Genomic DNA, 288,358 nt, shown 5'->3' with positions numbered 1-288,358 from the left:
TTCCCTTCTAAGTGCAGAGTGACCATCTGTTGCTTTGATCCTTGCTTCCCCTCACAGATCCATGACTCTGGCTATGCTATTCAACTGAGGCTGAACATACTGACTAAACCAGTTTGGGCACTCTCGCTTTCAATGTCCTTCTAATTTATTTATTCTTAATACTCCACAGCCTCTGCCAAAACCACCTCTATTACTGTCTCAACCGGTTCTGCCACTACGTCCTCGCCACCTCTAAAAGCTTGTCCAAACTTCTTAACTTTCCGCTTTCCAGTTCCTGTAACTTTTCCTAGTGTCCTCCTGTGACTGGTCTAGAAAAATAAAGGCGAGCTGAATCCTTGCTTGCTCACTATCTATCTGAAGACCAGTATATTTCCTGGCTGCATCTGAGCTATCCTCTCCACTATCACTGCTTTCCGTTCTGTCCCTTCTGCATCTCCCTCCCCTTCATCCCCGCCCCACAGTCAAATCCTGATCGTTGTCAGGGATAGAAGCAGTGGGCAACTCTGGCAGAAGAGGACTGGGGATAGGGGACAGGAGCCGATGACATAGGCGTAGGTGGGAGAGGAGGGTCGGTAGAGGGATAAATCTTTGAGCAAGTGTCAGCAGAGAAGGGGGATAGCCAGGAGAAACATTTTGGATAGGCGCAACCAGGGGAGAGGAAACAGAATCAGGTGGGGTGAGAGTAAGTGGAGTAAAACTTAATGCTGAGGGAACGTTGGTAGGGGCAGTGGGTCTTACAAATAAATCAGCTTTCAAATCATCTCCCCCCTTTTTTTCCCAAAACCAGGTGTTCTACACAACACTTATCTTGGACGCAAGCCAAACAATGATTATTTTCTAAGACCAGTGCTTGTATTCCACATTCCACCAACCATGCCGGTTTCTCTTTTAAATAAAAGAAAAGATCTATATATGGCAATTCATCAAGTTTCGATTCTCGTTTACAATGTGGCATCAGTTGTGATATAAGTTCTGATTGTAAAGACCCATTTTCCGGCCATCTCTGGTTTGTTTTTGAGAGCATAAAACAAATCAAGATAAGGTATCTCATCCCATTTCTCATTATTCTGTAAAAAGCACATCAAGGGGGTTATAACATCAGGGTTAACAGATCCATTCAAAGGCCATTCTGGGCCACCAGTTTCATATTGTGGCCACCAATTATTACAATAATCAATCATTTTACCTTTATGTAACTCTTGGTGGAATCCCTCCCTTTTCCACCTTCCCAGTAAACATCCCAAGGGGGAATTCCCTGGGACCTTATCATTAGATTGTACCAAAGCCTTAAAGGTTTTAAACGGCATCATCTTTCACACCTTAAGTTGCTCACACACACACACACACACACACTAAATATGGATAGACTCAAACACCAATACTAATATTAATACCAGTGTCAATACCAATACCAATACCAATACCAATCTTGCCACTTCTCGTTGCCGCGAGGGGCAAGTGCCGATCCTGCGAGACTTTCGCCTCGTCTGACGGTCGGTGCCTAGGCTTCCCAGACCATAGACGTCATTTCGTCCAACCCTGCGGGAATCGCCGCCCTGTCTTATTAGGCAGGCACCCAAACCTAAAGAATAAAGCACCTTCGGGCTTACCTTCCCACAGTTGTCCGTCAGGCGCGGGGTCGGGCGCGGATCGATGACTCCCCAGAAATCACCTGGTGCCAGCGTGGAGTTGATCAGCTCGCGAACCGCCCCAGCCACCTCCGGAGTCCTGCCGTGGTCGCCAGAAAACTGTTGCCCGATCCCGAGAGAAAACACAAACCAACAGAGTGTCAGTTTATGTGGTGCTTTATTCAGGGCCCTGGGGACCTGAGGACTAGTGTCCCAAAGTCAGTGTCCCAAGTTGGTTACAAAGACGCTCATCTTTTATACCTTTGTTACAAGTCTTACTTCATCAGCCTACGTGCAGTTTCCTACATACTTCACTTCAAACATTCACATTCATCTTCCAGGTAACCTTTCTAATGGCTATAAATTTTGCACGCTTGCTTTAGCTAAAATAAAGGTTAATTTTCTAAGCTTAACTCCCACCATAGAAAACATTTTATCGGTAACCATGTAATCATATTTCACTAGTAATTTGTATACCTATATGTACTACATGCTCTACTAAGTCCGTTAAACGTTGTTCCTTGCATCTGCAGATTCTCAGGCCTCATTTCTCAGGTTTGGTTCCCATGGGCCTGCAACAGGAACCAACTCCTTAGCCTAACTACTGCTAACGGAGGCCTTATGGCAACACCCTGACCAATACAGTCCTAATCCTCCAGCTTGGAGCAGAAGTGTCCCTCCCCAGAGGGGTATTGGAGGTTTCTCAAAACTTGTCCAGATAGTACTTGAAACCACTGATACATTCATCGGATCATTTGGGTCATCTCAGTTCATTACCTCCCAGTCCTCCTTTAAGTATCAGTTTTGTATCACCCAGTCTAGATGCTATGATCCATTCCTTAGGTTTTTCCACAGGTCCTTTGATTCTGCTGGCATGGTTCCATCATCTTTCCTTGGTTCAGATGGCAGCTTCAGTTGTTAGTAGTACCTGAAAAAGACCTTCCCATAGTGGAGTTAAAGATTGTTCTTTCCATGTTTTAACCAATATCCATTCTCCTGGGTAAATGTTATGGATCTTGAAATCTAAGGGTGTGATTTGAGGTATTAGCCCTTTTAACTGTAAATTTTCTAGAGTTTGTGCAATTGTGGTGACATATTTTCTAACAATTGCTTCCCCTTCTTCGTAAGTAGCAGTTTCATGTTGGGTGGTCAAAAAGGGCAATCCAAACATCATTCCATAGGGTGACATTCCCAGGTCTGATCTGGTCTGACAGTATCTAGCCTCTTGGTCTGCCAAATTATTTCCTCTTACTTCTGGGGTCACTCCTTTTTGATGTCCCTTAACATGTACTACAGCTATTTCTTTGGGCAAATTTTAGTGCTTCTAAAACCTCTAGAAGGAGTCCCTCATGAATCAGCTCTCTTCCTTTTAAATTTAGTAACCCCCTTTCTTCCCAATTTTTTCCTAAAGTGTGCACTATCCCAAAGGCATATTTCAAATCAGTGTATATGGTTCCTTTCTTATGTGCTAAATATTCCAATGCTCTCTTCAGAGCACATAACTCACAAGATTGAGCAGACCAATTTGAAGGTAATTTCCCTTTTTCAATGGTTTGCATATTTTTACCATTGACTAAAGCATATCCTGACATTCTTTTTCCCTGTAAGCATCTAGATGAACCATCAACATATATTCTTTCCCCTTCTGGGAGGGCCTGTTCTGCTAAATCTTCTCGAACTTTAGTTTGGTACTGTATAACTTCTAAACAATTATGTGTTAAGTCACTCTCTGGTTCTCCATATAAAAATTGAGCTGGATTTAAACATTTGTCTACCTCTGTCAATTTTTCATATAAGAACTTCACTGCCTGAGTATATCCTTCAATCCACAGCCTACAATACCCCAATAACCCAAGAAGTTTTCTAACTTCCTTCTTTGGAGAAGGAGGGGGAAGAGATAAAATCCCAGAAATCCTTTCAGGATTTAGTTTTTGGCTGCCTTTGCTGATTAAGTGACCAAGATACTTCACCTCTAACTCCACAAATTATAGTTTGCCTTTTTATACCCTCAATCCTTTTTCCCCAAGAAAATTCAAAAGTTTTATAGTGGCCTCCCTAATTTCAACTTCACTTTCTCCTGACAATAAAATGTCATCAACATATTGGGTAATCTGTACTCCAGGAGTAACGAGGAAGGTTTGTAATATTTCCTCTAAAGCTTGCCCAAATAAATTCGGAGATTCAGTAAATCCCTGTGGCAGTTTTGTCCATCTTAGTTGCTGTTTTCGCCCAGTACCTGGATCCTCCCATTCAAAGGCAAAAACATTTTGACTATCTTTTGCTAATGGACAAGCCCAAAATGCATCTGTAAGATCCACCACACTAAACCCCTGATGTTGAGGTAGGACTTTACTTAAAAAGGATATAGGGATTAGGTGCCACTGCGTAGCGGATCCGGCTTCTTTTGTTAACTTTCCTTAAATCTTGAACTGATCGATAAGTCCCATCCGGCTTCTTTATTGGGAGAATAGGGGTATTATCAGGAGACATACAAGGTTCCAATGTCTGATCCTTTATCAATTCTTCTATTACTGGCTTTAAGTCTTCTTTTCCTTCTAATGATATAGGGTACTGACGTACATGCATGGGACATTCTTCTATCTCAATTGTAACCCTTACGGGGTCAATATCCAATCCTCCCTTATTTCCTTCCCTGGCCAAAACTTCCTTGTTAATCCTTTCCTCATCTTCTTGGCAGAGTTTTAGCACTTTGGCTTCCATTTTCCCTTCTGCAGGTATAACCTGTATTCCTAATTGCACCTGCAAGTCTTTCCCCAATAAATTGCAACCTGCTCCAGGAATATCTCCCATCCCCATTCTAGTTTCCCCTTCAATTACTATGTTTTTGATTACAGGAACCTCAAACCCCTCTCCTTTAGTCCCCATTAATTTTATAGTGTCATTGCTTACATTACACCCCTTCGGAATAGTAACTACACAAGTTCTCTCTGCCTCAGTATCAAGTATAAATTCTAATGACTTCCCCTGGGGGCCTACTTTTAAAGTTATCAAGGGCTCTAGATGGTCTTTATCCCCCAGGAAATAAAGCCCCTGACATCCTTTAATCTGCTAATTCTTCTGAGTGTACCTCTTTGAGTACTTTCAGGTCCTTTTTCCAGTGAGGACAATCTCTCTTATAGTGTCCCTCTTTCCCACAATAAAACAGACATTTCTAGTTTGTTCCTTAGACCTTGATCATACAGAGGCCCTGTTTCCTCCCCTTTTCTTTATACCTAGAATCCAAATATCCGGAAATAGTACTTGAGGGCCGCGTATTATTTGAAGGGTTACTTTCTTGCATGGTGGCTACCATAATTTTAGCTCTTGCTTTGGCTTTTTCTTCATCCCTCCACACATAAACTTTTTGGACTTCTCCCAATAATTTGTTTAACCCCTTGTCTTGCCATTCCTCAATCTTTTCCAACTTTTTCCTAATATCTGGCCAGGCACGGGTGACAAAGCGAACCTTTAATAGGGCTTGCCCTGCCATGCTATCAGGGTCTATCTCAGAGTACTGCCACATGTTTTTCTGGAGCCTCTCTAGCCATTTAGTTCGAGTTTCTTCCTTTCCTTGCTGTCTATCAAAAGCTTTGCTAGCATTTTGCCCTCGGGGTGCTTCCTCTTTTATCCCTTTGATTATCAGATTACAATAATCATTCATATTTCCTCATCCTGCTGCATCATTGTGATTCCAGTTAGGAAAGGCTATTGGCATTTTCTGGTCCCCTGGTGGGCCCTGCTGATTTTCTCTTTCCCAAATTCTCATTCTGGCAGCCCTAATCATCTGCCTCTCCTCTTGGGAAAATATGATGCCCATTATTGACTGCATTTCTTCCCAAGTAAAAATGATGGGGCCTAAAAAATGGTCTAATTGTTCAGCTAAACCTATGGGATCTTCTAATAACCTTTTAATTTCCTTTTAAAAAATTCTGACTTCCAAAGAGGTCAAAAGAGCATTTACAAATCCAACCTCCCTTGATCCCCTCCCATAGATACTTCCCTTAAAGGAAATAAGTTGACTTCTTGATGTCTTTCCAAATCAGACCAGCCTTTTTGTTCCTCAATCATCATGACCTTAGGAAAGACCTTTTTTCCTCACTGTGGGGTGGTGGCAGTGGAAGACTTATTGAGCGGCCCTGAGTTTTTACTGAACTTCCCCATGTGTTTTGGTATGGTCCCCTACCGATGGGAGGGGGAGCTAGTGAAGCAGGGGGAGCTGCTCGGGCAGCAAGGGCCACTGGAGCAGTGGGAGGGTACAGAGGGGGTAATGCCTCTAGTGGTTCCCACCTCTTTTCCTTCTTTCCTTCTGATCACTCTGTCTCTGAGGCTTCTGATACCCTAAAAACATTTGCCCCCTGGGGCCAAATTTCTCCTGTCCAGCAGGAGGCATATTTACTTTCCTCAGGATCATGAGGTTCTTTTGTGTTTACAAATATGTTTAAAGCTTGACAAATCCAAACCTCAAAAGACCCGCACCTAGGCCAATAGAGATGATCAGGTCTTATTTCCTTTTTTGTCCACTCTATCATGCAATACCGAATAATTTTGACTTTATCTTTCCCTTTTGTACATGGATTACTATCCCAGTTAGCTAACTTAATTCCTAGGGGACTGCCCTGGAGCATAACTGCCAGCACCTTTTTGCTCCCCTTTCTCCTCAGACCTGACTTACTTGTTCCTTTTCCCATCTTCCTTGGATGTGACCCTCCCATCCCTGATCTCTATTCCTTTGCTCTAGTTCACTCCTCTGTCAGCTTGGACACCACCCACTCCCCACAGGTGTTTTCCACACTAAGCATAGAAAATCTCTCCTCTCCAGCAATACAATCCATCTCCCTCTAGACAACAAGGCCGAACTCCAGACCAACTATTGACATAACCTACACTCATTCACTCACAGTCACTTGCTCTGCCCTTTTCTAGCCGTTCCCATTGCTGGGCCACAGAACGTTGACAAGAGCTCTGCACCCTCCCGGCACTTGCCCCGTGTCCACGACACGTCTCGCTCTCTCCCATTTACACCACTATAATAACAGAATGACAACACAACAGTAAGGTACCATTATTTTCAAATCACTTGTTAACCTTCACCCGCGGGTATTACTTATCAAATAAAAAATGGTCTAATTTGGGGCATATGATCAAAATCTCAAATGTTATTGGCCAGCCCCAGATGCTCTTGGGTATAGGATCCTTAGGATGTTTTCCTAACCTTCAAATCCACACTTTCCATCTGGAGGAATTTTCCTAGCCTTCATGGACCCCAACCCTCAATCTGGCAACATTTTCGAAACTGGGGACCCTTACTCCAGTCCCCCATTTCCTAGTGGACTGCCTAGGAAATTGCTCCCTCTCCTGTCTCTATATTAGGGGTCCAACCCCTCCCTGGGACCCAGTCCCAGATACCCCAGGGGACCACTCAGTCTTTGCGTTTCACTTCGTCTCTTTGCCGGCTGGTGTCCTTGTGGAGATACAGAACTGCAGCTAGAAAGATGTCACATTCGGTTCGCAGATCCGCAGATCCGCACTGTCCAGCCTGTGTCTCACACATACACCAGTCAATCCCATGCACACCTCCCCCCACACAGTACTTACTGTCCCATTTCCTGTCCGAGTCTTTGTGCGCAAGCACTGTGGGCCAGTTACTGTGGTTTCTTAGGGAGCCTTTATCCTTCCCCCATTCTTTTGCTTTATGAGTCCCTTCTTGTCCATGGGGAGTCAGACTGCAATCGCCAATGACGCCAGAAGAAGTCAATCGAGCTGCCAAAATCGGTGGGGTGCGCCTCTCCCTCAAAATCTCTAAGGGCCATGGAGATGAATTGTCCATCTCAGACGATCCTCAATTGTGAGAAACGAAGCCCACTACTCAGTTAAAATTTTAAGAAAATTTAATAAGAGACAATAGGGGGAAAAGTCAATAAAGCAAAAGGAACAGCGCTGAGTGCTTAGCCGCAGCCAGAGGCACACCAGTCAACACAGCAACACCCCTTATAGACCCTTATAAATGGTCATACATATTCAAACATTTTAACATAGTTCCTCCTCCATCCTGCCTTTTTGGAGCGTGTGCAGTTGTCCCAGTCATGATTGTTACTTTTCAACACATTCAACAGGTTTTGATTCCTTCATTGGTTTAATGTTAACATTACAACTCTTCACCAACATTGGTATCATAACACAACATTTACATTAAAAGAACTCTAAACTTTAGCAAAACTTCTCTTACAAAACTCAACATTATAAAACACATAGTGTTCACTCTAACAATTGCAAAAGCCAACACTGTAATATATTAATCACACCCTTTTACAAACCTGGCATTCTCTACCAAGTTTAAATGCCCCCTAACTACAACGACAACAGATAATCAATCAAGTGCTTAATTCCAAAGCTGCCTTGCATGATAAAAGGTAACCTTTATAAGCAGTGCCACTTCTAGCCCCTGGGAAACTTGTCCTACATTATAAAAACTATCTTAGACTCATTTCTACCTGAGCTCAGAAGATTGGATACGTGTGTCAAACCAAATCCATTGCCTGTTACCTGATTGCCAGCCCTGGCCACAACAGAAAATAGCTAGGGAGGCGTTTACTACACCATAGTCAGAATAGACTTCCACCAACATGTTCAAGATTGTGTGAATTGTTGCTTTAGTATTTGATGGGTGGTTTTTTTCTTCCCAGTAAATTGTTCAGTCCCTTCTGTGAAACTACACAAACTTTTAGCATTAATATACTGTAGGAGGATAGGATTGTCCTATTTTTTTTGTCTTTTTCTCCATCTGTTGCTAAGAGACAATAACGACCAGTATTTAAGAGACAAAAGAATTGGCCAAGGTGGGGGGAGGGGTGAAGTTGGCTGCACTCTCCTGCCTGAGGGGCATTCTCTTCCAAAGGGCAGAGATACGGCGAGATTTTGGGCTGGGAGGTGAGGGGCTGGACTTGGCTCCTCTCTCTCTCTTGGTCTCAGGATCAAAGGGGAGACAGGCTGTGGTTGCTGTGGGAAGAATTCACCACCACTGCAGAGTCCTGTCTTCTACTGTAAGTGAGGTGGTGCTTGTAAGAGCAGCTGTTGAACTGGGACCTTATTAACACCCTACCTCACTGGAAAGTGTTGGAGTCCAGGGCATCCCTCTGGGCACCCTGGGAAGTCACAGACCTCGGTAGAGAGGCCTGGGACACGAAAAAGAGGGTCTGGGGTCTGTGCAGGGGGGTTTGCCTGGCACAGAGCCCAGGAAGACACAGTCTTTGATTTTGGTCCATGAGAAAAACATCCATGAGAGAGAAGAATTGCAAGTCACAAACGTGTTACTGAGAGTAGTGTAGTTATCACTGTGCAGAAGATTTTGTAGTTTGGGATTTTTCGAATGTAGATGCAAAGGGACAAGATGGAGATTTTAGGGCGGTGCCCTGGGTTCTTCTTCTTCTCCCTTGGCATCCATCTTCTGCAGTGACGTGGGCACAAAGTAGTTCCAGTGGATTGGATCAAAGTAGACATGACCCTGTTAGTATAGGTGATAGACATTGGCACAGAATTGTAAACAATGAGTACGTAGTTATCTGTATAAGAGGTAGCGACCTCCCATCACGGGGGGGAGTCACCTCGTGTCCGAGCTGCTGTGAACATCTTGGCCGGACACAGGGGAATCACATTGTGTCTAAGCTGCTGTGAACATCTTGGCCGGACACAGGGGAGTCACCTCGTGTCCAGGCTGCTGTGAACATCTTGGCTGGACACAGGGGAATCACATTGTGTCTAAGCTGCTGTGAACATCTTGGCCGGACACAGGGGAGTCACCTCGTGTCCAAGGCTGCTGTGAACATCTTGGCTGGACACAGGGGAATCACATTGTGTCTAAGCTGCTGTGAACATCTTGGCCAGACACAGAGAGAATTGTAAGATAAGAACTAATAAACAATGTGAGAAACCAAGAAAACCAAGACCTTGAGACTCCTCATCATTCTCGCGCCCAACACCGAGCACCGAGCTCAGCACAGAATACAGTGACACAGAGTCAGACAGCAGACCCTAAATCCTTCAGAGGACAAGAGGGAAAATCACTCCCTCGAGCCCACACGAACTGCCAGCTTTGGAATCCTGGAAAAGAAAAACTATTAAAACCTGAGAGAAAGGACCCTCACTATCTACTTGGGTGCCTCAGGGAAAAATCCAGGACCCTGAGCCCCCTCCCCACTCTGAGGGAGCCTCTCCCAGCATTGTTTAGGAGCCCAGCTGATGCTGCCCAGCCCTGCTGTTTTTTCTGGTGATGGTTTGGGGTTTTTGCTACACTGTAACCCAGCACTCCATGCCTGCTGGGACACCCTGCGGCTTCTGCTACAGCAGCAGTGTTTTTGCAACACTTTGCTACCCTGGGTGTGCTGGCCTCTGCCATTCCAACTGCTGTTCCGAGGGTCCCGCTACAGCCCATCTCACCATCTGGAGCGGCACTGGTATATTGTGATAAGTTAGCTGAGACTCCATTATTTTCATGCAGGAAAAGCCAATTCTTTATTTTCACAACTTATTTTATACAGTTTTTACAGACCTCATGTGCAACTTTAATTGGTTAATAGCTTTCTTGCCAAATACTCTATCGGTTAGTAAAATGTATTCTACTTGTCCAGCAAATCTCTCTATTCTTGGATCATTTACATATTTTCTCTACTAATTCTCATGGGATAAATCCCTTGTTATTGCAGGTGCATTTGTTTTTCAACCCAGGAATAGGTTGTTATGCTAATGAGTTTTCATACCAAGATTTTTTTCACATGGGAACTTGCAGATTACTTAGAAGAAGGGACAGGCTAACTCTGGCAATTTAGCAGAGCAAGCCTGATTTTATGAGGCCTTTCTTTTATAATTCTTTTGCCTGCCATGACACTGGGACTGGCTGTCTGTTGTGAGTTTGTAAAGGAAGCCCCTTTTCTATCTCCTCCGCTGGTGCACCCACCATTACTCACACAGAGAAGGCAGCTGATCTCACCCCACAGCACCCCCTGCAGCCATGGGGGAATAATTGCACCTGCCCTGCCAGGCCAGAAGCCAACAGCGCCCCTGCCAGCTGTGACTATAATTGCACCAAAGGGGAAAGTCCTTGACACCTGAGAGAAGGCTGTTGTTGGGTTTCTACTTTTTTTGTTGCTGCTGTTCCTGTTGTTTGCCTTGTTATACATATACATGCTAGTAAAGAACTGTTATTCCTTTTTCCATATCTTTGTCTGAAAGCACCTTAATTTCAAGGTTTTAATAATTTGGAGGGAAGGGGGTCATATTTTCCATTCCAAGGGAGGTTCCTGCCTTTCTTAGCAGACACCTGTCTTTCAAACCAAGACATACCAAGCAGAGCTCTCTAGTGCAGCTGCACCTTGTGTGAAGAACTATCTTCATTTTGTTGCTGATATCACTCGATGATGCCATGATTTGTACTGGAAGAAGTACTTAAGTCTTATATTTTTTCTACTGCTCAAGATTTTGTAGCTTTAACAAAGCTCTTCCATCTTCCTAGCTATTCTAATTTTCAGACCTAAAGTACTAGTTTCTCTATGAGGAATGAGTAAAAGGACTATCTTAGCATGTCTTTTAAACATACTTGTCTCTAGATCTTTTTCAATTCTAAAATTTCTAAAATTCTGGGTACAGAATTAGACACAGTACTTAAAGTGTGTGCAGACTGGATTCATACATTGGTATAATTGGGTTTTGGTTTTTCTTCTGAGTAGTTTCCTAGTTTTCAAGTATTTTGCATCTAGAATAGTGCCATCAGCAGGACTAAGGAAGTGATCAGCCCCCTGTACTCAACATTGATGTATTGGGTTGCATGGCCTGGTTTTGGTAGGGGGGTGGTTACAGGTGTGTCTAGGTTTGAAAGTCCGGTGTCTGCTAAGGAAGGCAGGAGCCTCCCTTGGAATGGAAAATATGACCCCCTTCCCTCTGAGATATTATAATTTTGAAATTAAGGGGCTTTCAGGCAAAGATATGGGAAAAGGAATAACAGTTATTTACTAGTCTGTATAACAAGGCAAACAAACAAAAACAATGGCAGCAACAACAAACAGAACCAGAAACCCAACAACAGCCTTCTCGGCTGCAGGCACTTTCCCCTTTGGTGTAGTGATGGTCACAGCTGGCAGGGGTGCTGGCAGCCTCCCGGTGGGCAGGGCAGGTGTGATGATTCCCCCATAGCTGCAGGGGGCGCTCCATTTTGAATTCAGGGACCATGTGGTAATGGCAGGCACAGCCGGCAGGACAGGATGGAGAAGGGGCTTATTTTATGAACCTCCGGGGGCAGCCTATCCCAGTGCCCCCTCTGGATTGTAAAAGGAACTGTAGCAGGAAATTTCTGGAGAAGCAAGCTAGAAGGCAGGACCTCCCAGCAGGCAGAGGGTGAAAAGCTATAGTGTAGCACAAACCCTGAGCAATGTAGGAGGTATGGTGGGGGTTGGGCAGTAGCAATCTGGCTCCTGAATGCAGTAAAAGGTTCCCCATGTGAAAAGTGAAAGTTCACTCTTAGAATATTTTGCAAAGTTTAATATGGGAATAAAAAAGGACAATGTCCAGCACTGGGGTATTCCTGGCTATCAGCCAATGAACACAACGGTACATTAAGACAGTGTTATCTATATACTGTTACTTTACTAATACATTTCACAAATGCAAAAGCCAATATTATAGGGTCATTTGTAACACTTGGGCTTTTCTCATTGGTGCTGGCTGGTCCTTTGGATCCGGGCTGTGCGGAGGGTGCGGGCAGCCCCCCAGCACGAAACAAGGGCAGTCTTGGGTCCTGGCAGGGCATGCACTGGCTCTGGGCTTCCCAACAGCAGAGCAGCAAAAGAAGCCCAGCTGGCAAGCTCAGAGTGCTGAAGAAAAAAAAAAAAAAAAAAAAAAAAAAAAAAAAAAAAAATCAAAAAGAAGCAGGCAAACCACAGAAAAACACCAGGGTCCCTGGCCAGAGATACAGGCCATGTGTGTCCAGTGGAACTGCCTGCTGGAAGAGAGAGAGACTGCCTCTCAGCCCTCTGTCAAGTCTCCCTGGAAACCCAGCTCAGCTTCTATTCATTGAGACAGGCCTGGAGCCATGGAGGATGGGAGGCAGGATGGGGACAGCCACCATCCCTAGGCACAAAACAAAACAGATCAAAGACCCAAAAAATGGGATGGGATAATAAATCCTCCCCAAGACAAGGGGTGTCTTTTGTCTGAAGCTACTAGAAGTTTCCACATCTGGCAGACCCAATGCCAGCCAGCTCCAAGACAGACGTGCTTCTGGTCAAGACTGGGCCAATTAGAAATGGTGGTAATGCCACTGTGATAACATATTTAGGAAGAAAGAAAAAAAGATATTGTGCAGTTGTAATTGCTACCAGAGAAGAGCAAGGTGAGAATATGTGAGAGGAACAACTCTGCAGACACCAAGGTCAGTGGAGAAGGAGGGAGAGGAGGTGCTCCAGGCACTGGAACTGAGATTCCTCTGCACCCTGTGGTGAAGACCATAATGAAGCAGCTGTCCCCCTGTGGCTCATGGAGGTCCACGAGGGATGCAGAGATCCATCTGCAGCCTGTGGAGGAGCCCCATGCCTGAGCAGGTGGATACCTGAGAGGAGGCTGTGACCCCATGGGAGGCCTGTGGAGAGAGAAGCCCATGTTGGAGCAGTCTGTCCTTGAAGAACTGCACCCCTTGGAAGAATGACCCATGCTGCAGCATTTTGAGAAGGACTTTTGTCCATGGGATGGAGTTGTGTTGGAGAAGTTTGCAGAGAATTGTCTTCTGTGGGAGGGACCCCATGGCATGGCAGGGCAATGACTCCTCTCCCTGAGCAGCAGGAGAAATCATAGGTGATGAACTGACCATAACCCCCTGTAGTGGTTTCAGGTTCGCTAGTTTCTGTATCCAAGTCACAGCACCAATCAGTGTAGTGGTTTGAGTTCCTACTAGAATTATTTATTCTTTTTCTGCTGTGAGATAGAATTAGGAGAAAAAAAGCAAAGCAGGCTCAAGCTTAAAGAGTATAAAGAAAGGTTTATTAACAAAACTACAAAAGAGAAAAAATTACTAAGAATCAGAATAAAACCTTCAAAGCACCTCTCCTCTCTCACAACTTTCTTTCCCTTCTTACGGACAACATATAGAGACAAAACTTGGAGCCTTAGATCAGTTTGCCACCTATAAAATAGTCTTTCATCAGTTCATTTAGAGAGAGAAGTCTCTTTTGGTCTGCCATGGAAGCTTCCCACAAGAGAACAGTTCTCTTGTGGCTTTTTAATTCTCACAAAAGCAGCCACCTGGGAATCTGCATTTGTGAAGTCCCTCCCATCTCATGCAGCCTTCCCACAGTCTCATCATGGGCTATGTAAACTCATGGAGTACAATTTTAAAGATGAACGGTTCAAAATAAAAGATTTTCTTCATCTCTAGGAACAGAGATCTTTTCTCTTTCTAGGGGCAGATCATCACATATCTCTCTCTGTTCAAGCTTCTCATAAGATCACAACTAGTTCAATATTTACTTAGTTCACCAGAAATGCCTTTGCTTAGATCTGCAATTTGAATACTCTCATATCCCCATCCATGCCTTCCACAACTTAGAGGGATATTCTAGTGTATCACAGTCCATTACCATGGCTTACAAAAGAATTTCATCCTAAAACCAAGGCATCTTCTTGTTCTCTTTCCATCTAAGACTCAACTCCTCCTTCACTGACTTTGATATCTTCATATCGTCTCTCTATGTCTTCACTCTGTCTTTTTCTCTCACTCAGAGAGAATTAGTGCTTTGCAAGTTTCATCTGTCAAGGAAAGAATTAATATTCTCCCAGGTCTGCAGAGGGCATGATAGTCTTTCATGGGCAGTGGCTGAAGGTGGTAAATTCAGGCCACGCCAGGGCTAGGCCAGAATCTCGGGGTTTCTGGCTGCAGTCAATTTTCAGCTGCAAGGCCACTCCACATGTCTGCAGAGCTGCCCCTGGTCTTGGTTGCATGATCTCTCGAGCATCTGGGGCCACTCAGCACAGCTGCCCCCTCCCCTTGGCAAGGGGTCTTGATAGTGGTGGCTGGAGTGTGCTGAGGGGAGGGCCCAGCCTGGCCAGGCCTTGTGGGCCGCGATGGGGGTGCAGCTTTAGTGGCAGGATGTTAGCAGCCCCTCGGGCCCGGGCTGAGATGGGGCATTCTCTCCTCCCCTCCTCCTGCCCAGTAGCCGCCAGGCCTGGCCCTGCCAGACCCAGGGGCCACGTGGCAGAGCAGGGTCAACTCTGCTGGCACCCGATTACCTCTTCCCAGGCTGGAAGAAAAGAGGCCTTTTCCTGGGATTCCTCTGATTTTTAACCTGTGTAGTACAGAGGTGTATCTAGCTCTCTGATTGGTTCCACAGGTATTGGAATCCTAGAAACTTAGAGTTTGGAGTTTTAGTGTATAGCAATACATATGAGTCAAGATGGAGGATTTTGAATGTTGTCTAGGTCCTTCTTCTTCACCTTCTTCTTCCTTCTTCTTCACCTTCTTCTTCCTTCTTCTTCATGATTTTGGGTGGTTTTCTATCATTGGATGAAAAATGTCCACATCACAGGCCTTTGGTGGTCATTATTGGGTCAAAAGTACAAATAATATAGGTGTCACCTTGTTATTGGGTAATTATCTCTTAAATAGCCTTGGTAAGATTTAGAAGGTCACCATTTTACCTCATTTCCCTAGCTTGCTAGTTAAACTCACAGCTTGTGAACCTGTAAATACTGTAAATAGATAAGATATAATAAACATTCCAAGTCCAAACTCAAGCTTGGTGTTTCCCGAGTATTATTCATTCTGACCTTGGCAGAGAAGAAAAGAAGCCAAAACCCTTACATGCAGGTTGTCAATATTCAAAGCTAGTTACTAATTGATTTTGACAAAGCTTTTCTTCAATCAATGCAAAACCAGCACACTCCCATTCCCTGTGTGTGCTGCTGGGGTAGGAGGTAGAGCAGCAAGGAGGGAGGGGTGGAAGGGAAGATGTTTTTAAGGTCTTATTTTACTTCTCATTATCCTTCTGTGATTTTGTTAGCAATTAATTCATTTAATATCTCTATTTCTAGTCTGGTTTTTCTTGTGACAGTATTTGATGAGTGATCTCTCAGACCTTATCTCAACCCATGAACCCTTTGTTATATTTTCTCTTCCTTGTTAAACTGTGGTGGTCAGTGATAGAGCAGCTTTGATGGGTACCTGGCATCCAGCCAGCATCAACCCACTACAATTTGTAAGGCTATACCTTGAATACTGCCTTCACTTTTGGGCCACTCACTTCAAAGAGGACACTGAGGTGCTGGAGCATGTCCAGAGAAGGGCAACAAGGCTCATGAAAGGTTTAGAAAGCATGTTGTATGAGAAGCGGCTGAGGGAGCTCTGTTTAGTCTAGAGAAGAGAAGGCTAAGGGGGGACCCCATCACTCTCTACAACTACCTGAAAGGAGGTTGTAGTGAAGTGGGGGCTGGTATCTTCAGCCATGTCTGCAGTGAGAGGACAAGAGGAAATGGCCTTCAGCTGGGACAGGGGAGATTCAGATTAGATATCTTTTTTTTTTTTTTTTTTTTTTTTTTTTTTTTTTTTTTTTTTTTTCTTTTAGGGTGATATGGCATTGGAATAGGTTGCCTAGGGAGGTGGTAGAGTCACCATCCCTGGAGGTGTTTTAATAGGTGTTTGGATCTGGTGCTGGATGATGTGGTTTCAGGGTTACAGTGGTAGTGCTGGGTGGACAGTTGGACTGGATGATCTAGGTCCATTCCAACCTTGATGATTCCATGATTCTGTGATTTTTACTGATGATTCTATTATAACCACCAAGATTTCATCCCAAAGTAATAATGGGGAGCCCATCCATTGGTAATTGGTATTGATAATTTTAAGGTCCATTTGGAGTGTTTTTTTTCCCTACCCCTTAACTATGTACATCACTGAACTTGCTTACATTGAACTCAATATATTAAACTTCATATTTGTGTAAGTACTGTAGATTTTGTGCCAATCTTTTATCAGTTGCTATTCTTATTACACTGAAATATCTTCAATTTTGTTTGCAGCACTATCTTGTTTGTTCTCTTTGATAATTTTTATACTAAAGTCAGTGTAAATCTCTTATCTAAAGGTTGCAAAATAGACAATAGAATATGTCACTTAACACTGTGCACAGTAATAGCAAATTTCTTTTGCACACTGTTATAGAATCATAGCATAACAGAGTATGCTGAGTTGGAAGAGACCCATCAGGATCACTGAGTCCACCTCCTAGCCCTACACAGGATACCCCAAGAATCATATCATGTGCCTGAGTGCATTGTCCAAATGGTTCTTGAACTCTGTCAGTCTTGGTGCTATGACCACTTCCCCGGGGACCTTGTTCCAGTGCCCAACTACCCTCTGGGTGAAGAACCTTTTTCTAATATCAGACAGGTATTGAAGACAACTACAGAAGATATGATTGAAGTCAATGTAAACAAAAATTTGGTGGGTTCTGTAATGGCTCGTAACATAGGTGGCTACAATGCACATGCAGCAAACATTGTGACAGCTATCTACATTGCCTGTGGCCAGGTAGGTTTGTTTTACACCAACTCAGCTTTTCTTTAATTTGGCAATTCTTTAACCAAACAGGTGAGTTTTTTGTTTTGTCCCATCTTCCTAATCTAAAGGATGTTGCACAGAACATGGGCAGCTCTAATTGCATCACTTTGATGGAGCAAATTGGTTTCACCAATGTAGACCTGTACATCAGCTGCACAATGCCTTCTATAGAAATAGGAACTGTTGGCAGAGGCACCAACTTGCTTCCACAGCAGGCCTGTTTGCATGTATAAAGCAGAAAGTTTAAAGCAATTTAGCTTCCTAAATCAAAGCTCACTTTCATGTTGTGTTTGTTGTGTCTGAGTAATGTGCAAATGTGCCTTCTTGAAACTTTGTAGATTTGACATGAAAACTTTAGAATTATCTACTTGTTTTCATATACCTAGTTTTTAAAGGTCAAGATTTGCAATATTAAAGAGACTTAAGGCTAATTGATTGGATAGATAATTTTGAAAGACTTTAAAATTGAGCATAAACTTACTTAGATTGCATATTTTTCTCTTCAGATGTTAAAGGTTCAAGGTCCAAGCCAAGATAACCCTGGTGAAAATGCCCACTAGCTTGCTAAAACTGTGTGCTACACTGATGGCAGGGGAATTATCACTAATGGTAGCTCTTGCAGTTGGGCATCTAGTCAAAAGCCACATGAATCACAACAAGTAAATGCAAAAATTACAATCTTTCTCTGCAGTTCTGCCCTTCTTCCATGTACACAAGACCCAATAATTGCATGAATAATTGTACCATAATAGCGGTGTATATTTTTAACTGTCTAATATAGTTATTTCACTTTTTTCTTAGGCAAAAAAAAAAAAAAAATCTACAAGATCTTTGAGGAACCTGCACTGAGAAGGTGGCTTGAATACTAAAGCAGCTTTAAAATGAAGAATTGTTCTAGCAATTGATCAGGTGCATGGGCAAAGGGAGAGAACCTGATGTTAAGAAGGAAAATCACTTTCAATTCAACTATTTCTGTGGAAGATAAACTGAGTGATCAATGGACTTGTGTGAAAATACTTATATTTTTGTCCTTCTTGTTAGAGATGACTTCATGAAAGAAGTTCTGTCAGCTTTCTTGAACATGGCTTTGGAATTCTTTACTCCTGTGCATCATTTTCCAAGAAGGTCCATCTTATGTTTTTACATGTTGAGATTATTTTGACTAGTAAGGTCCTGGTAACTACCAAGCTGAAAAGTAATCTAATGTACTTTATGCATTTAAAAAAATTAAAACTTGGTCTAAACTTGGCTTGAATGCATGGGTCCTTGCCATCTTTATTTTCTGCTTAACCAAGTATGATTTTTAAAGTGATGGCAAGACTAATTGCTTTCCATGAACTCCTAATTTTCTTTTTCTTTGCACATAAAAATGAGATCTTTGGCTTTGAGAAAATTTTACTGAATCTCATTAATTTTATAGAAGCCTCTGTCTATATATAGTACTTAAATTGTTGCTGCTTCAGCTAAGTAGCATTCAGTGCTTTGACTCCGCAACTTAGGTTATTCCTTAATGGAAAACTTGTGACCAACAAAGTGCTGAACTGTTAAATATAATTTGTACTGAAGTAGTGAAAAACAGTGTATTCAACTGTTTTGTCATTTTCTTTAGGTAAAAATAATATATTTTGAAACTACTAACTCCCAAAGCAATTACAGGTCAGATAGCTTAGTAAGTGTCATGGTTTAACCCCAGCCAGCCACCAAGCCCCATGCAGTCATTTGCTTACTTCCTCACCAGTGGGATTGGGGAGAGAATTGGAAGGGTAAAAGTCAGAAAACTCATGGGTTGATATAAAAGTTTAATAGGAAAAGCAAAAGTCGTGCACACAAGCAGAGCAAAACAAGGAGGCAGGCAGGTGTTCAGCCATCTCCAGGAGAGCAGGGCCCCATCATATGTAATGGCTACTTGGGGAGGCAAACACCATCACTCCAAATGTCCTCTTCCTTCCTCCTTCTTCGCCTCAGCTTTATATACTGAGCATGATGTCATATGGTCTGGAATACCCCTTTGGTCAGTTGAGGTCAGCTGTATCTCCTCCCAATTTCCCATGCACCCTCCAGCCCCCTCACCAGCATGGCAGTACGAAAGGCAGAAAAGCCCTTGGCTCTGTGTAAGCCCTGCTGAGCAATAACAAAAACATCTCAATATTATAAACTCTGTGTTCAGCACAAATCCAAAAGATAGCCCCATAGCAGCCACTGTGAAGAAAATTAACTCTACCCCAGCTGAAACCAGCACAGTAATTCAAGCAAATGAAGTTTCTCAAAATTGTTTGAATGCTCTCCTATTAAAAATAAAGGAATCCAGAACGGATGTTTAAATTTCTACTAAAAGAAGTCTGTTACAAACACATTGTACCTTACATTCCTTTAAATTTTTAACTGTTTGACACTTATTCACGAGTAATAGATATGGATCCACTGCCTAAGCTGTGATAAAATGAAGCCAGAATAATAAATTGTTCTTTAAAAGGAATTAAAACATAAAAAAGAAAGTTTAATGCTATTTTAAGGGATGTGTATTTATGTTAAGAAGAAATCTTGTCCTTTTTTTTTCCTGAAAAGTACTAATTAAGGGAATTCAGTGAAATGACACACTAATGTAACAAGAAGGTTTTTCATTAAGATACTGTACTTGGACCAGTGAGGCAGTCTTGGGTGTTTTTAATGTATTACCACAGAACCACACAGAACCATAGAGTGGTTTGGACTGGAAGGGACTCCAAAGCTCATCTAGTTCCAAACACACCACCATGGACAGGGACACCTTCCATTAGACCAGGTTGCTCAAAGCTCCATCCAACCTGGCCTTGAACAACTCTAAGGATGGGGCATCCACAATTTCTCTGGGCAACCTGTTCCACAGAAAACTTAGGTTTATTCTGATTTGATTCACCTTTGGAAAGGTTGCTAAATGCATCACCCTGCCCAGTTAATCACAGGAGGATAATTGTTAATGTTGGCTTTATTAATTAATTGTTTATGATGGGGGTTTTTTTGTTTGGATTTTTTTTAGTGGGGAGGGAATCTGGATCAGACTGGGTTTCTTACAGAAATGTAGCATCATCCCTAAAGGAGTGCCTACCAGAAGTGCTCTTCTAATGTGAAAATTTGATATATATCATGATGAGTTGTTTCGTAGTACATCAGCAATATCATTTGCAATGAGCTGATGAAGCCAATGTGCAAGCATGAAGAGGTATTACGTGCTGGATATATGATAATAGCATGTAAATATCATTAGTGTTTATCTTCCTGCAGTATTATTGTTAATAGCTCCCATTTTATTTTAAGGAAAGTTCAAACTACTTTGTTTCTGTGTTTGTTCAGTGATCTTATTTAAAGTAACATTGTACTAGCAATAAATGGTGGTTTGTGTTCATTTTGGTGTATTTAACTGACATTGTCTTGTAAAATTAGCACTCTATTATTACTAAATTCTCTACATTCTGGTACAGCATGAAATTTTCAGTTTCAGTAAAACAATGGAAAACACTGGCTTAATTCTGACATTTTAAGCTTACTTTATGACTTAGTGAAATAACATAAGAGGGTTAAGGAAAATGTGACTTGCATATAGTACTAAATGTAGTGGGGATATGATATCAGAACCTCACCTTGTTTTCAGAAGCCTGTACACATTTGTTTACTGTAAGGGATTTATTGAGCCGTGGTAGACAAGCCTCATGCTATCATGGTCAGCAAGTCTCGTTTTATTTCAATTGTGTTACATTTTTATACACTTCATAACTAGCTCATACATATTGCAAAAGTATAGCTCCTTATTGGCTCTCAGCCAATGACGCACACGTTGCTAAGTACTAATCCCACTGTTAGTGTTATCCTTATCTTTATGGCTTACTCTTCATTCCTAAGGAAGTTTCTGCATTTTGTTAACTAAACCAGATCTGCTTCAATGACACTTTGACCTTTTAAACTTTTACTAGCTGCATAGTATATGTCCTTTGGAACGCAGCCATTCTTCAGTCAGGCTCTCTACATCTCCCCCGTTTTCTTTTACAGCAAGTAAGGCAACATTTTTTGATGTAAATGCTGACATTAACATGCGCTGCAAGCATTGCAAAATACAAGGCAAAAGTAACAATAACATAAACAGAATAACTAGTCCTACAAGTATAAATTGAACCAAACCCTTAAGCCATCCAGTAAGTCCCCAGTCCCCAAGATTAAGTCCAAAAAATGTATCATCCCTGCGTAACAGTGCAGTATGCTGCTGCAATTGTTTTATCTTGGCATGGATGGACTCAGAGCTATTATTTAAGTTCATACAACACATTCCTTCAAAATCTTCACACCCATGGCCATGGGATAGAAGAAGGAAGTCTATAGCTGCTCTGTTCTCCAACGTAGCATGTCTAATACCGTCTACATCACTGGCTAGTGCAGACAAAATTTCCGATGTAGTATTAGCCTGCTTAGCAATCCAGCATTGCATTTTTTCTAATTCAAAAAGTGCATGTCCTACAGCCAGATGCGGAAGAAAGAGCGAGGCTGCTACCTGCTCTCCTCTGTTAAAAAGGTTGACGTTATCTTTACAGGAGGAGTCGACGACTGCTCTTTTTCGATGAACTGTGACCTGTGTAATATTCGAGCGTACAGCTTTTAGCATTTCTTTAGAAGGGAGAGCAATCACCAATTTCCCAAATGTACAGGGTCCTCCTATAGGCTTCTGCGGTATACCAGAAAAGGCACGATCGCCACAAAGCAAAAATATACCCGGGGGCAGTTTTCTAGGAAAGGTGGTCCCCGGGGCAGGATGTGTCTTATCCCGGGCTAGGTTCCTACACCAATTACTGCTGTTTTTCCAAAAATTCTCATTAGGGGACACATCAGTGGTAAGTGTCAAATTACACCGCAATTTGGAGCCTTCATTACATTTAAACAATGAGCTATTCACAAACAAACAAGCTGTCGCGTTTAAGGTTCCCAGAATTTCAAGCTCATTAGGGGCTCCGCCTATGGGGTGTCTATCATCCCAGCTATCATAATGCTCTAAGCAATATAATATTCCTGTTCTATTATGGTTAGAGGAGTTGTAATTTTTGCAGTGCCAAGGATTCGAGCGGGGGTCCAGAATTGATGTGTCATTGTCACCCAAGGGAACTCCAATTAAACAGGTATGAAATGGAGATTCCGGCCTAGCGAGTGATACACAAAAATCTGTGCGGTTTAAAGACTTTGCTAGTGTAACCCACATGTTTTGCTTAGGGAATTGTTTAGCTATCGAAGGGATTTTATTTGTGGTGGCATCGCTGCTGCTTAACATGACAACAAGTAAAATCCCAATTATGGGGTTCAACTTGCCACATGACTGGAACTCCCACATTTTAATTTAACCCAAGCAAAATGGCAGTCCCCACAACAGACAAAACACCACACGGGTAGGATATGCCGAACGCGCAATTCCTGCAACAGGGGAATGACGTGGAGCTGCACGTCCTCCTCAGATTCGATGTGGAAGGAGATCCCAAACTGCTTCTGTATTGTTAGCAGCAATGGTGCAAGTGTTGTCTGAAGCCTGTGACGCCTTCTTTCCTCCGGACTGCTCTTGTGGATTTGCAGGACGTGTCCATCTAGCAGGAATCCATTGAGAGCCTGTAGGGGTGGAAACACATACATAACCTCTTCCCCAGTAAAGAACCTGAGCAGGGCTTTGCCACACACCAGTTTTGGGGTCTCTATAGGTAACATATACAGGAGGGACGGGTGCGGGGTCCTTCTGAAAATGCATCATGACAGGGGGCACATCCCTGTCAGCAAACAGGCAAAGATGATTTAATACAAACAAAGCCCTAAGCAATCTTTCTGCTGGAATGTGTAGATCGGTATATTTTTCTAAGTACCGCTTCAGGGTGCCATTGGCTCGTTCTACTACTGCCTGACCTGTAGGGACATTAGGGATTCCCCTAACATGTTTAATGTTCCAAAAACTAACTAATTTTGCAAATCTCTGACTGGCATAGGCAGGCCCATTGTCTGTTTTGATTTCCTTAGGAACACCCATAACTGCAATACAGCTATGCAGGTGTCTCTCAACATGCTTTGCTTGTTCTCCTGCCTGTGCGGTTGCCCAAATGTAATGACTATAGGTATCAATTGTAACATGAATATACTTCAGTTTCCCAAATGCTGCAAAATGAGTTACATCCATCTGCCATAATTGATTAGACTCCAAACCTCTGGGATTGACTCCTAGGCCAATTCCTTGGCCTCCATTGTGGAAACTACAAGTGGGACATGCTTTTACTATTACTCGAGCTTCGTTAAGTGAAATTTTAAACTCGCGAGCAAGTCCTTTGGCATTCTGATGAAAAATGCTGTGACTTTCTCGTGCGGCCGTCGTGCGCGGGAGAGGAGCTGGTTGTTGTATTGCTACTAGCTTATCTGCCCTGGCATTGCCTTCTCCTAAACCTTCTTCCAGTTTATGGCTTCGGATGTGTAATATGGAGTATGGGTGCTGTCGATTCCGTAGTGTTCTCTGTAGCTGCATGAAGAGTTTTCCTAGCCGTGGGTTGTTGACCTCCTTGATGCTCGCATCTTCTATTCTTGACGCAACTCCAACAGTATACATTGAATCTGAGATAACATTTACGGGCTGTGCAAAAGTTTGAAAGGCCCAAATGACCGCCACTAGTTCCAAAGTTTGCAGGTTGTCTTGTGGAGTGGCCTGAATAATGTGATGATGCCACTGTTCTTGGATTTTCCATGTGACAGCTGCTTTTCGTGATCGTCGTCCAGCATCAGTGAAAACAGTAAGCGCATTCGGGATAGGCTTATCCTCCCGAAGGGGTTTAACAATCCACTGCCATTGTCCTAACCATTGCAAATGCTTCGGGGCCAGCGGTGCTGAGGTGATGTGGCTAGGGGCATTAAGCAGGGCTTCCGCAAGTTCTGAAGAGTTAAGAAAATACCAGTCCATTGTCGCCTTGTCCATTGGCAACTGAATGACTGCTGGCTCTGATCCACTCATAGCAACAACACGTAGTCGACCTTTCATGATCAAGCTAGCAAGGCGTTCGATTTTTTGGGTTATTGTTTTCCTTTGTTGTAATTGAGGGCTTAGCCACTCCAACACCTTTGTCTCTACAGGACCGTCCTCCCCCGTTTTCTTTAACTGTGTGACTGCTCCTAATAAGTGTTGCTCACTACTCCATATAGTCAAACAGATGGGAAGGGAGGGGTCATAGCGAGTAACAAAACCAGTAGAGATACACCACAAAATTTGCTGCAATGCTGCTGATTGTGTGGACGATAGCACCACGGGAGTACAAGGGTCTGTGCCTTTTAATAATGGTCGCAGAGTGTCCAACAGCATGTTGGGGATGCCAACGATGGGCTTTAACCATTGAAGGTCACCAAGTAGCTTCTGTGCCTCATGGAGGGTGGTTGGCGTGGCCTGAATTGTAAGTTTCTGAGGTCTAACTTGTTTATCTGTAATTGTCCATCCCAAATACTTCCAAGGGGCCTGTCGTTGAATTTTCTCTGGCGAAATTTGAAGGCCATGCTGGTGAAGCAAGGATGTGATCATCTGCATCTGTTGATCTGAGAAGGGGGACTGTTGAGCGAACAAAATATCGTCCACATAATGATATATAATAGTTTCAGAGAGTGCTTTTCTAATAGGTTGAAGAGCCATGTCAACATATAACTGACAAAGAGTCGGAGAGTTTCGCATGCCCTGTGGTAATGTAGTCCATTCAAATCGCTTATCTGGCTCACCTCTATTTAAAGATGGTAACGTGAAAGCAAAACGCTTAGTGTCCTGGGGATGTAAGGGTATTGTAAAAAAGCAATCCTTCAGATCAACAATCAACACGGGCCAGTCTTGGGGCAGCATTGCTGGGTTGGGGAGACCAGGCTGAAGGGCTCCCATTGGCTCCATTTGTTGGTTTACAGCACGCAAGTCTTGTACTAGGCGATAATGTCCAGACTTTTTCTTAATAACAAAAATGGGTGTATTCCATGGGCTAGTAGAAGGTTTAAGATGTTTCAAACGTAGCTGTTCATTCACCAAAAGGTGTGCTTGTTCAAGATTTTCCCTTTTTAAAGGCCACTGCTTAACTACCACAGGTGTATTGGAAGTCCAAGTCACTGGTAGAGGGAATTTCCAAACAATGGCCATTACGTTAAAGGGGAGTCTGTTAAAACAAAACACAATTGCGACAAGAGGTCTCGGCCAATAATACAATCAATCCCCGTAGGAAGTGGTGTAAGAGAAAAAACAGCGGTGGCGTGTTTTCCTTCCAGCTCAGCAGTCAGCGGTGGAGAGCGTTTTGCCAATTGTACTCCTCCTATTCCTGAGATGGTTGCACTGGTTGCAAAGGGAGGCCATGATTCAGGATACTTGGTGATGTCAATAATGCAGGTGTTGGCCCCTGTATCCAGGAGGGCATTGTATAAGGTGAGAGTCCAATTGTTATAATATACTCTGCATTCTTTCTTCGGTCGTGCTGTGAGGTCAAATGCTATTAGAGAAATCTCACCTGAGGAGCCAAACTGTCCTTCTCCTCGTGGTAAGGGAGAGCAGGGAATGACTTTATTAGCAAGCTGTGGCAAGGGCACAAACTGTGCAATTTTTTGTCCTTTTGGGATTGTAAGCGGTGGGTACTGCGTGCTGACAATAATAAAGATCTCTCCTTCTGTGTCGGCATCGATCACTCCTGGCATCACATGGAGGCCCATTAGGGTTCCTGATGAGCGTCCCAGTAGCAGTCCTCCCACCGATTGGCCTTCCAGCTTTAGTGGTCCTCGGACGCCAGTGGAGATGGCATGGGGGGCATCATTGTAGAGGGTAACATCTACTGCTGTTTCCAGGTCAATCCCGAGGCTTCGGGCAGTTGCAGGGGCAAGGCTGTCATGGGTTTTCCCGGGAGTGAGGCTACTTGTGTCTCTGCACGGCCCGTCTTCGCGCTGGCTTTGAAGTTTCCCTGCTCTCGGCGGCAGGCATGACCATTGTGGGTGCTGGATTGACATTTTCCGCACCAAATGCCTGTCGCGGTGCACTCCCAGCGTATATGTCCGGTGCGTCCACATCGAAAACACTTCATCCGAGCTCCTGTGGGAGCTGGACGGCGCTGCACTGCCGGGGCCTGAAGGGGTGCAAGGGCAGCTAAAACCTGTTGCTGAGCCTGTGCCTGATTATTCAGACCTTCACTTATCTTTTCCCCTATTTTTTCTAATGCCTGTATCATAAAAACTTGACTGCCAGCAGGGAGCGCTGCAGCCTTATCTAACAAGTCACGAACCGTCCAATCTCCTGGTGCAGTCGAGATAAGAGACCGGGTAGATGAATTTCCGTTCTGAATAACACATTGTTTCAGGATTGCATCACGCATGTGATCAGCAACGCCTGCTTTGGATAAAGCAGTCATAATCTTATCTACAAATGCACCAAGAGGTTCCTCGCGACCTTGTTTAATTCCCATATAGACGGGGAGACCTCCGGGATCCCGAACTTTATCCATGGCTCTTTTTGCAACCGTCATAGCCTCTCTAAGCTTGTCCGGTCCTAACGCAGCCTGCTGTTCTAAAGGAATGTGGTTACCATCGCCCATGAGCTCATCTAATGTAATTCCTTGAAGAGGATTTCCCGCAGGGCGCGGCAAAGCAACAGAAGCGGCTGCTTCCTCTTTCCAGCGTGCCTCAAAAAGTATTTTCTGGTGGGGGGTATATATTAAACGAGCTATGCCTTTAATATCTCTGGGCAACAAGACCGTGGAATTAAAAAGATAATCTAACATCTGTTTTGCGGGCTCGCTGGTGACCCCAAACTGAGCTACGGTGGCACGGAGCTGTGCTAGCAGTTTCCAATCTGTGTCACGTCCGCTCTCGGGGGCGCCCCTTGCCGCTGGTGAAAAATAACAGGGAAGGCCAGCGACATTGCCGGAACTTGTTCCTGTGCCGCCGCTGCCAGATCTAAGTCGCCGTCATTAATGCCTTGCTTAGCCAACGCTGCCCATGCCTCCCTTCTCTTTTTTGCCATAGCCTCCGCAATATCCGAAAGGACACCGGGGAACGACTCCGTGGCATTACTGGGAGGTGGGGGTGGTCCGAGCGGAACCGGAACGGCAGATGGGAGCACCGGCAGCAAGCCGGACAAAGCTGATGGTGGGACCGGCGCGGGAGCGACAGGATTATCAGGAAAAGGGGGAGCTGGCGGGGGAGCGGCAGGGTTATCAGGAAAAGGGGGGGCTGGCGGGGGGGCCTCTGGGATTTCTACCGACGCGAACATAGGAGGATTAGGTGCGGAAGGATCGTAGTCCCGGTTTCGCGCCTGCGCTAACCGAGCGCTTTCCGCCGCTCGTTTTTCCGCCTGAACCATAAGTAACGCATTCTGCACTACTTTCCAAAATTTACTCATCTTTTTTGCTGGCTTATCATCATCTAACACTAAATCCCACAAACGATCTCCGTATCTGCGCCACTCAGCTAAATCATGAACACTATGAGGGTCTGAAAAGAACCCATACGAGAGCGCATGCGCCAAGAGCGCTGGCAGATCTTTATCCAAATCTACACCCTTAATATCCCGCTTCCTAAGAAAAGTAGTAAAAAGTTCATACGCCGCTTGCCTGTCCATGCTTACTCGGTACCGTTGCAACCCTCAGGCTTCGGCAGCGCGTATCGGCAGAGTACACCGATGTGTCCCTCTGGGCGAAGTGGCCTGACGACTTCTTCCGATGAAGCAAGGCGCAGCGCCGAAATCCGCCGTCTTAGTGACCCGAACCCAACACAGCTCTTCTAAGAGGGAAAGGGGATTTGGCTATTCGGGCGCCAATTGTAAGGGATTTATTGAGCCGTGGTAGACAAGCCTCATGCTATCATGGTCAGCAAGTCTCGTTTTATTTCAATTGTGTTACATTTTTATACACTTCATAACTAGCTCATACATATTGCAAAAGTATAGCTCCTTATTGGCTCTCAGCCAATGACGCACACGTTGCTAAGTACTAATCCCACTGTTAGTGTTATCCTTATCTTTATGGCTTACTCTTCATTCCTAAGGAAGTTTCTGCATTTTGTTAACTAAACCAGATCTGCTTCAATGACACTTTGACCTTTTAAACTTTTACTAGCTGCATAGTATATGTCCTTTGGAACGCAGCCATTCTTCAGTCAGGCTCTCTACAGTTTACCTCAAAGCTGAATTATGCATTTTGCCCAAATGGGAGAACTAATTCACATCACCATTAGCAATACTCTCTGTTGAGGCCTATTTCAGTGTTCCTCCTATCTTCCAGAAATCTATTGAATTATACTTCAGGTAGTTTCCAACCAAAGTTTCAAAGGTATTTTTTAATCTGTTAACTTGCTATCTGAACTTTAAACACTGATTTCACCAGGGAAATATAATTTTATCAAAATACACTGTACTGCATATTCTTGCAAGACAGGTTAAGCTGGAAGAGTAAAAGAACCTGTCAGTACCACATCAAAACCTGTTTGAAATTCTTAGCAGAACTTTTAATATCATAGTGCATGTTAGCAGCGAAGTGGTTAGTGAAGTGGTTACTCTTTTAGTCAATATCCCACTACCAATCTTGAAACCTATAAAAATTTTGGAGCTGTAATCCAGGATAGAGATTCACCAGTCCATGACTGTTCATTTTCTGTAAAAGGTTAAAAGAACAGATCAGACTTCCCCCCTAGCCTCTATTTTTCCTCTTCTCCTCACTTGTAGTTCAACTCCTGTGTTTGATGTTGGTTATGCTCCTCAATCTGTAATCTGACATAAAATGCAGTCTGCATTCTTTGTTTCCTCAGTACTACAGATTTTATACCACAATTGGAGGTTATCATTTCATATGTGTTAGAAAGTTTAGGGTACTGAAGGACTCTTATTTCCCTGCATACATTACAGTAGCATATTTCAACATCACTGCAAAATTTGTGTAGCAAGACTTTCAGTAGAAGTCCTGTTTGTTTTGAGTCCTTGGCAAAAGAAAACCAGCTCTCTGGAATCAAGTTTTTAGAGCTGAAGCAGCCTAAATGCTATAGTATTACAATCAATATACTTTTTAAAATATTTTAAATCTGTAAAAATTGTGTATTTGGCTCTAGCAACTAGTTTGCTTCTCTCTTTACCTAGATTACCTCCTTTCTTCAGTGTCCTGAATCTACTTCCGCCCTCCTGCTACACACTATTCCTCTTGTTGTCTGATGTCAAAGTTTCAGAGCTGTGAGTCTTGGAAGTTATGCAGCTCCTGTTGTATATAATTACACAATTTTTGTCCAACTTGATTTCTCTCTGTCAGCTTTCTTATAGAGGAATTCAAGTGGATCCAAGCTCTGGGTGTGTCTATACACAGCACTGTTTGGACAATTTCCACTCCTGGCATAAACCCTGCTCATAAAGCAAATACGGCTCTGAGAAAATCTGCGGTAAATGGTCGATTAATCCACTCTATTCAGCTGCTTCCTTTCTGCTGTTACTACTTCTAATATTTTTAAAATACTTCATCATAGTTTTCTCTACATCTTTTCTTGAACATTGTTGGAGTCCAGGGCATCCCTCTGGGCACCCTGGGAAGTCACAGACCTTGGTAGAGAGGCCTGGGACACGAAAAAGAGGGTCTGGGGTCTGTGCAGGGGGATTTGCCTGGCACAGAGCCCAGGAAGACAGAGTCTTTGATTTTGGTCCATGAGAAAAACATCCATGAGAGAGAAGAATTGCAAGTCACAAACGTGTTACTGAGAGTAGTGTAGTTATCACTGTGCGGAAGATTTTGTAGTTTTGGGTTTTTAGAATGTAGATGCAAAGGGAAAAGATGGTGATTTTAGGGCGGTGCCCTGGGTTCTTCTTCTTCTCCCTTGGCATCCATCTTCTGTAGTGACGTGGGCACAAAGTAGTTCCAGTGGATTGGATCAAAGTAGACATGACCCTGTTAGTATAGGTGATAGACATTGGCATAGAATTGTAAACAATGGGTACATAGTTACCTGTATAAGAGGTAGCGACCTCCCATCACGGGGGAGAGTCGCCTCATGTCCAGGCTGCTGAGAACACCATGACCGGACACAGGAGGAGAGTCACCTCGTGTCCAGGCCGCTGTGAACATCTTGCCTGGACACAGGGGAGTCACATCGCGTCCAGGCTGCTGTGAACATCTTAGCCGGACAAAGAGAATTGTAAGATAAGAACTAATAAACAATGCGAGAAACCAGAAAACCAAGACCTTGAGACTCCCTTCATTCTCGCGCCCAACACCGAGCACCGAGCTCAGCACAGAACACAGAGACACAGAGTCAGACAGCAGACCCTAAATCCTTCGGAGGTCAAGAGGGAAAATCACTCCCTTCTTGCCCACACGAACCACCAGCCAGCTTTGGAATCTCGGGTGAGAAACAACCAGATTAAACCCCGAGAAACATGGTTTATCGTCTTTGAGTTTCTGTTCTTTTCCCTTGCTTGCTTTGATTTAAGAAGGTTTACACTGCACAATTGTCCCAAAATGGATTCTTTCACCTGGTCTGCAAGACCCCAATCTCCACACAGGAATGAGGCATTTTATTTATTTACAGTCCTGTGCAGAAAAGGGTGCTGGGTGGCAAATCCACAAAGCCAATACAACAGCCAAAATTTTTCACTATTGTTTTGCTAAAATGCATAAAGACATTAATGTTCATTGGCTGCAAGTTACAAAGTTCTCTTATTAGTTAGTATTCTATCTTGGTTAAATGATTCCCTTGTGTCTTATGCTATATAGTCCACATACTCAGTCTTTCTCTTTTTTTGGGTTGGGGGGTTTCTTGGGTCGGTGGTCTGTGAGTCGCTGTTTGCGATCTTCCCCTGCCAGAATTACCTTGTATCCAGTCAGAGCTGATTCAGTACAGTTGCTGAGTTGGCTTTATTAATTTCTTCCTTATCTTGGGAGTTTTGCCAAATGTCTTTGTGACCTGTAAATTCTGCATTCTTTCTGTCCACTATCAGTGGTATATCCTTCTCCCCAAGCTTTGTCAACCTCCCCCTAGGTCTAAAATCATTGAAACATGTCAAATCCTAAACCTTAAATAGGCAATTCTACCAACAAGTAATTTATCTAACACCTGGACATCACAATGACATCTTGCTGAAACAAGATGATGGTTTGTGCTTCAGGTGATGTCCTTGTTAGAGAAATAGTTTCTCTGTTCCACAGATCCTCTCTCTTGTGTTGGGGGAAGCTCATATTAATGGAAGGTGCATCTTGCCTTACTTGAAAATGATTATCTTAAAATTGAAAATTACCACCTTAAAATCTGCTTGCTGCAGTGGACCACAAAGAGAAACTATTGCTGAAGGAACGGCCTCCTGTTTCGGTCAGGCAGCCCTTGAGACTTGGGACAGGGATATTTGGAGTGATAGTGGTGACGACGATGATGATGATGATGAAATTGTGGGGGACTACCAAACAAAACTTCTAGGATTTGAATTACTGTATGGGCAGGTGTTCAGCCATCTCCAGGAGAGCAGGGTCTTGGGAAGACAAACACCATCACTCCAAATGTCCCCTTTCTTCCTCTTTCCCCTCAGCTTTATACACTGAGCATGATGTCATACGGTCTGGAATATCCCTTTAGTCAGTTGAGGTCAGCTGTATTTCCTCCCAATTTTCCATGCACCCTCCAGCCCCCTTGCCAGCATGGCAGTACAAAAGTGTGGTGGTTAAGTGACGATTGACAGAGAAACATGGACTCCATGGGTTGCATACATGAAGCCGTTTATTGATACACCTAGCTGAGTTTATATACCTTTTCATTATATAACAAGTAATATTGCCAAGTACATTGCTTAAGTCATGCCTCACACTAACACAGGTATGTGCTGTCTTATCTCAGTTCTGCTTGCTAAGCACGTATCCTACCAAGCACATCACTGTCTCTTACATTCCTTTCTCAAACTTCTGCTTTCAGTTGCCAAGGCTTGCGGCCTACTAATGCTAATATATCCATTTCTGCCATGAGCTGAACAGTGCTCCCAGCTTGGCTCTCTGGCTGTGTTCCCACATCTCCCCCTTTTTGTTCCACTAGCAGGATTTTTTTTAGATTTATCAATCAGTCTGCACAAATTGCAAAACACATGGAAAGCACATCAATATAAGCAACAATATGGTCAAAATATAAATTCCTGTTTTAACTAAATGCTTAAGACAGTCAGTAAGCCCCCATCCTCCAAGCATATGTCTAAGCCAATCATTATTATCTACCACCTTCAATTTGACTACACTGTCTCGAAGGGCTTGTATGTTAGCATGAATGGACAAAAAGTTGTCAGAAAGGTTCATGCAGCACAAGCCTTCAAAATCCTCACAGCCATGTCCATGCGCTAAAAGCAAAAAAATCTATCGCGGCCCTGTTTTGAAGTGTAGCTTGCTTTACACCATTGACATCTGTTAATAAGCCTGTTAAAGCCGAGCTAGTAACGTTATTTTGTTTTGCAACCCAACAGCCAAGGTTATTCAAAGTTTTCAATGCATGTGCCGTGCTTATAGCTGGAATAATTCAGGCAAACACTCAGGCTCCGAGGTTCCAGGATTCAACATTGTCTTCACAGTCTGGGCTATATGTGTGTGTGCTATGTTTTGCCTGCAACAGCCTATGCAGAGATGGTAAGTTGCCCTGAAAAGAGTGAAACGTGGTTAGTCGGCCAAAACTACAAGGCCTTCCTATAGCCCTTCCTGGTATTCCTTTCCAGGCTCTATTTCCACATATCAAAAATATATTGTCCATCAAACCAATAGAAACAACTCCAGGTGTAATTGACTGGCATGGTATGATTACATCAGGTGGAAGCATTGGCATAAATTCCTGTGCCTGAAACATCAAGGCCAAATTTTTGGTTAGCAAAAGGCCCAGTGGTATGATTTAAAAAGAAACATGCAAAGACCTGCATGGATCCAAAAATATCTAATTCTTGGGGTGATAGGGAAAGGATAAAAAAGTTAGAAACCTTATTTACTCCTATCTATCTATCGTTAGCAAAGTACCACTCAGCTGGTCTATTATTCTTTTTGCAATATGCATCATTGCACCACCATACCGGCTCAATTCGACCTGGAGTGACACAATCCGTGTGCATTGTTTTATTATATAAGGCATCCCATTCACTTTTTCCCAAAGGTATGGCTATTAAACAAGTCTGGAAAGGATCACTGGGGGAAGTCATAGACAGGCACAATGTAGATTCATTTAAGGCTTGAGCTGGTGTAAGCCATGCATTATGTTCTGGAAGGGGTGGCATTGCCACCACCTCTCCTTTGCTGAGAATCCACAGCCATAGAAGAGCTAATGTTTGAATTCTCCACATCTCGTTCTAATTATAGCTTGCTGATCCCACAATTCAACAAACAAGTTATCTTTTGTTTGATTATATACAGCAATAGCTAAAGCATGTTTGTCTGTGGATTCTATTCTTCGCAAAAATCCCGGTAAATCAAATTCCCGTAATTGTGGAGGACCAGAAAGATGCTGTTGAAGAACCTTGGGTCCTAATTGTTCTCTAATAAACACAAATGGAGTAAATGGCCTGCGAATCTCGAGAAACCAACAATAGCATAAAATGCTAGCAATATGTGCAATTCTACGAGTAGTTTGTACCTTACAACGTAAGCAAACAACTGTCACTACTGAGCAACAGCTAAAATTATGTGACTGACACCACACTACTTTTTCTGCATGCCTTTCTGCCTGGATATGTGCATATTGCAATGCTCGTGTTATATCATAAACATCATTACCACTGTACTACGGCAGCAACAGGTTAAGCGCTCTGCTAGTCCTCCGAACCTGTCTTCTGGTTGCTTCTGGGTCTTCCAGCTTGCTGTAAGAAGGGCCAAACCAGCTGTCTGAGGAATGAGTTGATCTTGCAGCTCATGAATCTGCGAGAGGTCAATGAGTCCTCCTGGGTCAGGCAGAAGCTGGTTCAAGTGGTTGCGTGTTCTCGGTGGTTCTGGACTCAGTAGTCTGAGAGATCAGTGGTGAGGGCAAAGCAGATGAAATGTCAGGGTCACCAAGATCCTCAGGAGAGGTGTCCAAGGGTTCTTTGAGTGGTCTCACATTCTTGGCTGGAATCCACCTTGGGCCAATTTCTGTTAAGACATAAGCAAATCCTCTTCCCCATGTGACAAGGGGATAAGGTCCCATAATTTTACCTGTTTCTGGGTCCTTAATAAGGACCAGGGCTTTCTGTTTAACTTTTAACTTGGAGTTGTTGCCAAAGTGCCTCACAATTGGAGCGTTAGGAGCCATAAGTGAGCAATTTAGGAAGTTAAAACCATACAGTGCCTTCTGTAATCGCTCTGCTTGGATAGCATTCCCCCTTTCTGTTGCAACAAAAGACACTTCAGTGAAGCGTGAGCTCTTTTGATTATGGCTTGTCTCATGGGGGAGTGAGGAATCCCCGTTTTGTGTGTTACCCTCCAGAGGGCAAGGAAGTTTGTGACCCTCTGGGAAATGTATGCTGAGTCATTATCAGTTTTGATTTGTGAAAGGATTCTCAGGACCGCAAGGCACTTGCAAAGTGATGGCAAACATCCTTTGCTGATTCTCTTGTGTGACAGGATGCAAACAAAGCACCTGAAAAGGTATCAATAAAGGAATGAATGCACTTAAGTCTGCCAAACTCAGGGGAATGAGTAGCATCTGTTTGCCAAATTTTAAGGCTCTCAAGCTCTCTAGGGTTAACACCCCCTGCAAGGGAGGGGAAGGAGTGTCTTTGGAAGTCTGGGCACACAGCCACAATACTAGCAGCTTGGTGTGTGGTCAAGTCAAAGGCACAGGCCAGCACAGCAGCATTCTGGTGAAAAAATGAGTGACTGAGTTTGGCCTGGGAAAGGCGGTCTGGCAGTTGAATAGGTAAGGCAAGTAAATCTGCTTGGCGGTTCCCCTCTGCAATAAAACCAGGTAGAGTGGTGTGAGACCTGACATGCATCACAAAGTAGGGATGCTCACTAGTATCTAAAAGGAAAACAAGTTGTTGTAACCACTGAAACAGCTCCTTGTTGGGCACATCTTTTAGTACAGAGGCCTCAGCTCTCTCCACAAGTCCTGCAACATAAGCAGAATCTGTTATTAAGTTAAAAGGGGTGACAAACCGCTGAAAAGCTCAGACAACAGCTGCTAATTCGGCAATCTGAGGTGAACCTGATACAGTAGTGACATCTGAATCCTATTGATTGAGATGGGTGTTCCACCAAATCAGTACTGACTTGTGGGTGCGACCAGATCCATTTATAAAAACAGTTAAAGCCTGCAATGGGACTTCACTTCTCTTGGGTCGTGTTAGAAGATTAAAGCTGTTTGCCACAAGCTTGTGCTTAAGGGGATGTGTAGAAAGCTGTCCAGAAAAGTCAGTAAGGGTTATTTGAAAATCTTCAGATTGTTGCAACAGCCATTGTAAATAAAAGGTAGTAACAGGCAGACAGATGAAACAGAAATCCACACCTGCAAGTGTGGTAAGTCTCTGTCTAGCTTTTACAATGAGCATAGCAAACATTTCATGTTGTCTGCTCACAGTTTTAGACATCTGATGTGGTAAAAAAATCCACTCAATGATCAGCAAGGGGTCAGGTGCTTTAGGATCCCACTGGAATATCAAAGCATGAGGTTGCCTAGCCCAATTTAGAATAATTAAGGAAAACAGCAACTCAGGGGCCTATCAGGCTGCCTGCTGGTTTGAGATAGCATCAGTTATCAGTTGCAATGCCTGGCAGGCTTCTGGTGTGTTGGCGAGGTGATAGCAGATCTGGTTCCCCTTTTAGCAGATCAAAGGGCTCAGTTCAGCGTTTGAAATTCCCAACAAGGAACGAACCCAATTAATTGAACCCAAAAGTTTTTGAGCATCATTCAAAGTACGAATGTTTGTGTGAATCTGCAATGGCTGAGGAGAAATACTTTGGGTCCTAATGCACCAGCCAAGGTATTTCCAAGGAGATCGAGACTGGATTTTTTCAGGAGAGACACAAAGCCCAGCTTGGGTTACAGCATCAGTGACAAGGGCTCGGGCTTCATTCATGATCTTCTGTTTTTCTGCTGCAACAAGGATGTCATCCATGTAGTGATATAACAAGGCAGCAGGCATTTTCTGGCGAATGGGACTGAGGACACTCGCAACAAACCATTGGCAAATTGATGGCGAGCATTTCATCCTCTGGGGCAAAACTACCCAGTGATATCTCTGCAAGGGTGCTTGCATGTTGATACTAGTGACAAAGAAGGCAAATTTAGGTGCATCCTCAGGATGCAATGGAATGTCTAAAAAGCAGTCTTTTAAGTCAATGACTGCCAAATGCCAATCTCAAGGAATCATAGTGGGGGAGGGGAGACCAGGCTGCAGGGCTCCCATGTCTTCAGTGGTATCGTTAATTTTTCGGAGATCCTGGAGCAAGCGCCACTTGCCAGTTTGTTTTTTGACAACAAACACAGGTGAGTTCTAGGGACTGGTAGAGGGGACTATTTGTCCATTTTGGAATTGTTCCTGAACAAGCTCAGTAAGTACGTGTAATTTAGGCAGTGGAAGGGGCCATTGATCCACCCAGCAAGGTGTTTCAGTTTTCCAGGTTAACTTCAGGGTGTCACGCACCACAATGGCCCCAATTAAAAATCAGACTGAATTTTGAGTCCCCATTGAGAAAGCACATCTCGTCCCCATGAAACCATAGGCATGGGCAAAACAAACGGCTTTGCAGAGGCTATGTGACCTTCAGGTCCTATCACTTGAATTAGATGGAGACTTTGGTAACTGCGACTGCTCCCCCCAATCTCAGTGAGGGTTTGGGGTACCTCTGTGAGGAGCCAAGTGGGGGGCCACTTGACTTGAGAGACAACACTCCTATCTACTCCTGTATCTAAGATACCAGTGAGTGTCACCTGTTGTCCCTGTAGTGACAGGGTACACTTGCAAGTGGGACGTTTCTCAGAAATTTCTTGCACCCATAATACTTGTGGGGTTCCTGTGGAGCCAAATCTTCCCACTCTTGTATCATACTCTGCAGAAAGGAGTGAAAAATTGTGTGAAAAGGGAATCAATTGTGCAATGCGTGTACCTTGAGGAACAGTACAGGGTGGAAAGGGAGTCCAAGTTATAATTTTTATTTCTCCAACAGAGTCTGAGTTTATAACTCCTGGTAAAATAAAAAGCCCTAAAAGGGTAGTTGAAGACCTCTTTATCAGTAGAGCACTTGTCTGGGGTCCTGGTGGGTCAAAGATTCCTGTAGGGAGTAAATGAAAAGAAAAGCCAAGCAATGTTACTGTGATTGAGGTTGCCAGGTCCAGTCTGATACTCCCTGCAGTTGCTGGACGAAGACTTGAGGCTGTCTTCTGCTGGGCATTCTCGGTGGCTGCACTTGTGGGGCTGGCAGCTGCAGTGGCAGCATCTGCATCGGCAGCTGAGGTATTTGTGTCAGAGCGCGGTGCCAGCCAACGCTCTGGCTCTGGTTTTCCTGGATCAGACAACATTCAGAATCATACTTAGAATGACACTGGTTAGCAAATGACAACCTTTGTGACACCATGGACATATATCAGGGGCTTTTGGCTTAGCTCTCTTCCAAGCAAGGCAGCCTTTTTTAAGGTGGCCTGGCTTGCCACAGCTATAGCAAACTGCTGAACTTCAGAAAGTGCCTTTGGTGGCCGCAAAAGCTGCATCCATAGCCTCATATTGATGTTCTATTGTCCCAATTCGGTTGTGTGATGGGGCACCCCATTCTCCCACGTCAGGGGTCACCAGATGTTACCCCTTCACTTAGAGGGGTAACACGTTGCGACGTGGGTGTGGACCCTCACAGAGGACAAGCAGGCAAGCAGCAGGGTCAAACATGGAAGGCTCTTTATTTTACTGACTCCAATTATATACACTTTTTACAGAGGGCCAGGATTGGCCCAAGAAGGTTACAATCTCCTGACTCCATTGGTCACTGTGACCATCAGTCAAATTCTCTCTCAGAGAAGAACTATGCAAAACACATAGATAATTTCTAAAAATACATATTGTTTACATGAAGCAGTGTGAGAATCAGGCTGCAAAGACTCAAACACTTGAAAGCAAGAAAATGCAGGGGCAACACGGTTGCATGCCTCAACCATTTCGACAAGACTCAGTTCTTGGTTAGGCAGGGACTTAAGGAGTTTTTTACAGTCTGTGTTTGCATTTTCAACAACAAGTTTTAAAAGCAAAATTTCACGGGCATCTGCATTATAAATATGGCGTTCTAATGCTTGTTTAAGGCGATCAATGAATTGCATGTAGGGCTCTTGGGGCCCCTGGACAATGGTTGTGAACGCTTTCTGAGGTGTTTTGGCATCAGGGACTTTAAGAAAGGCTTGGCGAGCTGCATCTCGAGCTCCATCAAGGGCTTCTTTTGGGCAATCTCGCTCCTGAACATCAGGATCTGTATACAGTCCCGTTCCCATAAGCTGCCTGATTGTGAGGGCTGCCAGGGCCTGATCAGTGTGGTCCATATAAGTTAAAAGCAGGTTTTGCAAACCTTTTTCCCACTCCTTCTCCCATAAGCTGTATTGCATGGGAGATAACAGCAGCTGGGCAAGAGTTTTTAAATCATATGGAGTCATTGTGTGGGCAGCAAACACAGAGTCCAGCAAGGTTACAAAATGCAGCGAGCCAATACTATGCTCTGTAGCTGCTTGCCGGAGCTCTTTAATTTCTGAGAAGGACAGCTGTTCCCACCGGGCAGTTCGCCATCATGTTCCCTTATATATTACTGGGGCTACAATCTCTTCAGCAATTTCAAAGTCTCCCTCCTTTAGTGCTTCTTGTTTTAATTGTACCCAGTTGTCATGAGGGTCACGGGGACATAAATCAGGTTCTTTGTCAGGATCAATGGGTTCAGGATCAAAAGGATCTTCCTCTGGACCATCTTGATCACTTTCCTCGCTGTCATAGTCAGCAGCAAAAACCCTTACAGAGCGTGAAGGGTCTCCCTCCCTTTCCCCCACAATAGCTGGTGCCGGGGCTGTGGGAGATACAGTCTCTTCGGTATTTAAGGATTTATTAGATTCCACCACACAGAAGGGAGAAGCGGCAGTTTGTTTAACTTTAGTAGCAGTCTCTTCAGTTCTTAAAGAGCATTGAGAATCTGCTGTAGAAGAGCAGGCATTCCCTGTATCTTGGGAGTTTTCTTGAGCCTTTAAGGTCTCAAAAGTCACCCTTCATGAGGGTAGCATTTTTGCAGCCACTTTATTTTCCTGGGTAGCAAGATCCCATAGCTTAACTCCTGCTTTGTCCTACAGATCTGATGTAAAGATCGTGGACGTGGTGACTTCTGGAATCTCTGCTGCTACCCAACATAATAAAGTTTTTAAATCATGCGAAGGCAAAGTTTTACCATGCTGCTACAACAGCCTGTACATAAGCTCAAAATCACTTTTTTCCTGGGCAGACATACCCTGACCCATTGTCCCCTGCAGTGGCTAACCTCCAAAATCCCAGAGTGTTAGCTCACCTCCTATTTCCCGGAGGAGTTCCTTTTGCCGGCCGGCGTTCCTGCTTCTTTCAGCAGCACTTTTTTCTGCAGGGCTCGTCATCCATCACTCAGCTAGGCGATTATTGCTCTGTCACATGGGGCACCATTTGACGATGATTGACAGAGAAACATGGACTCCATGGGTTGCATGCTTGAAGCCATTTATTGATACACCTAGCTGAGTTTATATACCTTTTCATTATATAACAAGTAATATTGCCAAGTACATTGCTTTAGTCATGCCTCACACTAACACAGGTATGTGCTGTCTTATCTCAGTTCTGCTTGCTAAACATGTATCCTACCAAGCACATCACTGTCTCTTGCATTCCTTTCTCAAACTTCTGCTTTCGGTTGCCAAGGCTTGTGGCCTACTAATGCTAACATGTCCATTTCTGTCATGAGCTGAACATGGACGTGAGTTTTTTTCTCTTTCTCTAAGGAAGTTATTGCAGATGTTGACAGCTTGGTTGACCAATTAAAGAGTTAGATATGCCTCTGGAAATACACAGGCTTAAAATCAGCCCGGGAAGCCCGGGAAGTTATTTTCCTTTTGGCCGTAGGGGCAGATAACATTGTGTGGCAGCTGGGGGCTGCGGAGGTCCTGCCACCTTGGCTGGGGGGCCAGGGCTGGGCCTTCCCGGGCTCCAAGGAGTGGCCCTGGCCCCATCAGCTGCCGGTGGGGGCCGGGCAGGTCCGCCGGCCGGGCCCCTGATACCTGCTACGGCCGACGGAGCCAGGGCCGGCCCTGATTTAGACTGATGGGTGGGCAAAAAAAGCATTTATTATCCTGCCTGGTTTTGATTCTGGACTGCCGGGTGCTCTGATCTTTGATCTCTCTTTGTGAGTTCTTTCACCCCTCATCACCATCTCAGCTTTGAAATCTAATACCGTGAGCTGCAGAGAGAGAGAAAGACTCTGGGCACATTTAACTCTTTCCTGGTACAAATTGAGCCTTGCCTTTTAAAACTCCAATCCTCCTTCTGAGTAAGAAGAAAAGGGACAGAAAAGGGATATAGAGAAGACAGAGCATGAAGTCGCTGGATGAGAGAATGAAAAGACTTTTTGGGAGGAGGGATTTGAGGACTTTGCTATTTTAAGCTGAATTTCTTTTATCAAAACATGGTAATGAACTCTATATGTAGATTATTCTTGGGAAAAAAATATGCATTTGGGGAGATGATTGTTTATTTGTGGATTTTTTAGCAAAGGTGTTTGTGATGGACTGAGTAATATTGCATAAGAATCTATGATTCTTGTGGTCCCATGAGATGCTTGAGCAGAGAGATGAGAAGCCCTCTGCACCAGTGAAGAAGTGAGAAGATATCTCTGTTCCCTGAGATGAAGAAACCTTTGCCTTTGGAGTTGTTCATCTTTAAAAGGTGACACTCCAATATTCCTGGGTTCACATGACCCATAAGCAGCTTTGTTGCCATAAGGCCTCTGTTAGCAGTAGTTAGGCTAAGGAGTTGGTCCCTGTGTAGGCCCATGAGAATGAAACCTGAGAAATGAGGCCTGAGAATCTGCTGATGTAAGGAACAACGTTTAAAGGACTTAGTAGAGCATATAGTACATAGGTATACAAATTACTTGTGAAATATGATTACATGGTTACCAATAAAATGTTTCTATGGTGGGAGTTAAGCTTAGAGAATTAACCTTTATTTTAGCTAGAGCAAGCGTGTAAAATTTATAGCCTTTAGAAAGGTTACCTGTAAGATGAATGTGAATGTTTAAAGTAAAATACGTAGGAGACTGCACGTAGGCTGATGAAGTAAGACTTGTAACAAAGGTATAAAAGATAAGCATCTTTTGTAACCAACTCGGGACCCTGACTTTGAGACGCTAGTCCTCAGGTCCTCGGGGCCCCTAAATAAAGCACCGCATAAACTGACACTCTGTTGGTTTGTGTTTTCTCTGGGGATCGGGCAGCAGTTGTCTGGCGACCGCGGCAGGACCTCCGGAGGTGGCTGGGGCGGTTCGCGAGCTGATCAACTCCACGCCGGCACCAGGTGATTTCTGGGGAGTCATCGACCCGCGCCCGACCCCGCGCCTGACGGACGACTGTGAGAAGGTAAGCCCGAAAGGTGCTTTATTTTTTTTTTTTTTTTAAGGTTTGGGTGCCTGTCTAATAAGACGGGACGGCGATTCCCGCAGGGTTGGGCTAAAGACGTCTATGGTCTGGGAAGCCTAGGCGCCGACCGTCAGACGAGGCGAAAGCCTCGCAGGCTCGGCTCTTGCCCCTCGCGGCGACGAGAACTGGCAAGATTGGTATTGGTATTGGTACTGGTATTGGTATTGGTATTAGTATTAGTATTGGTGTGGGTGTGTGTGTGTGTGAGCAACTTAAGGTGTAAAAAAAAAAAGAAAAAAAAAAGAAAAAGAGAAAGAAAAAAAAAAAAGAGAGATGATGCCGTTTAAAACCTTTAAGGCTTTGGTACAATCTAATGATAAGGTCCCAGGGAATTCCCCCTTGGGATGTTTACTGGGAAGGTGGAAAAAGGAAGGATTCCACCAAGAGTTACATAAAAGTAAAAAAGTAAAAAGATTGATTATTGTAATCATCGGTGGACACTATATGAAACTGGTGGCCCAGAGTGGCCTTTGAATGGATCTGTTAACCCTGATGTTATAACCCTTTTGATGTGCTTTTTACAGAATAATGAGAAATGGGATGAAATACCTTATCTTGATTTGTTTTATGCTCTCAAAAACAAACCAGAGATGGCCAGAAAATGGGTCTTTACAATCAGAACTTATATCACAACCGATATTACACATTGTAAACGAGAATCGAAACCTGATGAATTGCCATACATAGATCTTTTCTTTTATTTAAAAGAGAAACCGGCATGGTTAGTGGAATGTGGAATACAAGCACTAGTCTTAGAAAATAATCATTGTTTGGCTTGCGTCCAAGATAAGTGTTGTGTAGAACACCTGGTTTTGAAAAAAAAAAAAAAGGGAGGAGATGATTTGGAAGCTGATTTATTTGTAAGACCCACTGCCCCTACCAACGTTCCCTCAGCATTAAGTTTTACTCCACTTACTCTCACCCCACCTGATTCTGTTTCCTCTCCCCTGGTTGCGCCTATCCAAAATGTTTCTCCTGGCTATCCCCCTTCTCTGCTGACACTTGCTCAAAGGTTTATCCCTCTACCGACCCCCCTCTCCCACCTACACCTATGTCATCGGCTCCTGTCCCCTATCCCCAGTCCTCCTCTGCCGGAGTTGCCCATTGCTTCTATCCCTGGCAGCGATCGGGATTTTACTGTGGGGTGGGGATGAAGGGAAGGGAGATGCAGAAGGGACAGGGCGGAGAGCAGTGGTGGTGGAAGGGATGGCTCGGATGCAGCCAGGAAATATACTGGTCTTCAGGTGGATGGTGGGCGAGTGGGGATTCAGCTCGCCTTTATTTTTCTAGACCAGTCACAGGAGGACATTAGGAAAAGTTACAGGAACTGGAAAGCGGAAAGTTAAGAAGTTTGGACAAGCTTTTAGAGGTGGCGAGGACGTGGTGGCAGAACCGGTCGGGACAGTAATAGAGGTGGTTTTGGCAGAAGCTGTGGAGTATTAAGAATAAATAAATTAGAAGGACATTGAAAGCGAGAGTGCCCAAACTGGTTTAGTCAGTATGTTCAGCCTCAGTTGAATAGCATAGCCAGAGTCATGGATCTGTGAGGGGAAGTCAGGATCAAAGGAACAGATGGTCACTCTGTGCTTAGAAGGGAAAGATATCACTTTTCTTGTAAATATTTCATATTAAATTATGTAGAAGGGCAGATTGGGAAAAAAAAAAAAAAAATTTGACTGTAATTATTGGAGCCACAAGGAAAGAGGAGATCTGGCCATTCTGCAACCCCTAGATCTGAGCTTTGAAAATAAAACTTTAACACATAAATTTTTATACATGCCTGGGTGTTCAGCTCTGCTTTTAGGATGTGATTTTCTGGCAGCTCTAAAGGCAGTGATTACTTTTGAGAATGGTGAACTTGTAATGAGGATACCTGAGTCTAAACCAGGAAAGATTTTAACAGTAAAAGAGAAACCAACTCCAATATTCCTAAAAAGGTAGAAGAAGTAGTGATTCCCTCTGTGTGGGAAATGGATATATTAAGGAAATCTAAATTGGCACAGCCAGTACAGGTAGAATTGAAGGAAGGGCAAGTCAAGTGCCATGCAAATTAAACAATATCCTATCAAGGCAGAAGCACGATAGGGAATAGCAAAGACCATTGATAAATTCCTAAAGTACCAAATTTTAGAAGAATGTGAATTAAAATACAATACTGCAATATTCCCAGTAAAGAAATTTAATGGTGAGTATAGACTTGTATAAGATTTAAGGGGCATAAATGAGATAACTAAAAAGACATTCAGTTAGTAGTTGCTAATCCTTATACATTGCTAGCATCAGTGAAAGAAATATACAAATGGTAAGTATAGACTAGTGCAGGATCTAAGGGCAATAAATAACATTGTCAAAGACATTCACCCGGTGGTGGCCAACCCGTATACTTTGTTAACATCTGTGTCAGAGAAATTCCAATGGTTTACAGTTATTGATTTAAAAGATGCCTTCTTCTGCATCCCACTGGCATTAGAAAGTAGGAAATATTTTGCCTTCGAATGGGAAAATCCGGATACCGGACGAAAAAGGCAGCTCACTTGGACACGACTTCCCCAAGGATTTAAGAATTCTCCTACAATTTTTGGAAATCAATTAGCCAAAGAGCTGGAGGAATGGAAGACGACTCAGGTAAGAGAATCACCCTTCTCTTACGTTCTCCTCCAGTATGTGGACGACATCTTTCTGGCTACAGAACAACGGGAGGTCTGTTTAACCCTAACTATAGAACTGTTGAATATGCTGGGACAAGGAGGATATCAGGTTTCAAAGGAAAAGGCCCAATTAGTCCAAGAGAGTGTGATATACCTAGGCTGTGAAATCTCAAAGGGGGTAAGGAAATTGGGAATCAATAGAGTTGAAGCTATCTGTGCAATACCCACACCCCGAAACCACCAAGAACTAAGATCCTTTTTAGGAATGGTGGGTTGGTGTAGACTCTGGATACCAAACTTTGGGCTAATGGCTAAACCCCTTTATGAAGCTTTAAAGGAGTCTCAACTGCAGTGGAACAAACCACAGGAGAAGGCCTTCCTAGATCTGAAACGGGCCTTGAAAGAGGCACCTGCACTCGGCCTACCAGATTTAAATAAAGACTTTCAGCTATATTTCAGTGAGAGGCAGCGACTAGCCCTGGGCGTACTAACCCAAACCCTCGGATCGTGGAAGAGGCCTGTTGGGTATTTCTCTAAACAACTGGACACTGTGAGCGCAGGATGGCCGGCATGCTTGCGGGCAGTGTCAGCCACAGTAATACTGATCCAGGAGGCCCGAAAATTGACTCTGGAGAGAAAGATGGAGGTGTTTGTGCCCCATATGGTACTGGCAGTTTTGGAACAAAAAGGGGGGCATTGGATGTCCTCTAGCAGATTGTTACAATACCATGCATTGCTCAGAGAACAGGATGATGTTGAGCTCAAAGTGACTAATTGCATCAATCCAGCAGAGTTCCTCCGCAGTGAGCAGAATGAGGACGAATTAACACATGACTGTGTGGAAACCATCGAACAGGTGTACGCTAGCCGACCGGACCTGAGAGATGTGCCCCTGGAGGTGCCAGACTGGGAACTGTACACCGATGGATCCAGCTTCGTAGAGAATGGAACCAGGTATGCCGGGTATGCAGTGGCGACCCTCACGCAGGTGGTGGAAGCTAAGGCCCTCACTCCAGGAACATCTGCACAGAAGGCTGAAATTATAGCATTAACCAGAGCCCTGGTCCCGAGCAGTGGGAAAAAGGTAAATATATGGACAGATTCAAAATATGCATTTGGAGTTCTGCACGTACATGGGGCTTTATGGAAAGAGAGAGGACTGTTAAGTTCACAGGGGACATCCATTCGACATCGGAATGAGATCCTGCTGCTACTGGAAGCTGTGTATAAGCCAGTGGAAGTGGCTGTGATGCATGTGAAAGGACACCAGAAAGATGAGGGAAAGATTTTTCGAGGGAATTGGCTGGCTGATTTAATCGCACGAAAAGCTGCTAGAAAGGTCTGGACTGAAATGGCGCTGATTCCAACGAAGGTAGGACCAGTACAACCTTATATGGGACAAAAACCCAGTTATTCCGCTGAGGATGAGAAATTGGCACAGCTGGTCCAGGCCCAGAAGAATGCAATGGGATGGTATGCGACTGGGACTGGCCAAGTAGTGGTCCCTACCAAATTGATGAAGGTGATTTTAGAAACTGAGCATAATAAATGCCACTGGGGAGCGGAGGTATTGGTAAAATTTCTGAAGAGGGAAATTATCTCTAACCAGATGTTAACAATGGCTAAACGAGTGAATGCCATGTGCCCAGTGTGCCTTAAAAATAATCCAATAGTGAGGAAGCAGATACAACTAGGGAAATTACAGGTAGGAGCAGAGCCAGGAGATTATTGGCAGATAAATTTTTCCGAATTGCCCCGATCACAAGGATACAAGTATCTGCTGGTGTATGTCTGCACGTTTTCGGGATGGCCAGAGGCATTCCCTTGCAGAACTAATCAGGCCAAAGAAGTAGTGAAAACATTAATGAGAGAAATCATTCCGAGATTTGGGGTTCCATTAGGGATCTCTTCTGACAGGGGACCTCATTTTGTGGCAGGAGTGGTACAGACAGTTGCCCGACTGTTAGATGTTACCTGGAATTTGCATACCCCATGGCGGCCTCAATCCAGCGGGCAAGTAGAGAGGATGAATCAAACCCTGAAAGGACAGATTAAGAAAATCTGTCAGGAGGCCAAAATCCAGTGGCCTCAGGCCCTACCATTAGCCTTGTTAAGAATTAGGATTAAACCCCGGGAGAGGATAGGAGTAAGTCCATACGAGATACTGTATGGCAGACCATATCATGCTACAGTATTAAAGGGAGACCCTCATGTAGTAGGGAATGATGTGCTTTTTAATTATGTATTGTCTCTGAATAAGGTACTTACTGCCCTAAAAGGAGCCCTGCAATGGAACAGACCCCTGCCGCTGGAAAATCCTGTCCATGACATCCAGCCGGGAGACCAGGTCTATGTGAAGAATTGGAACACAGACCCCCTGAAAGAAACATGGGAAGGCCCGCGACAAGTGATCATGACTACCTTCACCGCAGTAAAAGTCGAGGGGATCAACAACTGGATACATTACACCCGAGTCAAGAAGGTGCCGACCCGTTGGGAAGTTCAACCGTTAACCCCCACTCGAATGGTGTTCCGGCCCAAGGACAGATTCTGATAGTTGGGTTCTTGCTGATCTGTTTATTACCTTTAACCAATGAATTTTTAGTTATTACAGAACTCGAACCCAAATAGTGATGATGGAAGGAATGAATGTGTCTATGACCTGTCTGTTCACGGACAACCAGAAAGTTGGATCCGACGAAATCAATATAAAGTGGAGGAGACAAGGGGCAGAACAAATTCATACAGGTATAACTATGGTTTGGGATAAGGATGAGCAAAAAGGAAATACCACCCTGCAACTATCCAATGTCACAATAACTGACAGCGACGTTTATCGTTGCGTAGTCTGGATAAGAGAGAGTTTTGATTATGGGAGTTTCAAATTGAAAGTTTTACCATGGGATACTGGGAAAATAAGTGAAGAAACTGTAGCTGTAAATGTAACTCCAGTCTCAACTCAGGTGGATATGTGAGACGGACCTCCTTTGAGAATAAATTGTACCTTCAAATTGGAAAAGGAATGTTATCAGGATATCCAAGTCAAGTGGTGGAAACAGAATAAACATCAGCAATGGGAAAGACAGCTGGGGAATATAAGTTGGTGGACTCTGGGAACTTATGGGAAGGGGTGGCTGAAGTATACTGATCCAAAGATAGGAGAGACAGAAGGTATATATCTGTGCATAGTGTCTTGTGGAGGGAAAGGGAATTTTGGGTTACGAAAGGTGGAGGCAAGGGCCCACTTAGGCTCTGAAATTAAGGCCCAACATGGAGAATATCAAGTGACCAAAGGGAAGGATGTGATTTTTACTTGTGAAGTTAAAGAAGGCCAGCATTTTTCCGAGTATGGATAGTGGTTTGGGAAAAATTTAACATCTGGAGGGAAGTATCAGATAGAAAGGAGATTAGGAGAATCAATTATCCTGATAGTAAGGAATGTGCAGCCAGGAAAAGATGAAGGCATTTACTGGTGTTGGATAGCACAGGGTGATTTGTGGGCACATGCAAGAACGACAATGTACCTAGATGAGATGAGAGTGACTCGGCAGGTAGATAATGAGGTAGGGTTACCAAGAAACTCTAAACAGGAAAATCTGGTAGTAGGACTGATACGAGACTTTGGAAAAACCCAGAATGTGTCATCCATAACTGCTTGTCTACCTTTACCCCATGCAGCAGGGGATCCCATGCCCTGGGGAATTATTCCTATCACTGAAATGCCTCCGATCACCAGAAATGGGACAAAGGAATGTAGGAAAGAGTTGCATAACCGTACTGAGTGGACAGTTAAAACAACAACTCTCCGCAAACAGTGGTCATCACCTGGAAGTAGAGGGGAATTGTGAAGCCTTACCCAATTCCAAATTCATCACGATTGGACGATTCAAAAATGTAGGATGGTGTAAATATAATGAGGTACAATCACATAAAATGCCCATTACAAAATATTACTATGAAGTGGTTTGCCAAGATGGCAAGGAAGAGTGGACTACATGGCAAGCAATCTAGGGGCCAAGCTTGCTGGAAACATATAGTTATCTAGGGAAAATTGGATGGTGTATACAATAGACTGGTAGAAAGAACCAGACACATGCCCATGTCCTGACAGCAGAAACAAGTCATAGGAAAATGACAGAGAAAGTAGAGTCATGAAATTGCACAAGGGTAATTACGTGTGATACACCAGGAGAGCAGGTAGGGCTGGTACCAGTGAAGATTTTGCTGAAATGGGGATGTGAATGTAGAAGATACAACCACTCTATAAAAGGAGAATTAAAAGGACAAAAGCAGGTGAATTGCAAAACTACTACTATAAGGAGTCCAGGGAATTTAGTATGGGTCATGGGACATGGAATGTGGACCACACATATACCTATAGATGGATTGGTGACCCAAATAATGTTGGGAGTGCCCACATTATGCCCATTCTGGAAACAATCAAGATTGACAAATTTGGACATAGGAAGGAGGAATAAAAGAGAGGTCATAGAGGGAATAGATCCAGAAGATGAGTGGCATGAACCATCAGGAGGGGTCAAATTGGGTTGGATGTTAGAATCATTATTTGCTCCCATATCGACCTATAGAAATAGGGAAATGCTCTACCGGCTTTTGGGACAAACTGAGAGATTAGCATCAGCCACTAAAAAGGGGTTTAAGGATTTGAATTTGCAGCTACAAGCAACTAGTAGGATGGCTATACAGAATCAAATGGCATTGGATATGTTGTTATTAAAGGAACATGGTGTCTGTGGGTACCTACATGATAGAACAGATCATTGCTGTATCCATATCCCAAACGTTACAAAGGAAGTAGAAAAAGACATAAGTCAATTGGATGATATAGAGTCTAAGATACAGGAAACCAAAGAAGATGCTGAACACAATTGGATTGGAGCAATATTTAGCTCCTTAGGGATCCAGGTTTCTGGTTGGATATCCTCTGTCATTCAATATGTAATAATGATTATAATCTTGGTTGTGATTATTTTTGTAGCATATCGTTGTTTCTTAGGAATGATTTTTAGGGAAAGGATGCATACGAGAAGAGTCATGAAGGCCATGACCCGAAATGAAGTCATGACAAGAATTACTCCACCACCATCTTATATAGAGACTGCTGCATGAAGAAGAGAATTGAGCATCCTTGCAACTGGTTGAAGGATGCTCAAAAGGGGGGAGTTGTTGCCATAAGGCCTCTGTTAGCAGTAGTTAGGCTAAGGAGTCGGTCCCTGTGTAGGCCCATGAGAATGAAACCTGAGAAATGAGGCCTGAGAATCTGCTGATGTAAGGAACAACGTTTAAAGGACTTAGTAGAGCATGTAGTACATAGGTATACAAATTACTTGTGAAATATGATTACATGGTTACCAATAAAATGTTTCTATGGTGGGAGTTAAGCTTAGAGAATTAACCTTTATTTTAGCTAGAGCAAGCGTGTAAAATTTATAGCCTTTAGAAAGGTTACCTGTAAGATGAATGTGAATGTTTAAAGTAAAATACGTAGGAGACTGCACGTAGGCTGATGAAGTAAGACTTGTAACGAAGGTATAAAAGATAAGCATCTTTTGTAACCAACTCGGGACCCTGACTTTGAGACGCTAGTCCTCAGGTCCTCGGGGCCCCTAAATAAAGCACCGCATAAACTGACACTCTGTTGGTTTGTGTTTTCTCTGGGGATCGGGCAGCAGCTTGGGAAACTGCTAATGGGAGATTTCACAGAAACAGGTTTTCCTCAGACTGCTGTTTCTGTGACAGTTACAACCCACAAGAGAACCGTTTTAGGTTGTCAGTGGGGGAAAATTCCATAGTAAACTAAGACAGACTCCTTTCCCTAAAGAACTTATGAAAGATTATTTTTAAACTGTGAAACTGACTGAAAAGCACTGGGTTTGTGTCTTTATGTTGTTTGTGGGAAAGTGAACACTTGTGGGGGGAAGGAAGTGTTGGGAAAGATGGGACAGGAAGGGCTTGCGAATATGATTGTCTAGTAAGAAATGATAGAGATGTAAAATCTGTGAGTGAAATAGAAATGAAAGCCAGCTTTGAGATGTAGGCATGGGAGGCAGGAAGATGGTGATTAGCTGGAGTCAGGTTGAAGGGCAGAAAACAAAAGGACCCAAGAATGTAGCCCCTCTCCACCCTGCCAAGGCATCAGGGAAAAAGTACATAAGAAAGTAGTCTTTAGAGTTTAGAATATAAAATGATATGGTAATATAGTAGTTCTCATAGGCTGCATGCAAAGTTTGTAGGTTTTGTATCTTGCGCTGGTTGGTCACTGTAAATTAGAATATTCAACACAAAAAGAGATATAATGTATTGTAACAAGGTCCTCACTCTCTTGCTCTTGCTCTTGCTCTTTTCCCCCTAACCTCTTGCCCTCGGTCTCTTTTACCTCTTTTACCTCTTCTACCTCTCTCTTACCTCTCTTATCCCTCTTAGCTTTTTTACCTCCCTCACCTCATATATTCTCTCTCTCCCTTTCTCTTTGGGGCTTCCCTTCAGCCGTGGCTGGTGGCTGAAAGCAGGCCCATTTTACCCACGACCCTTGCAATAAAACCACGTGTTTCTAGAATATCTCAGGTCTGCAGAGTTCCTTGTCTCTGCCGTCCACGGATGCTACTACAGGAAGAGTATTTTGAAGGTTTCATTCTTTTTTTTTTCTTCTTTTAGTGTGTGTTAATAAAATCTATCTGTTTACCTTAAGTTGGGCCTGTTTTGCCTTTTCCTCCCAATCCTATCTCCCAGAGGGAAAAGAGAGTAGACACTCAAAGCACTACACTAAATTTGGCAAACAGAATTTGGTGAACGTAAAACCACTACATGTTTGGTGTTTCCACCCGGGAAGAACAAAAACCATTACAGAAAGGCAATGTCCTGGGTTGCAGTGTAGGATGCACCCAAAGTATGTATTCTGTCACCATCTTCATGAGCTATTGAAACCAGGTGGAGTAGTGTTTTCTCAGGCCCCCTCCCTCTGGGCTATCTTCTGTTAATGGCCCCATCAATGCCTTGCTGCATGACTCATAGGTAACTCCCTCCGGGGAACTATCTCTGTTTAATGGGCCATCAAGGACCCACTTCATGACTCATAGAAAGATATCATCCCATTGTGAGATGCTCCACCCAGGGGGAGGAGCCAAGCCTTCCCACCTGGATATAATCTGGGATTTGGGACAGTACAGGGACCCCTTACCCACTGGATTCCCAGAGGACAAGAGCTACCAGATCTTTCTACAGGATCACTACTTCAAGGAGACCACCTCATCTGGACTGCTTCCACCACCCTGCTCAGGTTGTATTCTGACTCTGTCAGTGGTCTTTTGTATTATTGCATTTATTTTATTTTACTTCTTTTTTTCTTTCCTTCCTATTAGATTGTATTTCTGACTTGGAGTCTCTCACTGGTTCTGCTTTCAAACCACTACAGGCAGAAAAGGCTTTGGCTCTGTGTAAGCCCTGCTGAGCAATAACAAAACCATCTCTATATTTAGCTTGGTTGGTTACAGCATGGTGATAGTAATGCCAAGGTCGTGGGTTTGATCCATGTATGGACAATGCACTTAGAGTTGGACTTGATGATACTCGTGGGTCCTTTCCAACTCAGAATACTCTGTGATATTATCAACTCTGTGTTCAGCACTAATCCAGAACACAGCCCCATACTAGCCACTGTGAAGAAAATTAACTCTACTCCAGCCTAAACCAGCACAGATGGTTAGAGGATCTCTTGCGTATAGCAATCACAAAATGATGGAGTTTTCAATTCTCAAAGAAGTTAAGAAGGGGATTAGCAGAACTGCCACAATGGACTTCCAGAGGGAAGACTTCTTGTAAATGGGAGCAACATTGGCTAGCTTCCAGCCAGCAGGACTCCCAAGACCTTTGGTACATGATTGAGAGGGGTCCTGCTGTAACATGCTCTAACTCCTTCAGTACTCTGGGACTAATCCCATCAGGCCTCATGAACTTGTGAACATTGAGTCAATATAGCTCGTCCCTTACAATTTAGTGTCCACAAAAGGAAAATCACTATTCCCACACTCGTAATCCTCCAACTCGGGACCAGGCAGCTCAAGGTCCATGAGTATTATTAAAGACTGAGGTCAAAAGAACTGCATTGAATGCTTTATGTCACCCTAATCCTTAGCCTTCTGATGATTGTGATGATTGTTTACATATTTTCCTTTGGAGTCTCTCAAAACAATCTATATTGTTTTCATTTCTCTTGGTGATGGACTTCTGGATTGACCACTGGGGTCAGAGAGGTCTCATGGACCAATCCTTGACCAAATCCCAAATACTATATAAACCCTAAATCATAATAAACTGTCCTTCTTTTCCCTACTTCTACCTGACGGGTGAGTGTGGTCCTTTTCGTGTCCCTAACTGCGACAGCTTTATCCCTGTTAATCTGATGACCATCTTTTCTTTAGATCTCCTCTTGCTATTGACATACTTAAAAAAGCCCTTTACAACACTGGCCAGTTTCAACTCTGATTGAGCTTTAACCTTTCATGTCTTCTCCCTTCATATATCAACAATGCCTCTGTAATTTTCCTGCAAAGCCTGACCTTGATCCCAGAGATTGTACAATTTCTTTTTCTTCTTGAACTCCCTGTTCAGTCAAGCTGGTCTTCTGCCCCACTTGTTTGACTTTCAACACTAAGGTATTGCCTGCTCCTATGCCTTTAAAAGGTGGTTCTTCAAAATGGACCAGAACTTGTAGACTCCTAAGCCCTCAAAAGCAGATTCCCATGGTACTCTGCTATGTAGCTCCCTGAATATCTTAGTTTGCTCTCTTGAAATCCAGAGCAGCAACTCTGCTGACATTTCCCCCTTGTTTTTGTAGTTATACAGACAGCTCCAGAAATGCTCAACATCTCCTTACTGGAAAGTACATATTTTTAAAACACAAGCATAACTTACGGGACCAACCATATGACTGTATTCTTTCTATTTTATTTTGAGGATTTCTTTTTGCCAGCTTAAATAACTGCATTCTTCAAGGGCAGGGCTAGTGTAAGGACTCTGCCTTTGTTGCATTACATTACCTGAGGCCTCAGGCTGCTAAGCTTAAGAGTTTGTTGGGTTTTGTTTGTGGAAGTAATGCTTTCTATCATTTCAAGTTGTTCCTTCAGTCTTCCATACTTGTAAGCTTTCTACAACTTTAGTGATTACTATATAAAAATTAGACATCACTGCATAACAAATAAAGGCAGGATTTTATTGATCCATTAGTCACTAGCTATTTCTGCTATTAAGAAAGCTTGCCCTACAGAAGTTCATCTTGGTTCTTAAAAATTCTTCATACTTTAGAGAAGTTTATTCTCTAGCATTCTTCAGTTCTGGATCTGCATACCATGGAAATTTTCATAATGTTATTAATTCTGTACAGAGACAAAAGCTTAAATACAACTTTGAAAGTGCTCTATATTAAGATAGTACTATACAGGAACATATTTTAACATGTGTCTGATATACTAGCACAAAAGGAGCTTTTTAATATGTAAACTAATGTGGCATTCAAGCTTTCATTTCCTTCATCTGAACTGATACACAGGGATGGGGAGCAGAATAGATGCCCTGCAATCCAGGAGGAAGTAGTTAATGACCTGCTGTGCCACTTAGACACTCACAAGTCTATGGGACCAGATTTTCCCGAGGGTGCTGAAGGAGCAGGCAGAAGAGCTTGTCAAGCCACTCTCCCTCATTTATCATCAGTACTGGTGTAGTGGGTTGACTCTGGCTGCATGCCAGGCATCCACCAAACCCTCTCTATCACTGCCCTATGCAGTTGGACAGGGCAGAGAAAATATAATGAAGGGTTCATGAGTTGAGATAAGGACTCACCAAATACCATCACGGGCAAAACAGACTAGAGATATTAACTGAATTTATTACTAACAAAATCAGAGGAGGATAATGAGAAGTAAAATAAGACCTTAAAAACACCTTCCCCCTACTCCTCCCTCCTTCCAAGCTCTACCTCCTTCCCCAGTGGCACAAGGAGACAGAGAATGGGGGTTATGGTCATGCCTACATTGGGTGCCAGAAGGACTGAAGTGAGTTCACCATGGCTGGGTGCCAGGTGCCCACCAAGCCCCTCTATCACTCCCCAGAGGGACAGGGAAGAGAAAATAAGATGGAAAACAACTGGTAGGTTGAGATTAGGCAGTTGACTAAAGCAAAAAAACCCAAAAGTTTGCACACGCATAAGCAAAGAGAAAAAAAGGTTATTCTCTTTCCATCAGCAAGTGATGTTCAGCCACTTCCTGGGAAGCAGGGCTTCAGCACATGTAGTGGTTGCTCTGGAAGGAAAACATTGTAAAAATACTAATGCCTCCTATTCCTTCTCCCTCCCTTAGCTTTTATATCTGAGCTGATGTCATATGGTATGGAATATCCCTTTGGTTAATTTGGGTCAGCTGGCCTGGTTGTGCCCCCTCCCAGAATCTAGCCCACTTCCAGCCCCTTGAAGGAGGTGAAATGTTGAGAGACAGCACTGATGCTGTGCCAGCACTTCTCAGCAGTAGCCAAAACACTGATATGTTATCAACACCTTTCTAGCTATCAATGCAAAGCATAGTACTGTGAGGGCAGCTATGGGGAAATGAACTCCAGCTCAGCCAGACCCAATACACCTGGTTAACCAGGGAGGACACTGACAACTGGAGGTTGGCCAGTGTGACACCCATCCACAAGAAAGGTTGGAAGGAAGATCCAGGGAGCTAGAGGCCTGTCAGCCTGACTTCAGATCCAGGAAAGGTTATGGAACAGATTATCTAGAGTGCGATCACATGGCACATACAGGACAACCAAGGGATCATACTCAGTCCAGATGGGTTTAGGAAAAGCAGGTCCTACTTGACCAAACCGATCTCCCTTTATGACTGCGTGACCCATCTAATGGATGAGGGAAAGGCTGTGGATGTTGTCTACTTGGACTTCAGTAAAGCCTTTGATGCAATCTCCCACAGCATTCACTTGGAAAAGCTGGCAGCCCATGCTGCACTCTTGACTGGGTTAAAATCTGGCTGGATGGCCAGACCCAGAGATTGGTGGTGAATGGAGTTACATTCAGTTGGCAGCCAGTCACTGGTGGGATTCTCCAAGGCTCAATATTGGGATGTGTCCTATTTAATACCTTGATTGATGATGTGGACATGGAGATTGAGTATACTCTCAGTAAATTCACAGATGACAATGAGTTGTGCAGGAACGTGGATCTGCTGAAGTGTGGGAAGGCTCTACAGAGGGTTCTGGACAAACTGGATCAATGGGCTGAGGCCAATTGCATGAGGTTCAATAAGGTAAAGTGCCAGGTCCTGCACTTTGGTCATGAAAATCCCATGGGATGCTATAAGCTGGAGGCAGAGTGGCGCAGCAGAAAAGGACCTGAGGGTGCTGATCGGAAGCCGGCTGAACATGAGCCAGCAGTTTGCCCAGGTGGCCAAGAAGGCCAATGGCCTCCTGGCTTGTATCAGAGCTAGTGTGGCCAGCAGGACTAGAGCAGTGATCATTCTCCTGGATTCAGCACTAGAGAGGCTGCAACATGAATCCTGTGTTCAGTTTTGGGCCCCTCACTAAAAGAAAGATATTGAGGTACTGGATTGTGTCTAAAGAACAACAAAGCTGGTGAAGGGTCTAGAGAACAAGTCTTATGAGGAGAGGCTGAAGGAACTGAGGTTGTTTAATCTGGAAAAAACGAGGCTGAGGGTAGACCTTATTGTTCTCTACAACTATCTGAAAGGAGATTGTAGCGAGGTGAGTGTTGGGCTATTTTCCAAAGTAACCAGTGATGGGGTGAAAGAAAACAGCCTCAAGTTGCACCATGGGAGGTTTAGGCTAGATATTAGGAAAAATTTCTTCACCAAAATGGTTGGCAGGTTTTGGAATAGGCTGCCCAGGGTGATACTACCTAAAGATTTTTAGCTTTTTATGTATTCTTCATGTATTTTTAGCTTTGTAGATTTTTAAGGCAAGGTTGTAACTTCTAGTACTTTTCCATCTCTTTCCCACAGTGAACAAACTCTTATTGATGCATTCCTGAAATTCTATTTAGTCTCGTTTGTTAGTTTAGCAAGGACATTTTATTTTGCATTATGCAATCATAGACATAATAAAAGTAGAACTAGGACATCCGGGGGGGGGGGGGGGAGGGGAAGCTCCAATGGCGCAGAACCTTGGGGGAGATTACCTAACTAACTGCTCTTCTAATTGGACAATATTTGCTAGATATATTAATTGCCCAATCTTATAAAATTGTACGAATCTAATTTGGGGCATAGTTTTCACCATATTGTGCACCTGAAAGCTTTCAAGTAAAGGTTTGCTTTTGTATTATCATTTTAATGTTGCTTGGGAAGGTTTTGTTCTATTTCCAGGCATCAAGGGAACTGGTGGAGTCACCATCCCTGGAAGTGTTCAAGAAATGACTGGACATGGCACTTTCTGCTATGGTTTAGTTGTAAGGTGATGTTCAGTCAAAGGTTGGACTTGATGATCGTGAAGGTCTTTTACAACTTTACTGGTTCTATGATTCTATGATAACCTCAGTAATATAAACAAACCGTTTTCCTGTCAAATGGTTTCCTTACATTATAGTATTGTATATAACTTTATATACAATCCAAAAGTTGGTTACAAGGTAAAATGTTTTAAATAACTTTTTCCAAAACACTGAAAGTTAAAAATAACAACAAAGCAGGATTTTTCTTCATATTTTTTAATACTTTTTACTTTTAAATACTGGTTCAAAATTTGTGATTGCACCATGGAAGGACGAACTTCTTTTAATTTTTAAAAATTTATCATTAGGATCATAAAGCTATTATAGAACAAAACAGTTACACTATACAGTCAAGGTATTCAAAAAGATGATTAATGTTTTCTATCTGTAGATGAATGGTAGCAATTCAAATACAGCGTTATCTGTACAACTTCACAAAAATACAGATGGACAATCTGATTAGTTAAAAGAGAATCTGCACAACTTCACATAAGCCAGATCAGCCCAATTAAGTAAAAGGTAATTTTTTTTCCAAGATGTATTAAATTTTTCACAGATAAATTTGTCAAAATAAGATGTTAAGTTTTCAGACAAGATAACAATGACCATCTCTCATCCTCATTCTCAATACAAGTTTTACAAAGTAATTTCCTTCACATCTAGTTCAGCAACATTCAAATTCACCAAACGTACACAGATATTCAGAGAACAGTATCTGATGGATCAGAAAACTCTTCTCAGCCCTTCAAATTAGTTCAGCTTATGAAAACAGCCATTCTAGAATCATGGGCTGCTTCTGCAAAGACCACAGCTGTATAAATGCTACAGATCCTTTAACAGGAAGAAAACACAGAATGCACAGATATGTGGCAGTGACTGGAAAGAGGGTTGGGCTCAAAAGACAGGAAATTTTAAAAAACAAAAGATCCCTTCTAGAAGAAAAGACCTAATGGCTACTTGCACATGGACAATCTGAGAGGCTGACAGATGCCTTTTACAGTTTGTTTTTAAAGCAGTCAATTAATACCTATTTCTCATTTTTGCAACTCCTTCCGTATTCTTTAAGAAGACTCTTAGAACTCTGATTGGGCAGGGCCAGACATAGTGAAGTACCAGTGCCTTTATCTAAAAGCAAAATATTATTTACCATTAGTATTTGTAGTTTAATTTTATTTACAGAATTGTGAAAGTACATCATATTTAGGGCAAATTTAACTAATGATATAAGAATTATATACTGCTTTGTAAACTTCCCATACTTTTGCAAAATAAAGTCATCCAATTAAATTAATGAACAGTTAGTTGCCTGTGTTCAACAACTACAAGAAAAGGCAAATATGGAATTAATCTCTCTATATTTTGTACTATTTTTCCCTTTACATTCCCATCAGTAGCTATGATGGAATTAACCCCTGCTTGGTTGATTTTAAAATGAAGAAGTACATTTGAGATAATTTTTTTAACATTACTATATAAAATGTTCACTAGTGATGTAGTAAGCATATAGCTTTTCATCTTATTTGCCCTACTAGCATTAACATATAGGCACTTTTCTAGATATTCAAAATAATAGAATAACTCTGTAATAAGGCATATTCTATGTACAGCATTTGAAAAAGGCGAATAAAAAGAAAAAGTTATGGAACATGAAAGCTGCATACATGTATAATTGTGTGTTATGTATGATTTCATCTCTATAAAGAAGATGAACAGATAAAGTATTTTTTTCAACACGGTGCAGATCACATTTAATCATTCACCAAATCTTTATTAAATTACTATTTTTTATTTATTTTCAGTTACCTACCATACTGTGACAAATAAGACTTTCAGTTTTCTTTTGAGAAAAAAAAAAAAAATCTGGAACTTTTTTCTTGAAATACACAGGTCAGTGAAACACCTTGCAGTCTCTGAAGAGTTTCCAGCTACAGGACATGGATAAAAGACCTCAAAGTCAGTACTAGTCTGCCAGAGACTTCTCTTAATGAGCATATCCAGAATCAGAGGCAGGCAAATATCTGACATTTGAATTCTCATAGCAAATAGAACTTTCCAATATGAACTATACATCCTTATAACTGATGAGTTTTTGATTGAGGCAAGTATCAATGCAACTTATTTTCTATATGAACCTCATAGCATGGCTTTGTCAAGATGAGAAAAACACATGCAGGATCTGAAAATAATGCACTCATTCTGAGCTCGGAATGTTGTCCGATGTAGTCCAAATTACTTCAGTAAATATTATAGTGTACCTTCTCACAGCTTCGCAAAGCCTCAGATATCATGCAAGAAAGCAGTCCACATTTATAACAAACAGATGACTTCTAGCTTCCAGGCACTGTCTTGCCCTCTCATATAGAATCTTTCTAGAAATTTCTGGATCACGTTTAATAGCAAAATTTCTGTAGCACATATTGCATAACTAAAAAATCCAATAGAAATATACCTGGAAAAAAATAAAGCTTTTAACACTCTTACTCCTTCAGAGCCAAAGATCTTCATAAGACAATAGAAAAGGCAAAGTCATATGGATATTGACAGCCCTCAATTATTACCCAACATTTTATGTAACAAGATGATTCATTATAGAAACAAATGGCAATGAACAATGACTATACAAATCAAAACAAAACCTGTTAATAAGTCACTTGGGCTTTACTGAACTCCCTCCCCACCAAAATACTAGAGATTTTTGTGCACATAAAGCACATACAGTATGCTATAGGTGGATTTGTCTTTTGTGCTTTTTAGACATGCACAAAAACTGCACTAGTATCTTAGGAATGTTGACAGCGAAATTCTGCAAGTTTTTTAAAATTAAAGCAGCAACTCCTGTTGGCGATTCAAAGCTATACACATTCTTCGTCTTCTAAATAAATCGAAATAGCCATATACATGTTATCAAAACATCTATTAATAATTACACACTGACTCCACAAAAAAATTTAGGACGGAGCTAGTGTTAAATATTCAGCCTCATGGTAATGCAGCACTTTTTACTTCAGCATACAAGCCCTAGAAACCATAAAAAGGCTATAGATCCATTGTTCCAACATGGACTGCTCTGTGCACGTATCGGTCACATAAAGGTGGAATGCTCACCAAGTCTTGTTCTGATCACTGCAAAGACAAAATACAGTAGAGAAAATTTTGAAAACTAATAGGAAAACCAGAACTTGTTAAAACCCTTAAAGAGTATCAGCATTATTATCACATTTGAACTGCTGGCTTGTGACAGCGATGTTTTAAATGATCCACCTACACAAGTTCTTTAACAACATGCAATTAAAAATGAGAATCATTACATGGCTACCTGTTACAGAAGGATGAAACTACTATGATTTTGGAGTCTGACATAACAAATAGAACCTAAAACTAGAGGCAGCCTATGTCATACATAGAAAAGAGATAAAACCCCATTTTCACAAAATCATAGAATATCCTGAGTTGAAAGAGACCCACAACGATCATCGAGTTCAACTCCTGACCCCGCACAAGACAGTCCCAAGAAGCACACCATGTGCCTGAGAGTGTCGTCCAAATGCTTCCTGAACTCAGACAGGCTTGGTGCTGTGACCACTTCCCTGGGGAGCCTGTTCCAGTGCCCAACCACGCTCTGAGTGAAGAACCTTTTCCTTATATCCAAGCTACATATCCCCTTTCTCAGCTTCATGCCATTCCCTCGGATCCTATGACTGGACACCAGAGAAAAGGGATCAGTTGCCAGCCTGCCTGCCTGCTTCTGCTTGTGAGGAAGTTGTAGACTGCAATAAGGTCTCTCCAGTCTCCTCCAGGCCGAACAAACCAAATTACCTCAGCTACTCCTCATACCGCTTCCACTCAAGGCCCTTCATCTTCATGGCCCTCCTTTGGATGCTTTATTTGCTTATTATATCAGTGTGCCCAAGACTGCACACAGGACTTGAGGTGAGGCTGCACCAGTGCAGAGCAGAGTGGGACAATCACCTCCCTTGACTGGTTCATGATGCTGAACTTGGTCACCCCAGCACCTGGTTGAGCCTTATGACTGCCAGGGCACACTCCTGACTCATATTCAACTTGCTGTGAACCCAAATGCACAGATCTCTTCCCATGGGGCTATCCTCCAGCCTCTTGTTCCTTAGTCTGTATGTACATCCAGGATTGTCCCATTCCAGATGCAGAAACCGTCACTTGCCTTTGTTAAACTTCAAATGGTTGGCTCCTCCCAAATTAGTGTAATCAGAAAACTTAGTATCTCTTTGAGTCCTGTGCCTGAGTAGTTTATGAAGATGTAGAAGAGAACTGGTCCTAAAATGAAGCCCTGAGCTTTAAAATGGAGCTTTACTGAAATCCCAAAAGATTACATCAACTGGCTTCCCTTGATCAACTAGGTGGGCTACCTTGTCGTAAAAGGAAATGAAGTTTGTCAAACTGGACTTTCCCCTCATGAAGCCATGCTGGCTGTGATCAGTGACTGCATTGTCCTTCAGATGTTTTTCAATAACTCCCAGAATAGTCCTCTCCATAATTTTACCAGGTACTGAAGTGAGACTGACAAGCCTGTACTTACCAGGGCCATCTCTCTTGTGCTTCTTGAAAATTGGGATAATGTTACCCAGCGTCCAGTCAACTGGGACCTCTCCAGATTCCCAAGACCATTGAGAAATCATTGAGAGTGGCCTCACAATGACATCAGCCAGCTCTTTGAGCATTTTTGGATGAATCTCATCAGGTCCCATAGACTTATAGGAATCCAGATGGAGCAGCAAATCCTGCACAGTTTCAGGACTGACTGGGAGTTTGTCATTTTTGTAGCCGTGGTCCTCCAGTTCAGGGCTCTGGGGGTCCCAGAGGCCATCATTGGTATTGATGAGAGAGGTGAAGAAAGCAGTAAATGTCTCTGCTTTGTCTGTGTGCCTGTTTGTGAGGTGACTGAACTCATCAAGCCACAGACCAATGTTATCTCTGATTCTCCTCTTGCTGTTAACATATTAAAAAGCCCTTTTTGCTGTCCTTCACAGTGTTGGCCATCTTGAACCCTAATGGTGCTTTGTCCGCACAAATTTTCTCATTACAGTGGCACGCAGTTTCTTTGTAGTCCTCCCATGTCACCTGACCTTGCTTCCAATGTCCATACACCTTTTTTTTTCCTTATCTCCAAAAGAAGATCCCTGTTCAGCCAAGCCAGCCTTCTGCCTCATCTGCTTGATTTCCGACATTTGACAGTTGCCTGCACCTGTGCCCTTAGGAGATGATGTTTAAAAAGTGACCAGCACTGATGGACCCCAGCACCTTCAAAAGCATTTTCCCAGGGAACCTTACTCACTAGTTCCCTGAACAACCTGAAGTCTGCTCTCCTCATTTCCAGGGCTGAAGCTTTGTTGACACTTTTTCTCCTGTCAACAGAGATTTTAAACTCAATCTCTTCATTGCCACTATGGTCAAGACAGCTGCCAATCTCCACTCACAAGACCCTCTCTGTTAACAAGCAACAAATCAAGGAGGGCATCTTTCCTAGTCAGCTCCCTTAGTACCTGTACCATGAAGTTGCCATCCAGGTGTTTTAGGGATCTCCTGGACATGTTTGTACCAGCTATGTGGTTAACATCTGGCAAGTTGAAGTCTCCCATAAGGACAAGGGTGGTTGACTTAGAGGTGTCCCTTAGTTCCTTAAAGAATAATTCATCAGTGTCATCATTCTTGCTGGGTAGCCTATAGCCGACCTCCACGCTTTATTTGTTTGTCCCTTGATCCTTACTCCAAGGGTCTCAACTGTGCCATTGCCAACTGTGAGCTCCATACCTTCCAGCCCCTCTGGTACATACAATGCCACCTCACCTGCCCTACCAATCCCTCCTGAAGTACCTGTAACCATCTACATATATGAATTCTAAGCACTAAATTCATGGTAGAAGGACATTTCTAGATCACATACTTTCAATTTGGTCTTAAATATTTACAATAGTGAATCAAGAATTTAAAAAAATGAATGTATACCTGCTAATACTAGAATAAAATAGGCTTTCCTGCTGTTTTCTCTTGCACATATGATGTGAAACGCTTTAAGAATTTTGGATATTCTCGTTTTGCCACTGCCCGTAACACTGATGCTGGTGCCCATCCTCCTGGGTTCACTAGAAGTAGATAGTAAGCCAGACATTGAAATACAACAAATCTGCTGAAAGCTAGAAAAGAAAATTTAATTTTGTATTCCTGCAATTCTTTCTGAAGTAGCAGGAAAGAATAATTAGCAGAATTTAAACCCTTACAGCTTGTATTGCAGCACTTTCTACTCTTATTACTCTAATTTAGTCCAGTTCTACAATGCTACTATTTAGAAAACATTAAACATGGTGTGTTGGCTTTGGGGAATGCCCAAATGAAAGATGATATTTTTTAAGTACTTCCAGAAAACAACGGAAAGACAGACTCAAGCTACTTCTCATTTCAAAGAAAATAAAATCAAGCTTTAACTTTTCAATAACTGCTGCATTTGCCTGCAGATTTGCTACAGAGCCAATGTCTTACAAATTATTTTTAAAGCACTTCAAGCAAAATTTTCTCTGATTATAAAATATGCTTAAATTCACTTTGCTGAAAAAGATGCCACTTCCCATATAATCACAGTTCAGAATTTGTCAATGAAGATATATTTCTTAAATAATTGTGAAACTTCTAAACCAGAAACAAAGGAGCTTATCCCAGAGTTTAGCATCATATGGTATTATTTCTACAGGATTTAATACAGGTATCACTCCTATTTGGCAAAGATTTACTGAACATGATTTTCAGATTGTGATTTTTTTAATAAGCTATGTAATAGGTGGTCAAAAATAATAAGCAGGTGAGATACTCAAAGCATTTTGCATCTACAGGAGTGGAGATAATAGGTATGAGGTTCCAATACTATAATGTACTGCTGAATACTGGGTACAATAACAATAAAGTTTGGTTTTGCTAACTCTGTAGTCAATACCAAAGATTCTGTCAGTTAAGAAAAAATGTAGACATTATACTATAATTTGCAAACATCCTTTCACAAACATGAATTGTGTAAAAAAATTGATAGTAATCCATGAATAAAACCCCCAGATTATTACTAAAACTTAAAGCTTATGCCAAGTCATGTCAGTTGCAGACATTTCTTCTGCCCACCCCTCCTCCACCCCAAGGTTCTGTGCTTAGGACTGAGCTACACATTACTTTCATTTATTGCTCTCAAAATGCCACACAATGAAAGATCCCATTCACTGATTGATGTAGCACATTAATTTGAGTACTTTTAACCATGAAGCCCACAAGTGTGATCCTATATATAAACTTAACAGAAAACTTCATCAAACTTTTTGTTCCCCAGTATTCAGCTCCCAGGAATTAACATATATAATTAATGTCATACTGAATAATTTTAGACTTACCATTAGCTACATATGTAATCTTGCATAGGATATTGTTCCTGCTTATTTCCTTGTTCCCCTCTGGTGGGCTTACTAAAGTCTGACAAATCATAGCAATATTTATTTTGGCACGGACACAACGATTGTTCATCTATCAAAAAAAAAAAAAAAAAAGAAACATTTGTAAACTTCAAACTAGGTTTCTTTCAGCATACTTGAATGCTAACATTTTAATTTAGTATAAACTCTAAGGTACTCCAAAACTTATGTTTCTGGGAGTTTGCATTCTAGCACTACACAGATGTAACATGAATGCGAATGAAATGAAAGGTACATGGTGAGTAGGGAAAGGGTTAAACGGAAACATCTGAAACTCAAGTTTCTGCTTGCTTAATACAGTGAATTATTTCAATTATTGTGACAAGTAAGGAAACATCTAAAGAATAATGCATCAGTGTTTACAAATATCAGTTAGTAACTTTTCCCTTGTAAGCAGGAAATGGCATAGTATTCAGCACAGAAACACTACAGAGAAAACAATCATTGCTACTGTCTGACAGAACTAAGGCAGAACTGTGTAAGCTGTAGGTTTAACAGATTCCATATCTAGTTATACAAGCTTATCCCCATGTCTGACAATATTGAAGAGTTATTCAATTCCATATGAAGGAACCTCAATTCTTTAAAATGTTTTCACCAGAAATTTTGCTTCCATTTTTCTGCAACACCTTAGATCTGCCAACTGTTGAGATAATATAAAACAGTTTTTGGCTCAGAATGTTTTCATCAGATGATTGTATCATCTGGTATAAACAAACTGTATTTTTGCATACCCCCCCCTCCCCTCTCCCCAGTATTGCAATAGTATCACACCACATAATAGAAAAATGGCATCTTTAAAGCAGAACTTGATAGAATGAAAATAATACTTACAGGAGCACCGTCATGTTCCACAGAGAAATTGCAAACAATCCACGTTTCAGGATCATTTTCACTGAATGCTGGTATTTTTCTGATGGCAGACAAATACAGCACATCCCTTTGAGAAGCCGGCCACACTCTCTGCAGAGAAACACCTGAATATAAGCTTTTCCAGTTTTGCAAATTAAGTACTTACTATCCTTAGATAAAGGAAAAAAACAAACAAGGCAAAATAGGTCAGTCATGTTATTTAAGTAGAAAAGTTTATTCAAGTTAGTAATTTCATGCAATTTTGAAAACTCAAGCAGAACACAGATGTTGTACAGATGTATAACAGGTTATATAGCAATACTTAATTTTAAAAATTTAAGGCAAAAGTTTAAGGCCTTTAAAAGGCAGGGAACCAAGTTGCAATGACTTTCAGTAGACAACCAAGAAGAGGCACTTCCTCTCCTGTTCTCTCAATCTCAGGTTTACATTGTGATTAATACTTGTAAGCTATAAACTGAACTAGTGGTTAAGTATAAATAGAAGCATCTACAGTTATTTATGTCTCCAAAAATATGGTGAGAAAGAGAGCGCAAGAAATACTTATAACAAATATTATTTCAAGAAGTTACTACTTTAATGAGATAGATATGTTAAATTGGTATTATCTAAGAGAACGTTTCAGAAGCAAAGTGTTATAAAATAAAGCAAAACTATACAGAAGCCATTTTCCTGACACTCAATATGGGCAAAAAGTCTAGCTTTTACCACAACACTATACAGTTCATACAACTGTGTTGTTCAAAAATCAGTCTGCTGTTCCAGCAGTTTTAAGATAACCACATTACCAGATTAAAAAAAAAATATATAGTTTCAATATTTGAATATACTAATACTCAAAATCATGCAAGATTAAAGAGTGTACACTTCATTTCCAAATTTTTAGAACCTGTTAGGTTATAGCTATTGGGTTATAAGTCAAATGAACATTTTAGTAAAGTTAAATCAGAACTAGCTGGGGTGAAAAACCATAATGAAGTTAAAAGAACAAATGTACCAGGAATTATAAGATCTCATAATGCAAATGAAGAATGTCAATTAATGGTGGTCAACAATAACTTGCATTATTGCAACAAAACGTATGATACAGGGATAGAGGTTTCTTCCTTGTAGTCAGTGCCAATTTACTGCTTCAGTTTTCTTGAGATGAGCCTTGCCTTGCTGAGAGTGATATACTTAAGAGATTAAAAACAGTCCTCATTTGTTATTACAAACTCAGTCAGATAGATACACAAACAATTACGCTATCAAGCCAAGTTTGAAAAATTAACAAAGTTGCAGTTATAGAGAAGTTGTTTTAAACTGTTGTTCTGGATAATATTTTAAGTTGTTAAAATGGTAAAGTATTTCAGAATAGATTAGAACACATAGTCTGGACTGTCTCACTGAGGTTAGTATACAGGTGGTGTTCTTACCTTATGCATCTGGTAAATGATAATGGCATTATCAGCTAAATTTTCCACAACATGGAAATTTTCAATTGTTGCTAAGGGGAGGGGAAATAAAAACTCCATCAGTAAACAAGCACAGATATCAGGTCAATGTTATAAACTATATGCTTGCAGATAAACATACAAAGCTTAAGAATTGATTCCTTACTTTCCCAGTCATTTCGAACATCAACATTCCAGAAGTAGTGGCAAACTTCATGCCCTGTTACACCTTTAACGGCATGCGTTGCTTTCAAAGGATCTAATACTATTCCATTCTCTTCCACTTCTCTTCTGTACACCTATGGTCAAATGTAAAGAGAGAAATGAAGAGAAATTGCCAAAACTGTTCATGCTTTATTATTTAAAAATTCAGTAGATTTGATAAAAACTTACCCAGAAGACTAAAAAATGAATAATTTGTCATGTCACTGTTTTATGGCAACAATCAATGCAGATATTGATGCAAGACACTTCCCATGAAAATACTAGTATTTTGAAAAATTTCTACTCTAAAAATGATTAATAGAATCATAGAATATCCTGAGTTGAAAGAGACCCACAACGATCATCGAGTTCAACTCCTGACCCCGCACAAGACAGTCCCAAGAAGCACACCATGTGCCTGAGAGTGTCGTCCAAATGCTTCCTGAACTCAGACAGGCTTGGTGCTGTGACCACTTCCCTGGGGAGCCTGTTCCAGTGCCCAACCACGCTCTGAGTGAAGAACCTTTTCCTTATATCCAAGCTACATATCCCCTTTCTCAGCTTCATGCCATTCCCTCGGATCCTATGACTGGACACCAGAGAAAAGGGATCAGTTGCCAGCCTGCCTGCCTGCTTCTGCTTGTGAGGAAGTTGTAGACTGCAATAAGGTCTCTCCAGTCTCCTCCAGGCCGAACAAACCAAATTACCTCAGCTACTCCTCATACCGCTTCCACTCAAGGCCCTTCATCTTCATGGCCCTCCTTTGGATGCTTTATTTGCTTATTATATCAGTGTGCCCAAGACTGCACACAGGACTTGAGGTGAGGCTGCACCAGTGCAGAGCAGAGTGGGACAATCACCTCCCTTGACTGGTTCATGATGCTGAACTTGGTCACCCCAGCACCTGGTTGAGCCTTATGACTGCCAGGGCACACTCCTGACTCATATTCAACTTGCTGTGAACCCAAATGCACAGATCTCTTCCCATGGGGCTATCCTCCAGCCTCTTGTTCCTTAGTCTGTATGTACATCCAGGATTGTCCCATTCCAGATGCAGAAACCGTCACTTGCCTTTGTTAAACTTCAAATGGTTGGCTCCTCCCAAATTAGTGTAATCAGAAAACTTAGTATCTCTTTGAGTCCTGTGCCTGAGTAGTTTATGAAGATGTAGAAGAGAACTGGTCCTAAAATGAAGCCCTGAGCTTTAAAATGGAGCTTTACTGAAATCCCAAAAGATTACATCAACTGGCTTCCCTTGATCAACTAGGTGGGCTACCTTGTCGTAAAAGGAAATGAAGTTTGTCAAACTGGACTTTCCCCTCATGAAGCCATGCTGGCTGTGATCAGTGACTGCATTGTCCTTCAGATGTTTTTCAATAACTCCCAGAATAGTCCTCTCCATAATTTTACCAGGTACTGAAGTGAGACTGACAAGCCTGTACTTACCAGGGCCATCTCTCTTGTGCTTCTTGAAAATTGGGATAATGTTACCCAGCGTCCAGTCAACTGGGACCTCTCCAGATTCCCAAGACCATTGAGAAATCATTGAGAGTGGCCTCACAATGACATCAGCCAGCTCTTTGAGCATTTTTGGATGAATCTCATCAGGTCCCATAGACTTATAGGAATCCAGATGGAGCAGCAAATCCTGCACAGTTTCAGGACTGACTGGGAGTTTGTCATTTTTGTAGCCGTGGTCCTCCAGTTCAGGGCTCTGGGGGTCCCAGAGGCCATCATTGGTATTGATGAGAGAGGTGAAGAAAGCAGTAAATGTCTCTGCTTTGTCTGTGTGCCTGTTTGTGAGGTGACTGAACTCATCAAGCCACAGACCAATGTTATCTCTGATTCTCCTCTTGCTGTTAACATATTAAAAAGCCCTTTTTGCTGTCCTTCACAGTGTTGGCCATCTTGAACCCTAATGGTGCTTTGTCCGCACAAATTTTCTCATTACAGTGGCACGCAGTTTCTTTGTAGTCCTCCCATGTCACCTGACCTTGCTTCCAATGTCCATACACCTTTTTTTTTCCTTATCTCCAAAAGAAGATCCCTGTTCAGCCAAGCCAGCCTTCTGCCTCATCTGCTTGATTTCCGACATTTGACAGTTGCCTGCACCTGTGCCCTTAGGAGATGATGTTTAAAAAGTGACCAGCACTGATGGACCCCAGCACCTTCAAAAGCATTTTCCCAGGGAACCTTACTCACTAGTTCCCTGAACAACCTGAAGTCTGCTCTCCTCATTTCCAGGGCTGAAGCTTTGTTGACACTTTTTCTCCTGTCAACAGAGATTTTAAACTCAATCTCTTCATTGCCACTATGGTCAAGACAGCTGCCAATCTCCACTCACAAGACCCTCTCTGTTAACAAGCAACAAATCAAGGAGGGCATCTTTCCTAGTCAGCTCCCTTAGTACCTGTACCATGAAGTTGCCATCCAGGTGTTTTAGGGATCTCCTGGACATGTTTGTACCAGCTATGTGGTTAACATCTGGCAAGTTGAAGTCTCCCATAAGGACAAGGGTGGTTGACTTAGAGGTGTCCCTTAGTTCCTTAAAGAACTCCCTCTTTCCCATCAAGAGAACAGTGAGACAGGGCGTGGGGGTTTTGGTCAGTTCGTCACCTGAGATCTTTTTCTGCTCGCTCAGGGAGAAGAGTCTTTCCCCTGCTATGCCGTGGGGTCCCTCCCACAGAAGGCAGTGAACTTCTCCAGCATGGCTGCAACCTCACAAGCAGCAATCCTTTCTGAAATTGCAGCAACGTGAGTCATTCCCACAGGCAAACAGTCTTTCCAAAACTGCTGCAGCATGGGTCACTCGTCCACAGGGTGCAGTCCTCTATGGATAGTCTGCTCTAGTCTGGAAGTAAGGGCCTTCTCTCGATCTCTGGGAGCAGGGGTCCTTTCCCTGTATTTGGGTCTCTCACTGGAATACAGCTTTTCTGGCATTCACCTGCTCTGGCATGAGTACTTCTCTCACAGGCTGCGAGTGGATCTCTGCATCTCCTGTGGACTTCATGGGCTGCAGGGGGACAGCTTATTTACCATAGTCTTTACCATGGTCTGCACAGGAATCTTGGCTCTGGTGCTTGGAGTACCTCCTCCTCCTCTTTTTCCACTGACCTTAGTGCCGCCATGATGTTCTCCCTACATGTCTTCACTTCCTTCTTTCCTCTGACTAGAAGAAAAACTACTGCCTGTAGGTAGTATTGCCAGCAAGTTCCACCAATTCAAAGATTATTGTAGGATCCTGCAGCGTCAAGAGGTTGATCTTGTCTAGGTTCCATGTTGGGGAATTGTTTGCTATGTTTCCACCACTGGCCTGGTGGTCCCACTGTCACTGAGTGGGCAGAGGCAGCTGCCATGGCACTGGCACTATATAACACCTATATTCATGCAGGGCACCAGAAAGGAGAAGCCACCACTGCCACCCCTACCCTTCTGCCTGCAGCATAGCTGGCTAGGGGTGGCCGGGCAGGCAAGGCTCGCCATGGGCTGCACCAAGATGGCGGCTGCAAGCATCATGCATGCTGCACCAGGATGGCCCTGGCAGCAGTGCCTCACCACTCCTGGAAAAAACTGTGCATGCACTGCTTTGATTATCTTCTTAAATATGTCATCACAGAGGTGTTACCAACCTCTCTAATTGGGCCAGCAGCATGTCCATCTTCAGAGCCATCAGAGAATGGCTCTGTTGGACACGATGGAAGGTTCTAGCAACTTCTCACAGAAGCCACTGTTGTGGCCCTCTCGCACTACCAAAAACCAGGATGTGCCAAATCAACACAGTACACCATGTTGATAGGAAGTTTTAAGTAGGAGAAAATGAGAAAGGAATTGTAGTGGTGTGGGATTGGGTTTTTTTAAGTTTGTATGTTTTTTGTTATGTTCTATATTAGTTTAAAATGGTTTGTTCCAAGTACTCCTTCTCCTTACCCCCTGATGGTCTCGTCCCTAAAATATGCTGTCAATCACCCTGTTGAATCTAGAAGATTCGGATCTAAGAGCCCTGGGATTCAGCCTTAGATAAGGGATAGCACCTTTTCCCTTTGTTTTGTTAAGTTCCCCTGTCCTGGGTGACACCCTCCCTTGTTAGCTATTGGGTCTGGGTTCCCCTTTTGGAAAGACCACCTACCCAGGTAAAAAGGGGCAGCCGAGGGCCAGGGACTTGTCTTTCTGCCATGAGGCTCAGCTGGAACATCAATAAAGCCTGGAACTCTAGCAAAAGTCCACTCTCTTTATTCCACGCCTGCAAGCACGCTCCTGCATGAAATCCAGATCTCCCTAAAACTTCATTATATCACGACAGAGCCCAGCTAGCCAGTTGGCAGCTCTGGGGACTGTGATAAGGAATCTCTAAAGACAAAGCTATTGCAAGTGCTGTATAGGATTTTGCTGAATGTATTAGAAGCTGCAGCTCATATGGTCTGCACTCCTAAATTAAACAATGCTATTCTCAGAGAGGAGTTTTAACAGCATAACTTGTTCAGTAACAGTATTCAAAGAGAATAAAAATATTTGTCTTCACAGCATATCATCTTATATCAATTAAGCAAAACAACAAATACTTACCTTCATTTCTCCTTCCTCTACTACTAGTTGCCAATTGGCATCTCCTCCTACATCTTGCAAGGAATATGTCATATGGTTTTGTACCATCTCTTCCACCTTTAAAGGAAAAATTACACATTTTTAAGTAATTCCTTTCATCTTCTTGGGCAGGCAACTGTACAGTATTGGAAGCCATAAGTCAATACTTCAAATCCTGTGTAGGAGATGAACTTGGACAATAGAGCCTTCTATTACAGGTTAAGATCAAGTAGGTACTTGTGGCCTTCAGAAACAGAGGCCAAATTCTTAATTCAACTTCCAATTTAATTTTTATGGGTTCTTCCCTATCCTTTCTTTGTACCTTTAAACTGTCAAAACTCACTATTCCTACCTGAAATAGCTTTATTTCAACATGTAGAAAATTACTTCCAGTACCTCCAAATAGAATTACAGGGCATTGTAGGACTTGAAAGACAATATTCACTGAAGAGCATTTAAAAAGATGAAGGGGAGGGAGGGGGGGAGGGGAGACAGACAAACGAGCTCTAAAAAAGTAAATGCATATTAAAAGTTATATTGAAACAGCAGTGAGGGAAACAGTCATGAGAAAAGCGTGCCTATTCTGTTTGGCATCTTTGCACAGTTGCCAACTAGAAAAACAGAACAGAAATGCTTACATTCAAAAGAAATTATGATGATGCAGAGATCCACTATTTTAAAATACTCATTTAAGAATACTTAGCTAGAAAGTTGCATGTTTTTCTTAAAGGTCAAATATTTGATACATTTTTATCAAGCTATGTGAATACTTTTTTTCCTTCCAAATGTGCATGAAAATGGGGAGTGGGACAGGAAATGAATTTTTATGTTAAATCTACAGTCTTGTTATATGTTTCTTTTGTGTCTGTCCCCCCATTTCCAAATCTTATTCTCCCCAAAATAAAAACAGAGACAAAAAGCTAAAATATCCATTGCTGTGTAATGTTTACAAGTGCAGAAAACAATTTAGTAATGTTTTTTTTGCCCAATAGGTAGGTGACTAATAAAACTCATCCCATCAAATAAGTCCACGTAGCTGACACTATTTTCCTGAATCAGTAGAAATTTCTTTTTTAAAGAAGAAATGCATTGCGAGCAAAGGTTAGTCAATTGACCAACCTATGGATTAGTCTAAGAACTGTATAATCACAAGATTAATAGCCTGAACTTATGGCTGGTCTTTGTACAACTTGAAGAAAAAAAGTAATTGAATCAAGTCAAAATCTTCAAAATACAACATAAAATAAAATCCTTTCAACAGAAATGCTCTTTTATCTTATTTTAACTATAGAATTCTCTACAGAAATCAAGTTATCAGTCCAGTTTTGAGGGTTTTCTTTTTTTTCTTTAGGTTTGCTTTTTAGTTATAATGAAGTATAAACACCCACAAGATTTGTGTTTCTGCTTTTAGACAGGCCATCTTTTCCTGCTACTTACTAACAGATTTCCTAACAAATATTCTTCTAATTATTTTTTTTCCAGGAAAACAATGACACAGTACAAGCCAAGCCAGGGAAGAATGTGAGCTATTTAATTATTTGATTTTCTAGGTCTTGGTCTCACTTCTTTCAGAAAGGAATCCTTGCTATGCTCCTGCAACTTTACCTGCAACATATTCAGGGTCCTAATTGTTGCACTGCACCAAGCAAATGATTCTATATAAGGAAAAGGGTTCCAGTTTTACCCCAGGACCTTGTAAGGGAAGAAAACCAGAAACGTCTTTGCTGTCCTGACAGTAATTGACTCAATGCCAAGATAAAAACAGATAGGTCCCTTTAGCTGTTCCTCAGAAATGTAGCTAGATTCCATTAGTAGCAAGCCAATTTGTCCCTCCTAAAACATTAAGTATTTAAGAAGGAGCACAGAGGTGTTCAACGCTTTTTTGGACTGCCTTAGCTAGTGCAAGAGTTCTCTCTACACTGTGTTAGGTTTATATTTCTTTTGTTTGATACTATTTGTTATTATTAAAACCTTTTCTTTTACAAAGCACATCCAGAGAAGTTGTCTTACTATTATTAAGCCACTCTGGGAGGCTGCAGGTCAACTCTCAGACTTGATAAATCTTCATGAGGCTTATTACACTCTGGCCACGTGTAAAACTGTATCACCCTATCTCCTCCCCTAGCTCCTAATCTATTTGGGACAAAGCCGGCTTGTATGTGATTGTTTTGCATTTTGCTGCTTTTTCCTTTATGCCAAATGCAGAGGGAGGAGGAGAATAGCAAAGAAAGAAGAGAATGAGGCATTGACAAGAGTATCAGAGAATCAGAGAATACCTGAGTTGGAAGGGACCCACAAGGATCACAGTGTCCAACCCCTGGCTTTGCACAGGACAACCACAAAAATCATACAATGTGCCTAAGTATAATCTAAACAATTTAAGGCCTTTGGAATTGTTCAGCATTTACTCCCCTGACTTCCTCTGAAAACTTGAAAGGCATCTTTAGTTTGTTTCTCTCCCTCTCTTCTCCCAGTAAAGTTTCATTCCTGCCAATACATCTTTCAGACAGCTTCCCCTTAGGTTTGGGAAAGGAGATGTATTATCATTGCAGTTTTCAGAGGAAAGAGAATATTGTTTTTCGCTAACAAGCAATTACTTCTATTTGACCAAGTAATTGCAGTGCCTACAACTGCCTTGTGCATACTATCTGTCCAAACTGTGATCTACCTGCTGGTTGCTGTCAGCCTGAACCTATTTCGGGTACCACATTAGGCACCGAGTCAATATTCACAGCTTCTTTCCCAGTGGGCAGACCACATTATTACCTCTGGGTTCCTGGCAGACCACAGGAATGATCTGCAAAAATACTTCTATCCCATGCAGCCTTGGTCTTAACATTAAATGGGCAGATATTCATTTAAAAGGCCCTCAGAAGAGCTCAATCTATTTTAAAATCTGTTAGTCCTTTAAAAGGAGAAAATTATTTGCAACACATTTGCAGCATTTTAAGTCTGCAAACTCTCACTCAACCAGCAGAGACAAATCAATGCCTTTCTGAAGACACACTGAAGAACCAGCTCCTGTCAGATTATGTTTATGCATCTCCATCTTAAAAGCAAAGCTGCAAGTTTCTACTTGACCTGTTACTAAGATTCCCTTCATATAAATGAAGTCTAGAAACAAGCCCCATTTATTCAGAATCAAAATTTATTTTGCCTTTCCAAACCCCAAATCCTCAGCCTGGGGACAGAGGACAATTTCCTAATAATAAGATCTACAGCAGGTTGTCACCCAAAGGTGTGCTGCTTTTCTCTTCATGCTCTCAGTTGTCTTTCACCTACTTGTTCACTAGCAATGAAGCTCCAGAGCAGGTGAAGCAATTTAATGAACTGGCAAGTTTGTTCTAAGGAAGATATGGGGGAAGAATGGGGCAGAGGGGAGTAGGTTTTTTGTAAACAGGATCATTCTTTCTGTAGTCAGTTAACTTGAAACCACATCCTAAGACACTAGGTAGTAGCTTCTACATAGTATAATCCCTGCAGCTGCTAGAAAGAGCAACACCTTGACCCCATAAATCCAGTCCATTTGACCCTGATCTTTAATGTCAATTTGCATTATTGTGATAAGGACCTGGTCAATCTCAGATTTAAGTGGTTAGGTTTTCAGCTACACTAGTGGTCTGACACTCAGGTTTACCATATGGACCCACAAATGTTATCACAGACCTAAGAGGTGAAAATGAGAAGGTTCACATATTTTAATGACTGTTTCCCTTACATTCAACTGGCAATGCAGCCTGATAGACAATGAATTCTATCTTTAGAATCAAACTTGCTTTCTATTACTTGATTTCCTCCCTCCTCCCCTACAAAACCAAATTTGAATTATTAACATGACTGGAGTACCAGTAGATCAGCCTATTGGTGTTGTGCAATATGACCTGCATACTTTTTCCCCTTGTAAAAAATTCAAATTCCAGAAATAACCTGACTGCAATAACTCAAGGCAAGTGTTGGGATTTTAGTCCAATAAGTAAGTCCTTAAGTGTTAGGGTTCTGCTCATGAAGCTGGTGGCAAGGTATGCAGGTAGTATGATTCCAGGCTCTATTACTCAAAAGAAAAATCCATTTCTTTTATTTGAAAAAGCAGGCTGTTTGCAGTGTGTCAGAGACTGGAAAGATTGATGTCTTGAGACATTTTTCGATGCATGTGTGTGGGGGGGAGGGGCAGGTTGGGCCTTGCCCTGCTGAGACAGTGAACTGCCCCCCATTCCCCACCCCTAGAGCCAGTATCCCAGCCCTGCAGTGGCGCCAATCATGGAACACTGGAGGCAAAGCTCCACTCTCACCTAACCCAGCTTCTGAGTGGCTGGAAGTCCCACGTGGGAGGAGAGGCCACAAAGGCCAAGGGGTATTTAAGGCTGAGCATGAGGACAGCACATCTTGACCCTACCTTCCTCTTAAAGCTTCTATCTGAACACTGCTGGAACCCAGGAGTTAGTAGCTATATACATGCTTTTCTATAGATTTTCTTTCTTTCTTTCTTTCTTTCTTTCTTTCTTTCTTTCTTTCTTTCTTTCTTTCTTTCTTTCTTTCTTTTCACTCTTCTTGGAACATTTTGAGTAATTTAACATTGCACGGGTTTAAAGTTTGCTAAGTTGAATGGACCAAATTAATGCTGTGAGAAGTGTTTTATGTTGATTGGATGTTGTAGTAAACCCTTTGCCGAAGCTCTCTGATTTTTCTAAAGTTTGCCAGAAAACTTTTGTCTTGTTTTGACCTCTTGAGAATATCTGGTCAGTATTTCTCCTGTGTGTCTAACCCAGAGTACATGAACCACTGTAAAAGTCCTTTTATTGGGGCCTTACACAGTGTTAGTTAATAATTTAAAAACAAACAAACCCAAAACCAACAGACCCCAGAAGGAAGCCCCATATTCACAATCATATGAACCACAGCAGAATGAAAGTAATGGCCTGAATGCTGTTTGAATGAATTTTTTTGAGACTAAAGACCAAACACATGAATTCATTTATCTAATTCAACTTTAAACTATGCTCTTCAGAGCAAGCACCTAGAGTAATTTTGTACATTACTGGAATATGTCACTACAAGGAAATTCACCTACTTATTCAGAATGTCAGACATTTTCTGAAGCATAATTGAGTATATTGGAACTCTTCAGTAAAAGTTCTCATATCCACAATCTCATTTTTTAACAACATACTTTATGACATTTTGGTAATAAAACTAGTTGTAGAAAACTATAATAGAGAACCTTAAAATTTGGTGTCTTAATGTTATTACAAGTGACAAATTTTAAAGACAGCATTAAACCTTTGATTTAAAAACAAGAAAAAACTATTCAATTTGAAGCAAAGACCATCTCCAGCCCACACAAACTAGATGTTATTTTATTACTTTTATTATAATCAGAAATGCAAAAATTTCAAGTTGTAGGTATTTTTATTAAAGCTAATGAAATCAGTCCAACAGTTCACAAGATTTGGGCCTCTGCACAAGTGATGCATGCAAGCAGAATGTAACAAGACAACCATTTACTATAAAAATAGATAACTCCTTTTTTGTTTCAACATACTAGTTTAAACAGTGATTTATGTAACAAAAATCTCAGGTTCTAGAGAAGAGGATGAAATGCAGCAAAGATACATAACCCCCACTCTACACATTAATACAGTACCTGGGTGCTGAATCTGTGAACATCAAAGGCACTGACTAGATCAATGGAAGACATGGAGGAAGAGCGACTACAGGGCTACCAGAGACAGACAAAGAAAAAACCAAGTAATCAGAACAAAGGCACAACAGACCATTCAGTACCAACTTGCAAGCACAAGATAATGAAGAAAATGAAAACAAAAGCACCATAAGAAGCAAGCACAGTGGCAAATGCTGATTTCATGTACCTATGATGTATTATGCTCCCAGCGTAGCCCTAAAAAAGGCATAGTGTTTCACTAAAAGAAATCAATTGATCCTAATGCAAGACTGCATTTTTTTTCTACCAATTAAATTAATTTTGGTGAAGGCATCTTAAAAGCACCGAGGTTAGCAAGTTGGTTTTTTCTTTATAATCTCTAACCTACAAGCTTCATACAAATTGAGTATTCTAAATAGATACTGAAATCAGGAATTTTTTTAGCCAAGACAGAAAACAGTCCTTTTCAAATTCCAGCTACTTCAATTAAAAATGAGTAAACAACTGAAAGTTATTCTAGAAACATCTAAATTTTTTTTTTTAAATCTTACCTATCCATGTAAAATATTATATACAAATACAAGTCAGCCAATTATACAGGGGAGATCATGAGAAATATCTTACCTTTTGGACAAATCTATGAGTCCCCACAGCAGAATATGCATCTCCGGGAGGTAAGGATATTGGCCAGTATAATCTGACCTTTTCACTTTGGGACTGCAACAAAATAACTTTAATTACTGGTAGTCAGCTGCTACTGGATGGACTATGAAAGAGTGAGGCACTTTCAATCTTTATAGTGGCTACAACTAATGCTGTCCATGACAGACATGAAGTTGTCATCCTGCTGGAGTTCTCAGGAAGCAAATGGGCCTAGAGACTGAATTACCCATTTATCTATACTTCAAGGTATATTTCCAGGTTAAGCAAAATAGATTGACAGCATCACAGATGTCGCATCCATGTAGTAGTACTACAGTAACTCAAAATTTTTACCTTCTCCTAAGAGACCCCAACATAGATAAACTCTTTTGGGTACTATATGTCCACTAGAAAGTCTTATAATTCTTAACCAAGTCATTGTATTCACTATATTCATAAGCAAAAAACCTTTTAAGACAAAGGAGGCACCACTTTATTATTCCCTCTCATTTTATACACTACTATATTTTCTCATAGTCTATATATTTCATCACACACATCCCTTTTTGATCCTTGTCACTGAGGTGTATTCAAGAAATTAGTTAGAGAAATAGCCAGAGCATTTTTAAACAAAACCCAACACCAATAGAACTATCTTTCCTATTTCACATACTGGTACAGTTAAAAGAAACTTCAGAGCAATAATTCGGTTTTGAAAAATAGCTGCATCATCAGATATTCTTATTTGCCCAGGGGCATCAGTTACATATAAAGATAAGTTTTATACAGGACTAATACATTTATTTAGGAGTTAGAAACCAGAGACAATCAATTATCTTAACACTTATACTATCCTTTTCTATGCAAGCTGTCATTTTCTCAAAATTAGAGTTAATGATATTTAATTGTAAATATTATATAGTGAATCCCACTTATAAGTGTCAGTCTAAAATATCTAGAGTTTCAGGAGATGCACCCCAGGACTGATTAAGTCACAGAAGCCTTCCATGAAGTGCCCATCATTAACACATTTTTCAACTATTAATACCTGTTCTTCCATTTTATCCTGTCTATCAAGAGCAGCTTCAACAGCATCAAAGAATTCTTCTTCATTAATCAGACTATTAGGACCCTCCTAGAGCATAAGAAACAAAACTAGTTCAAGATTTTGGAGATATCAGAGCTCCACTTAAGTTCAATATTAGAAATAGCTATTTATGTATTATGCATATAACTGACAGGAAATTTCTTCCATAGACCTTAAATATTTTCACCAATATTCCTATATTAGAACTCATCTGACAACTCTACTTGTTAAAGGAAGTTATTTCCTTTAAGTACAATTTAAGGATACTTAAATAAACAAGCAAATACCCCAGGAAATTGAAGACTAAGTGTCAATATGCTTTGATATGAAATTTAGGTTTTAAATATTCTTTTAAAAATGTTTACCGTACATAAGTAAATATATTATGATAATTGTGTATTTAGACTCCTTCCAAGTATTCCATTGCCTTAGGGTGGATTTCAGATATGTGCTCAAAGCACAAGACAAAATCCTGTGGATCACAATTGAGAATTCTTGGAAAAAAGAGTTTAACAATAAACAGCAGGTAGAGTTGATTCAACTATTAAAAATTTGTGTCCACTAAGCAAAATGGTAATTTAGGAAAACTAGGTTTACTGTTTTTATTGTATTGTAAAACAAACTAGTCCAGCAAATTTCAAAAATCTACTTTACATCAGGGATATCTGGGAGAAGCAATTGGATTCATAACCAGGTAGGCAAAGTCCAACTTCCTATCCATCTTTTTCTTTTACAGTGCTTTAGCCACAACAGAGAACATAAGCTCAAATACCTTTTAAATATCTGAATATATTGATACTATTTCTCAGGCTATGATTTGTAAGTAGAAACCTGCTTAATTAATGTAAATGAAAGAATCGAGTTCTTAAAAGTTATGCAAACTGCTTTATAGGTGCATTACTTTACATCATTGTTCAGAAGGCAGTTTAAGAGACTCAGACTTTAAATAACCAAACTGAGGAGGAAGTTGATAAAATATGCCATTTAACAGATGAAGCAGAACCTAAAATACTTGAATTTATCAACACATTTCAAGTGGCAGTGACAAGTTAAAAATCAATTCAAATTAAACTTCAGATTCTAGGACTGCCTCTGCAGTCAGGGCTTTCATATTTGCATTACATATCTAGACAGCTGACTAATTAAAATGTAAGAGTACACAACTTTCAAATGAGCAGTATAAAATGTACAAGAAAAATAATTAAGTCAGCAAAAATATCTGAAAGCAAAATGCTTTAGACAAAAGTAGAATAGGAAACCCGAGGTGAAGACAGACCTCTAATCTCAAAACACTGAAGAATTGAGATTCATTTAGTTTCAGTTTCCAAGGCAGAAAAAGTGGCATGTACACATTGCACAAAGACCTTGATTAACATACGCATTCCATTGAGAAACAAACTAATCTTCAAAAGCCTTAGCATTTTTAAAAATTTCAGAAGTAGAATTTGTACCTCATAGTCTGGCCCTCCAAAGTGTGACTTTTTCTTCAGTTCTGTTACAGCATTTTTGTATGCTTCTTCAGTTCTTCTCCTTTTCTCTATTTCCTGTAAAATTACATGACCATTTAAAGCAGCAAGAATATATTGACTAATAGTCAGTATGACAATAAATGGAATGATCAGTATAAGTTTTATTCCCAAGGAACAATTGCAGAGGTGCTGATTTTCTGATTTTATTTGAATGCATGCATTATATGTGCCCTTATAGATGCATATATAATACAAAGCTCGAGGAGCTAGCTACCTTAAGCATAACTTCTTTAAGTCACATGGAATAAACTAGATCAGCAAGAAAAATCTGGTATCTAGTTTAATCATAGCTATTCATGGTTTGTTGAGAGTCAGTCCCACTTCAGTGCCTAAAAAAGTTATGGAAAATATTCTGGGAGTTATTGAAAAACACCTGAAGGACAATGCAGTCACTGATCACAGCCAGTACAGGTCCATGAGGGGAAAGTCCTGCTTGTCAAACTTAATTTCCTTTTATGACAAGGTAACCCACCTAGTTGGTCAAAGGAAGCTAGTTGATGTAATGTTTTGGGATTTCAAGAAACCTTTTGATACTCTCTCTCACAGCATCCTTCTGGATAAAATGTTCAGCACACAGCTGGATAAACACATCACTCACTGGCTTGTACTAAATGGGGTTACATGAGGCTGCTGACCAGTCACAAGTGGCATTCCACAGGGCTCCATTTTAGGGCCAGTTCTCTTCAACACCTTCATAAACAACTTGAATGCAGGACAATGATATACTGAACAACTTTTCAGGCAACACTAAATTGGGAGGAGTTGTCGACCCTACAAGGCAGAGAAGGCTAAACTGTCCCTCTACAAGATGGAGGCTGTATAGTTTTGTGAAGTATCAGGACTCTCACTATTCACATTTGTGTTTTGCTGCCAAGTAAAACATGGTTCTGAAGCTAGTGAAGTGACGAGGCTGGAGAAGGAAGGAGAGCAAGCTGGATTACAACAGTACTTAGACAACTTATAAACCACTCATTGCTTTTTAGCCACTGACAGAGATCCTGTTCTTACTATGGCACACCTGCACAGCACAGAGCCTGCATAGTGAATCTGCTCATATATAAAGGACAAACTTGATGCTGCACCTTTCAATTCTTCTAGCTGGTCTTTTACAGACCCTGGACAGATTTATAAGAGTTTTAAAAACCTCCCAGCTAAAATAAACACAAATGACTGCCCAATTTAATATAGTTTTCCCCTCTAACCTCTCAGAGAAAACATTCTGAACTTTATAATCTTCTAATATTTATTTCTTTTTCAGAGCAGCATAAGCATCTATCCAAGAAACCCAAGAGTACACAGATCAACATCATTCTCCTCCTACATGTATTTATCAGATGAGAGAGTAATTATTTTTTGCTCAGGCTCATAGTTATAGAAGAGACAGAGCCATGTTTAGTCAGTAAAACAAGGTGAAAAAAACAAATCAAGCCCTGCAACTGAAGTGGAATAGTGTTAACAAAGGTCTGAATACATTCAACTACTGTCTTTAAATTCTTGTGCAGGGTGTAGGTGTCAAGGTATTGGTTGTGGGGGGCTGCAGGAGTGGCATGAGGGAGGTGGCCAGGGGCTGTCCTGTGTCAAACAGGCTCCAAAACAGATCCACCACAGGACATAGCTGAGCCCATCCACCACATGCATGGAATCTCTGTGAAAATGTATTTAAGAGCAAAAAACAGCCCAGGGAGAGAGAAGAGGGAACAAAAAGGGAGAAACAGAGGGAATGCCAAGGCCAGAAGAGAATGATGAGGAAGAGTTCCAGGGCAGAGAATATATCCACACTGTAGCCCATGAAGGACCCCATGCTGGAGCAGAGGGACATTTCCTAAAGGAACCATGTTCCATGGAAGACTTCCAATGAAGAGGAGGTTTCCCAGAGGACTACAGCCCTGAAAAGGACCCGTGCTGGAGCAGAGGAAAAGTGTGAGAAGTGGCATAGACTAAGTGTTTTGGCTTGACCTCCAACACTCCATTCCCCCACTCCCCAACCCCTTGCACTCCTTGAGGCTAGCAAGCAGGGGTGTAGAGGAGCCTGCAGTTAAAAAGTGAAGTTGAGCCTGGGAAATGGGGGAAGAAAGTTGTGTTAGTGTTTGTCTTTTTGTTTCCTACTAATTGTACCTATTTTAATTAGCAACAGATTTTCTGCCAGGACAAAAACTCGTAAGCAATCTTCCTGTCTTTCTCTTGACTTGTGAGCTTTCTTATCCTGTTTCTCCCACACACACATACTCCAGTCCTGCTGGATGGGGTGCTAAGTGAGCAGTTGGGTGGGCATTTGGCTGTTAGCCAAGGCTAACCCACCACAATTTTATACTATTTAATTCAATCAAAATCTCTTCATCTAATAAGCTAGGAATTAGAGGAATCCAAACAAAAAGGTTATTTTAGATTTAGAATTATAGTACTTCATCATCAGTGTGCTGTAATCCCTAGAAAGTTTCACTGACAATGTCACAAAGTTGCGTGTTGTGCTAGGGTGACTTTATGATGCTTGTATCCCCAACTCTCTGTTCTGTTTGTGCTGTATATTGAGTTCTGTACCTTTAAGACTGGTTCCGAGAGTGAAGCAGGGAAAGAAGCAGCACACTGTTTTGAGAAAACAGTGTTCACTCCTCTGCATTCCTTCTTGGATGGTGTTGTTCGGCTGAGGCACGGACAGCAGTGGGACAGAAAGCTTTTTTGCTTTTAGTTAGTTTAGCTAGCTGAGGCAGAGAAGCTTCCTGGACTGTTATTTTTTCCCTTTTTCTTGGGTCTGTTTAAACCTGCTCTGGACTGAAAAACCCAGAGGAGCACCGGGGAGCTCCCACCTGTGGCCCACCAGGGCCCAGACCTCTGGAGCAACGAATAAGGGACTGACCAAGTCAAGCTACACCCACGGCAAGGACTTTCTCAATTTGCTATATCACTCCAGAACAGAAGGTTTTAGTGTTTCATATTATTCATTCTTGAAGCTTGTGGGCACTTTTTTTGTTGAATAGTTTTTTCCACTTTTCTCCGAGGAAGTTCTTTTCCCAGATCGGCTGGGGGGAGGGGCCATTTGGGTTTGCTTCCCAGAGGGACCCTATTCCGAGGTTTTCTCCCAATTTTGCCCTAAACCAGGACACATGTTTACCAAAGCAGAGACTTAAAATCTCCAAGTGACCCCCTTTAAAACATATTTACTTATGACGTAGGAGTGCCTATGAGTAAGAATCAGGGGGAAGGCTCACAAGGCAGATATCCTGGTGGAAGTCTGGTATAGAACACCCAAAAAGGATGAAGAGGTAGATAAACTATTCTATAAGTGGCTCTGATGTTTCACATTTGTCAGCCATTGTTCTTGTGGGAGACTTTAACCTGCCAGATGTCTGCTGGAAACTCACCACAGCAGAGAGGAGGCAGTCTAGGAGGTTCTTGGAATATGTGGAAGAGAACTTCCTGATAGCCCTGATAAGTGAGCCTGATATCAAAAGGGTTAATGACAGAGGAGATACAACACACTGAAGAAGGCTCCAAGCATCAGTATTTTATTGACGTTCAGTACAACCTTTTATACCCTTCACCTTACATGCATTACACCTGTGTGCCCTCTCTGCCCTTCTGTGATAGGTCAGGTAAACCTCAGCATTCCATGTTTCTTTGCCTTCAATACTGTTCACCTGTCCTACACAGTTGTAGCCCATTAGGGATGAGGCTCGGCTGCAGCCCCATTCCCAATCACCACAAACTCTGTGCCCACAGGTTAATTCCATTTTTACCGTGCCTGTGAACTTTTAGTAGAAAAACAAGGCATGCAAACACTGCTTTCCCAGCAAGGACAGTTGGAAGATAAGATGACATCTGGCTCAAGAATGTAGTGACAGACAAAACAAGGACTGAATCTGGGAATTCGGGGTGGGTTTTATGGGAATGGGTAAATTGTAATATGCATGTAGCGACTGTATATAAGCAACACTTGTAAAATCACGTCTGCATAGAGTTAGGAGTATCCCCTGTGGGACCTCAGGCCTGAATAAATCATTCCCTCTTTAACACCACATTAGTTTTAAGGAGTCTTATTCTTATATTTTGGAAGATTTGGTGACATGTCTACCGGGGTGGGGGCCCACTAGACCTGCTGTTTACAGAGATGGGCTGCTGGGAAATGTGGTGGTCAGAGGCTGTCTTGAGCACAGCGACCATGATATGATAGATTTCTCAATACTTGATGAAGTAATGAGGGGCATCAACAAAACCTCTACCCTGGACTTCTGGAGGGCAGACATTGGCCTGTTCAGGACACTGTTTCAGAAAAGTCCCCTGGTGAACAGTCCTTAATAACAAAGGGGTCCAGGAAGGTCTTGAGCTTAATTGGTTTCTTTTCTTCCCGAGATTCCAAAGGCTGGTGGTTCGTGTGGGCTCAAGGGAGCGTTTTTCCCTCTTGACCTCTGAAGGATTTAGGGTCTGCTGTCTGACTCTGTGTCTCTGTGTCTGTGCTGAGCTTGGTGCGGCACAAGAATGATGAGGAGTCTCAAGGTCTTGGTTTTCTTGGTTTCTCACGTTGTTTATTAGTTCTTATCTTACAATTCTCTGTGTCCGGCCAAGATGTTCACAGCAGCCTGGACACGAGGTGACTCCCCCCTGTGATGTGAGGTTGCTACCTCTTATACAGATAACTAGGTACCCATTATTTACAATTCTCTGCCAATGTCTATCACCTATACTAACAGGATCATTTCTACTCTGATCCAATCCACTGAAACTACTTTGTGCCCACATCACTACAGAAGATGGATGCCAAGGGAGAAGAAGAAGAACCCAGGGCACCGCCCTAAAATCTCCATCTTGTCCCTTTGCATCTACATTCGAAAAATCCAAAACTACAAAATCTTCTACACAGTGATAAACTACATTACTCTCAGTCACACATTTGTGACTTGCAATTCTTCTCTGTGTTGGATGTTTTTCTCATGGACCAAAATCAAAGACTGTGTCTTCCTGGGCTCTGTGCCAGGCAAACCCCCCTGCACAGACCCCAGACCCTCTTTCTCGGGTCCCAGGCCTCTCTACCGAGGTCTGTGACTTTCCAGGGCACCCAGAGGGATGCCCTGGACTCCGACAGGAAGGCTGGACATACTTTAGGAAGGAAATCTTAAAGGCTCAGGAGCTGTCTGTCCCTATGTGCCAAAAGACAAGCTATCGGGGAAGAAGAGTGGCCTTGCTGAACAGGGATCTTTTACAGAAACTCAGGGAAGAAAGAAGGTTTATGACCTTTGGAAGAAGGAGCAGGCAACTCAGGAAGAGTACAAGGATGTCATTAGGTTACATAGAGAGAAAATAAGAAAGGCAAAAGCTCAATCAGAACTCAATTTGGCTACTGCTGTGAAAGATAATAAAAAGTGTTTTTATAAATACATTACAACAAAAAAAAAGCACCAAAGAAAATCTCCATCCTTTATTGTACATGGGGGGGAATATAGTCACCAAGGATGAGGAAAAGGCTGACATACTTAAGACCTTCTTTGCCTCAGTCTTCAACAGTAAAACCGGCTATCCTCAGTGCAACTGGCACCTTGAGCTGGTAGACAGGGATGGGGAGCAGAATAGCCCCCCTGTAATCCAGGAGGAAGCAGTTAGAAACCTTCTGAGCCACTTAAGACACTCGTAAGTCTATGGGACCGGATGGAATTCATCTGAGGGTGCTGAAGGAGCTGTCAAAAGAGCTCGCCAAGCCAATGTCCATCATTTATCATCAGTCCTGGCTCACTGGGGAGGTCCCAGATGACTAGAGGTTGGCCAATGTGACGCCCATCCACAAGAAGGGTCAGAAGGAGGATCTGGGGGACTACAGACCTGTCACCCTGACCTCAATGTCTGGCAAGGTTATGGAACAGATCATCTTGAATGTGATCACGTGGCAATATAGAGGACAACCAAGGGATCAGACCTAGCCAGGATGGGTTTAGGAAAGGCAGGTCCTGACTGAACAACCTGATTTCCTTTTATAACCAGGTGACCCACCTAGTGGATGAGAAGAAGGCTGTGGATGTTGTCTACCTGGACTTCAGCAAAGCCTTTGATACTGTCTCCCATGGCATTCTCCTGGAAAAGCTGGCAGCCCATGACTTGGACAGGTACACTCTTCATTGGGTTCAAAACTGGCTGGGTGTCCAGGCCTTGACTGAGTGTTATGGTAAATGGTGTTACATGCGATTGGCAGCTAGTCACTAGTGGGATTCTCCAAGGCTCACTGTTGGGACCAGTCCTGTTTAATATCTTTATTGATGATCTGAAAGGCGGATTAAGTGCACCTTCAGTAAGTTCACAGACTTCACCCAAGTCGGGCTGGGAGCATTGATCTGCTGAAGGGTAGGAAGGCTCTACAGAGGGATCTGGACAGGCTGGATTGTTGGGCTGAGGTCAGAGGGTATGAGATTCAACAAGACCAAGTGTTGGGTCCTGCACTTAGGCCACAACAATCTCATGCAGTGCTACAGCCTTGAGGAAGAGTGTCTGAAAAGCTTCCCAGCACAAAAAAAGGACCTGGGAATGCTGGTTGACAACAGCTGAACATGAGCCAGCTGTCCTAGGGTGACTATGATGCTTGTATCCCCAATCGTCTGTTCTGTGTGTTCTTGTTGTGGTTTTGAAAGCAAAATGAATGAGAGGCTCCAAGTCAGAGATATAATTTAATAAGAAGAAAGGTAAAAAGGTAAAAGTAAAATAAAATAAATACAATAACACAAAGGATCACTGACAGAGTCAGAATACAACCTGAGCAGGATGGTGGAAGCAGTCCAGGTGAGGTGCTCTTCCTGAAACAGTGATCCTGTAGAGAGGTCTGGGAGCTCTGGTCCTCTGGGAATCCAGTGGATAAATGCCCCCTGCACTGTCCCAAATCCCAGCTTATATCCAGGTGAGAATGCTTGGCTCCTCCCCCTGGGCAGAGCACCTCACAGTAGCATGAGAAGTGTGAAATGTGTCCTTGATGGCCCATTAACAGAGATAACCCCTGGAGGGAGTTACCTGTGACTCATGGGCCATTAGCAGGAGACACCCCAGAAGTCATTAGCAGAAAACACCCCAAAGGCGTTAATGGGCCATTAGCAGAAAAGGCAGGGGGCTTGGGAAAACACTAGCCCACCTGGTTTCAACAGTTCATGAAGATGGTGATAGAATAAATACTTTGTGTACATCCTACACTGCAACCCAGGACAGTTCTGTACCTTTAAGACTGGTTGTGGAAGTGAGCAGAGAAAGAAGAAGCGCACAGTTTGTTTTGAAAAACTATTCACTCCTCTGCACTTTTTCTTCATCCTTGGACTGTGTGTTCATCGAATGCACGGACAGCGGTCAGAGTTTTTTTTCCTTTAAGTTAGTCTAGCTAGCTGGGGCAAAAAAAAGCTTCCTAGACTGTTTTTTTCCTTTTTCTTGGGACTGTTTAAATCTGCTCTGGACTGAAAAACCCAGAGGAGCACCAGGAGCTGCACCTGTGGCCCACCGGGGCCTGGACCTCGGCATTTTCCAGCTCCAAAGGGACTGGGACTGATAGAGCTGAGAGAGCTGAGCTAACTCCCGGCAAGGACTTCTCTCAGGTTTACCATCTCTCTTCGGAGCAGCAAGAGGTTTTATTGTTTCATATTATTAATTTCTTATGCTTGTGGACAGTTTGTTTGTTAAATAAATAGCTTTTTCCACTTTTCTCTGAGGAAATTCTTTTCCCGTACCGGCTGGGGGGAGGGGCCATTTGGGTTTGCCCTCCTGAGGAACCCCATTTAGAGGTTTCCTCTCAAATTTGCCCTAAACCAGGACACCAGCATGTCCCCAGGTGGCCAAGAAAGCCAGTGCCATCCTGGCCTCTATTAACAATAGTGTGGCCAGCAGGACCAGGGAAGTGGTTGTCCTCCTGTACTCGACACTAGTGAGGCCACATCTTGACTGCTGTGTCCAGTTCTGGGCCCCTCACGACAAGGACATTGAGATGATGGAGCAAGTCCAGAGAAGGGCAACAGAGCTGGTGAAGGGTCTGGAGCACAAGTCTGATGATGAGAGTCTGAGGGAGCTTAACCTGGAGAAAAGGAGGCTCAGGGGGGAACTTATCACTCTACAACTACCTGAAAGGAGGTTGTAGCCAGGTAGGGGTAGGCCTCTTCTCCCAGAAAACTAGTGACAGGACAAGAGAACATAGTCTCAAGCTGCACCAGGCAAGGTTCAGGTTGGACATCAGGAAGAATTTCTTTGTGGAAAGGGTTGTTAAGCATTTTAATGGAATATCCAGGGATGCGGTGGAATTACCATCCCTGGAGATATTCAAGAAACAACTGGACGTGGCACTTAATGCCATGGTCTAGTTTGTCGCCCTGATTCCTTAGCCTTCTGATGATTGTTTACATACACTTTCTGGAGTGTCTCAAAACAATGTAGATTGTTTTCATATCTCTTGGTGATGGACTTCTGAATTGACCGCTGGGGTCAGAGAGGTGTTCCTCTCATCTGCCAATCCTCGACCAAATTCCTAATCCTATAAAAACCCTAAATCATAATAAACTGCCCCTTTTCTCCTCACTTCAACCTGGCGGATAAGTGTGGTTCTTTTCGTGTCCCCAACGGAGACATCTGGTGACCTCCGACCGTGTGAGAACGGGAGCCCCCCGGCATCTGGATCACATCTGGTGACCGCTCGTGAGAATTGCAGTGTGTGGAGTCAGTGAGATTGTTTTTAGGTAACGGGCTGTGTGTGTAAGTAGCCTTTGTGGAAATGATATTCCATATCTCTGGGTATGTGGCTTTGACCTTGGAATTCTTGCGACATGCTGGAGCAGGCAAAGGCTCCCATTTCTGGCAACGATTTTAGGCGTTTGCATTTTTGTGGAAAATACCACGGGTTTTTCCCTGACTCCGATGAAGCCCTGTCACGAGATGCCTGGGGCCAGTTTGGTGCCTTCCTCATCCAGGCTTTGTCTGCAGGTCGCGATGCAGCTCTGGTGGAGTTAGTGGAGCTCTGGAAACAGGTATATGATGTTGTGGCAAATTATGAGAGCTCGGTAGCTCCCGTGGGGGCCTGTGTCACCCCTGAAGAGTTTTCCAGAAAGGATGCTGAGGGGGGAGGAGAAGATGCACCCCTCTCAGAGGCTGAGATGGGTTCCGTCCCTGGCGGGGAGCTTGGTCCCTTGGGGGCGGCGGATGGGCCTCCCGGCCAGACGGTCCCAGCTGACGGGCTGCTGGGCGGGGGCCCGCGGGCTTTCGGGGAGCCTGTAGCAGCGGCCGCAGTGGCCACGCCAGCCCTGCCCATCCTGCCCATTCCTGCGCCCAGGAGGCGGAGGATTGGGGGGGTATTCCCCCCCCCTGCGCCCTCCTGGCGCCGTGGGAGGATGAGGGGTCGTTGACTCAACCCGCGCCCCTGTCGGAGGCCGGAGCCGGGGCGGCTCCATGCGGCATTGCCACAGAATACTCCCTCTGAGGCATTGATTTAGAAGAATTAAAGACTGTAGTCAAAATAGATAGTGCTGAGATAATGTAGCTAGGACTTCCCTTTTGCTAACAGAAGCCAGGCTGAAGGAACTGATAATTCTTGGAAGGAACTGATAAATGAGAGAAGCTGTCAAACTAGGCTTTTGCATCCTGAATAATCAATAGACCCCATGAACACAATACAATCATAAATCAAACAGTCCTGGGAAAAACAGGATTTAGCTGTCACGAACACTAAAGGTTAAAAAGTCAAGAGAGGAAGACCCATCTTACTTCATCATTTTGGGACCCCACCCTATAAAAAAGGACCACCGACCCATTTCAAAGAACAAACTACGCATGCCTGATGGCTTTTTGGGCTAATTACCATACGAAGCGGGGGAATGGGAGGTACCAGAGTCATGAATATGCATTTGTAGTTTGTGTATTCAATACTCCTGTAGATAAAAGACCCTGTGATGATCTGTAAATTGCGCGTGTGTTTCTGGGAGCTATCCCGCACGCTGCCCGGCGTCGTAATAAACATACACTTTCTAACTTTAAACTGTTAGAGAGTCTTTGTCCATCAAAGTTGGATATTGGTATTAGATCAATGTCCATAGTTTTTTAAAAAATCATTTTGGCGAGCCAGGCAGGAGAACTGCTCTTTCTGGCCGTGGGGCCGGTGGGGTCGAGGACCCCTCAAGGCGCCTGCCCGGAGTTTTCGGGGTGAGGGCTCCTTAGACCTTATCGTCCACTCGGGGAAAGACCAGAACCTCCTGGAACTACGGACAAAAGGTATGTTTAAAGAAAAATGTATTGAATGCAGGTACCTTTGAATAGAGGCGGCTTATAAGTCATAAGAAACGTCTTATGCAAAGCAGAGGCCTGACTGGGTTTTGGAATCTCCGAGGAGTGTTGTATGGTTGTTGTGTTTCAGGTAAAGCTGGTCACTTGTTGGCTGCATTCCAGGGGGGAAAGCAGCGGCAGCACAGAGCTGCTGTATTGGTTATAGGAGCGTAGTGGCTCCAATTTGGCTTGTAGTTTAAAGGTGCACTTTGGTAATTCATAATCTGAGAGGCTAGCCTGAATTTTTGAGGCGAACAGGGTCCCGTTTTGAGTTGCGGTCGCAAACACTGGATGTGTGTGTATTCGTGTCTGTTTGGGTTTTCTTTGTGATTGCGTGCTTACAAAGAGAATAATTTGTGTACCGTGTGTGTGTGAATTGTGAAAGTTTGTGTTGTAAGTGTTTTTGTTTTTAAAGTGTGTTACTAACCCTTGTAAGTGTTACAAATTTAAAGTTGTAAGAGATTTTAAAACCCCCTGCCGATCCACAGAAAATACCTCTGTTTGAAAAGCAGAGGAATTTGGGGGAGATGTGCTTGGGCCATGACTGGAGGGTGTCACGGAGGGTGCTGTGAGTCCTGACTGGATAACTGATAGTGTGATTTTAATCAGTGTGTTGTTCAGTGAAAAAACATCTGTGGGTGAATGGGCTGTTTGTTGTTTATAAGAAAAAAAAAAAAAAGGGAGTGGAGAGTTTTGAGGAGTTTTGTTTTATTTTTTATTTTTTTTTTTTTTTTTTTTTTTTTTTTTTGTTGTTTTTTGTTGTTTCCTGATGACTGGCGGGGAGCCAGGGTTTGTGGCCTCGGGCTGTGTCTTTGAACTTCTGAAAAGGCCTGATGTGTTTGTTTTAACTGTTGTTTGTTTGTGGAATGCAGTTTTAATTGTAAAAAGAGCCAAAACTGCCTGATCGGGGAAAAAAAAAACAAAAACAAAAACAAAAAAACCCAAAAAAACCCAAAAAAAAAACCACACAAAAAAAACCCCACCCTTTTTTTTTCCTCAGTGCAGAAAATTTGTGGAGTGTTTTTGATCGGAGACGCTGTGTTAAAATCTTTAACTAAGTGAGTGTGAAGTCGTCAGAACCCATTGTTTTGTGAGCTTAAAAAATTACTATCACATAAACAGGTTTTGGTGAAGGGGGAAAAGACCTAGTCTGGTAGTTTTGTGCAAGAAAAGCAGAGAACCCAGACTAGTTCTCGGCTACACTTTACTACAGTGTATAAGAAGTTGATTGCAATTTTTCTTCAATTGTTAACTTTTTGTTTTAAGATTAACAAGATGTTCTTTCCCTTTTTCTGGTTAAACTATATGCCTAGGAATAAGAAGCACAAGAATTGAAAAGCTGGTTCAAAGAGTTCCCCTGCCCAGGGATGGAATTTCAGAAACCCTAAAAATTAATAACCAGTAATTTGAATTAAGTGTCTGGGTAATCGTGTGTTTTTTTCTTTTAAATAAAAAGAATTTTTCCTTTTTTATGTTAACACAAATTCTTTCTTCAACAGCTGGTGCTTTGAGCCTTGTTTTAAAGAATACATATTGCTAACTTTTTGTTTTAAGATTAACAAGCTGTTCTTTCCCTTCTTCTGGTTAAACTATATGCCCAGGAATAGAAGGAACAAGAATTAAAAAGCTGGTTCAAAGAGTTCCCCTGCCCAGAGACGGAATTTCAGAAACCCTAAAAATTAATAACCAGTAATTTGGATTGTCTAGGCAATTGTATGGGGTTTTTCTTTTAAGTAAAAAGAATTTTTCCTTTTAAAAAAAATTCTTTCTTCAACAGCTGGTGCTTCGACAAGCAATGACCTCTGATGGAGAGACAAAACTGATTAAGGTCCCCTTTTCCTCAATTGATTTAGAGATTTGGGAAAAGGGTGCTAAAGGCTATCGAAGTGATCCAATAGGGGTTGCTAAGAAAATGAAGTTTATAATTAAGCAGCATTTACCCGATTAAGCAGACCTCCAATTGCTGCTTGATGCCATAACAGAGAAAAAGAAATAAAATTCTTGATAGACACCGGGGCAATAAAACCCTAACACCTGTAACCAGTAACTATGTAATAGTAAAAGAAGCGGCTGGCCAACCTAAAAAAGGCTTACTTTTACAAACCATTGAAGTTTAAATTGGGGAAACAATAGAGAATCCATCGATTTTTATATATGCCTAATGCTCCATCTGCACTTTTGGGCAGAAATCTGCTAGAGCAGATGGAGGCAAAAGTAATATTTAAAAATAGAAAAATTATTTTGGAGGTAAAGAATCAACAATATGTAAAACTGTTAAGTTTAATGTAGATAACAAAAAAAAAATTGAAAAAAAAAAATAATAATAAAAAAAATAGATTAGGTGTTTCCTGGAGTGTAGGCTCCTGACATGCCGGCAGGGCAAAGAAAACTTTTTAAAGATAAAACTACTGAAGGAGTGTCAGTTTAATTTCAACACTCCTATCGTGCCAGCGAAGAAGCCTGACAAGTCATACAGGCTGGTACAAAACTTAGCTGTTAACAAGATAACTGAAGGCTTGTATTCAGTAGTTGCTAACCCTTATATCTTGTTAACTCATTTATTGTTTTAGATGTGCAGATGCTTTCTTTTACCTCCCTCTCCATAAAGCCAGCCAGAAAATCTTTTCATTTGAGTCCTTTGAGGTGGTCCTTGCACAGGAGAACCTCAAACTGGATAGAAGATATTTGGGGAGCAGCTTGCAAACAGTTGCTCCAGTATGCAGAAGACCTCCTAATAGCTACCCAGATCCAGGGAACATGAGTGGACTGGACGGTAAGCCTCCTAAACTTTTTGGGCTTGCAGATCCCAGAAGAAAGCCCAGCTGATGAGGCAAACAGTCATTTACCTGGGTTAAGAAAGCTATTCAGGCTTTTGACCAGCTAAAGAAGGCCGTCATGTCAGCTCCAGCCCTCGGACTTCCAGACGTGAGTACACGGCTCCTAAAGGATGGCCAGAGTGCCTCAGAATTCACTCTAGGCCAGAAGATGCCTGTGCTAGTGTCCCATACAATGTCTGCAGTCCTTGAAGAAAAGGAGGACATTAGATCTCCCCACAGAGATTCCTAATGTACCAAGCTATACTGGTAGAACAAGACGATGTTAAGATTGTGGTAACTAACATTGTGAACCCAGCTTCCTTCCTCAGCGGGAGTATAGGAGAACCAGTGATCCACGACCGCCTGGAGACCATCGAAACCACCAACTCCAGTCACCCGGATCTGAAGGACACTCCGATTGAGAATGCTGAGACCTGGTTTACTGACAGAAGCAGCTACGTTGTCAGTGGAAAGAGGCATGCTGGGTATGCAGTTACCATCAGCAGAGAGGTAATAGAGTCTGGACCATTGCCCACCAACACCTCTGCACAGAAGGCTGGACATCTACTCAAGGTATGCCTTTGAGGTAGTCCTTGCACACGGAGCCATTTGGAAAAAATCCTAAAGCTGCTAGATGCTGTGCAGCTACTTGAGAGGATGGCACAGATTGCATCAAAAAGTGAGCTCTAATTGGAAGAAGAGATTATGCTGGCGGACAGAGAGGCAAAAGACGCAGCTAAAGGTGAGGTACCCGATGAGACAATTGAGGGAGCACTTATCCCAGATGGAAAAATTTCAATTAAAGATAAGCCAGTATATAATATAAAGGGTAAGAAACTTATTAAAGCAGAGAAAGCAAATTATAATCAGGAAGGGTGGGCCATGACAGAGAAAGAGAAGCTTGTAGTACCCTCCTATTTGTTATGGTCATTAGTGCAAAGAGAACATGGGAAAACACACTGGGGAATAGACATCTTGTATAGTTATTTGAAGAAAAGAATTGTGGCCAGAAAGTTACAAGGTACAGTGATACAGGTAACCCGTCAGTGTAGTCTTTGCCTCCAAACTAATTCCAAAAATACACCAAAGCCTAAAATGGGACAAATTGGGAAAGGCTGTGGACCTGGGCAACAATAGCAAATTGATTTTACAGAGCTGCCCAGGAAGGGAGGATATCGTTACCTATTGGTGTTAACTGATACCTTTTCAGGATGGCCAGAAGCCTTGCCTACTAGAACGGCTAAAGCCCGAGAAGTAACCAAAGCACAGTTGCAAAAATAATACCGGGGGTAGAGTTCCAGCCACCATATCCCCAGATAGAGGGCCACAAGTATATGGTGGCCCTAAATAGACAATTTAGAGAAATTAAGAAATATGTGGCTGGAGCTCAAAACAAAAATTAGACAACCTAGAAATTAAGTCTTTTGCAGAAAAGTTCTTGGAACCACAGTGAGAAGGAGCATTCCAGATGCTTCTTACTACTTTCACTGCAATCAAGATCAAAGAACAGAAGTCCTGGATCCATCACTCCCGAGTGAAGAAAGCTCCAGAAGGAATCTGGAAGATCACACCAGGCGACGATGAACTAAAACTGAAACTCACTCGGAACCACAAATAGATGGACTAATAGTTATTATAGACACTATGTGGAAAGTTGTAATTATTGCTGTAATAAGCTTAACCATAACAAGGGTCAACGCAATACTGCGTAGGTACAATGTGACTGAGATAAACAGGTGCCAAAGAAAAGCTTATGATGCTTACTCTCGTAAGGCTTTAAATAAGATGCTAAGGGTTATGGGAAGGAAATGTCCTCCATTTAGACTCAAAATAGAGGGGTGTGCAATAAAAGAGTATGAACTATACATGCCAATAGTCCCCTAAAGATTAAATCATGAGGGAACTGTATTGTACCCTTCTGAACACCGAATGTGAGCACAAGAAATTGAAGGAAAATGGCAAACTGTTAATCTAGAGCCCTGTACTGCAAGAAGACAGTTAGGATCTGTCACTTTGAGACAAACAGAAAACTTCACTGGTGTATACAGGGCAAGGTGTGTCTGTCCAAAGACAGCATGCCGCATCATAGAAATAGAAAACCAAGTTGTAACCCAATTCAATTTGTGTGTTTGCAATTTTGTTAGAATTAAGGGATGTGATTTTTCCTATCGGGCACCTGTAAGATAACCCATAGGAACATCCCAGATTGAAAGAAATCTTAAAGAAAATTAGGGAAGGGGGAAGAAGGACATTAATTACAATTCACCGTAACACAGAAACCATCAAAGGAGTATTTAAGAGGCTTGAGGAACATTTATCCCATCATTGGTGGGATGTGCCTTTTGGGTGGTCTCCAACAGCAACTGGTATACTACATGCCTTAGTCCACCCTATAGTTGTGTTGCTTATTTTGGTTAGTATAAGTTTAGTTTTATCTGTTGTGATGCTTGTCTGGAATTGGAGGATGCTACGACGAATAGCAGCCTTAACCTCATTATTAAAAGTGTATGGCTTGGTCTTGAGAGACACTAGCTGTACAGATTGGATTGATGAGGAAGACTCTTTTGAGTAAAAGAATTTACTCACTTTAAAAAAGAGAAGTGGGGAAAATGAGGCATTGATTTAGAAAAATTAAAGACTAGTCAAAATAGATAGTGCTGAGATAATGTAGCTAGGACTTCCCTTTTGCTAACAGAAGCCAGGCTGAAGGAACTGATAATTCTTGGAAGGAACTGATAAATGAGAGAAGCTGTCAAACTAGGCTTTTGCATCCTGAATAATCAATAGACCCCATGAACACAATACAATCATAAATCAAACAGTCCTGGGAAAAACAGGATTTAGCTGTCACGAACACTAAAGGTTAAAAAGTCAAGAGAGGAAGACCCATCTTACTTCATCATTTTGGGACCCCACCCTATAAAAAAGGACCACCGACCCATTTCAAAGAACAAACTACGCATGCCTGATGGCTTTTTGGGCTAATTACCATACGAAGCGGGGGAATGGGAGGTACCAGAGTCATGAATATGCATTTGTAGTTTGTGTATTCAATACTCCTGTAGATAAAAGACCCTGTGATGATCTGTAAATTGCGCGTGTGTTTCTGGGAGCGATCCCGCACGCTGCCCGGCGTCATAATAAACATACACTTTCTAACTTTAAACTGTTAGAGAGTCTTTGTCCGTCATAGTTGGATATTGGTATTAGATCAATGTCCATATTTTTTTAATAAATCACCTCAGAGCGGCGGACGTGGAGTTAATTCCGTCCGACGGTGGGGGGGCGGTGGAGGTTCCGCCAGAGGCGGCCGCGCCTGCAGAGGTGACAGAGACGCGGAGGGGACGGCGCCCCCGGTGGGTCCCCGCAGCACAGATGGGCCCATGCTGGGGGCGATGCCAGCCTCTCCCCTCCCCGTGGCTGCCCCGCCAAGCGCGGCGAGTGCCGTGTTCCTCGCCGCAGGGGCTGGTCCGGGCCCGAGCGGCCCTGAGCCGCACCCCGTCCCCTCCGCGGGTGCTGCCCCGCTCGCGCCACCTGCGCCCTCGCCTGCACCCCCACCGCCTGCCGAGCCTCTGGCTGTGCTGGGGGGCGGTGCCGCGGCTCCGCTGGCCGCGCCCCTCCCGGTGCCCCGTCCCTCCCCCGCGCTGGATCGGAGGGGCAGCAGGACGGCCTCGGTCCGTCCCCCGCCGGGTTCGCATGCCCCGGCTCGACCCATGGCTGTAGCAGAGTCCTCTGTTCGGGCTGCGGTAGCCACCGCTCCTGCGCTGCCGACAGACACGGGCTCCGTTGGGGCTGCAGCGCCACCGGAGCCGGCGGGCCCGGCCCCGCCGCCTCCCACGGAACCCGGGGCTGCAGCCGTTGCCAGCCCCGGGGGATGCGTTCTTGACGCAGGTGGGGGCATGGGTCCCAGGAGGTCAGCGCCTCCCTGGCGAGATCACGACTGTTCACCTTGTGTTTTTTGAGTTTTCTATTCACAGAACAGAGAGCCAGTGGCGAGAAGACGGCTGTTCTGAAGCTACTGGGCTGGCTCAACTTCACTGAATTGTGATTCTGGCCAGAGACTGTTCTGAACGATTTATACCCTGTCTGTCCCTGGAATGGACATTGTGATCCTCTCCCTTGCGGCTTGGCACTCTGGAAAGGACTCACTTTCAAGACAACTTAGTCGCCCTTTGAGACTTGTTTCAAGAGCTGTTGGACCAGGATCATCTGGAACCTTCAACCAGTCCTTGGGACACTCCTGTTTTCGGCATTGAAACATAACTCTGGGAAATGGAGGTTGTGGCAAGACCTCCAAAAAGTTAATGCTGTGGTGAAAAGCATGGGGATGTTGCAGGCTGATATGCTGTCACCACCATGCTTCCCGCAGATTGGCCGATCCTCATTGTGAATCTGAAAGATTGTCTTGTCATTCAGTTGCATTCTACAGGTATCATGGGCCAATGGAATGATGAATGTCCGATCCCTTGCACGTTTTTGGACTGGGTCATCCTGCCCCATCTGCCGCGAGAGACGGCAAATACATTGTTTGAGCCGATTGCTCGACACCAGCCTCAAAAGACGGCAATCTCTTTGTTTGAGCTCATTGCTCAATTGATAATTAAATGCAGGCAACAGTGCTTGTGATTGATGGGTGCAGATTTTTATAAAATTAATACTCTCGGTTTTACGGGAGACATTTGAACAGAGCTTTGCAAGCAGTGTTTTTCTGCAAAGTGCTCAGAAAAAATTTTCAGGGCAGATCACCTGTCATCTGCCCAGCCATGAGCTATTGCACGTGGCAAAATTCTTTAATAATACCCAGGAGCCAGTGCACTGTCGTTACTGACGGTTTGGGAAGAAGAGGAAAGGCCATTGTTACTTGGAGGATGGATCTGAGTGACCAGTTTGGAAGGTCATGAAGATGGGTCAGCCCAATTGCATTGAGGGCTGCTGTCATGGCATTTCCAAGTTTTCCCAGGAACCTTTCAATTTAGTCACGGATTTCGCTTGTGTTGCCGACATGGCACAGCAGTTGAGTCATTCAGTTTTGAAGGGAGTCAGCGATGCTGCTTTGTTTCATTTGTTGACGACTCTGTGTTGTGTCATTGAGGCAAAAAAAAAAAAAAAAATCTTCTAAACAAAAACGAGGAATGCAGGGTGAAACCCCGCACAGTTGATTGGCAAAAGCTTTGCATGCCATCAAGCACCTTACTGGTGCCACAGAATTCTATTAACCCCGCGATGTTGAAAGCTGGAGACCGTGACCAAATGAAAGGCAAATGGATGAACCATCGAGTGATGACTCAGATGCAGAGGATGTGAGTGTTCACTCTGATGGTCCTTCCACAAGCACAGACTGAACATTGTTCATTTTTCTTTTTTCCTTTTCTTTTTTCCTAATGCAAAAAGGGTGAGATGTCGCCCTGATTCCTTAGCCTTCTGATGATTGTTTACACACTTTTTCTGGAGTGTCTCAAAACAATGTAGATTGTTTTCATATCTCTCAGTGATGGACTTCTGAATTGACCACTGAGGTCAGAGAGGTGTTCCTCTCATCTGCCAATCCTTGACCAAATTCCTAATCCTATAAAAACCCTAAATCATAATAAACTGCCCCTTTTCTCCTCACTTCAACCTGATGGGTGAGTGTGGTTCTTTTCATGTCCCCAACGGAGACGCTAGTTGACAAAGTGGTGATTGCTCGAAGGTTGAACTCAATGATCTTAAAGGTCTTCTCCAACCTAAATGATTCTGTGATTCTGTATGAGTGAAGGTGAAATTTAGGTTTGAATTTTTAACTGCTTACAGCTGAAAACAAGTGCTTTAAAGTTAGTCCACAGAAGAAGAAAACTATGACAACTAATCTAAACCAAATTCTATACTATCATATTATTCTGTAATAACATATACTAACCTACTGACAAGAAAAAAACCACTTCATCCATGCTGTAAGCAAACTGTGATCAGCAAGAGTCAACTGTGTTTTCTCAGTCTGGAATAGAGAAGGCTTTTGTGGGGGGACTTAATAGTAGCCTTCCAATGCCTCCAAGAGGGTCATCAACAAACTGAGCCAGACTCTTCACAGCAGTCTATAATAGGAAGATAGTAGGAAGAGGAAAAACAATAGGCAGATACTGGAATAAGAGCTGCTCCAAGTGGATATACAACAGCAGCTGAGCATGAGAACAGGCTGCTCAGAATTTCTCTGCAATCTTCAGCCTTGGAGACTTGAAATCACACTTGATAAATCCATGATCAATCTGATCTGATTCAAACTGTCCTTCCTTTAAGCAAGAGGTTGTACTAGAGACTGTCTTCTAACCTGAATTACCCAACAATCCTATGAACAAGCTTCAAGTCTTAGGTCTGCTATAATTCCTTGAACTACCTAGATGAAGCAATAATAAATTAAATATTGACAGAAGTCACAATACAGTTAGGACCAGGTCTTTGACATACGGACAAAGAGCCAAGAGACATGGGCAAGGATTCAAACATGATTGTATTTTGTCTGAATAACTTCATTCTTTGAATTGTGTACCACTAACACACATTGAGTAAGATTTGAAATGTGATATACACCATATGGAAATATGTTAAAATAAAAACAAGACAACAATGACTAAAGGACTGTACAAGCCACCAGGCAGTGATGGCAGAATTCTAGAAATCAAAGCCTGAAGTACAACCTAGCCATGTTTCTAGCACATCTCATCTGAAGAGAGAAGACTGCTCCTTTCAAGTTGCTATAGTGGTTGAGTAGGTTTACCATGAACTATCACTATCATAAGAATAACATATTATATCAGCCCAGCCCCACCCCAAAAATTAACCAATTGGTATAAAACTTGACTTAAATTAATCTCTTTAGTCTCCTAAAGGTAAGTGAAATAACTGTATCTTAGACCTTTAAAGTTAGAACTGGTTGTTCTCCTCAGTTCTGTCACCATTTCTTATCACAAAACATTTCTGAGATTTTCACATCATTTTGCAAGCATAGATAATTAGGTCTTTCTTAGAGGGCTGCAAGCAATACACTTACTACTGTAGAATGCTATCAGGTTCTTTATAGTATTAAAAATATAGGAATGCTATCTGAACAAGGGCTGGGAAAAGAAAAAATATGATGAATAATGTTACTGTATCACCAACAGAATGAGGTTTTAACATGTTAAAGGAGTAATAAATAATGAAAGCATCTAAAATTAATAAGTGCTGTACATAAAAATAAAAGTAATACCTGGAATAGTAAAGTTTAAACCAACTAATTTGAAATTTCAATTTTAAACTGAAGAAACAATTTTTTCAACAAAAGTTAAAGGAAAATGATCTTACCTTATCTAGTCTTTTTTGACAGCTTTCTTCATGTTTTACCATGAGTTCAATACAATGAGAGAGTGTAGCAAGGATTCCAGCAGTAGTTGCCTTGAAAGTTATAGCTTCTCCTTTAAAGTCTATGCCATTAATTCCTTTGGGTGTCACATATGGAAACACTAAAACCAAACATGAATTACTCATTGATAACTGCCTTTAATTCAAACAAGCATTTTACATGCATGCTTTACATTATCACTGTTTGAAGAAAATAGACTGGCTAGAAATTTAATTTAAAAATAAAACCCAAAACTTCTAATAATTTTCAGCTATTCACTGGACGAGGAAAAAGATTTAAAAAGAAAAACACATCCCTTCAGCTTCATCTTGCTATACTGTATTTCAAGTCTACTTGTAATGCTGTATTACTCTGCAGATCATGTGGGTAGAGGGGAGTGGGAATACTTTGTAACAATAGCAGTTTGACAGCTTGAAGTGGGGCCTAATTAATACAGAGCAGCTTTAAAACATATCCAATACAGCACTAAGAAAGAAACTATTTCAAAATGCAATGAAACACCAAAGGTAACATTTCAAGGCTGCTTTTATCAGGTAACTATAGATTTAAAACCCACAACATAAAAAGGTATGATATAAAAGTACCAAATATGTTGAATTATCCAAGTACTGTGGTGTTTGGTAGTTCCAACAACTACTTGCTCTTGACCAGACCATTTGTTACTAAGGCTATTTAAACAAGTCACTTAAAATGTGTGACAGAAAAGTACCTATTCTATGTCAAACTCGTATGTAGGTTGACAGAACACCAAATCAAACACTACGCAATAATGTCAGAAAATATTAGAAAGCAGAAGTAACAGTCATGTTGAAGCTGAGCCAAGCAAGTTAAAGTAACTCTTGCTGTGCCATAGGGCAACCTGGTGACTTATCACCCACTTGGATATCACTTTCTTTTCCTGGTCTGTCAGTTTGTCAATGTGCCACTGTTACGGTTTAAAGAGAAAAAAATTATTTGTGTAAATTTCTGCAATATCAATCTGCAAGGGTAAAAAGCAGCTTTCAAGCATCTCAGTTCTTGTAGAGAAGAGAAATGCAATTGCTGTTCTCTAATAGTAGACCACAATATTTACACTTAGGGAACAGAAAGCAAGCATTACATGGTCTTAAGTAATGGTTCAAGTCTCCAGAGGTTTTATATGCCCTTTTTTCAGAAGGAATCAAACTTTTTCAAACAGATGCTTACATACCACACACTACTTCAAATACCTCATGTGGTGGTTTTTTGAGATAGGATTTTGGGAGAAAAAGGCAAAACAGGCCCCAACTTAAGATAAACAGATAGATTTTATTAACACACACTAAGAGAAGTAAAGGAAAAGGAAAAAAAACCCCACAAATTAATTTCTAAACCAACCCTTTCTCCCACCACAAACTGTTGATTTTCTACAAACAATCTAAAGAGGCAAAACTCAGAACTCCAGGTCAGTACCACTTATAAAATAGTCATTCATTCAGTCTTTGAGAAAGAGAAGTCTCTCCCGTTGTTTGGCAACTTTCCACAAGAGAAAGAGTATGCTTGTGGCTTCTAACTCACACAAAAGCAGCCCGCCCAGGAAACTTCTGCAATTGTGGAACCTCCCATATTCACATAGTCTCTCCCGTGACTACACATATGGGTCGTAGATTCACAGATTGGGGTGGCACCTTTTAAAAATGAGCAGCTTCAAAGGCAAAGGATTCTTCAACTCAGGGAACAGAGATGTCTTCTCACTTCTTCCCTGGCATAGGGGTTCTTCTCATCTCTCTCTGTCCAACCTCTCATGGGATCACAGCTACTAATTCAGTATTCACTCAGTCCATCACAGATACCTTTGCTCAAATCCACAAATCATCTCCCCAATTCATATTGCCCACGATCTAAAGGATTATTCTAGTATATTCATATTAGTCTGTTACCATAACTCATAGGAGATTTTCAGCCTAGAACCAAGGCAACTTGTCATCTTTCTCACTTAAGAAGTCACTCTTCCTTTACTGACTTTCAGATCTCCATGTTGCCCTTTTACATGTCTCCAATTTGGCCTTTTCTCTCATCTCTGAGAAAGGTTAGAGTTTAAGGAAGTCTCAATCTGTGTCAGGAAAGAGTTAAAGCTTGCCCAGGCCTGTGGTGGTCATATGATCTCTGCTGCTGCAGCTGCAAAGGTTTTAAAGCCATGCTGGTGTGGGGAAGCTGATGGATGCCTTCTCTTCTACCCCTCGATCTGATGGCGTGAGCCGCTCGGAGCTGCTCTCTGGGGCCCAGCATAGGGTGGGAGGGGGATCCTATCCTCCCTCTGGGCCAGGGGTGCTGGCAGCCAGGAGTGTGGGGCACAGCCTTGCCACAGCCTGGCTCCAATCTCCGCCGTGGCCCCAGACACGCGGTCAGCACTGCCAAACTGCAGCACTGCTGAAAAAAATGAAATTTGGAAAATTGAAACCCTTGATTGTTATGTAATAAGTGTATTAATATCTTGAATGTTTATTTTGTAATGTAACAATAAAAAGCCACCTCCGTGGTCCCCCCCCGGGGGGAGGGGGCAGTAAAGGGGGGGTTGCCTGGTCGCTTAGAAGCTGCCTGCAGGCACCCTCTCTCCGACCCCAGAGTGGACTGCCTGCCGCCTTAAGAGAGAGAGAGAGAGCCTGCACCCCCCCAGACCCCGGACCACCTTAAAACAGACCCCGGGAGCGGGCCCGCCCGCTCCCTTCAAAGAAGCCCGGCCGCAACAGCCCCGCGCCTCCTCGGCTGCCGAGCCCGCCGCGGAACGGTGGCTGCTAGTGGGGGAGGGTCTGCCTCGGGCTTCCCGGCCCAAGCTGGCCTCCCCTGCCGCGAAACAGCTCCGGCACCGCGGCTCCCGGCTCCCAAACCGCTCCAGCGCGGCACAGCTGATAAGAGTGGCCCGCCGCGCTTCGTTCCCACCACAGTCTCGTCCTGCAGCCGCGCCAATAAAACAGCGCGTCCCCCGGCAGCCGCGGGGCCGGGCGCCCCCGCCGCTGCCGCCGGGCGGCCACGGCTGCTACAGCCCTGCCGACGAGACGGCGTGACCCCGGGCTCCCATAAAGAGCCACGTCACCGGGTGGCCAGCCGCCGCTGCCGACCGATGGGCTGGCCGGCCCCGTCACGCCCCGGCTCGAGCCCGGTGCAGAAAACCCCAAACCCCGCAAAACCACCACGTGGCGCACCCAGCCGGGCGGCCACCAGACCGCCGCCCTGCTCCAAAAAGAACACGCTCCATCCCCACCTCACAGCCCCGCCACCATCAAGACCTCCAAGACGCCATAACTGTTGCAAAACTGCCATGAGGTTGTTAAAGCCTGCAGCCCCTGCGCCCCAGAGAGACCCCGTACACGCAAATTAAAAATCCCAGGTGCATCTCGGGACCCTTTTAACACCAAAAACCCCTTATAAAAATAAACCTAAGTGAAATTTAAACCCACAAAAACCAATACTAGGCCATGTGTACCCTAGAGCATCAGTGGAACTGATTTTTCCAGTTTTTGTGGCTCGCTGTAACTTAAAAGTACCAAACCAGAAGTGAGACCCCGAGGCAAACAAAGAGAATACAGAACTCCGGGAACACTCCCGACGAGGGAAGAGTTCTCCAGCCCTGCTGAACTTCCTGCTGCAGAGCTGACCAAGGACCCTCCTCCTCCAGGGCGCACCGGGCTGCCAAAACCCTCGAGCCACCATTGTAAGAGCTGATTAATAAAGGCATTTTAAGGAGAAAAATATTATCTCCGCCCATTTATAACACTGCTGCCGGCAGCCAGGGGATCAGGGGCTCAGCTGGCCTTGCTTCCTCTGTGGGCAGTGGCTCTCAGAGGCCTGGCCGGGCCTGGCCACCCTGGGGCAGCGGAGCTTAAGTCGGGGACTCCTCAGCCAGCCCACTATGTTAGCTGGTTGCTAGGTGGGAGGAAGAGGAGGGCTTGAACGCAGTCTCAGCTTTATATGGGTATTACCAAAAGTTGCATTCCGTTTTCTGAGTGGTCAAAACTACATGTCAATCCAAAAACTGGTCCCTGATAGGTCCCTGTCCTTTCCAAAACAAAGTCCCAGGTCCTATCAGGGCAATATTCCATTAACCAAAAAACCAAACTGTGTTAACCTATGACACCTCAGTGAACATACATACTATGGTAGAACACAGCTTATCTTTTTGTTTCATGTTAATCAAGAATACTCCCTAAAAGGGTAAAGACAATGGGAGTGAAAGAAAGATCAATCAATCTGTTTCAGAAGCAATAATGATCTCTCCCTCTTCCTAACAGCTGCAAAGGGGAAAATGCAGTTTATACTGCTGATATGTCATGCTGGTGTAAACCATGTTCATGCGCAGGCTTGCCAGCACAGCTACACTGCTTATACATGTGATTTTTCTCTTAGGTATGCAACATGCTAGACACACTGAAGAAATTACCACTGACTGCAACAGTATAAAATAATTTCATAAATCTATGGCAAACTGCAAGGGAGATGCAGCAAAGTAGCCTCATTTCCTGGATAAAAAACAGCTTTTGTTCCTGGATGTCTTTTGGTCTCATCTACAACTCATTAATACTTACACACAGTTTCAGTCATCATATATTCTAAGTAATTCCTTAATGACTAGTCTCAAAGTAGCAGTGATACATACAGAGTTTGCACTTTCAAAGTCAGTGTCATCAAATTTCAAAATGAAATCTTGCATCAGGAGATCTGTAGGTTCAAGTTAAAAGCTAATAGAAAAGTGTTATTGCAACTGCTCTTCTTGCCTAGAGATCAAACTGTATGTAGCCAATTGAAAGATGCAGCAGTTTTATTTTTCTTCTACTTTAACTTCAACATCTTTCAAGTGGTTTCTTTTTAATTATCCTCTCTCAATAATTTTGCTTTATTTATTAATTGTTTTCTCTTTCTTATAATGTATTTTTCATAGCATGTTTTAGCCTTCTTCAAAAGCTCTTCAGCCCTTCTCTCCTACACATCTCTGTTTGTTAGGATAGATTAGTTGTGCCTTCTTATTCATAAGATGCTGTTTGTGGTACTTTCCCAGATGTTCCAAAAATCACCTGTTCAATCAAATCTGTTTTCCACTGAAATGAAAGACTAGTTTTAAAAAACAGTAACTAGAAAAACAAAGTTCCTTTATCTTTTCCATTTTATGCTACCTTAACATCTTTTGTCACTAAACTAATTCTAAATTAAAGATAAATGCTTTGGTACACAACCTATTTATTTATACCTACTGTTGGTTATTCTGTGGATAGCAATAGTATCAATATAATTAGTTTTCCTCTAAAAACAACCTCATTATTCCAGCAGTATATTGGTGAATATTCTTCCTCCATTCAAAGCACTAAAATCCAACACAAATTCCACTGTGTTTTATATAAAAAATTTCTTTCACTCTCTGTACCATTTCCATCTTTGTAGTTTCAGTACAAAACCACCTTCCATCTTCAAAGAGGTTCCCTTAAGTACCACCTACTGCTTTTATTCTTACATAATTTAAACCCAAATACACTCATTTTCCTGAGCAGATGAATGGTTAAACTTCCTGATCAGGATTCTACATTCTTAGATTCTAAAATCCCACTGGGTAAATATGTATCAGCCAGGCTATCCCTTGGTGCTTTATACAAATGATCATTGCTTCAGTTACCAGATTTTCTAATTGGAAAGTGAGCAATAAATTTGAATACCTTCATGGTGGTCTTTTTAACTTTCACTCAAAGATCCTAGTGAACTGTACTAGTTTACAACCAGGCTAGAAAATTAAATCCACTCAAGATGCTCCCTTTTTGCCCTGCCCCTTCTGATAATGGAGGAACACAAGGAGAGATTAAAGTTGGAATCACAACTTACTGAAAAATTGCAATACCCATACAATATTAATAAAATAATGTACAAAAGAGAGAAAGAGTTTTACCCACAAAAGGACACACCACGGAACAAACAAAAATGTCTCCCAGTTGCCGCACCCAGCATGGTTTCCAGACAAAGGCAGAATGATGACTGGCCCTGGACTTGGGGAACATGGTATTTGGAAAAACAAAGATATATAGGGAGGCTCTCACAGCTTAACTTTTTCCCCCCAGCCCAAAACCAATATAAAGCAGGGACAAAATGGAACTTGGAAAGGTAGTTCATCCAAATGAGGAATTGTGGTGCTGAAATGCTGACTTTGCGCCACCTAGCACAACTCGGGCCCCATTGCAGGGGCTCTGTCTCCAGGGTGGTGGCAGCAGTGGTGTGGGTACAGGGACTCGCTCTCTGGTGCAGTGGAGGCATGGTAGCAGCAACAGCAGTCCCGGTCCCACATCCTGTCCAGAGTGAGTGTGATAGGTTGAGCACTGGCTAAATGCCAGGGCACTTACTAGAATCATTAATTCTTTTTCTGTTGCAATATAGGATTAGGAGAAGAGCAAAGCAGGCTCAAAACCTTAAAGGGCATAAAGAAAAATTTATTTAAACAGAACTGAAAGAAAAAAATAATAAGAATCAGAATAAAACCTTCAAAACACTTTTCTTCCCCCCACAAGCTTCTTTTCATTCCCACTGACAATGTATAGAGACAAAACCTTAGGACTTAGGTCAGTTGAACACCTCTAAAATAGTCTTGTATCAGTTCTTTTAGGGAGAGAAGTCTCTTTTACCATGTCATAGAGACTTCCCCACAAGAAAACAGTTCTCTTGTGGCTTCAATTTCCATGAATAGCAGCAGCCTGGAAATCTGCAATGGTGAAGTCCCTCCCATCTCATGCAGCCTTCCCACAGCTGCATTCCTGGGCCATGTCAAACTCATGGGGTACTATTTTAAGGATGAGCTGTTCGAAAGCAAAGGTTCTCTTCATCTGTCTCTGAGATCATCTTCATCTCTGGGAACAGAGGTCTTCCTCCTCTTTCCCTGGGGGTCTTCATCACTCATCTCTCTGTTCAAACTTCTCATGAGATCACAGCTACTTCAACATTTACTTGCTTCAGCACCAATGCCTTTGCTCATGTCTGCAATTTGAACACTCTTCATTCCCCCCATCCTGTTTCCATGAATTAAAGGGATATTCTACTGTATCACAGTCCATCACCATGGCCTTACAAAAGAATTTCAGCTGAAGACTAAGGCATGTCCTCATTTTCCTCCTATCTGGGACTTGACTCCTTCTTTACTGACCTTGGTGTCTTCATGTTGTTTCTCTACGCATCTTCGCTCTGTCCTTTTCTCTCAGTCGAGAGAGGATCAATGTTCTGCAAGTTTCATCTGTGCAATGAAAGAATTACTATCTCGCCTGGGGCCTGCAGATGGTCATGATGATTTTCTGCAGGGCAGTGGCTGAAGCAGTCACAGTGATAAATTCAGGCTGTGCTGGGGCTGTGCCAGGATCTCGGGGGCCTGGCCAGAATGGCGGCAGCTGCTCTGGCTGCATTGCTGGTCTCAGGCCCATACCATGTTTAATTCCAGCTGCAGGCCGACCTGACCACGCTGGGGTGGGGGGGGGACGGACACCGGCCTGGCAGCAAGATGTTAACAGCCACTGGGGCCAGGTCTGGCCAGGACTGAGCCTGGCGGGCTTCCCGGGAAGGGATTAGGCCCCTTGGCAGGGGCCGCCCGTTCCGGCCTGGCTGCACGAAGAGAGCCGGGCCGGCCTGTTACCTGTTCCCAGGCCAGAAGAAGAAAAGGCTTTTCCTGGGCTTGTTTGTCTTAAAATGTGAATCTCACAGAGATATATTCAGCTCTTTAATTGGTTTAACAGGTTGTCAATATTTAAACTAGCCACTGATTGGTTTTGTCAGGCACGGAGGAGACTCTCAGCATGTCCTCTTAAAAAAATCATTTCCGTGGGTGGCTTCTTCCCTCCTCATTAAATGTCAATCAATGCAAAACCAGAACAGTGAGCCCAGAAAAAAAAAAAAAAAACCAACAAAAACAAACAAACAAACAAAAAAAACCCACCAAAAACAAACAAACAAAAAAAACCTTCCTATTTCCAACCTTGGGTTTTTCCCTTCCAAAACCACACCCCCCAGCGGTGACATGGGTAGTATTGAATAGACAGCATAAAAAACTCCACCCCCTTGTTTCTCTACTCAAGATATTATGCATCCTTTATTCTATACTATTAATATCATGCCCAGATTTTATACCTTTTAACTATATACATATATATACATATGGCTATATACAAGCACAGGTATTATTTCAGTAGTCACTGGAAATACCCCCAAGATGTTTGTTGAATTATTTTAGTCCATAACTGGTGTAACTGGATCAGTTCATATTCATCGTTCATTGTATTTACAACATACAGTGTAAAGTATCAGTGCCATTCAACAACCCATATTACATATGCAATTCAACATTACAGACCTTTCTCACCCAAATATGAAATCACCTTGAGGTACACATCATGTTTTCCTGCATTTCCCACCAAGTGCACCCAGGTCCTTGAGCAAAAAGAATCCCATGCCCATGGGTTTGTCTTTGCTTGAAACAGGGCTAATCCAAGCTGTCTTCCCTAACACATTCCTCGTATGCACCATGGGGACTTCATCCCCTTCTACAGTATGTAGAGGTTCTGATTGGGCAGAGCCAGCTTGATTGGTGGAGCCTCTAGTGTTAACTAACCAGGTGGCCTTCACTAAATGTAGATCCCAATGTTTGAACGTCCCACTGCCCATTGCTTTCAATGTGGTTTTTAACAGTCCATTACATGGTTCCATCTTTCCAGAGGCTGGTGTATGATAGGGAATATGATACATCCACTCAATACCATGCCCTCTAGCCCAGGTGTCTATGAGACTGTTTTTGAAATGAGTCTTTGTGCCTGACTCAAATCTTTCTGGGGTGCCATGTGGCCACAGGACTTGCTTCTCAAGGCCCAAGGTGGTGTTCCAGGCAGTGATGTGAGGCACAGGGTACGTGTCCAGGCATCCCATGGTTGTTTCCACCACTGTAAGCACATAAGTGTTTGCCTTGGCAGATTTGTGGGAGTGTGATGTAATCGATCTGCCAGGCCTCCCTATATTTATATTTCAACCATCATCCCCCATATCACAGAGGCTTTACCAACTTGGCCTGTTTGATTGCAGTGCATGTTTCACACAAGGATAACCTGGGAGATGGTGTTCATGGTTTAGTTCACCCCTCAATCACAAGCCCATCTATATGTTGCATCTCTTCCTTAATGACCTGAGGCATTGTGGGCCCATCAAGCCAGAAATAATTCACCCTTACGTTTCCAGTCCAGATCTACCTGAGACACTTTAATCTTGGCCGCTCGATCTACCTGTCTATTGTTGCAATGCTCTTCAGTAGCTCAGTGCTTGGGTATGTATGCATTTACATGATGGACTTTTAGAGCCAACTTCTCTACCTGGCTAGTGATGTCTTGCCACACTTTGGTATCCCAGATGTGTTTACTTCTTTGCTGGCAATTGGTCTTTTTCCATTGCTCCAGCCACCTCCACAGAACGTTTGCTACCATCCACAAGTCAGTGTAGAGGTAGAGCATTGGCCATTTCTCTCACTCAGCAATATCTAAAGCCAGCTGGATGGCTTCCAGCTCTTCAACCTGACTTGATTCACCTTGTCCCTCAGTAGCTTCTGCAACTCACCACATAGGACTTGATACAGCAGTTTTCCATTTTCAATTTAGAATCAGTGCCATAATGTGTGGAAGGGATTTTCTCTTTGAACATCCAGCCTAACACTGGTAATCGTGGTGACAGGAGGAGCTGTGCTTCAGTGCCAATCACTTCTGAAGCAGCTTGAACCCCTTCAAAAGCTGCCAGGATGTCTTTTTTAGTTGGGATGTAGCAGACCTTGGATCATTTGTTTCCCCTACTCCAGAACCCCAGGGGTCATCCTCGAGTGTCCCCAGGTTTTTTCTTCCAGAGGCTCCAGGAAGGATAATTCTCCCTGGCTGCAGTGTAGGGCATGTTTTATACATCCTGTCCTGTTCTGACTGGCCCAAGGACTATTGCATGAACAGTCTGCTGTTTAATTTGTTCAAAAGCTTTTTCTTGTTCAGGGTCCCATTTAAAATCCTTCTTCTTCTGGGTCACATGATAGAGAGGGCTTACAATTTGACTGTAGTCTGGAATATGCATTCCCCAAAAACCCACAGCACCTAGGAAAGCTTGTGTTTCCTTCTCCCTGGTCATGGGGGACATAGCTGCTCTTTTGTTGACCACATCCACTGGAATCTGATTACGTACATCTTTCCATGTTACTCCTCAAAACTGAACTTCCTGGGCAGGTCCCTTGACCTTACTTTGTTTTATGGCAAAAACATCTTTCAGAAGGATTTGGATTATCTTCTCCCCTTTCTCAAAAACTTCCTCTGCTGTGTTGTCCCATACCATGATGTCATCAATGTATTGCAGGTGTTCAGGAGTGTCACCCTTTTCCAGTGCAGCCTGTATCAGTCCACAGCAAATAGAGGGGCTGTGTTTCCACCCCTGGGGCAGTCAGTTTGAGGTGTACTGGACACACCTCCAGGTGAAAGCAAACTGTGGCCTGCACTGTGATGCTAAAGGAATGGAGAAAAACCCATTAGCAATGTCAGTGGTGGCACTACTTTGCTGCCTTGGACTCCAGTTCATACTGAAGTTCTAGCATGTCCAGCACAACAGTACTCAGGGATGGTGTGACTTCATTCAGGCCATGATAGTCCACTGTCAGCCTCCACTCTCCATTGGACTTAAGCACTGGCCATATAAGACTAGACTATGAAAGGATGAGCAAGTCTTACTGACCACTCCCTGGCTCTCCAGTTCATGAATCATCTCATGGATGGGGGTCACGGAGTCCCAGTTGGTGCAGTATTGTCAACGGTGCACGGTTGTGGTAGACATCTGTACCTGTTGTTCTTCGACCCTCAGCAGTCCCACAGCAGAAGGGTCCTCTGAGACACCAGGCAGGGTATTCAACTAATTTCATCTGTGTCTACAGCAGCTATCCCAAAAGCCCAACAATACCCTTTTGGGTCCTTGAAATACCCTCTACTGATCACTACATCCTTAGCAGAGCAAGTGCTTTATATGACTAAAAAAAAAATCTACTCATATTTTTAGTTCTCTAGAAGTATATTGTAACTCCTTCCAATTCCTTTCCTCCTAACAGTCTTGGCAATAATATAGAAAGAAAACTTAAATACAGCAAGGAAACATGCAACACATGGGAAACTAGAGCCAGATAAAAGAAAACAGAAGACAGAAAAGGTTTATTTTGCACATATATTTTTCAGATTCTTGAAGAAAGTGTCTACAATTTTAAAAATGCTTTTTCTAAGTACTTCTTTTGGAGATTCCATCAGATTTGCAACTGTACTGCTTCAAAGTTTTGCGAACCAAAGTCTAACAAATACTGAATTGTCAACCATTATAGAAAGTCAATGCAGAAATAATTTTAGCCAGGAAACAAGCGAAAGTATAAGAAGAATGCAAATAGATTTTTTTAAATGCATACACAACTTCTGGCAGGCCAGATGTATCAGATTTCTAAAAAAGCAAGACTTGCATCAGGAATTCACATTTAGTGAATGGATGCAGTGAGTAAAATGACTATAACCAGATCATTTAAGATAAGAATAAAAATCAGAATTCTGTTCAGCATAACACTGAAAAATACAGTTTTAAAAAGTGCTAAAATTAGGATGAGTGAGATTCAGTAACAATGTTGACCTAATCATTACATAGACACAGAAGTTAGAAAAATCATAATGGGGCACACCTAACTGGAAAAGCATTGTGCTTCACCACACTCCTAAAGCAGATTGCAAGAAAAACTGCAATTGCTTGTTACAAATCTCAGTTCCCAGTATACAAATGATGCAGCTGTTTCAACAGATTTTTGTAGTGGAAATGGCTTTGGACACAAATAGGAAATTCCATCTTGATAGTCTTGCATTAATATTTGTGTGAATTAAGAATAACTCAGATTCCTTAACTACTTTTCATGATTATTTTAACATGAATAAGAATGTCCTGTCACATACATTCAAATAACTATTCTTGTTATTTTCTGCTTAGAAAAGAACATAAATACCCATCTCGTATCAGGCTTATCATACCATTCATACGAATTTTCAGTGAAAAAGTTGACACTTACATTTTTCCTTACTGCTGTTACTGTTATGTAAAAAATCCCCATCAGAACGCATCACAGGGAAATCATCTTCATCATCTTCTACCACTAAATGTGAGAAAGTGTGTGTTATGGGAGTGAGAAAGCTTTCCCAAGTCTTTAGTGTGCAAAAAAGAAATGAGCATCTTCATGACTAAGCAGCATTTAAGATTTTTTCCTATAACAGTCATGATATACACCCTCCCTTCTCTTTTTTTTGAGCACTATCAACATTACCTTCAGAAACCATCAGGAGACTGACATTTGCTCTGTGTCAAAATTTAGCACTTGATGGCAAGAAGAACATTATCTTGGTGTTACAACTGGATAAGTAAGGAGTCACAATTGAGTAACTATCTACTCTTTTACACTAGAAAGTTCTCAAAGAAGTGGAATGGTACTTATCTATTGTTTTCTCACTATCAAAAGTTTCAGGCTACCAGAACAAACATGGGGATGAATATTAATGCCTCAGAAGAGTGCATGAATTTGACAAGCTGTGTTCTGGGAAGAACAATTCAGAGAGATGTAGACATCTACACCTGAGTCTACTAAGACTTCCAGTGTGCACTCAGTGCTCTAGCTACAGCCAATACATCTCAGGAGCATTCATTATGGCAGAACCTTTGCCTTTTTTAAAGAATGTATTGTTCCTATGAAAACTAATAATCTATTGCTTTCCAAAATAAAGATAAGAGACTGGTTTTGGCTGGGATAGAGTTAATTTTCTTCTCAGTAGCTGGTAGCGAGATGTGTTTTGGATTCAGTATGAGAATAATGTTGATAACACACTGATGTTTTGGTTGTTGCTAGGTAGTGCTTACCCAAAGCAAGTACTTTTCAGTGTCTCATGCTCTGCCACTGAGGAGCTGCACAAAAGGCTGGGAGGAAGCATGGGCAGGACAGGTGACTTTAACTGGCCAAAGGGATATTCCACACCATAGAATGTCATGCCCAGTATATAAACTGGGGGGAGTTACCTGGAAGAGGGGGCTGATCACAGCTTGTGAACAGGCCGGGCATCGGTCAGCAGGTAGTGAGCAACTGTATTGTGCATCACTTGTCTTTCTTGGGTTGTATCTCCCTCTCTCCCTCTCCTTCTTATTACAATTATTATTATAATTATTTACTTTGTTTCAAATAAACTGTTCTTATCTCAACCCATGAGTTCTATTTTCTTTTCTGATTCTTCTTCCTATCCCATTGAGAGAGAAAGGGAAGTGAGTAAGCAGATGCATGGTACTTGGTTGCCAGCTGGGGTTAAACTGTGACAGAGACACACCAGTAAACAAGCTTGAATTCATGTTATGGGGTAATCAATTATTGTTATATAACATCAAGGGCTTAAAAGATCATTTATACAATTGACAGATAGAGGTCAATATTTAGGTTAAGCAGATTTTTATGGGAATCCAACTTCTGAAGTGAAAATAGTTAACAGTGTATACAGAAATAGCTACGACATCTCATTCCTAAGACTAAATTTAATATACATACCTCATTTATATGGTATCAAATGCTATAGTAATTATTTCAAGGGCTATTACTGTGTAAAAAGTTAAATTCTATGGAGATAACAGTTCTCAATTACAGTTTTACCTTTATCCCTCTGGAGTTCATCTTTGGAAACTGCATCTGCACAGGCATCAAAATATTTCTGTAAAGTATCAACTTGTCTACACAAGATGTCTCTAAAGGTTTCCATTTCTGCAAGCTTCTCATGTAAGCTATGGCCCTTCTGAAAATACAAGCATAAAAAGACTCAAATGCTTCTACAGGTTCAGCAACAGTTCAATGCCAAAAAAAAAGGATTTCTGCAATTATGAAGAACAAATTCTTTAAGCCCACCAAAGAAATTTCAGATATCAGCAGCTACGAAATACTGGTAATGTTAGAACATAAGAAACTATATAAAAGTGTTTCTTACTCATTTTGTCCACTAGTCTCAATTTTTCATCTTGACTTCATTTGCTACTTTAGAGCATTCAATAAAAATTTATTAAAAACACAATCTTACATACTATGAGGTTTACACCTATTTACCTGAAAACAGTCAGTTCTAGTTTAAGATCTTTATTCTAGCCTTTACTCTCCCTTTTCTTGTGCTGCTCCTCTTCTGCCTCAACCAATTTCAAATGTTAAATATTTATATACATGAAACAAAGAAAGTTGTCATTTGTCAAGTCACAGAATCAGCATTTCCTTTCATCTAGAAGTCCTGATATTCTCAGAAGTACACTAAGAAAGACTAATAAATTCTCCCATGGGTTTTATTTCCTTGTCATTTGAAAATGACACCATAGTTTAAGAGGGATAACTGCATAGAGGCATGAAAAAGTTTCCTGTATGATCTGTTCATCATCACATGCTGAATTACTAACACTTATAATAAACCAAAGATTTGTTTGGTATTTTTTCCTATAATTATGTGAACAAGTCTTCACATAGCTTATTTACTTTCCAGTTTTGTGTGTTATTTAAACACCAATACTAAGAAAATGTTATTCACTAACCTTGAATGAAGAGGTAGATGTTGCAGAGTATCCACTTGCTCCAGAAACAAGAGACACCATGGAGCCATGGCGTCGTAAACTTGACTCTGATGCATAGCCAGATTCAGTCTAAAAACCAAACCACACACAAAAGTAGAGCATTGAGGCTTTTAATAAAAAAAGAACTAGTGAAAATAAGTTTAATATTTCTTCTAAACTAGCCCATTTGTTTCTTGTCAGGAAGTAGCAAGGGCTTAATAACTTGGATTGTGTCTGCAAGTTTAAGATGTTGATGTAGTAACTGTAAAGTTGCTATGAATATTTTTTTTTTTGTTATCATGTTGATCTGGAAAAAAAGTCTTTATCTGCAATTTATTGTGTACCCCTAAAACAGTAACCAATTAAACAATGTAAAAAATGAAAAGCATCTCATCTGTTGATTAAAATCGCATGAAAAAGATTAAAAAATATTAAGTTTGACAAATGCTCTCACAAGTAAAACAGAAGAAGATAGTGAGGAACTGTAAGAAGAATATTTTCCTAAAGGTTAACATAAAATGGCACACATGACAAAGGAGAAGAAAAACCCTAAAAGAGAATGTAAGGCAGTGTTGAAAAATCTCATTCTCTAACTACTGTACCAGTCTTGATAGTATTAATTTCTATGAACTTTCTTCATCCCAGGAGGACCCTGAGAACTACTGACCTGTCAGCCTCACCTCTGTGCCTGGGAAGATCATGGAAGCGATCCTCCTGGAAGCTATTCTAAGGCACATGGAGGATAGGGAAGTCATTTGGGACAGCCAGCATGGCTTCACCAAGGGCAAGTCCTGCCTGACCAACCAAGTGGCCTTCTATGATGGAGTGACTACATCAGTGGAAAAAGGAAAGGCTACAGATGCCATCTATCTGGACTTCTGTAAAGCATTTAACATGGTCCCCAACAACATCCTTCTCTCCAAATTGGAGAGACAAGGATTTGATGGGTGCACTGTTTGGTGGATAAGGAATTGGTTGGATGGTCACATCCAGAGGGTAGTGGTCAATGGCGCAGAGTCCCAGTGGACATCAGTGACTAGTGGTGCCCCTGAGGGGTCTGAATTGGGACCAGTGTTATTTAATATCTTCATTAATGATGTAGGAGAAGGGATCAAGTGCACCCTCGGCAACTTTGTAGAGGACGCCAAGCTGAGTGGTGTGGTTGACACACCTGAAGGATGAGATGCCATCCAGAGGGACCTGGACAAGCTCAAAAAGTGGGCCCATGGGAATCTCATGAGACTTAACAAGGCCAAGTGCAAGGTGCTGCACCTGGGCTGCTTGGTTGCACCGGGCATGCCCCAGTCGTGCACTTGTGGCCTAGAAAGTCAATTGTATCCTGGGCTGCTTCGAAATCAGAAGGTCAAGGGTGGTGATTCTGCCCCTCTACTCCACTCTGGTGAGACCCCACCTTGAATACTGCATCCAGCTCTGGGGTCCCCAGCACAGGAAGGACATTGACCTGTTGGAGCAAGTCCAGTGGAGGGCCATGAAGATGATTAGAGGGATGGAACACATCTCCTATTAGGAAAGGCTGAGAGAGTTGGCGTTATTCAGCCTGGAGAAGGCTCCAGAGTGAGTTTACTGTGGCCTTTCAGTACCTGAAAGGGATCTACGAAATGGCTGGAGAGGAACATTTACAAGGGTATGTAGTAATAGAACAAGGAGGAATGGCTTTAAACTGAAAGAGGGAAGGTTTAGATTAGATATTAGGAAGAAATTCTTTACTGTGAGGGTGGTGAGGCACTGGAACAGATTGCCCAGAGAAGCTGTGGCTGCCCCATCTTGGAAGTGTTCAAGGCCAGGTTGAATGGGGCTCTGAGCAACTTGGTCTAGTGAAAGGTGTCCCTGCCCATTGCAGGAAGGGTGGAATTAGATGATCCTTTAAGTCCCTTCCAACCCAACCCATTCTATAATTCTTAAGATATATAGTTAACATTGTATACTGCATAGTCATGGTTAAGTCAGAATGACTAAAGGACCCCAGCTCATTGCAAGGAGAAGGACAGACCCCACACTGAAGAATAAAGGATACTCCCGGACTATCAAGATAATGCCATCATCCTAGCCCCTCTAACACCTCTGTGAAACTCTCCCATTATCTGGCATCATAGACAAGTAACTGTAGCAAGACTCACTCAAGGCCCATCTCAATCATGAAAAAATCAGATGGACAATGATGCCATAGAATTATACTTGCTTTGCAAAACAGTAATATGCGTGTATTAATTAATGATTGGTCAAATGACGTTGTATCTGAACACTTGAAAGGTAAAGAACCATGTGTGAAATTACATTCAATGTACTTCAATTTGAATGGGATACCTCATGACCATGAATAAAGAATTACTTGTGATTTTATACAATACAACCTCACCTCTGTCAACATGTGCCAGTTGCAAAATTTCTGTGACAAAAGAAACAGATGGTTCAGAGCAATATCTGAAATACTGTTAATGGATTTGATCAAGTTGACAAAGAATACTGTAAATTTGACAGAATGAGAAATACTGCAGCAGCAGAGCAATTCAGACAGGGCAGGGAAAAGGGGAGACAGAACACATGATATGGAACAAGCAAGAAGCAACAATGGAATTCTAGGTGTTGGACTTTTGTAGAAAATTTGAAAACGGCATAGACTTTGGGAAGTAGAGAAAGTGCTGATAAATTAAGATGCAAATGAGCTTACAGAGTATTAAAAGAAAGGAGAAAGGACACAAAGTTGGAGTTCATTAAAAAAGGATAATTTATACAATACTGCAAGTGTGCAGGACAAAACGTATATTTGGGTTACAAAGGAGCAGTGGCAGAGAAACATAGTTGTGGAAAAATTAAAGTATGACTTAAAAGAAAAATGTGACTTCCAGAATTGTTAACATAATTCCTGAATGAATGTGACTGAATGAGATTACCCAGCCACAACAAGTAAAATGGAGCCAAGAGTCAGTTTCTATCTGGCCCATTTAAAGAATGAGGTAGAAGACAACAAATAATTGAGGAAACAGAAGAAAGAGGAATAAGTATCAGAAGTAGAAACAAAGTGGAAAAATGGAAATTATCAAAAAATGCAAGAATAGTTAGAAAAGAGTATTCTAAATCTTGGTGGAAAATGGCTAAGTAATCATCAGTGTAAAAGAAAAAAGAGAGAGAAAGAGTGAGAGCAGAAAGGAGTGAAAAAGAAAAAAAGAAAAAAGGAAAAAGGACACTCATAAGTTCAAAAGATTTAATAAGGCACATCTTAAGTTAATTGCTTAATTTAGCAAAAAAAAATTAACTTATCTGAAATAGCAGAGACTAGGTTGTTTTTTAATAACAGATTATAGTGAAACAATATAAGGCAAGATGCATTTAGAAATTTCTGCTATAAATAATGAATTTAAAGCTATTTTATACAGAACAAGCGTGCTAGAAATATAGTTACATAAGTGTAGTGACAGAAGTGCTAAAAGGTCAAATTTTTAACAATTAGTACTACAATTTGTTTTAAAGTATAGCTTTAAAATATCTATTGGAATAAGCTTTTTATTAGAACATTCGCGTTGGATATGCAGGACTCTTCTAGAATATTAGTTCAAGTGTTAAGCAGTATACCTAACTTTGGCAACATATTTGGTATACTGGACGTTTTGAATTGCATTGCACTTGTGTTACAGTACAGAGACTATACCTTAATTCACCAGATTTGAATTTCAAATATAACAAAACAAATAATGAAGCTTTGATTAGGTTTTTTGCAAATACTCAAGTAAGGACTTTTGGCTCTTTATATGGATTTTAAGACTTTCAAAGGCTTGACAAGTGAAAACAGAAGAGGTAAGGGAATAAAAGGATTTTAAAAAGAAAAATTAAGGGGTTTAGGCATACAATACTGTAATTTCAGAAGTGTTTAATTGGCATAAACCTCAAGAGAGCATTTTTTAAGAGTTTCAAACCTCAAAGCATCACAAAACACTTCTGTTTAGATTTCTTTTAAATGCAAATCTAAACCAAACTTCACTGTTTTCCTGGTAACTTCAATGTTTACTTAATCATACACTGCAAATGTTAAGATGACTTGGAATGTGCTTTTACTACAGTCAATTTGATAGTAGGGACTCATTCTGTTTTCTGCTTAATTGGATATGACAATGAACAGATCAGTTTTAAAATATAGCCAAAATATCCATTGCATTGAGGTCAAAGAATTTTAACTAAGGATAGCAAATGTTGTCTGATTTTCTCCTTTAAGTGGGAAAGACATGTCTATGTAAAACTTGAATTTAAGCTTAAGTGAAATTTCTGAATGTCCCCATTTGAAGATTTAATCAAAGTCACATCTTAATAGTACTACTCTAGTACTTACAAGAACAGATGTAATCTTAGAAGGAAAATTAATCACATTATTTATATTCTGCATTTGAATTAAATCCTTTTCTTTTGATATTACCCTTAGAGTCAATGGTTAGTTAATTTAGTTCACAAAATAAAAGCTATGGGGTGAAAGGACAAAACCACCTTCTTTCCATATCAATATGTAAGATTGATATTTTTAAAGGTACCATTTCAGCAATGCTTATTTGACTGTAATTTATGTTTATGATTAATAGTTCCACTAAACAGTTTATCCATGCTTCTGAACTGCATACAAGATAGCTGTATACAGCTATCAGCTTGAAAACCCTACCTATAAAAAGGTGTTACAGAATCAGAATCCCAGATACATTAAGGTTGAAAAAGACCTTGGAGATCATCGAGTCCAACCTTTGGGCAATCACCACCTTATGAACTAGACCATGCCACTAAGTGCCACATCCAGTTGTTTCTTGAACCTCCAGGGATGGTGACTCCATGGGCAGCCCATTCCAATGTTTAAAAATACCTTCCATGAAGAAATTCCTCCTGATGTCCAGTCTGAAACTCCCCAGGTGCGAATTGAAGCTCTGTCCTCTTGTCCTGTCATTAGCTGCCTGGGAGAAGAGGCTGACCTCTACCTGGTATCTTGGGACGATTTTATAAAAATACTGTATTCCCCTATCATCTGCTTTATGCCCAGAAATGGGTGCTGTAGCTTTAAGCTGGATGGGGGGGGGAAGCCAGGGGAATTCTTCAGCATGCGGTTTGTGTTCAGGTCACACATACTTTCCCGTTGTCTCTCCATTCTGCAGCATGGAGAGGGAGTATATTTTTCTTGCTTTTAGCTAGCTTCTTTTTGTTAGCTGAGGTAAAAAGTTTTTCCTGGACTGCATATAGCTTCTCTGGTGATTTCTGTGGCGTCTTCTAAAACTGTTTAGCTTTGCTCTGGTCTGAACACCAGAACATTGTCAGGAGCCCCACACGATAAGTCCTGGCCAGGAGGTTGCAGGAATGCTCCAGACCTCAGGAAAAAGCTAAGCCACAGCTAAGGAAAGTACTCTGAATCCACCAGCTTTCTCCACAGTGAGGAAGTTTAAAATCTAACATCATTAATTTTCTTTTTCCCATGCCCTATGGGCACTTTGTGTGTTCAATAAACAGGTTTTTTCACTTTCCTCCAAGAAATTCCTTGCGTATCAGTGGGGGAGGGAGTGCTGAAACCTGCTCTCTTTAGAGGAGACTAATTTCAGAATGTTTCCTCCTGAACTTGTCTCAAACTGAGACACCTGGCTGCAACTTCCTTTCAGGTAGTTGTAGAGTTATAAGGTCTACTCTGAGCCTCATTTTCTCCAGGCTAAACAACCCCAGCTCCCTCAGCCACTCCTCATAGGACTTACCCTCTAGACTCTTCACCAGCTTTGTTGCCCTTCTCTGAAATTGCTCCAGCACCTCCATGTCTTGTAGTGAGGGGCCCAAAACTGGACACAGGATTTGAGTATGGCCTTGCCAGTGCTGAGTACAGGGCAACAAGATCTTCCCTGGTCCTACTAGCCACACTATTGATGATACAGGCCAGGATGGCATTGGCTTTCTTGGCCGACTGGGCACATGCTGGCTCATATACAGCCAGCTCTCGACCAGCACTCCCAGATCCTTTTCTGACAAGCAACTGTCCAGCCACTCTTCCCCCAGTCTGCAACACTGCATGGGGTTATTGTGACCTGAGAGCAGGACCAAGCACTTTGCCTTGTTGAACCTCATACAGCTGGCATCAGCTCATCAACCCAGCCTGGCCAGGTCCCTCTGCAGAGCCTTCCTATCCTCTAACAGGTCAACACTCCCACCCAGGCCCCAAGGAGGCAAAAGACTTCCTTGTGAGATGGGTCCGATCAGCACACAAGGGTGCTTCGTCTCCCTCAGAAGGGAATCACTTGCTACAATTTTCTTTCTTTCTTTTTTAACACCCAAAGTTGTGATCCATCTGGTTGACTGACTTGTTCTGGGTAACCCCTCAGATAGACCTTCATCCCCATTATCATTTGCCTGACATTTTCATTTCTACAGTTTTTTTTCACTTTCTCCAGCTGCACATTGGGTGCCAATATGGGTGTGGCTTGGCTTTCTCTCTTCAGAGCTGGGATGCAGCGTCCCGGGCACCTCTGGGCCACAGTGTGGGCTCCTGATGTTGGTCTGAATTTTTGGACTGGAGCAGAGATGAACAGTTCCAGAAGAAGAAGCCACGGTCCTGGGAAAACTTTTGCCTCAGCTCACAGATGAGAAACTAGCTGAAAAAGCACAGCTATCCTCCCTCTGTCCGTGCTGCAGACAACACAGGAGACTGCAATTGCAACGAACCTGGAGGAACAAATGTGAAGAAAAAAAAAACTTCCCCAAAAGAATTCCACCGCTCCTCCTCTTTGATCTTAAAGGCACAGAACTTATATCTGGATAAAATAGCAGATGATAGGGGATACCAGACCATACAGTCACCCCAGGACACCTACACAAAAAGCATTTAGGCAGTTTTAGCTATTTGCAACCAAGGAGCAAATACAGCAGACTAAACAGCACACAACACAAATCCAAAGCGTGTGCACTTACAGATCATATTCACAAATCTGTCTCAGATAATTATGGTTTAGCAGGCAAAGGGAGAAAAATAAAAATTCCATCAAGAATGAAGAGAATAAAGTTTAAAAGACTCCTGGTTACATGTTGAAAGCTTAAAGTGTTAAGAACCAATAATTGTATCCTCTTGATTGTTGTGTAGTAAGTGTATCAATGTTACGAATAGTTTGTAAGTCCCTTTTCCAAAGCCCCTTGCCCCCGCTCTGAGTCAGTCTCCGCTGTGGTGTGGCAGTGGGGAGCCACCTCTGTGATCTCCCTGCAGAAGCAAAAAGCACATTTGCTCTTTGGGCACCACGGAGGAGCGGGGTTTTTCTTCGGGGCAGTCGAGGGAAGTTCGAACGAGAGCTGGCCGCGCGCACTCCTCGCAGGCACCGCCGGCCGCCCCCCCCCGCAAGAGGGAAACAGCAGCGGCGCCGCCTGAGTCACTGCCTCTGCCTCGGAGGGGGGCGCGAAGCGTCTTGTTCTCCGCGCCTGCGCTCCCCGGAGGGGGCCGGGGCGCGGCCGCTTCGCTCTTCGCCCTTCGCCCATCGGCACTGAGACAAGCCCGCGTTCTCGGCGGCAGCGCGGGGTCGCAGCTGCCGCCGCCGACACCACCACTGCCGGCACCGCCCCGCGCCCCCGGCGGCGCGGGTCCGGCGCCGCGCCGGCGCCGCGCGCCCTGCCGCCGCCACGGCCTCCCCGCGTGCCCCCCGTCGGCATTTCCTGCTGGCGTCTGCTATGGAAATCAGTGAAACACCCATAAAGCCTCGCTGTGAGTCAAGACCTAATTGGCACCAAAAGTCCCCAGCTGAGACAAATCGACGCAAGATCCGGACCCACAAAAGACAGTACTGAACTGGCTATGCCCTAAAGTGTTGGCAGACAGTTTTTTTCATCTCGCTGTAACTTAAAGGGTGCCCTAGAAGGGGGGGATACCCCTGGATTGGGCCGGCCTGAGTGACTTCCGGGACACCTGCGAGGGCGAACTCCCGGCTCTGCAGTGACAGAGGTTGCAAAGACGAATTGCCCCTCCTTCTCAATGGTGGACCAGGAAGAGCAGTGATGGCTCAGACCATCCCTCGAGCTACCCCCTTGAGAGCTAATAAATAAAGGCATTTTAAGGAGAGAACATTGTCTCCTGCTCATTTTTAACAAAGAATACTTATTTGTCATGATAAAAATGAAATTTAAAATGTTTATCCTGTAATGTAACAGTGAAAAGCCACCTCCGTGGCACCCCTCAGACCACCTTAAAGGCAGACCTCTGGGGCAGGAGCCCGTTCCCTTCAGAGACGCTCGGCGCCGCGCCCCCCCCCAACGGCAGAGCGGGAGGGACCAGCGGAGCCGCCGGCTCTGCCGCCGACGGAGCGGGAGAAGAAAGAGCCGGCCGCCCCCCCCCCAGGTTCGGCGCGGAAAAACCCCGGCCGCCCGCAGCCGCGGAGAAGCCCCTCCCCAGCCCCGTCCGCGGCCCGAGAGCCGGCGGGGGAAAACCCAGAGCCTGCGGAGCCTCCCGCCCCGACCCCCGCAGCCAGCCGCCGACCCAGAGGCTGCCGACACCCCCGCCGAAACCAGAGAGGGGAAGAGCAGCCCCAGCCCCCAGCCGTTCCCCCGTGCCGGAGCCGAGAAGAAGAGCCCCGGCCGCCCGCGGCCGCCATGCCGCCCGCCCCGGGCCGGACCACCGCCCCGTTCCAAAAGAAAGAAATCCACGCCCGCCACGTTCCACCACCTCACAAGCCCTGGCCCGAACCCCCGCCAACGTTGCCGCCGCTGTGAAACAGCGTGAGACCCCGAGACACCATGACTGCGCCAAAACTGCCAAGCGGCCGCAAGAGCCCCCGGTCTCCGCCCGCCCCGGCTGATCCCGCATGCAAATAAAGGACTCCAGGTGCATCTCGGGATAAGGTTTAACACCAAAAAAACCCTCATAAAATAAAAACCAAGCAAAATTGAAACGCACAGAAACCAATTCTAAGCCGTGTAGACCCTGAAGGATCAAAAGAGCTAATTTCTCCGGTTTTGCTTACTAGCTGTAAGTTAAAAAGACCAAACCAGAGGTGAGACCCCCGAAGAAAACAAAGAACTCTCAGAACCCTGGGAATGCTCCCAGCGAGGGCAGGTTCTCCAGCTCTGCTCGACTCCCTGCAGCAGAGCTGAAAAAGACCCTCCTCCTTCACGGCGCAGGGGCAGCCAAAAACCCCTCGAGCAAATATTGAAAGAGCTGATCAATAAAGGCGTTTTATGGAGATTAATATTTTCTCCGCCCATTTTTATTCATAACATGTCAGAGGAACCAGAAAAAAGGTATTGCTTTATAACTGATGCAGAGACAAGTCATCCTGCTCTCAACAGGCACAAGCAAGCAGCTTAATACTGTAATGCGTGATGTCTGTATAAAATAATTTGTGCTGGGAATTAAGAAATATAGAAATAAGAAATTACAAGCGGCTACCCGAAAGCTGATTTACATCTGTAAGGGGACGGGTGGCCTCGGAGCCATGAAATTTACGACAGAACAAAAGCTGCAGCCACGGAGATGGGCAATCAAGGGTGATCAGCCAGATTACGACTGATACCAGATATGTATCTAAGACAAGACGCCCAAGCTCAAGCTCGTCAGGACTGAGCATCTCAATATCAGCTTCTCGGAAATCTCATCAATTCCTCGTCTCCGCCTGGAAGGCTATCCAGGAGAACAGAAGTCTCAAAACAAGACGCATGAATATGCGATCTGAGTAGAAGTGGACAAAGAAACCCTGCCTCGGGGAGAATAAACTGTATATAAACTGCACCTTCAGTAGCGGGATTTGTGAACGGGGGGGACTGATGCAATAGAGGCCGGTCCGAGGTTCACCCGGCTCCGATCCTGGGATCGGAGTTGTCCTTTTATTGAGGCTTTTCCGAGTTCGCTGTTACACGAAATAAATTTTATTTTTTATTTTTCAATCCATCTGTTTTGTTTATTACAATACAATGAAAGCATACATTATGCAAAGCCCCACCATTCTACTACCATAAAAAGCAGATCACTGCTGCATTTGTCTTGTAAAGTAGATTGTAATTTTTTTTCACTGCAGAAATACTCCATTGCATTGACAAGAGGAATGTTGACACAAACTTCTCTTTACATAATTTTTCATTTCCCATATAAAAATTTGAAAAGCAAGTAGAGTCTACATGATAGAAGCCAGCAGTCTCTGCTTGAAAACAAAATAATTTTCAGAAGTTGTATCAATTCATAGCATCAAGCACTAATGTTATATTACCATTTTGAGTATATAGATGCAGTTCTTTAAATTCCATGCATACATCATAGCTTCAAAGCTGTGGTAAAAACTGGCATTTCTAGTACATTGAAACACCTTCAGCTTTCTAAGGCTGTGCATGAAATCCATTAGTCCTTTCAAAATTATTTTCATTATGATAGACAAGAGGAAAGGGCCACATGATCCAAAGCTTCATGTGATTCTTTACTTGAGCAGGTGCTGGTATCAGCAACAAGGCAATACATCAGAAAAACTGCTTTCAGTAAAATAGCTAAGTATTCACTGAATCATATTGCAGACCTCCATTATGGCTCACACTGATCCACCAGTTAAGGATTTCCTAAAGTGGGTAAATAATACTCTGGAGTAAAGCAAAGACTTACTGAAAAGCTCCCCCACTTAAAAAAAAAAAAAAAAAAAAAAAAAAAAAAAAAAAAAAAAAAAAAAAGCTCATATTTTTCTGCCACATTTTTAAGGCATAATTTTGATTATGTCTCAATAAAGTGCCTGTCAAGCACTTCCATGTATGTTTGTTCACCAAAACAGATATTTTCAGTTAGCATTATAAAATATTTATTACTTTGCATAACATAAGCAGCAGGCAGCACCTCCAAGACATACAGCTCACCCTAGGAAGGGATAAACAGACTTTAGGATACAGTGACTCTAATCATGTTTTCTGCAGTATTTGTGAAAAATCTTACTAAAACATCTATGAGATCAAACCACAATATATTATAAAAGCAATAATGTATAAAACAGTAGTAACACAAAATGAAACAGGTGGAAGGTACTATGAAAGACTTGGTGGATACTAAGAAGAAAAGCTTTATTGAACACCAGTGTTCCAAGAATAATTTTTAGACTTGCTGCAGAAGTTTCAAGAATGAAGATGAGCCATGGAAGGGCTACCTAGGGGTTTCTGTAGACAGAAAAACACACTACAGGTAGGGCAGTCAAGGATGCATTTCTGTGGATTGAAGCTAATTTTATCTTTAACATGCATCTGTAGATTTTATTTTAACATGTATCTGTAGGTTTTATTTTTTCAATTGTTCTAAAGGGTCTGACAATAGATGATTTCAAAAGTGAGGCAATTATCAGGAAGGTAGAGACAGAAATTTCACAATCCAGGTCACAACAGATGGATGATGACTTCCCTGCCTACAGCCCTCCCAAACAGTGCAGGAGACTACTTAGAGAGCAAAAAAGCTTCCAACCTGACCTTTCTTTGCAACTGCAAGAACAGGTAAAGAAATGTAAACATATTTTTCCTGCAGCAGTGATAAATTTTACAACTCCACAGTAAATAAACATACTACATGCACAGGAGGAAAAAAATAGGAATTCTGTGATTAAAAATAAGACAACTGAAAAATAAAAGCTATAGTGATACAGCACTAAAATTATCATAACTGCTCTACTCATTCAATCTAAGTAACATCTTTTGGGTGTTTAGTTCTCAAACACTGCACATTTTTCCTAAGTTACTGTGTGTTGTCTGCAGACAATGAGCACCTTTAATAGCTGCATGAGCTAGAGTGGTACACAGGTTGATAAGCCCTGGAACTACATACTGCTTTCTAAAGAAAGGGAAAGGGCCAAGAAGTAGTACAAATAAGACAAAATATTGCAGAGAGAAGAGAAGAGAAGAGAAGAGAAGAGAAGAGAAGAGAAGAGAAGAGAAGAGAAGAGAAGGCAGATTGACAAAGAGGCAACCAAAGGCAAATGACTGGCCTTTGATAATCTTTACCCACATAGCTCACACTTTGGTTTAATTACATGGATATATACTGTTTTTTCCATGAATTCCCTTTAACTGTTAATGTGCACAGGAAAAATATGCACCAAATATTATTTGGTGACTTTAAATCCTAAGATTCCATACAAGCTGAATAGAAAGGGTCAAGCACTCCCTTGAGAGGAAGGAGAATGAAGAAGAACTGGACACCAAGCAAAAGGACACTCAAGCCAACAGTGAAAGTTCTGCTTCTTAGGAACTGCTGTGGGAAAGTATGATTTACAGAATAAAACTCTTTCCTGAGCAAAGGTGCCAAAACCCAGTCTGACAATAACCACTTTGCTCTATATACTGACTTAATAATAAATCTAAAAGAAGCTTGTACAACTGAGCCACCAGGCTATAGCAAGACTGGAAGAGGGCTATTTGCCCCTTTTGTGAATCTGGGCTGTTAGGAGGGGGACAAGCAAGAACTACACAAAAAACAGAAATCTCCACTCTGCTGTTAGACACCATTAAGAAAAGCATTGGTGTTCTGGCCTCAGCTACCAATGCACTAAAGTTCGCCTGCTGCACTTAAACATTATCTTGTCACTGCCACATACAGAAATGGAGTGAGGTATCTTTTCCCTCTCTGCTCAATTCTCAGATATTCGTCTAGCCATGAGAATAGAAATCCATTAAATGCTCAGTATATCCCAGAGTATGCAATAGGTAGCAAGCACTGAAGCATAGTCAGAATTGTCAAAGATCAAAAAGTCCGTATTATATCTGACAGGATTTAAGAAAAACTGATCTTACACCCTAAGAAAAATTATTAGAACACATCATTCAGTTTATAATGCAATTTTACAAGAGTAATTTGGGGGAATAAAAAAGGAGGAGAGAAAAGAGTTTTGCTTTCAACAGTACTTGTTTTGCATCTTGCACCTCATCAAATCTAATGCATTTTTCTTATCTTTCAAAATGTATTTCCAATTCTTCCTACTTCCTTCCTGCGGTAGTCCTTGTTTTTATCAGGTCTCAACATCCACTTCCCTTAAAACTCCCCAAATACCAAGGAAGACTCACTGCATCAAGTTCAACAAAAAAGGTTATATGAAATAAGGGACTTGTCAGGACATAGAATCCTCTAGGTTGGAAAAGACCTCTAAGACCATCAAGTCCAACCCTTAACCTAACACTACCATCCATCTTCATCACTAAACCATGTCCCCAAGTGCCACATCCACAGATTTTTTGAACACTTCCAGGGATAGTAATTCCACCACTTCCCTGGGCATCCTGTTCCAATGCCTGACCATCCTTTCATTGAAGAAATTTTTCCTAATATCCAATCTAAACATTACCTGGTGCAACTTGAGGCCCTTTCCTCTTGTGCTGTCACTTGTTACCTGGGAGAAGAGACCAACCCTATCCCTTGCAAAAATGTCTGTTTATGTAGTTGCAGAAACTGATAAGGTCTCTCCTCAGCCTCCTTATCTCCAGACTGAACAACTCCAGTTCCCTCAGATGCTTATCATAAGACTTGTTCTCTCTTAAGACTTGTTCTCTTGTCCTTTCACCAGCTTCATTGCCCTTCTCTGGAGTCACTCCAACACCTCAATGTTCTTATTGTCGTGAGGGACCCAGAACTGAACACAATATTTGAGGTGTGGCCTCACCAGTGCCGAGTACAGGGAGACAATCACTTCCTTCGTTCTGCTGACCACACTATTGCTGATACAAGCCAGGATGCCATTGGCCTTCTTGGCCAACCGGGCACATGCTGGCTCATGTTAACCTGACTGTCAATCAACATCCCAAGGTCCTTTTCCACCCGGCAGCCTTCTAGCCATTTTTCCCCAAGTCTGTAGCATTACATGGAGTTGTTGTGACCTGAGTGCTGGACCCAGCAATTTACCTTCTTGAATCCCATAACATTTGCCTTGGCCCATCAATATAGCCTGTCCAGATCCCTCTGTAGACCCTTCAGCAGATCAACACTCCCACTAAACTTGGTGTTATCTGCAAACTTACTGAGGATTCACTTGATCCCCTCATCTAGATAATCGTTCAGTACAGCAAACAGAACTGGCACCAGTACTGAACCTTGGGGAACATGCATCTTTTTTGTCATGTTCCTGATATAACCTCAAATTCCTAAAGTTGGCCAGGGTTGAGGTTTCATTAAAACAGTCCTTTCTATTTGCGTCAAAATTATGTTTGTTTAGAAATGAAGCTCAGTCTGGTCAAATATATAAAACACAATGGATGTATCAACATTTAAAAAAGTTAAATGAAAACATGAATTGGTTTACAAAGACTAGACCTACCTGATTCTATAATTCTCATATTAGTCTGTGGGTCAAGAACAAGTCTAACATGATAAAAACAAAATGCTAAATAGAAAAATTATCCTAACACATAAGTATTTAGGCATAACACCTAGTCTCAGATACAGAAAGGAAAAAGATATGCATATAGTGCAGCTCTCCCATCAAAAGACTCAAAGCACCTTTGACAGCATTGTTTGCTGCAACATATACTTATGTAGTCAATTGAAACTGCCAATTCACTGGCCTTGCTCTGAAGTCTTCTTTCAGGAAATCTGCAATGTTCAGCAATAAGCGCACTTAGAAAAATTAGTAACGTTAAATGACAAGCAATATCATATGTTTTAAGAGTTCCTAAAATAAAAGGACACATCAGTGCAAGTATTACATATCAGCTGAGCAGCCCTATCTATACTTGCTTACTCAAACCAGCAATTTTAAGGTAATACAAGTTATTTCAGATTATCAGGGGGAAGAAAGATGAACAACTCTCTCCCTATTCCCCTCCCCCCAAACACCAATATGTTCTAATGCTCATGTTCATAACAATAAATATCCCTGACATTTAAATATTAAACTTTTCTTCCTCCTCTCCCATTTAAAAGAGATATGTTCAAGACACCAGATTTTGATTACTCTGCAGTAAGTCCATTCACCTAGATGACACTAAAGAGACAGCAAATGTATACTTTCACGCTTTGTTTTCAGAGACAAAAAATTATCTTTTTATTCTTCTAAAATAGAAATTATACTAGGGCGATTACCTTCAAAGCTTCCAATAAAGGCAAGTGGACATTGAATTAAATAAGCAAGAGACGTCCTAAGTCTTATTGTTCTGTTTTTAAAAGAATTCCCCTTTTCAAAGTCTCCCATAACTCTTTAGAGTCATGTTAGGTCCTGCAGTTATTCTCTTTTTTGGGAGGGACATGGGGAGGGGTGTGACAAAAGAACAAAAAAAGCCAGGAAGGACTTTGAACAATATTACCTGTGTTGAATGTTACTGACTGTATATCATGGCTGAGCAGCACATACTCCCTTTGGCTAGGGTGTAACTCTGTTCTGTTAAAATCAACTCAATGAGTTTCATGCTAATGAAAGCTCACTGAAGCAAAACCACCCCTTACCAAGTCTCTTATAAAAGGGGGGGAAAAAAGAGACTTTATTTGGTAGATGAGGCAGAGTATCTGAGATTTTTCTATTAAACTGTTAATGCGCAGTACTGTTTAAACTGATGAGTAATACTTCCGAGTAAACAGTATGCAGATCTATTTGGCAACTGTCAACTTTTACCATTTAACCACTCACTGCTTCCACATTGCAGTTCTGTACTTTCTGTTCTTGATACAAACAGCAGCATTTACCATGATTTGAAGAGGCATTTGCCACTTAAGCTTAGCATTGGTATGTCAACCAAAAATATTGTTTTCAGGAAGACTGCAAAAATGTGCTGCCACTGCCACAGAGAGCTTGATTCCTGGAGCTACCATAAAAGAGATATATTGTATTTAGCCAAGAAATTCAGTGATTTTGAATTTTGTAAGGAGCAGTATTGAGATTAGCTAAGAAATCTATGTTTTTGCAACTTTGTTATTATAGTTTCTATAATTCTGTTATTTTAGTTGCTTTTAGTTTTAATCAGTAGTTAACTTTGTTTTAATAAAATGTTATGGGAAAGAACAGGGAGTAACCCAGGCTTAGACTGATAAATGTACTGCACCTGTACTAAGGGAGATTGCTACATCCCAGAAGCTTCAATCAAAAGGTATTGTTTTAACTAGAGGACCCTCAGAGTTATTTTATAACTAGAGATGGATTAGATCTCTAAGAAAACAATTAGAAACATAAGATAATAAATGGGACACCATAAGAATGAAAGGTGCATGCGTGAGGCTTGAAATGTCATCTGGAGGACGGCATGACAAAGATAAAGGTGATGAAGAAAAAGGAGACAATCCCTCAAAATTACCAGAAAAGGACGCTAGATGGTAGTATTACTTCATAGAAGAACAGCAAGATGAAGCATGATTGATCTGTATCTGATGAAATGATAGAAGGAAACTGTAAAAGTTGTAGTGTATATAAACCCTTGAAAGTCTTTGCTTCGTTGGACATTCTTGGCAAATAAATGACCGCTTGTCTCTGATTTCTGGCCAGAATCGTTATCAGGGATGTTAATTCAACAACTCCTAAGTTGTTGAATTTTAAGCTTTTTGGCTTAGCTCTTTGTTTCATCATGTATCATTCCGCCAGTTACAAGCACTGACATTCCCTTTATTTCTATGAATTAAAAGTATCAAAATGATCTACCACAGTTGTTTTCACAAAGTGAATTAATAACACCTTTGAGTTTACTACTAGAATCCCACTTGTTTATAGAAATGAGACCCGTTATTTACTGCATGGCCAAATTTATGTTGAGTCTGGTATCTTAGTTCCAGTCCCCTCAAGACTCAGCATTAGACTTGGTACCAAGTTTGCTTCAGTCATATACATTGCCCTTCATTAAATAGCATTACAAATATATTGATTGACATACTCTTAACAGCTTAGCAGTAGTGTGATAAGCTTTTAATGATATATTATATTGAATTAGCATTTTTCAAAGTGGTTTTTGTTGTTGGGGAGTGTGTTGTGGTTTTTTTCAGTTGTATGGGGTTTCGTTTGAGTTGTTGTTGTGTATGCCCCCATGGTATTGCACCCACAAGGCAATGCTCTGCTCATTTGCATATTGGCCTGTAATTTTCAGGCATTCTTTAGACATTTCAGAACAGCCCAGGTTACCAGTCTGGCTATATGGTGATCAAAAAGTTACTTTAAACTTTAAATACATTTGAAGCTTCAGTCAATTCATATATTTAGCTAATTCAAGGGAAAGATAGCAGTAAAGGATCTTAAATTCACTACCATTTGGGGAGAGGGGTTTAAAATGATAGTTCAAGACCTCTACTGAGATTATAAAGACTATCTGTTAATGCTCTGACTAGATGGAGACTCCAGCTTTCATGGACACAAAACTTAAAAATTATCCTAAGTCCACATATGTATACGACTTCAGACTCAGATAAGCAACTCCCAACAGAATAACAAGAAAGCTCAGCTAATAACCAAGTGTCCTGGTTTAGGGTAAAATTTTGGGAGGAAACCTCCAAATGGGGTCCTTCTAGAAAGCAAATTTAAGCGACCCCTCCCCCAACCGGTTTGGGAATAAAATTCCTTAGAGAAAAGTGGAAAAAACTGTTTATTCAACAAGCAAAATGTTCACAAGCATAAAAAAAGAATATTAAACAATAAAACCTCTCGCCATTCTGAAGAGAGATGGCAAAATTGAGAAAGTCCTTGCTATGGGTTGTAGCTCAGATGGCTCAGTCTCTTATCAGTCCCTCTGGTGCTGGAAAATGTCATCCTGGGCCCTGGTGGGCAGCTGGTGTGAGCTCACGGTGTTTTTCTGGGTTTTCAGTCCAGAACAGGTTTTAACAGTTCCAAGAAAAAGAAAAAAAACACAGTCCAGGGAATTTCTCTGCCTCAGCTAGCAAAAAACTAACTAAAAGGTAAAGGAGAGCTCTCTCTCTCAGTCTGTACTGCAGACAACACTGTCTGTGGAGGATGCGAGGGAGCAAGTGCAGTTTCTGATAACAAACTCCATGCTTCTTCTTTTCCCCTCCTTCACTCTCGGAACCAGTCTTAAAGGTGTAGAACTTAATATCCAGCATAAACAGAACAGACAGTTGGGGATACACACATCATTAAGTCACCCCAGGACACCAAGTTAGCACTAAATGATCTAGTCTTTCCTCAGCCAGCTGGTCTCCATTCTAACCATTATTTAGAAAGAAATGGATCAATAAACACAATCACTAAAGAAACTGAACCAAACCCAGGCAGCACAAAAAAATATTTATGGAAAGACACCAAAATCCAAGACAGCAGAGCTAGAAAGACTAAAGTTAATGAAAGACCACCAAAAATTAAACACTTAAGTACATCAGGGAAAAATTACCTTTAAGGTTGATTTGCTTATAGGAAATATTGTACTGCATACGTACAGGACAGAAAACAATCTGCAGATAGTTCTAGACATGAATCAGATTTAGTGGCTTTAAAGCTGAATTAAAAAAAATAACAATGTTGCAATACGGGGTAGTTTACAAGACCCAGAAAATAATGCTATGTTCTATTCAACATCTGGAAGATCCTCTGTGGGAATACTGAATCCAATTTTGGTGCTACTCAGGAACCCAGTTAGTAAGCTTCCCTGGGAAAACATTTTTGAAGGTTCTGGGGTCCATCAGTGCTGGTCACTTTTTAAGAGCCATCTCTTAAGAGCACAGGAGCAGGAAATTCAAAAGTGTCACAAGTCAAGCAAGCAAGGCAAAAGGCCAGCTTGGCTGAGCAGGGATCTCCTCCTAGAACTTGGGGGCGGTGTGTTGCTATGCATGGGCGTTTTTTTAATTTTTCTGCACAGGTTTTTCGCAGCTTTTTTTGCAGCGTGGTATTTGTGCCACTGGCTGCTTGGTCTTTGTTTAGGCAAAGGCTTTTCTTTCCTTTTCGTTTTTTTTTTTCCCTTGGCTTGGAGAAGCTGCAGTAGTGGTCTTTGAACTGCCTTAAGGGCAAATTCCACATCTGCCTATTCAAAGCTGAGGGCATCGAGTTGACAGGAGCGGAGCAGCCCTGCTGCAGCCTGAGTCGCTGTCAACCACACGGAGCCAGAGAGAGGAAACACCAAGTGGCTCCAGCCCACTTTGCTGTGCCTTGGTGTGGGAAACCTCTTCATCTGCTGCTGGAACTGCTCCATGAGACTCCTGCCTTCCTGAGGATGATGTGATGCCTTCTTGTCCCTTTGGTCCTGCAAAGCCCAAGGTTTTCCCTGATAGGCCCTGTATTGGGATCAGGTATTTCTGGCACTTTGGGTCTCTTCCAGTGGGGTTGTGGGATGTAGCAGTTTGATATCTAGCAGTTATTTACTTTTTTTCCCCTGCTTGTTGGCATTCTGTTTGTTAATAAACAGTTATTTGTCCACTTTTATGTATATTAGTATTCATCCCTGTCTTGATTTGAGACAAATTGGGAGGAAATGTCCTGCAATAAACATGTCCTCTAATAGAAGGCAGGTTTCAGCAACCTCTCCCCCACTCAGGTTTGGAAAGAATTTTCCTTGGTGTAAAAGTGAAAAAAAACCTGTTTATTTAACAAGCAGGGTGTTCACAGGAATAAGAAATAATGAATAATGTTAAATAATCAAACCTCTCACTGTGGAGAAGAGTTCGTAGATTCAGAGTCTTTTCTGTAGGTGTGGCTCAGCTCTCTCTGGGATCCAGAGCTGGCCTCCAGGGCAGTGTGGGGGGCCCCCGGACATGTTCTGGTGTTTCAGACTGAAAAAAAGCTGAACAGTTCCAGATAAAGGAGAAGAAGAAGCCACAGTCCCAGAAAAAACTTCTTGCCTCAGCTAACTAGCTAAAAAGAAGAGAAAAACTCTCCATCTCTCTCTGGAGAAAATAAGCCAAGAGAGCTGGAAAAAAAGTGAGTTATTTGTGTTTTGAATACAGCTGCTGAAAGAATTCCACTGCCTTCCCCCCCCCTTCAAACTTAAAGCTACAGGACTCATGTCTGAGCATTGAGCAGATGATAGGGGATACAACATCACACAGTTACCCCAGGACAGACCCTTATTGGTGGAAACAGATTGTTGGAACCCTTAAAGGGAGACAATTCATTCCAGAGTGTTGTCCTCTAAATTGTCTCAAACCAAGATACCTTTTATGACAAGGTCACCTATCTAGTTGACCTAGGGAAGCCAGTAAATGTGGAGTATTTTGGATTTTAGCAAATCTTTTGATACCATTTTTCACTGTATACTTCTGAAAAAAAAATGTTCAGCATAAACCTAGACAATTCCATAATAGGTTGTGAGCAAATGGCTGATGGGTCAGGCTCAAAGAGTTATAGTAAGTGGAGTTACATCAGGCTGGGAGCTGGACACCAACAGGGTTCCTCAGGGCTTAATTTTCAGGCCAGTACTTGTTGTGGTGCATTTTGGCTTTACCAAATTTCTGCATGCTTCTGTTATTTGTTTTATAATGGTTTGTCCCTGTATCCCCATGTTAAAACGCCTCTTGGTTTTTCCTTAATTATGGGTCCTGTCAATCACTCTGCAACTCTGCCCAGATAGCTAGAAAGTTCTAGTGGGGGAGCCAGGGTGATTGGCAGAGTCCAAGCCATTCTCTCCCTTTTTTAATGTATGGGATTGTTCTACTGATTGTCCCCTTGTTCTGGGTAACTCCTCCTCCCTCTGGGATTGGTTCTAGACTGTCCCCTGTCCCCTTTCCACACTCCCTGTACTTAAGCTGAGACCCTAGAGGGAGAAACTCACTTTTACTGGGCCTTCCTCTGGGTAAAATAAAACCTGGTTGAAACCCAGGTGGAAGTCCCCCATTATTCCTTGCCATCGCCACACTTCAGCCTAAGGCCAAGACCCACAACATCAGAAAGGTACCAAGCTGTACCCTTAAATGCGGATTTGGTGCAAGAGCTAGCCAGGAAAAGCAAACTGAACTCCCGCAAGTGCTCTTTATTGTTTTTATAAATTATCTGGATGCAAGAATCTACAGAACATTCAGTCAGTTTGTAATGATACTAAATTAGGAGCTGTGAACTCTCTCAAGGGTAGAGGCATTACAGAGAGATCTAGACAGACTAGAGAGCTGTGCAATCACCAGTCATATGAAATTTAACAAGAGCAAGAGCCAGATTCTCCTTCTGGTGTAGAGAATAAGTTGTTAGAAAGTTGATACAGTTATGTTATAAGTTAATGAGGATGGTGGGGTGTTTGGGTGAGTTGTTGTGTAAATTCCCTTACCGTTGGGTATGGCCCCTGCTGCTCCCATCCCCTCTGAGACAGTGAATCACCTGAGACCATGAGGAAGAGGATGACATCACGTAGTATTCAAATGTTGGATTCCCATGGGACTTAGGAGAGAGGGAATTCGTCTAGTGGAGACCCCTAGAAACAACGAGCTACGACCCCCGTGCAAGTAAAGAGCTGAAGCAACACTTCTAACCAGAAGGGACATCAGACGACATCAAAGCTCTAGTCGGGACTCCTCACCTTCATCACCCTAACCAAAGTGAGCCAGGAGTGACATGGGGACCCTGAACCTGAAACCAGCAGCCATCTTTGTGTAGACTCTTGTGAGGAAGGAAGGAAGGCCCAGATCTGCCAGACGATAGAGCTGACATCCTCCTCCTCCACACTGTATCGGGAGTAGCGGTGGTGTGCCCACACCTTATGGGCTCCCTTTCCCATACTGTTTCCAATAAAGCTGAAATCACTAAGGAGCTGGTCTCCTAGCATTCATAACAGTCTTGGGGATTGTCCGGGATAGACCACACCTGAAGAGGACCCAGGAGGGGATGGCCATCTCCCCTAATGGATGTCTGGACAGCTGGCCCTATCCAGACTGGACGGGAGCAGCCTGGGACCAGACAGTGTGGAAGAGCATCAGTGAGTAAAACCGGTGGCGGGAGTGGGAGGCAAGTGAAAGGTGTGTGTGTGTGTGACACAGGGGCTGGCAGCTCAGACCCCCGGAGCAAGTGAAGTCCTCCTAGTACATGAGGGGGCCGGCCGGAAACGGGAGGAAGCAAGAGAAGCCTGAGTAAGTGAGGCTCCTCCCAAGGGATAAAATACCCCCCTCCGGGCGTGTGGAGGGTGGTAGACAGTTAGTAGGCCCCAGTGAGGCATAGTGAAGTAGTCCTAGAGGGGGAGACATGAGTCCCTACTAGGGTTTAGGATGCCCCGAGTACACCAGCAGCATCAAGTATAGCCAAAAAGGCCCCAATCCCCAGGGTCGGACGACAGTGCTAGGGGTTTAGTGTGCCGCGGTCCAAGTAAGGGCTGTAAACCCACTAGACGCCACAGTCCAAGGAGAGGCCATGGTCCAAGGCTAAGGGGTACTAGGGTGAGGAGTCCAGGCTGGGTAAGCCAACAAATCCCAAAATTACTCTTTCGCTGAGACCATTCCCACGGGAGGGAGTGGCCAAGCCAAGCCCAGGTGGAAGGTGGAAGTGGGGGACTATTTGAGTGACTCTTTAGCAATAGGGGGTGCACTATGAATAGGTCCTGGCAAAGAGTTTTCAGTGACCTCTTTACTCTGTAACAAAAGAGGGATACAGTTCCAGAGCTGAGGCAGTCTGGCCAAGCAAGAGTCAGAAGGGGAAGCTTCAAGTCTCTGGCGCTAAGGGCTCCTCGATGTTGAAAGTGTACCCAGGTAGTCTCAAGGAGGCAAGGCACAGGAGACAGGTGGGGGTCTAGCCAAGTTAAATGGCTAGACCAAAAGGTCCAACTGAGGAGTGATTGGACCTAAGCCTAAAGCAGAGAAAAGGGGTCTCTTGCATATGCTAGCGGGAGTGAATGGAGTGAAAGTTCTGGGCCCAGGAAAAAGTGTAGTGTAAGAGTGTTTTTACATTCTGTTCTCAATAAAGATTATCCCTTGTTGTGACCCTATCCCTTCCCTTGAGAGCAAGAGTGTGAAAGTTGTGAGTATGAAAGATTAAATTAAGCAAGAAAAAGGAATTATTTAAACAGTTTAAGCTTAAAGTAGATATTAAGAGTAGGAGATAAGTTGAAAGGGCTGAATAAGCTTCAGTTGTTTAATTATTGTGTTGCCTTTCAGTATTCTTCCATTTGGGTGGAGGCACCTTGGAGTTTCTTTGAAGGCCCATTAAGGAAGTATAGGGAAGTGTTATAGTAAAAAAGTAAATTCCCCAAGAAAGAGTAAGAAAAAATATCAAGAATATCCGTCCCAATAGTCCCTTGGGAAAACTACTTAACAACTGGGACAATTGGAAAGTAATGAAGGAATTAGATCAAATAAAGATGATCCACTATTGCACAAAAGTATGGCCAAAGATAAACTTACAAGGACAGTGGCCGTGGTATGGTACGCAAGACAAGAGGCTGTGTACTGAATCACACCAATATTTGAATACTCAAAAGGACCCAGATATAGAACAGATACAGTATGTCACCTGTTGGCTAAAGTATGCCTCTGAGGGGAAAAATGCAAGGTTCTATAAACTAAAAGAGTGAAAGCGAGTTGGTGAAGTAAAAGAGGAGGAAGAAGCAAAAGAAGTTAACAAAAACTGGGACCCTCTTGACCACTTACCTCCTCCTCTCCTGGCTGCCATCCCTTTACCACCCCCTAACCCAATTATACATCCATCACTTCCCCCTCAGCAAATACCTTTTCCAATTCCTCCTGCTGTGGATCCAATTCTCCCTCCTCTCCCAGCTGTCATCCCTTTACCACCTCCTAACCCAGTTATACCTCCACCACCTCCCCCTCAGATCCCTCCTTACCCTTCAACCGCTGTTCATTTACCTCCACCATCTCATGCACCCCTTCTTCACCAGCAAGTCCCTGCTCTTCCTCCTCCACAGCAAACGAGTAGCTTAACAACTCAAAACCTCATGCTCAAGGGCGAAGTTAACCAGCCAGTCCCCACAGCCAATGATGGACCATACTGTAACACCCGGTCCAAAGCAGCTAAAGTAGAAAAGTTGTTCCCCCTCTGAGAAGTTCCCATGGGTGGGGTGCCCAGTGAAATCGGTTTTGTAAACGCTCCCTTAACTGAATCTGAAGTTGGGAACTTCAAGACGGAATTAGCAAATTTGGTAGAAAACCCAGTAGGGATAGCAAACCAAATTGATCAATTTTAGGCCCTAATATCTATACATGGGGACAATTGAACTCCATCTTTAACATCTTATTTTCTCCAGAAGAAACTCGATTAATAAGGACTGCAGGAATGGGAATCTGGGAACAGGAGAACTGACCTAGGCCCCTAGGTGACGAAAAGATGCCCTTGGTAGAGCCCAATTGGAACCCTAATCAGGAGGAGGGAAGAAGGAATATGAAGGATTGCAAGTCCCTGATGGTCAGAGGGATAAAAGAATCAGTCCCTAGAAAAAGTAATACCAGACTGGCTTTTGATGGCACCCAGGAAAAAGATGAGACCCCAGCAGCACGGCTTAATAGACTAAAACGAAATTTCCAGCTTTACTCTAACATTGACCCAGATAGCCAAGAAGGCCAAATCCTCCTCAAAGTACAGTTCACAACCAAATCCTGGCCAGATATTAGACAAAAGTTAGAAAGAATAGAGGACTGGCAAGAAAAAAGTTTCAATGAACTGCTGAGAGAAGCCTTGAGTGTACCTGAGGAGGGAGGAAGAAAAGGCAAAAGCAAAAGCTAAAATTATGGTAGCTATAGCCAAAGAAAGTGTAGGAGCCAACAAGGATGGGCCAGTAGGACCACTTAAAAGGAGAAGAAGTTTTGTTAAGCCGAAAGAGGTTGGGGCTCTACCCAGTGACCAATGTTGTTATTACTGCGCGGAGAAAGGCTACCTAAAGAAAAATTGTAAAAAACTTCAATTAGATGAAGCCATAGCCCGGGAGCAAGATACTCTAGAGAATATCTTAAGAATGGATGACTAGGAATGTCAAGGGCTCTACACTCTGGGGAATCTAATGAACCATCTAGAAGAGCCCTTGGTAAATTTTGAGATTGGTCCCCAGTGTGATGAGTTTGAATTCTTAGTTGACACTGGAGCAGACAAGTCGTGTGTAAATGAATTACCAGCAGGGACCACAATTAGTAAAAAAGTCTGTAAAGTATGAGGGGCTGAAGGAAAACCATTTGAGGCCCAAATTATAGAAGATGTAGAAATTAGAGGAAATTTGAGAGAGTGTCAGGCTGACTTCATTTATATCCCTGGCTTAGGTTGCAATTTATTAGAGCATGATATACAAATCAAATTTGGGGTTGGAACAATTCCAAAAGAAGGAAAAATAGTAGTGCAACTAATGGTCTTAACAAAAGGAGATATGGATGAAATTAACCCAAATGTGTGGGCAGGAGAAGGAAGACTTGGTTGTTTAAATATTCCACTAAAAAAAGTAGAAATGCAGAAAGACATCTCCCCCATTCGGGTAAGACAGTAACCGATTTCCCCAGAGGGGCAGAGGCAACTAGCCCCAGTGATTGACCAACTATTAAAAGAAGGCATTTTAGAACCATGTATGTCTCTGCATAATACTCCCACACTAGCAGTAAAAAAAGTTGATGGCAGGTATAGGCTAGTATAGGATTTAAGAGAAGTTAATAAAAGAAGAGTTGTGAGGCACCTGGTAGTACAGAATCCATACACCTTCTTAAGCCAGGTACCTAAAGAGCATGCATGGTTCTCTGTTATAGATTTAAAAGATGCCTTCTGGGCGTGTCCCCTAGCTGAGGAGTGTCGGAACTGGTTTGCTTTTGAATGGGAGGATATTGAGATGAGAAGAAAGCAGCTAAGATGGACACGTCTTCCCCAGGGGTTTACAGAATCCCTGAATCTCTTTGGGCAAGCTCTGAAAGAGCTGCTAGAACAGTTTACACCTGAAAATGAGGTACAAATTTTACAATATGATGATGATGATTTACTTGTATCAGGAGAAGAATAGGATAAAGTTAGAAGTTCTAGCATTCAGCTCCTAAATTTCTTAGGGGAAAGAGGTCTAAAAGTATCTCAAAAGAAACTGCAATTCGTAGAACCAGAAGTAACATATTTAGGGCATATAATTGGCCAACGGTACAAAAAGTCAAGCCCCAAAATGGTTTCAGGAATTCTGTCCATCCCTGCCCCAAAGACCAAAAGAGATATTAGGAAATTATTAAGCTTGTTTGGGTATTGTAAATTATGGCTCGATCAGTATACGAAAAGTGTTAAATTTTTATATGACAAATTAGTAGACTCAGAACCTATAACCTGGACCCCAAATGATGAAGAACAACTCCAAGATTTAAAAACTAGATTATCCTCTGCCCCCATACTAAGCCTACCAGACCTTAAGAAAGGTTTGGATTTATTTGTGAACATGGAAGAGGGGATAGCTTATGGAGTCCTTACACAGGATTGGGGAGGATACAGGAAGCTGGTTGCATATCTCTCCAAGTTACTAGACTCAGTAGTCAGAGGGTGGCCAGCCTGTGTACAGGTGATAGCAGCAACAGCCACCCTAATAGAAGACACACAAAAACTTACCTTGAGAAAAAAAGATCCAGGTTCATACTCCACATGATGTAAAGACAGCATTAAGTCAGAAGGCCCCGCAGTGGCTAACTGACTCCTGAATACTGAAATATGAAGTGATCCTAATAAGTACTGAGGGCCTTGAATTAGTCACCTCAAAATGTTTAAATCCAACTCAGTTCCTCATAGGAGAGCTGCTAACAGACTTAGAGCATGACTGCTTAGAAGTTATTGAGATGCAGACTAAGGTGATAGAAGATTTAGAGGATGAGCTCCTCCCATATGGAAGAATCTTATTTACAGATGGGTCATCACGAGTGATAGTTGGTAAACGAGCCTCAGGGTATGCGATCATAGATGGACAAAACATGAAAGTTGAGGAAAAAGAGGAAGCTACCCTCAAATTGGTCTGCCCAGTGCTGTGAGATCTATGCACTAAAGAGAGGGTTAGATTTACTACAAAAAGACAAAGGAATCATTTATACCGACTCCCGGTATGCATTCGGGATTGCCCATACATTCAGAAAGATATGGGAAGAATGGGGGTACCTGAACTCTAAGGGCAAGAATTTAATACATGAAGAGCTAATAAAATTAGTACTAAAGTCTCTAAGGAAGCCAATAGAGATAGCCATAGTTCATATAAAAGGACATCAAAAAGGAGACGCCCTTGAAATAAAGGGAAACTGATTGGCTGATCAAGTAGCGAAAGAAGTAGCTTTAGAACAAGAAGGTCCGGTCAGAATTCTTAGGGTAGAAGGAACACCTAGTCAAGAAAGGAAAGAAGAGAAACTGTTTTTTGACGAGAAAGAATTAAGGGAGTTAGAGAGAATGGGAGAACAACAGAAAGAAAGCAGAGAATGGTGGACCCCTGATGGGTGATGGATTTTGAATAAGGTTCTAGCCCGAAAAGTGATAACAGACTTACATGAGTTGACCCATTGGGGAATGCAGGGCCTGTGTGACCACTTCCTAAGGAACCATATGTGCATAGGGCTATATAACATAGCAAAGGCAGTTACCCAAGGATGTTTGACCTGCCAACAAATTAATCAGAAAGTAATGAGAAAAGTATCATCTGGAAGAAGAGAGTTGGCCCTGCGGCCATTCCAGAATACGCAGATAGACTTTACAGAAATGCCCCCTGTTCAAGGATATAAACATTTATTAGTAATTGTGGATCACCTCACCCATTGGGTGGAGGCGTTCTCGACCAAAAGAGAGACAGCACAAGTAGTCACAAAAGCAATCCTGGAAAACATCATTCCCTGATATGGGTTAATAAATAATATTGATTCTGACCGGGGTCCACACTTTACTGCCCAAGTATTGCAACAAGTCATTGAAGCCCTGGGGATGAAATGGAGGTTGCATACCCCCTGGCATCCCCAGAGCTCAGGAAGAGTAGAAAGAATGAATAAAACCATCAAAAATGTGTTAACCAAATTACTTGCAGAAACCCAGATGAATTGGCTTACGTGCCTACCCTTGGCACTGTTGCGAATTAGAACAAGGCCCCGGTCAGATATCAGTCTCAACTTATGAGATGATGTTTGGACTCCCCTTCTTAATAACCCCATATAGCATGGGAATTTACCCAGAGGGAGAGGCAGCCACCCAAAAATATCTAAAAGTCATAGGGAGTACGTTAGAAGATCTCAGAAAAAAAGGCTATCTTCCCCAGACCTCTCCCTTAGATGCTAAAATACATCATATCAATCCAGGAGACTGGGTGTTAGTTAAATCATGGAGTACTGCACCTTTAACTTCTAAGTTTGAGGGTCCTTTTCACGTCCTACTCACCACCAATACCACCTTATGGACCTAAGTGAAAGGGTGGATACATATAACCCAGATTAAAGGACTTGTACCACCTCCCACTAAAGAGTCAGAACCAAATGAATCCCCTATTTAGTCTTCTAATAAATGGACTGTGACCAGGCACTCCGATCTAAAGCTAAACCTCTGAAAAAACCCTAAAAAACTGTTAGAAACTGTTAAAAAAACCCCCAAACTGTTAAAAACTCTAGTGAATGTGTGTTAAAAGGTTAAAATAACCCCCCTTCTTTTTCCTCCACTTGATTAGCTCTGATCTTGGCGTAAATCAATCTCCTATAGAACACCCTCTAAGTAAAAGTAAATTAGTAAAAGAAAAAGCAGAAAGTGTTTGCACTAAGAGAGTAAAAAGCCCGGTACTGAAACCAATGGCCTCTCCTGTAAGAGAAGAGCAGGACCAGGAGGCAAGGCTGGGTGAGCCTACGTTCCGACTGAAAACAGCCGCTCCAATCACTAAGTGCAATCCAGTGGTTGTAGAGCACAGGGGAATGCCTCATACCAGACTCCTGGGAATGCTCTTACTAATCCTGCATGTCAACAACACGCTAGAAAGTCAGGAGAGCCCATGTACTAAATGCTACTACCCCCTTTACAAGGGAGAAGGAACCAGATCTCTGATATGGGTACATACTAATCTAAACTTGAACTGTGTCAACCTCTCTCTGTTAGCAGTCTGTCAAGAAGATGGGAAGACTTATTGGATTTCAAGAAACATAGCCACTTATCGGCAACGATTGCATGGGGAGTGTCCTATAGGAGAAACTTGGCTTTGTTTTGAACATAAGTTTAATCTAAAAAATACAGCAGACTTAGTAAAAGAAAAAGAAATAACATCAATGAATAATAAAGAAGGCCTAAAGGTACATCATAAAAATAACTTGTTCATAGATTTAGTAGAAAAGATCAGTAAAGAATTAAACTTGACCAATTGCTGGATCTGTGGGAGTACGCGAATGGCCGAAGTCTGGCCTTGGGAAGGGATTAGCTTAAAGCCAACGGAATTCTTGAAATGGATACAAACAAGACAAAAAGTACCAACTATTGGACAGAGGAGAAAAGAACAGTGGGAATTAAAATCTAAAATAATTGGAGAACAGTGTATATCTAGAAAAGGGGAAATGTATAAGACCCTGGTAGGAGAAATGTCTTGTAAAAGATACTTAAAGGTAAAACATCCTGTTGCTAGGTGGATCCCTAAAGAACCCAACAAATACTGGTCCATGGAGAAAAGAGAAACCAGGTGTGTCCACCAGTAAAGATATGGATCACATGAGTGTGCCAGAAAGGGAATAAATCCATTCTGGGGAGTGAAAGAAATATCCAAGTACTGGGAGTTTCCAATGACTATCAGTAATGTTCCTTGGGAAGCCCCAGAAAACCTGTTTTGGATATGCTGAAATATTGCTTACACTAAATTGCCAGGAGATCGGACCAGCAGTTGCGCTTTTGGGCTAATTAAACCATCATTTTTCCTACTCCCAAAAGAGTCTGGATTGAACCTAGGGTCCCCAATATATGATGATTTGGATAAATCTGGCCAACAAAAAAGAAGCTTAATTGAAATTGGAGGAATGCAAACATGGAAAAACAAAGAATGGACCCCTTGAAGAGACAATTCGCACTTATGGGCCAGTGACTTGGGCTCAAGATGGGTCCTGGGGATTACAGGCAGTACTCGAGATGGTGTCGAACCGAACTGCCCTAGCTTTAGACCACATAAGTGACCCACTATCCCAAACTAGGACTGTGGTATATCAGATCAGACTAGCAGTAGACTATTAGCCAATGAAGGGGGTATATGTGGGAAGTTCAACTCATCTGAATGCTGCCTAGAAATAGATGACCGAAGTGAGGTTATTAAAAATATCTAAAAAGACATCCAGAAACTGGCCCATGTTAGAATACATAAATGGACCCCTATGTTTGATATCAGCTGGTGGGACAACTTCTGGTCATTAAATGGAAGTTGGTGGAAAAAAATAGCCTTTTTTGCCATGTGTGCAATTGCTAGTTTAATCCTCTTACCCTGTATGCTCCCCTGTATAATCCGAATTGTAACATCTGCTGTACAAGCGAGTAATAAAGAAGTAAGAAAAATCATAATGAGCAATCAAGAACATCAAGATGCCAAACAGATTTACAACCAATATCAAAAATTAAAGAAATTGTACTTTCAAGAAGAAGTAATTGCTAATTGATGTGAGCTTGAGCTCAATCAAAGAATTAGAGGGGGGAACTGTAGAGAATAAGTTAGAAAGTTAATACAAAGTTATGTTATAAGTTAATGAGGATGGTGTCTTGTTTGGGTGAGTTGTTGTGTAAATTCCCTTACTGTCAGGTATGGCCCCTGCTGCACCCATCCCCTCTGAGACAGTGAATCACCTGAGACCATGAGGAGGAGGATGACATCATGTAGTATTCAAATGTTGGATTCCCATGGGACTTAAGAGAGAGGGAATTTGTCTAGTGGAGACCCCTAGAAACAATAAGCTACGACCCTCGTGCAAGTAAAGAGCTGAAGCAACACTTCTAACCAGAAGGGACATCAGACGACATCAAAGCTCTAGTCAGGACTCCTCACCTTCATCATCCTAACCAAAGTGAGCCAGGAGTGACATGGGGACCCTGAACCTGAAACTAGCAGCCATTCCGTGAGGAAGGAAGGCCCAGATCTGCCAGACGACAGAGCTGACATCCTCCTCCTCCACGCTGCATCAGGAGTAGCGGTGGTGTGCCTACACCTTATGGGCTCCCTTTCCCATACTGTTTCCAATAAAGCTGAAATCACTAAGGAGCTGGTCTCCTAGCATTCATAACATTGGGATGTGGTAATCCTGGTTATCCATACAAATTGGGAAACAAGTGGCTGGAGAGCCCATACAAATTGGGAAACAAGTGGCTGGAGAGCAACCCCATGGAAAGAGATCTGTGGATTTGGGTTAATGGCAAGTTAAACATGAGTTAACAGCATGCCCTGGCAACCAAAAGGGTCAACCAGGTCCTGAGGTGCCTCAGTCACAGTATCCCCAGTCAAGAGAGGTGACTGTTCTGCTCTACTCTGCATTGGCATGGCCTCACCTCTAGTACTGTGTGCAGTTTTAGGTGCCTCAATATAAGAAGGATATAAAGCTAATAGAGAGCATCCAAAGGACAGCTATGAACATGGTGAATGGTCTAGAGAGTATGGTGGTTTTGCATGGCTTGATTTATGGTGACGAAGGAAGAAACCAGCCATGGAAATGATTTTCTGTGAGGAGCTGCTTAAAACTTCCTCCTTGCCTGGCAAAACGAATCACTGGCTGGCTCTGAGAATAGGCACACTGCTTAGCCAATTAGAAAAGCTAGTAAAGCCTCTATGATAACATATTCAGGGGAGGAAAAAGCGCGGGAAGCTTGCTTTCTTTCTCCCTTTGGAGGCGTGGTGAAGAGGTCACCAAGCCCTTTCCCGGCAGGTCTGCCTGGCCCCTTCCCAGTGGGGCAGCCAAGGCCTTTCCCAGCATGGCTGCCAGGGTCAAGTCGCCCCGGGGAGGGCCATCCCGGTGCCACAAGCAGCCACACAGTCGAGACCATGCAGCCTAGGCATGGCGCCATGCGGCCACTGCTGTTTCAGCATGGCTTGCAATGAACTTTATTTGCTCAGCTGCTTTTAGCCAGCCATGCTGCGGACAGAAGGGAAGAAGCGGTGCCAGCAGCTTTTCCTTTTCAGCCCCCCACGTGAGGAGAGGTGCTGAGTGGAGCCAGTGGCCAGCGCAGCCCGGCGTGGTGCCAGTGGAAACCACATGATCAGCAGTGAGAGGCATGGTGAGCAGTTCCCCAATGCAGAGCCCAGACGGAATCAACTTTTCAGTGCTACAGAACTCTAAAAATACTTTTCAATTGATAGAACTTGAGAACAAACGAACATACTGACACCAATTCTCTCTTGAATCAGACAAAAGGAAATAAAACATGACAGAGCAACTTATGTGACACCAATGAAAGATAGTAGAGTCTTTGAATGCATCCTCCTTATACACACACCTCCTTTCTCTTTCCACAGTCTCTGATGAGCAGTATGTTTTGTCCTAAGGTAAGAACACCAAGTGGGTATTGCAGGAATAACTGCTCACATAATTAATGCATTCCAGAGATGGGGGAGCTGAGATGATTGACTTTGGTGCACATCAGCCTGCATAAGGGTATAAAATGCTGCTGGAGACTGGACCAACTGGGCAAATTGGTCTCCTGAGACTGCAGGCAGCAATCCCCTCCCTGCATGTGAAGCATTGATTTAGAAGAATTAAGGACTTTAGTTAAACTAGATATTGCTGAGGTAAGATAGATAAGCTTCCCTTTTGTTAACAGAAGCTGGATTTAAGGAACTGATAAATCATGAAGCCTGTCAAACTATGTTTGTGCATCTTGACTGATCAATAGACTGCAAGAATACAATACAATCATAAATCAAACAGTCCTGGAAAAACAAGATGCAGTTGTCACGTAACACTAAAAGGTTAAAAAGTCAAAGCTGAGAAAGACAATCTTACTTCATCTTTTTGGGACCCCATCCCATAAAAAAGACCACCAACCCATTTCAAAGAACAAACTACGCATGCTTAATGGCTTTTTGGCTAATTACCATATGAAGCGGGGAATGGGATGTACCAGAGTTATGAATATGCATTTGTGTTTTGGGTATTCAATACTCCTGTACATAAAAAGACCCTGTGATCATCTGTAAATTGCGCGTGTGTATTTGGGAATGATCCCGCACGTTGCCTGGCATCGTAATAAACATACACTTTCTAACTTTAAACTGTTAGAGAGTCTTTGTCCATCATAGTTGGATATTGGTATTAGATCAATATCCATGCTTTTTAAATAATTTACATACCTGCCAGGTATGTCCACCCCAAAGACTGGGAACACTCATTTTTCACCTTTGTACAGGTGAGTAAAAAGTTGCGAAGATCCAGTTGATATTAGATGAAGTTAAAAGTTTCAAAAAGTTCACAGCAACGATGCGTTGGTCTTGAAACCATGTCAACAAGGTGCCAGAGCAATGGAGCAGTGAAGAATCCCCAAGAACAGAATACTATAAATCCTTATTTTATTGACAGGTAATTGCTCAAATAGATTTAAGCAGAAGCTGTAACAGAGTATAAAGTTAAATAATAACTTGGTCATAGCTGATAGGATGGAAATATAACCTAGAGTTACCTTAGATGATTATAATGCTAAAAAATACACTCCCAGGGAAATTCATATATCTAAATTATAGTATTATGAACTGGACCAAGACCATGACATGCATATTAAGAATTTTGTTAAATAAGCATCAGTGACCTGTTTCTGTATCATTCTTTCTTTGTTACCTTTTTGTATAAAAGACTCTGCCTGTTTCCTGAAAGGTATACCAGATCTCTTAGATGCCTGGCACCCTATCCTGCACAACTGTAATAAAATCAAATATCTCGACTCAGTGTGTTGACTGACTTCTTCACACTGAATATAAGAACCCTGCTTTAGGGACAACACAGTCAAATACAGAGATAAAATCCTAAAGTAGTTCCACAGGTGCTTTCTTGGTTTCCAATTGTGAATTCTGCAAGGCCAAAGACTGTAACACTGTATATTTCTAGATGGAAATGCTTATATTACAACCCTTTAATCATAGACTATTTACCAAATCTGAGACTAAGTGGACTGAGCTACACCTAGACTTTTCTGAGAAGTTTAGGAAGCAGGGGAGTCTCACTTAAGCTCGTGAGTCAACAGGAGGGACCACAACCTGATGATACTATCATCCATTGCAATAAACAATAGAGTTATTATTTAGATAGTGTATCAGTAATGTTTAGATACTGTATTGTTACCCCACACCTTTAGAGAGGCAACACGTTGTGACGTGGGAGTGGAGCCTCACAGAGGACAGCAGGCAGCAGCTTGGTGAAACATGGAAAGCTCTTTATTATCTGACTCCAATAGGCTTATATACATTTTGTACAGAGGGCCAAGATTGGCCCAAGGAGGTTACAACCTCCTGACTCCATTGGTCAATATGACCATCAGTCAAGTTCTCTCTCAGAGAACAAGAATGCAAAACATACAGATAATTTCTAAGAATACTTATTGTTTACATGAAGCAGCGTGAGAAAGCTGCTGCAAAGACTCAAACACTTGAAGGCAAGAAATTCAGGGACGACATCTCACCCTTTTTACCTTTAAAAAAAGAAAAAAGGAAAAAAGAAAATGAACTACAGTTCAATTTCTGTTCCCATGGGAGGACCAGTGGTTCCTCCTCTGTTGACCTTCATTCGGTCACAGTTTCTTGCTTTTCACATTGCAGGGTTAGTGAAATTCTGTGGCACCTGTAAGATGCTCAATAGCATGCAAAACCTTTGCCAATTGAATTTGCGGGGTTTCACCCTGCGTTCCCCGTTTTTGTTTTTGAAGAACCAGGCCTCTGTGGCACAACAAAAGGTTCTTCAGCAAATGGAACAAACAACATTGCTGACTCCCTTTAAATTGAACAACCCATCTGTGTGCCATGTCGACCACAGAAGTTAAATCCGTGGCTAAATGAAAAAGTTTCTGGGAAAACTGTGGAAATGCCATGACAGCAGCCCCAAACAACCAAATGGGCTGCCCATCCTCAGGGGCTTCCAAAACTTGCCCTCAAAATCATCCTTCCAAGGAACACTGGCCTACTTCATCCTCCCAAATCGTCTGTAAAGACAGTGGGCCCTTGCACTAAATTTCTGAATATTTTTGGGCTGCAAAAAGAAATCCAAAGGATTCTTCCCACTTGCAACAGCTCATGGCTCCAGAGCATTTGGCAGAAAAACACTGCTTGCAAAGCTCCAATCAAATTCCTCCCATAATACTGAGAGTATGAATTTTGAAAAAATCTGCACCCATCAAATTCACAAGCATTGTTGCCTGCATTATCAATCGAGCAATGAGCTCATACAAAAATGATTGATTGCCATTTTTGCGGCTGAAATCGAGCAATAATTAGCTCAAACAAAAAAAATAATATTTTCATTGTTTGTTTTTTCAAACAATATTTTGCCGCCTTGTGGCAGATGGGGCAAAAATTACCCATTCCAGAACGTGCAAGGAATTGGACATTCATCAGCCAGTGATACCTGCAGGATACAAATGAATCACAGAAAACAATCATTCAGATTCAGAATTGAGGATTGGCTTTTTTGGAGGACTTATAAAAAACCTCCAGTCCCCAGAGTTCTGTTTCAATGCAGAACACAGGAACATCCCAGGACTGGCTGAAATTTCCAGATGATCCTGGTCCATCAGCTCCCAAACAAGTCACGAAGGGCGATGAATGGATCTTGAAAGACAGTCCATTCCAGCTGCCAAACAGTAAAGGAAAAAATCGCAATGTCCGTTCCAAATTGTTCCAGGACAGTCTCTGATCAGAGCAACAGTCCAGTGAAATCCAGGCAGCTCAATACTTCAGAGCAACTGCCTTCTCACCACCGACTCTTTGTCCTGTGAACAGAAAACTCAAACACAAATTAAACAATTTTGGTCCCTTCAGGGACACTGACAGGGAGAGGTGGGTATGGGATTAAACCTTCCCATCAGACCTCCATCGGCTGTGGGGACTGGGAAGACTCTTCTGTCCAAGCACGCTTCCTCTTTGCACCCCACTGCTCTTTTGACAGAGGTTGGCCTTTCACATGGCTTGCCTTACAAACATCTGCCATGTAATTCGGCCGTCCACATCTTCCACAAAGAAACAAGGGAGTGATTCCTCTTTTTTGCACTCTCTTTCTTTGTTTCTTGTTGGCCTTAGCATTAGTCTTGCCGGCCTGAGCATTAGATGAGGCATCATGGGCCTCTGATTCCTGTCCCGTGTGCTCCACAGGGACAGGGGTGAGAGCTTTTCTCACCGCATGTGCAAAGCTGGGGAATCCATCCCTGCCCTGCAGGGGGCGCCGTGCTGACCCACGGCCGCCCACAGCATCAGCCTCGGCTGGGACATGATCCGAGACTGAGGGAGATCCGGGACCCCGAGACCCCTTGTAGCGGGGAAACACCCGCTTGTGATTGCGCTGTCCCTTTAAAATTGACAGATCAGCCGCAGCTGCCTCCCTCGCGCTGCTCCTACTCGGCGCGGGGGAAGACGGCAGCGCTGGGAGGGGCGTGTCCCGCCTGCCAAGCGCTGCCCCCACGGGCGCGGGGGGAGTGCCCCGATCGGCACGGGGAGGAGCGGGGGCCTGGGAGGGTGTCCCGGCCCTGCATTCCCAAATGGAGCCGCGGCTGTGGCTCCTGCGCTGCCCGGCGGCTTCGCTGCCGCTCGGCGCTGGGCCGGCCCGCCCCTTCTCACGGGCGGGACTGGCCCCTGCGGGGGGGTTTCTTCTCGCTCCGGGGCCGCTCCCCCCCGGGGGGGTTGGGCGGGCACTGTTGCCTGCTCCGGGCCGGCCCCGCCACCTCTCTGGGGCCGCCCCGTCCCCCGTGGGCTCGGTGGGCCCCCCCGCACAGACCGGGCGGGCTTTACAGCCTGCCGCGGGCTGGCCCCTTCATTCCTTGGGGCCGCTCCGCCCCGCACGGAATACCTTATTGACATTCCACAGTGCGGACAGTTCCCAAAAACCACCCCTCCCCCCCGATCCAAGAGCGCTCTCGGCGCTTCCAAGGCCAGGAAGGCACGGGGGGGGGGAGGGAAGTGGGGGAGGCCCTCCGCCGCCGCTTTTTCAGCAGCGGCTCGGGACTGGGAGGGGAGGCCAATCCCGAGGGGCTTTCACAAGCCCCAAGGTTTTCCACAGTCCATCGCCGATGAGGCGTGAGTGTGAAAGGGTTCTGCTCTGCAGAGGACCCTGTGCCTGCCTCAGCTGGTGCGCTGAGTGCAGGCAGGCTTCCCGCCATGCTGCTACCTTTCCGAGGAAGGGGGGTCGGCTGTCCCACCCGTCTCCGAGGGGCAGGAACAGGAGGAATGACTCCATCGTCTTCCCTGGAACCCAGCCCAATGAGGCTGGAGCTGTCCTCAGAGCTGGAAGGCTGCAATTTAGGCAGCACTTTCTCCAGCCTGCTCCAGGTGGCTATGACTTTCAAAAGCTTCACACTGCGATCTGCAAAGAAAACCTGGAGCAGATAGTCGCCCAAAGACTTCCACTCTGCTGTAGAAAAAACTTCTTCAAGGCTGCAAAAAATCCCATGAGTTCTAGCATAATAGAACAATTTCTGGAGAGCATCTCCAGGAAAGGAGACTTCTTGTCTCCGCAGGACCTCAAGGCAAAGGTCCACCGTGAGGGTTTCCTCATCTGAGGAGGGTTTAGAGATCATTATCTCTTACCATGATACCTCAGGCAGAGCAGCTCAGTCTCTCACTGGGCACACAGGTCCACCGACGTGCAGTTCTCTCACAGTCGGAGGTCACCGGCGTGACCTGTTCTCCCACGTCAGGAGTCCGTTCAGACACGGACAGTGTCCAGATGTGCCATTCAGACACAAAGGGTCAGCAGATGTGACCCAGCTGCAGTCCAGACATGGAGGGGTCACCAGATGCGACAGGAGACCCTCTTCCCACACGTCCGGGGTCACCACTGCGACCCAGCTGCAGTCCAGACACGGAGGGGTCACCACTTGTTACCCCACACCTTTAGAGAGGCAACACGTTGTGACGTGGGAGTGGAGCCTCACAGAGGACAGCAGGCAGCAGCTTGGTGAATCATGGAAAGCTCTTTATTATCTGACTCCAATAGGCTTATATACATTTTGTACAGAGGGCCAAGATTGGCCCAAGGAGGTTACAACCTCCTGACTCCATTGGTCAATATGACCATCAGTCAAGTTCTCTCTCAGAGAACAAGAATGCAAAACATACAGATAATTTCTAAGAATACTTATTGTTTACATGAAGCAGCGTGAGAAAGCTGCTGCAAAGACTCAAACACTTGAAGGCAAGAAATTCAGGGACGACACTGTATTAGCAATAAATCTTATCATAATAATCCACATAATTACTGTGTCTTACTTCTTGAGCTTTCTCTCAACTACTTTGTGATAATTTATGAGGAACAGTTGAGATCACTTAGTTTTTCAGCTTGGAGAAGAGAAGGCTGAGGAGTGACCTCATCACAATCTACAACTTCCTCAAGAAGGGCAATGGAGAGGGAGGTGCTGATCTCTCTCTCTGGTGACCAGTGATAGGACACAAGGAAATGGTATGAAACTGCATCAGGGGAAGTTCAGATTGGACAGTAACAAAAAGTTCTTTGCTGAGAAGGGTGATCATTGGAACAGACTCCCCAGGGAAGTGGTCACAGCGCCCAGCCTGTCAAGAGTTCAAGGACTGTTTGGATGACTCTTAGTCATATGGTTTAGTGTTAGGTAGCCCTGCAAGGCGCAGGGAGTTGGACTCAATCCTTATGGGTTCCTTCCAACTTGAGATATTCTGTTACTCTACCTGTATAACTGTGGCAGGATTTCCCCCCCCTACCACAGAAGAGCTTATCTATCCTGTCTATCAGCTTGGGGCAATAGCCCGAGGCGTTCTCCCCCCTCACATGAATTGACCAGAGAACCCAGGCCAGCTTGTCTGACTAGTGAGTTGTCTCTGGCTAGTGAGTTATTTCTCTCTCTGGAGCTAGGGATGGAATTTCCAGTTGTTAATAGCCAACTTGCCTTGAGAACAAGATGTGGGGAGATAAGATGGAATTCCTGAAAGACACTTCACTTTACAAACTATAAAAGCTACACAAGCTTTCATGGAGGCAGAAGTCTCCTACATACACCCTGGAAATACGTGGGACTTCTTCCCGAAGTTTGGATGTAAATTTCATGCATGCTTTCCTGGGAACTGAGAGAAAGGATTCTATGTGTACTCCATCAATTCGGTGGTAATTTACATTGACTCCTTATCTATACTATTTCTTTGATAGCTATAATATAGGTACCGTCTATTATGCACTGTTTTGTTTTAATCTACTAGTAGTTATTTTGTTTATCCTGTGTAGTAAGTAAGCCTGTTAAAGTCTCATGTCTGTTTTTTCCTTGTGTCTATTCAATAAATAATTCATGTTGTAATAGACCCGATCGGTCATTATTAAGAACTTGCGAGTGAGAGTGGGTTTTGGGGTGCTGGCCATCTCACTAAAGCTGCTGCCTACTGCCAGAAACCTGGACAAAGGCAGGGGCCATCCAAACTCTCCCTTCTCATTTGTATCAATAATCCAGATGCAATTGTTTCAGTGTGCTATGTATTGTACTTACACTCAACACTTTGGAGCAGTGCCTTTCATCAGAAAACATAACAGATGTTTTGTGTGTTACATATTTTAAAAATATCTGACCTTCAAGCCCTTTAAGAAAAATGAAAGTAATAGAGTTCATCAGAAGAGATAAGGCATAAATCAAGAAAACTGAATGAAAATCCTGATGAACAATAGGGGCTTAAAAAACGAGACAAAACCCAGTAATCAGATACAGTTAAAGCAGCCAAGTGAACAAAGAGATGAGCCTAAAAACCAAATAAAAACCTCGAAGAATGGACTCTGTGACTAAGAGGTTTAATATTTGTGGCCTTTAGACAACAATCAATTCAATAATCAATGAGAGAGGATAGTCAAAAAAATTAAAAAGTCACTCAAAATGCAAGCTTTTTCTTTTTCAAGCTAAAGAGCTAAAGAAAGGTTCATCTGTTAGCTCACAGTTCTCTAAACTCTTGTATATGAAGGATAGGTAAATCAATTCCTTTGGAACATAATTAACATCATGGTTTCAATCTTGCAACTTTTATCTTTTAGAAATACCTTGAGTACTTTAAAGACTGTACACTGAAGCTTACAAGTCTCTGCAAGCACCACTAGATCTAATGAGGGACTGAAAAAGGAAATCAGAAAAAACACATACCTTGTGTTGTTCTATTGCATCTACCCACTGTTGTCTGTGGTCTGGGTCCTGAGCTCGGAGGTACCAAACACTGTCGTTTACACTGATATCAAACCTGCATTCATCAAAGTCATGAGGCTGTGAAAGAATGTAAAAATAGATAAAATTATCATAATGATCAACAATATCTCACACTTTAGAAATACTGCAATTAGAAAAACTGATCAATATTGCCTTGAATTCATCCTAGATTGTAAATTTGGTTGCATGTAGCTATCTCAAATAATGAACATAATACACTTCCATAATAAAAAATGCCAATCTTCTGAAACAGAAAAGCCAGTTTAGTACAGTCTTAACAAAATTGTCACAAAAAAAGTTCCACACAAACAGTGACCAAACATTCCAAAGGAATCCTTTAGCAAAATAACTACTGGACAGAGTCAGGAAAATATTGTATTTTAAATTCAAAGCAGGAAATAGAAATTAGGTTATTGCTATCAATATTAATTTTCGATGGAAGAAACACATACATCATAGCAAAAAGCACCAGGATAGAGCCATAAAAGCAGAATATATTAAAATGACAAGGAAGGCAGGAAACCAAAGCAAGCTGTGGCACCCTCTGCCTCAACTACCTTAACTAAGATGACTGTCAGATAATTGGGAGCAACATGCAATCCCTGCCCGTATGACCACTCAAATGCATCTAACTCTCAGTTCATATGACTTAAATAGTAAAATGCCTTTAATAGCATAACAGTGAAGCTAGTAATGAAAGTACAAAGGAACAAAACAAGGATCTATTTTGCCCTGTGACACTGTCAGATCAAATTTACTCCCTAGCAAACATCCAACACAGAAATTTTTTTTCCCCCTTCATTGAAAACTATTCTTAGTAAAACATAACATGGGTACAGCTGAACACCTTTTTGAATTTGAATACAAAGAAATGTTGCACATAGAAGCACACAGGGACATAACAGACTCTAATATTAAGGCAAATGATGCGATCTGAAAGGCAATAAATATTGATTCCAGATGCCAGACGTATCTATACCTGTTAATATCCTTTACTGCTCTGTGAATACATTCATCTTGAAGACAAGGAAAGCACTGTGGATCACTTGTGAAACACTCCACAAAAGAAAACCTAAAAGCAAATCTCATTTGTTGTGTTCTGTGTAACAATTCAGTGTCCATAAGAATTATTTTCTAATGATCTGAAAATCAGATGCTATTTATATATAATAAACAGTATTTGTAGTTTAAATATACTAGAGGAAGAAAACTACAACAGAAGACAACACAAAAAAAAAAAAAATAGTTAAGAAGAGTTCAACAAAAGCACTTTTTAAAACAGCTTCACTTATTTGGTCAGGCATCTTAACCTAAGTTGAATTTAAATAAATTTAAATTAAAAAAAATACAGTAACTGACAAAGCTAGCAATTAAGCAAATCAGCTGCAGTTACCAATTCCCTTAATACCTGACCATCTCGACTTAATTCAACTTCATCCTACCCACAAAATACCAAGGCCATCAATGCCAGGACAAAGCAAAGACATTATTTGTATTAACATGTTTCCAAACTCAGCAGAATAAAGAGATAAGTGGTGCAGCTGAAAAACTCCATATCCCACACAGGAGCTTGCCATTTAATAGCTATGATAGTTATAGCACACAATATAAAACTGCTGTTGTCTCAAGCCCCACATTGGGCACCAAAATGGACTGTGGTAGGTTGACCCTGGCTGGACGCTAGGTGCCCATCAAAGCCACTCTGTGAATCCCACTCCAGAACAGGGTAAAGAAAATAAGAGAGGCTTGTGAATTAAGAGAAGGGACACATCACTCACCAATTACCATCACAGGTAAAATAGACTCAACTTGGGAAAATAACTGAATTTATTACCAATCAAATTAGAGTAAGGCCAGAAGAAGTAAATCCAAATCTTAAACACACCTTCCTTAACACTTCCCTCCTTCCCAGGGTTAGCTCTATTCCTCATTCTCTACTGCCTGCCCCAGTGGTGCAGGGATAGGGGTTACAGTCAGTTCATCAGCTGTTGCCTCTGCTGCTCCTTCCCCTCAGGGGGAGGACCCCTCACACACTTCCCCAGCTCTAGCATGGGATCCCACATACAGGAGACATTCCTTCATGAACTTCTCCAATGTAAGTCCTTCCCATCACCTGCAGATCTTCACAAGCTGCTCCAGTGTGGGTCCCTTCCACAGGGTGTGATAAATAACATAGAGAATAGAAATTTTCAGTTCCCCTGATGTTGCTGGAAAGAGCTTAAAGACAAACTAGCAAAAAACATAAAAGAATGTAAAAGTATGCACACAGGATGATAAACATAGCTGAAACCAGTGGAGAAATAGATCATGAGTAATATAGTGGCTTTTTGGCAAGTTATGTAACAAGAAGATACAATGCATGCCCAAAGAAAAAGTTCAAGGAAAGAGCACCTCTAATATTGAAGCATTCAATGAATATGACCATGAGAGACCCCTTTAGATGACCCTCTAGGACTATAAAAGGACTTCCAGTAGGAGGTGGATGCATGCAAATTACCTCTAGGAAAATTGATGTTTATGTATTAGCTAGGAAGTATGTTGTAATGAAAATGTATGATCATGATGGAATAAATACCCTGTTGTAAAGTTTAACCACACAAATCTCATTAAAGGAGAGATCCTTCGGTGTGTCCAGTACTGATAAAGAATGCCTGCTTTCTAATGCTTCAAATTGTGTTAGAAAGTTTTACAAATAACTTTGGTATCAGGTGCAGTCCTTCAGGAACAGACTGCTCCACCATAGATCTTCAAAGGGGTCACAAGTCCTGCCAGCAAACCTGCTCTAGTATGTGCTCCTCTCTCCATGGGCCCACAGCTCCTACCAGAAGCCTGCTTCAGCACGGGCTTCCTGTGGGGTAAGAGCCTCCTTTAGGAATCCACCTGCTCAGTTGTGGGGTCCTCCATGGGCTACAGGTAGACATCTATTTCGCCTTTAACCTGCATGAGCTGCAGGGGGACAGCCTGTCTCACCATGGTCTTCAGCATGGGCTGCACGGGAATCTCTACTCCAGTACCTGAAGCACCTCCTGCCCCTCCTTCTCCACTGACCTTGGTGTCTGCAGAGTTGTTTCCCTAACATAGTCTCACTCTGGTCTTCACTAGATGCAAAACTTTCTGTGCAATACCTTTTTCCTCTTCTTAAATACATTATCATAGAGGCGTTACTATTGTGATAAATTTGGAGTAAAAATTCGTGTATGAAATAATAATCCGATGTATAATAAGAACAATGTTAATAAAATGTAAAATCCAGTAGGAAGCAAACCGTTCCCCCTCAGCCTGCACGGCTTCAGTTGCGAAACAGGACAAGAATCATCCGACTGAACAAAGACGCTAGCCAGCCTTGATAAGAATCACTTCCTCGCCAATGCAAGGAGAATTCCTTCTTGACGACGATGCAGATTTCATCAACGCCCTGGCAAGATATACAAACTGAAATCAACATAAGACTGACCTGTGTAATTGACATAAGAAAGAACCTTCCCGGAATGGAACAACGGGACTTGACAAGATCCGGGAAGGCCATCGAAAAAAAATTCGGACTATTCAGCCCACCCTGGATACCTGGACTGCCTAAGGGCAGAAAAATCCTATAAAATGGTGGACTGAAAACTGCACGGTGTGGATTTGGGCGTCTCGTACCCTGGTGTGCGGACCCCTATCCACCCGGCGCAGCTCTGATATTTTCCTATTTCGTGGTTTTCTCATTTTGCTGGTGTTCGATATTGTGTTATTAACAAATTGTCTTTTTATTAATCCGATATTTGCCATTGCATTTATAACAGATTTGGTGCCGTGACTCGGATTCGGAGGAGGCTGCGGGGACCCGCGACCCAGAAGGGTACCCCCGCCGATTTCGGCGGCCTGGTGAGTGAGGAGACCCTGCGGCTCCACCCGAACCTCCGAACCAAATTTAGAACGAGAAAACCACAAAAAGGACAGGGGAGAGGACAGATCTGGGGGCAAAGAGAGCTCGGGAAGGCAAAGGGCCTTCGGAAAAGCCGCGGCTGACAATTGCACGTAAAACGTCTAAGTGCACGAAGACATCCACGCAGGAAAAGGAGCTGTAAGTACTGCTGGTTGAGCGGGTGATCGGGCGAGTGTGTGAGACGTGATCTGATCACGAAGCGAGTGTGGACTTCAAGGTCGCATTTCCGTTTTCCTGCGAGGGGAACGGTCGACCGCAAAGGAAGCGATTTCGTGTGAAAACTCTCTCATATCGCTCGTCAAAACTGGGACTAGGAAAGTCACAGGGACCGATCATGGAGTGGGCAAAAAGGGGAAGGGTACGTCCTGTAGAGCTCGGGAATTGGTAAACCCTTTTTGCCAGCGGACCAAGGTAAGGGTCCAAAGAGAATCCGAAAAGGATTGAGAACCGATCAGGGACCCCCGGCACAGCTCGCTGGAGGGGTGAGTGATCGGAAAAGCCCCCATCCCCTGAGAAAGAACCAAAGACACAACGCACAGGCAGAAAGTCGACTTGCAGGGAATTTGAAGACTTGGTAAGGAAATTTGTGAAACATGGGACAGAGAAAGAGTAAATCCCAGAAAAAGACCTCAGAAAAATCCCCCTCTGGTAAGGGAAAGGGAACCATGAAAATCCCTCGAAACAGTCCCTTGGGGTGGATGTTGGAACACTGGGGAGATTGCCCTAAGAGGAAAGGGAAGTCCAAAGAAAAGATGATATACTATTGCATGGATGTGTGGGGTGGTGAAGAATTGAGGAACCACCTTACGTGGCCAGTAATGGGATCATTTGAAAGTTGGACATGTAGTGAGTTGAATCGCTACATGGAAAACAAGAGCCCCTCAGACCCCGAGGAGAGGGAATACGCTCGTCTCTGGCTGAACACCCGAGCGGGTTTGTTCCCGATGAAACAGAAAGGGCGGCCCGGAACTGGGACCGAGCCCTGGGACCCCCTGGATCACCTCCCACCTCCTTACAATGGGCCGAATTCCCCACCCTCTCCAGATCAAGTGGTGCCCACGGCTCCTTTGGACCCTCAAAACCAGCTTTTGGGGGCACAGGCATCCCAAGTAGGGAGCCAGGTCTCCCATCCTTTATCCCCACTGGCAGTCCCCTTGCTGCCACCCCCTCTCTTACCTCTTCCGTCCGGCCTGGGTCCGTCGGCGGCGCCCCCGTCGATAGACGCCATGACCGCGGGAGCCCCCTCTGAGATCCCGTCTGCGCAAGCATGGGAGCACTCTCGTTCACTCTTTCTGCTGAAACCAGGGTTGGTCCGAGCGGAGGAGAGACTCCCCTCTGCCGCACAGGCAGCAGTTCCACTCCCACAGTCCGGGAAAGAGAGACAACCCACAGCTACTAGTTCTCCCCCTGCTAGCAGAACCCGCTTGAAAGCAAGGATGATGGGTGATGAATGGGGAGAGAGCGAGAATGAGGGACACAGTGTACTTCCACTGAGGGAGGTGCCAACGGCCCCCGGGGTCACTGGGTTTGTGAATGTACCTCTCAACACAGGAGATGTAAGAGCTTTTAAAAGAGAAATGGGGCGATTGTTGGATGATCCTTTTGGTGTGGCAGATAGGTTGGATGAGTTCTTGGGGAGCAGCATCTATACCTATGAGGATCTGATGGCAATCCTGACGTCTCTGTTCAACAACGAGGAAAGAGAAATGATAAAACAGGCGGATATAAGAGACTGGGACAGGAGAAACACACAAGGGACACCTGGGGATCAAAAATGGCCCAGCTCTAGCCCGAGTTGGAACACTCAGACAGAGGATGGAAGAAGGAGCATGATAGACCTGAGAAATATCATAATCCAAGGCATTCGGGAAGCCGTCCCAAGGGGCCAGAATATCAGTAAAGCCTTCAATGAATGTCAGGGAAAAGAGGAGTCCCCCACCGAATGGATTGAGCGATTGAGGCAAAGTCTGCAGATATATTCTGGGACGGACCCTAATTCCCCTGTGGGGGAAGTGCTGCTCAAAACACAGTTTGTAGCAAAATCTTGGGAGGACATTCGAAGAAAGTTGGAAAAGATAGATGGCTGGCAAGACAAAAGCTTGCAAGAATAACTGAGGAAAGCACAGAAAGTGTACATGAGGAGGGAGGACGAAAAACAGAAAGTTCAGGCTAAGGTCTTGGTAGCAGCTGTGAAGGAGGTCCAAAGACAGGAGCAGGCTTCAGGTAAGTACCTTACCCTGAAAGCCTCAAGGCCCCCTCAAGACGACCCCAGTCACGAGAAGGGAACTGCCTGAGTGCTACTATTGCAAGAAGGCAGGACACCTTCGGAGGAATTGCAAGAAAAAGATGAAAGATGAAAAGATTTTTCAGGAGGATTAGGGGTGTCAGGGGCTCTCCACCTTGGGGACCAGGACATCTAACGAGCCCCTGGTAAAATTGAAAGTAGGTCCCCAGCATCAAGAGACCGTTTTTCTGGTGGATACCGGGGCAGAAAGGAGCACTTTACAGCATTTACCGAAGGGGTGTACGGCCAGTGAGGAGAAAGTTGTGGTGGTGGGTGCAAAAGGGGATCCTTTTAGAGTACCAGTGATAGAGAATGTGGAAATTGAATCAGAAAATAAAGTCTGCTTGGGGAACTTGTTGTTGGTGGAGGAAGCCGATTACAACTTGCTAGGGAGAGATATGATTGTCGCCCTTGGAATTAGCATAGTTGTAAAAAGTTCTGATCTAGTGGTGAAAATGTTTAAGCTCACCGAGAAGGACGAGGCAGACATCAATCCGGAGGTATGGCACGCTAAAGGAGAGGTGGGGAAACTAGAAATAGACCCCATTCACATCATAATCGAGAACCCCGAGGACCCTATACGGGTCAAACAGTATCCCATTCCCCTGGACGGGAGAAAGGGATTGAAACGGGTAATCGATGACCTTTTGAAGGGAGGAACAATAGAGCCATGCATGTCCCCCCATAACACCCCTATACTGGCTGTGAAAAAGGCAGATGGAAGTTATCGGCTAGTTCAGGATTTGAGGGCAGTGAACGCTCGAACCAGGACTAGATTTCCGGTAGTGGCCAATCCATATACTTTATTGAATCGGCTCACGCCCGAGGATGTGTGGTATAGTGTGATTGACCGAAAGGACGCATTTTGGACTTGCCTCTTGGATGAGAAAAGCAGAGATTACTTTGCTTTTCAGTGGGTGGACCCCGATACCAACAGAAAACAACAGTTAAGATGGACAGTGCTTCCCCAAGGATTTGTGGAATCCCCTAATCTGTTCGGACAGGCTCTGGAGCACCTCTTGACTCAATTCACCCTGAAGGAAGGGACAAAACTGTTGCAGTATGTGGATGATCTGCTAATAGCTGGATCTTCTGAGGAAAGTGTGAGGGAATGTACTGTGACATTGCTGAATTTCATTGGAGCTAAGGGTCTGAAAGTTTCAAAATCCAAACTGCAGTTCACGGAGCCCGAAGTGAAATATTTGGGTCATTGGCTATCCCAAGGGAAAAAGGAATTGGACCCTGAGAGGGTCGTGGGAATCATAGCATTGCTCGTTCCAAAAACTAAAAGGCAAATACGCCAAGTGTTAGGGCTCATGGGATACTACAGGCAATGGATTGAAGGTTTCAGTGAAAAGGTGAAATTTCTTTATGAAAGGTTAAACACCGACAGAGTGAAATGGACTGAGCAGGATGAATTGGATTTTCAAAAATTGAAACAGGTCCTCATGACTGCCCCAGTACTGACCCTTCCAGATGTGAATAAGGAGTTCCAATTGTTTGTAGATGTCAGTGAGCAAACTGCACAGGGAGTCCTGACTCAGGAATGGGCCAGCAAAAGAAAACCCATAGGATTTTTATCTAAAATCCTAGATCCTGTGAGTCGAGGATGGCCTACGTGCTTGCAGGCCATAGTCGCGGTGGCGCTCCTGGTAGAGGAGGCGAGGAAAATCACCTTTGGGGCCTCTCTGATAGTTTACACCCCTCACGATGTGAGAAACATTCTACAACAAAAGGCAGAAAAGTGGTTGACCGACTCCAGGCTTCTGAAATATGAAGCCATTCTGATCAGCTCCCCGGGATTGGAGTTAAAAACCACCTCTGCACGGAACCCTGCACAGTTCATGTTTGGAGACCCCTCCGAGGAACTGTTGCATGACTGTGCTGAGATCTTGGAACTCCAGACAAAAGTAAGATCCGATTTGGAGGACCAGGAATTGGAGGGGGGAGAAAAATGGTTCGTGGATGGGTCGGCAAGGGTAGTGGAAGGAAAGAGAAAATCGGGGTAGGCCGTGGTGGATGGCAGAACGGGAAAAGTGGTGGAATCGGGCCCCCTGAGACCTGAATGGTCGGCCCAGGCTTGTGAGCTTTATGCTCTCCTAAGGGCTCTCAAAAGGTTGAAGGGAAAAAGGGGGACCGTATTCACTGATTCTCGGTATGTGTTTGGGGTGGTTCACACTTTTGGAAAAATTTGGGAAGAGAGAGGTTTGATAAATATGAAGGCGAAAGGTCTGGTCCATGGGGAAATAATTCAGCAAATCTTGGAGGCAATCAGGGAACCCAAAGAGATTGCGGTAGTCCATGTGAAAGGGCATCAGACCGGACTGCAATTTCAAACCCGCGGTAATAACCTGGCTGATCAGGAGGCAAAAAGGGCGGCATTGCTCACGGTGAGCGTCCCCGAGGTGATCGGGGAGGAGGACTCCGAAATCCAAATATGTCCCTCAGAGAAGGACATTGAAGGATTCAAAGAGATAGGAGGGGCATTGGAGATGGGAAAGTGGAAATTTCCAGATGGGAGGGAATTGGTCCCGAAAAGTGCAGCCAGAGGGATCCTGAGACGTCTGCACGAACAGACTCACTGGGGAACACGGGCATTGGCTGACCAGTTCTTGAAGTTTTTTGGGTGCAAGGGAATCTTTGAATTGGTAAAACAGGAGGTACAAGGGTGTGTGATTTGCCAGAAGGTGAACCGGTCCAGATCCAGACAAACGGCCTGAGGAGGTCGTCCTGTTTCATATAGGCTGTTTGAAAGGATCCAGGTGGATTTCACTGAATTACCAAAGGTCGGAAGATATAGGTACTTATTGGTTATTGTGGACAAATTGACGCATTGGGTGGAGGCATACCCAAGGGAAAAAGCTACGGCTCAAACGGTTTCCAAAGTATTATTGGAAGAAATAGTCCCCAGGTATGGAATCGTGGATTGCATAGATTCAGACCAGGGGACTCATTTCACCTCAAAAATCATAAAACAATTAACCGAGGCTTTGGGAATCAGATGGCAATATCACACCCCCTGGCACCCTCAAAGTTCGGGACAAGTGGCGAGAATGAATCAAACCCTAAAATCACAACTGGCAAAACTCATGCTGGAAACGAAAATGTGTTGGGTGAAATGCCTTCCCCTCGCTCTGCTGAATGTGAGAACCATGCCTCATTTTGATACGGGGCTGTCCCCCTTTGAAATGTTGTATGGGATGCCATACAAACACGGAATGCCAGTGGGACATCCCCGAGTCGAGGATGTGCAATTGCAACCTTATCTCATCACTGTAAACAAAAATTTACAGGAGCTTCGAAGGCGTGGACTCATTCCCCAAAGTGCCCCTCTCGGGTTTGCAATCCATCAGATTCAGCCGGGAGACAAAGTGTTGATCAGAACTCGGAGAGAAATCCTTCTCACCTCGCAGTGGGAAGGACCGTTCCTGGTGCTGCTCACCACTGACACCGCAGTTCGAACCACCGAAAAGGGTTGGACTCACTCGTCAAGGGTGAAAAAGATTGAGGACCCAAAAACCTCGGACTGAAAGGTCACCACTCCTCCAGGAGAACTCAAAATCAAGCTCCGGCCTCAACCTAGATGAACAATCAGATAAGTTGCAATACCACAGACTGTGAATGTTTTCCTTTCATTCATTTTGAATGTGTATACTGTAAACAAGTTTGGGTCACCCATTGTTGGGGAGGGAATCGACCTAGGGGTTTGTGTACTAACTGTCTAGTCGAGGAGCAGGAGAACACAGGCCATCTCTTAATACTTGCCACACGGGCTGGACTTTTGGAATTAGACTCTCCTGAGTGGTACCAAATTTTCAAAAAGGGAATAAAGGGGAAAATTGGACGCTAAAGCAGAGGCTTTGGCAATTGAGTGCCGAAGGACCATCAAAGTACCTTGCCGAGGGGACACAATCAAATTATCCCGGTGGGCAACCTACAAAATAAGGTTTGCCATCAGGACTACATGGGCCCCTGAAGCACACCCTTGCTGCTGAGAAGATGGTTTACCCCGCCGTATGTTTACATACGGGCGAAGGGCAAGGCAGAGGGGTATTTTGGTGGGGAATCCTGACAGTCCCGAGTCTAGCCGTGTGCTGGACCAAGGGAGCCCTTCCAGGGGCGCTCCTGGGGGGGAATCCTCCCGCAAAGTGTGAATGGTGCTTAACATCTCCAGAAACCGGGCAGATAATGGATTGTCCTCTGGAAAGGCAGTTGGGTGATTGTTGGGCCAATGGCACTCGATTTCACCTTTGTGAATTGGAAAAAAGGGTCCGGTGCCAACGCTCAGGGGCAAGTCCTAAGGGCGGGCTGTTCAGGGACCCTGCTCACTCACTCATTAGACAGAGGCACGAACTCGAAATTCCTTACCAAGTGCAAACGTAACCAATGTAACAAAACTGTATGGGTTGGAGGAAAAAGGCAATCTACCTTCCTTGCCTATTTCAAAGTGAATCCCCTGTGCTACGACAAAACGAAACTGAAAATATGTAACATGAGTGGAAAATTGTATTGGGAAGGGAAGAATCTCAAACACGAGGAAATAGGTTCCTTTAATTCTGAACCCATCGTTTTCGACTTATTGCCCCCGGGTGATAATCGTGTGTGTTTGCAGTTTGATCAGACCTTTTGTTTTTCAAGGGACGAGGAAGGGATGGACCCTGAGAGTAAAATGAAACAGGTAACGTTGGAACTAAGGAGACAGGAAGCTGAGGCCAGAAAGAGGAGGATTGAGCAAGAAAGATTGAAATCGCTCAGTGAACAGTATGAGCAATTGGAGAAACAATATGGTGACGGGGGATTTCTGGCTCCTTACCAAAACCTCTTCATAGAACTAATGCAGGAAATAGCCACTGAATTAGGACTGACGAATTGTTGGATCTGTGGGGGATTAAAGTCAGCCGAAAGGTGGCCCTGGAAAGGAGAAGGATTAGCCCCGGAACAACTCCTGAAATGGGAAAGCTCAAAAATATCAAAAATAGTAAAGAGACCGGAGGGATGGATTTTGGAGAAAAGGATAGTCGGCACTATCTGCATTAGCCGGGAAGGGAAGGAGTTTACCGATCTGGTAGGTTATACTCCTAGCATAAATATCTTAACGGTGAATGACAAGACACGGGTCTGGCAACCCGAACCAGCCTCCAGATATTGGAGTAAAATTCAAGAAAAGGATTGTGAATGGCTTGAGACTATGGGACTTTGTTGGCATAAAAGTCCCGGGGCTAATCCGTTTCAGGCATTAGTGGGTCTGAAAGAGTACTGGGACGAACCAGGCAGAACCAATGTAGGCTGGAAAGCACCAGATGGAATATATTGGATTTGCGGAAAGAAAGCTTACAGTGAACTTCCCAGGAAATGGAAGGGGTCCTGTACCCTAGGCATGATAAGACCCTTTTTCTTTACCTTGCCCAGGGCCAAAAGCAATTTGCTAGGAGCACCTCTCTTTGAAACGTTGAACCGACAAAGAAGGGAGATGAGGCGAGAGCTACCCGTAGCTGGAGGCAACCAGAAATGGGGGGAGGAGGAGTGGCCCGCGGAAAGAATCATTAAGTATTATGGGCCAGCCACCTGGGCGAACGACGGTAGTTGGGGATATCGGACGCCCATTTACCTCTTGAATAGGTTGATTCAGCTGCAAGCCGTGGTAGAGGTGGTTTCAAACCACACCTCAGATGCCTTGGAACTCCTGGCAAAACAGCATTTGCAGATGAGGGCTTTTGTGTACCAAAATCGGCTTGCCCTAGACTATCTGTTGGCAGAGGAAGGAGGGGTCTGCGGCAGATTCAATGAATGGGAATGCTGCATTGAGATCGATGACGACGGGGAGACAATCAAAGGGCTAGCCCAAGAAATTAAAAAGGTGGCTCATGTGCCGGTCCAGAAATGGAATTCGATCCTTCAAGCTTCATGGTGGGATCAGCTATTCGGACAGGGGGAACGGTGGAAGAAAGTAGTGTTTTTCATAACATGCTCCATTGCAGACATCATTTTCCTCCCGTGTTTGATCCCTTGTTTCATCCGACTGATTCATTCAGTCGTCCAAGGGATGCAGATAGCCTCCCTTCCCATGGATCCAGAGGCAGCCCAAGGGAAAACTGTGTCCAAAATAATGAAGCTTGAGGAAGAAAAGGGTAAAGGGAGGGCTGCAGCAGCCCTAAGGAGATTCGAAGAGGGACGGAAACTCCAACCAGGTGATGAATCCTCTCAGGAGGACTGGGAAGAGTGTGATCTCAATTGGAATTAAGGTCAAAATAAATAAAAGAGACGAATTTTTAATTTGATGAATTATTAGGCGGGGGACTGTGATAAATTTGGGGTAAAAAATTCGTGTATGAAATAATAATCCGATGTATAATAAGAACAATGTTAATAAAATGTAAAATCCAGTAGGAAGCAAACCGTTCCGCCTCAGCCTGCACGGCTTCAGTTGTGAAACAGGACAAGAATCATCAGACTGAACAAAGACTCTAGCCAGCCTTGATAAGAATCACTTCCTCGCCAATGCAAGGAGAATTCCTTCTTGACGACGATGCAGATTTCATCAACGCCCTGGCACGATATGCAAACTGAAATCAACATAAGACTGACCTGTGTAATTGACATAAGAAAAGAACCTTCCCGGAATGGAACAACGGGACTTGATAAGATTCAGGAAGGCCATTGTAAAGAAATTCGGACTATTCAGCCCACCCTGGACACCTGGACTGTCTAAGGGCAGAAAAATCCTATAAAACGGTGGACTGAAAACTGCACGGTGTGGATTTAGGCGTCTTGTACCCTGGTGTGCGGACCCCTATCCACCCGGCGCAGCGCTGATATTTTCCTATTTTGTGGTTTTCTCATTTTGCTGGTGTTCGATATTCTGTTATTAATAAATTGTCTTTTTATTAATCCGATATTTGCCATTGCATTTATAACACTATCATCACTGATTGGCTCAGCCGTGGCCACTAGTAAGTCCATCTTGGAGCTGGCTTACACTGACTCCAGCAAACATACTGTAAGCTCACAGAAGCCACCCCTGTAGCCACTCCCCCGTAACCAGTGCATGGAAATAACAAAGACCCAGGGAACTAAAGGCCAGTCAGTTTCACCTTTGTGCCCCGAAGGATCATGGAACAGATTCTCCTGAAAACCATGCTAAGGCATGTGAAAAAAAGGAGTTGATTGATGACAGTCAGCATGGCCAAGCTTTGTGCGATGGTTTTAGATCGTAACTGGGCAGAAACATCAGTTCATGTATGTGAATGCTGAATGCGAGAAATCAGGCAGCAGCACAGTGTCTTGTGTGAAACTAAGTCACACAAATTTCTCACACTGGCCTGAGAAATTGTGGCCTGAGAAATTGTGAGAAGGAATTCAAACAGTCCTTAGAGAAAGTAAAACAACCCTTGCAGGTGTTGTTTGTCTCCCTGTTGTTTACTTGCAAGAAATGATCAAGGGGTGTTGTTCCTAACTATCCAATGATGTGTTGGTTGGCTGACCAATGAAACTTTATTCTCTCGGAACTATCTATAAAAGAGGATTTCAAAGAGTTAAGGTCGCTCTCACTTGCTAACAAGCCTGAGAGTCTGTGTGCCATTTCTACTGCCGTTCCTAATTAGAGTGACACATATAGTGGTTCCATGTTTGCCAATTCCTTTTTCTCAAAATTAGTGTAGTGGTTTGAGTGTCTACTAGAATCATTTACTCTTTTTCTGCTGTGAGATAGGATTATGAGAAAAGCAAAGCAGGCTCAAACTTAAAAGGTATAAAGACAGGTTTATTAACAAAACTACAATAGAGAAAAAAATAATAAGAATAAGAATAAAACCTTCAAAACACTTCCCTCTTCCCAATCAGTTTCTTTTCTTTCTCACAGACGACGTATAAAGACAACTCAGAACTGTTAAAAATGGGCGGAGATAATATTTTTCTCCTTAAAATGCCTTTATTAATCCGGTCTTACAATGCTGGCTCGAGGGGTTTTTGCAGCCTGGTTCGCCCTTGAGGAGGAGGGTCCTGATCAGCTCTGCAGTAGGAAGTTCAGCAGAGCTGGAGAACTCTTCCCTCGTCGGGAGTCTCCACGGAATTCTGAATTCTGTTTGTTTGCTTCAGGGTCTCACTTTTCCTTCGGTATTTTTAGGTTACAGCGAGTTACAAAAATTGGATTAATTAGCTCTATTGATGCTCTAGGGTATATACAGCTTAGTATTGTTTTTTGTAGATTTAAATCTTACTTAGATTTATCTTTATAGGGGGTTTTTGGTGTTAAAAAGGGTCCCAGAATGCATTTGGGATTTCCAATCTGCATGTTCTACGGGGTCGCCCCGAGGGCGCAGGGACTGCAGGGACTGCAGCCGCCTCATGGTTATTTCGCAACTGGTATCAGCGAGATAGCTGCGCTCGATGAGCAGGCATCTCGGAGGTCCTGAGGGCTCAATGGTGGCATTGACAGCGCTTTAGCGGCGAACTGCCGTGGATTGGGGAACGGTTCTGTTTGGAGCAGGTCGGGCTGGGGTGGGCCGGGCCGCCCCATCGGCAGAGACATGCCGGTGGCGGCGGCTGCAGCTGCCCAGGATGGTCGTGTTACATGGAGCGATGGGGGGGGGGGGGGGGGGAGGCGCCCGTGGCTGCGCCTCAGTGGCGATCCGCCTCAGCTTGGGGGAGCGGGTTCTTTTTGGAGCCGGGCCGGGGTGGGCGTCTTGTCGGTAGAGCTGTGCCGCTAGCGGCGGCGGTGGCAGTCCTGTGGTCCGGCGGCGTGCTAGGAGCCGGGGATGGGAGCCGCACCGGGGTGGGGCGGCCGTCCTGTCGGTAGAGACATGCCGGCAGCGGCGGCGGCGTGCTACGAGCCGCGGGTTCTCCGCGCCAGGCTTGGGCCGGTTTGGCAGCCTGCGCCACGCGGCGGCGGCGGGGGGGGAGAAGGCGCGGGCAGCCGACATTCCGCGGGGGTCGGGGGCCTCTCCGAAACGACGGGCGAGCCCGCTCCGGTGTTGGAGGGAGGGGAGGTGCAGGCTTTCTCTCAAGGCAGCGAGTAGTCCACTCCGGGGTCGGGGAGGGGGGGCTGCGGGCGACTTCCAGCGACTAGGCAGCCTCCCCTTCACTGCCTCCTCCAGGGGGACTACGGAGGTGGCTTTTTACCATTACAATTTAAGATTATTACATTTAAAATATTAATACACTTATTCTATGACAATCAAGGGTTTCAACTCTTCAAATCTTTAACATTTCTAATTTTCATTTTTATCAGGAACGCTAGGTCAGTACCACTTATAAAAAATTGTCTTTCATCAGTCCATGTAGAGAGAGGAGTCTCTTTTGGTCTGGTATGGTAACTTCCATAAGAGAGGACAGTCAGCTTGTGACTTTTAACTCTTACAAAAACAGCTGCCTGGGGAAATCTGCAGTTGCGAAATCCCTCCCATATCTTGCAGCCTTTCCCACGGCTGCATATAGGCCATGAAGTTCATTGGGGTATCATTTTAAAGATGAACAGTTCTAAATGCAAAGGATTTTCTTCATCTGTCTCTAAAATCATCTCCATCTCAAGAAACAGAGATCTTTTTCCCTGGGGGCAGAGGGCTTCATATCACTGTGTTCATCTTTCTCTGTTCAAATTTCTCATAAGATCACAGCTACTTCAATATTCACTCAGTCTAACGCAAATACATTTGCTCAAATCTACAATCTGAATACTCTCATCATCTCCCCAATGCATATTTTTCCACAGTTTAAAGGGATATTCTAGCATATTACAGTCTGTTACCACGGCTCACAAGACTTTCAACCCAAAAACCAAGGCATCTTCTCTGTCTCCTCATCTAAGATGTCACTCTTTCACCGACCCTGATATCTTCATATTGTCTCATTACATGTCCCACTCTGGCTTTCCTAAAACTCAGAGAAAGATTATTGCTTTGCAAGTTTCATCTGTGCAATGAAAGAGTTAAATTCTTGCCAGGTCTCTCCCTCTTAGGCTGTGGTTCACAGTGTTAGATTTCAAAGCTGAGCTGATGGAGAGGTGCTCAGGAGCTTCAGCCCGGGATCTTAGATGCCTCTCCCCACCAGTCAGTCTCATCAGGGTGGACCTGGCCCAGCTCAGGTTCTGAGCTGCTCCTGGGGGCCTGGGGGACATCTCCCTTGGCCCGCCCTGCAGCCAGGAAGGCCTTAAGGTCAGCTAGATGTTAGTAGCTGCAGCCTTCCCCCTGACAGGAGCTGCCTAGGGCCCAGGGCCCAGACCAGGCCCAGCCCCACCAGCACAGTGGAGTGGTGGGGGCCTGGCCGGGCCCTGCCCGATGCACGGAGCTGGCCAGGCCGGTTGTTATCTGCTGGCAGGCTGGACAGCAGAGAGGGAAATTTCTGAGATTCTCTGATTTTTAACCTGTGTAGTCCAGGGGCATTTCTAACTTTCTAATTGGTCAATTAAATTGTCAACATTTTGCTGTAACTTCCTTGGAAAAAATCACTTCCATGCTAAACCAGCACACTTTGGTAGCAGGGGAGGAGGGGAATACAGGAGTGGCTTCTGTTAGGAGCTGCCAGAAGCTTCCTCCATGTCTGGCAGAGCCAAGCCCTGCTAGCTCCAAAGATGGACTTGCTGCTGGTCAAGGTTGGGCCAATTAGAAAGGGTGGTAACACCTCTGTGATAACATATTTAAGAAGAAAGAAAAAAAAGTTATTGCGCAATTGCAATTGCAAGCAGAGAATATGTGGGAGGAACAACTCTCCAGACACCAAGGTCAGTGGAGAAGGAGACGGAGGAGGTGCTCCAGGCGCCAGAGCTGAGATTCTTCTGCAGTCTGAAGTGAAGACCATGGTGAAGCAGGCAGTCCCCCTACAGCTCATGGAGGACCACAGGCATGCAGAGATCCACCTGCAGCCTGTGAAGGAGATCCACACTGGAGCAGGTGGAACCCTGGGAGGAGGTTGTGACTCCGTGGGAGGCCCGTGGAGAGAGAAGCCCACATTGAAGCAGCCTGTCCTTGAAGGACTTACTCTGTGGAAGAGTGACCCATGCTGCAGCAGTTTGGGGAGGACTTGACCATGGGATGGACTCACATTGGAGAACTTCATGGAGAACTGTTTCCCATAGGATGGATCCCACGCTGGAGCAGGGGAAGGACTCCTCTCCCTGAGCAGCATGATAAAAAATGGGTGAACTGACCATTCCCTGTTTCCCTGTGCTGCTGGGATTTTATTAGTAGTAAATGCAATTAATACTCCAGCCTGTTTTGCCCTTGATGCTATTTGGTGAGTGATCTCTTCTGGTCCTTATCTCAACTCATGAAACCTTTATAATTTTTTCTCCCCATTCCAGCTGTGGAGGGGACCGAGTAGCTTTGGTGGGTGTCGTGGCTTGACACTGGCCAAATGCCAGGCACCCACAGCTGGACAGAGGAGAGAGAAAATTAACAAAGGGTTCCTGAGTTGAGATAAGGACCGGGAGAAAAACACTCCAAGAGCAAAACAGGCTCGGCTTAGAGGTACAAAGTGAATTTACTACTAACAAAATCAGAGCAGGATAATGAGAAGTCAAATAAGCCCCTAAAACCACCTTTTTCACCCCAACCTCTCCCTCCTTGCCATTGACAGTGCAGGGACACAGAGCATGGGGGTGTAACACGATGAGATCATGGGTAGGGAGATCAAAATCATGACTCGTGTCCTCTTGATCATGATACAAACAGCTTGGTTTTATTGTTTGGAACTCCCTTATATAGGAAGTTCAAAATTCCCAGATCTAGACACTGATTGGTCTGAGTCTTAGCCCCGCCCAGCTCATTGACCAGTGAAAAGTCTCCTCTCTGGACTCACTGATTGGCTGAGGTCTCTTCACGAGTTGTCTCATTTACTTAGGGACTTAGAGAACAAGCCAGGTCAGCCAAACTGGACTTGCTATGACCAGATTTATTTTGTCTTAGCTAAAGACTAGCTGTGACAACTCACCCTTTCAGTTATAATTTAAGAAAAGTAAAAGTGTTCTTTGTTATCCTTCTTGCAAGCACCTTGCAGATAGGATGACAAAGACAGTATGAATTTAATTTGAACGAGGCCTTTTACTCAATTTGATAGACTTAGTTCCCCTACCTAGTGATGTGTCCTTGGTTTCACTGGAGCTGCAGCATTCACATCTAGGAGCTGTTAGGCAAAATCCACTAATATCACAATCTTTCAGGCTAGCATGTCACAGGTTAATTGCTTAGAAGTTACAAGTTGTAACTTAACACTAGAAAACAGTAAACAATTTAACTTAAGACCATTTCCATCAAAACACACATCTTTCTGCCTCTGATGTCTCTCAAATGTTTGAGTCTTGGAGTTCAAGTAAGGTGGTGGGTAAATTGTCTTACTATTGACAATCTTTTACTTAGAAAAACATAAGAACATTAGAGCACCGAAGACTTGAGGGGAGTGTATACCTATCCCACACTTTTCACCTTTCTTTGTTTTAACAATTAGAACAGGAACAAAACATGTTTTTGAACAAAATTAACAAGGTGAAACTTAAACTGCCTATATGCTTTACCATTACTCAGCATCTGCTACTGCTGAAGGGCCTCTATCACAATGATGATTTCAAGAGCCTCTTCTGGACAAAGTCCCTCATGTTTATCTCAAAGGGAAAGGGGTTCAGCTTCTGCAAAGCCAAATCAGCTAGTCAAAGTGAGTTGTTTTCATTTTTGACACAGATACACCTGGATTTGATACTTTTCCAGACAATCAAGGCCATAGCCTGGTCAGGACTAAGACCTAGACTGGGAGGGCTTGATGGCACACTTCTCTCACCAGTCAAAGCCACAGCTTGGCCAGAGCTGAGACTTAGACTGGGTGGGCTTCCCTATCATATCTTTAAAATAAATCTTTTAGCAATACCTCACAAAAGAGTTGGCTTTGTCATCTATCTCTAACTAAATAATCAATAATATTATAAAGAGCTTAAAAATAACTGCAACTGTGCACACACATATACACAACTCTTCAAAGCACTATTCACCTTTTTCATCACAAACAAATTAATTTAAAACCATCAAAGGAAACATTTCTTTGTCCGTTGTATCATTGAAATGAAATGCAAAATGTTACTGCTAATCTTGCTGACCAAAATACCTTTGAAATAAAGTTAACAAGATGTTAAAGAAAACTCTATGAAGTAGTGAAAAGCATATGCGCTTTTTCTCTATAACTTTGGGACTTCACTTTTCAAAAGCTGCTAAGCTTCTATACTGACAGGATAGATTAAATTGATAATAAGGGGCAGTATCTCTGCAACACAGGACAACTGTTTATAGAAGATCTATAACTGTGAAATATTAGTAATATGTTTGGAATAGAGATATTAACACTGTAAGGTGAGGAAGTCTAGGTGAATATAAAAATCAAGATTATATTTTGGGTTGAAAATATGAAAGCATGTGATTTAGTATTTTAGGGATAGTAGTGACAGACTTGCTACATTTAGAAATCTGCTGTTGACTTTAACAGAAGTTGGCATGAGTGAAATATGAAAGGTGGTGTGGTGGTTTAGCTTGAATGTGAGGGTTTTGGTTTTTTTAAAAAGAAGTTATAGCATAGACTGACAGCTTGTCTGATGAATAAGAGTGTTGTCTACGCTATTGGAGAGCTTAGACTTAAAGGTTTTAGGTGACTTTTTTTTTTTTTTCTTCTGGCTAGCAAGGAGTTAACATTACTTTCTAAGTCAGAGGTTCAGGCTAGGCCTCCCGGGGCCAGGCCTCGGCCAGGCCTCGGGGGAGGGAGGGGGGGGGGGGGGGGGCGGGGGGGGGGAGGCCACTGCCTGTGGGAGAGCTGCTGCTTGGGCTGGCAGTGTTCTCGTTCCCCACCCCAGGCTCCTGTCGATGGGGAAAGGAGGAGGATTGCAGATCAGCAGTGCTGGCCTTGAGCCAGGAGCCTCGGCGGCCGTGCTCTTGGCTTGGCTGCCGGATCCTTTGGTTTGAGGGAGGAGAGAATTTTGAGAATTTTTTTTTGGAATTTCAGGGACCTGATCTAAGTTTCAATTGCTTTGGATTTGATTAGGGGTGGGAGAGGATTATTTATGAGTGTTCTTGAGCATGCTCTCTTTCTTCTTTTTTTACTATTACTTGTGGCTTTGAAGTTTTGGGAGTCAGCTGAAGAAGAAAAAAAGACTTTGACCAAAGACTAATTTTTTTTTCTTCTATAGAAGACAAAGTGATTTAAAATGTAGAGAGACAGCATGAAATAAAGTCAGCAAAAGAACTGATAAAGACTATTGGAAGAAGGGATGGAGGAAGTGGACATTTCTGACTAGACTTCTCTGGATGTGAACTATAGAGAAATAGACTATTTCTTGTAATATCATAATGCTGTTTGGGGGAATGAAGTTCTAGCCAAAAGGTTGTGTGTACTGATATAAATGAGATTTAATTGAGAATTTTGAATAAAGTTCCCGGCTCCTGGCATAAAAATAAGGAGGCTTCAGCCTTTGAGACAAAGATGATTTTAAAGAAGGGATTTTGATACTCTGGCTTTTGGGCATAAAAGGAGGTCTCCATTTCTTTTGAGATAGAGACAATTTTAGAGATAAAAAAATTAACCCTTATTTTATACTAGAAGAAGCATTCTTAAAACAGTCCCCCAAACATTCAGAGGCCCATAAGCAGCTTGGAAAACTGTTAAATAAGTAAAACTGCACAGAATCTGCAAAATTCCAAGCTGTTGCAGATTTGTGACATTGAAAGCCACCAAACCCTTTCTTATACCATCTATCTTCATAAACTCTAAAAAAACTCCCCTTCCAAAGTAATACAAAATTATGTTTAAATAGTTGCAACTGACTGAAAATCATAGTTTTCTCTCTATGTTGAGTAAGAAAGTAAATATTTTATAGTAAGAGAGAAAGTATTTGAAAGTTTCCTTTTCCTTTCTTTTTTTTCCTTAGTGTATGTTAATAAAATCTATGTTTTACTTTTAAGTTAAGCCTGTTTCATCTTTTTCTCCCAAAATCTTATCTCCCAGTTAGCAAACAAAATTCAGCAAGCATAAAACCACCACACAAATAGTGCCGTGATTCGGATGAATGAACCAAACCAAAACAGGTGGTTGTCAGTAATTTTTAGCATGAAAATGCTTTGTTGAAATTCTGTAACTGAAATTGTAGGATTTTTGGAAGAGGAAAAAAATATCTTGGAGTTTCTCTTTTTCTTTGGAGGGTAAAAACCGCATGTAAATTATTATGAGTTTTATACAGAAGAAATTATCAAATTTTTGGTGGGCGGTGTATGTGGCATCTTTACTGCTATGTCTGTGTTCTGCTCAGCTTCCGACCACCCCAGCAAGTCTGAAACAATTTTCAAGGGCTTTATAACATTTAGTCCGTGGTTTTCAGACCATACCAGCAGGGCTAGCAATGCCTGCTGCCTATAGTTCAGTTCCCATTTAGGTAAAAGGAGAAGCAATACCTTGACTATGAGGTTTTTTTCTAGTGATATCCATCTTGCCATGTTTTCAGCAGGGTTTTTTTCTATTTTTTCAGCTTTTTGCTTTTGTTCTTCTGCCTCTCACACCAACTCATTTTTCATCTTTTGCAGCTTCTCATTTTTCAGCTTCTCCGGCTCTCCCACCACATGTATTTTTAAACAGCCTGATGGGCCGTTCTGTCTCCCTTCGCTCTCTGGCAGGATGGCTGTCATCTTCACACAGTGGCACCATGTGTAACGCGATGGGATCATGGATAGGGAGACAGAAATCATGACTCATGTCCTCTTGATCATGAGACAAACAGTCTGTTTTATTGTTTGAAATCTTCTTATATAGGGAGTTCAAAACTCCCGGCTCTAGACACTGATTGGTCTGAGTCTTAGCCCTGCCCAGCTCCTTGACCAGTGATACCTATGCTCTCTGAACTTACTGATTGGCTGAGGTCTCTGCAAGAGTTCTCTTATTCATATAGGGACTTCTAGAACAAGCCAGGTCAGCCGAACTGGATTTGCCTTGACCAGATTTATTTTGTCTTAGCTAAAGACTAGCTGTGACATAGGGGATTTGGTCAGTTCATCACCTGAGATTTTCCTTTGCTGCTCAGGGAGAGGAATTCTTCCCCTGTGAGACTGTGGGGTCCCTCCCATGGGAGACAGTTCTCCATAAACTTCTCCAGAGTGGGCCCAAATCTCGTAGGCAGTAGTCCTACTGCACCTGCTGCAACTTGAGTCTCTCCCACAGGCACACAGTCCTCTGAAAACTGCTGTGGCCTGGGTCCCTCTTCTATGGCATGCAGTCCTCCAAGGAAAGGCTTCTCCAGCCTGGAAGCAGGGGACCCCCTCTCTCCACCAGGTCTTCCACTGGATTACAGCCTCCTCCAGGCATCCACATGCTCCATCGTGAGCACCTCTCCCATGGGCTGTAAGTGGATTTCTGCATCCCCTGTGGACCTCCATGGGCTGCAGAGGGATAACCTGCTTCACCATGGTCTTCACTATGGCCTTCAGAGGAATCTTGGCTCCGACACCTGGGGTCCCTCCTCCCCCTCCTTTTTCACTGACCTCGGTGTCTCCATGTTCCCTTACATGTTCTCACCTCCTCCTCTTCTCTAGCTAAAAAAAAACTCTGCCCACTTTGTTTTGATTTTCTTCTTAAGTATGTTATCACAGAGGTGTTACCAACATCTCTAATTATCCCAGCCTTGTCCAGCAGCATGTCAATCTTCAGAGCCATCAGGGATTGGCTCTGCCAGACATGGTGGAAGCTTCTAGCAGCTTCTCACAGAAGCCATGTCTGGGGCCCCCTGCTACTAAAAAACAGGCTGTGCAAAACCAACATAGTGGATACTTGGCATCTAGCCAGCATCAAGTCACTACAGCTTCACTAAAGGCAAATCATGGAAAAGATTATTCTGGGAAGGACTGAAAAATACCTGAAGGACAATGCAGTCATCGGTCACAGCCAGCATGGCTTTGATGCCTTGGGAAGGCTGACCTGGAACACACACTGGACAGAGCCCCACCTTGCTTGGAGGCCTGCCCCCCCACTCCTCCTGGCACTCCAAGGGGGGGCCCAGCTATGGCCCAGAAGGTGTCAGAGCCCAAGAATCCAAGAATCATTAGACCTGAAAGAGATGCATGAGTAATTTAATAAAGGGGATATTCTGTTTAGCACCCGAGTTAGAGGTTAGGAGGCCTCTTGTAATTTTGTTTAGTGTGAAAGGGCCCAAGGGTCAGGTGGAGTGCTCTCTGTCTCCCCCACTGGTAGTAAGAGAGGACGGTCTCTGAAAAGCAGGGTCAGATTGCTGGGCTGTTGGCGAAAAACTGGGCTGACTTAACCAGGGGATATTCATTGTTTTTAAAATCAAAACTTATTGGACTCTCAGAAAAGATCTGGCCAACTTACGAACTAAATAACGATGAGAAGTGGCCTGAATTCGAGAGTCTTGAAAAGAAGTTAATATCAAGTTTAATCTCCCACATATGCAAAGACCGATATTTAGGTGAGCTGGAATATGCTAGGCTCTTTATGCTGTTGGCTTGTCGGCAAGCGCCAGAGAAAAAGGAGCATATATTGGTCTTGTGATAAATTTAGGGTAAAAATTCGCGTATGAAATAATAATCCGATATGTAATGAGAATAATGTTAATAAAAATTGTGAAATCCAGTAGAAGGCTAATTGTTTCCCCCCCAGCCTGCCAATCTCAGTTGCAAAAGACAGGACGAGAATCATCAGACTAGACAAAGACACTGGCCAACCTTGATAAGAATCACTTCCTCGCCAATGCAAGGAGAAATTCCTTCTTGACGATGATGCCGATCTCATCAACTCTCTGGCGCAACAAGCAAAATGAAATCAGCATAAGACTGACCCGTGAAATTGACATAAGAAAAGAGCTTTCCCGGAATGAAACAACGGGACTTGACAAGATCCAGGAAGGCCATCGAAAAGAAATTCGGACTATTCAGCCCATCCTGGACACCTGGACTGCCTAAGGGCAGAAAAATCCTATAAAACGGTGGACTGAAAGCTGCACCGGCGTGGATTTGGGCGTCTTGTACATCGGTGCGGACCCCTATCCACCCAGCGCGGCGCTGACATTTTCCTATTTTTGTGGTTTTCTCATCTTTCTGGTGTTCGATATTCTGTAATTAATAAATTGTCTTTTATTTATCCGATATTTGCCATTGCATTTATAACAGTCTTAAAGAAAAAACAAGGGAAAAGTAAAAAAGATGAGTCGATATAGGATAGTGAATGTAAAAACAAGGAGGAGGCGGAGTTAGACCTCATCGCCTCTGATTTGAGGGCAGGCCCGAGCCCAGGTCCGAGCGGGGCCCCTCCACCCTGGTCCCACCCTTGCCGGCACCGCCACGGCTGTCGTCACAGCAAGCGGGGGCTTTGGTAACCACCGCCGCCGCCCCCGATTGAGCTGCCCCCCCCCCCGCTCCCGCCACAGCCCCCGGCCAGGCCGGTGTCACCGCCATCTGAGCAAGGGGGCGGGGTGGGGTGTACCTCGGCAGGCTTCCAGCCGGTGAAGGAGGAGGGGGGAGGGAAAGGGGACAGTCAGCATGTGCAGTCCGCGACACCGCCCCTAGGGGGGAAGCTGGGGGGCAGAGCTTTCTACAAAGAGGATGGAGAAGAAACCTCCCATGGGAGGAGTGGCCCTTCCTCTGCTTTTAGGCCTGTGAGTTTCCATAGCAACCCCAAACGCCAGGGAGCTGCCTCAGATGACGTCACCGATGCACGCAGGTACACAGCCCGGGACCAGCGTCGTAGTAAGTCGTGCATGGTGCTTCATATGGTCGGGGCTAGGGGGAGGTAGATTATATGCTATGATACGAGAAATATATGTGCATATGAAAATTCAGAATTTTAGAAGCATATAATGTGCTTTAACAGGTGAAGGGGAGAACAGAAATATATATAGCTTATTTAGCAATTTTGTAAAAGTAGAGAACTTTTACCAGAATACAGGAGTGTAACTTGTTAGGTAGAATCAATTAATAGAACACATAAGAATTTAGTTGCTGAGTAAAGGCCATAGAGATAAGAAGTATATTGTTAAAACTCAGTAAAGCGGGACTTAGGTATTGTGAAGACCCGATAAAGCAGAACCAGTTGATTAAGAAACCAGCAAGAACCAGGCTCCTGGTTTTGGCCAGGACAAATTGACCTGGGAATTAGCCAAACCTTAACTGCACCTGCTCAGAGATGGAGGAAGACCTCTTACTTCATCAGGAGACCCCTGCCCATGACCACCAGGAGGCGTGACACCAAAAAGACTCAGATTCTCTTTGTCTGGCTGCAGGACCGACCAGGAAGTGGACACTCCTAGCCGCAGCCCGGATCTGATCTGGAGGACCTCCGCTCCCCGGCCGCTTGCTGCGGAGGCGAACAAGAACCTTCTATATGGCAGATAAGGTATGTTTTTCTAGAATAAAGGGGGGGGCCCGAGGTATGTCTATATGATGCTGGGGACGTCCACGCTTGGCAAAGGCAGCGTGTCAGAGACGTCTGACATATAGCGCTGACCTTTGGGAAAAGGTATTGGGAAGCTGACAAAAGGAGGTTTCTGCTGACCATACAGGGTGGCCACTAGCGAGCTTTGGGGTAGCTTGAACAGAACCCAAGATATTATCAGTATTTTCTATAATTTTGCTGCTATAATCCTTGCTGCTATAAAAATTATGTTTGTCGGGGAATTATATCAACAGGTGGTGGGATATATGGTGTTTTGTACTTGCACTTTAATTTTTGGTGGTGGAAATTTTGATTCTGAGTAATTAAGTTTTATAGTGCCTTTTGAAAGCGTGTTTAAGTAGAACTTGAGCCTTTTGCAATCAGTGTATTCCTCTTTGCAGTAACACTGACCTCTTGTGTCAATAAGTACAATTATAATGGGAAGCCAGCATAGTAAAGAAGTGCCCAAGAGAAGTTTTTTTTAGGATGTATACTAACCCATTGGAAGGAAATTGTGGGGAGGGAGAGGAGCAAAACCAAGTAGAATTTCTAGTTGATATGGGGGCAACATATTCGGTTTTAAACAAAGCTTTAACACTGGTGGGAGAGAATTATATTATAGTTAAAGGAGCCACTGGCCAAACTGAAAAGCTTTATTTTTGTGAACCACTAAACAATAAATTGGGAAAGCAAATAGGTATAACACAAATTTTTATATATGCCTAATTCACCACAAGCACACCTGGGAAGGGATTTACTTGAACAATTAAATGCAGTAATCAGATTTGGAAAAGGAGAAATTACTCTGGAGGTAGATACTCAACAATACATTCAAATAATGAGTTTACTTTTAGTTGATGTTCCCATAGAAGAAGAAATCAGTGAAGACATCATAGCCCATGTGTACTCTGGAGTGTGGACCATGGAGAAGCCAGGAAGAGCTAAAAGTTTATCACCAGTAGAGGTAAAGCTTAAGGAGGGACAACAACTAGTAAGAATAAAACAATATCCTTTAAAAAAAGAAGATTGGGAAGAGATCCAGCCAGTAGTAGAAAAATTTTTGCAATGGGGCCTGTTAAGAGAATGTGAATCTGATTTCAACACTCCCATATTACCAGTCCAGAAACCTGATGGAATGTATAGAGTGGTCCAGGATTTGAGAACAGTCAATAAAATAGTAGAGGATTTATATCTCATAGTAGTGAATCCATATACTTTGTTAACAGTATTAACACCAGAATTTAGTTTACTGTTTTAGATTTGAAAGATGCTTTCTTTTGCCCCCCTCTCCATGAAGCCAGCCAAAAGATATTTGCCTTTGAATGGAAAAATCCTAAAAGTGGACAAAGAACTAAATTCACCTGGATTGTTCTGCCTCAAAATTTCCCCCACCATATTTGGCAATCAACTTGCCAAGGATCTCAAGTCGTGGGAAACCCCACCTGGGAAGGGAAGATTGCTACAATATGTAGACAACATCCTAATTGCCACTGAAACAGAGGACGCTTGCATGGCCTGGACGGTAAGTCTCTTAAAGTTTTTAGGGCTCCAAGGGTACCGAGTGTCTAAGAACGCCCAGGTAATGCGGCAAGAAGTCATTTACTTGGGCTACGAGATTAGTGCTGGGCAAAGGACCTTGGGACCAGCCTGGAAGGAGGCTATATGCCAAACACCAAAGCCACAGACTGTAAAGGAACTGAGAAATTTTCTCGGGATGACCAGGTGGTGTCGCCTCTGGATCTGCTTGTTAAGCCCCTGTATGCACTAATCAACACTGAGCAGAAGCATCTTCAATGGAATAAACAAGCCACACAAGCCTTTAAACAACTGAAAAAAGTCCTAATATCAGCTTCAGCCCTGGGGCTCCCTGACATAAGCCTTTCTGTTTTGTTTTCTCATAAGAAATAGGGAATCACCCTAGGAATATTGGTGCAAGATCTAGGTCCATACCGTAGGGCAGTAGACTACATTTCTAAACAATTGGATGCAACTGCAAAAGGATGGCCAGGGTGCTTATGTGCAGTAGCAGCCATGGTGCTGAACATCCAAGAAGCACGGAAATTCACTTTGGGACAGAAAATGACTGTGTTGGTGTCCCATACAGTGTCTGCAGTATTAGAAGTGAAGAGTGAGCCCTGGCTTTCTCCACAGAGATTCCTGAAGTACCAAGCCATAATGGTGGAACAGGATGATGTGGAGATAGTGGTCACTAACATTGTCAATCCAGCTTCTTTCCTCAGTGGAAACACAGGGGAACCAGTACACCATGACTGCTTAGAAACCGTTGAAGCAACGTACTCAAGCCACCTGGATCTGAAAGATGCTCCTATAGAAGATGCAGAGAACTGGTTCATGGACAGAAGCAGCTATGTCCTAAATGGCAGAAGACATGCAGGATATGCCATCACCACTTGGCATGGGGTAATATAATCCTAGCCATTGCCCATCAATACCTCTGCACAAAAGGTGGAGATAATTGCCTTGACCTGCACCTTGGAATTGGCCCAAGGTAAGAATGTGAACATATAGATGGACTCCAAGTACGCTTTTGGAGTTGTGCATGCCCATGGAGCAATCTGGAAGGAAAGGGGACTATTGAACTCCCAAGGAAAAAACATTAGGCAGAAGAAATCCTGAGATTATTAAAGGCAGTACAGCTCCCAAAGAAAATAGCAATCATGCACATCAGAGCACATCAAAAAGCAAACTCAAAAAAAGGAAACGAGCTGGCGGACAGAAAGGCAAAAGAAGCAGCAAAGAGAGAGGTAAAAATGGAAGGAGCTTTAATTCTGGACAGAAAATTTTCCCTTGAGGGTAAGCCAAATTATGACAAAGAGGATCTAAAACTAATCACAGATTGGAAGGGGACATACAATAAAGAAGGATGGGCCTACACTCCAAAAGGAAAGGCAATAATACCTAGCCATGTAATATGGTCTACAGTAAAGGAACAGCATAGGAAGAGGCACTGGGGAGCAGAGGCCCTGCATAAGGACTTGACTCGGGGCATCATGGCTAGAAAGTTACCTTTGTTAACTCCTCCTTTGAAAACCCTGCCCCTACAACACCCTATATAACCTCACGACCCCTGCTGCCTTCCCCCTGCCCCTGCTGCCTCTTTGTCTTTTCCTCCCTCCCTGGCTCAGGGGTGGGAAATAAAAATGGATTCTCAAGCTTAACAAAACAGAGATTTGTTTCGTCTGTTTCCCTGCTGGCAGCTGTAACCTCCCTGGACATGATGATCACTGTTGCCACTCAATGCTACAGGAATGGACCTGGCCAACAATGGAAAATTGATTTTTCAGAACTCCCAAGAAAAGGGGGGTTTCATTATTTTCTGGTATTAACTGATACCTTCTCAGGATGGCCTGAGGCCTTTTCCACTAGAACTGCTAAGGCTCGAGAGGTGGTCGAGGTATTGATTAAAGAAATAGTACCATGATTTGGGGTCCCAGCGATCATTTCCTCAGACAGAAGACCCCATTTTATTTCAAAGGTCTTACAACAAGTTAGTAATACTTTGGGTATAGATTGGATACTGCATACCCCATATTGTCCCCACTCAAGTGGACAAATGGAAAAGACGAACCACCTGATCAAGCAGCAAATTGTGAAATTAGGACAGGAGGTCAATCTGCCTTAGCCCCAGTCTCTTCCTTTACCCCTCTTACACATACAAACAAAGTCAAGGGCAAAGGAAGGACTGAGCCCCTTTGAGATCCTGTATAGGGGACCCTATGAGGTGCAGAAGAGAACATCATCACAAGTAGAGGAATGTTCTAGAGTGACTTTATGGTGCTTGTATCCCCCAACTGTCTGTTCTGTTTATGTTGGATATTATGTTCTGTAGTTTTAAGACTGGTTCCGAGAGTGAAGCGGGAAGACAGAGAAGTGCCGAGTGTGTTTTCAGAAACTGCACTCACTCCTCCACATTCTGCTACTGGACTGTGTTGTCTGTAGCACAGACAGACAGCGGCACAGAGATCTCCTTTGCTTTTAGTTAGTTTTTAGCTAGCTGAGGCAGAGAAGTTCCCTGGACTGTTTTTTTCCTTTTTCTTGGGACTGTTAAAACCTGCTCTGGACTGAAAACACAGAAGACCACCAGGAGCTCACACCTGCGGCCCACTGGGGCCCAGGACGGCAATTTTCCAGCACCGGAGGGACTGATAAGAGACTGAGTGAGCTGAGCTATACTCTACAACAAGGACTTTCTGAATTTGCCATCTCTTCAGATAGCAAGAGGTTTTATTGTTTCATATTATTCTTTTTGTGTGTGTGCTTGTGGATACTTTGATTGTTAAAAAAATAGTTTTTTCCTCTTTTCTCCAAGGAAATCTTTTCCTGAGCCAGTTGGGGGAGGGGCCACTTGAATTTGCTATTCTGGAGGGACCCCATTCGGAGGTTTTCTCCAAAATTTACCCTAAACCAGGAAAAGGAAGAACCTATAACAGAATATATGGTAGCCCTGAGAAAACAACTCAACAGTATTAAGAAACATGTATTGGGAACGCAGTGTAGGGGACTAGATGGGCCAGTACATAATGTACAACGTGGAGATTATGTTTATGTAAAGTCTCTTACAGAAAAGACTTTGGAACCTCAGTGGGAAGGACCATACCAAGTACTCCTCACCTCCTTCACTTCAATCAAGATCAAAGAGCAAACTCCATGGAACTCTTGTAAGTCTCTGTGGCAGGTGTTAAAAATTACAATACACCATCACACAGAGACTATACGGAGAGTCTTTAGAAAGATAAAAAGATACATCTCACTACTGGTGGGATGTATTTCTTGGTTAGTCTCCTACTGCAACAAGGTTTCAAACCTGATTGTGTCATCCTATAATAGTTTTGTTAATTCTAGTTGGTTAAGGTTTTGTTTGGGTTTTTGTTATGATTTTTTTTTTAGAATTTAAAATTGTTTAAAAAAATAGCCACAAAGTCTATTGTGTTATTTAATAAAATAGTTAGTCGTAGAGAATATAATAAGTACCTTAAGAAGCAAAAGAAATTGCATCACTTAGAAGAAAAGGGGGGTGTTGATATGTGAAAAATATATGCATTTGAAAATTTAGAATTTTAGACACAGATAAACTGCTAGAGGCTGCCTGGAAGGTGTTACGAGACAGAGGCCCAACTGAAAAACTTAAATCCCAAACTAGTAAGAAAACAAATCAAGAAAAGTCATCCCAGAAAACTTCCCCTACAGAGAAGGACCAGTGTGCATACTGCAAGAAGTAGGGACATAGGAGGAATGACTGTCCAGCACTGAAAGAAAAAACCTCAGTTCCCCAACTCCCGGTGGTGCAAACCTCAAGCAGCTCAAGTTCCAAGTGACAGGGACCAAAGGTTTCTTCCCCAGCAGAGCCTTTGGTTGTAGCTAAGCAGGGAAAAGAGGACATTGAATTGCCGGTAGATACTGGAGCTGCTTATTCTGTGTTAAATACCTTGGAAGGGAAACTGAGTCACAATATTGTACATGTTGTTGGGGCAACTGGGGTAACCGAAACACAGCCTTTCTTCCAACCTTTAAAATTAAGGCTGGGGAAGCACTGGGTAACCCATCAATTCCTCTATATGCCTAACTCCCCATAACCATTGCTGGGGAGGGACTTGCTAGAGAAATTGTAAACAGAAATTAAATTTTAAAAGGGGAAGGGTGCACAAGTTGTAATTCCTGAATCTAAATTTGTCCAAGTTGCTGCACTTTTTATACAGGAAAAATGTGGTGAAATCCCTGCAAAAGCTGAAAAGGTGGTAAATCCAATAGTGTGGGCCAGTGATATCCCAGGAAGATCCAAACCAGCAGAACCAGTGAGTATTGCACTCAAACCAGGACCCACACTGGTAAGGCAAAAACAATACCCTTTGAAATTAGAGAACCGTAAGGGATTGGAGTCTGAAATTGAAAGATTACTGCAAAATGGTTTATTAGTGCAATGTGAGTCCAAATCCAACACCCCAATTTTAGCTGTTAAGAAAGCAGATAGTAAGAGTTATCAATTAGTACAAGATTTAAGAGCAATTAACCAAATTTCAGAGGACATACACCTAGCGGTAGCCAATCCCTACACCCTTTTGACCACACTAACAGACAAATTAGGGTGGTTTACTGTTGTATACCTGAAGGATGCCTTTTTCTGCATTCCTGTGCATAAAAGCAGCCAGGAGTTCTTTGCTTTTGAGTGGAAAAATCCTGAGACAAGGAGGAAAACTCAGCTCACTTGGACAGTTCTACCCCAAGGCTTCAAGAACAGCACAACAATATTTGGAAACCAGCTAGCAAAGAAATTAGAGAACTGGAGAAGACAGGAGCCGAAGGAGTTATCCTTCAATATGTGGATGACATCCTGATTGCAGCCAGAACCAGAAATGACTGTATATGACTTACCGTAACTTTATTAAACTTCTTGGGACTGAGTGGCTACAAAGTTTCTAAAGACAAAGCACAGACTGCCAAAGAAGCAGTAGTTTACTTGGGGCTTGAGATCTTCTGTGGACACCGACAGCTCAGCAAAGAATGAAAAGAAGCCATCTGTTGACTCCTGGAGCCCTATACTGTGAGAGAGATGCAAGCTCTCCTGGGAATGGTAGGTTGGTGCCGTTTGTGGATAGCAAATTATGGACTGCTGGTAAAACCCCTATATGGGGCATTAAAAGTAGCTGAAAAAGGAATTATCATATGGACTGAAAACACCAGAGCAGCTTTTAAACAGCTGAAACACTCTCTAATGTCAGCTCCAGCACTGGGACTGCCAGACTTAACCTTTTGATTTTTTTACATATGAGAGACTGAATATGGCTTTGGGGGTACTAGCACAGTGCCTTGGGAACCAACGGAGGGCTGTGGCCTACTCTTCTAAACAGCTAGACAATGTTGCCCAAGGCTGGCCAGAATGCCTGAAGGCTGTGGCAGCCACTGTCTTCCTGATCCAGGAAGCCCGAAAACTCACCCTTGGGCAACACATTGTAGCGTATGTACCCCATGCCGTAGCCGATGTACTGGAACAAAAGACAGGACATTGGCTATTTGGTAACTGGATGCTTAAATAATAAGCACTGTTATTAGAACAGGGTGATGTTAACCTGAAAACAATTTCTGTTGTTTACCTTGCCATGTTTTTGTCCTCCACTTAAACTGACAATGAGCCTGAACATAACTGTTTACAGACAATTGAAGAAGTCTATTCCAGCCAACCTGACCTGAAAGACATGCCCCTGGAAAATCCAGGTTGGGAGCTTTTTACAGATGGGAGCAGCTTTATGAAAAATGGCAACAGGGTGACAGGCTATGCAGTAACCATGCAGGATAAGGTGATCGAGGCAAAGGCCCTGCCAGCAGATGTGTCATCACAGAAAGCCAAACTGATTGCACTGAAGAGAGCCCTAGACCTGAGCAAAGGAAAGAAGGTAAATATATGGACTGACTCTAAATATGCATTTAGTGTTGTCCATGCCCACAGAGCCATCTGGAAGGAGAGAGATCTTCTGAATGCTCCAGGTAATCAAATCAAACATGCTGAACAAATATTTGCCCTCTTAGAGAGCATTAAAAAACCTGCAGAAGTAACTATCATGCATTGTAGAGGTCACCAAAAAGGGAAAACCATTCAGAATTGGGAAACCACTTTGCTGATAAACCAGCAAGAGGGATTGCAGAAAACAGTATTCTTGCAGCAATTCCACAAAAAGAAATTGATTTGTTGGGGTTCCTCTGAAAATATGACGAAGCAGACGACAAACTAATCAAGTTTCTTAAAGCTGAGATCACAGAAAGTGGGTGGGCTGTTTCACCAGCAAATCTGGTTGTAGTCCCACCCCTGATTTTTTAAGACCTAGCTCAAAGAGAACACGAAAACACATTTCGGGGTTGAAAACCATCTGAAACATCTAAAAGAGGTAGTAATAGGAAAGGGAATGACTGACATGATACAATCAGTAGTGAGCAGATGTGAGATCTGCTGTAAAAACAACCCTGATACGAGGAAAAGAGTTCTATTAGTATAGGAACATCCGTGGACGGCAGGCAGAGGGAACTCTGCAGACCTGAGACACTCTTGAAAGAACACATGGTTTTATTGCAAGGGTCGTGGGTAAAAAGGGCCTGCCTTCAGCCACCAGCCTTGGCTGAAGGGAGGACCCAAAAAGAGAGGGAAAGAGAGAGCAGTAGGGTAAGAGGGGAAAGAGATAAGTGAGGTGGCAGGGGTAAGGGAAGTGAGCGAGGTAAGGTAAGAGAGTTGAGGTAAAAGAAGTGGGCCAGGTAAAAGAGGTAAAGTAAAGTAAGAGACATGGGGCGGGTAAGAGAGCAAGTACCTTGTTACAATACATTATATCTCCTTTTGTGTTGAATATTCTAATTTACAGTGACCAACTTGCATGAGATACAAAACCTACAGACTTTGCATACACCCTATGAGAACTACTATATTACCATATCACTCTGTATTCTAAACTCTAAAAGCTACCTTCTTGTCTATCTTTTTCCTCATACCTTGACTGGACTTCTCCCTTGAGTCCTTTTGTTTTCTATCCCTCAACCTATCTCCAGCTAATCACTTTCTTGCCTGCCATGATTACATCTCAAAGCTGGCTTTCGTTTCTATTTTACTCACAGGTTTTATATTTTCAGTATTTCTTGCCAAGCAATCATATTTGTAAGCTTTTCCTGCCTCATTTTTCCCAACATATTAGGAGTAACAAAAGCAGGGGATCTTCCTGAAGATTACTGGCAAATAGATTTTGCGGAGTTACTATGCAAAGAGGGATACCGGTACATACTGGTATTAGTTGACATCTTCAGTGGATGGCCAGAGGCTTACCCCTGTCGCACTAATACAGCCAAGGAAGTGGTGGAAGTCCTGCTCAGTCATATAATTCGAAGGTTTGGGGTTCCCTTGGGGATGTCATCAGATAGGGGACCACACTTTGTTGCAACAGTGGTTAAAGAAGTTAGCGGGATTTTGGAAATTACTTGGGATCTGCATACACCTTATAGATCCCCAAGCAAGTGGTAAAGTTGAATGTATGAATGGGACTCGCAAAACACAAATTAGCAAAATTTGTCAGGAAACATCCATGACATGGGTTCCATCTTTACCTATAGCCTTACTGAGAATCCACATACAACCAAGGTGGAGGGATAACATCAGTCCCTATGAAATACTGTATGGCAGATCATATCAGATTCCACATATTCCAGGTGAAATTCACATGAAGGGGAAACTTGATTTACATAGATATTTAATAGCTTTAAGTTCCACTTTGCAGAAGCTCCAGAATTACATCATGCTATCCAGATCCATAGGACTGGACACACCTGCACATCCTTTCTAACCTAGAGACTGGGTCTATGCTAAATGATGGGACAATGATTTTCTACAAGACAGGTGGAGAGGACCATTCCAAGTTCTGCTGACCACCCTCATCACAGTCAAAGTTGCTGGCAAAGGACCCTGGATTCACTACTCCAGAGTTAAGAAAGTTTCTGCTCCTGAAACAACTGCAAAAACAGAGACTGATGCAGGCAATAACATACTTTAAATGATTCCTCTTCTGTGCCTAAAGAACCGTGAACAATAATCGTTAATCTTTGCATGATACCAAACTGTGCAAGACATTACTGTTGTTAGATGTTTACTGTTATTAGATATTTATCTAGATACTTATTTACTATTAGGTAATCTGTTGTTAGATGTTTATTATTTTAGATGTTTGTTATTGTTAGTTGTTTACTATTGTTAGATACTTACCTGTTATTGAATACCTATTATTAGTAGATATTTAGAATAGACACTCAACGAGGAAAAGGTCTTTTCAGGCCTCTAAAGGGGGGAAATGATGCCTTATGTTTTAGCTTTCTTGTTTTTCAGATTCTATGCTGCCTAGGGGTGTAGTTCTGAGCCTCATATTAAGTGCTAGTAAGCTCTCTTCACAGAGTAGGTAGACAAAACAATTCTTTTTCCTGCTGAAGACCAAGGACAACAAGTACAACTTTCAGGCCCAAAAGCATAAACAACGGTGAACTGAAGGGAGGAACAAGAAGGATGATACCTCACAACCTGAAGCTGTAATTGGACAATTAAATCCCAATATGCAAATGGACCAAGACTTATGAAAGTGTGGAAGCTCATGACCAGTTGTCCATTTTGTGACTATTTTAAGTCCACCTTGGGTGTAGCCCTGGTCAGGCTCTTGTCCTGCCCAAGGTGTACCCATAAGGGCCTTTTAATAACTATCTACTTTATTCTCTAGCTCTGTCTAGTCTCTGTTCCAGGTCAGCCTTCCCAAGGCATCAGCTTCATGAGGGGAAAGTCCTGCTTTTTGAACCTGATTTCCTTTAATGACAGGGTAACCCACCTAGTTGATCTAGGAAAGCCTGTAGATGTAATCTTTTGGGATACTGTCTCTGAGTATCCTTATAGACAAAATGTCCAGCAAACAGCTGGATAACCGTGTTACACAATGGCTTGGCTGCAGCTCATTCACGAAGATGTGACTGAGCTTGCGCCACAGCGCCCCCTGCAGCCACAAGGGAATAATTACATCTGCCCTGTCCCACTGGGAGCCTACCAGCACCCCTGCTGGCTATGACCATAACTACACCAAAGGGGAAAGTGCCTGCAGCCGAGAGAAGGCTGTTACTGGGTTTCTGGTTCTATTTGTTGTTGCTGCCACTGTTGTTGTTTGTTCACATTGTTATACATATACAGACTAGTAAAGAATTCTTATTCCTTTTCCTATATCTTTGCCTGAAAGACCCTTAATTTTAAAGTTATAATAATTCAGGGGCAAGAGGGTCATATTCTACATTCCAAGGGAGGTTCCCACCTTCCTCGGCAGACAGCTGTCTTTCAAACCAAGAACAAGTGAAGACCAGTTATGAGTGGCATTCCTCAAGGAACTGGTGCTGGTTAACATCTTTGTCACTTACATGAACAGTGGGATAGACTGCACCCTCAGCAAGTTCACTGACAACACCAAGCTGTGTGGTGCAGTTGAAACACCAGAAGGAAGGGATGCCATTCAGAGGGACCTTGACACGTTTGAGAGATGGGTCCATGTGTTGATTTGGCGCAGCCTAGTTTTTGGTAGCGGGGGAGGGCCACAAAAGTGGCTTTTGTGAGAAGCTTCTAGAAGCTTCCACCATGTCTGACAGAACCAATCTCTGATGGCTCTGAAGATGGACATGCTGCTGGCCCAGTTAGAGAGGGTGGTAACACCTCTGTGATGACATATTTAAGAAGAAAATCAAAACAGCACAAGCACAGTTTTTTCCAAGAGTGGTGAAGCGCCACCTCCAGAGGCCATCCCGGCACAGCCAGCGGCGATGCACTGTGGCCGCTGCAATTTCGTCAGGGCCCATGGTGAGCCTTGCTTGCCTCGCCACCCTAGCCATCTGTGCTGTGGGCAGAAAGGCATTCTTCTACTTCCCAATGCCCTGCATGAAGAAAGGCGTTAAATAGTGCCAGCACTGTGGCAGGCACCGCTGCCTGCTCGGTGGTGTCAGGGCCACATGGGAGGCAGCAAAAACATTGCAAGTGACTCTCCAGCCCAGAACTTAGATGAGATTGGCTTCTCAGCGCTGCGGGATCCTGTAGGAATCTTTTGCGGGATCCTGTAGGAATCTTTGAATTGATGGAACTTGTTGGCAATGGTACCTATGAGCAGCAGATTTCTTCTAGTCAGAGCAGGAAGTAAGGACATGTGAGGGACAGCAACAAGGTCAGTGGAAAAAGAGGGGGAGGAGGTGCTCCAAGCACCAGAGCCAAGATTCCTCTGCAGACCATGGTAAAGACTATGGTAAATAAGCTGTCCCCCTGCAGCCCATAAAGTCCACGAGGGATGCAGAGATCCACTCACAGCCTGTGAGAGAAGTATTCACGCCAGAGCAGGTGGATGACAGAGAAAGCTGTGTTTCAGTGACAGACCTGAATACAGAGAGTGGGCCCCTGCTCCTAGAGATAGAGAGAGAGAGGGCCCTTGCTTCCAAACTAGAGCAGCCTATCCTTCAAAGACTGCACCCCGTGGATGAGTGACCCATGCCACAGAAGTTTTGGCAAGACTGTTTGCCCATGGGAGGGACCTCACAGCATAGCAGAGAAAGACTCCTCTCCCTGAGCAAACAGATCTTGAGTGGCAAACTGACCAAAACCCCTATGCCCTGTCTTCCTGTGCTGTTAGTGAGAAAGAGGGAGGGGAGAAGGTGGGGGGGAAAAAGGTGTTTCAAAGGCTTATTTTACTTCTCATGTTCCTCCTCTGACTCTGTTAATAATAAATTTACTTTATACCTTTAAATTTTAACCTATTTTGCCCTTAGAGTGTTTATCTCCCAGTCCTTATCTCAACTCATGAGCCCTTCATTAATTCTTTTTCCCTCTCCTCTGCCCAACTATAGCAGAAGAGGGTGAGGGAAGGACTTTGTGAGTGTCTGTGTTTGGCCAGTATCAAACCACGACAGCCCATTCATGCTAATCTCAAGTTCAACAATGCCAAGTGCCAAATCCTACACTTGAGTCAGGGCAATCCCCATCAGAAATAAAGGCTGGGTGAAGAATGGATTGAGAGAGCAGCCGTAAGGAAAAAGACTTAGGGGTGCTGGTGGACAAGTGTGGGAATACACAAGACAGAGAGTAAGACACTTAATTAGCATGGCTGGTTTGATAACCAAGATGCCATGGCAGGAACAAACAAAGCTCTGAAGATTACAGAAGATGGGATTAAACCTGCTTACAGGAAGAGGAGAGATTCAATCAACCCCCTGCAAGAAAGATGTTGTAAAATGCATAAGTTGTTTGTATGATCTTTTAACCTAATTACTGTAGTGGAAATTATTAACCTTCCTGAAATGGTATATAAACTTTTGGAAAACCTGAGTAAAATCGAATTCTGATCACTGAATCAGTCTTCCCATCTCTCTATCAATCGTCAATAGACAAGAACCTTGACATGACTCAGCAATGTGCACTTGCAGCCTAGAAAGCAAATTGTGTCCTGGGCTGCATCAAATGCAGTGTGACCATGGGATGTGATTCTGCTCCTCTACTCTGCTTTCACGAGACCCCACCTGGAGTACTGTGTTCAGCTCTGGGGCCACCAACGAAAGAAGGACATAGACCTATTGGAGCAAGTCCAGAGGAGACAAAGATGATTAGAGGGTAGGTGCACCTCTCCTATTAGGAGAGGCTGAGAAAGTTGGGGCTCTTTAGCCTAAAGAGAAGGCTCCAGGAAGACCTTAAAGCAGCCTTCCTAAGCCTCCCTAAGGAGAGCCAGAAAATTGGCGAGGGACTTTTTACAGGGGTGTGTAGTGACATGACAAGAGGAAATGGCTTTAAATTTAGAAGTATCCTGGGTAAACCAAATTGTTTCTGTATTCCATATGCATCTGTGCCCAAAATTGTTGCTGTCTTTTTAAGAGCCAGCATCGCTGCCAGAAACAGGGCTAGAGGGCTGCCGGGGTCCCTTTAAAAAGTCAGAACACCCAAACTGAGCTCTCCTTTGCCTGGTGGCTTTTGCTCAAGGCAGAGGCTACACTTCATTGGAGGTTTTTTCAGGCAGGTTTTTCTCGGCTTGCAACAGTAGCAACTATAAAAGCTGCATTTTGCAATCAGAAACTGTTTTGGAATGAATTTTGCAACATCTGTTGGGAGCATGAAGCTTGAGCCAGTGTGGGGACGGGCCATCACACTTCGCTGCTGAGATAGTTTCTCCCCCCTCCCTCCCTCAACACACCAGCGGTTCAGAAACAGCAGCACCAATACCAGCATAGTCCATCGAGTGCCAGGAAGAAACAGTGAGCAGCAGTACTGACCTCACATTAGCAATCCTCATCTGCCACTAGGTCTTCATAAGCTCCTACCTTCCCAGGCGGGGCTTTTGTTTGCCATCATTTCCTTTTGTCTCCCAGACTGCGTGGTTGCCTTCCAAGAGCACCATCTTGGAGGGGGGGAAAGGCAGTTGCCATTTTCCCTTTGTCTTTCAAGCCACGAGGTTGGCTGTGGGCCCACCATCTTGGGAAAGGGAGGAGTACTCTAGCAATTTTGTTTTTCTTATTGTTTCTGTGGAGTGAATGAGATTTAGCAATTTTGTATCTAGTCATTATTTACTGTTATTTTTTGCCTCTTGCTGTTTTGCTTGTTAGTAAACTGCTATTTTTTCACTTCTATCTACACATATTTAGTTCCCCCTTATTGGTGGAAAAAGATTGGTAAAACTATAACAGGAGGCAACTCATTCCAGAGTGCCTACCTCTTAAATTGTCTTAAACCAAGACAAAGAGTAGATTTAGATAAGACAATAGGAAGAAATTCTTTACTGTGAAGGTGGTCAGACACTAGAACAGGTTGCCCAGAGAAATTGTGGATGCCCTATCCCTGGAAGTGTTCAAGGTCAGGTTTAAGCAACCTGGTCTAGTGGAAAATGTCCCTTTGTATGGTAGGGAGGCTGGAAGTAGATGATCTTGAAGGTCCCTTCCAACCCAAACTATTCAATGATGATTCTATGATGAGTACAATCAAGTCTGCATGCTTGATCTTCCTCTGCTTCCCCTGTGCTGCTGGCTGCCCGAAATAACTGAATGTACTTTTTGCCCTATGTAGTGGGTTGATGATGTCTGAATGTCATCCACCCAGAGAAGCCTCTCTATCCCTCCCCTCTGAGGCTGGACAGGGGAAAGAAATATAACAAAGGGTTCATTAGTTAAAGACTGAGAGAGTTCACTCATCAAATACCACCATGGGCAAAACAAGCTCCACTTAGAGATATTAACTGAATTTATTGCTAACAAAATCAGAGCAGGGTAATGACAAGTAAAATAAAACCTTAAAAACACCTTTCCCTCACCCCTCCTTTATTCCAAGCTCTGCCTTCTACTCCAGAAGCGCAGGGAGACGGAATGGAGATTATGGTCAGTTCATCACACATTGTTTCTCCCACTGCTCAGGGAGAAAAGTTGTTCCCCTGCTCCAGCATGGGGTTCCTCCCACGGGAGATAGTTCTCCATGAACTTCTTCAATGTGAGTCCATCTAATAAGCAACAGTTCTCTGCAAAGTGCTGAAGTACTAGGGCCTGAACAACAGGCCATGAGCATAAGCTGAGCTCTAGATGAACCTTCTAACAAAATGTTATATATATATTTTCTCATTAACAAAGTATTATTAGCAATATATGTATCTGCCCATTGGCAAAATGTGTATTTACCTTTCCATATTTGGAAACTGGACAAGGCCACATCAGGCTTTGTTTGGGGGTATAGGATCAAAGACAATTCTCTTGGTTCCTCCTTGAGCCCTGGCCAGGCTTTGGGAAAGACCCAATAGGAGAATGAAACCAGATGTTCCTGCACTAAAAGTAATGGTAGCTTGTTTATTCAACAGTATAATAATGGGACCCTCTCACAGCAAAGTTGGAAGCCTTGTTGCCTATAGGTAGACAAACCTGCACAATTTCCCAGTTAGCAGGAATGGTTCTCCAGTCCTTCACTGTGACAGTGGCTTCCCCAGCTTGTGCGGACCTGGATAAAGGGGTAAAGTATTATGGTAATTGGTGATGTATCTTTCTTAATCACTATAGGCATTCTTTTGTAGTAATGATTAGGTGCATTGCTTAACTTATCCTTTTGTGACTCTTTGCAGTTTTACATTATAGTAAATTACACTTATTCCTTAAGTTGGTGTCTGTCTTTGGTGCTGACCCTGCCTAACAGCAAAATAACTTCTGCAACAGAGTCCATCCCATGGGCAAGTCCTCCCCAAACTGCTGCAGCATGGGTCACTCTTCCGTGGGGTGCAGTCCTTAAAGAACAGGCTGCTCAAACATGGGCTCTTCTCTCCACAGGCCTCCCACAGGGTCACAGCCTCTTCTCAGTCATCCACCTGCTCCAGTGTCTCTCCCATGGGCTGTGGGTGGTTCTCTCAAACCCCATGGTGTTGGGTTAAAAGGTGTTGGTGTAAGGAAAGAATTAAACAGAGAACGACAGCAGGAGCACCAGCAGCATCACTCTGACACAGCGTGTACCTGAGACAGAACTGAACAAACAAGTTTCAACTTCTACATCAACATAGATGCACACTCTTCACACTCCTTTACCATTGTGTCCTGGGGTGACTTTATGATGCTGAATTGTATCCCCATTCAACTGTTTAGCCTAGAAATAAGTTTTGCACCTTTAAAACTAGATCTGAGAGTGAAAGGAGGGAGAAGGAGAAGCAGTGGAATGTCTGAGGCAGTTGTATTCAAAACATAAAGGTAAGTGCTTTCCTTCTCACAGACAGTGTTGTCTGCAGCACGGAGTGGGAGAGAGCTCTCCTTTGCTTTTAGTTAGTTTTTTAGCTAGCTGAAGCAGAGAGGTTGCCCGGACTGTGGCTTTTCTTTTTCTTGGAACTGATCAGCCTGCTCTGTACTGAAAACCCAGAAAAACACCGGGGCCCGGGATGTGGCATTTTCCAGCACAGGAGGGACTGATAAGAGACTGAGCAAGCCTAGCTACCCCTTGCAACAAGGACTTTCTGAATTTGCCATCTCTTAAGAACAATAAAAGGTTTTATTGTTTAATTTTTTTTTTTTTTTATGCTCGTGACTATTTTACTTGTTAAATAAACAGGTTTTTTCCACTTTTTGCCAAGGAAATCTTTTCCCAAACCAGTTGGGAGAGGGACCACTTGAATCTGCTTTCTAGAGGGACCCCATTCGGAGGTTTCCTCACAAATTTACCCTCAACCAGGACACATGGTTTTGGAGAGAACAATGGAAAATGTCAAGAGGACAGATTTCTTGTAGGACTGTGATCACTTCTGTAAGCTGTAACCAAAAAAAGCTCTTAGGAGTAACGATATATATTTATTGATGCTTCCAAATAAACTTTAGATTCACTCTCTGCTGGTGAGTCTCGTCTCTTCATGTATCACACTGTGGTCCTCCATGAGCTGCAGAGGGATAGACTGCTTCACCATGGTCCTCACCTCAGGCTGCAGAGGAATCTCAGCTCTGGCTCCTGGAGCACTTGTTCCCCCTCCTTCTCCACTGACCTTGGTGTCTGCAGAGTTGTTCCTCTCACATATTCTCACCCTGCTCTTCTCTGGCTGCAATTGCAACTGCGCAATAACTTTTTTTCTTTCTTAAATATGTTATCACAGAGGCGTTACCACCATTTCTAATTGGCCCAACCTTGACCAGTAGCAAGTCCATCTTTGGAGCTAGCAGGGCTTGGCTCTGCCAGACATGGAGGAAGCTTCTGGCAGCTCCTAACAGAAGACACCCCTGTAGCTCCCCCCCCACTACTAAAGCTTGGCCATGCAAACCAAATGCACCTTATTATTTTTCTAAAGCTCAACTTATCCATATCACAAGAATGAGATGGAGAAAGGCTTCAGCTATGTCTCTTTCCAGCATGTTTTGCCATGTCTTGCCTTGGTTGTAAAGCATTGAAACAGGTTGCCCAGGAAAGTGGTTGAGTCACCATCCCTGAAGGTATTTAAAAGACACATAGATGTGGCACTTAGGGACATGGTTTAGTGGTTGTTGTGATTTAAAATCAGACGGAAATTAAACTCAAAGCAGCCACTTTTCCTTCTCTCTGTGCACCCCTCTGCTCCATACAGAACAAGTTATAGGTCTTTAAAAAGGAATGTATGCAGCAGTGGAGGATGATGTTGGAAAATTAGAGCAAAGAATAATAAGAGACGTACATTATGATCTGACCACATATTAGAGATACTCTCAAGGAGAAAAGATTCATTAGAAGATCTGGAACCATATCAAAAAAAGTCCATAGAAATAATTAGCATATATGCATGCATTCAGGAAATGTAATGAATATGTAATAGAAATATAGGGAATATATATTAGGTTCATGAATATAAGCTAGTCTGTTAGGCTGCAGGGGGTTCATGTAAGATGGAGAGATCTCCCATGTACTGAGGCTAAATAAAGTAATGTCAGCTTTCTAACCCAACAAATCAGTTTAAGAGTTTATTTCCTGGTTTTTGGTGACACCCACTCTGGTGAAAGAGGAACAAAAAGCAGCAATTATGAGTTGAAATAACAGTTTGCTTTGTAGTTTTTGCATTTTTCTTGAAATGTGTTTGTGTATGATAGTGGTGTGTGGTGATCTGAGTTTACCAGCATATAAAAGCAGGGATGCTCATGGTATAAAAAATATCTTTGCTAAAAGAGTGTTAAAAAGTGAGTGAATTTGCTGAGACCTTTGAGTATTATTGCATATTTGGTTGTACTTCTGTGTATTTGGTGTTGATGGGTGAGATTGCATTTGTGGTCTTGGAGCGCCCTCTTGTGTCGCTTTTAGTGATTGCAGGTCTGGCAACCCCCTCCCCCACCCAAACTTATAATTATTGATTATGGGAGCAGGTTCTCCTAAAAAAAAAAAAAAAAAAAAAAAAAAGAGTGGGGAACAATATCCCAAATTCTCCATTGAAATGTATACTGAATCACTGGAAAAAGCAGGACAACCACTAAGTAAACCTGCACTGATCCAATGGCCCTTATATGAGCTTGAGGAACAAGCTAAATGGCCAAAGAATAGTATCTTAATGTACAACACCATTCTACAGTTGATGCTGTTTTGTAGAAAGGAGGAGAAATGGGATGAGGCACTTGATGTAGATTTGTTTTTTAAGTTGAGAAAGCACCCAGAATGGCAAAAGGGACATTTACATATCCAGTCAGAATCCTTTGTGTTATCATTAGGAAAGGAAAGGGCAAAGGATAGGAGATTGAAGCGATGTTGTTCCTCTTGTAGTATCAGACACAGCTATCTATAATGCAGTAGTTGATGGGAGGATGATGTAGAGATAATGGTGGCACCAGATGTGGAAGATAGGGAGATAGAGGATTTGTCTGTGTCTGAGACGGGGAGTGGAAGGAGGGGACAGGCAGTTGGGAAAGAGTCAAGAATTACTTTCAAGCCAAGTGGCAGAGTGGACTCAGAATAGAGAGGAAGCAAGAAGGCAAGTCTAAAATTCAATAGCCAGAAAAAGAAGAACCAGCTATACAAGCCCCTGTGAAGCAGGCAGTTGGTAATCAAGGTCCTGTCTATATTAAGGTTCCCTTTTCTCTTGTTGAGATGCAACAGTGGAAGGCCCCAGTTGGACAGTATAGAGAAAATCCAGAAAAGGGGGCTAATTTTGTAGACAAGGCTATTAAGACACCAAACTCAGACTGGAGCCATCTAGATGCAGCGATGGACACATTATTAGATGAAAGAGAGATGGTTAGAAGGACTGTTATAACTGCTATAGAGGCCCAAAAAGCAGCCAGAACTCTTCAAGGGCCAGTTAATGATATTTTCCCTTTAAATGACCCAGGTTGAGATCCTAATGTATCAAAACAAATGGCGTGATTAAAACGTTATCAGAAATGGGTGGTGTTTGGTATAAGATGTGCTATACCTAAAGCAGTAAATTGGTCAAATTGTACAAAATAAGACAAGACAGGAATGAAACTCCTACAGACTTCCTGAATAGGCTTAAAGAGGCTGCATGAAAATACAGAAATATGGACTTTGAGGCACCTCAATATTAGTCCCACCTGGTTTATTTGTTATAGGCTGTCCTAGGTTGACGGTGACTCCTATCCCATATCGTGGACTACATTGTTATGTCTAACAGCTGTCCCTGTTTTCCTGTTGGCTGGGCGGGCACTCGCTCTGCTCCCTCTGCTTAGCTGCTGGCTTTTTGGCTTCTCTGGCTTCTGGTTTGTTTTTTGTGGGGTTTTTTTTGTTTTTTGTTTTTTGTTTTTTTTTTTTTCTGCTTTGCTTGCTCTTTTTCTCTTTCTGCCGCCTCTGTTTGATTTTTTTTTTTCTTTCCCTCTTTTCCCTTCCCCCCCCTTTAAGATTTTGGACCGGCACCGGACCTGACCTGACCTGACAAGCCCGAGGATCTCCGGAGCCCGCGAAAGAAGCTCTGTGCCCTCCCCCTCACAGTAACCTGAGCTTTTTTTTCTTTTTTTTCCCCTTGTGTCAGGGGGTGTTCTCTCATTTGTCAATAAACTGTTTTTTTCCACTTTCTTCGAGAAATTCCTTCCCAAACCCAGGGCTGGGGGAGGGGTGGTAGAGGTTTTGTTATGAGGGGATTCCTTTGGAGGTTCTCCCCTAATTCATCCTAAATCAGGACACCTTTTGGTGCCGAAACCCGGGAAACCGAGTCAAAGAAAGTGGAAAAAACCTTAATAATAATATTGGTGGTTCTAATTGCTTTGTGGGTGTATCGGGATGTTTTTTTCTGGACTTATAATGGCATTCGGGGTGAAAGCCTGCCAATATTTCTGGTCCCTAGGGTTTTTTGAGGTTTTACTACCTCTGTGGTGTCTAGGGTTATTTCCTCACCCGGAGATAGCTTTGGTATTTCTCCTTATACCTAATTTATGTAGCCGTGGGACACTAACCAGAATATTCACCGGATTGGGCTTGTTTGTGATTGTTTACAAGAAGGCTGTAAATATGCTTGATGATTCGTTGTTATGGTTGGGCACTCAGTTTATTAGGGGAGAAGCAGGGGAAGAGTTTTTTCAGCCTCTGTTTTCCCTCTTCTACTTTGAATTGTTTATATCTCTATTAGAAAATATTCAGTTTCCCCTGAGTGTTAAAGAGACCATCTTTCTGGCATTTAATTTAGTAAGTGTTCTCTATACTGTCTGCAGTTTATATAAAATGAAAGCTGAGATTTCCAAAGGGGCTAATGAGACTTCTGATTTAGGGGCAAAGCCAAGTAGGAGAAATCTTGAGTGGAGTGGGAAATGGGAAGATATGGGCCAAATTTTAAAGGAATTTTCCGACCCTATAGCCTGGGACTTTCCATCTGAACAAATTCAGAACCCAGCTGAGGTGGCAAAGTATTTGAAAGAGAAGTGCCAGGGTAATACCAGGAAGAAAAGGATTATTGCAGTGAGCTGGGCCCTGGCATATGTTTATCGTACTCTCTTAGATACTGAAGGTTGTCAGACAGAAGAGAGGGAACAGGTAGATAAACTAGTTACTATGCCAGTCACAGGCTGCAGCTAATATCCCAGGCTGCAGGCCAGTAGCTAAATCAGACAGTAGGCCTCAACCAAGGGCTGTTGCTGCTAATACAAGAGGCGGAAAGTGTACAACTAAGACCGATCGCAAGGTGGAGGATGATGATGATAATCCAGGAGAAGGACCTTCACCAAAATCAGAAACCACATCGAGGGGTGTAGGTTCTGGAGCCAATATTGATTCCTTTTCCCTAAAGGACCTTTGAGGCCTGAGAAAGGATTACAGGCGACAACCTGATGAATCTATAATAAGTTGGTTAGCCCGCCTCTGGGATGCTGCAGGGGAGGCTACAGTTCTGGATGGCACTGAAGCGAGGCATTTGGGATCTTTGTCACTTGATCCTGTTATTGATCAGGGCATGATGAGGGAGGCTAGTCCTCACAGCCTCTGGGAACGGATTCTGGACGGTGTAGCACAAAGATACCTGTGTGCAGATGACCTTTATTTGCAGCAGACACAGTGGAGGACCATAGAACAGGGGATCCAACGTCTGAGAGAGATGGCAGTAGCAGAGCTCATTTTTTCAGATGATATAACAACTAGGAATCCAGACCTGGTAGCATGGACACCTGTAATGTGGAGGAAACTTGTGCGACTTGGGCCATCTGAATACGCTTCTGCTCTAGCAATAATGAAGCGAGAGGAGACAGATGATACTGTGCTCGATATGGCGAAAAAGCTTCGAGCATATGCTGACGCTGTACATGGCCAAACTCATGCCAGAATTGCAGCTGTGGAAACACGACTGCAGAAATTAGAGGACAAAATAGAGGAGAATTATAGGAAATTCAGGGAAGAGATTAAGGAGGACTTCCTCCAAATCTCGGCTGTGCAAATTAGAGGCCCTGGTATCCAATGCAGGCGCTCCTTTGATGGGGAGAGAAGGTACACCCCATGAGCTGAGTTGTGGTTCTTCTTGCGTGAATCTGGAGAGAACATGAGGAAATGGGATGGAAAGTCCACTGCTGCTCTGGCACAACGGGTACGTAATTTGAAGGAAGGTAGGATTCAAAGAGGAAGTCTCACTAAACAGAGAGCAGCTCCAGTTGTTCGCAGCCAGGATGTCAAGTATGATGTCGATGATGACATGTCCAATCCCCTTGAAGGAACCTCTAAGACATATACCCAAGGAAAGAAGGATAATCATGCTAAGAGGGGCCCTGCCTCTAGCCAGGTAGAGGTTAGGGAAAATCATGTGTTTTGGACTGTGTGGGTTCGTTGGCCTGGCACATTGAAGCCACAAGACTATAAGGCTTTGGTTGACACTGGCTCGCAGTGTACATTGATCCCATCAAGATATGTAGGGGCAGAATCGGTTTCTATTGCTGGTGTGACTGGGGGATCACAGGACTATACGTTGGTGGAGGCAGATGTGAGCCTGACTAGGAATGAGTGGAAGAAACACCCTATTGCGACTGGCCCAGAGGCCCCATGCATCTTGGGCATAGATTACCTCTGGAGTGGGTATTTTAAAGACCCGAAAGGGTTCAGGTGGGCCTTCGGAGTAGCAACTGTGATGGCAGAAAGCATTCGACAATTGAACACCTTGCCTGGACTGTCCGAGAACACGATCACAGTAGGACTTTTGAAGGGAGAAGAACAAATGGTACCAATTGCCACTTCAATAGTGCATCGTCGGCAATATAGAACAACTCGAGATGCTGTGATCTCCATCCACAAGATGATTCGAGAGCTGGAGAGCCAAGGGGTGGTCAGCAAAACCCACTCACCCTTCAACAGCCCCATCTGGTCGGTGCGAAAATCTGACGGAGAATGGAGATTGACTGTGGATTATCGTGCCTTGAATGAAGTGACTCCACCTCTGAGTGCGGCTGTACCAGACATGCTGGAACTGCAGTACGAGCTGGAGTCCAAGGCAGCAAAGTGGTACGCCACTATCGACATCGCAAACGCCTTTTTCTCTATTCCTCTGGCAGCAGAATGCAGGCCTCAGTTTCCCTTTACATGGAGGGGAGTGAGTACACCTGGAACAGACTGCCCCAGGGGTGGAAACACAGCCCCACCATCTGCCATGGGCTGATCCAGGCCACACTAGAAAAGGATAAGGCTCCAGAACATCTACAATATATTGATGATATCATTGTGTGGGGAAACACAGCAGCAGAAGTGTTTGAGAAAGGAGAGAAAATCATCCAAATTCTCCTGGAAGCTGGCTTTGCTGTTAAGAAAAGTAAAGTTAAGGGACCTGCTCGGGAGATCCAGTTCCTAGGAGTGAAGTGGCAAGATGGACGGCGTCAGATTCCTACGGATGTTATTAACAAAATCACAGCTATGTCCCCCCCCCAACGGATAAGAAGGAAACACAAGCTTTCTTAGGTGCCATAGGTTTCTGGAGGATGCACATTCCGGAATACAGTCAGATTGTGAGCCCCCTTTATCTGGTTACCCACAAGAAGAATGATTTCTATTGGGGCCCTGAGCAGCAACAAGCTTTCACCCAGATCAAGCAGGAGATTGCTCATGCTGTAGCCCTCGGCCCAGTCAGGACGGGACCAGATGTGAAGAATGTGCTCTACTCTGCATCTGTGAGTCATGGTCTGTCCTGGAGCCTTTGGCAAAAGGTACCTGGTGAGACCCGAAGCCGACCACTGGGATTTTGGAGTCGGAGCTACAGGGGGTCTGAAGATAACTACACCCCAACGGAAAAGGAAATCTTGGCCGCCTATGAGGGAATCCAAGCTGCTTCAGAGGTGATCGGTACGGAAGCACCACTCCTCCTGGCACCCCGACTACCGGTGCTAGGGTGGATGTTTAGAGGAAAGGTTCTCTCCACCCACCATGCCACCAGTGCTACCTGGAGCAAGTGGATTGCCCTCATTACACAACGCGCCCAAGTTGGGAAGTTGAATAGCCCTGGAATTTTGGAAGTAATTACAAACTGGCCCAAAGGTGAAAGCTTCAGTGTAGCAGATGAAGAACAAGAACCAGTGACCCGGGTTGAGGAAGCTCCGCAATACAACCAGCTGCCGGCAGAGGAATCACGTTATGCTTTATTCACCGACAGTTCCTGCCGCGTCATAGGGATGAGTCAGAGGTGGAAAGCAGCTGTATGGAGCCCCACACGACAGGTCGCAGAGGTCACTGAAGAAGAGGGTGGATCCAGTCAATTTGCTGAACTCAAAGCCATTCAACTGGCCCTAGATATTGCAGAGAGAGAGAAATGGCCAAGGCTCTATCTGTATACTGATTCTTGGATGGTAGCCAACGCTCTGTGGGGATGGCTGAAGACATGGAAAGAGGTGAACTGGCAGCATAGAGGAAAATCAATTTGGGCCGCTGAAGAGTGGAAAGATATTGCTGTCCAGTTAGAGAAACTACCTGTGAAAATTCGCCATGTAGATGCCCATGTCCCCAGAAGTAAAGCTAATGAGGAGCAGCAAAACAATCAGCAGGTAGATCAAGCTGCAAAAATAGGGCAGCTGAAGATAGACCTTGACTGGGAGCACAAGGGAGAGTTGTTCCTAGCACGATGGGCCCATGATGCCTCAGGTCACCAAGGTAGGGATGCCACCTATAAGTGGGCACGAGACCGAGGGGTGGATCTAACCATGGACAGCATTTCTCAGGTTATCCATGACTGTGAGACGTGCGCTGCCATTAAAAAAGCCAAGCGGATGAAGCCCCTCTGGTATGGAGGGCGGTGGTCTAAGTACAAGTATGGGGAGGCCTGGTAGATTGATTACATCACACTGCCTCAAACCCGCCAAGGCAAGCGCCATGTGCTGACCATGGTAGAAGCCACCACAGGATGGTTGGAAACCTACCCTGTGTCTCATGCTACAGCCCGCAATACTATCCTGGGCCTTGAAAAGCAGGTCCTTTGGAGGCACAGTACTCCCGAGAGAATTGAGTCAGACAATGGGACTCATTTTAAAAATAATCTTATTAAAACCTGGGCGAGGGAACATGGCATTGAATGGGTGTACCATATCCCCTACCATGCACCAGCTGCAGGTAAAGTGGAGAGGTACAATGGGTTGTTAAAAACCACCCTGAAAGCATTGGGTGGGGGGTCCTTAAAAAAGTGGGAGCAGCATTTAGCAAAGGCCACCTGGCTAGTTAACACCCGAGGTTCTACCAACCAAGCGGGTCCTGCTCAGTCCCAGCTCCTTAATATGGTAGATGGAGATAAAGCCCCAGTGGCCCATGTTAGAGGTTTGTTGGGAAAGACAGTATGGATCAACCCTGCCTCGAGTACAGGCAAACCCATCCGTGGAATTGTCTCTGTTCAAGGACCGGGTTATACATGGTGGATAATGCAGAAAGATGGAACAACACGATGTGTACCTCAGGGAGATCTGAATGTGGGGTGAAACTCATATGTACTGGATGTTACTACCATTGTCTGTGCATTAGATCACTCAGACATGAAACAGAAGGAAACGTAAAAGTGTCAAAGGTCTGAGCAAGTAAGACAAATGGAAATGTGTAAGTGCCAAAGGTCTGAGTAAGTGAGATGGAAGTTTTTTATTGTGTGTCCACATATGGGATAAGGGGTGGAATGTCCTGGGTTGACGGTGCCTCCTATCCCATATCGTGGACTACATTGTTATGTCTAACAGCTGTCCCTGTTTTCCTGTTGGCTGGGCGGGCACTCGCTCTGCTCTCTCTGCTCCCTCTGCTTAGCTGCTGGCTTTTTGGCTTCTCTGGCTTCTGGGTTTTTTTTTTGTTGTTGTTGTTGTTGTTTTCTGCTTTGCTTGCTCTTTTTCTCTTTCTGCCGCCTCTGTTTGATTTTTTTCTTTCCCTCTTTTCCCTTCCCCCCCCCCCCCCCCCCCCATCCTTTAAGATTTTGGACCGGCACCGGACCTGACCTGACCTGATGACCTGAGAAGTCTGAGGATCTCCGGAGCCCACGAAAGAAGCTCTGCGCCCTCCCCCTCACAGTAACCTGAGCTTTATTTTCTTTTTTTTTTCCCTTGTGTCAGGGGATGTTCTCGCATTGGTCAATAAACCATTTTTTTCCACTTTGTTCGAGAAATTTTTTCCCAAACCCAGGGCTGGGGGAGGGGTGGTAGAGGTTTTGTTATTAGGGGATTCCTTTGGAGGTTCTCCCCTAATTCATCCTAAACCAGGACATAGGCCAAACTGCAAGTGACATAAGGAAAAAGCTGCAAAAGATGAATGAGAGACATGGCATAGGTAAATTTTTGGACATAGCTTGAATAGTATATCAAAATAAGGATTCAAAACATGGAGATAAAGGCCAACAGAGTAAGAGGGGTGATCAGGGTAAGTCATCTAACACGTCAAAAAGGAGTACTCCTCCTCTAAAAAAGATCAATGTGCTTTTTGCAAGAAAAAGGGACACTGGAAAAATGAATGTCTGATGCTGATGAAGAGGACACTCCCAGCTCCTGAATTAGTCGTGAATGTAGACTGAGGATGACTGAAGGGCCTATCCCTGGTTGACCCTTCGGTTGTTGCTAAGCTGGGGAAAAATGATGTTGAATTTTTGGTGGATATGGGGGCAACATATTCTGTGTTAAATACTTTTAAAAATGAAACTGAGTCAAGATACTATACAAGTGATTGGTGCCACAGGGATATGTGAAACAAGGCCTTTCTTCCAACCTTTAAAATTTAAGCTGGGATAACACTGGGTGACTCACCAATTACTCTATATGCTGAACTCCCCCAAACCATCGTTGAGTAGGGATTTACTGGGGAAATTAGAAGCAGAAATTAAATTTTGCAAAGAAGGGTGAGTGCAAATTATAATTCCTGAAACTAAATTTGTCGATGTAGCTGCCCTTTTCATACAGGAGAATTGTGGTGAAACTCCCAAAGAAATTGAAGATGCTGTCAATTCCAATAGTGTGGGCCAGTGATCATAGAATCACAGAATCACTAGGTTGGAAGAGACCTTCAAGACCATTGAATCCAACCCAGCCCTAACACCTTAACTAAACCATGGCACCAAGTGCCACATCCAATCTTTTTTTTAAACACATCCAGGGATGGTGACTCCACCAACTCCCAAGGCAAACCATTCCAGTACTTTATCACTCTTTCTGTGAAAAACTTTTTCTTATATCCCTTGGCACAGCTTAAGATTGTGTCCTCTCATTCTGTCAGTTTCTGTCTGGAGAAAGAGACCAACCCCCAGCTGTCTACAACTACCCTTCAGGAAGTTGTAGAGAAATTATAAGGTCACCTCTGAGTCTCCTTTTCTCCAGGCTAAACAACCCCAGTTCCCTCAGTCGTTCTTCATATGGCTTGTTTTCCAATCCCTTCACCAGCTTTGTTGCCCTTCTCTGGACACATTCGAGCATCTCAACATCCTTCCTAAACTGAGGGGCCCAGAACTGGACACAGTACTCAAGGTGCAGCCTCACCAATGCCGAGTACAGGGGAAGAATGACCTCCCTGCTCCTGCTGGCCACACCATTCCTGATACAGGCCAGGATGCCGTTGGCCTTCTTGGCCACCAGGGCACACTGCTGGCTCATGTTCAGCCGCTGCTGACCAGAACCCCCAGGTCCCTTTCCACCTGGGCACAGTCCAGCCACACTGTTCCCAGTCTATAATGTTACAGGGGGTTATTGTGGCCAAAATGTAGGACTCAGTACTTGGACTTATTAAACGTCATCTTATTGGACTCTGCTCATCTATCCAACCATTCCAGGTCCCTCTGCAGAGCCCTCCTACCTTTTAACGGATTGACACATGCTCCCAGCTTAGTGTCATCTGCAAATTTACTAATGAAAGACTCAATAACCTCATCCATGTCACCAATAAAAATACTGAACAGAACTGGCTCCAGCACAGATCCCTGAGGGGCACCACTAGTGACTGGCCACCGGCTGGATGCAGCACCATTCACCACCACTCTCTGGGCCTGGCCATCCAGTCAGTTCCTAACCCAGCAAAGAGTGTTCCTGTCCAAGTCGTGGGCTGCCAGCTTTTCCAGGATTATGCTGTGGGAAACAATGTCAAAGGCCTTGCTGAAGTCCAAATAGACATCCACAGCCTTTCCCACATCTACCAGGCAGGTCACCTGGTTGTAAAAGGAGACAAGGTTGGTCAAACATGACCTACCCCTCCTAAGCCCATGCTGGCTGGGTCTGATACCCTGGCCATCCTGTAAGTGCTGCGTGATGACACTCACTATAAACTCTTCCATTACCTTACCGGGTACTGGGGTTAGGCTAACTGGCCTATAATTACCTGGATCCTCCTTCCTACCCTTTTTTTGAATGGGTGTCACATTGGCCAGCTTCCAGTCACCTGGAACCTCACCAGTGAGCCAAGACTGTTGGTAAATGATGGAGAGCAGGTTTGCAAGCTCATCTGCCAGCTCCCTCATCACCCTGGGATGGATTCCATCTGGTCCCATAGATTTATGGATATCCAAGAGTCTCAGCAGTTCTCTGACTGCCTTCTCCTGGATAACAGGGGGACCATTCTGCTCCCTGACACCATCTACCAACCCAGGAGGACAGTTGTCCTGAGGACAAGCTGTCTTCCCACTGAAGACTGAGGCAAAGAAGGCGTTAAGCACTTCTGCCTTCTCCTCATCTGCAGTTACTAAGTTCCCTCCCTCATCCAATAGAGAACAAAGGTTGGTCTTACCCTTCCTTTTACCATTAACATATTTGTAAAAGCATTTTTTTGTTATCCTTTACAAAAGTTGCCAATTTAAGTTTGAACTGAGGTTTGGCCTTCCTAATTTTTTTTCCTACATTCTCTAGCAGCCCCCTTAAATACTTTCTGTGAGACCTGACCCTCCTTCCAAAGATGATACATTCTTTTTTTTTTTTTTTCCGAAGTTCCTTCAAAACCTCCTTGTCCATCCAGGCTGGACATTTGCCTTGTCAACTCATCTTTCGGCAAACAGGGACAGTCTGTTCTTGTGACCTAAAGATCTGTTTTGAAGCATGTCCACCTTTCCTGGACTCCTTTGTTTTTAAGGGCTGCTTCCCAAGGAAGTTGCCGAATAAGTCTCCTAAACAGGCCAAAGTCTGCCCTCGAGAAGGCTTATGTAAAAGCCTTATTGATGTTCCTCCTCATTTCACCAAATATCAAGAACTCTATCATTTCATTATCACTATGCCCTAAGCGGCCTCCAACCACCACATCTCCCACCAGCTCATCTCTATTTGCAAACAACAGGTCTAACATAGTCACTCCTCTGGTGGGCTCACTCACCAGCTGAGAAAAAGTTGTCCTCCACACACTCTAAGAACTTCCTGGACTGCCTCTTTTCTGCTGTATTAAGTTCCCAGCAGATGTCTGGTAGGTTAAAATCACCTACAAGAACAAGGGCTGGTGATCCTGAAACATTCTCCAGCTGCTTATAGAATAAGTTGTCCATCTCTTCTTCCTGATTAGGTGGATGATAACACACTCCCAGTAGGATGTCAGCCTTGTTGTCCTTCCCCTTAATTCTTACCCATAGGCGTTCAGCTTCATCGTCATTAGTTTCAATACCCATGGCATCAAAAGCCTCCCTAATGTAAAGGGCCTCCACCTCTTCTCCCTTTTCTGTCTCTTCTGAAGAGCTTGTAGCCATCTAGTGCAGCACTCCAGCTATGTGAGTCATCCCAACACATTTCTGTGATGGTGACTACATCATAGCTTTGCTGTTGCACCATGGCCTCCAGCTCTTCTTGTTTGTTACCCATGCTGTGTGCATTAGTATATATCCACATCATCTGGGCTACTGATTTCACCCCTAACTCAGGCTTATGACCCTTGGGCCTGCTTCCAGACAACCCAGCTGCATCCCCTTCCCCCTTCAAACCTAGTTTAAAGCCCTCTCAACGAGTTCTGCCAGCTCATGAGCTAAAATCCTTCTGCCCTTAACAGAGATGGAGCCCATCCAGTTCCAGCAGGCCAGGTGCCATAAAAGTTGCCCCATGATCAAAGAACCCGAAATTCTACTGATGACACCAATCCTTGAACGACTTGTTGATCATGTGGGCTGTCCTATTCCTTTCACCATTTTTTTTCTGCCACCAAAGGGACTGAGGAATATACTACCTGTGCTCCTGCCCTATCAACCACTTGACCCAGTCCCCTAAAGTCCCTTTTAGCTGCCCTGACAATCCTCTTTTCAGTCTCATCACTGCCAGCCTGGAGTATCAGCAGTGGGTAATAATCAGAGGGCTGAATCAGCCCAGAGAATCTCTCAGTAATATCCCATACCTGGGCCCCAGGGAGGCAGCAGACCTCCTCGTGGGATGAGTCCAGTTGACATATGGTGCCCTCTGTTCCCCTCAGAAGGGAGTCACCCACTACGACTACCCTTTTCTTTTTAATGTTAGAGGTGGTGATCTGTCTGACAGATGAAGCGTAATTGGGAGGCTCACTCATCAGATCATTTTCTTCTACATCATCTGGCTGGCCATCTGGATCCAGGACCTCATACCTATTCTGAAGTGGCACCTGGGTAGGTGATGGGAGTTGGGAGGAATTTTATTACCTCCCTGAGTAGGGGAGATCCAAACAAACTGAGCCTGTGAGTATTGTACTCAAACCAGGGGCCACACTGGTAATGCAGAAACAATATCCTTTAAAGTAAGAAGGTTGTAGATGATTGGCACCATTAAATAAAAAGTTCCTTAAATTTGAGTTATTAGTGGAATGTGAATCTAGATACAACACACCCATCCTGCCAGTAAAGAAAGCTCATGGTCAGAGTTATTGATTGGTGTAAGATTTAAAAGGGGAATTAACAAAATACCAGAGGATATACACTCAGTTATAGCAAGCCCCTATACACTTTTGACCACACTGACAGATGAATTAGGGTGGTTCACAGTTTTAGACCTTAAGGATGCATTTTTCTGCATTTCTGTGATAAGAATAGTCAAGAACTTTTTGCTTTTGAATGGGAGAATCCTGAAACAGGGAGAGAAAGCCAAATTACCTGGACAGTTCTACCTTAGGGTTTCAAGAATAGCCCAACTATATTTGGAAACCAGCTAGCAAAGGAATTGGAGGACTGGAGAAGACAAGAATGAGGAGGAGTTATTCTTCAATATGTTGATATCTTGGTTGCAGCTAAAACGCCAGATGACTGCATCCAACTCACTCTAAATCTTTTGAACGTTTTGGGACAAAGTAAATATAGAGTCTTGAAAGAGAAGGCACAGGTTGCCAGGGAAATAGTTTATTTGGGGCTAGAAGTCTTTAGTGGACATTGACAGCTCAGCAAAGAACAGAAAGAAGCCATCTGCTGTCTTCCAGAGCCCCATACAGTGAGAGAGTTGCAAGCTTTCCTGGAAATGGTAGGTTGGTGTCGCTTATGGACACCAAATTATGGACTACTGGTAAAATCTCAGTATGGAGCACTAAAAGCAGATGAAAAGGGAATCATCATGTGGACAGAGAGCACAAAGGCTGCATTTAAACAGCTGAAACATTCCTTGATGTCAGCCCCAGCTCTGGGGTTGGCAGACTTAACTAAGCCTTCTGAACTCTTTACATATGAGCGACTAAATGTTGCTCTGAGGGTACTGGTGCAGCACCTTGAAGACTAGAGAGGAGCTGTGGCCTGCTTTTTAAAACAGCTAGACAATGTCAGCCAAGGGTGGCCTGGGTGTTTGAAAGCTGTAGCAGCTACTGTCATCTTGGCCCAGAAGGCATGGAAATTCACACTTGGACAGCACATTGTACTGTATGTATCCCATGCAGTGATAACTGTACTTGAAAAAAAGGGGGGACATTGGCTATCCCTTAGCAGAACATTAAATATTAATGTCTTGTTGGAACAGGATGATGTTATCCTAAAACCATCTGTTGTAAACCCTTCAATGTTTTTGTCATCTATGTTAATTGACAACGTGCTCAAGCGTGACTTTTTACAGATAATAGAAGAGGCCTATTCCAGCAGATCAGACCTGAAGGATGTGCCTCTAGACAATCCATATTGGGAACTGTATACAGATGGAAGAAGCTTCACAAGAGATGGTAAGCGAATGACATGTTGGGCAGTGACAAACACAGACAAGTTAACTGCAGCAAAGGCCTTGCCATCAGATGTATCATCACTGAAAGCTGAACTCATTGCACTGACAAGAGTTTTAGAAGTGAGAGAAGGAAAGAAGATTAATATATGGACTGACTCTAAGTATGCCCTTAACGTTGTCCATGCCCATGGAGTAATCTGGAAGGAAAGAGGGCTGCTGACTGCTCAAGGTAATTAAATCAAACATGCTGAACAGATCCTCACACTCCTGCAGAGTATTTGGAAGCCTACAGAGGTAGCTATTATGCATTGCAGAAGTCATCGAAAAGGGAAAACAACTCCAGAACTGGGAAATTGCTTTGCTGATGAAACAGAAAAAAGGCATTACATGAAAAAGCATTATTGAATTGTTACCACAAAAAGAAATAGATCTGTCAGGGTTTACCCCAAATTATGATCAGGAAGACCACAAGTTAATTAAGTTCCTTAAGACTGAAATAAAAGAAAGCACGTGGGCTGTTAGCCCAGTGGGACAGGTTGTAGTCCCACCCCTTCTCCTTTGGGAAATAGCACAGTGAGAGCATGAGAGCACCCACTGGGGAACAGAAAATCTTTTGAAACATCTAAGGAAGGTAGTAATGGGAAGAGAGATGACTGATATTGTACTATCGATATGCAAATATGGAGTCTGCTGTAGAAAAAACCCTGACACGAGCAAAAGAGTTGTTAGAAATAACAAAGGCAGGGGATCTCCCTGGAGATTACTGGCAAATAGATTTTGCTGAGATGCTACACAAAGAAGGATACAGGTATGTGGTGTTGGTTGACACCTTCAGTGGATGGCCTGAAGCTTACCCTTGTTGCACTAACACAGCCAAGGAAGTGGTAAAAGTTTTGCTCAATTATATAATCCCAAAGTTTAGAGTTCTGTTGGGGTTGTCATCAGACAGGGAGCCACAGTTTGTTGTACCAGTATTCAGAGAAGTTAGCTGGGTTGTAGGAATTGCTTGGGACCTGCACACACCCTACAGGCCCCAAGCAAGTGGCAAAGTTGAATGCGTGAATGGAACTCTCCAAACCCAGATTAGTAAGATCTGTCAAGAAACATCCATGACATGGGTTCAGGCCTTGCCTATAGCCTTACTGAGAATCCACATACAACCAAGGTGGAGAGACAACATAAGTCCTTATGAAATATTGTATGGCAGGCCTTATCAGGTTCTGCATATCCCAGGAGAAATCCATATGACAGGGAAAATTGACTTGAAAAGGTATTTAATTGCTTTGAGTTCTACTTTGCAGAAGCTCCAGAGATTCGTCGTGTTATCCAGGCTGACAGGACTGGACACACCTGCTCATCTGTTCCAGCCTGGTTACTGGGTCCATGTTAAATGGTGGGATAGTGACCCCTTGTAAGCTAAGTGGAGATGACTGTTCTTCTGAGTCCTGGTGACTACCCTCACTGCAGTCAAGGTCACTGGTAAGGGATCCTGGATTCAAACTCCAGAGTTAAAAAGGCTTCTACTCCTGAATGTCGCTGTGGAGTCAGAGACAGGGACGTGACATTAACACTGAGATCATGCAGCAACAGCTCTGTTTATTTTCTGGAAGCTCCTTTTATAGAGCTTTCAAATTTCCCACGCTTACAGACATGCTTGGTCAAGGGTCTTAACTCCACCTGGCTCACTGGCCAATGATATAGGTGTATCTGTGCTTCAAAGGGGTTGGCTGAGGTCCTCTGTCTGGGTTTGAATCTGACCTATCATTGTTATGTCCAGGGACTTGTTTACTTTGAGCTAGGCTGGTCGAGCTGGTCTGTTAAGCTAAATCATCTGTGCAGATATAGTCCAGCTATATCTGTTGCAGTTCTCCCTTCTCAGTTTAATAAAAAATGCAGTGTTCTCTGTTATTTTACCTGCAAGGGCCCTTTGCAAATAAGATGACAGGACAGCATGATGACACATATGATTCTACATAACTCGACAAGCCTAGCTTCTCCTAGCCAGTGATGCATCTCACATATTGAAAATGTTACATCCATTCCCAGGAGCTGTCAGGCAGGATTACCAACAATACAAGCTTTCAAATTGGCACACCGTGGGCTTATTACTTGGAAGTCACAAACTTCCAACTTAACTCTATGAACAAGAAACATTTCAACTTTACAACCATGGGAAAATCAAAGAACAGGGAAAGAAACTTATCCAGTTCAGGTTTTGTCCTTAAAAAAATTTGTCAGCTCAAAAAGGTCCCAGATCACTATGTATAAATTGCACAAGTCATTTAACTCACTGCTCCACCACATCTGTTGGAGCTTCATCAGGAAGATGTTGTCTCTGGTCCCGAGCAGGACACAGAGCAGGGTGAACACACCTGGCAGGTATCCATTGTGTTCCAGTGTCTGTGAAAACACAGGCATACCTACACCCCCATGTAATGAGGTCCCATGGCCCTTCCTACTTGTTTGTGATAATATCTTTTACCATTACCTTAAGTTTAGGTGACTGGGCATCTCCAGATGACTGCAGTGATAGGAAATGATTTAAGATTACTGGGTTTTGGGATTTTTCTGGTACTGTTAAGTGATTTAAGGAGTAGACAGCTTTCACTACTCTGCTCTATGGGGTTTCACCATACATTCCCCCCTTTTGTTTATCTAAGATGCGTTTTCAAGTGCCATGTGCAGGTTCAACAATGGCCTGTCCAGTTGGTAAATGGGGTATATCAGTTTGGTGTAACACACCCCAGAGCTGTAGAAATTGCCTAGTTTTTTGTGATGTATATGCAGGTCCATTATCTGTTTTGATGTTATGAGAGATACCCAAAGCAGCAAAGGCTAATCGCCAATGTGCAATGGCACATATGGCAGAGGAAAAAGCATTAATTGATACATGCACATATTTTATTGTCCAAATTCAGGAATATGGGTGCCAGATTTGTAAGGCTTTTAAACCATGGGGATTAACTCCCATCTGTGGTGGTGCGGTGTGGCCTTGGCAGTCAGCACAAGTATTGACTATGTTACGAGCCTCTGTGTTTGACAGCAGAAATTGCCTCTGCAGAGCTCAAACACCTTGATGAAAGTTGTGTGAGGCTTTTGCTTGTGCCAACATGTCTGGCTGTGGTGCTGTCCAGGCAGGGCTGGCTAGGTGACCTGCTCATGTGTTGCCCTCTGTAATAAAACGTTTGTATGGCTTCTAATGTGTAGAATGTAGTACGGGTAATTTCTTGTCTGGAAGGTGTGCCACAAAGTTTTTAGTAGGCCAAATAATTGTGCATTGTAAATTTCTTTCAACAGAGCTTGGTCTAATCTCCGTGTTATGTCAGCAACATAGGCAGTCAGTGACAATATTTAAAAGGGTATGGGGAAAACACTGAAAAGCCATAGCTACAGCATGTAGCTCCACAGAGGTGACAAATTCTCATAACCTTCCAATGTTTGCCATTTGCTTTCTTCCTTCCATGTCACAATTGGCTTTCTCGTTTTCCCAGAACCACCAGTAAACACAGAAATACCTTTTAAGGGTGTGCAATTGTTCAGGGGATGTAGGGATAGGGCAGTGGGTTTACTCATTTGCAGTAATGTATGACTTGGTAAATTATAGCAAATTTGCCCTGAGAAATTTTGTAAGACACTTTGCAAAGCAGTGCTGTTGGCATAACATCACTCAAATTCTTCTTGTGTCAGAGGGATCTTTTGCAGTCAGTTGTAAACACCTTTGATGATATTTCATGATTAACGGGGCAATAACTCAAAAATGTTAGGGGCTGTTTTTCTAGGTTGGTGAGGTAGGAACATCCATTCTAAAACATGCAAAGGCTCAGACCACTGAGTATCCCACTGTACAATAATAGCAGTAGGATGGAAATCAACAATGAAAATAAACACAGTAATACACACTTCTAGGCATATTCGGTGGACTTGTCTGTTTGTGATGGCTTGCTCTACTATCTCAAGAGCAGCCTTTGCCTCTGGGCTTAACTTCCTGGGAGAAGCTAGATCAGGATCACCCTTTAGAAGGTGAAATAAGGGTACTAATTGTGGAATGGTAAACCCTAGATAGGGTCTGAGCCAGTTAAAGGTACCCAAAAGTTTTTGAGCATCATTTAAATTTTGAATTTTTGTCAAGAATTTAATTGTCTGGGGCTGTATAGTCTGATCCATAATTTTGAGTCCAAAGTACTTCCAAAGTGGTTACTGCTGTACCTTTTCTGGTGCTACTTCCAGCCCAAATGTTTTTAATGCTTGAAACAGGCTTGTGTAGTGGTTTCAAGTTCACCAATTTCTGTTTCCCTAATTATGTGTAGTGGTTTAAGTGCCTATTAGAATTAATTACTCTTTTTCTTCTGTGAGATAAGATTAGGAGAAAAAGCAAAGCAGGCTCAAAACTTAAAAGGTCAAAAGACAGGTTTAGTAACAAAACTACAAAAGAGAGAAAAATAATGAGAATCAGAATGAAACCTTCAAAACACTTCCCCTCCCTTACACAACAGCTTCTTTTCTTTCTCACAGACAATGTATAAAGTCACAACTTGGAATTCTAGGTCAGTTTATCACTTACAGAATAGTCTTTCATCAGTTCATTTAGAGAGAAGTCTCTTTTGGTCTGCCATGGAAACTTCCCACAAGAAAAAACAGTCCTCTTGTGGCCTTTTAACTCTCACAAAAGCAGCTTCCTGGGAATCTGCATTTGTGAAGTCCCTCCCATATTACGCAGCCTTTCCCACAGCTGCATATGGGCCATGAAACTCATGGGGTATCATTTTAAAGATGAACGGTTCCAAAAGCAAAAGTTTTCTTCATCCCTAGGAACAGAGATCTTTTCTCTTTCTAGGGGCAGATCTTCATCTCATCTTTCTCTCTCTCTGTTCAAGCGTCTCATAAGATCACAGTTACTTCAATATTTACTTAGTCCATCACAAATGCCTTAGCTTATATCTCCAATCTGAATACTCTTATCTCCGCAATGCATATTTCCACAAGGCAAAGGGATATTCTAGCATATTACAGTCTATTACCATAGCTCACAAAAGATTTTCAGCCTAAAACCAAGGCATCTTCTCATCCTCTTCCATCTAAGAAGTAACTCTTCCTTCACTGACTTTGATGTCTTCATATTGTCTATGTGTCTTCACTCTGTCTTTCCTTTCATTCAGAGAAAGGTTAGTGCTTTGCAACTTTCACCTGTCAAGGAAAGAGTCAACAGCCTGCAGAGGGCATGATGATTCGTCCAGGCAGTGGCTGAAACTGGTACATTCAGGCCACACCGGGCTGCACTAGGATCCCAGGGACCCTAGACACACCCAACTCCAGCTGCAGGTCCACTCCGCATGACTGGGCCCCCCTGCCCTTGGCTGGATGACTTGGTAGCAGTGGCCAGAGCCATCTACGGCAGAGGATTCTTCAGAAAGCCCTGCTGGGGCAGAAGAAGGAGGCCTGGCTCCCAGCAGAAGGTGCCCGGACCAGCTAGGCCTCCCAGGCTGCGATAGGGAGGCCGGCTTAGTGGCAGAATGCTAGCAGCCACTTGGGCCCGATCCAGCTGAGACAGAGCATACTGTCCTCCCCTCCCCCTGCCTAGAAACCACCGGGCCTGATCCAGCCAGGACTGCTGCAGTGGCAGGGCCTGGCTGGGCCACGCCAGGTCTGGGGGCAACACAGTAGAGTGGGGCCAGCCCCGCTGGCTCCTGTTACTATTTCCCAGGCTGGAAGAAAAGAGACTTTTCCCGGGATTCCTCTGATTTTAACTCCGTGTGTTCACAGAGGCATATTACTTTCCTAGTGGTTTTACCAGATGTCAATATTCAAACCTAGTCACTGATTGGTTTTGCTATAACTTTCTTGAAAAAATTACTTCCTTGCAAAATCAGCACAGCTTGGTTGAATCTGTGAGAGTTCCCTTTTTGTTTGGGTTGCAATCAAAATGTCATCCATGTAGTGGTAACTGTATGCCCCTGGAAATTGTTCTCTCACTGATGAGAGTGCCTGAGCAACATACCACTGACAAATTGTGATGTTGCAGGTTTCCTCAGGAAAGGAAGACATGATTTATATCTAGATCTTGAACTACCCTAGCTGAGGCCTGACCTGAGGCCTTGCTGAGGCCTTGAAGCCTGTGATGCAGGAAAAATTACTTGGTTAAGTTGCGGCGCAGTTAGAATTAGATGTTAACATGTCAGGGAAAAATAATGGGGTGTTGAAGGCCACTGAATAGAGTTATTAATAAGCACGTGTTAGCCACCTTAAAAGTAAACCAAATAATGTATGTTTGCATTCTTTCCTCTGCTGTGTGCCAATGAAAAAGCTATTGAATCTGTAAACTATGTAGAAATGTATATAAGCCACCATTCTGCACGAAATAAAGGAAGAATGTAGTGGTAACCATACTGGTTGGACCCGCGTTGCTTTGTCCAACCCTCTCTTATATTAAAGGCATCCCTGGCTTCATAGTGGAGCCTGAACACCAGGGACAACTTTCGCTTAAATGCGTTTGCTTAAATGCGGTTTAAGTGCTAAAATGCAGAAAATAGTCTAGACGTGAGTTTTATCGAGGACTCTAGTTTGAATACGGGAAGAGTTCTCGTGAGAATTCTAGCTTAAATGCAGCAAGAATCCTTGAGAGTTCTGGCTTGAATGCGGTAAGGACTCTCGCTTGAAGACTCCTTGCTTGGACCTGACTTGAAACTGGCTTGAATGTGCAGCGGGCCGAGACCGGACGGGCTGAGCGGAAAGAGGAAGGGGGTTGGAGCCGCACGGCTGGCTGTCTGACTCTGAAGAAAAGCGTCAGGGCCACCCCGTGGCAGGAGGTAAGCCGCAGTGGGGAGAGAAGGCTCAGAGAAAAAAAAATGGATTCCGATCTCAGTGCAGCGGTGCGGCTTTTGATTAATATCCTCTCTAGGAGAGGCGAAAAACTGAAGGAAAGTGAGTTAGAGCAGTTGGCCCTGTGGGCCAGGAAAAAAAGAAAGTTACACAAGCCATCCTTGATGTTCAGTACCGCAGAATGGAGGGAGGTTGGAGAAATGCTCTGGGATTCAGCAATTTCCAGAGGGAGAGATGGGAAAGTCAATCACGACCTTGGTGTTGTGTGGCGACAAGTAAATCGTACCTTACAAGTTGTCTCAGCTGAGACAACAAGTGGCTGCGGCAGTGATCCAGGCTTTTGAAGGGGCAGAACAGGCAAAAACAGTAACCCCGTCCCTTTTTGTTCCAAAAACCCACCAAAGTTGCGAAACTGTTCGGCATTTACAACCGTCCGATTCGCGGTCTGACCGCTCCCGTCAGCCCCATCCCGCAGGATGTTTTTGATCATGTGACTCAGGCAGAGGACTTGTCTCCTCAGCGGCTGAGACGGACTGAAAGCAAACCAGAAATAGCTCAGTCGCCCGACTCTGTGGGCATGGAAAGAGGTGGGGACTCAGGCGGGGCCGAGGGCGGAGATGGGCAGTCCCAAGTGATGCAGCACAGAGGCGGAACGCGAGGCAGAGACCAGAGTGATGCGGCGGTGCAGGCGGAGCAGACCCACCGTCAGCACGTGCGGGCGCAGAGCGACCCAGAACAACATGAATACATCACTCGCTGGCATGCGACGGCGCACAACAATGCCGAGTGCTCGCCCTCCCTCGTGGGGGGGAAGAAAGCCCCACAGTGCCTGGCAACCACGGCGCCCATGGCAACAACAGCAGCAGCGGCTGCAACAACAGATACCAACGCGGTCGTGCAGCCCCGAACCAATGGGGTGCCCTCTCCCCTCCTACTCTGACACTGACTCGGATGCTTCAGACAATCAAGTCACTGCTTTTGCAGCTCATGGCAGACAGCGATCACAGAGACAATCCCAGCGTGTCACTGCCTCATGACACAAACAGCATTCATCTGAATTGCATCAAGTCATCTCTAAACTTGCTCAACTGTCACATCATCACGACAAACGAGCAACAGACAGCTGCAAGCTCTCAACTTAGAGCCCAGAGGGACTATAGCCCCTTTCCATCTTCACCAGCAATGCCACCTATTTCTTCAGTGTTAATGCCAGCTTTTGCCACAAATCGAATTGACGACCACCGAGCTGCAGTTGCCAAGGCAGCAATCATGGATGGAGATTGGGATGCTGCAAATGCCCTCTCCTGTCCTGTTTTAATTGCCAACGGCCAGGTGAAATGGGAACCATACGATTGGAAAATATTACAGAAAGCCAAAGAGACTGTCACAACATATGGACTCAGATCAGAGGCAGCGAGAAATATCATTCAATACGTCTACACCACTGACCTCCTTTGCCCAGGTGACTGTACCAGCATTGAGTCATTGCTTCTCACACCATCGCAGCTTCTCATTCTTGAGCAAGAATGAAAGTGCCTGGCTGCAGAGGAAGCCAGGAAACATCGACAAGGGGGTGATCCATTTTATGCAATCCAGTCCGACATGTTAACTGGGCATGGAGTGTACGCTTCATCCGCTGTGCAGCTCACCTACACTATTGAAATGCATCAATTGGCTCAATCGCTAGCTCTCAGAGCCATGCTGCTTGTCCCAGATAAGAAAAAGTCATCACCTTACTCTACAATTAACAAGGAGCCACTGAACCTTATGGACAATTTGTAGACAGATTAGCAGCTGCTTTGAAAGATGCAACAGATCTGACATCAGATGTGCAAGATCATCTGTTTTGTTCTTTAGCTTTTGAAAATGCCAATTCACGCACCAGAGCCATTCTAGCCACACTTCCTCAAGGAAGCCCTGTCGGCGAAATGTTAGTGAGAGCAACTCGAGCAGAACAAAATAATCAGAATGCGGCATTCATGGCAACCATGCACAATGCAATCGAACATCAAGGACACGTCATTGCTGCTGCTTTGACAAACAGCAAATCTAAGAACAAGTCTTCACATCGCAACCCGTCAACCAACATAACTTGTTATCGATGTGGCGACACAGGCCATGTTAGACAGTTTTGTCGAAAGCCTGTGTGGTGCCAAAAATGCAACCTTGACAATCATGCCACTGAGGTTTGCCGAAGATCGGGAAACTTCAAACGCAGCGCGTTGTGGCACCGCGCGAAGACACAAATCGATGCCCTGACCCAGAAGATCCCAGCAATGGATTTTTAGTTAACAACAAACTGCCACTTGGGGGAGTCTTGGTGTGGATGTGGAAACAACTGCAGAAGTCACTCTACAAGACAAAGAAGTTACAATGATTCCCACCAATGTATGTGGCCCAATGTACAGTGTCAAGTCTCTCATTGAAGGTTTGCTCCTTGGCAGATCCTCCACGAGCAAACAAGGTGTGATTGTAATCCCAGGACTCATTGATGCAGATTTTACCTGACAAGTTTGAATTTTAGCTTATGCCCTGCAACCACCTGTGACAATTCCCAAGGGCAGTGGAATTGTTCAAATTGTAACTCTTGAAAGTTTCTTATCACATCACCAATGTCCAGGAGAGCCACATGAAAAACAAAGAATGGATGGAGGCTTTGGCTCCACTGGCCATGATGTCTTCTTCATCTTGGACTTGAAAAATTGCCCATTCAGAACCATGCAATTGCAGCGTGGTTCTCATCAAATTAAGCTAAAACAACTTCTAGACACAGGATCAGATATTTCTATAATAAATCAATTGTATTGTCCTCCTGATTGGCCTTTGCAGGTTCCGACCAACCACATCGTCGGAGTGGGTGGAATGAGAATTTCTGCAATCAGCGCAGATCCCATTCACATCATTTTCAAGAACGGTCGAGTTGTTGTAGCACGACTGTACGTCATGCCTTTGCACGTCGAGCTTCCAGGACTGTTGGGAAGAGATGTGTTGTCCCAGCTTGGTTTGGTTTTAACTACGAATCAGCATTTTTTCTAATGGCCACTGCAGAGCAGCCACCCATTCTGAAGATCACTTGCTTGACCGACAATCCTGTATGGGTCAAGCAGTGGCCCATGACTGAAACAAGGCTGCAAATTGTAGAACAGCTGATTCAAGAACAACTTGATGCTGAACACATTCGACCATCTGTCCGTCCATGGAACACTCCAATTTTTGTCATTCCAAAAAAATCAGGTAAATGGAGACTGTTGCATGACCTGAGAAATGTCAATGAACAGATGCAGGCCATGGGTGCCTTGCAACCTGGCCTGCCAGCACCAACCATGATACCGCAAGGGTGGAGTATTGTTGTCATTGATTTAAAGGACTGTTTCTTTACCATTCCGCTCCACCCACAAGACACTCAACGCTTTTCTTTTACAGTGCCATCAATTAATAGAGCTGCTCCAACAAAAAGATATGAGTGGGTTGTTTTACCACAAGGCATGAGAAATTCTCCATGTATGTGTCAGTTGTTTGTTGACTGGGCCTTGCGACCAATATGTCAACACTTCTCTGGCACACTGCTCTATCATTACATGGACAACATTCTCATTGCCACAAAGCGACCACTGCCGAAGACAAAAATAGACTGGCTGATTTCGCAATTAGAGCATCAGGGACTGACAGTTGCGCCAGAAAAAATACAATGATCAGCCCCTTGAAAATACTTAGTTTGGCCGATCACGGATGCACATATTCGTCCCCAGAAAATTACTTTACATGACAACATCACCACTTTGCATGATGCTCAGAAACTTTTTGGAGACCTGCAATGGGTTCGAACCACTGTAGGCATTACTAATGATGACCTGCTACCATTCCTGCCATGGCTTCGTGGCAGTGATGTCAACAGTTCACGAGTTTGTACCCCCGAAAAACGAGAAGCTTTAATGCAACTGTCTGAGAAACTTCAGCGTGGATGGAGTGCCCGTTGTGTAGAACATCACTTTTTCTTTCCAACACTAAAGCTTGCCCACTTGCCATTGTCTTTCAATGGCAAAAGAAAAAGGGGGAGAACCGATCTGATCAAAAATTCGATTCTGCAGCAATTGTAATTGAGTGGGTGTTTCTGCCTGTGCAGCCAAAATGCCGTGTCATGAGCAGAATGGACGCTTTTGCGGCATTGATAAGGAAAGGTAGAGAGAGAATTGTAGAAATAGACGGGAAAGAGCCAGCAGACATCAGCATTCCCATGAAAGATGAAGACCTGGAATGGCTGTTGAGGCACTCAGTTGCATTGCAAGAGGTGTTGTTGGGTTTTGCAGGTGTGGTTCACAACAAGCAGCCAAAAGGTCCGATGTGGCATCTGATCACGCGCCACTGATGGTTGGAAAGGCCTTTGTGTTCACTGAAACCAGTGGAAGGCAGAAAAGTGTTTACAGATGCTGGTCGAAAAACAAAAAAGGCTGTATGTGTTTGGCAAGAACAAGGAGAATGGCTGCAACGTGTAATTAAGGGTGAAGCAGGAGATACACTTGAGTTGAAAGCTGTGTGTTGGGCTTTGCAGACTTGGAACAAGGAACCACTCAATGTTATGTCAGATTCTTGGTATGTAGTCGGAGTTGTGCAGAGAATCGAAGATGCACTCCTCAGGCAAACCCAAAATCAGCATCTTGGAGAACTGTTTTTACAACTGAGAAGTGTGCTGAAACAATGTCATCATGTCTTTTGTGTCATGCACATCCGAAGCCATCAGTACAACAAAGGTTTGGGAGAAGGCAACACACAAGCTGATGCTGCAGTCAGCTGTGTTGCCCATGTTCCTCCTCAAAACAAGTTTGAAAAGGCTCGCAACAGCCATGAGACATTCCATAAAAATGCACGAGCATTGCACCGACAATTTCAGATTCCTTTGAGTGATGCACAAGGAATTGTGCATGCCTGCCCTCAATGCAGTCACCATGGGCCTGGACTGGGGCAAGGCACAAACCCAAAGGGACTGAAAGCTTTACAATTGTGGCAAATGGATGTGACTCATGTTCCAGAGTTTGGAAGATTGAAATACGTCCATGTCACAATTGATACTTATTCTAAATTCATTTGGGCGACAGCACAGCCAGGGGAAAAAGCTTTACATGTAGAAAGGCATCTGTCTGTTTGTTTTGCAGTCATGGGTGTGCCTGTGGAAATCAAGACTGACAACGGTCCAGCCTATGTCAGTCAGCGAGTCGCAAAATTTATGCAAAAATGAGGAGTGAAACACACCACAGGGATTCCTCACTCTCCCAGAGGTCAAGCTATTGTAGAAAGAGCAAACTGCACCCTGAAAGACTACCTTGCAAAACAAAAACAGACCAATGGCATTGATGTAGTTAGTAGACTATCAAAAATATTGTTCACTTTAAATTACTTATGTTTGGCAGAAGGTCGAGAAGAACCTGCGGTCGTGATACATCGTCACACAATAAATGAGGGAAGGCCGCAGGCAATTCCAGAACTTTATGTTTATCATAAAAACATGCGAAGGGGTGAATGGCAAGGACCGAGTCAAGTGTTGTTTAATGGCCGAGGATACATGTGAGTGTCCACAGAAGCTGTTCCTGTCTGGGTGCCAAGTCGATTAACCCGTGCATGTCCTCCAGTAAAAATACCATCGAACTGTGAAAACGATACAGATGGCAATGACCTACCTGGAGCACCTTCTGACGATCCTGAGCCTGATCAGAATTAATTTTTAAGCATGTGAAATAAGCAGTTTGTATAATTATATTTATAGAAGTTAAGTTATTTTAAGTTAAGTAAGTTAAAGATAAGTAAATTAGTTTTAAGATAATAAGATAAGAAAATAAGTTTTAAGTAATAAATACTGTGAATTGTATCATGATACATTTCAGCATTCTTTTTTATGTTCTTTAATCATTTAAGCATTTCATAATTAATGTTGTTAAAAGCTTTGTTCTAAAAATGTATTAAAAGATATCACTCTAGATAAAGCTGGGTCCTGGTCACACCTTAACTTTAACTAGAGGAGATTTGATCATCAACAAACCCAGATGTTTCTGCACCAAAAAACTAAATACAAGTCACTTTGACTTGACAATTTAACCTTATAAATATGACAGCTGGACCAACTTTTGCAGTGAATTGGGGAGTCTTGCTCAAGAAAGGATATCCAAGTCTTCACTGCAAAAAAGAGTTTTCAGCTGTTGCAGAATCTGGGAAAATAAGACTGCATTTTAGTAATTGGCAATCATTCAAATATATATGTGGTGTTGTTGTTGACAGTTGTTAACTGTTTGTCATTTGGAAAGATTGTAGTTGTTGATACTCCTTTTGATATGTGGATCAATTCATTTGGTTTTGCTGGTTGGATCAAGGACTTGATCCATTTTGGAATCATTCTTTTCATTGTTATTATAGTTATATTAATAGTTGTGCCCTGTGTGCTAAAGTGTGTGCGAAATGCAATTAGTCACGCCTTTGACTCAGTCTGGGTAGTTCAAAAGAAAAAGGGGGATGTGTTGCAGATTTCCTCAGGGAAGAAAGACATGATTTATATCTAGATCTTGAACTACCCTAGCTGAGGCCTGACCTGAGGCCTTGCTGAGGCCTTGAAGCCTGTGATGCAGGAAAAATTACTTGGTTAAGTTGCGGCGCAGTTAGAATTAGATGTTAACATGTCAGGGAAAAATAATGGGGTGTTGAAGGCCACTGAATAGAGTTATTAATAAGCACGTGTTAGCCACCTTAAAAGTAAACCAAATAATGTATGTTTGCATTCTTTCCTCTGCTGTGTGCCAATGAAAAAACTATTGAATCTGTAAACTATGTAGAAATGTATATAAGCCACCATTCTGCACTAAATAAAGGAAGAACGTAGTGGTAACCATACTGGTTGGACCTGCGTTGCTTTGTCCAACCCTCTCTTATATTAAAGGCATCCCTGGCTTCATTGTGGGGCTGTTTTTCATATCTCGAGGAAGTACTTTCCACTAATAACACTCCACTGGTGCATTATTAATAGAAGGCACAGTAAAGATAAACTTTGGGGTATCATCTGGATGCAGTGGAATAGTAAAGAAACAATATTTCAGGTCCACAATTAGAATATCCCAGTTGGCAGGAATCATCGTGGGAGATAGCATACCAAGCTGGAGGGCACCCATACTCTCCATGGCTGAATTGATCTTTCTCAGTACATGGAGCAACCTCCATTTCACAAACATCTTTTTTATAACAAACACTGGAGTGTTCCAAGGGCTTGTGGATGGTTCTATGTGCCCTTGAGCCAGTTGTTTCTGCACCAAAGACCTAAGGGCATATAACTTCTCATTCTCGAGGGGCCAGTGTGGTACCCACACTGGCTGAGTGGTAAGCCATTTTAGGGGTAGTGTGGGATATTTCACGCCCCTTTAAACAGTGTCCCTCGTTAAAAATCCATCCCTACCCTGACTCCCCAAGCAGATAAAAATCCCTCCCCCACAGGTTAAGTGGTGCTGCAGTGATGGAAGGTCGAATGATAGCTGTTTGTCCCTCACGATTTTTTTACCAAAAGAGGTTTGCTGCTCAAACAGCTCTGTGTGGTCCCTCCGAGGTCAGCAACAGTGGATCCCGCAGGCTCGGTGGGCCACAATGGAGGCCAAGTGTGGACAGAAATGATCGTGATGTGTGCTCCTGTGTCAATCATCCTACTGACCTTTATCTGCAAAGGCTTTGCTTGAGACATCGTGACAGTACACACCACATTCAAACTCTGATCACTAACAACCTGAGTCCAAAATACTTGAGGATCACCTGTTGACCTGAAGCCTTGGTCTCCTCACACTCTGGGATCTGCATTTGGGACACAGGAGTTAAAATAGATATGCTGGGCAACTGTGGTTTTTTCAGGGATAGTCATGGGTGGAGTAGGGGTGGAAACCATGGCGTGTATTTGTCCGATAAAGTCTGCATCTATAACACCAGGGTGCACATAGATGCCTTGCAAGGTGGCACTAGATCTTCCAATTAACAGTGCACTCAGTCCTTTCCCAATAGGCCCCTGAGCCTTGAGAGGGACTTTATTGACCTTTAAGATGGTAACAGTTACTGAGATGGAGGTGGAAACATCCATTCCAGCTGCTCCTCGAGTCCTTCCTGTGAGCCAGTCGCATAAGCTTGCACAGGAAGGTGAGGAGATACTTGTGTCTTCATGCGTCTCTCCCTCACATTGGGTCGTCCATTTCCCTGGTTCTTAAAGGCTTCTTTAAAAGATTTTTTATTAGTATACACTTCGTATTTTCACTGCTTGGCCATGTGACCAGGTTTCCCACATCTATTGCAATTAATGATCATATTCCTTTGTCCTTGACATGTCCTCATAAGAGTGGGCTTGTGGGGACAGTTCACTCTCAAGTGGCCTTGTTGCCCCCACTTGTATCATTGAGATGTTATTGTTACAGTAGCTGCTATGGAATCTGCTAGCATGGTCATGTTATGAGAATTAGATCCAATCTTAGCACAGGCATTTATCAATTCATTTAGTGATGGATTTTCATTAGGTAGCAGTTCTATGACCTTTTGGCAGCCTCATTGGCATTGTCCTTTGCCAATTGTAAAATTAGATGATTTCTGGCCTCAACATTAATGATTTGTTTTTCCATAGCATCTTGTAATTCCTCTACAAACTGTAGATATGTTTCTTTGACTCCTTGTCTGATTTTGGAATATATTTGGGTCAGGTTTGCCATGTTAGTTACCTCAAACAGTGCCTGCAATCCCAATTCTTCCACCCATGCCAGTATTAAGGGATGCAATCTAGCATGGAGTGGGGGATCTCCCACTAGTGGTAATCCCAGAAGTTGAGGGACCCTTGCTTTATAACGTGGAACCTTTAGATTTTTTAACTCCTGTTTTTCAGCACTGCTCTTCCACATAGCTTCAAACACCATATATTGGACTGTTGTAAACATTAATTTGGCAAGCTGCTTTATATCAAAAGGAGTTACCTCCTTGGTGGTTAGGAATCCTAGCATATTAGGCAAAGTAGTAAAACCCAAATCGTGCTAGGCCACTATCTGACACAGTTCAGAGAGAACTGGACACTTAAAGGGTGTGTACTTGTCAGTAGTTCTGTTGCCTCTTATTACTAGATAAATGGCAACTGTCCCATCCTCAGGCTCCCAGCCCCCTAACATGGGTACATCAATGAGTCCTGCCCCTTCATAGTCCCCACTCGCGATAGCCGCCTGTTTTGGCTTTTGCCAGATGCGCACATGATTGGGCAGGGTTGTCAACAGTGCAATGATGGAGGCAATATCATGGTGTTTTACAGAGGGACGATGGCTCTAGCTGTCTCTGCTGGTCTCCCTTGCGTCCCTTGCTGGTATACATTCCAGGGACAGCTCCAGCTCCAGTAATGGGAGTGAGCTCGCAGCAGTGGCAGAGGTGATTCCGGGGCCCCCAGGTCCACTGTTACTTCCGGGTATTGTGTCTCCAGGAACTCCTGGTGATGCATTTCCCAGACCCACCTACGGAGGCTGGGTTGGAGGCGGAGCCACGCTCCACAAAAGCTGGATCGGAGATGCAGCCACACCCCATGGAGGCTGGATCGGAGATGCAAGCAGGCCCCACAGAGGCATGGCCTTGGAGCTGGCCCCTCGGTCTCAGGAGGAGGTAGTTCTGGTGCACGTGTGGTAGCAGGGGGTACATGTGGTCCTAGCGTGTGCTGATCCAGTGGCTGTGCAGGCAAAGTTGGAATTGTAGGGCGCTCCGTTGCCATGGGAACCACACAGCCCGTACAGCTAGGCATGGTAACAGAATGCCTGCTTGTCATAGGGGGACGGCACAGCTCCACTGCAAAAGCGGCTAGACTGTGACAGTAGCTGAGCGCCTGGCAGGAGCTAGGCACTGCCTCAGAGTGGCCAGGTGCTGTCTCAGGGGTCCCGGTAGACACAGCAGGGTGCAGCGCAGCAAAGCACAGAGCGGCAGACACGGCTTTGTGGCAGCTAGACATGTTGCAGCCACTGGGCATGGTCTGACGGTGTCTGGGGGCAGTCTCAGGGGTTTCTGCTTGTCCGGCAGGAAACAGGGCAGCAGACCATGGAGCGGCAAAGCGGCCAGTCGTGATTTCAGGGGTATGGGCAGATGCGGCAGGGCACGGTTCGGCTGCAGCATGTTCCGCCAGCAGCGCGTCCCTGCCCGGGATGGTGGCAGGGTCCCGGGAGATGCCCCACTGGGGTGACATCCCTGCAGGGGGTGGCAGTGAGATCACGGGCAGTTTTGCCACATGCTGTGACTTCTTCACCCGCCCTCCTCTCCTGCTTGCCTGGCGTGGCTTCTACACCCCCCGCCACCTTCCCCTGCACCGCACTTTCACTGCTTGCCTCAGCAGGCAGCGCCAGCAACAATCCTGCTGCTCTCTCCGCCTTCCGCTCTTTCTTCAACTGTTCTAATAAGTCTATGACAAGCCTCTGGAGTTTTATAGTTAATGGTGGTCTTGTTGCTTGTCAAAGGTACTGAAAGGATACGTTGGCCAGCCCACTCCCACATTTTTACATCTAGGGCAGCTCCTTCCAAAATGTCCAGCCCGTGGCTCTCACACCATGTTATTAGGGCTAGTAAAGTCCATTTGTCATAGTTTTCCCACTTATTTTTTAAAATGAGTGTCCATACCTGCAAGAGGGCGTCCTCTGGCGTCAAAGTCTGTGCCTCCATGTTTATAGTGCCGTCTCAAATCCAGAAAGGGGGGTCTAGACCCACACGCCTTTCCCCGCCATTCCTCACTGCACTCTTCGCTGCCTGCAGCTCTCTTCACTGCCTGCAGGGCTTTGGTGCCTGCAGTTTTTCTTTCCTGCCCACAGCTCTCTGCTGCCCGCAGTTTTCCTGCCGCCCACAACTCTCGCCCGCGGCCCTCTCTGCTGCCCACAAATATTTTGCCCGCAGGTTTCCACAGCCTCACCAGCTGTCTGCAGCAATCCCGCTGCTCTGCGGCACTATCCCGCATCCCCGTCTTCCCGCAATACCGCAGCCGCTTGTTGCTATCATGTCAGGACATCACCAGATGTCGCTGTGGAGTCAGAGACAGGGACGCGACATTAACACTTTGAGGTCGTGCAACAGCTCCGTTTATTGCTCGGCAGCTCCTTTTATAGGGTTTTCAAAATTCCCGCACTTACAGACATGCTTGGTCAAGGGTCTTAACTCCGCCTGCCTCACTGGCCAATGATATGGGTGTATCTGTGCTTCAAAGGGTTTGGGTGAAGTCCTCTGGGTTTGAATCTGACCTATCATTGCCATGTCCAGGGACCTGTTTATTCGAGCTAGGCTGGTCAAGCCGGTACCTGTTAAGCTAAATCATCTGTGCAGATATAGTCCAACTATAGTGGTTACAGTTTTCGGGATCCTTCTATTTTGTTTTCTAACTGCTTATGTGTCTCCTTTGTCTAGGCTACCTCTCTGGCTGGTCCGTGCACTAACTCTATAGTTGACCCACTGATGTCTCATGATAGTTAAGTATTTTTCAGAGTTCCAAGAAATAATATCTAAGCTTCATCTGAAGCATCCTCTAATGGTATTGTGACCTTTACACTTAGTAATCAGATGCAGCCCTAGTTCTTATTACAGAAGCACTCCAGCAGTTTGCTGTGTCTAAAGCATCTCTATCCTGAGGGAATTTTGGAGACCAGCTATTAGATAGTTCAATTAGCCTTTCACCCCAAGACTTTTATCAATAACTGCTATTCTTAAGAGCCTTGTTTTAAAATACGTCTAGGGAATTCTCCCCCAATTAGAGCTTGGGCTGTGGCCAGGCCCTGGCTCTACCTGGATGGGAAATTTGCCAACAGACCCAGGTGTTTTCTGCATCAAAACAATACTCAAGTTGCTTTGACTTAGCAATTTGACCCGATCAATATGACAGTTGAACCTGTTTTTAAAGTGAACTTGGGAATTATTATCCAGAAATAATTATCCAAGTCCCCACTAAATCGAGGTTTGTCAGCTGTTTGGAGACTCTGGGATGATGGTACAGTATTTCAGAGATTGCTAATTACCTAATTTCACATGTGTTATTATTTATGTCCGTTATCTGAGATATTCCTAATTGTTGTATCTGAATTATTCCTGATTGCTGCAAGTTTATGGTTTCACTACATGTGTTGCTTTGTTTTGATGTTCCATTCATACTTCTAACAAAAGATATGCATCACATTTTTAAAAAACAAAAAGAAAGGAAATTCAATGCCTTAAGAACGTTCAAATAATGCAATATGTACATTATAAATTTGGACAACAAATCATTTTGAATAGAATAATATTTACATTAAAAATGTGGGAAAAAGATCATCAAATCTAAATCCCAATTGAGTGTACAACAGCAAAGCCTAATTGTTCCATTAACTTAAAGATAAGGTATGCCTGTGTTTTATCATCAACAGGTTCAAAGTTGTCATCTATTCATTTGATCAGACATCAATTGCCTCTGAGAAAATGAGGCCCAGTGAGAAGAGAAATGACCTAACCACCACCCAGCCTTTGTAACCAGAACAGGAGCAAAAGTAGGACTGCCAGAGCATGGCTGTGTCTGGAGACTTACAGAGGCAAGTTGCCAGCAAAAGCCTTACGTCATCATCATGGTATAGTGTTCCTACTAACCTTCTTCAGTTATTCCCTGTTCCAGAATCCAAAAGGACATTCAGTGATGTCAAAGATCAACAATTCCAGCTAATAGACTTTCTCCTGAGTCTCAACTATTTGGACGTTAAAAGAATGGTCATTTATCTCAATTTCCCCTAGAGACATTGGACATTATTATTTTCTCATACTGCGAAACCCTGTATTAATGACATGATGGAATTTGATATGTTTTGTTGATTATAATCTGGTTTTTATGTGTTTTATCCCATATCTAATAGACAACCAGTGATAACCGTAATGAGATAATACCCTCACAAGAGCTAACTGTTTTAACATCAGAACATATGAGCTTTTTCAAATTAACAAAAAGGGGAAGATGTTGTGACAGGTAGAAGAATTACAAAAGAAAAGCCTCATAAAATCAGGCCTGGTCTGTTAAATTAATAGCTAGCCTGTCATTTCTTCTACGTGCAGCTAAGTAATTTGCAAGTTCCCATGCAAAATCAATCTTGGTATGTGTGCTGGTTTAGCAGGGAAGTGTTTTTTTCCAAGGAAGTTATAGCAAAATGTTGACAGCTTGATTGACCAATTAAATATGGGATACACCTCTAGGCTACACAGGTAAAAAATCAGAGGAATTTCGGGAAAACTCCTTTTCCTCCCGGCCTCAGGACAGGTTATAGGGCTGGCCCCACTCCATCACGTGGCCCTCGGGCCTGGTGGGCCAGCCGGGCCCTGCCACAGCAGCTGTCTCGGCCGGATTGGGCCCAATGACTCCTGGGCAGAGGGAGAAGAGGAGAGTATGCCCTGTCCTGGCCAAGACCAGGCCCAATTGGCTGCTAACATCTGCTGCTATGCCGCACTTCCATCACAGCCCGAGTCAAGCCCCTCCCCTTCCTCCGGCAGCTGCTGGACAGAGGAAGGGGGTGGGGGGAAGGCCAGCCACGCAAGAAATCCTGGTTCCAGCCCCGGCACAGCCTGAATTTACTACCTTCGGCCATTTCCCAGGGAAGAACCAGCATACCCTTTGCAGACCTGGAAGAATGTTAACTTTTTCCTTGCACAGATGAAACTTGCAAAGCACTAACCTTTCTCTGAGTGAGAGAACAGCCAGAGTGGGAGACGTAAAGAGACACTATGAAGATATCAGGGTCAGCTAAGGAAGAGTGGCATCTTAGATGAGGAGATAGAGAAGATGCCTTGGTTTTTGGGCTGAAAGTCTTTTGTGAGCTGTGGTAACAGACTGTAATATGCTAGAATATCCCTTTAAACTGTGGAAAAATATGCATTGGGGAGATGATGAGAATACTCAGATTGTAGATCTGAGCAAAGGTATTTGTGATGGACTAAGTAAATATTGAAATAGCTGTGATCTTATGAGAAACTTGAACAGAGAAAGATGAAGAGAAAGTGATATGAAGCCCTCTGCCCCCAGGGAAAAAGAATATCTCTGTTTCCTGAGATGGAGATGATTTTAGAGACAGATGAAGTAAAACCTTTGCATCTGGAACCATTCATCTTTAAAATGATACCCCCAATGAACTTCATGGCCCATATGCAGCCGTGGGAAAGGCTGCAAGATATGGGAGGGATTTCGCAACTGCAGATTTCCCCAGGCAGCTGTTTTTGTGAGAGTTAAAAGTCACAAGCTGACTGTCCTCTCTTGTGGAAGTTACCATACCAGACCAAAAGAGACTCCTCTCTCTAAATGGACTGATGAAAGACAATTTTTTATAAGTGGTACTGACCTAGCGTTCCGAGTTGTCTTTATACGTTGTCTGTGAGAAAGAAAAGAAGCTGTTGGGGGAGAAGAAAAGTGTTTTGAACGTTTTATTCTGATTCTTATTAATTTCTTCTCTCTTATAGTTTTGTTAATAAACCTGTCTTTATACCTTTTAAGTTTGAGCCTGCTTTGCTTTTCTCATAATCCTATCTCACAGAAGAAAAAGGGTAAATGATTCTAGTAGGCACTTAAACCACTACACTAATTTTGGGAAACAGAAATTGGCAAATGTGAAACCACTACAGTATGAAAGGTTCGTTAACATAACAAGTTATTCTTGGGTTGAAAAGGAAGTGCGTCTTTATAAACATTAGATCTGTTCCATGAGAACTCACAAAGGAAAAATGTAAACCACCTGAACCTTAGCACGTATGCACAAATCACCTTCTGGCCAATAAATGAAGTAGTAAGAAAACTACCAACCAATGGGTGTTGCACACAAGATCTATGAAAACTGTATAAAATGAGTTATGTAAATAAAGAATGGGCTTTTCCTGCATGAGAAAATGGAATCCTGGCTAACTTACTAAAACAGGAGTTATCTGGAATAGAGGAGATCAGGAGGCAATCGCAGTTTGGGAATGGAGTTTAGTTTGGCATCAGTGGGTGGTGAGCAACTATATTGTGCATCACTTCTTTTTCTTGGGTTTTCTCCCTTTTTTATTTACTACTACTGTTATTATTATATTTTAGTTTCTTTCAATTATTAAACTCTTCTTATCCCAACCTACAAGTTTTACTTTGGATTCTCCTCCTCATTCCACCAGGGTGAGGGAAGTGAGCAAGCAGCTGAACATTGCTTGGTTGCCAGCTGGGACTAAATCACAACAATCCTTTTTGGTGCCCAACATTAGGCACAAAGGGTTGAGATAACAACAGATTTGGCCAGAGTGTGTTCAGATAAACTTGTCATAAGCATTCATTGTATTGTCTTAATAGTCACTCCTTACAATGTTGATTTATTTACTCCCACAGTTGTTATGTTTATTGTCAGGGTGGTGTTCTATAATACTGGTAATACATTACTTGCAGTATGTGTTCTTTGTGGCGATGTTTATTGTCCTTGGGCCCTGGGCTAGGACTATCATTGTGGGGTAACTTGTAGTATTGATATGATAGTGTCACTGGTCGAGACACCAATCTGGTGTATGTATTCAGTATTGCAGGCATCTCTGGACTTTGGGAGTCATCTACTAGGAACAATTAATAATCACACCTTTGGCCTTTTCTCCTTGGAGAGCCAACCTATGGGGGAGATACCTTCCTACATCTTCCTTCTTTCATTCCTTCTCCTCCAGGTCAATTACAGTAGCATCTGAGAATGTTAAAGATTTTGAATATCCTTTGAATACCCTTGAAACCAACCTGATTGTCCTGGGTTGTAGTGTAGGATGTACACAAAGTATTTATTCTATCACCATCCTCATGAGCTGTTAAACCAAGTGGGGCAGTGTTCTTCCCAGGCCCCCTTCCTTTGGGCTCTTCTGCTAATGGCCCATCAACACCTTGCCCATGACTCACAGGTAACTCCCTCCAGGAGTTATCTCTGTTTAATGGGCCATCAAGGATGCACTTCACACTCATCATCCCATTGTGAGATGCTCTGCCCAGGGGGAGGAGCCAAGCATTCTCACCTGCATATAATCTGGGATTTGGGACAGTACAAGCAGCCCTTACCCACTGGATTCCCAGAGGACCAGAGCTACCAGACCTTTCTACAGGATCACTGCTTCAGGAAGACCACCTCACCTGGACTGCTTCCACCATCCTGCTCAGGTTGTATCCTGACTCTGTCAGTAGTCTTTTGTGTTATTGCTTTTATTTTATTTTATTTTATTTTATTTTTACCTTTTTACCTTTCTTCTTATTAAATTGTATTTCTGACTTGGAGCCTCTCACTCGTTTTGCTTTCAAACCACAACACTGATCTTTTTCCTAGGAGCCAGCATGTTGCTGAATATGAATATGGTTCATGTCTTCTTTAGGGTCAGAAAAATAATTAAGAACATCACCCAGAGATCTGCCCCAAGGCTGGATAGTTCAGAGTGGTGGGATGTGTGGGATTGTATGGGCAAGTACCTAGGGCAGTAGGCACCTCCAGTGTGTTTGAACCTCACCCCTGAACAAGTGCAGAACCCATAAAAATTAGTAAAATATTTGGAAAAGGTGTACCATCACCCTAGCAATTCCAGAGAGACACAAATCACTGCAAAGTGCTGGGGCCTGACCCAAGCCTATCCAGCAGAGCCATGTTCAGCACTGCTCAGCGTCCTCAGGGGAAAAGGTCTTTGGATCTAAAAATAAGATGACGCCCTGCAGCTGCTCCAACCACCATGATAGACACTGCAGGTACTTCAATCCCCCATCACAGGCCCTGCAGTTACTCCAACTCTGGCAACAGACACTGCCACTGAACCAGAGAACCAAAATGGGCTGGTGTCAGTTGTCCCTGCAGAGAAACAGAAGAAATGCAGATGAAAGTCACATGGTAAAAGAGCTTTAGTGAAGTAGAACAAGAAGGTCAAGAAGGAAGAGGAGGGTGAAGAGAGCCAAGGGCAAAGAGGGCAAAGCAGCAGGGCCATCATAAGGGCCATTTTCAATGCCATTACCAAGGCCATCACAAAAACAGGAGGAAAACACAGAAGAGGTAACCTCTACTTGATCCCTATCCTCAAGTGAGCTGTGGGAGATAGAAAAAGATTTTAGCTATCTTCCAGGTGAGCATATTGCCATCTGGCTGTTCCAATGCTGGGCTAGCAGTTTGGAATTGAAGGATAAGGAAGTTGGGCAGCTGGGATCACTTGCTAAGGAACCAGGCATTGACAAAGCAATGGGAAAAAGACACAAGCCTCTAGAGGTGACTGGTATCAAGTGTGAGGGAAAGGTATCCCTACAAGGAAGATATTCAATGTCACCCAGGCAAATGAACTGCAATAGGGAAAGATAGCCAATACCTGAGGGAGTTGGCTGTGCAAGAGATGATTTATTATGAGCTGAAGAATGGACAATTATCCACAGACACAGATGAAGTCCTATGTCTATGACCCATGTAGCCAAAATTTGTACAGACCACATCAAGATCACATATCAATCCATTGGCAAAATTAATTTGGAAAGATGATGAGCCACCAACAGTGGATGAAGCAGTTTGCCAATTCCAGGAATATGAAGATAGTATTTCTTTCTCCCTCGTCTGCTATGGAGAAACTGTCCCAAGAGTTCCAGCAATTCAGAGAAACTATGTCCTACTCCGCATCTGTACAAGCCTGTATCTCAGTAGTTGATAGCATGTGTCCTTCTGCTCAAGAGAGAGGATATAGAAGTTACACACCATGCGATACCCTGTGGTTTTACCTGGGGGATTGCATTTGGTATAGTTGAGATGAAGTTCATTTCCCTATAGCAGCCCTCATAGTGCTGTGCTTTGCATTGGTAGCTAGAAAGGTGCTGATAACACACCAGTGTTTTGGCTACTGCTGAGCAGCACTGGCACAGCATCAGCACTGTCTCTCAATGTTTCCCCCCTCATCAAGGGGCTGGAAGTGGGCAAGATCCTGGGAGGGGACACAACCAGGCCAGCTGACCCAAATTAACCAAAGGGATATTCCATACCATGTGATGTCAGCTCAGATATAAAAGCTAAGGGAAGGAAGAGGAATGGAGAGCATTTGTAATTTACAATGTTTGCCTTCCAGAGCAACTGCTACGTGTGCTGAAGCCCTGCTTCCCAGCAAATGGCTGAACATCACTTGCTGATGGAAAGTAGAGAATAAACTTTATTTTTCTCTTTGCTTATGCACATGCAAGCTTTTACTTTTGCTTTAACAAACTGCCTTATCTCAATCTAGTAGTTGTTTTCCATCTTTTTTTCTCTCCCCTGTCCAGCTGGGGAGTGATAGAATGGCTTAGTGGGCACCTGGCATCCAGTCAAGGTCAACCCACCACAGGGACCATGGAAAGGACATGATGAAGTGGGATGGAAAGCCTACCTCGATCTTAGAGGTACAAGTGCAGGAATTGCAGGGAAAAAAAAAAAAAAAAAAAAAAAAAACACTAATGGGGATTCATCAAAAAAATTTGCTGCTCCAATCTCCAGCAGAAAGTTTTCCAAGCAGAACGGAAGGTCTGATCATACTACTGACTCTATAGAGAGAAGTTCTAGTCCATTTTTTTTTACAAGATGCTAGCAGGGAACCTTGTGATCAGTATTAGAGGGGCCCTGCCTCCAGCCAGGTAGACGAGAGGGATAACTGGGTTTACTGGACTGTGTGGATTCAATGGCCTGGCACAGCAGCCCCATAGGAGTAGAAGGCTTTAGTAGACACTGGTGCACAGTGTACCCTAATGCCATCAAGCTATGTAGGGACAGAATCCATTTGTATTTCTGGAGTGATAGGGGGACCCCAACAGCTGACTGTATTGAAGGCTGAAATCAGCCTGAGTGGGAATGAGTGGCAAAAGCACCCCATTGTGATTGCACCAGAGGCTCCATGTATCCTTGGCATAAACTATCTCAGGAGAGGATATTTCAAGGATTCAAAAGGGTATCAGTGGGCTTTCAGCATAGCTCCCATGGAGATGGAGGAAATTAGGCAGATGTTTACCCTTCCTGGTCTCTCAGAGGACCCTGGCATTGTGGAGTTGCTGAAGGTTGAAGAACAGCAGGTACTGATTGCTACCACAACAGTGTACTGGCAACAATATCACACCAACCACAACTCCCTGATTCCCATCCATAAGTTGATTTGTCAACTGGAGATCCAAGGAGTGATCAGCAGGACCCATTCACACTTTGACAGCCCCATATGGACAGCGTGAAAGTCTAACGATGAATGGAGACTAACAGTATATTATCATGGCCTGAATGAAGTCACACTGCTGCCAAGTACTGCCATACCCAACATGCTGAAACTTCAATATGAACTAGAGTCAAAGGCAGCCAAGTGGTGCCACAATTGATATTACTAATGCCAATGCAGAGTGCAGGCCACAGTTTGCTTTCACGAGGAAGGGCTGTCCAATACACCCGTGTGGAGACTGGAGAAAATGATTACTGGCTCAAAACAACTGAAGGGTATGTGTGTGTGTATATGTGTGTGAGCAGGGCAAGTTCTGTGAAAAGTGGAACAGTGCACTGTTCCACCCCCCTCCCTCCTGGAGCCTCTAGTCCAGCCCCATAATGGCTATCAGGCACTGGCACACCAGAAGCCCTACGTGGAGAGGGCCCCAGAGACCAAAGTGGATAAAAGCCGTTGCACAGACATGTGGTCATGGCCCACCATTTTGGATTTTATAGTAGATGAGGTCATGTTGGAATTCAAGCGGTGAATATTAATATCTATCTCTCTTCTCTTAATTTCCTCTTCTCAAAATCTGGGTAACTTAAAGTTGGATGGGTTAGAGTTTCCAAGTCAATGCTTTGTGAAACACTTTATTTCAATTGAATGTTGGTTTAAAATTTGCCAAGTACCCTTATTTTCTAAAGTTTGCCAGCAAAAGTTTGTTGTTTAACCTCCTGAGAATGTTGTTGCATTTCTCCCATGTGCCTACCTCAGAGTATAAAAAACCCCCTAAGCTCCTTTAAGAAACTCGTTGAGTGAAAGCAGGGCTTTAGAACTTGGAATTGACTGCTCCAAGGGTGGAAACACAGCCCTACCATCTGCCATGGACTGATCCAGACTGCACTGGAACAGGGTGGAGCTTGAGAATATCTGCAATACATTGATGATACCATTGTATGGGGGAACACAGCAGAAGGAGCTTCTGAGAAAGGGAAGGAAATAGTCCAAATCCTTCTAAAACCTGGTCTTGTCATAAAACAAAATAAGGTAAAGGGACCTGCACAGGACATCCAGTATTTAGTAATAAAATGGCAAGATGGATGTCATCATATCCCAATGGATGTTATTAATGAGGTAATAGGGATGTCTCTACATACTAGCAAAAAACAAGCAAAAGCTTTTTCAGGTGTTGTGGGATTTTGGAGAATGCACATTCCAAATTACAATCTGATTGTCAGCCCTCTCTGTCCAGTGACCTGGAAGAAGAAGGATTTCAAATGGGGCCCTGAGCAACAACAAGCCTTCAAACAAATCAAGGAGATAGTTCATGCAGTAGCTCTTGGACCAGTCTGAACAGGGCAAGATGTAAAAGTATTCTACAATGCAACCCAGGAAAATGGCCTTACCTGGACCTCTGGCAAAAAGCACCAGGGAAGACTTGAGGTCAAACTCTAAGTTTTTTGAGTTGGGGATACAGAGGATCTGAAGTTTGCTACACCCCAACCAGAAAAAGAGATACTGGCAGCTTACAAAGGAGTTTGAGCTACTTCAGAAGGGATTGGTACTGAAGTACACCTCCTCCTGGCACCCCAGTTACACATGTTGGGTTGAATGTTCAAAGGGAGAGTTCTCCTCTGCACATCATGCAACAGATGCTACATGGAGTAAATGAGTCACACTGATCACACAACGAGCTCAAATAAGAAATCCCAGGTGTCAGGAATCTTAGAAGTGACCATGGACTGGCCAGAAGGCAAAGATTTTGGAATGTCACCAGAGGGGGTGACAGGATGAAGAGGCCCCACTATATAATAAATTACCAGAAAGTGAGAACAATATGCCTTGTTTACCGATGGAATCTGCAGTCTTGTGGGAAAGCATAGGAGATACAAAGCAGCTGTATAGAGTCTCCTATGACAAGTCACAGAAACTGCTAAAGAAGATGAATCAAGTCAGTTTGCGGGGGTGAGACATCCAGTTGGCCTTAGACATTGCTAAACAAGAAAGATGGCCAATACTTTATACTGATTCATGGATGGTGGCAAATGCCCTGTGGGGGTGATTGCAGCAATGGAAGCAGAATAACTGGCAGCATAGGGGTAAACCCATCTGGGCTGCTGGATTGTAGCAAGATATTTCTGCCCAAGTGAAGAACCTGGTTGTAAAGGCACATCACATAGATGCTCATGTACCCAAGAGCTGGGCCACTGAAGGACACCACAACAACCAGCAGGTGGATCAGGCTGCTAAGACTGGAGTGGCTCAGGTGGATTTGGATTGGCAACACAAAGGTGAATTTCTTCTAGCTCGGTGAGCCCATGACATGTCAGGACATCAAAGAAGAGTTAAAACATATATATATGGGCTCGTGATCAAGGGGTGGATGTAACCATGGACACTATCATATAGTATCCTGAGTTGAAAGAGACCCACAAGGATCATCAAAGTCCATCTCCTGGCCCTGCACAGGACAGCCCTAAGAATCACACCATGTGCCTGACACCATTGTCCAAACATTTCTTGAACACTGGCAGTCTTGGGACTGTGATCACTTCCCTGGGAACCCTGTTCCGGTTCCCAATCACCCTCTCAATGAGGAGCCTTTGCCTAATATTCAACCTGAACCTCGCCTGACACAGCTTCATGTCATTCTCTCAGATCCTGTCACTGGTCACCAGAGTGAAGAGATCAGTGTCTGCCCCTCCTCCTCCCCTCACAAGGAAGTTGTAGACTGCAATGAGGTCTCCCTTCAGTCTCCTCTTCTCCAGGCTGAAGAAATCAAGTGATCTCAGCTGCTCCTCAAATGGCTTCTCCTCTAGGCCCTTCATAGCCCTCCTTTGGGTGCTCTCTAATAGCTGTATATCTTTCTTATATTGTGGTGCCCAAATCTGCACACAGTACTCAAGGTGAGGCCCCACCAGTGCAGAGTAGAGCAGGACAATCACCTCCTTTGACCAGCTGGTAATGCTGTGCCTCAGGATATGGTTGGCCCTCCTGGCTGCCAGGGCACACTGCTGACTTATATTCAACTTGCCATTGACCAGGACGCCCATACCTCTTTCTGTGGAGCTGCTGTCCAGTGTCTTGTTCCCCAGTCTATACATGCAGGGTTACCCCATCCCAGGTGCAGAATCTGGCACTTCCCCTTGTTAAAGTTCATACAGTTGGTGAGTACCCAGCCCTCTATCACACAGGTTATCCACAAATGTGAAACATGTGCTGCAATTAAGCAGGCCAAGCAATTAAAGCCTCTCTGGTATGGAGGACAATGGCTGAAATATAAATATGGGGAGGCCTGGCAGATTGACTATATCACACTCCCCCAAATCCAGAACAGAAAGCACCATGTGTTTACTAATGCACCCAAATTATCCTTTGTTTTCCTTTTTAAAATGTATTTGAAAAACCTTTTTTTGTTATACTTGATATCCTTGGCCGGATTTAATTTGACATGGGCCTTGGCCTTTCTAGTCTCATTTCTACTTACTCTGGCCATCTCTCTACATTCACTCCAAGTAGTCTGACCCTGCTTCCATCTTCTGTGTATTTCTTGCTTGTACTTAAGTAGACAGGAGTTCTTTATTCATCCACAGAGGTTTCTTGCACCCTTGGCCCGATTTCTTCCTCATTGGGATGCATCATTCTTGAGCCTGGAGAAAGCGAGCCCTGAATACCGACAAACTCTCTTGAATCCCTCTTCCCTGCAGGGCCTGCTCCCATGGGATTCTTCTAAGAAGATCCCTGAAGAGGCTAAAGTTAGCTCACCTCAAGTCCATGGTTGTAATCTTCCTTGCTGTCTTGTTACCTCTTCATTCAATACTGAACTCTACAATCTCATGGCCCTTACAGCCAAGGCTGCCCCCAACCTCCACATCATCAAGGCCTTCCTTGTTGGTTAGTATAAGGTCAAGCAACATACCATTCCTTGTGGGAACCTCCACTAACTGTGACAAGAAGTTATCATCAGTGCTTTCCAGGAACCTCCTGGACTGTTTGTGCTTTGCTGTGTAGCTTCTCCAGCAGATGTCCAGGTGGTTAAATTCCCCACAAGAACCAAGGTCTGTGACTCTGACACTGCTTCTAGTTGCCTGTAGAAGGCCTCATCCACTTCCTCATTTTGATCAGGTGGCCTGTAGCAAACACCCACAATGTCACCCTTGCTAGTCTGCCCTTTTATCCTAACCCATAAGCTCTCGACTCGCTTGTCATCCTCACCAATACAGAGCTCGATGCATTCCAAGTGTTGCCTCATAGAGAGCAACTCCACCACTGCACCTTCCTGGTCTCTCTCCTAAACTGTGTAGCCCTTTATGACAACATTCCAGTCATGCAAGTTATCCCACCATATCTCTGTAATCACAATGACATCAAAGCCCTGCAGACACAGATCTCTAGTTCCTCCTGTTTGTTCCCCATACTGCATGTGCTGGTGTACAAGCATTTAACAGAAGTATTTAATGGTGACAATGCCAGTGGGGGTGCAAAGGGATACTCAATACTCCTGTGTAGAGGTTGTGTTTTTGGTTGCTTGTACTTGAACAAGGTATTCCCTCTTAAGCATTCTTTTGTTACTATGGTGTTTCTCCAATGTTTCCCTGTTGACTTCTATTACCTCAGCAATCCTTGGTTTGTTTCTGTAAGACTACAGGTGTACTCCAGTGTGGCTGGTACATCTCAGAGTTACCTCCAGAGGGCCCTCACAAGTACCCTGTCCCACTTTTTCATACTACCCCACAGTTTGCCAGGGACAAGCCTGATATTGTCCCCCTCCCCCTTTTTTAGAGATCTCTTCCTTCCCCAAAATTGGAGTACATGCAGCAAAATCCTAAAATCCTGCCTCTGCTTAAGAACAATCCTTGTCCCTTCTTATTTTTTCATACAATTACATTAATTACAAGCTATATCTATGATGATTCTCTAGATTATGGTGGATGTACCCTAGCTGGCTGCCAGATCCCCAACCATCTGCTCTCTCGCACCCCCTCCTCAACTGTATGGGGAAAAGAAATTGAAAAGCTGTGGGTCAAGATAAAGACAGGGAGATCATTTACCCATTGCCATCATGGGCAAATCAGACTCAAGTTGGTGAATATTCTTTTAATTTACTGACAATTAAAAATAGAGTTAGATTGTGGGAAACAATGAAAAAACTAAAAACACAGGTGCAGGGGGATGGGGGAGTTGCAGTCATATCATTGGGTTGGAAGGGACCTTAAAGACAATCTAGTTCCAATTCCCCTACCATGAGCAGGGATGCCACCTACTAGACCAGGTTGTTCAGAGCCCTATCCAACCTGGCCTTGAACATTTCCAGGGATGGGACAGTCAGTTCATAAAACTTCAACTCTGCTACTCATTTCTCACATTTTTCACCTGTTCCAGCATGGTCTGCATCCAATGCATTGCAGCACTAGTCTCTCCTCACAGAGGCTGGCCTGTAGTCCCCACCCTTGCCACATATACCTAATACAATTAGAGAAGTACATAAGATTATTTTTTCTTTACAAATGAATGCTTGAACTTCTAAATAAAATAAAAAAAAATTACTAAATAAAGTAATTACTTAAATTTTGCAAGGCTGTTTTTTGGGATTTTTAATACCATTATTTCTCCTAGACCTTACTGCTAGGATGTAACAACTTAGAGAAAGCATATGTCATTGTTTATCATACATTTTATTCAAAATATGCCAAAAACCCAAGAGATGTGGCAATTTCTAATTCACTTGATTTGCAATACTTTTTTTTCTACCTCCTGAAACAAAATCCAAGTTGATCCACAAACCTTGGGAATATAGTTTAGACAAAAAAAATCACAATTTCCCCTTTCGAATTCCAAAATCCAGACAAAACCTAGTAGAAACATTAGACAGATCTCGTCTTTCCTTGCTGTTATTCTTAAGCAAAAGGAATCCACTTTGTAGTTACATCAGCTAGCTGTATTTTTTACAGAATATAGGAAAGCATTGTAAACAAGTAAAGACAATATGTCTACTAAAACAATGATGATCCTTTTAGGGAGCAAAACATGGGACATCAAATCATTCTATTATTTGTTCATTAATGCACAAAAAGAAAAACGTTTTCATAATGGCAGGTTTACACGTATAGAAGAATCTTATCAACAAAATAATTAAAAATATAAAAGCCTGTTAAGTGTGCTTACATTCTTTGCTACTACCCAAATATTTCACTTCATATCTTGTTAAGATATTTGCCTTTCAAAATGTAAACCATGTTGCTTTTACTTTTAAACAATAATTATCTTGTCTTTTCAAACCTTAACTGAAGTGAGACCCACTGCACCCATGAAAGCAGAAGCACACTAAGCAGAACTTAATATTAGCTTGCTAGCACACTAGGCAAAATTTAACTTGGTCTAATCCATTGCAAAGAAATCCTTTCATCTGAAAATTACCTTAGATATGAAAGATGCATATACTGTATGTTACTTTTGCAGTTAAACCACATTTTAAACTTGAAACCTGCAGTTCTCAAGAATGAACCTGGTTAATCTGCACACATGGCAAAGATGTTCAGAGGCAGGAGTGGTGATTTAAAAACAATAAATAATTTGCAATTTTGGTGTGGAATCAATTATCCTATAGTTTTCCAATACCAAATTTGTTAATGAATACTTTATCCAGTTATTTTCCTGTTAATATTGTGAAATTACTATATAGTATCAAATCACATTGTATTGATTTATACGCAAACACACTTGTGATGCACACTATTCTCAACTGCCCAATGAAAAATCAATGATTTGCGATAGCAAAATCTAGAATATAATAAATGTGCACTTGAAATATCGGCTAAACTTGGTTCAATGACATGGAATGGCACTGTGTTATTAGAAGAAATGAGGTCAGGATTGAAGTATTTATAAAACAACATTTGCACACACACAGCCAGTGCTTTAAGCGACCTACCATTGACTGTCAATTCCCTATGTAAAAGCTCCATGGCTTAGTGAAGGGCTGTTGCCAGATTTAAATACATGTGGGAAGACATGGGATGGAGTTGAGCTGCGGGCTGTCGGACCCACCTGCAGAAGCACATGGCAGCATAAAGAAGCACATGGCAGCAAAGAGAAGCACATGGTGGCACAGAGAGGCTTGTCTCTGCCTGACCTTGGGGGGAGGTGACACACAGCAGATCCCTATTGGAGAGGACCTTGCCCGAAGCTGACAGATGGGTGAACAGCACATGACCACCCTATAGAAGGACATTTAGAAAGCGCATTGCTGACGTGGCAACATGGGATAGGTCACGTAGTGAGAATAATCATATAAGGAAATACTGTGCTTTGAAAAACTGTATAAAATCAGCTTGTTTCTTTGAATAAACGATTCAGATTCCCTGCTGGTCTGAGTCCGTGCCACGGTCACTCAAAAATGGCACCTGAACAGGGACTGAAGCTCCAGTGAGGACAACTTGGTTGAACTTTACAGAGGGACTGAAAGGAAGCCTAGAGGCTGAAACGAAGCCTGTGAGCTGAAACGAAGCTTGGGAGCTGAAACAAAGCTCATGGCACCAATTGACCTTTCTGCAGGACCAAGGGTAGCAGCTGAGAACCATGGGAAGTGGTGCTTCCCAGGAGCAAAAGGACGTTGCAGAGATGTTGGAATGGATTTTGCAGAAACACAGCAGGAAAGTTGAGTCTACATATTTGAACAGACTCTTTTTCTGGGCAAAAGACTGTGATACAACTTTAGATACTGCTAATATTTTTGACCTTCAGACATGGGATGCTTTAGGGGATGTTTTGTGGGACCGCGTTGGGCAAGGCGGCAGAGCACTAGTGGAGCTTTTGTGTTCGCGGCAGACTGTGTGCAGCTCACCCATGGTACATGTAACACCCAGAGACCGGAAAAAGAAGGACACTCATGGCACCGCGACAGCTGTGTTGGATCTTCAGGCACCTGTTCCTTCGGAGCCCACTCCTGCCCTGCCTGCTCCCACCACGCCCGCTCCTTCCTCACTGCTGCTGCAGGAGACACAAGACTTTGACTGTAAGTCTCATGGGACTGTGGGAGGAGAACTGGAGGGTGGCCCCTGGTCCCCAGATCCGCTTGCACCGGGAAGGGAGCCTGATATTTTCCCCCCTGATTGGTGGGCAGTGGTGAAAAAACAGGCTGCCGTGGAAGGAGATGCGTATTTCTTACATGTTTTTCCGGTTATCTACCAGCCCCACCAACTACCTAGATGGGAAAGCTTGCCTTATGGTGTCAGAAAAGAGATGCGCTGCTCAGCCATGGACAATGGCATCAGTGCCCCATTCATTACTAGCCTTTTGGAAACTGTGGTGAACTCATATAACTTGGCACCACAAGACTAAGCAAATAGTGCAGCTTATGCTGATGAGTATACAAATCACTGTCTGGGTGTTGGAGTGGAGAGAACTCTACACTGTTCAAGCTATGGACAATTTATGGCAACCCCTGGGGCACGTTTTGTGACCTATCGGTGCCAAAGCTCTTATGGGGGAGGGCCAATATGCACCAACTATGGTACAGGCTCAGCTGCCTGCAGAAGCCCTTCAGCAGTCAAAGGAGCTCACTCTGCAGGCTTTTTGTAAAGTGCCAGATGGTAGTCTCACTACAACCTCATTTGTTAACATAAAACAGGGAGCTGATGAACCTTTTATTACGTTTCTAGATAAGTTAAAAGCCACCCTAGATAAGTAAATAGACAACGCTACCGCATGAGAAATATTACTGAAGCAGTTAGCAGTGGAAAATGCAAACTCCAATTGTTCAAAAGGTTTTACAGCCCCTGCAAGCCCCCACTGTCATAGAAATGCTTAAGGCTTGTCAGGGAATTGGCACTGCTGGTCATGACTTTGCTTTCGGAGGCTCTCGCTATGATGATCGTTTGTTCCGGATTGAGTGTTTGTTTTTCGTGCGGGAAGCCGGGTCACATGAGATGTGAATGCCCCTGGAACAAAAAAGGTTCCAGGGACTCAAGCATATGTGCACTTTGCTAGAAGGGACAGCACCATGTAAAACAATGCTGGTCTAGATTTAATAAAAAAGGGGAGCCACTGCCAGCTACATCAATGGGCCCTCTGGGAAACTGCCAGCAGAGCTCAGGAGGGAACCACATGTGGATAGCAAATCAAGCCCAGCTGCACTCATCCCTGCAAACGCCTTGCATGCCAACATGGACCTGGCCTCCGCCATCACAGTAACTCTTCAGGACAGTGGTGTGCACTGTTTGCCTTCAGATGTCCAGGGACCACTGGGCTGGGGGTGCAGGGCACTTGTGATTGGTCGAGTGTTGACCACAAAGCAGGGTTTTTTTGTTCTGCCTAGACTCACAGACAGGGATTTTACTGGAGATATTCAGATAATGGTTAGGACCCCTGTACATCCATGTCAAATTTCTGAAGGGGCACGAATTGCTCAACATGTTTATTTCCATGTTAACTCTCCTGGTAGTTTTCCATGAGTTAGAGGTAACAGTGGCTTTGATCTCACTGGGCAGTCACAGATCTGGGCACAATCACTTTCCAGTCATAGACTCACTCTCAAATGTGCTCTTTGGCATCAAAATGAGAAACTACAAGTTGCTGGTATACTTGATAGTGGTGCTGATTGTACTGTTATGGCTTTCTCAGTGCTGCCCAGCCATTGGCCCCTTACTCAAGCTGCTAAAGGTCTAGCTAAGGTTGGAGGCCTCTCTATTCCAAAGCAGTGTCAATTTTGTCACAATAGAGGCCCCTGAAGGTCACACTGCCACTGTGAAACCTTATGTACTATCACTCCCTGTTACTTTGTGGGGATGAGACTGCCTTAGCCAATGAGGTCTTGCATTGGGAACAAATTTATCATAGGAGACACTGCTGAGCAGCATGTCCTGGCCCTCACCTGGATGACAAATCATCCTATGTGGTTGGACCAGTGGCCCTTATCTCAGGAAAAGCTGCAACATTTGCACCAGCTTGTACAAGAACAGCTGCAAGCTGGCCATATCATTCCCACAACTAGCCTGTGGAACTCTCCTGATTTTATTATTCAGAAAAAGAGTGGAACATGGTGACTGATGCATGATCTTTGAAAAATCAATAATGTTATTGTACCTACAGGAACCCTACAGCCAGGGCTACCATCTCCTGCAATTGTTGCCGCAATCCTGGACCCTCATAGTGATTGATTTAAAAGACTGATTTTTTACTGTACCACTGTGAACACAATGCCCCCTGATTTGCATTTTCTGTGCTTTCCATTAATGTTGCTGAGTTGATGCCTCGGGAAGGCTGACCTGAAACAAAGACTGGACAGAGCTTGAGAATAAAGTAGGTATTTATTGAAAGGCCTTTAACAGTACATCTTGGGCAGGACAGGGCCTGACCAGGACTACACCCAAGGTGGACTAAAATGGTCACAAAATGACTGACCGGTCACAAAGTCTTACATTTTTACAAGTTTTGGTCCATTTGTATATTGGGGTTTAATTGTCCAATTACAGCTTCAGGTTGTGAAGTCCCATCCTTCTTGTTCCTCCCTCCAGTCCACTACTGTTTATGCTTTGGGCCTGAAAGCTGTCCTTGGTCTTCAGCAGGAAAACAATTTGTTTTGTCTACCTACTCTGTGAAGAGAGCTTACCAGCATTTAATATGAGGCTCAAAACTACACCCCTAGGCAGCACAGAAAGCATAGAATCTGAAAAACATGAAAGCTAAAACTTAAGACATCAGAGCCCTATTAAACTGTCTGGCCTCTGCAGATGCAATTGATACCTCAAGTGTCCACCCTCAAGGATTTTCAAAAGCTCTTAGGAACAATTAATTGGGCACGCCCTTTATTAGGTTTTACAACTGAACAACTCTACCTCCTTTTCCAGTTATTGAAAGGGAATCCTGAACTTACTTCCCCTGACACCCAGAGCAACAGGAGCCTTAGAACAGATCACACAGGTTTTAAGTGCTGTAGTGGTTTTGGTTTGCCAATTTTTCATTTCTCGGCCAACACACCAATTAATGTGGTGGGTCTAATATTGTCTAAATGCCAATTCACCCACTAGAATTATTTACTCCTTTTTTGCTGTGAGATAGGATTCGGAGAAGAGCAAAGCAGGCTCAAACTTTAAGAGGTATAAAGAAAAAAAAAATGAACAGAACTAAAAGAAAAAGAAAGAAATTAATAAGAATCAGAATAAAACCTTCAAAACACTTTTCCTCCCCCCACAAGCTTCTTTTCATTCCCACTGACAACGTATAGAGACAAAACCTGGGACTTAGGTCAGTTGAACACCTCTAAAATAGTCTTGTATCAGTTCTCTTAGGGAGAGGAGTCTCTTTTACCATGTCATAGAGACTTCCCCACAAGAAAACAGTTCTCTCATGGCTTCAATTTCCATGAATAGCAGCAGCCTGGAAATCTGCAATCTTGAAGTCCCTCCCATCTCATGCAGTCTTCCCACAGCTGCATTCCTGGGCCATGTCAAACTCATGGGGTACTATTTTAAGGATAAGCTGTTCAAAAGCAAAGGTTCTCTTCATCTGTCTCTGAGATCATCTTCATCTCTGGGAACAGAGGTCTTCTTCGTTCCCTGGGGGAAAAGGGTCTTCATCCCTCTCATCTCTCTTTGTTCAAGCCTCTCATGAGATCACAGCTATTTCAACATTTACTTGCTTCAGCTCGAATGCCTTTGCTCATATCTGCAATTTGAACACTCTATCCCCCATACTGTTTTCATGAATTACTGTGATATTCTAGCATATCACAGTATCACCATGGCCTTGCAAAAGAATTTCAGCCTAAGACTAAGGCATCTCCTCATTCTCCACCCATCTGGAACTTGACTCCTTCACTGACCTTGGTGTCTTCATGTTGTTTCTCTACGTGTCTTCACTCTGTCCTTTCCTCTTCCTTGAGAGAGGATCAATCTGAGTTTCATCTCTGCAATAAAGGAGTTAATGTCTCGCCCGGGGCCTGCATGATGATTTCTGCCGGGTGGCGGCTGATGCAGTCACGATGGTAGATTCACGCCACGCTGGGGCTGTGCCAGGATCTCAGGGGCCTGGCCCAGCCAGCGCTGCGGCAGAGGCAGGGCCCGGTCCGGCCCCACCAGGCCCGTGCTGGGGGAAGGGGGGGGGGGGAACGCCCCGGCGGCAAGATGTTAACAGCCGCTGGGGCCCGGCCTTACCGGGACGGGGCCCCTCAGCCTCCCCTCCCCCTGCCTGGCAGCCGCTGGAGCCCGGCCACGATGGGGCCCAGCGGACTCCCCAGGAGGGGGTCCGGCCCCTTGGCAGGGCCTGCCCGGCCCAGCCTGGCCGCGTGGAGGGGGCCGGGCGAGCCTGTTATCTGTTCCTAGGTCGGAAGAAAAGAGAGCTTTCCCGGAGTTTGTTCAAATTTTAACATGTGTGTTCACAGAGGCATATTCAGCTTCCTAGTGGTTTAACAAGGCATCAGTATTCAAAACTAGTCATTGATTGGTTTTGTCAGGCACAGAGGAAACTTTTAGCAGCTTCTCTTAGAAAAATCATTTCCATGGGTGGCTTCTTCCTTCCTCACTAAATGTCAATCAATGCAAAACCAGCACAAGTGCTCAACAGACTCATAGAAAAGTTGATGGTATCCCTGTAAATTTTTATCTTAATTTTATTGAAAACTCTTACTGTTCCCCAATTCCAATTGCCAATGTCTGCACGGTGTTTACAGATGGCTCTGGAAAGACTGGGTGGTCTGTAATAGTGTGGCAAAGTAACAGCCAGTAGCTACAAGATAAAAAAGTAGTTCATGGTTCTTCTGAACTGGTAGAATTAGCAGCTGTGGTTAGGGCTTTTGAAAAATTTCAAGATGAGCTTAGCATTGTTACTGACTCTGCTTATGTTGCAGGTATTGTGACAAGAATAGAAGCAGCTTATATCAAAGAAGTAACTAACCAATTGTTCTTTTCTTTATTACTACATTTGCATTTTGCAGTGCAGTTACGTACAAAAAGGTATTATATCCTATACGTATGTTCCCATACTGGTCTTCCTGGCCCCATCTCTGAAGGTAATGCCCATGCAGACCAGTTAGCTGGGGCTGTTGTTGTGCCAGATGTTTTTTCTCAGGAACATCTGTCACATGGTTTTTTTCACCACAGTGCAGCAGCTCTTCAAAAATAATTTCAGCTTACACAAGACCATGCATGGCAAATTGTGCAAGCCTGTGCCAACTGTCAATAGGTAGCACCCTTGCCTGCCCTCAGAGATTATTAATCTCCAGGGACTTGAAGCTCTAGAAATCTGGCAGACTGATGTTATACATATCCCTGAGTTTGGTACGTTGAAATACATTCATGTTACGATTGATACCTTTTCAACTAATAAAGTTTTTAGGCAATTTTGTAGGTATTTTAGGGAAACCCTCTCAGTCAAGGCTTGAGCCTCTGGCCAAGCCTTAGCCCTGGCTGACTGGGGATTATACCATCAGACCCAGGTGTTTCTGCACTAAAAGCATAATCAAGTCACTGAGTTGCCTATCTGATCTACTGAAAGCTGAACCCACTTTCAAGGTAAACTTGGAAGTCTTACCTGGGAAAGGCTCTCCAAGTCTTCACTGTGAAATGGGACTCCCCAGAAACTGCAGACTGGGTGATGGTAAAGGTTTTAGACAATTTAAAGTCGTTTCTCAAGGTTCTATCTGTTTAATCACTGTCACCATTCATGGGAAGGAGACGTGTGTGGATACCAGTTATTGGGTGTTTTCATGTATCCCCCTGTTCATAGGAAAGACACCACTTTTGTGAGTAATGGAGCTTGTTTGGTTCAGGGGGTGGGCCAAACGTTCTAATGTTAGGAGTGCTTTGTTTCATGATTCTTGTTTGTATAAAACAAAAAAGAGGGAGTCGTGTGAAGATATGGGATGGAGTTGAGCTGCGGGCTGTGGGACTCGCCTGAGGAAGCACATGACAGCAAAGAGAAGCACATGGTGGCACAGAGAGGCTTGTCTCTGCCTGACCTTGGGGGGAGGAGGTGACACACAGCAGACTCCTATGGGAGAGGAGCTTGCCCAAAGCTGACAGATGGGTGAACAGCGCATGACCACCCCATAGAAGGACATTTAGAAAGCGCGTTGCTGACGTGGCAACATGGGATAGGTCACGTAGTGAGAATAATCATATAAGGAAATACTGTGCTTTGAAAAAGTGTACAAAACCAGCTTGTTTCTTTGAATAAACGATTCAGATTCCCTGCTGGTCTGAGTCCATGTCACGGTCACTCACAAATACACACTACAAGAAATGACAATATAACCAATGGGCCTGTCCTGTTTGAACACAATCTGAAGAACCCTCAGCTTTATTAAAGGCATAACTTTTGTTTAGTGATAACTTAACAACTCCAGGAATGACTTGAGCAACCTGGTCTAGTGGAAGGTGTCCCCGCCCTTTGCAGAGGGCTTGGAATTTGATGATCTTTAAGGTCCCTTCCTACTTAAACCATTTTATGATATGAAATACTGAAAATAGAAGTGTGCATGTTGGCACCTTGGTGGGAATTAAACCAGAGAACCAAGTCCCCTGCAGAAAAATGCAAACGATGCTTCTCAGGTATCCATTAGGAGCAAAATATTTACAGTATCTACCAGCAGCATGTATTAGCCATAGAGGAAAAAAAAATCAGAATTATACCACCTGGAGAAACAACAGCTAAGAACTGATGTGAAATTGCTAAGTTAAACTCATTAGGAATCTCATCATATACAGGAAGAAGTTAGAGTTATTAATCAAGCAGGAAGCAAGATAGCTTCATATCAACTTTAGAGAATGCAGAAACTCCATATATCACTTATTTTAGTTTTAATAGGACAAATACAAGAACAGGAATCCCATAGAATGCTGCACTCACAAAATCACTATTTGTGTATCATTAGCTGTCTATCTCAGACTCTGTACTGCAGTATGCCATGAAAGATCCAAAAGCTGTACATACATCAACAATCCAATATGGATTTCACAAGAAAACCACAAGGCAACACTCAGGATACTCTACCATAAGAGCAAAACCATGTTTTGTAGTTCTATGCTGAGCTGTCAGAAAGAGTACAGCACTCTGGAATCAGACTCACAATAATGGGAATGGAAAGTTCCCATTCTATGAAAGCAGGGGAGCTGCAGCTAGAACAGAGGCCAGTTGCACACAGCAGCATACTAAACAGACTAGCTTGCTTTGAATCCAAACATAAGCAACTTGATACAGTACAACTGTATAAGCATTTCTATAAATGCAGTGTTACCATTACTGTCCCCATTCTGTTTGTGTCACATCCTCCCATCAGGTCACCTCGACCTCAACAACCAGGACCACCAAGAACATTATCAAGCTAGCTATATGGCATTTTCTCCATGGGACTGCATATTGCAGCTAATTTAGGATAAAAGTTTTTGACTGACTGCTTTGAATATGTAATGATAATGGTTAGTGTATAAGAACTAATGTATAATGATAATTAACAACATGTAAGAGCTAATTATAAGCACAAGGTATACTGCTAACAAATGTCAGCCTAAAAGCTTTCATCAAAGTTTAAAACTGACCTGATGTCAGTCTATATATGCATACATATTTAATTGTAAAACAACTTTTCTCCTGCAATTTAAACTTTTAAGACTTTATTAGACTAGTCACAATGCAATCTGGGTTCTTAAGCATCTGGAGACATGGGCTAGCAAGTTCTGTTTAACTGGTCCTCTTAACTGGGGAACAGTAGAGTTCAACTGAGTAGAAAGACATGGAAAACAGACTAAGTAGCTGAAGCATGCTAGAAGATTTGATCTAAATCACATTGATTAGAATTCAGGAGGAACATGGCAAAAGCAGCAACTGAAGTTCATGTCTAAAGGAGGAGTTGAGGTCACTTGGTCTGTTCAGCCTGGAGGAGACTGAGGGGAGACCTCATTACAGTCTACAACTTCCTTGTGAGGGGAGGAGGAGGGGAAGACACTGATCTCTCTGGTAACCAGTGACAGGACTTGAGGGAACGGCACAAAGTTGTGTCAGGGGAGGTTGAGGTTGGATATTAGAAAAAGGTTATTCACCCAAAGGGTGGTTGGGCACTGGAACAGGGTCTCCAGGCAAATGGTCACAGCACCAAGCCTGAAAGAGTTCAAGAAGCTTTTGGAAAACACTCTCAGGCACATGGTGTGACTCTTGGGATGTCCTATGAAGGGCCAAGAGTTGGACTCAATGATCCCTGTGGGCCCCTTCCAACTCAAGATATTCTATGATATGATTATATTCAAGTACTAAAGCTGAATACTTTAGCAATATTACATAATGCAAAAATATTTTGTTACCTAATACTTTCATAAATTACTGATTTTTTCATCCATCCTGGTCATATTATGACAGAGAACTCTATAATAACTAAGTCTCATTTAAGCTGATCTGAATGTGTACTTTTCCACTTCCAACCTAATTTCTTCAATACATACTAAGAAATCTTCCAGTTTTCCACCCAGCCAAATATTTGCATTTTGCTTGACAAGGATATTAATACTTCATACAGTATGTTGATAAATACAGGACAATATTCTGACATTTTCACTCTGAACATCAACCCAGTCACTGCTGGTTCAGATAACTCAGACTGTAATATTCATATACAAATTTGTACAGAGTATGTGAATGCTACAAATTATTGTCCAGGATAATCCCATGTTCCAAACAATTTCTGCCTGTCTTACCAACAGCAGCCCCATCTCATCTCCTAGGCATCAACTCCTTCTCTCTCTTGCTCTTCTATTGCTCTTTGGCATTTTCCTCTCCAGAATACAATCACCTCAGGCCTTTTACATATGAATAAGCATTCCTGACCACATGTGCCTCCGTAATGTTTTTTGGATGCAGTGTCTACCATCCCATTCAGATTTCTCTCCCATTTAACCAAAATTTTCCACCAATCTGGATGCAACTATTAAATTATTTTAAGCTCACACCAAAGCCTAAAAGTATAATTGCCTTGTGTTCTAAATAAATCCCTATCTATTATGGGCCTGTATTCTATATATTTGTTTATTCAAGTCATCTTTTTAGCAGCAATTAAGGCTGAGAAAGTACTTAATCAAGTTAGAGAAAATCAATTATTTCATTAAGTGCTCTCATACTAAAACATAGTTTTCCAACCTCAGACAATTGGAAGCAATACTTCCCCATGCAATTAGCAAGTATTACAAATTTATTGTTATGGTACTTCGGCCCAGGGCATGGATTTACAGCTTAGCTTTTTTAATAAAACTTTTCACCCAACTGCAAAAGTAATTTAGTGTGTCCAAGCTAGACTAATAGAACAAAACTTGAATCTTTGCATATATCAACTTTTTAATAATACCCATAATTCCTTCTCATCCCTTGACCACAGCAGAACTTTCAACTTGAGTTCAAGCCTCCTCTTTGTTATAAACTGATTAAACACCTTCAAGGCTTTTAGCCAGATAATGTAAAACATAACACAGCATAATATATTGACTTTCACTGTCTTCTTTCATAACTTAATTTACATGGCTAGTTCTTGACAGTTCATTACTTAATGTAATCCAGTGAGTATAGAATATTCATCCTTGCCAGAGACTGGAAAAAATTGATGTCTTGAGACATTTTGGGATGTATGTGTGTGTGATGGAAGGGGCAGGTCAGGCCTTGCTTTGGCAAGGCAGTGAAATGCTCCACTCCCCAGTCATAGAATCAGCATCCCAGCCCCACAGTGTCTGTCAATCAGGGTACACCAGGGGCAGTGCTACACTCTGCCCTAACCCAGCTCCTGAGTGGCTGAGTGACCAGTAGTCCCACCTGAGAGGAGAGTCCATGGAGACTCTGGGGTTTAAAAGGCTGACCATGAAGTGATCATGTGTCTGACCCTGCCTCCTCTTGGAATCCACACTGGAACCCAGGAGTTGGTAGCTATATGTGCGTTTTTCTAGATCTTTTTTGTCTTTCTTTCTTCTCCTAATTCTCTTTTCATGGTAACGTAACATTAAACAGTTTAAAGGTTGCTAAGTTAAATGGGCTAAGTTAATGCTATATGTGTTTTATGTTGAATTGGATGTTGTATTAAATCCTTTGCCAAACTTCCTTGATTTTCTATATTTTACCAGTAAGCTTTTGTGCAATTTTGACCTCTTGAGAATATCTGGTTGGTATTTCTTCTGTGCACCAACCCAGAGTAAAGGAACCTCGGTTTACCCCCTTACATTTAAATGTTCTGGCATGTTACAATCCTTTAGTCTTCTATTCCAGAGAAATCAGCTTCTCAGTTACAGTGGTTAATATAGTCCAACCAGACTCCACATTTTCCATTCAATTAAAGACTATTGTCACAGGAATCTGTGGATTTCCAAATGCAGCATTCACGTCTCCTAATTTTATGATTTATCATAAGGCTTATCTTCATTGCTTAAAGTACAGTAAGACTACACAATGAGAGCAGTTTTCTAAATTTATGCTTATACATCAATGAAACATGGACATTCTATACTACTAGTGGCATTAATTACACACAGAAAATCATTACATACCCCATCAGACAAATAGGCATACCTAATCTGAGCACCTAAAAGAAGGCTTCATGAGGATCCAGTCCCCTCTCTCTCCTACAAGGAAACATTAGTCATCAACACCATTTCATACCACTCATACCCTGCTTTATACTTAAGGAAAAATTCCTGCAATACAGAAGGTTAGAAGATAGGTAGTTACTATGCCTGACTGGATTAGCAAGATCAAGGAAAACTAATAGTATAGTGAAAGACTGTTGACAAATATTCAAGATGAGGATCTCAATTACATCAGATCAGTGCTACTGAACATTGTCAGTAAGAAACCCAACTTCTCTACCAAAGCAATTGCAAAACATACAGTAAAAAATAGATTCCACTGATAACAAAAATAGTTTTTCATTATTATCTCAACATTTTATCAACTACTGATGTTCTCCTATGCATTTAGATACATGTTAGTAAGCTTATATTAAGACATTACAAGAACATGAAAATAGATTAACTATGTACTACAGGAAGAATAAACAATTATCATAAATCATTTTCTTTTACAGAAAATAGGTTTAAAAAATATTTCATTTGCTACTAAACTGTGAAACCAGAAGCATTCATTCTGAAAAAGTAAATTTCTGTATCCTAGAGACACATGACCTAATAGCATTCCTGAACCTTTAATACTTACATAGTAATCACTAACTGCAACTAGAAATAATTAACAGCAGTTTACCAGGTTTCAGATGTCATTTAAACTACAAGCAATTAAACTGTCAAATACCACTCACCAAACATGATTCTGAATGAAAATGAAACAACTAAAATATCAGAATAATTTTGAGAAATACTTTTTATTCTTTCTCAATGTACTCAAGAAGCTCCAGAACTGAGGGGAAAGGGGGTGAGTCAACAATTCAACACCAAGTTACCAGATGCAACAAGTGCCAGATAGAAGACAGGAAAAACACTATCTGCAAGAAGCTTGCATTACACACTTCCTAGTCATAAGACAAGGAGCTTGCCAACTTCCCTTTCCAAAGCACAATATACCAAAATATTCCCAAAACAATATCAGCATCACTATATTCTCCACCACCAGAACTGGAATTCAAGCTGCTGAGATGTACTCTACAGCACATTTCCAGACATCTCTTGGCCTACCTCCCTGCCACCACCTTCCTGTCTCTGCCTGGTTGGCATGTTAAGCCTCTTACTAGTGAATAAAACACCTTTTTGAAAGTCCTGATCAGATACTGGTACCTCTATAGACTACCAGAAGTACACTTAAATGACCACTTCTAGAGGCTGTTGCTGTACACCATAAATTCCTGAAAACGTCAAATCTTGAGCAAGTTTAAAAGTTTAAGCAGCTTTAAAAAGAGCTTTGAAAGAAATTAGGAAATCTATTTTAATTTTCAGATGACTACAATACCTGTTGACATCTAAATGTAAAAATCTGTTTTCTTCACAATCTTTTTCCCAAAATACATAAAGTTGATGTAATCAGTCCAGTCTTTTTTTTTTTGCAAATTCAACTTCGTTTTAAAAAAATCTATTTTTAAGCTGAATATTAGTAAAGGGAACTTCTTATTTGTCATCCTCAATTCAGTTTGAAAGCAAAACATTTGGCGGAATAAGAACATAAATACTAAGATTTAATGCTACTGCTCTAGGAAGTCATGTGCTACACAAGTCCAGCTTCACATCCCCTCTCCCCCCAGTCAAATAGCTGGCTATTTAACAGTAACACAGAAAAGCATGCTTTTTGGCAAGCATTAGTCATAATTAATATATATAACTCTGAAAGCTACAAAAATATTTTTCTTCTTTATCTTCTAAGGTAAGTTCATCTTTATAAGATTTCACATATATGTAGTCTCTTTATTCTTACTAGCATAATGCTGGATCTTTTAACAGGCAGAAACAGCACCTCACTTTAGAGAAGGAAATATATAGCACATTATCTTTTACAATTTTTGTACAGTTATGTTCAGAAAGTACAGTCAAAGAAATACTACCCTCTCTTTCTAGTGCAAAGTGTAAAGACTGTGATGGATGCTGTTGCCTTTGCAAAGTTGGTCTAGGGTCTTAGGCCGACCCTTGGGAAAACTCCACCTCCTCCAGAAGCAAACTCTATCCCTACCAACAGAAACCTCCAAGATAACAGATATGAAAAGCTGTGTATTGCAATCTCAGATAAAACCAGCTTGTTTTCTTATTAGTAACTTCTTTCCCTGGCTCTACAGTGTTGCACTAATATAACTAACTTTAATATTAAACAACCTACAAGAATTTATTTGCCATACCCATGTTTACTTTCACCAGACATGAGCCTACAAATATGTAACACCCAAAAACATGTCAGTACTGAAATAGCACTTACTGTAATCACAGCCTTGCTCAGACAGATAGAGCCTCTACAGCCATACTCCGTTTCATCTTCAGACTTGTAATAACTGAGTGTGTTGCTTTTCAGAACTACCCATCGATCCTGCCACCCATGAATGTAATTAGTCCACTGTAAAAAAAAAAATCAAAGATCAGCTACTAAAAAAACAACAATAAAAAACAGTTTGGCTGATATTTCTCAGGCTTCAGGAAAGACATTTCCACATTGAAGTTCCTTCTTTGTATTCACCATAAAATTGTTAGCAGGCTATACAATAAGAAAAAAGCCCAGCACACTAGAGTTCTGAAACATTTAGAGAGCAGTAGGATACACTTCTGTAAGGCCCCAGAAAACTTGCTCAACAAGACTGTTAAAAGGACTTACATTTTTTCATGTACTCTGAGTTAGATGCAAGGGAGAAATACCAACAAGGTATTCTCCAGAGGTCAAAACAAGAAAAACTTTACTAGCAACTTCAGAAAATCAGAGAACTCTGGCAAAAGTTTAGAGCACAGCATTCGACATAAAACATTCCACAAAGCATTAACTTTGCCCATTCAACTTAGCAAATTCCAAACCTGTCTGATTTTAAGTTACTCAAAACTCCAAGAAGAAGGAATTTAAAGAAGACAGAAGAGATACAGAAAAGAACAAATATAGCTACCACTCCTAGCTCCAGCAATGTTCAGCTGATAGAAATTCCAAGATAAGGCAGAGTTAAGACATGTGCTTGCCTCATGTTCTGGGTTAAATACCCTTTTGGCTGTCCTGGGTTCTTCTGGTCATCTGGCCCTCTGGGGCTAGACTGGGCCTCCAGGGGTGGGGTGTGGGGCATTGCTTCCAGCGTGCCAGTGATTGGCAGCCACTGCAGGGCTGGAATACAGGCCCGGGGGAGTGGGGTGTACAGGGCAGTGCATTGCCTCACCAAAGGCAATGCCTGACCTGCCCCTTTCCCCACACATGCACCCGAAATGTTTAGAGCCAGCAATCCTTCGAGTCTCACAACTTCTAATAAGATTCTCCTACCAAATTATTCCATTTCCTCCAAAGCTTTGCTCTTTACTAAAGGGCAGAACTGAAGCAGTAGTGCATACACAGAGAACTGTAGCCTACTTTTATTGATTTAAACAATTATACACACAAGGTATTAAAAGTAAATATCTCATTAGTAGAAAGCTTAGTATGCTACCATTTCATTTGGCTTGTCTCAAGTATTGCTGAGGTGTCAACTAGCAAAAGGTAAACGTCCCTCAAGGATATTCACTGCAACAGGTTTCACCATACTTGGCTATTCATATTACATTCCATGTTCTTACAGAAAAGGCAGCATCAGCTACACTCAGCACAATCATCCACAAACGTTTGCATGTACATAAACTATAGAATGTCAGAAGCAGCCATGGCTTCACCTGCTACACCATTAAAATACAGCACTAGGACTTATTAGATTATAAGATTTTACAGATGAGAGCCAAGGGCCTTCTTTTCTCCTAGCTGTTCCCCTCATCTCTAGGCTTAGAAACATTTATCAAGACTGAAGGAGTTCACAGAGTCCCTCACAAAAAACAGAGTACTAGCCCCATCATAGCTCCTCTCAGCATCCAGGGCCTACTTATAATTTGAGTACTCCATGATATGTGCCTTCTACACAGGTCTGTGTCTAGCCTTATTGCATAGGAAAGAAATTCAAAACATAGTGCTTTAATTCTAAAGATATTTCAACATTATTCTGAAAGTACTTTCTGTTTAAAAAAAATCTGCTTTCAAACTTAGCAATTCAGTATTCAGCTTTAAAATACTCCTTAAGTTTCCCAGTATCATCCAACACATTTGCAAGTCATTTAACTTTCAGTGACATAAGCAAAAAGTGATGGTTATTTTTAAAAGGGGGAAATAAACTTCAATGTCATTTTTCTTCCACTCCTCCCCACCTCCTGTATCTCTCGCTGCAGGGGTATTTTATTGCCCTGTTTTGATAGTTGGACCAAGGATTGTGCCATTCGTGCTGGGGCCTGCTTCTGGGAAGTGACCACGAGCCGCGCCTGCTTTTAGGAGCTCCTGGGCAGGGATGTGTGATGTCGCGGCTCCAGACCACACCCAGGACCGATGTCAGCTTCGGCCAGAAGCCTAAGGACTGGGGGTGACACCTCCTCGCGCGTACCTGGCTGTCCCCTTGCGGGCCTCTTTCCGGAAGCTCATGCCAGGCAGCCAGCCGGCTCGATACAGGGGAAGCAGAGACAGCCAGCCGCCAATCCCTCCCCCAGCCGCGGCTCTTCCTCAAGAAACTGCTTCCTCACGCCGCCTCTCAAAGGTTGCGAGGAGTGGGGGAAGGACGGACAGGCACTGAGTAGATGCGAGTATGAGGACGTAAGCCTCCTCCTGCCCTCCTCCCCCGGTCTAGGGGGGATGTGGTGGTGCCTCCGGCTGAGGGAGGGAGAGCGGGGAGTTTGTGCCGGACGCCGGAGCAGCTGCCTAGCAGGCTCCGCGCCATCAGGTGGCGGCTGCATCGGCCATGACGGCGCCTCCCACGCCTCCACCAGGCCCCTCTACCAGCACCGGGGGACGCAGGAGCCTTAGCCCGATCCTCTGGAACAGCGGGGTGGGGAGAAAACGGGCAGCCGGGGCTGACAGCCCTCAGCCAGCTGCAGGATTAGGGTTAGGGCCAACTGCAGGAGGGGGACCGTAGTGCGACGCGGAAAAGGGAAGCTAGAGGCCGTCAGGCACAGGCTGTGGGGAGGAGGAAAGGCAGCTCACCTTGCTGAGTACCCCACAGAGCTCAACAGGCAGCCCGAGCTCTGTCTCGGGGTCGTCTTCGGAGCCAGAGGAATTCCAACTCTGATTGTCCGACATAGCCGAGCAGGGAAGAACCAAGCGACCCCCGCCCACAGCAGCCTCAGCCTCCTCCTGCTGAAGGGACGGGAGTAGCGGGCTCTACTTGAGAAGTACCACTCCGCACCCGCAGTACCACCAGCAACCGGCCGGCGCCAAGGCACGCAAGCCTGAGCTTCCCCCTCACTATTGCTCCACGGCCCCTACCCGCGGGAAAAAACACAACACAGAGGCGGCGAGAAGACACAAGTACGCGTCTGCCTGCCACGCATACCACTTAGAGCGTAGCAGACACCACCATCTTACGCAAGGCGAGTAATCTGTGCCAATATTTATTAGCTCCGCCCCTCGCCTTCCCTTTTTAGGTTCCCTAGCCGGGCTGCGCGGTGGCTGCCGGAACTTATAGTCTTTCTTTCGCCAGTAAGGCTGGTTACAATTGGCTCTTGAAGACGCAGTCTGCTGTAGCGGTTCTCTCCCGTCGCCGGGTGGCCGCCATCGTGGTTTCGTCGTTTCCGTGGAGCTAGCGGTGAGTTTCGCCTTCGTAACTGGATGAGGTGGGGAGCTGTTTCCCCTGCCGCTGGAGGATATATTAGACTGTTGTTCTTTTTGCTACCACAAGTTCAGGGAAATCAGTTAGGAATCAAGGTATGTGATGATATAATTAGGAAAAAAAAAAAAAAAAAAGGCAGTCAATTGATGCATCTTTAGCTGAAGGGAGCACCCAAAAATGTAAAAAAGATAAACGGCCACCTGAGCGAATCATATAACACTATGGACCAGCCCCTGGGAATCCAAGTGAATTAATATCAGGTGCCAGAAAACCCATTTATAATTTGAATCGAATGATTAGGTCACAAGATGTCTTTGAAATAATAACCAACCAGACAGCTACAGCTCTTGACCACCTTGCCGACCAATCCATTCAGATGAGGAACGTGATATTTCAACATCAGATGGTGTTAGTTTATCTCTTAGCAGAAGGGGGAGTGTATGGAAAATTAAGTTACTCAAACTGCTGTTTGCAAATAGATGACAGTGGAAAAATGATCAAACGTAACAAAGGGAATAAGAAAGTTAGCTCATGTATCGGTCCAAATGTGGAAAGGATGGGAATGAGACATGTTTTCATGGTTACCTGGTGGACTATGGGTTAAACAAATGCTTTTTTTCCTCTTATGTGCTGTAGCAACTCTAATCTTTTTACCATGCATGATCCCTTGCTCAGTACAGCTTATTCAACATGCGATCAAAGGGATGCAGGTAAGTAGCCATGCCTACTGATCCAGAAATGGCTACAAAAGGACAGAAAATTATGTCCCTGCAAATAATTGCAAAACCAAAAAATACCCAGGAACAAAAAAACATAAGTCAATGGTAACTAAAGTTTGTAAAGACTATTATTGAGAAAATAAAAAGAGGAGAGATTGAAAGGAATGAGAAGGAGGTGTCTTTACAAACAAACTGTGGGCCTGATGGTAGAGAAGGCCAGATACTGAGAGGTGAAAGACGCAATGGGGAAAACCATAAATTCCGTGGAAATTCCGCTAATTGACACAGACTGTTACTCAAGACTGTGTTAAATCCCTGGACTTAGAGAAAAAGTACAGAAACACAAGAAAAAGAAAAAGGGGGGTGTACACATTAGAAAGGGTTTTATAATAAGTGATTTGGAAAGTCTACCTCTCAAGTACCTCAGCCAATAGGGAAAGAGAGAGGGAAATGCGACCAGGAAATTAGGATAAAAAGGAAGCTGCATCCTCTAACAATTTGAGAGACCCCATAGGAAGTGCTTCATGGCGTCTCCCTTTATTTGAATAAAGTTACAGGACTCCTCTGTCTCATGTTTGGACATAAGCCTCTGGTGTTTGTGGATTAATTTTCCCAACATATTTAAACCAGTATGTGGCCAGATTATTGTGTCTCATGAAATCTCTTTGACAGGAACCCCAGTTCAAACAGACACTGCTTTTGGAATTTGCTGTTCATAACATCCAACCTGGACTGCAGAAACAGCAGTCAGGACAGCTGAACACAGGTGGAACCATCATACTCGAGTCAAGGTCTCTATAACCCCAGAGATTTAGACTTCTCAGCAGGTGGAAAAGGATGGGAGGCCTCAGCTACCAGTAACCACAATCAATAACCACAAATCATCTACAAGGACCTTTGGTGATTAGTGGACTAATATGAACTGTCACTGTCTACTATATTCTCTGTATTTACTGTGTATTTACTTGCCACACCTGATGCAGGGGGCAAGACGTGGAAGAGTTGGGAGGAGGTGTTTTAAATGTTAATCAAATGTTAATACCATGGCAGGTTCTTAAAAAAGAATAAGTTAATAATAACTAGGGTTTGTAAAGAGAAATTGAGAAATAAGAAGAGGAGGGATTGATAGGAAAGATGTGTGCTAATGTCTTTACAAACAATTTGATGGGTAAGGGTATGGGTGTTAACATCTTTAAAATGGGTCTTAATGTCTCTACTAACTTCAAGCAGCAGGTTTGTTACAGAGCCTGGACAGCTTGGTGCCTGAAACAGACAAGTGGGTCTGTACAAGCCTAAACTTCTCAAATATGGGGTGAAATGACAGGTTCAAGGAGAGATATGTGGTAGACAGTTTCGGGAAGGCAGTTCCTTCCTAGTACCTCAGCCAATGGGGAACGGAAGAGGGCAGCATGTGGCCAGGAGTTTAGGATAAAAGGAGGCTGCGTCCTCCAAAACTTTGAGAGAGAAATACGTAGGGACACTGATGCCTTGGGAAGGCTGACCTGACACAGAGACTGGACAGAGCTAGAGAATAAAGTAGATATTCATTGAAAGGCCTTTAAGGGCACACCTTGGGCAGGACAAGAGCCTGACCAGGGCTACACCCAAGGTGGACTTAGAATGGTCACAAAATGGACAACCGGTCATGAGGTCTTACACTTTTACAAGTTTTGGTTCATTTGCATATTGGGGTTTAATTGTCCAATTATCATCCTTCTCGTTTCTCTCTTCAGTCCACCGTTGTTTATACTTTTGGGCCTGAAAGTTGTACCTGTTGTCCTTGGTCTTCAGAAGGAAAACAATTTGTTTTGTCTACCTACTCTATGAAGAGGGCTTACTAGCACTTTGTTGCAGTTTGTTTGAGTTTTATGTTTACTGGACTGTTCTGTACCCCCTTGTTTTGTCTGAGTTCATGGTTTTGTCCCAAAAGTTGTTTGCTCCCCCTGAGCCGTCAGTTATGCCAACCCCAACCCCTTTTCCTGGATGTTCTAAGTCAATCTTTCACTGGAACAATCTCTGTCAAAACCTGTTTTGTGGGTTCCCCTAATCCCCAGCGTTTCATTCATCCGTATAAGTTGTTTTCCTTCCATTGATTTTCTATTAGTTCCTAAAGTTTGAGACTCTCCTGTGTTCTCCTCCCCCCCCCCCCCCCCCCCCCCCCCCCATTGGTTAAAAGTCACTACTTGCCCCTTGAATCCCCCGGTTTATATCCTGCTGTACCCAGCACCTGGGGTCTGTCTGTCGCTGGCTATTTGGGGAAATAAATCTCTCTGGGTCACAGACAGAAGTCCTCCCTCTCATTCCTTGTTTCGAACCTGTGCCGAGCAAAGACTTCCAAGCCGTAGAGCAGAGAGCTCCAAGACGCGCTTCCCGTCCCCTGCTCAGGAGATGCATCCCACTCAAATCGTTCCGGCACTGGCGAGAGCACTTAATATGAAGCTCAGAACTACACCCCAAGGCAGCACAGTATCTGAAAAACATGAAAGCTAAAACTTTAACGCATCATTTCCTCTCTTTAGAGGCTTGATAAGGCCTTTTCCTTGACAAGTCTCAATTCTAAATATCTACTAATAATAGGTATTCAATAACAGATAAGAATCCAACAATAATAAACATCTAACCATAGATAAATATCTAATAACAGTAAAAATCTAACAACTGTAAATATCTAATCCTAGATAAATATCTAGCAATAATAATAATAATAAACATTAATAAACATCTAGCAGTAGTAATGTCTTGTACAGTTAGGTATCATGCAAAGAAGAATAATGATTACTGTGAACAGTTCTTTAGGTACAGAGGAGAAAGCATTTAAAGCATGATTTCGTCTATATCAGCATATCAGCCTGTGTTTTTACAGTTGTTCCAGGAGCAGAAGCTTTCTTAACTCTGGAGTAGTGAATCCAGGGTTCTTTGCCAGCAATTTTGACTGCGGTGAGGGTGGTCAGCAGAACTTGGAATGGTCCTCTCCACCTGTCTTGTAGAGGATCACTGTCCCACCATTTAACATAGACCCAGTCTCCAGGTTGGAAGGGATGTGCAGGAGTGGCCAGTCCTATGGGTCTGGATAGCACGATGTAAGTCTGGAGCTTCTGCAAAGTGGAAACTAAAGCCATTAGATATCTCTGTAAATCAAGTTTCCCCTTCATGTGAATTTCACCTGGAATATGTGGAATCTGATATGATCTGCCATACAGTATTTCATAGGGACTAATGTTATCCCTCCACCTTGGTTATATGTGGATTCTCAGTAAAGCTATAGGCAAGGCCTGAACCCATGTCATGGATGTTTCCTGACAAATTTTGCTAATTTGTGTTTTGCGAGTCCCATTCATACATTCAACTTTACCACTTGCTTGGGGGTCTATAAGGTGTATGCAGATCCCAAGTAATTTCCAAAATCCCGCTAACTTCTTTAACCACTGTTGCAACAAAGTGTGGTACCCTATCTGATGACATCCCCAAGGGAACCCCAAACCTTCGAATTATATGATTGAGCAGGACTTCCACCACTTCCTTGGCTGTATTAGTGCGACAGGGGTAAGCCTCTGGCCATCCACTGAAGATGTCAACTAATACCAGTATGTACCGGTATCCCTCTTTGCATAGTAACTCCGCAAAATCTATTTGCCAGTAATCTTCAGGAAGATCCCCTGCTTTTGTTACTCCTATTACAACTCTTTTCCTTGTGTCAGGGTTGTTTTTACAGCAGATTTCACAAATGCTCACTACTGACTATATGATGTCAGTCATTCCCTTTCCTATTACTACCTTTTTTAGATTATTCAGAAGATTTTCAACCCCAAAACATGTGTTTTCGTGTTCTCTTTGAGCTAGCTCTCGCAGGATCAGGGGTGAGACTGCAACCTGATTTGCTGGTGTAACAGCCTGTCGCCCTGATATTTTTCAGCCTTCTGATGTTGGCATTTTTGTAGTGGAGTTTCTCACAGATTGTCATGTAAACATAGTGATATTTACATTCCTCTATGGAGGAGGGACAACTGATGGATTTCTAGTTTGACCAGTGGGGTCGGAGAGGTGGCAACCTCATCCTCCAATCCCTGGTCATTGTCTAGAATCTATATAAATCAAGGTTGAGAAATAAATTACTCTCTTTTTACCCTGATGACTAACTGCATGCGTGTCCTTCATTTCGTGTCCTCTTTTGACAACAGCCCACCCACTTTCTGTGATCTCAGCTTTAAGAAACTTGATTAGTTTGTGGTCTACTTGGTCATATTTTCAGAGGAACCCCAACAAATCAATTTCTTTTTGTGGAATTGCTGCAAGAATACTGTTTTCTGCAATCCCTCTTGCTGCTTTATCAGCAAAGTGGTTTCCCAATTCTGAATGGTTTTCCCTTTTTGGTGACCTCTACAATGCATGATAGTTATTTCTGCAGGTTTTTTAATGCTCTCTAAGAGGGCAAGTATTTGTTCAGCATGTTTGATTTGATTACCTGGAGCATTCAGAAGACCTCTCTCCCTCCAGATGGCTCTGTGGGCATGGACAACACTAAATGCATATTTAGAGTCAGTCCATATATTTACCTTCTTTCCTTTGCTCAGGTCTAGGGCTCTCTTCAGTGCAATCAGTTTGGCTTTCTGTGATGACACATCTGCTGGCAGGGCCTTTGCCTCGATCACCTTATCCTGCATGGTTACTGCATAGCCTGTCACCCTGTTGCCATTTTTCATAAAGCTGCTCCCATCTGTAAAAAGCTCCCAACCTGGATTTTCCAGGGGCATGTCTTTCAGGTCAGGTTGGCTGGAATAGACTTCTTCAATTGTCTGTAAACAGTTATGTTCAGGCTCATTGTCAGTTTAAGTGGAGGACAAAAACATGGCAAGGTAAACAACAGAAATTGTTTTCAGGTTAACATCACCCTGTTCTAATAACAGTGCTTATTATTTAAGCATCCAGTTACCAAATAGCCAATGTCCTGTCTTTTGTTCCAGTACATCGGCTACGGCATGGGGTACATACGCTACAATGTGTTGCCCAAGGGTGAGTTTTCGGGCTTCCTGGATCAGGAAGACAGTGGCTGCCACAGCCTTCAGGCATTCTGGCCAGCCTTGGGCAACATTGTCTAGCTGTTTAGAAGAGTAGGCCACAGCCCTCCGTTGGTTCCCAAGGCACTGTGCTAGTACCCCCAAAGCCATATTCAGTCTCTCATATGTAAAAAAATCAAAAGGTTAAGTCTGGCAGTCCCAGTGCTGGAGCTGACATTAGAGAGTGTTTCAGCTGTTTAAAAGCTGCTCTGGTGTTTTCAGTCCATATGATAATTCCTTTTTCAGCTACTTTTAATGCCCCATATAGGGGTTTTACCAGCAGTCCATAATTTGCTATCCACAAACGGCACCAACCTACCATTCCCAGGAGAGCTTGCATCTCTCTCACAGTATAGGGCTCCAGGAGTCAACAGATGGCTTCTTTTCATTCTTTGCTGAGCTGTCGGTGTCCACAGAAGATCTCAAGCCCCAAGTAAACTACTGCTTCTTTGGCAGTCTGTGCTTTGTCTTTAGAAACTTTGTAGCCACTCAGTCCCAAGAAGTTTAATAAAGTTACGGTAAGTCATATACAGTCATTTCTGGTTCTGGCTGCAATCAGGATGTCATCCACATATTGAAGGATAACTCCTTCGGCTCCTGTCTTCTCCAGTTCTCTAATTTCTTTGCTAGCTGGTTTCCAAATATTGTTGTGCTGTTCTTGAAGCCTTGGGGTAGAACTGTCCAAGTGAGCTGAGTTTTCCTCCTTGTCTCAGGATTTTTCCACTCAAAAGCAAAGAACTCCTGGCTGCTTTTATGCACAGGAATGCAGAAAAAGGCATCCTTCAGGTATACAACAGTAAACCACCCTAATTTGTCTGTTAGTGTGGTCAAAAGGGTGTAGGGATTGGCTACCGCTAGGTGTATGTCCTCTGAAATTTGGTTAATTGCTCTTAAATCTTGTACTAATTGATAACTCTTACTATCTGCTTTCTTAACAGCTAAAATTGGGGTGTTGGATTTGGACTCACATTGCACTAATAAACCATTTTGCAGTAATCTTTCAATTTCAGACTCCAATCCCTTACGGTTCTCTAATTTCAAAGGGTATTTTTTTGCCTTACCAGTGTGGGTCCTGGTTTGAGTGCAATACTCACTGGTTCTGCTGGTTTGGATCTTCCTGGGATATCACTGGCCCACACTATTGGATTTACCACCTTTTCAGCTTTTGCAGGGATTTCACCACATTTTTCCTGTATAAAAAGTGCAGCAACTTGGACAAATTTAGATTCAGGAATTACAACTTGTGCACCCTTCCCCTTTTAAAATTTAATTTCTGTTTACAATTTCTCTAGCAAGTCCCTCCCCAGCAATGGTTATGGGGAGTTAGGCATATAGAGGAATTGATGGGTTACCCAGTGCTTCCCCAGCCTTAATTTTAAAGGTTGGAAGAAAGGCTGTGTTTCGGTTACCCCAGTTGCCCCAACAACATGTACAGTATTGTGACTCAGTTTCCCTTCCAAGGTATTTAACACAGAATAAGCAGCTCCAGTATCTACCGGCAATTCAATGTCCTCTTTTCCCTGCTTAGCTACAACCAAAGGCTCTGCTGGGGAAGAAACCTTTGGTCCCTGTCACTTGGAACTTGAGCTGCTTGAGGTTTGCACTACTGGGAGTTGGGGAACTGAGGTTTTTTCTTTCAATGCTGGACAGTCATTCCTCCTATGTCCCTACTTCTTGCAGTATGCACACTGGTCCTTCTCTGTAGGGGAAGTTTTCTGGGATGACTTTTCTTGAGTTGCTTTCTTACTAGGTTGGGATTTAACCTTTTCAGTTGGGCCTCTGTCTCGTAACAGCTTCCAGGCAACCTCTAGCAGTTTATGTCTCAAACTCCCTCTATCTTTTGCAGTTTTTTCCTTATATCATTTGAAGCTTGACCCATGAGCAAAAGCACTAGATGTGCTTTGCCATCAGTTGATTCTGGATCTATATCTGTATATTTGATGGCAGTTTCTCTTAGCCTGTTTAAAAAATCTGTGGGTGATTCATCATAATTTTGCTTTACTTCATAAATCTTTGACCAATTTATAGCATTAGGGACATCGTGTTTTAACCCATATACCACAAGGCTTTAATATCATTTTAACCTTACCATATGTTCTGGTATATTTGTATCTCATACCGGGTTTTAAAGGGGGAATATCTGTGGGACAGTGCCTTGAAGCAATCCATTTGCAATGCTCACCTCAACTGATGTAGTGATAGCTTTGTTCACCATTCTTCTCTCAGTAGGGTCAAGCACTGTGTCTGACATAGAGTTCAAATCGGCCCAGTCAGGGTTTTGTTAGTTATTTGCCCATTCTACTAATGTTGCTATTTTAACTGGGTTCTCTTTATATTTCCTGTTATAAATGAGACAGCCAGATTTGAAAAATAAAAATAAAAAATAAAATTTATTTATTACGTTACAGCGAACATGGAAAGCCACGATAAAAGGACAGCCTTGATCCCGGGATCGACACTGGGTGAATCGACACTGGGTGAACGTATGGACAGGCCTCGATCACACCAGTCCTCCCCCGTTCACAAATCCCGCCACCATGAGTCCATTTTTTATACTGTATTTTTCCCCAGCAGGGTTCCTTTGTCCACCTTTGCTCAGATTGTATATTCATTTGTCCTCTTTTGAGACTGTATTCCTCCTGAATAGATTTCCGAGCAGAGCTGATGAATTGATGAGATTTCTGAGAAGGCAACATTGAGGCATATCTGATTTGGCGTATCCTTGATTAATCACCGTTAATGGTCCATCTCTGAGGTTGTGACTCTCTTTTCAGTTGTCGATTTCTTTTCTCTCTCTGCCGGAGCCACCCATCTCTGAATGCAAACGCAGCCTTCCCAGAATCGGCTTCTGCTTTCTTATTTTTATATTACTTTATTTTAGCACAAATTATTAAATACAGTACGTTCCCCATAACATTTCCCCACAGTAGTTTTCTGCTGTTCTAACTTGATAAGGGAATATGGAACGTTCATGTACATTGACCCCTGGTTGCCAAATGGTTGCCGTAATGGGGCTTGTAAAACTGATTCTGGTCTTTTTGACCTGGTTTGTTTGGCAATCAGGCTACATTCCCTGATGGCTTCTCTTGCTCTTTTTCCTCTCCTTCGCCTGCTTAGGGCAGCAATGATCTGATCAATCTCATCCTCCTCCTTGGTATCCATCTCATCCTTCCCCCCCCTCGAGCTGTCTGACCCTCTTGTCTCTGTTGTAGCATATAATCTGCTTTGCCTAGTCCTGATCATAGGAAGGGCCATATAGGACTTAGTACACCACTGGTCCCGGGCTGTGTACCTGTGCACATCAATGCCATCATCTGAGGCAGCTCCCTGGTGTTTGGGGTTGGCATGGAAACTCATAGGCCTGAGAGCAGAGGAAGAATCACTCACCCCATGAGAGATTCCCTCTCCACCTTCTTCATAGAAGGCTCTGGTCCCCGGCTCCTCCCCTAGGAGCGGTGCTGTGGGCTGCACACGCTGGCTGTCCTCTCCCCCTATTTTCTTCACTTGCTGGGAGCCTTCCATGGGCACACCCCACCCCCCCCTTGCTCCAATGGCGATGGCACCAGCCTGGCTGGTGGTGGCAGCGGAAGCGGAGGGGCTGGCCCAACCGGGGGCAGCAGCAGCAGTGGCCCCACCGCTCCGACTGGAGGCTGTGGCAGGAGCGGAGGGGCTGGCACGATCGGGAGTGGCAGCTAAGGTTCTCAAAGCCCTTCCCTCCCCTCCTGCTGTGACATCGGCGGTGATGGTGCTGGCAGAGCTGGGATCCAGTGTAAAGGGACAAGCGGAGCCATCTGGGGTGGCACCAGCAGGGGCAGGACCAGGGATGGAGGGGCCCCACCTGAACCTGGGCTTGGCCTCCCCCTCAGATCAGGGGCTATGATGTCGAACTCTGCCTCTTCCTTGTGTTACATTCACTATCCCATATCGACTCATTTACTATTCCACTTTTTTCTCTTTAAGACCAATATATGCTCCTTTTTCTCTGGCTCTTGCCGACAAGCCAACATCATAAAGAGCCTAACATATTCTAGCTTGTCGAAATATAGGTCTTCACGTATGCGGGAGATTAAACTTGATATTAACTTCTTATCAAGACTCTCGAATTCTGGCCACATCTTGTTGATATCTAGATCATAAGTCAGCCAGATTGTTTTTTGAGAGTCTAATAAATTTGGATTTTAAGAATAAGGAATCCCTCCCAGTTAAATCAGCCCAGTTTTTCAATACTAACCCCAGGGGATGATCTCTGGGGATATTATTATTACAATATTCACAAGAAAATATACACCTGATATCTCAACAGTTACGGGTAAAAAAGTAATGAGGGAGAGGGAACAAGCAAGCAAGGGGCAGGATTCGAACTCCCGCCCTTTGGAACTGCAGCACGGGAACTCATTCCCTGCAGCACTGCTGACATCTGGCCAACAGCACGGCAATCTAACTCTACTTTCAGAGACCGTCCTCTCTTACTACCAGCAGGGGAGATGGAGAGCACTCCACCTGACCCTAGGGCCCTCTCACACTAACACTAATTTGTTTTGCAGGTGCTAAACAAAATACCCCTTTTATTCAATTACACGTATTTCTGTCAGGTCCATAGATTTTTGGATTCTTGGGCTCTGATACCTCCTGGGCCACAGCTGGGGCCACCATCCCTCAGAGTGCCAGCAGGAGAGGAGGGGCAGAAGCTGGGTATTCCTCTGGTCCAGGGGGATTTTCCATATGCCTCACTGTCCCTTTCTGTTCACCAGAAACTGATGCCTTGGGAAGGCTGACCTGAAACAGAGACTGAACAGAGCTAGAGAATAAAGTAGATATTTATTGAAAGGCTTTTAGGGTACACCTTGGGCAGGACAAGAGCCTGACCAGAGCTACACCCAAGGTGGACTTAAAATGGTCACAAAATGGACCACCGGTTATGAGGTCTTACGCTTTTACAAGTTTTGGTCCATTTGCATATTGGGGTTTAATTGTCCAATTACAGCTTCAGGTTGTGAGGTATCATCCTTCTCGTTACTCTCTTCAGTCCATCATTGTTTATGCTTCTGGGCCTGAAAGTTGTACTCATTGTCTTTGGTCTTCAGCAGGAAAAGGGATTTGTTTTGTCTACCTACTCTGTGAAGAGAGCTTCCTAGCACTTAATATAATGCTCAGAGCTACACCCCTAGGCAGCATAGAATCTGAAAAACAAGAAAGCTAAAACCTAAGGCATTAACACCAATGGGCTCGTGATCATGGCCACATCATCAAAACTACCAATTAAGACAATTTACTGGTCTTGATTCAGGTGGATGGGGCCTCTTTACTTAACCCTGGAAAGGAACATGTATAAATTATATGTGTTTGATAAATAACAAAAATGGTGGTCACGGAGGCCGCAGGAAGGGGTAGGAGGTACTGCTCGCTCCCGGGTGAGACATGAGGGGTTGCAGGACTGTCACAGGTATCAGATCTGCTGTCTGCTTGGGGTTGGCAGGCACCTGCACTGCTCCCTGGGGCCCCAGGGTGAAGAGGTCATTGAGGACTTTGCCCTGTGGTTCGGGGCAATTGCAGGTTGGGTGCAGTGTGCCAAGTAACCGTGTTGTGTGGCTGTGCTCAGGAGTCCATTCCTTCCCTGCTGTTGAGGTGCCTCTGCACCATCGTCTTGTTCTGCTTCACTGGTTCAGCCCAGAGGCATGTTACGAACAAAGTGGAAACTGGAGGTCAGCAGTCTGCCTCAGCTGTGAGGTAGCAGTGTTCTTTTTATTTGCCTAATATTTTCATAGTTTAGGGAACGAAATGATGAATACTTCTGTCTTCAGAACTCATTCTGAGATATGTATCCTTGATTATATCTATAGGTGGAAAAATATTTGCAGAAAGGAAAAAAATTTATGAACAGATGTAGTGAATTCAGAAGTCTTGGATTTTGAGTCCAAGATTCCCCTAATTAGGGGTTTTTTCCTTTTCAAAGTCTGTCATGGTTTGAAAGCAAAACGAGTGAGAGGCTCCAAGTCAGAAATACAATTTAATAAGAAGAAAGGTAAAAAGGTTAAATAAAATAAAATAAATGCAATAACACAAAGGACCACTGACAGAGTCAGAATACAACCTGAGCAGGGTGGTAGAAGCAGTCCAGATGAGGTGGTCTTCCTGAAGCAGTGATCCTGTAGAAAGGTCTGGTAGCTCTGGTCCTCTGGGAATCCAGTGGGTAAGGGCTGCTTTTACTGTCCCAAATCTCAGATTATATCCAACTGAGAATGCTTGGCTCCTCCCCCTGGGCGGAGCATCTCACAATGGGATGATGAGTCGTGAAGTGGGTCCTTGATGGCCCATTAAACAGAGATAACTCCTGGAGGGAGTTACCTATGAGTCATGGGCAAGGCGTTGATGGGCCATTAGTAGAAGATAGCCCAAAGGCCGGGGGCCTGGGAAGAACACCGCCCCACCTGGTTCCAACAGCTCATAAAGATAGTGATAGAAAAAATACTTTGTGTACATCCTACACTACAACCCAGGACAAAGTCCTATGCCAGAGTTTGAAATAAGAGCTTGGTCTTAAATGGTGTTAATTAAATTTTTTATCTGAATGTCAGCGCACTGCCTAACACCAGGCTTAGCACGCTGAAAAAGACCACTGCCAAGAACCTGATGTCCAAGGTCTCTTAAGGACTTCTAACCCAATTAACTCTTTAAACGTACTATAATTGCAATTTTATACCAATAATTACTACTAATTCTAGACGTAATTCTCTACATCACCTACATTCTACCAATGTCTTTGTGTACCATCACAGCAGAAGATGGAGTAGAAGAAGGAGAAGAACTTAAGACACTGTCCAAAATTCTCCATCTTACCTCCATCTACTTCCATTCTAAAAACCCAAAACTACAAATTTTCACCCTGTGACAAACTAAACTGCTATCATATTAAAATTTTAGTTGTTCTCTTTTCCTCCATAAGTGTTGGCAATTTTTCCCGTGGGCTAAGGTCACAGACAATGCTTTCCTGGGGTCCCAGCAGGGGTCCCGGACCCCCCAGGGCAGTTTGAGGGGTTTTCCCCGTGCCCTGAAATCCAACAGGGAAGGACTGTCCCATCTTTCTTGTGATTTCTTGAGAGCGAGGGGACAGTGTTCTAAATAGTATTAGTTGAGGAAATTTCAGGTTTGGAACGCACATCTGGTTATATTTTAAGAGCAATATTGTAAAATTCTATTTTCTCTGACTTCTTCCTTGTGACAAATCATTGTGTAATTTTTCCATGTTACCCTTCTTTGTCTTGATTTGAAAGACAGGTGTCTGCCAAGGAAGACAGGAACCTCCCTTGGAATGGAAAAAGAAATATGATCCCCCTTCCCCCTGGATTATTATTACTTTGAAATTACAGGGCTTTCAGGCAATGATATGGGAAAAGGAATAACAGTTCCTTACTAGTATGTATGTGTATAATGAGGGAAACAAACAACAATGGCAGCAACAACGAACAAAAACAGAAATCCAGTAACAGCCTTCTCTCAGCTGTTGAGCACATTCCCCTTTGGGGTAGTTATGGTCACAGCCAGAGGGGACGCTGTTGGCTCCTGGGCAGGGCAGGGTGGGTGTGATGACTCCCCCGCGGCTGAAGGGGGCGCTGTGGAGCAAGTTCAGCCACTTCTCTACACATTGTTAATGGCGGGTGCAGCCAGCAGAAGGGATGGAAAAGGGGCTTCCTTTACAAATCCCCAGGGGCAGTCAGTCCCAGTGCTCCTCTGGATAGTGGAATGAGCTGTAGCAGGAACCTTGGAAGCAACAAGCTCCAATGACAGAGGTAAGAAAAATCCTGGAGTAATAAATGAAATGTATCAGAAACTCTGCAGCTGTAGCAGGACCCATGGGGTGCCCCAGCAGGCAGGGGGTGTAGGTTGGAGTGTAGCAAAAAAAAAGCCCGAGGCAGCGACAGAAAGTGGCAGAGCTGAGCAGCAGCTGGGCTTCTCCATAGGAGCTGCCACATGCAGCTGGGGAGACGTGCCCTCTGGGAAGGGGGAGAGGGTTGAGGTCCTGGTATTTTCCCCTGTGGCATCTGAACCGATGACAGAGGTCCTTTCCAGTGAGGTGGGGTGCCAATTAAGTCCCAGTTCAATGGCTCACCCAGGACAGGAGAAGCAGTACAGGGCTGGGCTCCAGCAGGGCAGTGAAATCCCTCCCCAGTAAGCAACAGCTGGACTGTCCTCCTCCGATGCTAACAGCAAGAGAGAGCTAGGAGCTGTTCCCAGCCCCTTCACCCCAGCCCAAATCTTGAGATATCTCTGCCCTTCTCAAGAGAACCCCCCCCCCCCAGCTAAGAGAGTAGCCAGCCACACCCTTCCCCATGGCCATTTCTTTTGTCTCTCTTAAGTACTTGTCCTTATTGTCTCTTAGCAACAGATGGGAGAAAATTCCCTGAGAGAAATAAAACAAAAAAAGCAATCTGAAGCCAGGGATACCGATAATAAGAGAGGGTTGGACTGAGAAAGGCGTAGATATGACCACTATGGTTAATTCTACGAAGTCCCTTTATTATGTGCAGTGCAGCAACTTATATACTATTCTACATTGTTTATACATGTAACAACTTTTTCATTGGCACACAGCAGAGGAAAGAATGTAAACACACATTGTTTGGTTCACCCTTAAGGTGGCTAACACCTGCATACTAACAATTCTATTCAATGACCTTCAACACCCTATTATCTTTCCCAAACACCTTAATATCTAATTCTAACTGTGCCACAGCTGAGAATTTTTTGCTGCATCACTGGCCTTGGGCCTCAACTAGGCCTCAACTAGGCCTCAGTTAGTGTAGTTCAAGGTCTAAATATACATCATGCCCTCCTTCCCTGAGGAAATCCGTAACAAGTCCCCCTTTTTCTTTTTGAACTACCCAAACTGAGTCAAGGGCAAGACTACTTGCATTTTGCACACACTTTAACACACAAGGTAAAACAATTAATATGATTATAATGACAGTAGAAACAAAAATTCCAAAATGGATCAAATCTTTGATCCAACCAGCAAATCCAAGTGAACTGATCCAGTTGTCAAATGGAGTATTAGCAACAACAATTTTTCCCATGTTACTTCTTAGCTGTTTAGACTGTTCATAAATTCAGCGAGAGTGGTCTGACAGGTTCATGCAGCACATGCCTTCAAATTCCTCGCACCCATGCCCTTGAGCAAGGAGCAGGAAGTCAATGGCAGCTCTGTTCTGAAGCACCGCGTGGCAGACAGCTGCAACATCCGCAGCAAGTTCACTCAACGTGTTAGATGTTATGTTAATTTGTTTTGATGTCCAACAAGCTAAGGATCGTAACTGGGTGAGAGCTTGCGATGTTCCAACACCTGGGGCAAAAATTGATGCTACTATTACAGTTGGAGGTCCCCACAACGATACTGATGATTTACAGTTGGAATCTAATCTAAGGGCATTGCGTTTTGATCGTTGTGATGTTTGTGAAAATTTTGTAATTTGATGAATGGAAGGAGCAAACAGGGTTAATTTTCCAAAATAACATGGGCCTCCTGCAGCTCCTTGGGGTACTGCAGACCACGCTCGATCTCCACAAATGAGAAAAACTCCAGGTGGCAATTTTCTTGCAACATTTTGTGGTGGCGTTACAAGTTGTGTCCAATTGTTGCAGTACTCTGTATTGTTATAATACAATGGGGATTTAGGAAACACCAAGTGTTGCCAACTTTGGATTGTTGTACATGACCAAACGTCAAGCAATAATTGCTTGGTACAGAACCAAGGAGATCGAATTCTTGTGGCTCAGTACTTACTACTTTAAGATCTTGCGCGATTGCAACAGCTTGTGCTCCTAAATAATTTCTCAGGATTTCATGGATTTCACACCAAGTTTCAGAATGTGTGCGAGTGGACTTAACAGGTTGGCGGCACCACGCGTTCCAAGCTTCCATTAAATTAGGATATATTTTAGCTTGAGTCCAGCTTTTGAACTCTGTCATCGAAAGCAATGGAACTCCAATTAAACAGGTGCGAAAAGGACTGGACGGTGTTGCAAAAGACAAACAAAATGAATCTTGTCCAGTTCGATTGGCCCATGTGACCCACATGTTTTCTCGTTTGTCAATGTCAAGCACTCCAACCACACTTCCTGTTAAAACAATTTGGAACAAATACTTCACAACATTTTGCTGGTACTTTTGGCCCTTACCTTCAATGTTCTATTAAAAACACTTATAATTCCTAACTTCTGTAAATATAACTATGCAAACTACTAATTTCACACACTTAATTTCAGTTAAGTTCAGGATCGTCAGAAGGTGTTCCAGGCAGATTGTTGACGTCCGGGTTGTCTTCACTATTTGATGGTATTCTTTCCAGAGGACACGTGCAGGTAAATCGACTTGGCACCCAGACAGGACCAGTGTCTGTGGACACACACGTATCCTTGACCATTAAACAACACTTGACTTGGTCCTTGCCACTCACCCGTACGCATGTTTTTATGATAAACATAAAGTCCTGGAATTGCCTGCGGCCTTCCCTCTTTTACTGCGTGATGATGTATCACGACTGCAGGTTCTTCTCGGCCTTCTGCCAAACATAAGTAATTTAAAGTGAACAATACTTTTGATAGTCTACTAACTACATCAATGCCATCGGTCTGTTTTTGTTTTGCAAGGTAGTCTTTCAGGGTGCAGTTTGCTCTTTCTACAATAGCTTGACCTCTGGGAGAGTGAGGAATCCCTGTGGTGTGTTTCACTCTTCATTTTTGCATAAATTTTGCGACTCGCTGACTGACATAGGCTGGACCGTTGTCAGTCTTGATTTCCACAGGCACACCCATGACTGCAAAACAAACAGACAGATGCCTTTCTACATGTAAAGCTTTTTCCCCTGGCTGTGCTGTTGCCCAAATGAATTTAGAATAAGTATCAATTGTGACATGGACATATTTCAATCTGCCAAACTCTGGAATATGAGTTACATCCATTTGCCACAGTTCTAAAGCTTTCAGTCCCTTTGGGTTTGTACCTAGCCCCAGTCCGGGCCCGTGATGACTACATTGAGGGCAGGCATGCACAATTCCTTGTGCATCACTCAAAGGAATCTGAAATTGTTGGTGCAAGGCTCGTGCATTTTATGGAATGTTTCATGAGTGTTGCGAGCCTTTTCAAACTTGTTTTGAGGGGAAACATGGACAACACAGCTGACTGCAGCATCAGCTCGTGCGTTGCCTTCTCCCAAACCTCTGTTGCACTGATGGCTTCGGATGTGCATAACACAGAAGACATGATGACGTTGGTTCAACACACTTCTCAGTTGTAAAAACAGTTCTCCAAGATGCTGATTTTGGGTTTGCCTGAGGAGTGCATCTTCGATTCTCTGCACAACTCCGACTACATACCAAGAATATGACATAACATTGAGTGGTTCTTTGTTCTAAGACTGCAAAGCCCAGCACACGGCCTTCAGCTCAAGAGTTTGAAGTGTATCTCCTGCTTCACCCTTAATTACATGTTGCAGCCATTCCCCTTGTTGCTGCCAGACACATACAGCCTTTTTTGTTTTTCAACCAGCATCTGTAAACACTGTTCTGCCTTCCACTGGTTTCAGTGAACACAAAGGCCTTTCCAACCATCAGTGGCGCATGATCAGATGCCACATCGGACCTTTTGGCTGCTTTTTGTGAACCACACCTGCAAAACCCAACAACGCTTCTTGCAGTGCAACTGAGTGTCTCAACAGCCATTCCACGTCCTCATCTTTCATGGGAATGCTGATGTCTGCTGGCTCTTTCCCGTCTATTTCTACAATTCTGTCTCTGCCTTTTCTTATCAGTGTCGCAAAAGCATCCATTCTGCTGATGACACGGCATTTTGGCTGCACAGGCAGAAACACCCACTCAATTACAATTGCTGCAGAATCGAATTTTTGATCAGATCGGTTCTCCCCCTTTTTCTTTTGCCATTGAAAGACAATGGCAAGTGGGCAAGCTTCAGCGTTGGAAAGGAAGAGTGAAAATGGAAGATGTTCTACACGACGGACGCTCCATCCATGCTGAAGTTTTTCACTCACATACATTAAAGCTTTTTGTTGTTTGGGGGTACAAACCCGTGAACTGTTGGCATCACTGCCGCAAAGCCATGGCAGGAATGGTAGTAAGTCATCATTGGTAATGCCTACAATGGTTCGCACCCATTGCAGGTCTCCAAAATGTTTCTGAGCATCATGCAAAGTGGTGATGTTGTCATGCAGGGTAACTTTCTGAGGACGGATCTGTGCATCCATGATCAGCCAACCTAATTATTTCCAAGGGGCTGATTGCTGTATCTTTTCTGGTGCAACTGTCAGCCCTTGGTGCTCTAGTTGTGAAATCAGCCAGTCTATTTTTGTCTTCGGCAGTGGCTGCCTTGTAGCAATGAGTACGTCGTCCATGTAATGATAGATCAAGGCATCAGAAAAGTGTTGACGAATTGGTTGCAAGGCCCAGTCAACAAACAACTGACACATACATGGAGAATTTCTCATGCCTTGTGGTAAAACAACCCACTCATATCTTTTTGTTGGAGCAGCTCTATTAATTGATGGCACTGTAAAAGCAAAGCACTGAGTGTCCTGTGGGTGGAGCAGAATGGTAAGAAACAGTCCTTTAAATCAATGACAACGATGCTCCACCCTTGCGGTATCATGGTTGGTGCTGGCAGGACAGGTTGCAAGGCACCCATGGCCTGCATTTGCTCATTGACTTTTCGCAGGTCATGCAACAGTCTCTATTTGCCTGATTTTTTTGGGATGACAAACATTGGAGTGTTCCATGGGCTGACAGGTGGTTGAATGTGTCCAGCATCAAGTTGTTCTTGAATCAGCTGCTTTGCAATTTGCAGCCTTGTTTCAGTCATGGGCCACTGCTTGACCCATACAGGGTTGTCAGTTAAGCAAGTGATTTTTAAAATGGGTGGCTGCTCTGCAGTGGCCATTAGTAAAAATGCTGATCTGTGGTTAAAACCAAACCAAGCTGGGACAACACATCTCTGCCCAACAGTCCTGCAAGCTTGACAGGCAAAGGCATGATGTACAGTCGTCCTGTAACAACTCGACTGTTTTTGAGACTAATGCAAATTGGATCTGCGCTGATCGCAGAAATTCTCATTCCACCAACTCCGACGATGTGGCTGGTCGGAGCCTGCAAAGGCCAATCAGGAGGCCAAAACCACTGGTTCAGAATCGAAACATCGGATCCTGTGTCTAGGCGTAGCTTTAGCTTGAATTGATGAGATCCACGCTGCAAACATACAATTCTGAATGGACGATCTTTTAAGTCCAAAGTGAAGAAAACATCATGGCCAGTAGAGCCAAAGCTTCTATTCATTCTGTGATTTTCATGTGGTTCTTTTGGACATTGGCAATGTGGTAGAACATTTTCAAAAGCTATGATTTGAGCAATTTTGCTGCCTTTTGGAATTGTCACAGGTGGTTGCAAAGCATAAGCTAAAATTTGAACTTGTCCGGTAAAATCTGCATCGATGATTACTAGGATTGCAATCACACCTTGCTTGCTTGTAGAAGATCTGCCAAGGAGTAAACCTCCAATAAGAGACATGAGACAGTACATTGGGTCACAAACATTGGTGGGAATCATTGTAACTTCTTTGTCTTGTAGAGTGACTTCTGCAGTTGTTTCTACATCCACACCAAGACTTCCCCATGTGGCAGGTTTGTTTTTAACTAAAAATCCATTGGCGGGGTCCTCTGGGTCAGGGCATCGACTTGTGTCTTCGCACGGTGCCATGACACGCTGCGCTTGAAGTTTCCCGACTTCCGGCAAACCTCAGTGGCATGGCTGTCACGATGACACTGTTGGCACCACACAGGCCTTCGACATAACTGTCTAACATGACCGGTTCCGCCGCATCGGTAGCAAGTTACATTATTTGATTTGCCATGACTTGAAGCTTTGTTCTTAGATTTATTTTTTGTCAGAGCAGCAGCAATAACATTTCCTTGATGTTTGATTGCATCGTGCATGGTTGCCATGAATGCTGCATTTTGATTACTTTGTTCTGCTCGAGTTGCTCTTACTAACATTTCATCAACAGGACTTCCTTGAGGAAGTGTGGCTAGAATGGTTCTGCTGTGTGAATTGGCATTTTCAAAAGCTGAGGTACGGAACAGCTGATCTTGCAAACTTGTCGTTAGCTCTGTTGCATCTTTCAAAGCAGTTGCCAATCTGTCTATAAATTGTCCACAGGGTTCAGTGGCTCCCTGTTTTATAGTAAAGTGGTGATTTCTTCTTATCTGGGACAAGCAGCATGGCTTTGAGAGCTAATGACTGAGCCAATTGATGCATTTCAATAGGGTAGGTGAGCTGCACAGCGGATGAAGCGTATGTTCCATGCCCAGTCAGCATGTCGGCCTGGACTGCATAAAGTGGATTACCTACTTGTCGATGCTTGCTGGCTTCTTCTGCAGCCAGGTGGTTCCATTCTTCCTCAAAAATGAGAAGCTGCAATGGTGTGAGAAGCAATGATGCAATGCCAGAACAGTCAGCTGGGCAAAGGAGGTCAGCAGTGTAAACGTACTGAATAATGTTTTTTGCTGCTTCTGATCTAAGTCCATATGTTGTGACAGTCTCTTTAGCTTTTTGTACGATTTTTCACTCACAAGGCTCCCACCTGGCCTGCCCATTTGCAATTAAAACAGGACAGGACAGGGCATTAGCAGCCTCCCAATCTCCATCTTTGAGTGCTTCCTTTGCGAGAGCAGCTCAGCATTCATCAATAGGATTTGTTGTCAAAGCTGGCATTGCCACTGAAGAAACAGGTGCTGGTGGAGATGGAAGGTCTTTCTGGGCTTTAATTTGAGTGTTTGCAGCTGTTTGTTGCTCTTGTTGGTTATGATAAGGTGACAATTGAGTGAATTTGGAAATGGTTTGATGCAATTCAGATTAATGCTGTTCGGGTTGGGCGAGAATGATACGCTGTTTGTCACGAGCTGCAAAAGCAGCAACTTGATTGTTTGCAGTTTCTGAGTCCAAATCAGGATCAGGAGGGAGAGGATATTTCGTTGGATCGGGGCTGCCCGACCACGCTGGTGTCTCTGTGGGCGCAGCCATTGCTGCTGTTGTTGCCATGGATGCTGTGGTTGCCAGGCGCTGTGGAGCCTGTGTCTTCCCTGCGGGGGGGGCGAGGGGTCGGCATCGCTGCACGCCGCCGCGCGCTGAGGAATGACATGTTCTTTTTGTTCTGGGTCGGTCTGCGCCCGTGCGCACTGATGCTGGATCTGCTCCGCCTGGGCTGCCATGTCACCCTGGTCCCCACCTCGCGCTCCGCCTCGCATTCTGCCTCTGTGCTGCATCACTTGGGACTGCCCATCTCCGCCCTCAGCCCCACCTGAGTCCCTGCGTGTCTCCACGCCCACAGAATTGGGTGACCAAGCTACTTCCGGTTTGTTCTCAGTTTGTCTTGACGACCGAGGAGACAAGTCCTTCGCCTGGGTCACTTGATCTAAAACGTCTTGCGGGGTGGGGCTGATGGGTGCACTCAAGCAGCGAATTGGGCGATTGCCAATGCCGAAAAATTTTGCAACTCTGGTGGGTTTTTGGGATGGAAAGGACGGATTTTCCGGATTTGCCTGCTCTGCCCCTTCTAAAGCCTCGATCGCTGCCAAGGCCGCCTTTTTCTCAGCTGTTACAACTTGCAAGGTATGAGTTACTTTTTGCCACACAACCCCGAGGTCGTGGGTGATTTTTCTGTCTTTCCCTCCGGTAATGGTCGCTTCCCAGAGCGAATTTCCAACCTCTTTCCATTCCGCGGCACTGAACAGCAAGGATGGCTTATTTAACTTCCCTTTTTTCCGAGCCCATAGGGTCAACTTCTCTATTTCACTTTCTTTTAATCTCTCGCCTCTCTTAGAGAGGATACAGCAAAGAAGCCGCACAGCCGCACTAAGATTGGCATCCATCTTTTGTCTTTGTGCTGTTTCTGAGCTGTTTCCCCACTGCGGCTTACCTCCTCGCCATGGGATGGCACTGACGCTTTTCAAATTGTCGACCCCGCGGCTCCAACCCTCTCGCTCCTTCCGCTCAGTTTGTCCGGTCTCAGCTCGCTCCGCTTTCGAACTGGTTCTGCTTCAGGTCCAAGCAAGGAGGCTTAATGAGTTCTTAATGCATCTAAGCTAGAACTCATGCGGGTTCTTTCCTGCATGCAAGGTAGAATCCGCCCGAGAACTCTCACCACAATTAAAACAGAGCTCTCGCACGCACATCTAGACAGTTTTCTGCATTTAAGCAAACGCATTTAAGCGAAGCGGTCCCTGTCCTCGGGCACCACTATGAAGCCAGGGATACCGATAATAAGAGAGGGTTGGACTGAGAAAGGCGTAGATATGACCACTATGGTTAATTCTACGAAGTCCCTTTATTATGTGCAGTGCAGCAACTTATATACTATTCTACATTGTTTATACATGTAACAACTTTTTCATTGGCACACAGCAGAGGAAAGAATGTAAACACACATTGTTTGGTTCACCCTTAAGGTGGCTAACACCTGCATACTAACAATTCTATTCAATGACCTTCAACACCCTATTATCTTTCCCAAACACCTTAATATCTAATTCTAACTGTGCCACAGCTGAGAATTTTTTGCTGCATCACTGGCCTTGGGCCTCAACTAGGCCTCAACCAGGCCTCGGTTAGGCCTCAGTTAGGGTAGTTCAAGAAGGTCTAAATATACATCATGCCCTCCTTTCCTGAGGAAATCTGTAACAGCAATCCTAACCTCCAACATTCTTGAAATTTTCTATTTAAGCATTATTATTTTTTTAAAGAGCTATTAGAATTTACATGTGGGAACCAAGCTAGCTGGGATTGATAATAGCTCAGCCCAGGTAGCTTATGCAGAAACCATAAACCTGAGACCATGGGAGGCGAGATATGGATATTCGGATGCTAATGTCATCATTTCAAAATAGGTCATGTCTCTGGTTCTGGTTCCCTGTTGGTTCGGGACCTTTGACATATAAAGTCACATCTCTATCCCGCGTTGAGGATTGGAGTCCTGCCCTCAGGTAACCTTAAATATTGTTAAGGTAGTCCTGCCTCCAGGTCTTTGGATGCTGCTCCTTGGACCATGCAGTCTCTGTGTTTATTTTAGCACCATTAAAGTTGTTTTTTTTTCGTGCACTCCATTGTTCCCGCCCCTCTATTTTCACCACGCTCCCCTCGCTGGACCAGTCCTGGAGTCACAGAGAGCCAGACTGCAATACTGATGTTATAAATGCATATTATAAAGTTGGCTTTTTGCAAATATTAAAATGAATACTACATGTATAATTGTACTGTATTATGTTTTATTAATAGAGTTTAGAAAAGTGATGATTATATTTTCTAATTTTGACATAGTGTTAATAGTAAAAAGACTAGGTTTTTTTTCTCTTTGTAATATTTAAACTGACCAAACCGGAAGATACAGAGAGAGATCCTTCTACATTCCTGAAATTGATAAGATCAAGACAACGGTGAAACAAAGGCTACAAGAGAGAGTTCATTGATCTTCTGGTATTAGAAGAACTACCAGGCACCAACTAGGACTTTTATCTAATAAAATGCTAATTTAGTACAATGGGGCAAGTTTCGAAGGAAGGGGGGCCAAAAACCAAAAAGACATCTGGACTCAAAAGAATGTTTGAAAAGATGCATATGTAAAAGGGTAATCCTTAAAAACAAGGATTTTAAAGGAGTGAGTGTGCTTTTCTGGTGAGGCACCCTTGGCTGAGATACCTATGCTTTTCTGTCTCCTAAATTGTCTTTTTTTATTTTTTTATTAAACTTATAAATTTTTCTAAGAGAATGAAACTAGTTTTTCACATTGACATAACTATTTATATGTATTCTCTATTTCTGTGGTAGCTAAAACTAAATAGTATTAATACCAGCTCAAAGTCTCTAGTATAAAGATATTTAGAATTGATGCAGCAATGAGAGTGAGTTGTAGCATCATTGGTGGTGAGCATCATTGTCCTAAATAACTAGAAATAAATGAGTCACAGACATCTTAATACTTGCATAATCAGGAGAACACAGAGAAATATTTTCATAGAAGTCTACTGTGGGTGTTATTTTTGCTATTTTTTATCATTTTCTAACATATAAAAAGTTGTTGAGTTACAATGTTTTTTGATTTACCAGCTGCTTGGAAATAGACCAAGATTTTTTTCTTAGTGTTTGTTGCAATGTACTCCATGTGTTCAGCAGGCAGAAAAGCAGAGTTTTATACATATTGATACCTAGAAGAGCAATTTATAGTCCTACTCTGCAGTATGCTGATGAAATTAAATGGTATCACCTTGTCAGGAAAATTAATCCTCAAACACCAGAGATTTATGTCCAAAAAGGAGATAGAGGGGTCCTGTAACTTTATTCAAATAAAGGGAGAGCCATGGGGCATTTCCCCTGGAGTCTCTCAAATTTTTGGAGGATGCAGCCTCCTTTTTATCCTAATTTCCTGGCTGCATTTTCCTTTCTCTTTCCTCATTGCCTGAGGTACTTGAGAGGTACAGACTTCCCAAGACACCTAATACCTCCTTCTAATGTTAACCCCCCTCCTTTGTCTTTTCCTTGTGTCACTCATTGGAATTCCTTATGGAATTTATATTTCTTCCTATTGTTTCTTTCTTCTCTCAGTATCCAATTTTATTTATCAGCAGACCTACAGTTGTTTGTAAAGACCAACCTCTTTCATTCCATTCATCAATCAGTGGAATTCTTTCCATTGTTTCTTTTACCTCTCAGTGCTAGTTTTATCTACCAGCAGACCCCCACAGTTTGTAAAGACAAGTCCCTCATTCTTTTCAATCCCTCCTCTTTTAATTTTTCAATAATTATCTTTACAAACTTTAGTTATCATTGACTTTATTTTCTGTTCCTGGGTCTTTTTTTGGGTTTGCAATTATTTGCAGTGACATTATTTTCTGTCCCTTTGTAGCCATTTCTGAATCTGAAGGCATGGCTACTACCCACATCCCTTTGATCACATGTTGAATAGGTTGCACTAAGAAAGGGATCATGCATGGTAAAAAATTAGAGTTGCTATAGCACATAAGAGGGGAAAAAAGCATTTGTTTAACCTGCAGTCCACCAGGTAACCATGTAAATAGGTCCCATTCCCATCCTTTCCACATTTGGGCCAGTACATGAACTAACTTTCT

The 288,358-nt window shown here is 43.4% G+C and overlaps 1 protein-coding gene and 1 long non-coding RNA gene across 5 annotated transcripts; one reads left to right on the top strand and one right to left on the bottom strand.

The window, feature by feature from the left end:
- Positions 1-57,303: 57,303 nt before the first annotated feature.
- Positions 57,304-263,210, bottom strand: LOC310922289 (ceramide transfer protein-like). Of its 4 annotated transcripts, XM_083882742.1 has the most exons (18): positions 262,786-263,210; positions 260,026-260,160; positions 155,558-155,674; positions 115,521-115,628; positions 114,607-114,745; positions 112,993-113,076; positions 100,868-101,025; positions 80,403-80,495; positions 78,913-78,999; positions 77,847-77,939; positions 77,205-77,279; positions 71,546-71,641; positions 66,945-67,077; positions 66,761-66,831; positions 65,310-65,438; positions 64,398-64,527; positions 62,977-63,113; positions 57,304-60,117 (listed from the first exon to the last, which is right to left on the bottom strand). In XM_083882742.1, exons 1-17 carry the CDS (start codon positions 262,879-262,881, stop codon positions 62,986-62,988), a joined length of 1,872 nt encoding a protein of 623 aa, XP_083738868.1. In that variant the 5' UTR covers positions 262,882-263,210; the 3' UTR covers positions 57,304-60,117; positions 62,977-62,985. The 4 variants fall into 4 exon arrangements, with proteins under 4 accessions (XP_083738868.1, XP_083738871.1, XP_083738869.1 ...); XM_083882745.1 differs by lacking the exon at positions 62,977-63,113; XM_083882743.1 differs by lacking the exon at positions 77,205-77,279.
- LOC310922290 lies at positions 263,006-266,264 on the top strand. The gene is made up of 3 exons (XR_014592384.1): positions 263,006-263,109; positions 263,226-263,386; positions 264,802-266,264. It is a non-coding gene; the product is annotated as an uncharacterized lncRNA (long non-coding RNA).
- The last annotated feature ends 22,094 nt before the right edge of the window (positions 266,265-288,358 follow it).

Source organism: Zosterops lateralis (assembly GCF_965231275.1).
Source record: "Zosterops lateralis genome assembly, chromosome: W".
NCBI lineage: Eukaryota > Metazoa > Chordata > Aves > Passeriformes > Zosteropidae > Zosterops > Zosterops lateralis.
Note: the sequence above shows the minus strand (reverse complement) of the source record. Positions and strands in the feature narration are given on the sequence as shown.

Coding starts and splice junctions, on each gene's coding strand:
- LOC310922289 (XM_083882742.1), bottom strand. CDS start 262,881: ATGTCGGACAATCAGAGTTGGAATTCCTCTGGCTCCGAAGACGACCCC. Junction 155,675..260,025: donor TGAGCAAGGCTGTGATTACA/GTAAGTGCTATT, acceptor ATTCTTTCACAG/CCTCATGACTTTGATGAATG. Junction 79,000..80,402: donor TTGGAGGGCCAGACTATGAG/GTACAAATTCTA, acceptor CTTATGCTCTAG/GAGGGTCCTAATAGTCTGAT.